We start from the raw sequence: 288,358 nt of genomic DNA on the forward strand, positions 1-288,358 counted from the left end.
CTTATCCGTAGAAACTCGACCATTTCTGATCGAATGGTGGATTAAGTTTTCGACGTACTGTAGATGCCTTTTAGCGCGCGATAATCCCATCCAAAATGGTAGTGCCGTGGCTAGCTTCGCGGCCTCTCACTTTTGCACCGCATGTACGAAACCTGATTATTTTGTTTCATTTTACTTGTTTTTTCATTTTTCTAATCATGTCCGTAGATGGTTACCCCCACTGCAATGTTTCTTATCAAGTTAGGAGATACGAGGAGGTTTTATGAATTATAAAATTACAACTGGGTTTCAAAACAAGTATGCCACATTTATTGGGTAATACATGTGTGTATTGTATTTTCAGGGGTTACAATCTTTTTAAATTCTCATATTCTTATATTTCATTCTTATACCAGCTCATATTTTATATTCTTTTGCTTATTCTTCAGCAAGAGTTGGTGTACTCCCGTGGTTGATTCCGCTGATAGAAACATTCGAAATATAGAAATTCCGAACACAGCGAGCATCGTGCGAAGGCAGGTTCGTCGCAGTGACGTTTCTGCGTATGAATCACTCGGGAAAGAAACGTCGTTACTATCGCTGAAGATTTCACGTGGCAGTTGGTCATAAATCAAGATACACTACAGAAATTTCACCGAAAACAATTTCAAATAATTTCTCAGTCATTTATTATTACCTTTTTTTAAATTAAATCATCAGACATATATTAATATACGAAAAAACACAACATTATTTCAATATGCACATTCATGCAGTAATCTGCGAACATGGGTTGATAAATGAGAAACAAAAATAAATAGAATAATCGAGTTTCGAAGCGGAGACGCAACAGTGTGACACCGCGACTCTAGCGACTGCATCACCTCTTCGGGTGAACGATTTTCTCACTAACAGGCTCATAAAGTAACTCAAAAACTCTGATAGTCCTTTTCTCAGATACCTACGTATAAGCTGAGGCAAGTGTTCGCGTATTTTGACCCCTTTTTTACGGAGTGAAGTTTCTGGGAAATCGGATTATGGCATTTGCTGAAGTTACAAGCTTTCCCTGTCCAACACTGCTTCTCTTACGTACTATTAAAATGGTTCAAATGGCTCTAAGCACTATGGGACTTGACATCGGTCATCAGTCCCCTAGAACGTAGAACTACTTAAACCTAACTAACCTAAGGACATCACACATATCCATGCCCGAGGCAGAATATGAACCTGCGACCGTAGCAGCAGCGCGGTTCCGGACTGAAGCGCCTAGAACCACTCGGCCACAGCGGCCGGCTATACTTAACAGTTGATAACTATTCCCTGTAACGTGTTTATTATTCGTAAACTCTCTAGCAATTTTTTGTGGTTTATTAATTGTATAGTTTCTTTTATTTACAAATTTTCTAATCAGCATCGATTAAATTAAAAATTTGTGGTAAGTTCCTATGGGACCAAACTGCTGAGGTCATCGGTCCCTAGGCTTACACACTACTCAATTAACTGAAACTAACTTACGCTAAGGACAACACACACACACATGTCTGAGGGAGGACTCGAACCTCCTATGGGAGGAGCCGCGCGATCCGTGCAAAGCGCCTGAGACCGCGCGGCTATCTGGCGCGGCAGCATCGTTTCAACCACGTATTGATCGTTCCATGACCAGTAAAATAAGTATACCGCTCTGGTATCCATAGTATTTTAGTTGACAGAGTGAAGGAGTGCTGGCATCAGTTTAAGATGTTTACGATATAGGATTCTGCAGCGCTGAAGAAACTCGCTTTTATTGCAAATGGATTCTTTCATTTTCATTATGAGGTGAACTTATGACGGAAATGAGCACATAGAATAACTACGCCATCTGCCTGCTGTGTATTGTATAGTTATTAAGTGTAGAGAAATGCCGGCCGCTGTGGCCGAGCGGTTCTAGGCGTTTCAGGTCGGAACCGCGCGATTACTACGGTCGCAGGTTCGAATCCTGCTTCGGGCATGGATGTGTGTGATGTCCTTAGGTTAGTTAGGTTTAAGTCGTTCTAGGTTCTAGGGGACTGATGACCTCAGATGTTAATTCCCATAGTGCTCAGAGCCATTTTTTGTAGAGAATTATGTATTGGTTTAAGAGAATGAAGGCTTTCTCGGTGAATTTCATTGACGAAATTTTCTCCGGTTATCAGCCGAGTCATCGTGTTGTGTTGTTCCAACTTTTCGACGCGTTTTCTACTCGTTATCGTCAGGTGATGATGGTCACTTCTCCTGAAGAAACTTATCGAAACATTGCGACAAAACCACGCTGTTAGCAGACGATTTTATTAATGTATATTGGTTTCTCTGTAAATAATATTTCGTTTGTTTGTGTCACTGTTTATAAACATATTTGTAAAATACAAGTTTCGATATCCGAAGTCCAATATATTTTCTGCCACCCAACAGCAGACAAAAACATTCATTTGTAGATAGCTCAGACAGATCGCTGCTTTCTATCTTTTACAAGGCTCAGCATTTGTTTTATAGGAGGAACGTTGAGTGTACTTGTGTTTAGAACGAAGTAATGGAAGCATGTTGTGCCTGTCGCTTTGGGAAAGCCCCAAAAATTCGGTTGTTGGGGCTACTTGGTGTATCAGGTCAACAGAGAGACTGTCAATCTCCCTATGATTCGCGTCACACGAAACAGAGGTCGCCGCCATCGATACAGCGTTCCCAGCTAAGGAAGTAGCACACACATGCGCAGCACGTACAGTTTAAAATAATACGCAAGCGGGGGGTCAGATTTGTTGCAGCCAACCAGTGATTGGTATTATTACTTATTAACGGTGCTCATGATGAAACAGCGTCTGTTATTTGTCGAGTGCTTTGCGAAGCACAATTCGTGGAAAACGTGTGTGGAATTGTTTGAGCAAGAGCTTAAGACTCTAACAAGGGAAGGCCGCCATTTGTGAAATTCAGATTCGATTCATACTCCGCATAATAAAAGTCATGGCGAGAGGTGTAATGTGGCAAAGCACCAAGATGCACTTCTCAGCCTTTGTCGAGAAAATCGACGATTAAAAGAAACCGCTGCGGTGAAATACAATGTACGATTAATTATTTTCTATAGGGTCGTGGCGCAGCGGCAAGCGCTCGGGTTCGTAATCCGAAGGTCGCCGGATCGAATCTCGCGCCATGCAACCATTTTTTTTTAGTATTTGTTTTTTGTAAATGTGTACACACACACACACACACACACACACACACACATATATATATATATATATATATATATATATATATATATATATATATAATTCCCGACAATCAGTTGCAACAATTATGTATATAATAATTTGTTGAAAATCGTTTGTCGTGGAAAAACTGGCGACTTCGAACATCATTATGTTTTCCGCAAAGAAAGTTGTATTTCATAAATATTATTAATTGTCTTCATAATGTTAACCAGGATGGAGAGCTGCATCAAACCAGTCTCAGGACTGAAGACAACAACAACAACAACAACAACAATGTTAACCACGTATAGTTAACGGAAGACGTAGAAACGACATTCCGAAACGAATACGTATAGCGTAAGTCAAACGTTCGAATTAGAATAGAGACCCCTCGAACACAAATTTGCTGTGGCAGGTAGGAAATATAAACTCCGTTACTCGCTCGTTACACTTGAAGGACAGATGTTGAATGGGCCGAAAAGAGCCGTAGTTGCCTGCTAACGTCCAAAGAAGGTAGATGCGGACCCTAGCGCAACTCATAACATCGTCGAAAATCAGTGCGGACGTGATAGCTCTGGTACACCCTGTTAAACAAACGGAGAAATGGAGGCGGTACATCATTTGGAGAGCGATCCGCCTCCACCAACATGCATAAGCAATTCATATATATATATATATATATATATATATATATATATATATATATATATATATATATATATATATATATGAATTACAAAAAGCTAATAATAAAAAAATTGCATGGCGTGAGATTCGATCCGACCTTCGGATTACGAACCCGAGCGCTTACCGCTGCGCCACGAAGCTACAGATAATTATTAATCGTAGAGAGTATATCACCGCAGCGGTTTCTTTTAACTGTCGATTTTCTCGACAACGGCTGAGAAGTGCATCTTGGTATTTTGCCACATTACACCTCTGGCCATGAGCTTTTATTAAGCGCGGTATGAATCGAATCTGAATTTCACAATTGGAGGCCTCCCTTTGTAAGTGTTTTGGTAAAACCTGCAGCAAAGTTTGCAATGTACAGCTAAGGTGAATGAAAATCTGTGTGGATATTTTCACCAAGACGGAGCAGCCTCCCTGACAACCTTTACACGAGTGCATGAGGTACCTGCTACATGTGTCTCGCATCTTGACAAAGGGCTCGTTCAGACAAACGAAGGGCTGCCATCCGTCCCGATATATCGGAACAGTGACCATATCGACATCCCGACAAAACCCAATTTTGATCCGATTTTGCAAAATACTATTAGGAGCTTGGCTCAAATACTGAAGTAACGCCATCTGTTAGCGCGACATGTAAATGCAGCCTCAGTTAGCTTTATTTATGTCAAGAAATTTATGTTGGCAAGGTCGTCTCACAATGTCGTTACGTGTTGCAAATCCTGTATCGACGATGCGACCACCTTCTAGGTCTAGCGCCATCATTCGAGAAAATACTAGACACCTCGAGCAGTTCACGGATGGAACAATTTAAGCAACGCCGCGCAGAAGAATCGGTCCACCATGATTGTCTCCATGTCAGTGTATATTTTAACCTCCATTATCTCCACTTATTCTGTATTTATGCCACTTTTTATCGCCTTATATATATATAATTTTCTCCACTCGGCTGGAAAGCGGTGGATTGTGCCGCTACCAACCCTCCCTCCATTTGTACCCTCATAATGGCGCTACTACTGCCACACTTACGCGACTGACGCTAAGTTTGAATAGGCATCGTCTTTCAGATGTAGAAACACGTATATTAACTTGCGTTTATGTCGCACAACTCTTCCTTCGCGTTGAGAATACTTTTCCGTCAGTGTTTTTGGTCGCTGACAGGCTTTCGGCTTCTCAGTCCACCTTCAAAAAATATCGCAAATACAGACTAACATGATGTGCGATTTACGCAGATATTGTATATAGAGAAGAAACTAAATGACAGAATGTTTTCCTAGGGAAACATATTTTATAACATACAAATAATTACATAAACTAAAAAAGGGGGTAAACAAAGTTTTTATGCGAAGATACATTTAATGACAGATGGGAAATAAGATGAATTTACAGTATGAATCTAGTATTTGTAATGAGAACTTAATAGAGGGGAAAATGGAAACTGAGTCTGATCAGAAAGGTTCAAATGGCTCTGAGCACTATGGGACTTAACTACCGAGGTCATCAGTAACCTAGAACTTAGAACTACTTAAACCTAACTAACCTAAGGACATCACACACATCCATGCCCGAGGCAGGATTCGAACCTGCGACCGTAGTGGTAGCGCGGTTCCAGACTGTAGCGCCTAGAACCGCTCGGTCACCCCGGCCAGCTGAGTGATCGTTTAATACTAGGCTGGAATTCTATGTCATGTGATTGTTGATATCCAGTATTTCCAGTAGGGTCATCCTTTAGTTTTCCTTAACAGAATGTAAAACTTCACCTTCCACACCATAAGAATGGTTTTCTGTTAAAATATGATAATCGAAGGTTAAAACATCCTTTCTTAATCTCCAGCTTCACGTAGTCTAATTTCCACAGCTCTACCTGACTGACCAGTATGCTGTTTGCAAATGATTTTATGTACACCGCTCTTTGTCAAGAGCTGTAATTTAACTTTATTATTAAATAAAGTTTTAATCTGTTATATTTTATTTAAAAATTCTTAAAGAGTTTTCGCACAAAACATTCGGAGGCCTACTTTTCAGCACACGCTCGTAAAATCCTGGCAATCTGTGAAAAGTCAGAATTGGGAATGGTGGCGAGCTCTAATTGGGTAGGAACGGGAATAACTAATAAACCATCCCACCTTCCATTCCCCTACCCCGACCGCCACCCCCTTCCCCAGAAACGAAATCTGGATTCGTGAGTGCTTTATCGCTGCCAGTATGAGGATACACCGAGATTAACTCTCATATCGACCATAACCTGTACACCCAGAGCTGACCTTTATCGGCAAACAGGAGGTGCTGAAGAGAGAAGGGGTAGAACAATACAGTGAGAGCAGACCGCGTGCTGGCGTGGGCGGTGACCGGACGCGCTTTGTTTCGGCGCTCGCACGTGGAGGGAAACCTCAGCAATGCCACTGGTGGCTGTAACCGGCGACCCCTCTCTCGCCTTCCCGGAAGCAGGGCGAGCAGCGGCTGCTTTATGACAAGTTGTGCGGCGAGGGACCACACACACACACACACACACACACACACACACACACACACACACACACACATGCTCGCTCGACTGTGCTGTGACTGCCGCCTGAGCTGAGAGGGTAGCCTCGCAGCGCGGATCGATTGATGTGACCGCCCGGCACCCGCTGCTGGATCTCCACTCCCACCCTCCGCCACTGACCCGCGTCCCCCAAGCGTCATCAGATCTCTCCTCACTCCAGCGCCTATAAGAGGTAGCCAGCCACATCTGCTACCCTTGCGAGATACCAAAGCAGACAGTCATACAGTGTCTGATCAAAAGTATCCGGACACCTATTAGTAGGCATTAATATGGGATGTTTCCATATTTGGCCTTTATGGCGAACTGAACTCTGATGACGGCACTTTCAATGAAGCGTCCGAATGTCAGTGGAATAATGCGAACCCAGTTTTCCTCTTGAGTCAAAACCAAAGACGATAGTGGTGTTAGACACGGTGTCTCGAGTGAAGTCGTCCGCAGCTAGTGGTCTAGTGGCTAGCGTTGGTGCCTCTGGATTACGGGGTCCCTGGTTCGATTCCCGGCCGGGTTGGCAATTTTCTCTCCCCAGGGACAGTGGCTAGATTGGATCGTGTAAACGCTGAATTATGAAAAAATTGGGATTTTGTACGGGCGCTGACGACCGCGCAGTTGAGCAACTCAAAAACCAAACATCTACATCATCGAGTGAAGTCGCAGTTAAAACTCATACGAAAGGTGTTCTATTTGGTTCCGCTCATGACTCTGAGCAGGCCAGTCCACTACATGAGTGTTACTGTTCACACACCATTACACCAAAAACGTTGGTTGATGACAAGGTGCATTGTCATGCTGATACAATCATCGACACCTAATTGTTTCCCTACAGCACGCAGTACAAAATGGTCTCCATATCCTTCTGAAGGTAGCAGGGGAAAAATACAGTGAGCGAAAGGCTATTTACAATTTGTACAGAAATCAGATGGCAATTATAAGAGTCGAGGGACATGAAAGGGAAGCAGTGGTTGGGAAGGGAGTGAGACAAGGTTGAATCCTATCCACGATGTTATTCATTGTGTATATTGAGCAAGCACTAAAGGAAGCAAAAGAAAAATTCCGAGTAGGTATTAAAATGAATGGAGAAGATATAAAAACTTTTAGGTTCGCCGATGACATTGTAATTATGTCAGGGACAGCAAAGGACTTGGAAGAGCAGTTGAACGGATTGTTCAGTGTCATGAAAGGAGGATATAAGATGAACATCTACAAAAGCAAAATGAGGATAATGGAAAGTAGTCGAATTAACTCGGGTGATGATGAGGGAATTAGATTAGGAAATGAGACACTTAAAGTAGTAAACGAGTTTTGCTACTTGATGAGCAAAGTAACTGATGATGGTCGAAGTAGAGAGGATATACAATGTAGACTGGCAGTGGCAAGGAAAGCGTTTCTGAAGAATATCGAGTATTGATTTAAGTGGCAGGAAGTCGTTTCTGAAAGTATTTGTATGCAATTTAGCCATGTATGGAAGTGAAACATGGACAATAAATAGTTTAGACAAGAAGAAAATAGAAGCTGCGGAAATGTGGTGCTACAGAAGAATGCTGAGATTATGTGGGTAGATCTCATAACTAATGAGGAGGTATTGAATAGAACTGGGGAGAAGAGAAATTTGTGGCACAACTTGACTAGAAGATGGGGTCGGTTGGTAGGACATATTCTGAGGTGTCAAGGGATCACCAATTTAGTACTGGAGGGCAGCGTGGAGGGTAAAAATTGTGGAGGGAGACCAAAACACTAAACAGATTCAGAACGATGTAGGTTGTAGTTGATACTTGGAGATGAAGAAGCTTGCACAGGATAGAGTAGCATGGAGAGTTGCATAAAACCAGTCTCTGGGCTGAAGACCACAACTACTACATCCTTCCATATCTAGTCTTTGGATAAGCAATATACGGGGACGACACCCTAACCATGAGAAACACACTTATACTGTAACATCATCTCCTTTGTTCATCACTGTTGGCATGTAACGTTGTACACCAATTCGCCAAACCCCAACCCTTCCAATGGATTGCCAAAGCGTGTAGCCTGATACATCACTCCAAAACACTAGTTTGCAGTCACCCACTGTCCAGTGGCGTCACTCTTTACACCACCTAAAGCGTTGCTTAGTCTTGACTACAGAAATCTGTCACTTTCGAGCAGCTGCTCGATCTTGTACTCCCTACGTACATTCACTGTGCTATCTAGACTACTGGTAGCCCTTCGGAGCTCAGGAGTGTTTCCGTACGCTCATTTCAGGACACTTGTTACAACCAGCGGCATGAATGATATCCCTGTCCGTCAGCACACGAGATCTACCTGGTTTTGGTTTAGTCGACTTTGGAATCCTTAGAAGGGTTGAAAGGTCCCTGATGGATTTGTTACTCATGTAACAACGAACGAGTAGTAGACGTTGGAAGTCAGTGAGCTCTCAGGAACGACAAATTATGCTGGTACTGGTTCTCTACCGACAACACAACACTACTTTCATACTGGGCCTCTGGTAACATCTAGAGGTCAGTACATAATTACATAGTGGCCTCGGGTTTTGTCAGGTCATGTATAACCCCTCCATCACGTTACGCATAGCACTTTCTGATGCCGGTTGGTTGAACACTGCAGTGCGTTATTAGAGATATTGTGCAGCTGTCTTTCTCGAACCTTTGAGCTTGCTTACTGCGCTGTTATTGGCACGGCAGCGTTGAATTAAACTTTTAATTTCCCAGCGGTACTGGGCGCGGGAAAGCGCTGAGCTGCACTGTTACGGGCATCATGTGACGAGCCTGTGGTGAGAGTTCCACTGGATAGCAACGAATAGGGCGGCGTGCCTACTACGGTGGGCACTGATTTAGCCTTGTGAACTCTGATGCGTTAGCGATGTTATTGCGATCCGCCCGAGGTATCTGCATTTATATATCCCGGGTCGGTCTGGAAGTCACTTTAAAATGGCTTTGGGAGTGGCGTGATAACATCCTGTTTATATAGGTACTGTTGGTTCCCCGTGATAATGTAAAGGTATCACACCACTGCCCACCTGGCATTGACTGGATAAATGGAGTGGGAAAGGAAACAAGGAAAAATTTAAGACTGATAAATTATTTGGAAATTACTGTCAAATATATTGCTAGCAATTAGCCTAGTTCTCCTACTCCACTTCATGTCGGGTAACTATTATGCAGTACTTTTCATTTTATTTTTATCCTCTTTTGTTCAGCAGACGTTTTTTACTATCTCAAGAATTTTACGTAATTAATTCAACACTTTAAAATTAGTACATTGCAAATATTTTGACATTCTAATGGCATCGTAGGGGAATAGTGGAAAGGTAACAGACATGAAGTAATTCGGAAAATAGGTAGGTATTTCAGTTTCTGTCACGAGAACTATTTCTTTCAGATTCCTTTTCATGATTCCCCTCCATTCAGGGTAATTGTAGCTGGTTGTGTACGACGGCTGAGTGTTGCTGGGGGGCCCACTCTGCATAGGGAGGTGTTCTGTTCGCCCGGCTGACGCAGCTTCCTTCCCAGGTCTGCACGCGCTATCTTTCTGCGTGTTTCTCTGTTCTATATTGGTATATTGTTTCAACCCTTTGAGATGTAAGTTAAAGAAATTAAACCATATTTGTAAAGTTTTCCACAGAATATACGTTTTTCCTAGAATAGGAATGTGTTGCACTCATACACATATTAAAAAGAACTCGGTCTGCCCCCAGCAGCTGAGTGGTCGCCACCACGGTAACTCAGCGTGTTCGGTCAGAGAGCTGGTTGGCCTCTGCTATAAAAAAAAAAACTGAGTGAAAGGATCAACAAACGAACTCGAACGGATGTTAAGTGACGTCCGCAACGACCAAACGCAACGATCAACAACGAAGAAAATGAAAAAAAAAAGTGGTCAGCGCGACTGACTGTCAATCCTAAGGGCCCGGTTTCGATTCCCAGCTGGGTCGGAGATCTTCTCCGCTAAGAGCCTGGGTGTTGTGTTGTCCGAATCATCATCATTTCATCCCCATTGACGCTGAAGTCGCCGAAGTTGCGTCAAATCTAAAGACTTGCACACGAGGAACGGCGAAGAAAGATGTCAATATGTGGTATTTATATTATTATAGTATTATTGACGCTAATGAATGGTTTGTTCAATTTAGTTGGAGATGTATGTGATCTGTCTAAGTTTTGTTAGTTAAAGTAATGAAATTGGGCATACAGTGCAAAACACATCGTTTTCTTCGCTTTCACGCACAAAAAAGAAAAAAAAACCGGATCTGTTACATTCTGATATGAAGTTTCAAAGTCTGCATTTTAAATCTATTTTTCTCGTAATTTTACATGTTTTTCTCAACTGTCTTACTGCATCATATGATTGTGTTACTATTTTGAATGATAACACTTCGTCATTTTCAGTTCTTAATCTGACTCGAGAATCACAAACACAAAATTATACACAGTCAGCGCACATTAGATGATCAATTCGGCTTTAGTAAAGGCAAAAGTGCTATCAGAGAGGCATTTCTGATGGGGAACGAATAGCGAACTAAGAACGCAAAATAACGTGCGGCGGGCGAAGCAAGTAGCACATTCATGGTGTTACAGAAGGTACTTTATAATTACAGCTCGACTTGTAATTGCCTAAGAGAAAACGGTGAAGTTTGTCTGACGCTGCAACTCAAAACGTTTTTATGCAAGATAATGAATAAATGTTTTTCATTTCCAGGTGATCGAAAAAGATAACAGAAAAGAAAATCTTTTTCTTTGTTGTTGCAGGGCAATAGGAGCAATATAAATGGCTCGACGAATGGAAGCTGCATAGGAGAAGGCACAGGAGTCACATATCCAAGTTCAGAGACATTTGAGAACGTGATAGAGGAAACCACCACCCTGTCCACAGTCCATAAGAAAATGACACAGGAACTTCATGGAAGCAGGGAGTACGGATTTGAAGCACCATGTAGGCAGGCCAAGGAGCAGTGGCGAAGATACAGAGAGAATTCGATAGGTTTTCCAGTGCACAGCACAGAAGTCTGTTCATAAGGTATCAAAAGAATTGCAAATCCCTCGTACGACCGTGCAGCTGACACTCCGCAATCTTCATCTGTTTGCGTAGAGACGATAGTTGTTACAGGAATCAGACCAAATAACAAGCCAAAAGGTGCTGCATTTACTCAGGACATTATTGCACGTGCAGATCCTGATAAACAGAACGGATTTGGACAGAGCTGGAATATCGATTATATTCTGCACGTGCCACAAGGGGAGCACGTCAACTTAATTAAAGAACCAGAAAAAAACTTTTTGACCTGCTGCCTCAGATAAACGTTACTTTTTTCTCCAATTTAATTACAACACGAGTTATGTGACATTTTATGACACCTTGTGTATGAAGCGAACTAGTACGGGCAAAAGAAAGCTTTACTCACTAATAGAAGGTTGCTTTCATCACGAAGGCCTTAACATGAGAAAGTTACAGAATGTATGTCAAGATCACAGAATTCTATTCCATGTGCACCTTTTCAGTGTTGTAAAGCACTAAGTAATTTAGACGTTTATTTTATAATATGTTTAAAACAGTAAAGGCGACTTCGCTTCTGTAGAAGACAGTGGTAGTGGTATATTTTATTTATTGGAAAAGGCAAGTGAAAATGTTGGGGAGAAATTGCTTCAGCAAAAATATGTTGTGTGAGTTAAGAGAATCGGTACTCAACGAAGGCTTCACAACCCTCCAATGCCTCCGCCGCTTATCTCGTTTAGAGGCCATGACAATATGGCAGGAGGAATTGGGGCATGCGCTGAGGCATACGGGCAGGCATTTCTCCCCCAGATAGGCGGTGCGAACGCGAACTCCACCGAGGGAATTTCGGAGTTTCTTCGGGGATATTTTCTGAGTATTTCTGAATGACGGGGCGGTGGTCTCCAATGATTCGTCACGGAGTAATTGCATTAATCTTTGTACCGGCACTACACTGAAAATCCGCTGCCTGACAAAAAAAGTGAAGAAACCAGTCATAGAGGAGGTAAAGAACTGAGACTTGGAGCTGAGAGGGTATGTCGTTTTGTTTCGGTGATTACAAAGCGGAATCAAATTTACAAAGACATTGGCAGTATGAGACCACTTATCAGTACGACGTTACACCCCCTGTGGCTTTTTTTAAAATCTCATTTTCTTCGTTTTCGTTCGTTATATCTGCTCGGGGCGGACGTCGCAAGACGCCCGTTTCAGTTCGTCATTGACTCATTAACTCAGTTTTTGTTTTATTACAGAGGGCAGTTAACCCTCTGACCGAACACGCTGAGTTACTGTGCCGGAAATATTTTCACTTCGTGAGACGCGAACCATCGTCAGCTCCATGTAGGTGATCACGAATCATCAACGCTACTCACTACCCTATAGTAATTTACGTTTGGTGTCACATATCTTCGGAAGCCTACCAAGGACCTGTCGAATCCATACCATGTAGAATCTCTGATGTACTGCGTTCCAGCGGTGGGCAGACACGCTTTCATATACACTCCTGGAAATTGAAATAAGAACACCGTGAATTCATTGTCCCAGGAAGGGGAAACTTTATTGACACATTCCTGGGGTCAGATACATCACATGATCACACTGACAGAACCACAGGCACATAGACACAGGCAACAGAGCATGCACAATGTCGGCACTAGTACAGTGTATATCCACCTTTCGCAGCAATGCATGCTGCTATTCTCCCATGGAGACGATCGTAGAGATGCTGGATGTAGTCCTGTGGAACGGCGTGCCGAGCAATTTCCACCTGGCGCCTCAGTTGGACCAGCGTTCGTGCTGGACGTGCAGACCGCGTGAGACGACGCTTCATCCAGTCCCAAACATGCTCAATGGGGGACAGATCTTGAGATCTTGCTGGCCAGGGTAGTTAACTTACACCTTCTAGAGCACGTTGGGTGGCACGGGATACATGCGGACATGCATTGTCCTGTTGGAACAGCAAGTTCCCTTGCCGGTCTAGGAATGGTAGAACGATGGGTTCGATGACGGTTTGGATGTACCGTGCACTATTCAGTGTCCCCTCGACGATCACCACAGGTGTACGGCCAGTGTAGGAGATGGCTCCCCACACCATGATGCCGGGTGTTGGCCCTGTGTGCCTCGGTCGTATGCAGTCCTGATTGTGGCGCTCACCTGCACGGTGCCAAACACGCATACGACCATCATTGGCACCAAGGCAGCAGCGACTCTCATCGCTGAAGACGACACATCTCCATTCGTCCCTCCATTCACGCCTGTCGCGACACCACTGGAGGCGGGTTGCACGATGTTGGGGCGTGAGCGGAAGACGGCCTAACGGTGTGCGGGACCGTAGCCCAGCTTCATGGAGACGGTTGCGAATGGTCCTCGCCGATACCCCAGGAGCAACAGTGTCCCTAATTTGCTGGGAAGTGGCGGTGCGGTCCCCTACGGCACTGCGTAGGATCCTACGGTCTTGGCGTGCATCCGTGCGTCGCTGCGGTCCGGTCCCAGGTCGACGGGCACGTGCACCTTCCGCCGACCACTGGCGACAACATCGATGTACTGTGAAGACCTCACGCCCCACGTGTTGAGCAATTCGGCGGTACGTCCACCCGGCCTCCCGCATACCCACTATACGCCCTCGCTCAAAGTCCGTCAACTTCACATACGGTTCACGTCCACGCTGTCGCGGCATGCTACCAGTGTTAAAGACTGCCATGGAGCTCCGTATGCCACGGCAAACTGGCTGACACTGACGGCGGCGGTGCACAAATGCTGCGCAGCTAGCGCCATTCGACGGCCAACACCGCGGTTCCTGGTGTGTCCGCAGTGCCTTGTGTGTGATCATTGCTTGTACAGCCCTCTCGCAGTGTCCGGAGCAAGTATGGTTGGTCTGACACACCCGTGTCAATGTGTTCTTTTTTCCATTTCCAGGAGTGTATGTGGTCAAAATATTTTCGCTTATCCGTGTACAGACAACTGTAGCACGTACCGCGCAGTTCAGGTAACACATCTCACATCGGACAATGATCTGCGGTTATATCGCGAGGTATTTAGAAACACTGCTGCCATTGTGTGTCCTCTGTGATCTAATAGTGAACGACTTCATACCCTCTTTCGATAAATTCGCCGAACAGTAACATCCGTTATAAGACACAAAGGAATTACAGATATTGGCTGGGAGTGGGCATTGATTTAAATCAATGGGGAAAGTTGAAAATTTGTGCCGGACTGGAATTGAAACCCGGGTCTTCTCCTTACTAGGCAGGGGCGCTGACCACTGCGCCTTTAGGCCGCGGTGGTCATCGGAACTGCATGGACTACACTAGCACTCCGATCAGGCCCAAATTCTCATCCACACGCTACTAATGTAGTGGAAATGGAAATGAGCGTTTGGCGTCATTGGACGGGAGGCGCCCTTGCGGGATAGGTCCGGCCGCCTTGGTGTGGGTCTTATTACATTCGACGCCAAAATGGGCGACCTGCGCGCCGAATGTGGATAAAATGATGATGAAGACAGCACAACACCCAGTCCCTGAGCGGAGAAAATCCCCGACACAGCCGGGAATCGAACCAGGGCCCGCAGGACAGCAATCCGTCACGCTGACCACTCAGCTATCGGGGCGGACGTGGCGTGGCTGAATGAACTCATCCGGTTGGGAAAGACGCCATAAAGCTGTTATATACTCTTCTGAGCCGAGCTGGCCCACAACTTTTGTAACTGGTGCTTGATATCCCGGATGCAGTATCCGGAACGGAACTGACGTCCGAGCTGGTCTCACACATGTTCTATCGGGGCAGATCTGGGGATGTTGCTGACCCCAGGAGTACGTTAACATCACGCGTACGGTTCGTAGAGACAAGCATCTGTGGACAATTATTGTTGTATTGAAAAGTGGCGCCACAATACTTTCGCATGTGAGGTAACACGCGAGCACCCAGGCTGCCCGTGACGTGGCGTTGTGCCGTCATGTTTCCCTCAGTCACTGCCACCCTTGGCCTCAAGTCATTCTCGATGGCTCCTCACACCAAGATGCCAGGAGTAACATGCCGTACCTTTCCAAAGCATTAGAAGTATGAGACCTCTCCACAGGTTGCCGCCATGATCGCCGACGATAGTCATCAAGGGTAGTGCAGACACGCGATTCACCGCTGAATACAATGCAATACCATTCATCTGCAGTCTATGTTTCCCAGTCACGGAATCACTCCGAAGGCAGCTGTTCGTGCTGCGGTGTTAACTGTTATAATGAGTTCACTACTTGTTGTCAGACGGCACGCGCAGATGGCTAGGGGTTGAGATTTGTTTGGTACACAATACAGCGGCAGCCAGACGAGGTCCACCAGTACCATGAGGACGAATATGCCTGCACTCACGTTCCCATGCAGTCCATATGTGGGAACCTGCCAAATTAGAATCGCCCAAAAATTCACATACTCCACGATTCGACGAGCCGGCCAAATGGAAACCAACAATGTGGCCCGTAGTGCTAACGATGGGGGACATATACGTGTCCTTCACAGTGATGACACAGCTTCTGTGTGTTCACGCCCCTTACATCCTGTACCAGGTTCAAATGGCTCTAAGCACTATAGGACTTAACATCTGAGGTCATCAGTCCCCTAGACTTAGAACTACTTAAACCTAACTAACCTAAGAACGTCACACACAGCCATGCCCGACGCAGGATTCGAACCTGCGACCGTAGCAGCAACGCGGTTCCGGACTCAAGCGCCTAGAACCGCTTGGTCACAGAGGTCAGCCTCTAGCAGGTCTGGTGAGAACACTAAGCACGAACAACATTAATGCACTCTGGTGGCTATTCCACCTGTTACAGAGAACTGCAACTCCGTAATCTTTTACACCCACGCGGGTGGTGTGTAAGTGTATGGAGTTAAACTAACATTCGATCATGTCTGCTGCGGGCTTCACTATTTATGTCAGGCAGTGTTCTGCTTAACAGTGCAAACGCCGCTCGTACGCGATGTGTGCCTCTTTTACAAACCAAACTTGTTTGATTCGTTGACGGTTTTTGTTGTTGACATCAGTAATGTGCATTTTGTTCTCCGCCTTCAAGCTTATATTCAGTATTCTTCGATTCTATCTCTGGTTGTTTTTTCCGGCAGTGTTAGCAGATGTGGTCCAGTATCTGCACTTCTCTGCGTACAGCCTCTCCCATCCCCCGCAACCAGTATCGCGCCTCTGTCTTCCACCTTAGCAGCACGCTCTGTTGAAGCCAAAATTGACGACATGGGAAATCCATTTCCGGAGAACGCTCTCTTTACCTCCGTACAGATTGCCTTAACGTTTCCACTTCGTTTAGCACTTATTCACTAAATGAATTCAGCATTACACTGACCTTTGCACTTACGCACGAATTGACACTATACGGTAGGAATGTTGCGACGGTATACGTTGTTCGTGGGGCTTCGGGCTTGAAACGCTGTAGAAAGACGCGATGGAAGGATCGATTATTAACTATCCTCAAAGGAATAGAACCGATAGTGGTGGAAGATGAAGCTAGAGTCCGGCAGCAATGGACTACCATCCGCAATAGATATCTCCTCTGTTGTGACAGACTGACTTTGTTTGTTATTGTACCTTTCAAATGTTCACTTACAACTTTTTTTATTTTGTGCCGATCTTTTTTTGCTTTTGTTGCTCTGGTTATTTCTTTTGTTTCATCTGCTGTAGGCATTAAGGGCCCATTAATATAACAAATGATAGTGGTGACGATGATGTGCAGCTTCGTAATCTGTGGAATTAAGTCGATTAGGATCTGCACTGTACTGCTCAAGCACAACAAGTGACTCTCCCCCTCCCCTCCCCCCCCCCCCCCCCCCCGCCGATCCCCTCACCTATTCCCTCACCTCCGTGCCGTGTCGTCGCACAGTAGATTCATCCAACACTGAGTACAGCATTTGTAACAATATTAGCAGGAACTATTAACTACGTAAAGGTCGCCACCGGGTGGCAAACCAGAATAAACAAAGCTAAGTCAGGATAAGGCTCTTTTTTACTACATTACCCCAATGACAATACATTACTGAACTACTTTTCAGAAGCACGATTACACTACGTTAATTATTTGCACTAAAACAGATAGGCCACGAATTGTTCTTGGATGCGAAAATCAAAGGCATCTGAGCGAGGTAACTGACTGACTACACCTCTACAATCGGCGCACCTCTCTATCCAAACCTATTAACCAGCTCATGAGTGTCGAAGAAGAGTTGTGCGTTTGCCGTTCGTAAGTGCGGTATCGTCTGCAGACTGGCTCACACAACGAATATTTTTGCGAGGGGATCAGGGACCGTTACCTCACTCCACACTACTTTAGATTTTAATGTCATTTCACAGTAACTGTGGCTCTGAAAAATAGTTAATCTTCCTAGGTTACTTGATGGTAGACCGACTCCATATCTCTATTTGCCATTAAATTATTTTTTATAGTAAATAGCAAATAAAGGATCCAAATACAGGCTGAGTCGTGTTGACTCCATTCTTTTTAGCGGACGCTATTTTTAGGCCTGCAAGGCCAGCTAAGCAGTAACTGCTACCCGGAGACGATCAACGCTTACGCCTGGAGACGTCCCGACGGTGAAATCCGACGGCTCGGACTTGCACCCGGCCATTCGCAAACGGCTAACGAATCTCTTAAAACCCTACTCAGTCTGGCACGCTGTTTTCCACTACACCATCCGCCCTCACGTCACTTTTGAACGCAACCAAAGCACTGTGGCGTTTCTACTATTGGGAGGTGCGTAACACTATTTTATATTGCCTATTTGATCACGCACGCCCTATTCTGAGCACCAGTGAAATTATTAAACTCTTGGGCACCAGGGGTCTAATATTCACATTTCCAGAATTTGTGCAACGGATTATTAAATCGAAATATGTATTGTTATGCCCTTTGTCTGCATCTGAGTAAGTTAAAATCATTTCTTCTATATCCACGCGAACCTAAAGTTCAACTTTCTTATTGATTCTAGCTTTTTCAAGGAATAAATGTTGTGCACTATTTCACGAAATATTTCTCAAAATAAAATCAACTGTTGGACTACTATTAATCCTACTATTAATCCTGTGCCGCACCATTTCCACAGTAGTGGAAGATTTCTAATGGTCGCTTCTTTGGCGTTTTCTCTCAGTACTGAGGTTGCAAATGCGTGCAGGGCACAGCACCAGTGGACTGCAGTAGACTACGTGAATTTGCAGCCCCAAGACTGAGTGAAAACGCGACTGAAGTTGACACGTCACATCACAGCGTTAAACACCGTTTAGAGACACAGTTCTTGACTAACACACAAATATCTTCAGACTACAAATCAGAATGAAAGCTTGAACCCGCTTCATATATATGCACTGGTGTGCAAATTTAAAGGACGAAAGTCACTTTCACACGATGTGTCACTGCCCAGTAACATAGCTCGGTGACACATTGGACCATACTTAGGAAGAATTGCTGAAGTATAGTACAGAAGCTAACTGAAATACTCAATAAGACGATCAGAAATGTCACTTGTATTCAAAGACAATAATTATACGCATTATTGTAGCCAACATAGACACGAAGCCTACACCCATCACAATAGCACAAGTTTATGTGCCATGCACCTCCGCAGGTGATGAAGAAATTTAAGAAATGTATAACGAGATGCAATAAATTGTTCACTTAGTAGGAATTCATAGTAGGAAACGAAAGAGAAGGAAAAATAGTAAGTTAATATGGACTAGGGGGAAAGGAATGGAAGAGGAAGCCATCTGGTAGAATATTGCACAGTCCATTATGTCATGATCGCTAACACTTGATTTAAGAATCACGAGGGAGACTGTACAAGCGGAAGAAAGCTAGAGACACAGGAACGTTTCACATTGATTGTATAATGGTGAGACAGTAATTTCGGAACCAGATTTTAAACTGAAGACATTTCCAGGGACGAATGTGGACTCTGACCACAATTTATTGGTTATGGACTGTAGAATAAAACTGAAGAAATTGCAAAAAAAAGTAGGGATTTAAGGAGATGGAACCTGGGTAAGCTGAAAGAACCACAGGCTTTACAGAGCTTCAGAAGCAGCCTTAGGAACAGCCTTGACAAGAACAGGGGAAAGGAATACAAAAGTAGAAGAAAAGGTAGCTTTAAGAAATGAAATTGTTAAGGTAGCAGGGATGAAATAGGCCAAAAGACAAGGCCCAGTATAAATTATTGGATAACACTATTATTGGATTTCATTTATTAAAGCAGAAAATACAAAAATGCAACAAATGAAGCAGGCGAAAGAGAATACAAACATTTAAAAAAATCAGACTGACAGGAAGTGCAAAATGGCTAAGCAGGAATGGCTAAAGGACAAATGTAAAGACTTAAAGTATATTTCACTAGGGGAAAGATAGATATCGCCTGCAGGGAAATTAAACTGACCTCTAGAGAAGAGGTCCTTTATGAACATCAAGAGCTCGGATAGAAAACCAGTTTTAAGCAAAGAAGCAAAAGCTAAAAGGTGAAAGGAGTATACAGAGGGTCTATACACAGGAGACGTAATTGAGGGCAATATTATAGAAGTGGGTGAGGACGTACATAAAGATGAGATGGGCGATACGAAATTGCATGAAGAATTTGACAGAGCACTGAAAGATCTACGTCGAAACAAGGTTCTGGGAGTAGACAGCACTCCATTCGAGCTACTGATAGCCCAGGGAGAGCCAGCCATGACAAAACTCTTCCATCTAGTGAGCAAGATGTACGAGACAAGCGAAATACCATCAGACTTCAAAAAGAATATAATAATTCCAATTCCAAAGAAAGAAGGTGCTGACTTTTGTGAATATTATAGAACCGTCAGTTTAATAAATCGTGATTGCAAAATAGTAACACAAATTCTTTACAGAAGAATGGAAAAACTGGTAGAAGCCGACCTAGGTGAAAAGGAGATTGGATTACGGAGAAATGTAGGAACACGTGAGGCAATACTGACCCTATGATTTCTCGCAGAAGGTAGGTTAAGGAAATGCAAACCTACGTTTCTAGCATTTGTAGACTATGAGAAAGTTTTTGACAGTGTTGACTGGAATATTGCTTTGAAATTCTGAGGGCAGCAGGGGTAAAATACAGGGACCGAAATATTATTTATAGCTTGTGCAGAAACCAGATGGCAGTTATAAGAGTCTAGGGGCACAAAAGGGAGGCAGATGTGCGAAGGTAGTGAGACAGGGCTGTAACCAATCCGCAATGTAATTTCGTCTGTCAACTGAACAAGCACTAAAGGAAACCAAAGAAAATTTTGCAGTAGGAATTAAAGTTCAGGGAGAAGAAATAAAAACTTTGAAGTTTGCCGATGACCTTATAATGCTATCAGAGACAGCAAAAGCCTTGGAAGAGCAGCCGAACGGAATCGACAGTGTCTTGAAAGGAGGATATAAGATGAACACGAACAAAAGAAAAACATGTATAATGGACTGTAGTCGATTTAAATCAGGTGACGCAAAGGGAATTAGATTAGGAAATGAGACACTGAAAATGGTAGATGAGTTTTGCTGTCTGGGCAGCAAAATAATGATGATGGCCGAAGTAGAGAAGATGGAAACTGTAGACTGGCAATGGCAAGGGAGGCATTTCTGAAGAAGAAAAAATTGTTAACCACGAGTATATATTTAAGCGTCAGGAAATATTTTATGAAAGTATTGGGAATGGAACAGCAAATCGTAAATTTGCTGTTTGACCAAACTGCTTAGGTCATCGGTCCCTAACCTTACACACTACGTAATCTAACTTAAACTAACTTACGCTAAGGACAAAACACACACCCACGCCCGAGGGAGGACTCGAACCTCCAACGGCGGGAGCCGAGCTGAATGTGACAAGACGCCCTAGGCCGCGCGGCTACCTCGCGCGGCGTTTGTACGGAATGTAGCCATGAATGAAAGTGAAATATGGACGATAAACAGTTTACGCAGGAACAGAATAGAAGCTTTTGAAATGTGATGTACAGAATAATGCTGAAGATTACATGGGTAGATCACGTAACTAATGAGGAGGTACTGAATAGAATTTGGGAGAACAGAATTTTGCGGCACAACCTGACTAGAAGAAGGGATCTTTTGGTAGGACTCACTCGGAGACATCAAAGGATCACCAATTTAGCGCTGGAGGAAAGTATAGTGTGTATAAAACATCGAAGGAGACCAAGAAATGTATACAGTAAGCAAATTCATAAGGATGTAGCTTGCAATAGTCACTCACAGATGAAGAGACTTGCAGAGCGTGTAAAGCTACATAAAAACAGTCTTTGGACTGAAGACCACAACAGCAACAATTACACTCCTGGAAATTGAAATAAGAACACCGTGAAGTCATTGTCCCAGGAAGGGGAAACTTTATTGACACATTCCTGGGGTCAGATACATCACATGATCACACTGACAGAACCACAGGCACATAGACACATGCAACAGAGCATGCACAATGTCGGCACTAGTACAGTGTATATCCACCTTTCGCAGCAATGCAGGCTGCTATTCTCCCATGGAGACAATCGTAGAGATGCTGGATGTAGTCCTGTGGAACGGCTTGCCATGCCATTTCCACCTGGCGCCTCAGTTGGACCAGCGTTCGTGCTGGACGTGCAGACCGCGTGAGACGACGCTTCATCCAGTCACAAACATGCTCAATGGGGGACAGATCCGGAGATCTTGCTGGCCAGGGTAGTTGACTTACACCTTCTACAGCACGTTGGGTGGCACGGGATACATGCGGACGTGCATTGTCCTGTTGGAACAGCAAGTTCCCTTGCCGGTATAGAAATGGTAGAACGATGGGTTCGATGACGGTTTGGATGTATCGTGCACTATTCAGGGTCCCCTCGACGATCACCAGAGGTGTACGGCCAGTGTAGGAGATCGCTCCCCACACCATGATGCCGGGTGTTGGCCCTGTGTGCCTCGGTCGTATGCAGTCCTGATTGTGGCGCTCACCTGCACGGCGCCAAACACGCATACGACCATCATTGGCACCAAGGCAGAAGCGACTCTCATCGCTGAAGACGACACGTCTCCATTCGTCCCTCCATTCACGCCTGTCGCGACACCACTGGGGGCGGGCTGCAAGATGTTGGGGCGTGAGCGGAAGACGGCCTAACGGTGTGCGGGCCCGTAGCCAAGCTTCATGGAGACGGTTGCGAATGGTCCTCGCCGTTACCCCAGGAGCAACAGTGTCCCTAATTTGCTGGGAAGTGGCGGTGCGGTCCCCTACGGCACTGCGTAGGATCCTACGGTCTTGGTGTGCATCCGTGCGTCGCTGCGGTCCGGTCCCAGGTCGACGGACACGTACACCTTCCGCCGATCACTGGCGACAACATCGATGTACTGTGGAGACCTCACGCCCCATGTGTTGAGCAATTCGGTGGTACGTCCACCTGGCCTCCCGCATGCCCACTATACGCCCTCGCTCAAAGTCCGTCAGCTGCACATACGGTTCACGTCCACGCTGTCGCGGCATGCTACCAGTGTTAAAGACTGCGATGGAGCTCCGTATGCCACGGCAAACTGGCTGACACTGACTGCGGCGGTGCACAAATGCTGCGCAGCTAGCGCCATTCGACGGCCAACACCGCGGTTCCTGGTGTGTCCGCTGTGCCGTGCGTGTGATCATTGCTTGTACAGCCCTCTCGCAGTGTCCGGAGCAAGTATGGTGGGTTGACACACCGGTGTCAATGTGTTCTTTTTTCCATTTCCAGGAGTGTATATTGAAGTCACCGCGACATTATAAAAGGCGTGACATGGCCCTTAATAGGGTGTTTGAATCGCCACGGACGGCAGCGTACATGGTCTGCAACGCGCTCCCATGTTCGCCGCGAGGTTCCCGAGGGCATCTTATTAGGAGGGCGTTCCATTCCTCAACCAGTGCAGTTGACAGCTGCTGGACTGTCGTCGGTGCATGTGGGCATGGTGCACTACATCTTCCAATGCATCGCACACGTGCAAGATGGAATTTTAGCAGGAGGATGTGCAGACTGGTCCATTCGCCGAATTTCCTCTCGTTCCAATAGTTCGTGCACCTGCGCTGTTCGATGCGGTCATCCACTATCACCAATAAAACAGAGTTGGAGCCGAATGGATCCCTGAAAACACCTGTACCACCGATAGGATCATGTTGGGTAATGTTTTTCGGTGCTTTATCAGTTCCCAGCTCTCGTGATATTAGCGTACGTCCAGCACTGTCAAACGTGGCCGTTTTAGTGGTCCATGTGTTACGCTGCATGGGCGTACTGACCTATAAATCTTCGAACCCATTAAAATGCTATTGTGACACTGTACTCCTCCATCAGGTACGAGATTTCAGGACTGCATTCGGCCCTGACTTAATTTTTATGGACGATAATGGACGACCACTTCGAAGAGCGCAGGTGGACGAACTCTGAAGTGAGAAGAAATTCGGCGAATGCGCTGGCCTCGTCATTTCTGCGACTTTGATATCGTCGATGACGTATGGTATGCGTTGTGGATACCTTCCAAAACGTCCAATTGCACCGACGACCATCCACAGTTCTCAACCGCGCTGGTGGAGGTGAGGCACGCACTGCCACAACAGCTCCTTCCCATCCTTTTGGCCAGCATGAGAGCACGTTGCAGAACAGCTTGTACTGCCGTCCGTGGTGATCCCACACACTATTAATAACCATGTGCCACCTTCTGTAATATCCAGCGGTCCAAGTTTCATTGAGCTGTCGTGCTTGCTAGTGCGACGTTATCCGAAAGTTATTTTCGCCTAAGTACTACATACTAGGGTATTTTCAGACAAATGGTACACGTTTATCGTACTTACACTTTCACGTAAGGAGAATTAGGTACACGCCAGCGGCTCACTTCCTCAATCTGATGAGTGTAGAATAAGGGACAGGTACACCAATTCTATAATACTTTTCACACTTCGTACTTTCCATATTCCACACTTACCAAATAATAACGTACCGACCTGTCGGTGTGTATATGAGTCTCCTAGCGCGAAAGTATAAATATATTAAATTGATTTGCGAAATTCAACCAGCAGTTGTGAAGTAGTCATCATTAGTATCATACCATACGACGAAGAATGACTGCGAGAGTGGAGGAAATTATGCTGCCTCTTACCGCATGATAGCAAGAATGTTACAGCAACTGATTCCGGCCAGAAAGTCTACGATATTTGTCGGATGAATCGTAATGTATTTCATAAATATATGGATTAAACAGTAAGGTCGAATATTACTATTTTCTATTCCTTAAGCCCGCTCCAATTAAAGACTATTTTTCCCCAGTGGCGATTCGATTTTGTATACACCGTATTTTCTGCAGTCACTGGTCTTTTTGAATCTTGTTTATATATCCTGCAAACCAATAAGTGAGAAACAACAACAACTACAAAGGATGCGTTATAAATAAAAGCGAAACGCATCTGGTGAAACATACTCTGAAAATGAAGTAAGCTCCAGATGATAAACTCAGTAACTAGCGATTACAACAGCTGCTGCGGCAAACAGCCATGCAAACAAACATATAATCAATAACAGTTAGTTAGTTAGTCTCATGTTCTATGGATCATTTGCACGATAAATCGTAATGATGTGGAAAAAGTCATTTTACATTCACATCGCAAATTAATTGTAAATATAGCTACTTGCTGAACATTTATAATGTTTTTAATTAAAAAAGAGATATGCAGTCAATAAATTCTAACCACCATCGATTGCACATTACAATAATAGGAATCTTCTACAGAACAGAAAGATCTGGCACGACGAATTTTTTCACTTTTTCATCAAATTTTACTTTGTTGTCTGTCAGACATTTTATATCACTGGTGAGTGATCTGAACTTTTAGTTGCAGCATTGTACACTCCTTTTTGTGCTAATGACAATTTTAATGTGGAGTAGTGAATGTAACTTTTCCTTCTGGTATTGTAATTATGCACATCATTGTTTCTCTTGAACTGGAGTCGCTTATTTACAAGGGAATAAATATACTATGAAGCATTAGCCACAATGGTTAACTCCTGATACAGATGCCAACAAGATGATCGTGGGTGAGTACTACAAATTATTCTTACAGATCCTTTTTGAGCAATAAAGACTTTCTTAAAGATGAGCTACCGTGTAGAATATTATTCCATATGACATTATTGAATGGAGGTATGCAAAACACGTAAAGTTACGATTTGTCTCTCCCCAAGACTTTTTAATGCTATTAACCATACGACCTATAATTGTCTTATTTAATTTGTTTGTCTCTTTTTTACTCATTGCGGCTTCTGTGTCACTAAGCTCTTCGATGCCATGTCTATATAAATGTTTTATTTATGTCTGTGTAATGAATCTATGGATGTAATTTTTAAAAAAAATATAGTGTAAGAGAACGAAAATGTTGAACGTTACTTGTAATACTGGTTCACGCAGAGGGAAGTTCCTCCGCAAAAGAACTGGCTGGGCAAGAGTAGAAAAGGTGGATCTGGCGGTCAAACTGCAAGGCTCCTGTGTGGCATGAGTCAGTCGGTAGCTAGCAGGCAAAGTGTACGAATCTTGTGAACTGAAAGTGAGGAGAAGAACTGCAAGATTATATAATATAGCCTCGGATGTTGACGTAGTTTGGCTTATTACTCATAGCTGGCTATGTACTACGAATATCTGACACTAAGAAGAGAATTTTCAGAGCTAGTTACACAGCAAAGGACATGGATACTTCTGCCGCCTTTTTTGAATTGCACAGGAAATCTACGCTGCCATCATCTTCATCTCAAATTACCAGCTGTGTACTGTATACCTGCAAGGACCAGTAATGCAGTTTCTTTTTCAGTAATAAGTTTGTGTTCTGTTAACTGTGTGTTGACCGAATGTACTTTTCTTTGGTCGTTTACCTAGTCAGGTGACTACCCCACGTGCTACGACATTTCCGAGTATCTTATTTTACTGAACTGAAAAGTAATTACCTTCCTTAACAAAAGTTAATAAACTTCGTGGAGCTGTATAACATGTAACTATTTAGTGAGTTAATGTTTAGAAATACCCCACGTAATTTTTCATAAAAGGATAGTTAAAAAGGTCATCAAAGTACAGTTGCTAAGAGAAGATGAAGATTTAAAGCAGTCAATTTAAAGATTTCTCTCATTGAAATAACAGTGTTTATAATTTCATGTATTATGTAGCGAACAGTGTGTCTAACATTGTGCTGTGACTAAAATGTTCAGCATAGATACGAGCTTATTGACAGACTAGTTTCTGGGTTGTCAAGCTAAAGTTGAGCCAGATTTAAATTTCATATTACAATAACAGCACTCAAGAAGTACAGCTTTTATTCTTATAAGTTGTGTGTACTAAAGTAAGCAAATAGTACAAATACTCAAACTATAATAGACTAAGATATCACATGTCCAATCTGAGTTAAACAGTATAAGGAAGTGATATCTCCTTGAGAAAACAAATAAAAATCAGTACAAGAGATACAATTATTTGAAAACTACTTCAGTGGCACTAATTTCAAATAACTAAACTAATAGCAGAATTCCTTGCCCAAGTCAGTAGCGCTCGACCATCTGTAATCATTTAGCTATAGCGGTCTTTAGCTTCCTACTGTGAGGTACAGATAGTAAGCGTTACTAAGAGCCAGTTGTTCCCTAAATATAGTCATACTCCTTCGTAAATTGCGCTACTGTCTTGTGTCTTAAAAGCATTACAGAATTTCAATATCAAACAAAGTCCATCTTAATAATTAACTAGCTTAGCTTTATGAACAGTGCTAGTACTTGGTACAACTTCGGCTAATTAAGCTGGCGGCCGCTTCCTTTTACGTAATTACAGTTTACTCTATTACCAGTAGAACCTAGGTTCGACTCCAGCTTCTTGTGCTACTGCTGCATTTCAGTAGAAATCTTTAGATAAGCGAAAATATTCCGATACCTTACCCAGTATACGCACGATCACGGTCAAATTAAAATGCTTTCACGTTAGTAACACTACCGGTGAATCACTAATTTAGTAGCATTCGGTAGTGTTATAATTTGCAATGATTTTCAGTATGGACACCTTAGAATTTTCAAGTTTCCACTCTATTTATTACTTACTCATCATGTGTTTCACTTATCGCTGGCCTAGTACTCCTAGATATGCAAAACTGAATATCTTGCTTATTTTTATAACTGATGGAGAAAGCATTCACAGAAAAGCAGTCAATGATATTTTTAAGAACATTGTTTACCATTTCTTCCGTTTCTGGATGTATGCTTAGATTGATTACAATACTAGTGTCATCTGCGGAAAAAACTAATTCTGCTTGTTGTGTATTACACGGAAGATCGTTTACATACATGATGAACAATAGTGGACCTAAGATTGAGCCTTGGAGAATCTCATACGTGAGTTCTCCTCAGTCAGAATAATGACCACATACTACATTGGTTGAATTAATAAACCTCACTTTCTGCATTCTTTTACTTATATATGACTTTACTCTTTGGTTGCCAACAACATCAATCCCATAAAAACCCAATTTATCTAAGATAACATAGAGATTCACACAGTAAAATACCTTAGATAGTTCGCGCAAAATGCTAACCGGCGCTTTTTATTATGTAATATTCGTAAAATTTGGTGAGTGAGCATGTAAATGACATTCTCAGTAGAGTAACTCTTCTGAAATTCAAACTGTGATTTGCCCAGCATGTTATTGTTGTTCAGGTGAGTGGGTATTCTAGAATACGTCACCTTCTAAAAAAATTTGGAAAATGACGTCAGCAATGTAACAGGTCTGTATGACCTTTCTTAAAGAGCGGTTTGACAACATCATATTTCATTGTCTTTGGAAAAATGCCCTGAGTTAATGATTTCAGATAAGACAGGACTTATTATATGGGAACGGATTTTTAGTTCTCTACTGAAAACGCCAACAAAACCAGATGACATTTTATTTTTGAGAGAATGTATAATTTTCTTAATGTCGGAAGAAGAAGTTGGTGATATTAAATTTTATGAGAGTTACTTTTTCAACATACTGCTGTGATTTTTCTCTTGAATTTTTTGTTCATATACTTTCCACTAAATTAAAGAAATGAGTATTACAAATATTTTCTACCTGTGAGCGATCATTTATAGCCTTTCCATGCAGTTCGATAGTAACGTTATCTATTCTGTGGCATGTTGCCCTATCTCTTGTTTTACTGGTTACTGACATTATGTGCACGTTCGTTGAGATTTGCGATGATCTTTCTTAGTAATTTAGAGTAGTTTTTGTAGTGTCCAACAGTTGCAGGTATTCTACTATTTCTTGCCAACACATATGTTTCTTTTTTCCTTTCACAAGATACTTTAGTCCCTCTAGCGATCCATGCTTTTTCACGTGGCTGTTTAACGTCCTTTCTGATTAGCTTATGCGGAATCTTTCAAATAATGATATGAATTCATCACGGAATAGATTAAATTCTGTGTTAGCGTATGGTTCATTATAAATTTCATCTCTTGTCCTGGAGTCATTAATTACCCAATTTGATTTCCACTGACTAGTAGCAGTACTGTAACGCATTGCATTATTTATACTAACTGTGCACCATGATCTGAGTAAACAGTAATTTTCTTGCTTTGAGATAACCAAAGGAACATTATCAATTATGAAATTAGAATTATATTAATACCTACAGCTGCTGATGGGCGTTGAATATATCAACGGGGACAGGTGAAATGTGTGTCCCGACCGGGCCTCGAACCCGGGATCTCCTGCTTACAAGGCAGACTTTGTATCCATCTGAGCCACCCGCGAGACCTGCATTCTCACCTCGTATGTCCACACACAACATTCGTAGTGTCCCACCCCAACACACTCATTACTCGTGGAAGACATTCTTACCAAGTCTCGTAAGAGGTCGGGGAATATAAGTATATAACTACTAATGTATTAATGTTCTATAAATGACTTGGTCCATAGTTAGGGAACGTAGTGTTGAATGTAAAAGATGTGGGGAGCCTCGAAGCTACGGAAGTAGCCTGGCGCAGTGGAAAAGGTGTGTTTGGCGCGCAAATGGCAGCTTGCCCTTTGTGACGGGTAATGAGTCAGGGCAGAGCAGTGCTGTGGTTAACATCTCGTTAGCAGTAGCGAATAACTGTGGCTCATATTCCTGGAGTTTTGAGGCTCATTTTCCTGGAGTCTTGATGCCAGAAGAGTTTAAGGGTAGTACTTATGGGCCTCGGATGCTGCGTTTGGTGATACCATTATCATGGCATGGTTTCCGGCCCTATATGTATACTTTCGACGCCAAGGAGATCAATAATAGGGCGAGATCAACAGTACTGCCCGATTGCTTGGCCTCCAAGTCAACAGCCACTGCGAATTGTGCCACCAGTACCACTAGCCTTCTACTAAATTGTTTATATTTGACGCTCTGTAAATGGACCAGGCATTTGTGAAATTTAGTTGATTTTAATAATAATCGTGGTGTTGCTAAAAACTCTGTCTTACACCCGTGATTATCCCAAATCACAAACCTGAACAGGAACCCTTTCCTTATGAATTTAATTCCGAGTGTCCTAATTTAATATGAGGAAGTTGTAATTTCTTAGACTTTCCCGGCGATTTGAAGACATCTCGTGGAAATCGGGTTTTCTGCCGGATATCAGCGTCTTCCAAACACGATATTTCGACGTCATTATTTGACGTCTTCATCTGAGGAAGACGTCAAGTAATGACGTCGAAATATCGTGTTTGGAAGACGCTGATATCCGGCGGAAAACCCGATTTCCACGAGATATGAGGAAGTTGTTGAACTGGAATTTAATGTTGTGTTGTCAGTTGCACAGCCAAAGACTGCTAATGAAAGCACATTTGTTATTGTAGTCTGTTGTGCTTTACGTAATTAATAATTAATGACAAGAATACTTACAATTTGTCATATGTACTAGTGTAGTTTTGTTAATGAGCAAGATTCTTCAAGCCATGAAAGTTTAAGAGTCCTCATGTAGTAGGTTAGTTAGCTAATGAAGCAATGCAAAGGCTCCTTCATAGCCAGTGTACTTAGATTTGCATTCTGTTTAGTTGCATCAAACCGAGAACTATTTACTGTGTTATCTATTCTAATGCAAATTGGTTAATGCACAGGCATAGAGACCCTCTACTAAGCAATGAAGTTACAGATTATGATCATTAGCAGACCCCTGATTTAAATTCAGGATCATTTCAAGCTTCTCGATGTTCATGTTGCTTCTAGTTTAATTTGTGTCGGTAATTACTTTTAGAAACAGTTACACCTAGTTCATTTAAAGTACGCGCTGTTGAGAGGCATATGTTACTGTTTACTATTTCATTGGCCATTTGTTTGTCAGTAGCACATTTATCTGCAAGGTACGTTATCGTGTTGTAATATAAACATATATAATGAAGGTAGATTAGCCTTACCACTTCCTTCCACTTTATCATTTTGCTTGACACAAGAATGCCTAATTAGGCTGGCGACCTGTTTCAATATGTAATCTTTTGCGCTGGGTGAACGTCTGTTCCTGACCTACCTGTTTACTGTTGTTTAATACTCTGCTGGAGTGTTTCGGAAACGAATCCCACTTTGATTGTTCTGTTTCCATTAGGCTATCTCATGGTTAACTTTTCAAAAATTCCTTGCAGAGGTATAACGCTAGCATCTATTGCCGTTTAAGGTGGTCGGTGGTAACGTTACATAGCCTTTTAAACAAAATTTATCTATCTCTATGGTTAAGTGGTACACGGGTAAGCACAAGATATCTGTCTTTTCAGAGCGCTTGGTCTAGGATGTATTAATTTCGAGAAAGCTTTCCGTTGCCAATAGCGTGCTGTGCGCTGAGAGAATGTGAGGAACAAGAAATAAAATCTGCGACGCAATACGTCAATTAGACAAATTTAAGGGTAGTGTTTCAGTTGTATCAATCGAATACCAGCTTACGTAGCCGAGTCTTTGTGGAGAAAAGCTCAACTTGTAGACTCCATCCCAGATAGGAAAAATTCAGAATTTGCAGCAATATCCTGGGTTAAATTCCACATCCTTTTGCATTGTTTCATAGAGTGAGCAGGTCCGGCTATGGTTCATTTTTTGCTTATTGTAATGATACCATCTCTGTTCTACACACAATGTCGTAATATTTGTTAATGGGTACAATAGCTTCTGAAGAAGACAGTTCTGAAACTGTCTAAATCATGGTCAAGGTTTAATAAACCTGTATTTTGTAAGCGTTTGGATGTTACTTCCCAGCCATCGAAATCCTTTCATTTCTGTTTCACTGATTGGTTTCCCAAATGAGTAAATGTGGTATGTGAAAATAAGAAGTCATGGATGAATGACACTGTGGAAAAGATCGACTCTGTCTGAAAAACCAAGAAGGGGGCGGGCTCGGGGTGGAAGAAGCGTGGGTGGGGCAGGGGATGGCGGCGATTAAAAATTCCTCTCGGGGCTGCAAAATCCCTGGAGGCAGTCCTGGGTGTGAGCGCATGTTGCATTACTGATAGGGATACGTCTTAAAGAAGGGGATTTATAAATCCCCTCACTTCTATCATGATCATCACACAAACATGACAGTGTACGAGACAGGCATTCATCACAGTTGCCAATACGAAGTTGGACACGCATCCAGAAGGCGTGTCCAGTGTCTTGCAAGTGCGCCACCTCGCTCTGTTCGTGTTAAAATGGCAGAGTGCAGACCTGCTCTAGTCTCAGAACTCGCGTCGTCGGTAGAGCATTGCTGTGTGCTTGCTTCGAGTCTATACCCTTTCGCATTTTCCACGCTATACCCGCGCGTTACTACACTGTGTGAAGCATTTTCCCTTGGCGCCCGCATAGTTCCAGAGAAGAGGGGATTACACGCAGTGTTTGCGCGATCTGACGCTGCGCTTGCTCTGAACGGGAGCTCAGACGTGCGCCTCTCGGAACACGGAGATCCCGCACAGGCGTCTGGGATCAGCTGCTGTGTTTGCAGGGCCCTGTTCACAGCGCCGGCGGTCTCTCTAAGTCTGTTGTTATAGTCCACAAACAGTTACCTTCCCTGAAAACACGTTTCCTGGAAGAATATTTCTAAGTTAACCATGGAAGTTTTGTGTTTACTGTTTTCTGTAATGTCATCCACCGAATGAGATTCGAAATATAGTTTCCAATAAAAGTCAACAGAACATCTTTTAGGCGCATTACGAATATAGTGCCGGCCGGGGTGGCCGAGCGGTTCTAGGCGCTACAGTCTGGAACCGCGCGACCGCTACGGTCGCGCCCGCATCTCGTGGTCGTGCGGTAGCGTTCTCGTTTCTCACGCCCGGGTTCCCGGGTTCGATTCCCGGCGGGGTCAGGGATTTTCTCTGCCTCGTGATGGCTCGGTGTTGTGTGATGTCCTTTGGTTAGTTAGGTTTAAGTAGTTCTAAGTTCTAGGGGACTGATGACGATAGATGTTAAGTCCCATAGTGCTCAGAGCCATTTGAACCATTTGAGCCAGCTACGGTCGCAGGTTCGAATCCTACCTCGGGCATGGATGTGTGTGGTGTCCTTAGGTTAGTTAGGTTTTAGTAGTTCGAAGTACTACGGGACTGATGACCTTAGAAGTTGAGTCCCATAGTGCTCAGCGCCATTTGAATGAATGTACTGTGTGGACATGTTGAAAATGTGTCTCTCACGAGGAGCGTGCAAGGGATAAATACCTGCAGGTACACTATCCTCTTATCCTCTGTGCCCTCGGTGGCTGAGATGGATAGAGCGTCTGCCATGTAAGCAGGAGATCCCGGGTTCGAGTACCGGTCGGATAAACATTTTCAGAATGTCGCTAATGATGTATATCAACGCCTGTTTGCAGCTACGGTGTCGATTTAATTATCATTAAAAATGGTTTACATCAGTAAAGCATGTAGGAAATTGTTATTATTATTTCTATGCTCGTTGTTAATGGCTCTGAAAATGGTTCAAATGGCTCTGAGCACTATGGGACTTAACATCTGTGGTCATCAGTCCCCTAGAACGTAGTACTACTTAAACCTAACTAACCTAAGGACATCATACACATCCATGCCCGAGGCAGCATTCGAAACAACGACCGAAGCAGTCGCGGGGTTCCGGACTGAAGCGCCTAGAACCGCTCGTCCACCACGGTCGGCAATGAAGAACTGTCGATTGCCTCAACCTGTACAACACCATGAGTCTACGTTTATCAGAACCGGAAAAAGAATGGTTGCCGCAAATATACAATAGAATATCGTTATACGAAGCATTTCCCGAACGCTGACTACAGCGAAAATTATATAATATCTGAAATTAGGAAAGGAGCTCCCGTCTACCAACTTTAAAGACACATGATACTCTCGTCCTGCAGTACAAATTTTTTTTAAAGCGACTTGGGAGGTGTTTTTTTTTAAACTAACAGCATACTGCCATAGTTTTAAAATGTTTTTCTTGAAACTAACAGCATACTGCCATACTTTTAAAACGTTTTTCGCATATATCCTTTCTGCGTTAGATATTTGATGCAACTTACTTTAAACATACCGTGAGCATTTGAGGAAAAGTAATATTTTAGACCTATTTTTGTGGATGTTATCACTCGTGTGAAGAGTTTGACAGAGCACTAAAAGACCTAAGTCGAAACAAGGCCCCCGGAGTAGACAACATTCCATTAGAACTACTGACAGCCTTGGGAGAGCCAGTCCTGACAAAACTCTACCATCTGGTGAGCAAGATGTATGAGACTTCAAGAAGAATATAATAATTCCAATCCCAAAGAAAGGTGTTGACAGATGTGAAAATTACCGAACTTTCAGTTTAATAAGCCACTGCTGCAAAATACTACTGCGAATTCTTTACAGACGAATGGAAAAACTGGTCGAAGCCGACCTCGGGGAAGATGAGTTTGGATTCCGTAGCAATATGGAAACACGTGAGTCAATACTGACCCTACGACTAATTTAGAAGCTAGATTCAGAAAAGGCAAACCTACATTTCTAGCATTTGTAAACTTAGAGAAAGATTTTGACAATGTTGACTGGAATACTCTCTTTCAAATTCTGAAGAAGGCAGGGGTAAAATACAGGGAGCGAAAGGCTATTTACAATTTGTACAGAAATCGGATGGCAGTTATAAGAGTCGAGGGGCACGAAAGGGAAGCAGTGGTTGAGAAGGGAGTGAGACAAGGTTGTAGCCTCTCCCCGATTTTGTTCAATCTGTATATTAAGCAAGCAGTAAAGGAAACAAAAGAAAAATTCGGAGTAGGTATTACAATCCATGGAGAAGAAACAAAAACTTTGAGGTTCGCCGATGACATTGTAATTCTCTCAGAGACAGCAAAGGACTTGGAAGAGCAGTTGAACGGAATGGACAATGTCTTAAAGGAGGATATAAGATGACCATCAACAAAAGCAAAACGAGGATAATGGAATGTAGTCGAATTACGTCAGGTGATGCTGAGGGAATTAGATTAGGAAATGAGACCCTTAAAGTATTAAAGGAGTTTTGCTATTTGGGGAGCAAAATAACTGATGACAGTCGAAGTAGAGAGGATATAAAATGTAGACTGGCAATGGCAAGGAAAGCGTTTCTGAAGAAGAGAAATTTGTTAACATCGAGTATAGATTTAAGTGTCAGGAAGTCGTTTCTGAAAATATATGTATGGAGTGTAGCCATGTACGGAAGTGAAACATGGACGATAAATAGTTTGGACAAGAAGAGAATAGAAGCTTTGGAAATGTGGTGCTACAGAAGAATGCTGAAGATTAGATGGGTAGATCATATAACGAATGAGGAGGTAATGTATAGGATTGGGGAGAAGAGGAGTTTGTGGCACAACTTGACTAGAAGAAGGGATTAGTTGGTAGGACATGTTCTGTGGCTTCAAGGAATCACCAATTTAGTATTGGAGGGCAGCGTGGAGGGCAAAAATCGTAGAGGGAGACCAAGAGATGAATACATTAAGCAGATTCAGAGGGATGTAGGCTGCAGTACGTATTGGGAGATGAAGAAGCTTGCGCAGGATAGAGTAGCATGGAGAGCTGCATCAAACCAGTCTCAAGACTGAAGACCACAACAACAACAACAGAAACTGTAAGGAGTGCCTAAATGAGAAACAAAGGGACAGAAAAATGTACTGTCCAAATACCATAATTATATACCAGCTTCTAAGTTTTAAAGGAAATTTTACCCAGTCTCCGAAGAAAGTGAACATACCATACCTCTGTTTGCGAAATGACATTTTGACCGCATACAAAATGCATGTTGATTCTTGCATAGAAGGAACAGCAACCAGCCCCTATTGAAACAGTTATTTGTTTACATAAATAGGTCCGTTACCGATTTCAAGCCGACGGGGCCATCTTCAGACGGCTGTTCAACCGTAGATACACATTTGTTCATGTTGACATTAATTCTCGGTTCTTTATTCCCTCTTGTGTTGTAAGTTTCTAAGCTCCTTGTGCTGGCAAAAAAGAGGCGTTAGAAACGACCTATTTAAACGTACCTATACCTGACAACGACTGAAGACAATTTAAACTAAATTTTAATGTTGAACTGTTTTATTAAACTTTAGTAAACTATAACTACAACTGCACAACCTTAATGATCTGTCTACATCGTTATTAGCGATAGCTACGTTTAAATAGGGCGTTTCCAACATAGTTTTTTGTTGTAGAGCACCACCATCCCAAGGAACTTTTACCACAAGAGGGAACAAGAAAATTAATGTAAAGATCATAAATGTGTACCTAGGCGTGTACAGCCATGTGAAGATGAACCAGTCGGTTCGAAACCCGTAATGGAGCTATTTGTGTAAATAAATAGAATTATCAATAGTGGCTGGTGCTGTAGTCTTCATTGCGAGAATCAACCTGTACTATGTCACTTTTCGATTACTAAATCAGTGAAATAGCTACAACAGCCGATGTTTTGTACTTTCCAACAAAATATTAGCCTGAGCACAGGTAACAGCAAAACACCTGCATTGCTGATAGCTCGTGGTACCTACTCCGAACCCACAGGTACTGATAGAGTGCGTCGGGCGTTTTTCTGTCCACCCACCGTTTATACAGTAGTACAACTGATATCGCTCTCCAGTTCCACCGAACCATGCTTCTTCCTGTGATGTAGGCTGACTGAGTAAGATGCCTTCCCCCACCTTTAAGCTGGTACTCAGGCAGTGTGCAAATGAATCCCTTCAAAACGCACTTACCTTGGCATTGTGTATCGCCCCGCCGATTTGAGGACCGGAGCTCTGCAACTCCTACTTGTATGTTGCTTGCAAAAACGAAGTACTTGGCGCGCTCTCCCCATTATATGGGTGAAGAGGGGGAAAACTAGTGCTTCTGATGAGGGATTTTTATCGGTGGACCAGTCAGAATCGATTAACCATTTAGATGCATGTTTTTTTTAGAACGTCACGTGAGTTGGTTTTCGGAAGAACGATGTGTGCTAAATCATGGTGGAGGTCTGCTCTTCGAGATACCATTAAATATGAGCTCAGAATGAATTGTAAGATACTACAACAACAAATCGATGTCAGTGATATTGGAGCGTAGTTGGAGGGTTACTTCCGCTTCCCTTCTTGAAAACTGGTGTAACATATGCTTCTTTTCCAACTACAGGGCACAGTTTTCTGTTAGACGGATCTACGTACGGCATACTATGATTAGAGTTAGGCTAACTCAGTTGCAAGTTTTGTACAGAACCTGAAAGTAGTTCCAGCAGGCTGTGGGACTTTGTTCCGTTTTGGCGATACCGCTTTTTCTCAAAGGCGCCACTGACAGCCTTTACACATCTGAAGAATACTGTTGGATGTTTTCACAGATGTCTCTATAATGTTCTGCTACAGTAGTTGTTGTGGGCATTACGCGTTGTGCTTTTGAGAGCCAAACAAGTCTCAGTTTGCATTTACCTATCTATTGTCCTGCATTTCGTTTTCAACTACTATGCAGCAGTCGTCGTTTCTTTAGGAATTTCTTTACATCCCACAATGAATTTTTCTACCAGCCATATATGTACCCAGTGCTTTATCAACAACAAGGCTACTAAAACTTATCGAGTTTGCATTTTCCACTCTAGTTCTAGGAATGCCCTCTGGTCACACGACACACGTAGAAGAGGTAGTCAAGTTTCTTCCATGTCTTATGCAACAACATCATGTCAGTGACCGTCACAGTTAAGAATTACTTATGCGTTCTCTGTGCCTTTCCAGTATTCGTGGCAGAGAGGGTATGTAAACACGGTCCTTAATGTACCGCAAAAGAAAAACGCCACAGGGCATTAGCTCAGGCGACCTAGGCACAGCCAGTGGAACGGAGCCACATTATCGTCACCACTACGCATAGTTCAGCGACACGAAAGCTCGTCATTTACGTAGCGACGAACATCGGCACTCCAGTGAGGGGGTACCCAGTTTTGTTGGAAGATGAAATCGTCAGAATCAGCAGCCAGTTGTAGAATCAACCACAACTGCAACATATCAAGGTAAGAGGTAGTTGTCAAAGTCTTCACACAGAAGAAAAATGGCTCATTCAGCTTCGTCTGTGACACTGCATGGAAGACATTAACCTTCGGCAATCTCATCGATACGCTACAGTGTCATGGGACTGTTCAATACCCCGTACCCTCAGATTGTGGCGACTAACCTGTCCAGATAAATGGAAGGCTGCTTCGTCGCCGAATATCAGCTTGGAGGCGAAATGTTCGTCCTGAATTATTTCCTGTGATGAAAACATTGAACGCCCCGACTATAATCTTCTGGTTTTAATTGTTACACGAACTGCAGACGGTACGGTTTGAAATGTAGGCGCCGTCGCAAAAAATCTTCCACCAAAATGTTGCGATATCCAAGTTAGTAGCTTGTGCAGATAGTTACATTTTTGGACTGCATAGAAAACTTCCCCTCCACCGTTGCAACTGGCACTTTTCTGTTTACAAAGACAACCAGTGTCCCTAAATTGCCGAAACCAACGCACAATGTTCCATTAACACGGCATTTCTTTTACATAATTCCTTCCAATACACGAAGCACTGTCCTAACAGATTAACATCTTCCATTTTCCAACACACAGAACTCTTTCCTCGCTTTTTTGCCCTTCTGTAAAGGGACTGCACTCGTAACGCCAACTGGTGGTTTTACGGTTCTATTCATGTATCAGTAATGTCTGTACATTCAATACATATACAGGGTGAGTCACGTAACGTTACCGCTGGATATATTTCGTAAACCACATCAAATACTGACGAACCGATCCCACAGACCGAACGTGGTGCTCGGTGCTCTCCGATACACACGATCGAACAGCGGAGAAGTGGTACTCAAGCGTCAATTTTAGGTTACAATATCTCCGGGTGTAATTAACATTTTACAATGCAATAAACGGCACTGATTACGTATTTGTTTATATGTTCAGATGTGCCTACAAAACGGACGGGGTTCCATTTAAAAAAAACGTAGGTTTGTGTTAAAAAACATACTGAAGTGCATTTTTTATGGTTTGTATTAACCAATTACACTAGCCCCTCTCCTCACGTTCAGTCTGTGGAATTAATTCGTCAGTATTTGACGTGGTTTACGAAATATATCCAGCGGTAATGTTAGGTGACTCACCCTGTATAGAACGTGGGAAACGAATGAATCACTTACGTTAGCCTTGTATTATTCTAAACTTGAGCCACAGTTTTTGTACTTTTTCCTGTCGAGAGCTAAGTGTTTTAATGTCCTACTTGATATTTGACGCCTTTGCCTCTGTATCTAGTTTACAACACATGTACACTTTTCTACTCGTTTTAGTTTCCATTTGTACTCTGGAATAATCACTGGTGCTACAACCACCCCACGGTCACTGATACCAGTTTCAATGTGCACATCCCAAAAGAGATAAAGTTTGCTGTAGTCATTAGACCTAATATATATCCGTTGTAGGTAGGCTTGCGAACTACATTTTCTAAGCAGTTTTCAGTTACATTATTTACTGTTGTTTTACAGGATATCTTGTCACCATTTATAAAAATGTAAGTAACCCAAACGATTATTGACTGATTAAATCCTCATACAGCAGTATGCTTAAGGAATCTCGTATTTGAGAGCTGAGATCTTCTCAAAAAGTTTTCGTTATATTTGGAAGTGAGACTTGTGCGACACATTTATAAGTTTATGCCCGCCCTTGATACTACGTCTTGCCTAAACGATATTATACGCAGATTCAGCTCCCACCTCGGTAGATTTGAGCTGCTTCTCTACTGCCTGAACACACCACCACCATTTCCCATTACCTCCTGCTTTCAATATATACTTAGATTGACTTTAAAAATGGCGCTGCTTCCAATTTCTGTTTTAAGCCAGCTTCGTATACCGTAACACTAAGTGGGCTGCACTGATTTTTAGGAGCGCTTCGAACTCTGGGACTTCGTTGCGAATTCTTCGGCAGTTGATCACTACGATTTTTATAGTCTTACTGGCGGCGCAGCAATATTTCTTTGTGTGTTACTCTAATGACATCTGGACTGCTTGATGAGTGGCCTAGTTAAAAAAATGAAAACAATGTGCACACGCCTTCACAAGAAACTACCTGGGAAGTAACCTCTTATACGTAGTGCGTCTCTTATTGTTAGCCGTTTAGGGGGGCCTTACAGTTCTCTCCATTTGCGTGCTATTCTTTTTTTTTCTGCTACTTTCCAATATGCTTAAACTAAGTTGTCAGATTCTTAAACTGGGAAATAACATAAAGGGTACTTTTGAATTAATCATATCTGAAGCGATCTCGATTTGCTGATGACATTGTATTACTTACGTCTAGCGTAGGTAAATTTCAACAGGGGACGAAATACGTTGACAGAGTAAGCTGCTGAAAACAGTTTTGATAATAATTTCTAACTTCAGTTTCAATTTTGAATTTCCCACTAACGTGACATAGTCGAAGGGAACTTGTATAATAGACGTAGTCTCATATATTCTCCTGTGTGCTAATATTGTTTAAATTATCTTCTAGTTCTTCTTAGTCTGTTATCCTATTTTTTCCTATGTTGAAACTGAGCCAAACGTTTTATCAAAATCGATGAATCGCAGAAAAAGCGGTAATATATACTCAGTGTTGCGTTTTGTAACTTGTTCAGTATTTAAAAATTGTCCAAAGAGCTGTCCACTGCTTAAGACACATCGTTCTATTTGCTTGATCAAAATATAATGCTTATGTAATGAACAGAAAGCTGACAGGTTACGTTTATTTCTGTGGAAAGAGATACTGTTCCTCAGCTCAGTATACGTTAACATTTGTCACATAACGTCTATATTTTTGTTGTATAATTATATCTGCAGATCTAAAAGGCGTTTGTGGTAAGTATTTATTACTCGTGACACATTTTTAATATTTAGGAATGAATGTTATTTCACTGTTAGATCCGTCAGGTTAGCCGAGTGCGCTAATGCACTGCTTACTGGACTCGGATAGACGCATTGGTCCCGGATCGAATGCGCCTGACGGATTAACGACGAGAGCCGGTGTGCCGGCCAGCCTGGATGTGGTTTTAGGCGGTTTTCCACATCCTGCTAGGTAAATACCATGCTGGTCCCCACGTCCTGCCTCAGTTACACGACTTGCAGACATTTTAAAAAGTTCACGCTATTTCAGGGCTTACACTAGATGCATACAGCTGGGGTACACTAATTCTGTCCAGGGGGGCAGGCCTACGAGGTGGCAACAGGAAGGGCATCCGGCCACACTCTGACACTAACATCGTAAATCCATAGTAACGAGGCCGACACCGCGTTGAAGTGGGACAAAGGCCCAAAGAAAGATGAATGTTATTTCTCTGTTAACATGGAAGAAGTATCTGAAAATCAAATTCTTCAACTTGTTCGGTAGCATCAAAAATATTTTGCTTGTATCTGTTTTGTCCTAGATTATGGTACTGTATGAATCTAACATCAATAATCCATATATAAACTGGCTGTTTCCCTTCATACTTCCGTAGGTATGAAATAAGTGTGATAATAGTACATAATTTTTCGATACAAGTTAATGAAGTATTGTTAATTGGTGATAGAATAAGAAATAATCTGGCTCGTGTGAATGTTGTGTCACGTTACAGTCGTCTTCATGTATTTATCGTGTGTAGTATGTTAACTTACAACTGACATAGCGTTGTAGCCATTTTACGAAACACAGTCATCCCTCCACTGCTTAAGTAACCATCCTTCGATGCCTTACGATGTATTCTGTCAATTAGTTATTTTCGACTAGTTATGTTGAAAACATCTTTATCCCTCTTTCCATACAGCATCTCTTCATTTTCTGATTTACTCATCAAATATCTTGCTTACTTCTATAACACCAAGTTTTTATTCCACTCTTGTCTATAATTGTTCTTCGTCCATGACTTACTACCATATAAGGCAACACTCGAGACAAATACTTTCAGAACAGACTTCCAAACACTTCTGCGTATATTAGATGTTAATAAAACTTCTCTTCATAAGAAACTCATACCTCTTTTAGCGTCTCATTTCCAAACCTTATTCTCTCTGAACCGTATGATACAATTCGACTCTACTCAATTATCTCTGTTTCACTTTTTCATGTTATAATCTCTTTTTGAAGAGACTATTCAAGTCTTTTGGCATCTCTGCTACAATTGCAACGTCATCGGTAACATCAAAGTTTTACATCGTTCCCCTGCACTTTGATTCAATTTCCAAATTATCCCTTAGTTTCCTTAACTGCTTGTTCAATATACATTTTGAATAACGTCAACGACAGATTACAATCCTGCCTCACTCTCTTCTTGATCATGACCTTGATTTCATGTTCTTCGATTATTATAACTTCAATCTGATTTCTGTATACGTTGTAGATAAAGTTTAGCTTTCTGTATTTTATCCCTACCACTTTCAAAGAATGTATCCTGTAGCATTGGCTAAAGCTTTCTCTAAACCTACAAACGTAATACAGGCAGATCTGCCTTCTTCAGTTTACCCTCTAAATTAACCTGTACGGTCAGTGTTATTCGTGTATTCAAGAGAAATCTTCCTTGAGGTGGCTTTCTACTTTCCTTACCAATCTTCTGCTCATAATTCACGTAGGATCTTGCTGCCGTGACTTACCAAAGGATTGGTTCGATAGTATTCACATCTGTCAGCGTCTACCTGCTTTGGTACTAGATTACTACAATCTTCTTGTAATCTGAGAGTAAGTCTCCCACCACTACGGGAGAAACTAAACAAGGAAATGGGTAGAACGTGGTCAAAGCTCTGCAGGTGGGGATAACCTGTACACCAATCCAACAAGATTGGACAATTCCGAGGCAGCTTTCTCGCGTGTTTTTACAGTAACAAATGAGAAGCAGGTGACAGTCTAAGGAGGGGAAAATGAAGCAGGAGAGGAGAGAGGGACTTAGACGAAAAGTGACTAGCTGCGAAACGTGGTCGCTTGGGTGAGGAACGTCGGTGGTGGAGAAATGAAACGCACAGGTTTCGACTGTAACAGGTCATCCTTCCACCTCAAAGGTAAAACATTATACCATTTATTGTTCGTTAAACGAGTGCCGTTAAGTGAGCAATATTGACTATTCTATTGTAAGAAGAGATCTGAATAGCAGAGTTTCTGATCACGGACTAGAGAGGGCTGCATTACAATTTACATACGTTTGTAAGCATTTCGACCACTGGTTTTGTTAAGTAGACACAATATTACTGTCAAATGAAACAAAAGTTATCTCGTAATTCGATTACAAATCCTGTGTTTCCTTCGCTGCAGTTAGTTTATCCTTTAGTTCCTTTCAGTGGTTTCGATTGTCTTTAACGTGCTCGAGCATGTTTGTTACTAATCTCCCTGTATTTCTCCGATCCAAGGAACAAGACGCAGATCTTATAGCACAGAGTAGTCAGACTGACTACGAAAGTTTAGCAGGTTGATTGGGTAAAATGAGGCTGGTTTCTGCAATGTCCGCTAACAATGCATTTATTGGCGTTGCAGTTCCTATGCAAGTACGGATACGATAATACAGAATTTTTTGTGGTTTTAAAAGAACTTTCCTATTACCTCATGCAACCAAAGTCGACTTTAGACCTTATTGGGTCCTGTATGTTAATAGCATAATAATATGATTCGTACGCTACCATTCTCTTGTAACGGACTGCATCACGTCGATACAATGCTAGATCTTTGCTGTGAAATATGCAATATGCCTCGTGCATGAGGATGCCTATGAATGGTATTTCAAAATAAGATGGCATTGTTTTGAAAGATTATGAGGGGCGAAACAACACACACATTACATTTCCTCTCATTTATTACCTTGAAACGTGAAAACAACTGACGAATACTATAACAGTCTTTTGGACCAAATAAATTGCGAAAAAATAATTTTTCTCCAGTTCATTTTTCTTTCTCTCTCTCTCTTACAATATCTTTTTACAGACAGTGTTTAATAACAGTTTGTTGCAGTGTTTTCATTCCAGTAAATTTCATGCGTAGAATTGCCTCCTACCACATCTCAGATGTTTTCCTTTCCTTTGTTGTTCTGTGAATTTTCTTTCCTTTTTTTTTTTGCTATTGGTCAGTTTTTAACTTTATTGAATAATGTATTTGTGAAACAATATCAGGCATTTTAAGAAAGAGCAAAAAAAATAAAAATATAGCAGTTCATACGTTCACAAAGTTGCTCACCCAATGGGAAACCCAAGCAACCTGAACTGTAAAGACTCTTTTTAAGTTTTTACAAAAAGAAAAAAATTAAAGAAAAGTATGTCTTTGTACAAACAGATTTATTGTTTCTCGAAATATTCACATTCAAAATATATAAAGTTTTGAATTTTTTTTCGATTCTACTGATAGTACCTGAAAAACATATTTTAGTGAGAATTCAACGGCTTCTTGGAGAGACGGAAATCGCTGTCTTCAGATGTTTCGATTGATATACAAGAACAAAAAGAAATCAGTAGGCGATAAATGAGATAAATACAGGCAATGAGACATTAATACGTTTTATCCCCCATCAAATATGTATTGATTAAAACGGTTCAAACCACACGGTCTGTGTTGCAGGTTGCCTATCTAACAGTTTGCAGGGTTAAAAACTTTGATTTTCCATATTTCTTATAATTACTAACCAAATTAAAAAATTAAAAGCTGTTTTAATCTACTCATTAAAAGGTATAATTTTATGTTAAGGGACTGAGACAGCATGACGGGTATTAAAGTTATAAGCTGTGTACATCTCTTGAGGAAGCAGAACTCACCGTACAGAAACACACGGACAATATTCATCCAGTACTTGAGAATGAGACTACTTAACACACAATTTCAAACCTTTAAGACACTTTTCCTGCCTTTCAGCCCCCATAAAATGATTAAAGGATAAAAGTTGCTACATTTTCGCTGTGTATGCTGTAAAATTGCGGGATTTAGTATTCCTTTACTATTAACTCTATTCATAGCACTTTTTTTTTTAGACAGTATCCACATATGTCAATGAACATTCCTGCAAAATTATATCGTTCCATACGCATATTTCAGTGTGACGTCACATTAGTTGTCTTACCCGACGTACACAGTGAATGGTTGGCTCCATCCGGGTCTCACAGGAAATCAGTATGTCAGTGAAACGCTACCCACTAAAGGCCTTAATTTTGTCATGTTTTATCGTCTGAATTCCTTCCGGCCCGGGACCGAGACTGATGCTGTGATGCTTACATCTCGCTGGTGTGTGTTCAGTGTACATCATGGAGGCCAGTGGCTAGCTTTTGGTTGAAATGGACCGCATATTACACACATTATTCTCATCCAGTATTTGATAATGAGAGCAGAAAACAACTTCCAACGAAGTTGAAATATAATTTCAATTTTTTTTAAACTTTGACTACCGAAATAGCATCTTCGAACATTTGCGTTCATCCCAAATGGTTGTCAACAGTTCCAACGAAGTTGAAATATAATTTCAATTTTTTTTAAACTTTGACTACCGAAATAGCATCTTCGAACATCTCCGTTCATTCCAAATGGTTGTCAACAGTGTGGGAGTTTTGAGAGAAGGAGCACCGTCTGAGTTGTAGCTAGGTCTCTCCACCCGCTCTTCCACCTTCCCACCTCTTCATCTGCTCCTCTAGGGCATTTGTCATATTGGTGCAAAAATGTCAGGAAATTCAAGGGCGATTGTCTGTGGCTCTGGGCATAGCCTGCATGGTAGCCACATTTCCCCCAAGATACGACAGTTCTGCACTTTGGGTACAGGAATAATAATTATTCTGCTATAACCAAATTGCCATCCCCTGGATGGCTGATAATTTAATTAACAGTAGCCAGTGATGACTTCAGAGTATTCAGATAACATCTACTGGATGCAGACCTGTCTGAATTAGTTGATAGATAATATCCTCTTACGACAAGGATTTTAGGCCTCTGTCCCAAATGTCAAGCACTCCCAAGACTATCCAAGATGGCGGCCTCTAGGAAATCGCAATCCAAGATGATTGACTCAAGATGACAGCCTTGGAGATAAATGTCAAATCCCAGTGTACACATCTGCCAATACAAGATGGTGGTGCAAGATGGTAAACTGGGAGATACGTGCACAACCTGGATGATTACCCACAGGTTCAAGGTCAAGTCAACACCATTGGCTTACAGCAGACTTAACTGAAACCCAGAGGAATTCTCACAATTATGGAAGCATGCGTAGGGGACGTTGTCATGCGGTCACAATGCATTTCCAGGACTAGTAGGAAAGAGGGATGCAGTTTGTAAGCAGTTGTGGTGTTTTTATTTTAATCAGAATTCCCACAAACCATTTGTGCTATCTATAAAACGCAGTAAATCCATAACATGATGAAAAGGGCTTGATTAGCACAGACATGCACTGAACCAATTACATTTCTGACGTGTAACAGCCGCAATGTGGATGTGTGGAAATCCTTTTTTAAACAAACTGTGCTTCTGCAGGCTCGGTCGCACAAGACAGCACCAGTCATGCGCGGCAGTGCATGCTGCAGAGGTTAGCCGTTCTCTGTCATACACTGGTCGCTAGGAGCAATGCTACTCATCTGCAGCGTGAGGGAAGGAATAGCAGATGTATCAGCATCAGGCCCACCTCAACGTCAGCCCCCACCACCGTCGCCACACCTGTTTGATGACAGGCTAAAATCCCCATTCTACCCCACATACCCATGTGAGGGGAGTGTTTCTGCCTGAGTATGTGAAGGGGACATATCACAGGTCTTGGACCACAAACTTCCCCTGTACAGCACACAGCGCTGAGAAGCACATGTAATACACTGATCAACCAGAACGTTATGACCACCGACCTATGGTCGATATAAACTTGTATAGGCGGCAGCGTCACGTAGCAAGGAATGACTGCTAGTGACACCATACAGTGCATGTAATATTAGTGAGGGTGATGTCCGTGTGTAGTAGGGGAAGGAATGCGGTATGTCTGAATTTGATAGAGAGCACAGTGTGATGGCTCCATTATGCTATGGGGAACTTTCAGGTGGGCATCCATGGGCTCAATGAAGTTCGTGGAATTGCACCTTGACGCAAAGAAGTATCGTACACTGGTTGCCAACCACTTACATCCCCTCATGATGATCATGTTTCCTGACAGCAGTTGTATTTTTCAACAAGATAATGTGCCATGTCACAAGACTACGTGTGCGATGTAGTGGTTCAAGGAACACAGTGGCGAGTTCCAACTCATGTGCTGACCTTCTCCCAACTCACCATATCTCAGGCCAATCCAACACATCTGGGATGTGATAGAACGTGGCGCCATAGGTCATCGCCTACCCCCGTCAGTATATAATGAATTAGGTGACGTGTGTGTGCACATGTGATGCCAGCTCCCTCCAGCTACCTACCAAGGGATGATTGCATTCGTACCATGATACGTCGCCACTGTTTACAGTACCAATAATGGACATACCGGGTATTAGGCAGGTGTTCATTATATTCTGGCTGAGCAGTGTCAATTACAAATGAAATACATTACCTATGTTTCTCACCCAAAAAATATGTTTCTAAAAATTCAGTTATCCGAAACTTCATCATGGTGGGGCCTCAGTTCACATTGCAAGTATTTTTACGTCGTACGGTGGTGGCTGCGAAATGGGACAAACATGACCTCTAGCTCAGCCACTGTATGGAGGGATCAACTGTCGACAGTCATTCTGCGCTGTTCCTGTTTCAATATGTTTTCACATAAAGAGGATTGGCTTTATATGTAATAGCATAGTTGTTTAATTTTCAGAACACCTGAATTTCAGAACGCATTAAACAACCCGACAAAAATTTCATGCGTTCCTTTAAGAGTTTAATCTGTCGTTAATTGTGCATGATGTAGCAACTGTCCACTTCGTCGTTTAAGTTAGTAACAATTATGCACTGCGTACAAGGGCCAACACAGGAATCAGATGTTTGTAATTTTTTATATTTATGGTACGTTGTGCAAATGGCTCTGAGCACTATGGGAATTTACTGCTGTGGTCATCAGTCCCCTAGAACGTAGAACTACTTAAACATAACTAACCTAAGGACATCACACGCATCCATGCCCGAGGCAGGACTCGAACCTGCGACCGTAGCGGTCGCGCGGTTCCATACTGTAGCGCCTAGAACCGCTCGGCCACTCCGGCCGACTATGGTACGTGGAGTTCAGCACTCATGTATGAACCTTCCAAATCAGTTCTACATCTACATCTACATCCATACTCCGCAAGCCACCTGACGGTGTGTGACGGAGGGTACCCTGAGTACCTCTATCGGTTCTCCCTTCTATTCCAGTCTCGTATTGTTCGTGGAAAGAAGAATTGTCGGTATGATTCTGTGTGGGCTCTAATCTCTCTGACTTTATCCTCATGGTCTCTTCGCGAGATATACTTAGGAGGGAGCAATATAATGCTTGACTCTTCATGTTCTCGAAACTTTAACAAAAGCCCGTACCGAGCTACTGAGCGTCTCTCCTGCATGGTCATCTCCGTAACGCTCTCGCGATTACTAAATAATCCTGTAACGAAGCGCGCTGCTCTCCGTTGGATCTTCTCTATCTCTTCTATCAACCCTATCTGGTACGGATCCCACACTGCTGAGCAGTATTCAAGCAGTGGGCGAACAAGCGTACTGTAAACTACTTCCTTTGTTTTCGGATTGCATTTCCTTAGGATTTTTCCAATGAATCTCAGTCTGGCATCTGCTTTACCGACGATCAACTTTATATGATCATTCCATTTTAAATCACTCCTAATGCCTACTCCCAGATAATTTATGGAATTAACTGATTCCAGTTGCTGACCTGCTATTTTGTAGCTAAATGATAAGGGATCTATCTTTCTATGTGTTCGCAGCACATTACACTTATCTACATTGAGATTCAATTGCCATTTCGTGCACCAAGCGTCAATTCGCTGCAGATCCTCCTGAATTTCAGTACAATTTTCCATTGTTACAACCACACACTACACCACAGCATCATCTGCAAAAAGCCTCAGTGAACAACGCTCAAAAATTCTGGAAAAAATCTACTTCCAAGTTCTTTGGGCGACTTTAATTCTCTAAAGATAGGACAATTTTCGACGGACCTTGTGGCTCTGTCGGTAGCGCTTGGGACTGGTGATCCCTGGTTCGAGTCTCATTAGGACAATATTTTGTCGTTTCTTTTTCGTTCACATCTAACATTCAGCTCACTTAAACATTAAATTAATCAAATACATGCTAATTAACACGTATATAAACACCATTTTTTATGAAAATTGCATGTGAGTTGAGGGGAAATGTGAGTCTTTATAAAAAGAGTGAACAGTTCTTGTTTCTTGTTACACGCATGTATTTACAGATTTCACAGAATTCGAGTTACTGTTAACTGACAGAACTAATGATAGTTGCAGAAACTAAGATCCCATGCCACTGACCCCGGGCTTACAATAGTAGAACTACCTGTGAAGCTGGCCACAATCCTAGGGGAAAAAGATTTCGGGCTAGTTCAACAACGGTTGGAAGGGGTGCGACATATTTTGCAAGAGAAGCAGTGGCTGAGTAGTATGTCAGTCATCATCATCGAAGTAGCACCAAATGTTTTGCAACGTTGTGAATGCAAATCTTGTAACACAACAGACAACAATTTTGTAATGTCGGACATGGACATCATCAGGTTGCCTGGTCCTTCGACAGCATAAAAAAATCTTCTTAAAGACACCTTATGTAGTGAAGTTTCAAGATTACACATGAGAGATCATTTGTATCTTCCGGACAAATCTTCCCAGAAAATAATCTCGTCGGTCCAACACTATCGGCAGTAATTCCTGAACAATGCTACTAGCAGAAGACTTCTTCCAATATACATTAAGAAATTCACACGAAAAAAGTTTATAACACATGAAGAGTAAAATGCGCTCAGGGAAATGATAACTGAATGGTGTTGACGGGTTTTATATGTAAATGGCATAGGTATATGAATGACACAAAAAATATGACCGAAGTGAGAATACATCCAGAGATTACCAGCCACGAGCGCTAATAGCAGAGCCAAACAGCCCATCAAAAATTGACCATCCTTAAGTTAATTGAAGTCGGTCAGAGAACTTCAAAGACTATTTCCTCTAGAATATTCGAGACGTGCACTGGACTGCTTTGGTGATTAAGAGTTCTGGACTTCACTCACCATAAATATAATAAAAATTTAAAAAGTCTGATTGCTGTTTGGTGACCTTGTTGGTGTGTTTCGTGTTTTAATTTAACGTCTTTGCATGAAATAAGCTGCAGAGCCTGTATTGATGAATCTTCTACAAACACTAATCGGGCGAAATATCGTGACTGGTCTACTTTGGGAGCAACAGTGTTTAGGTCACCTGGGAGGACATGTAACATGCTCTGTGAAAGACGAACCGAAGACTGTTTTTTACTGGTAGAACACTTAGCCGATGCCACAAATGAACAATAAGAGGCTGTCTACATCATACTTGTTGATCTTCTTCTGGAGTACTGCTGTGGGGTATGGGATCCTTAACAGATAGGACTTACAGAGGACAATGAAAAAATTGGAAGAAGAAAGCATCATTTTGTAGTATCGCGAAACAGAGGAGGGAGTGTGACATATATGATATACGTCATGCGATGACAGTTTGTTCGCACAATCTTCGTCGAATCCAGGCTCGCAAATTTTACCCACTTAATAAGATTTTAAGAGAACTACGTTGTCTTTCTTGGATAGAAGTCTCTTCAAGTTCCCATAGCAATTCTGGTACATTCTGGTATGGCGCTATATCGACCTGTTTAGATCCTAGGAGCACATCCATGAATTCGCTGTCGACATTAAATTTCCTCCATATGTACAGCAGACGTTTTCAGTTAGAGAGTAACAGTACGCACACAAAACACATCCAGGTATCTTACAAATCACTGATTGCGAATGACAAAATACGTTCTTGCATCCAAAATAAAACTGCCTGTACTGATGAAAAGACATAGTCTTAAGGGTACGGAAGAAATTTGTATTATGCGTTTGATCACATTCGGTACTTAGCTGCCTGGATCAGATTAGTGGTGTGGAGTATAACCAGCTTTATGGAGCTCCCAAAGTTACCTTGCTGTAACACTAAAAGGCCAACAACAATCTTTTGACTTGAAATTAAGGATACATTTGTCAATTACGTCTGCGTATCCATTCACAAATGCTACCCGAAGCTCGCGTTTTTCTCGTTAAACGACCCAGTGCGCTCAAGCAAACCGTCTGTTGACTGGTATGCGGGTTCATGCGGGAAAAGATTAACATCACAAATTGGGTATAATTACCGTTACACTTCCTCGACTATTTTGCAATACATAAAATGAGCTGCCCTTCTTTGCTTTCGATGTCTTCTATCAATCCCATCTGGTAAGGAATCCATGTCATGCAGAAATGCTCAAGAGGAGAAACAAGTGTGGTGTGGCTAGTTTCTTTTAGCACATTCGTTGCGTACTTGCATAGTCTAAGTCTTCTCCAACGGAAACGCAGTCTTTCGTTCGTTTCCTCCACAGCATTTTTCATGTCCTTCTCTGTGAGCTAGACACTGTTGCCCCCAAAAGAGTGCATAGTCACGATATTTCGCCCGATTTTGATGTTTAGAAAATTCTACAGTGCAGATTGTGTGCCCTGTTTCACTTATAAACGTTACTCGAAACACGAAATACACTAAGCAATGTATAACTGTTGTTAACTTAAATGATGAAATGGAAAGTTGCTACACAGTGCGTAACTAATAATGAAATATACTCTTAATGAGATGGATGATATCTGTGAGTAATTATTTAACACACTCTGGACATCAGATGCGTCGAAAATAAAAGATAACTGTGCCATTACACTATTAAACATCACGCCCATTCTGTCTATGTGCAAGCACGCTATAACAAACCACAGCACTTCGCAAAACAGTAACACAACTTCAGCACCCGTTCCTTCATTCAATAGCTGAGCCACGTGACACCAAACATGAGCATACTGTCAAAACACTCACGTATTTGTGACCCATTACGCATCCACCACTGTATGACTTGTTGTTTGTTGTTGTGGTCTTCAGTTCTGAAACTGGTTTGCTGCAGCTCTCCATGCTACTCTACCCTGTGCAAGCGTCTTCATCTCCCAGTACTTACTGCAACCTACATCCTTCCAAATCTGCTTAATGTATTCAACTCTTGGTCTATCTCTACGATTTTTACCCTCCACACTGCCCTCCAACGCTGAATTTGTGATCCCTTGATGCCTCAGAACATGCCCTACCAACCAGTCCCTTCATCTTGTCAAGTTGTGCCACAAACTCCTCTTCTCCCCAATTCTGTTCAATACCTCCTCATTAGTTATGTGATCTACCCATCTAATCTTCAGCATTTTTCTGTAGCACCACATTTCAAAAGCTTCTATTCTCTTCTTGTCCAAACTATTTATCGTCCACGTTTCACTTCCATACATGGCTACACTCTATACAAATACTTTCAGGAACGACTTTCTGACACTTAAATCTGTACTCGATGTTAACAAATTTCTCTTCTTCAGAAAAGCTTTCCTTGCCATTGCCAGTCTACATATCATATATTCTCTACTTCGACCATCATCAGTTATTTTGCTCCCCAAATAGCAAAACTCCTTTACAACTTTAAGTGTCTCATTTCCTAATCTAATTCCTTAAGCATCACCCGACTTAATTCGACATTCCATTTATCCTCGTTTTGCTTTTGTTATGTTCACTTTTCAAGACACTGTCCATTCCGTTCAACTGCTCTTCCAAGTCCTTTGCTGTCTCTGACAGAATTATAATGTCATCGGCGAACCTCAAAGATTTTATTTCTTCTCCATGGATTTTAATACCTACTCCGAATTTTTCTTTTGTTTCCTTTACTGCTTGCTCAATATACAGATTGAATAATATTGGGGAGAGGCTACAACGTTGTCTCACTTTCTTCCCAACCACTGCTTCCCTTTCATGCCCCTTGACTCTGCCATCTGCTTTCTGTACAAACTGTAAACAGCCTTTCGCTCCCAGTATTTTACCCCTGCCACCTTTAGAATTTGAAAGAAAGTATTCCAGTCAACATTGTATTTCTTTCCCCCATTCCTGTCAATTGGCCACTTACGCTCTCCTTGAAACTATGTACAACCTCTGGTTTAGTAAGTTTATCCAGGTCCCATCTCCTTAAATTCCCACCTTTTTGCAGGTTCTTCAGTTTTAATCTACAGTTCATAACCTATAGATTGTGGAAATGTTTTACAGTTTAATACGTGGTTCCTAAATCTCTGCCTTAACATTATATAATCTATCTGATACCTTCAAGTATCTCCAGGATACTTCCATGTGTACAGCCTTCTTTTATGATTCTTGAACCAAGTGTTAGCTATGATTAAGTTATGCTCTGTGCAAAATTCTACCAGATGGCTTCCTCTTTCATTTCTACCCCCAATCCATATTCACCTACTATGCTTCCTTCTCTCGAATTCCAATCATACATGACTACTAAATTTTGGTCTCCTTCACTACCTGAATAATTTGTTTTATCTCATCATACATTTCATCACTTTCTTCATCATCTGCAGAGCTAGTTGGCATATAAACGTGTAGTACTATAGTAGGTGTGGGCTTCGTATCTATCTGTATGACTTAAGAAACACCAAATGTGTACTGTGCCCCCACTTTAATGATGAATCGGAAAACTGAATTGTTGGAAGCAGTTCTTTTTTTGCGAGAAACGTATATAATACTCGGTGTCCAACTGCTGCACAGGGAAAGCCTGTGGTCCAGAACCTGTTGTGGTGTCCCTGCACATATGGTGGCAAAAACTCTTATCTGGCAGGGGTATGGGGGTTGAGATGAGGTTGCAGCCTGTCACCAAAGCAGTGTGGGTGCTGAGCTGGGCCTGGCACTGGTGCAGGCGGTAGTCCACAACTCGCACTACAGATGTGTAGTAGCGCCCATTGCGACTGGTGCACGGCGAAGCATACATTGCCTCACCTGGCTAGCAATGTCTTGTTCGACTGAGCCCACCACCTGCAAACTGTGTAAATCGGCTGACCATTCTTCACTGAAAATTAAATGCAGCTCAAACATATTGTTATACATGTCTGGAGGGGGAGGTGGTATTGGTAATTGTTAAAAATATTAGGCCATTGTTTTCAAACATAGAACCAGGAGCTATCAGTGCACTTTGTTTAGAATATGAATCTGACACCTCCACACTGTAATTGTTATGTAGCAAGAGTGGACTTTGTTTAAAAAATAATCCCACACCTCTGCAGTGTAACTCTTACGCAACAAGAGTGTAATTGCATTGGTGTACGTGTGTACTAATCAAATTTATTGCCCATGCCCTCAATTTACTGGTATTTTATACTTAGTACATTTGGATTTTGGGACTTCGTTTCTAATCCTTTTCGGCAGTTTGGTGTGGCGGCATCATAATGTCCTGTAACTGTAAGACCTCTTGTGGGTTACAATTAATTCTGCTTTCAGCCACTGGTGTCCCCTCGATCTTCATTGTGTGGGTAACCACGCAGTCTGTGATCATCTCTCTAGGACTATCATCTCGGACTGGTGGACCTGAACGACACATTGGATTGGACACGAATCTCCACGTCTGTCATATTGAGTCCGCCATCTTGGAATATGACATCAAAGACGCCACCATCTTGGATTTTTTTGTGGGCTTTCATCATTGTGGAAAGGGGAGAGAACTATAAAATCCTAGTGTTAGAGAGGATCTTGGCTATCAATTAATTCCGCCAGATCTGAAGCCAGTGTGTGTGGCGTAGCAAAACCAGGTCTTGGGCTAAAACTGATTGCCCATGCCCTCAAAATTACAGACCAATATCCTTAACAACGGTTTGTTGCAGGATTCTCGAACATATTCTCAGTTCGAATATAATGAATTTCCTTGAGACAGAGAAGTTGGTGTCCATGCATCAGCACGGCTTTAGAAAGCAACGCTCCTGCGAAAAGCAACTCGCCCTTTTTTCACATGATATCTTGCGAACCATGGATTAAGGGTATCAAACGGATGCCATATTCCTTGACTTCCGCAAAGTGTTTGACTCGCTGCCCCAGTGCAGATTCCTAAGGTACGAGCATATGGGATTGGTTCCCAAGTATGTGAGTGGCTCAAAGATTTCTTAAGTAATAGAACCCAGTACTTTGTCCTCGATGATGAGTGTGCATCGGAGGTGAGGGTATCATCTGTAGTGCCCCAAGGAAGTGTGGTAGGTCCGCTGTTGTTTTCTACCTACATAAATGATCTTTTGGATAGGGCGGATAGCAATGTGCGGCTGTTTGCTGATGACGCTGTGATGTACGGGAAGGTGTCGTCGTTGAGTGACTGTAGGAAGGATACAAGATGACTTGGACAGGATTTGTCATTGGTGTAAAGAATGGCAGCTAACTCTAAATATAGATAAATGTAAATTAATGAATAGGAAAAATAATCCTGTAATATTTGAATACACCATTAGTAGTGTAGCACTTGACACAGTCACGTCGATTAAATATTTGGGCGTAACATAGCAAAGCGATATGAAGTGGGACAAGCATGTAATGGCAGTTGTGGGAAAGGCGGATAATCGTCTTCGGTGCATTGGTAGAATTTTGGGAAGATGTGGTTCATCTGTAAAGGAGACATCTTGTAAAACAATAATACGACCAATTCTTGAGTATTGCTCGAGCGTTTGGGATCCCAATAAGGTCGGATTGAGGGAGGACATAGAAGCAATTCAGAGGCGGACTGTTAGATTTGTTACTGGTAGATTTGATCATCACGCGACTGTTACGGAAATGCTTCAGGAACTCTGGTGGGAGTCCCTAGAGGAAAGGAGGCGTTCTTTTCGTGAATCGCTACTGAGGAAATTTAGAGAACCTGCATTTGAGGCTGACTGCAGTACAATTTTACTGCCGCCAACTTACATTTCGCGGAAAGAACACAAAGATAAGATAAGAGAGATTAGGGCTCGTACAGAGTCATAAAAGCAATCATTTTCCCTCGTTCTGTTTGGGAGTGAATCAGGAAGAAAAGATGGTAGTTGTGATACGGGGTACCCTCCGCCATTCACCGTATGGTGAATTGCGGAGTATGTATGTAGATGCAGATATAGATATCATTGTCGACCATCAAGTGGAATGGAAATTTAGGACTCCTGATGCATCCCTATTTTATCTTGATGGAAATCTCGCAACTGTGCATATAGTGCCCTTATCATCAATCAACGGGACAATTGCCCTTGAATTTCCCACCATTTTCCACCAATACAAGTGGTCTAAAGAAGTATGAGAGATCTGGAAACAACACAGATTATGCACTTTCCCTCAAACCCGCTACTGTCAACTTTTTTGTGAAATCATTTTAGAAGCACTCCGCAGAAAACACATAGAAGAACAGGTACTACAGGGATCCACACATAGTTTCGTTGGTGGTGATCGGTTTGTTGCTAACTGACTTATCCTCGCTGGCACAGTCCATAATGAAATGGAAATCAGTCGATCATAATGAATTTTTAGCAAGAATTTGGGCTTGAGTGCAAAGTAAAGACATTAATGACATTGTAGTTTTTGTACAAACAAGTGTCGCAACCTCATTAGGTTCTATACAACTTCTGTCAACGGATTCAGCCTGGATTAAAGGGAAGGAAGATGAAAGCAACGACTGAACAGTCAGTAAAGGGATTAACAAAAGATTAAAAATACCTCGGAGATCTTTGGTAACCCACAAATAAGTTTTGGATGTATCTGAAACGGAAAGACTCCAATCCGTTTCATTTTACCAGTTTTGATGTAGTGGAGTAAGACATTGACTTTTAAAGCGAAAGCCAGCCGGTGTGGCCGAGCGGTTCTAGGCGCTTCAGTCTGGAACCGCGCAACCGCTACGTCGCAGGTTCGAATCCTGCCTCGGGCATGGATGTGTGTGATGTCCTTAGGTTAGTTAGGTTTAAGTAGTTCTAAGTTCTAGATCACTGATTACCTCAGATATTAAGTCCCATAGTGCTCAGAGCCATTTTTTTGAAAGTGAAAACCACTGAAGAGCTCTGAATTGAAAAATACTTGGTGTTATCTTCGGAATCAGTAACAGTGACAGGAAGACAGGCTGCAGCAATAGATTTAATCATGACTGTAGTGGAAATGATATGGAATTGAACAGGGCATGTCACACGATTCAATGGTAGATGGACAAGGAAATTATTTGGTGTATCTCAAGATATAAGGCAAAACAACTGACCCGGTGTCAGAGGACGATAATGAAGACAGAATCTCTTTGTCTAGCAGTGGATGTTCATGATCTACAGCTTTTAATGAGGACGAAAGGCAAGGTCGGAGTTAGTGCAGACAGTTGACAGGTAATTATATTTTTCATTTACCTTCGTGTTCCAGCAAGAGTTCTGAATGACTCATACGGCAATAAAACAGCTTGAGTGCCTAGGGCCTAGGTGACCAAAGGAGCAAAGTGCTGAGATGGCAGGGCCCAATGGCAGCACGGCGCCAGGGGAACACATTCCTCTGCCCTTCTTCTCTAAAGTGATGACTGCACCTCGCGATTCCTCGCTCCCCTCTCAAAATTTTCAAAAGGAATGGGAACAGCCTCCGGTGATTATCAATAAATAAATAAATAAATAAATAGAATGGACAAACACAGTTTCTTAATGAAGAAAGATGTACTCCTCGGGTAAAAATTAGTAAAAGAATATGATTTAACTGCAATAGAAGAGGCCTGGAGTTTGGTAGTGGATTTGGCAGCCGCCAATTGGCTCATTTCGACACTAAACAGTTGGAGGCAGTACAAACGCCAGTCTGAAAAACACTTCGAGCCAGGAGCTCAGTCTTGGAGGAATCTTGGGAGACATCAGACGTGCCCAGGAGCAACACAACTCATACTATGTCCCACTGACTTACGTAGGCACCCATGGATGTATTCATAAGAATTTTAAAAAATTATAGAATAATTTTGTATGTGCAGTTGTTCAGTTACCAGTAAATCCTCGAGTATGATAAATCAAACTCCAATCAACACTACTGGCCATTAAAATTGCTACACCACGAAGATAACGTGCTAAAGAAGCGAAATTTAACCGACAAGAAGAAGATGCTGTGATATGCAAATGATTAGCTTTTCAGAGCATTCACACAAGGTTGGCGCCGGTGGCGACACCTACAACGTGCTGACATGAGAAAAGTTTCCAACCGATTTCTCATACACAAACAGCATTTGACCGGCATTGTCTGGTTAAACGTTGTTATGATGCCTCGTGTAAGGAGGAGAAATGCGTAGCATCACGTTTCCGACTTTGAAAAAAAGGTCGGATTGTAGCCTATCGTGATTGCGGTTTATCGTATCGCGACATTGCTGCTCGCGTTGGTCGAGATCCAATGACTGTTAGCAGAATATGGAATCGGTGGGTTCAGGAAGGTAATATGGAACGCCGTGCTGGATCCCAACGGCCTCGTATCACTAGCAGTCGAGATGACAGGCATTTTATCCGCATGGCTGTAACGGATCGTGCAGCAACGTCTCGATCCATGAGTCAACTGATGGGGACGTTTGCAAGACAACAACCATCTGCACGAACAGTTCGACGACGTTTGCAGCAGCATGGACTATCAGCTCGGAGACTATGGCTGCGGTTACCCTTGACGCTGCATCACAGACAGGAGTGCCTGCGATGGTGTACTCAACGACGAACCTGGGTGCACGAATGGCAAAACGTCAGTTTCTCGGATGAATCCGGGTTCTGTTTACAGCATCATAATGGTCGCATCCGTGTTTGGCAACATCGAGGTGAATACACATTGGAAGCGTGTATTCGTCATCGCCATACTGGCGTATCACCCGGCGTGATGGTATGGGGTGCCATTGGTTACACGTCTCGGTCACTTCTTGTTCGCATTGACGACACTTTGCACAGTGGACGTTACATTTCAGATGTGTTACGACCCGTGGCTCTACCCTTCATTCGATCTCTGCGAAATCCTACATTTCAGAAGGATAATGCACGACCGTATGTTTCCGGTCCTGTACGGGCCTTTCTGGATTCAGAAAATGTTCGCCCTGCTGCCCTGGCCAGCATATTCTCCAGATCTCTCACCAACTGAAAACGTCTGGTCAATGGTGGCCGAGCAACTGGCTTGTAACAATACGCCAGTCACTACTCTTGATGAACTGTGGTATCGTGTTGAAGCTGCATGGGCAGCTGTACCTGACACACGCCATCCAAGCTCTGTTTGACTCAATGCCCAGGTGTATCAAGGCCGTTATTACGGCCAGAGGTGGTTGTTCTGGGTACCGATTTCTCAGGATCTATGCACCCAAATTGCGTGAAAATGAAATCACATGTCAGTTCTAGTATAATATATTTGTCTAATGAATACCCTTTTATCATCTGCATTTCTTCTTGGTGTAGCAATTGTAATGGCCAGTAGTGTATAAACTGGCGCCAAACTTCTGATCAGGTAATGTATTAAATTCTTGACGTTAAGCACGTAACCGAGAAAAAGTTAAGAAAAGGTTTGATATTAGCTGTAAATTTTGTTGGATGTAGCTAAGTGTCCTCGTTCTCAAATACTGGCTAAATAAAGTACGGGTATCTGCTCGCTATTAGATTGGTTGCTCGAGGGAAACACGCAGTTCTAAATGTAATACTTGTCTTGCTAGCTTCACTTTAGGTCTTGCAAATAAAAGCTATTACAATTTTTTTTCTTTCGTTCTTATCCATGTGACACAGCGTAATGGCGAACTTTTTGTGCAGCAATAATTTGCTTGAAATATTTTGCAGCATCTCATGTTGCCTTGCAAGAAGGGTAAATTAACTCACATAACGACAAGTAGTCTAACTGACAAGTTGTCTAACCATGTGTGGGGGAAGAAAGGCATTCAGAGAGCATTTATTAATAAACAACACAAGGAAATCTGTAACCCTAGAAGTTACTGTACATGAATTGTAATGACGCACTTTCACAGGGTCCTGTTGCCGAACAAGGACTTTCACTGGTCTTAAGAAAGACTGAATGTATCAAAACAGCAACCAATGGGCTCATAGAGCCCAAAAATCATACCTTCAGTTGCGCCCAGCAAGATAACGTCGAAATCCGTAGGAACTTCCATGTGTCCACGTCGTCGGTGCACAGTGGAAACATTTCTCCCTGGCCTTGCTCGTTTGTCCTACATACTGGCAGTTGAGTTCAAAATGGTTCACATGGCTCTGAGCACTATGGGACTTAGCTTCTGAGGTCATTAGTCCCCTAGAACTTAGAACTGCTTAGACCTAAATAACCTAAGGACATCACACGCATCCATGCCCGAGGCAGGATTCGAACCTGCGACCGTAGCGGTCGCGCGGTTTCAGACTGCAGGCAATTGAGTATGTTCGGCAAAAGCGACTTCGCAACACGGCTCTCACTACATCCCAGTAATTATTACGAACGGCTTGTAAGTTTATACTGAAGCAGCCTGGCTCCTGATGACACAGTATACGTGAAAGCCTAAATAATTTGATGCCTTATGTTCTATAACTTATTAACTGATGAGAACTTAAGCAAATAATGATCGCGTAGCAGTGCTTTTTTATAGTAAGCTGAAACTTGTTATCGTTTACCGTCACAGCCCTTGAAGAGATATTCAGATTAAAGCTTCGTTCAAATCCCAAAGCGGCAATTCTGATTTAGGTTCTACAAGTATACCCTGCATCAACTGTCGCATGGTATTTTAAACAAGGCCACGGATGGTTTATGGTTTTCTTTAACACCCTAACTAAGGCTAGGCTGAAACCATTAATGGAAACGCAGCCTCTAACTAATTTCCCTCATCAAGTTTCACATTCTTTCGATGATATTGTTGTTCTTTTGTCTTGTATTGTGTAGAATTACCTGCAAAGACAGTTCCCACAAACAGAATATTTATGACAATCCAGGCTCAGTGAGATGAATATACTCTCTCTTTCTACGCAACAAGCCCATGAATTGAAGAATAACTGGTTGTTGGTGCTACTGATGTTTCTTTTTCTGGTTCTTCGTCTGCTTATACATATTTAAAAAAACTGGCAAAGAAGTAAAAATTTGGAATGTTTTGTTAAAAGCACAGCGTATGCTAAAAGTTCAGGCAGCGTAAAAGATAATATCTGATGCAAATGAATGTCGTAAATTGTCTGGCAGTGATTTAAGGCGCAATTACTTCAGAGAAACTTTTCTCGATACATTAAGTACCCCTCTAACCCATATTTGAATTCGTTATTCCCAGAGGCGACTGTAATTACACTCAAAGCGTTTGATTTCGAAGAATGTTTTCTGTACTTTAAATGTTGAAATATCAGGATTCAACATGGTGAATGAAATGAACAAGACGATATGGGAAATGTGAACAATTGTCTATATGAAAAGACATTTCCGTTTCATGGTGTATGTAAAATTCATTCTACAAATAGTAAATAGAATGTTTTATTTTACGGTAGAGACCTTTCAGCTGGTTAGACTTGAAGCAAGGCAAGTATCAAATCACTAGACCGAAAGACGCATACTCCATTCAGTGCCTGATCCAAAAACGCATTCTTCAACGTGAACCAATCCCTCTGATGTGTAGCCTACCTGAAAAATCTGTTTAAAATGATGAATGATTGAATTATCTTGCAAAATTCTGTTCCATTTACGTGCGTGATTTTCTTGAAGTCCATAAAGTAAGTTAAATTTCTTGCATTGTCCTTCTCGACATAACTTTTATAAGAGACGAGCCACTGGCTAAAATGGAAAGCAAGGAAAAATAGGAAACTGACTGCCACCCTGTAGAATCTACCACAGGGCCACTGACCTCATGCGCTCGATAGCAACTTGCGTGAGATCTGAAGATCACTCTGGCCAATGTCTTAACTACTCCTCATTTCTCTCATTAAAGGAAGGATGAAAGACATGCACAGATTTGAGCACACAGAGAGAGAGAAAGTGGGAGAGGAAGAAATATTGCAGGAACAAGACGATGAGTGGACGAGGAGGAGGATGAGAGTAATTTATAAAAATATGTAGCCTGACGGTAAACTGACGGGCCGCTTAACCCAGAATAATGAAGGGTCACTGGGGAAACACTGTAAGCCACCCATATATGTTTATGTGATACATACACATTGGGCCATTCCAACGAACGGCATATCAGACGTAGGTTGTGTGTGGATCAAAGTGGTGCAGTATTTACAACAAAGGACGAATTTGGGATGTACCAGGTTCAAATTCTTGCCCGCGAAATTGCTTTCCCTAAATTAGCATCGAGCTAAATTCTGTAAGGAGCAATCAAATGAAAACGAGACAATGAAAGTAATTATGTACACTGTTTATTATTTCCAAGATAATCAATGTAACTGCTAATCATTTTTTCCCGCTGTGAGACAAGACGGTGAATGTCAGAGTGGAAAGATGTTTGGGTTGCCTATGGAACCATAATTGTATTCAAGTGTGCACCTCCTCGCCCAAAGCAATTCGAAAAACATGGGAATCGATGGCGGGCCCATATATTGCCAACTTTATTTTGGCTGCGCTGAATGAGTTTCGCTGGGAAACTCTTACACATCCTTCATAGTGTCTCGATCTCTGCCCATGCGATTTCCAAATTAATGGAGCCCTGAAGAAAAACATTCGAGGCAGTAGATTTGCTTCTGACGAAAAGGTGTACTCCAGCGTATAATCATGGTTCCGGAGGAAGCCACAGACTGTCTTGTTCCATAGTGGGATGAAAGTATTAGCAGGCGATTGCTTTTGAAATAACAAACAGTTTACTTACTCTTTTTCTCTATCTGTCTTGCTTTCATTTGATTGCACCTATACAACACCAACGACCACTCTTTCCCGACGTGTTTTTTCAGTCTCTAATGACATCGACGTCGAAAAGATTCAAATTCCAACTTACCTCATTTTGAAATAGTACCTCAGTAGCTTACTGCTTTATCACATTCCCTCCCTCCTCCTCCCCCAACCCCCCCTGTATTGTCCTTTACCTCAAGCGCTCGAGTAGGCAATAATACCAAGGAGACTAAATACCTCTGCACCGTCTCTTTTAATCATGCCATTATCTTCATTGTTAAAAATACAGTGAACAAGTTCAAGACAAAAACCTTCCGAAGCTAGAAGAGTATCTGGAAGGAAAGTTTCAGGCTTAAAAATGCATGAATGGCGACCAGCGCAGTGTGAGGAGGAAACTGTACTTACGAGCCTCGCAGGACCAAACGCTTTCCACCAAGTGTGTTCCCGCCAAAGCACGGCGTCTGCAGAGGCGCGCGTTTCGCGCTGCGTGGAGTTTGTCACTGACAGATGACAGTCGCACGCTGCCTCTAAGTACCGCCAGCGCTCCTGGCGGCCGCCTCGCGAATTGTACCGCTCAGACGCTGCACCCTACTGTACCGCTTTAACGTCAGTCCGTTTCCCGGAAATGTTTGTCCGAGAATAGGTGACTGCTGTGGCAGTCGGCGTTCAATAACTGCTCCCACCTAGTACATTACTTTGTGTTTACGTAGTTTCTTTTGCTAAATTTCTTTTCAGTGAATTTGTTTCGATAAAGCTAACGTTCCATCCGCAACGAGAATAATTTTGTTTTGTAATATCTGCGAGAATCCGTACACGAAACAAAGAATTTTATCGACGTTAATTTATCGTGAGAACAGGCCTGTACCTTGCTTTAATCGTAACGTAATGGAAAAGTGTTTGTGATAAGATTTTCAATGTAGCGAAAACCGTATCTTTCGCACTATATTAATTACAAGATTGATATTCCAGAACTGGCGTTTGTGAATCATGTTTCGCTTATTTTATATTCAAATAACTTTAATAAGTATACAAAAACAGCAAAAAGTACAACTGAAAAACTCATAACTATATTGAGGGTGAGGGATGCACGTCACATTGATTTTTGCAAGATATTCAGTAACACTTGCAATATGCAGGCGTTCATTATCGTGGTACAACATCAGGCCTGTTTCACGTTAATGTGGCCTTTTGGGCCTGATATGCTGTTTTCAAATCTTTTCTGTTGTATTGTCGAGCTACTGATACGAGCACAGGTATAACATGCTGATAAACAATTCCACAGACATAAAAAAAATGAGAAGGCTAAGTTTCCCAGCGGAAACAAACGCATTTTTTTAAGGAGGGGGGGGGGGGGGGGTCGGGAAGATTTCCACACTGAGATTTGCTGTTTGTTCTCAGGTTCAAAATGATGTACCCAAGGATCATCACCTTTGAAAGAAACTCCAGTTCATCCTCTAACATCAACTGTATGGAAACCTGCACATGAATGTCTTTTTGTTCGGGAACCTGCAGTCTTTGAACCCTCCGCCACCAACACGTCACAAGTGTATACTTTCTGCCACCAACTTGTGGGTGGCATCCAATGAAATTTTCTGTTTTTCAGGAAGTGTTCACAAGGCTACACCTCGATTTTCTCTCACAAAGACAGAAGTGGTGTTGATGTTTCGTTCTGTAACAGGGACCTGGGGAGCCAGGTCCACCTGCTTTTGAGACTCTCCCTCTTAAAACAATTTACACTGTCTTCAAGCTATGCAGTACGACAGAAACGGAAGAAAAACCTCTACGTAGGCCTCCTATAACATTGCATAGGTCACAGCTGAAAATTTGTTGAGACGAAAGCAGAATTTCAAAACTGTACCTTGTTCATCGCCTATCACATCCATTCCAGCCATAGGCTGTACGGAACACGTTTCGGTTTCACAGCCTCTCAAAGGCAAGAACCAGGAGTGTCAATAATGAAGTTCATATGCCATGTGTGCTACACTTCAAGCTAAAATAATATGTTAAAATTCAATTCTACCCCGAAGGAAGAATTAAAGCCGTACAAACATTATGATCACTTTTTTCTTGAACAGCCCTCGCACGTTGCACAGGCTTCATAAACCTTTGTGTGACAGTGTGAACGGCTAGTTTAATTTCAACACACTAATAACAAATATAAATCCACAGTTAAGAAAATTGTGCTATTTAAAAAGAAAAATAAACGATCATTTAACGATTCGTATTTTCTGCATTACGAATAGAAAAATGATTTTATTTTAGTGGAAAGCATTGATGTCACTTTGGTTTCAAGGTATAACAAGGATTTTTGGTGTGCTTTTAGTAATGTCCACTCTTTATAGTAAGTATATTACTTCAAAATTTTTCTTTTCGTTCTCTTTCCAGGTTTGTCGTGAACACTTGATTCAGAGTGACCTGATTAGCCAAAGCACTCTAGCTAATTCGAAAGCAGAGTGAACACTGATATTTTCTTTGGAGAAACCCAGATTAAAAGAACGTATAGTGTACTAGTCATTACCAAATTGTGTCCGTTAATTGAGCTCAAGACACGATAAAGTTCAATGGGAACCTCCAAGGCAAAGACGACAAAGGCTAGAAGCAGTTGCTTTGGAAAGAGCCGTATGTGATACATTCAAACGCTTCTGCACAAAGGTCAAAATTTTGTTCTCATGATTGTGATGTATTTGTAAAAAAAAAAATGAAATTGTTATGATGAACAATAAGTTCTGACAAGCATAACGTACTGTTCCTCTGTTTTGATTTCGAAAAAACACATGACAATGGTATGTATCCGGTTGTACCAACATCAGTGTTAAACTGAAGTTCAGTGTGTGACTGCAGTTGAGAAGTTGCTGATAATACTTACTGGTTGAGCGAGAGATTTTTATGTGTCAGTTATTCAGTTCCTTCTCCAAACATTACACGGTAAAGAAAGTAAGAGGAAGATTGTTTCATACCTGGAGGCGCAAACTGTGCTCTCACTTTCATCTATTGCTCATTGTAAGTTTGATCTGGAGTTGTTGACTCTCTGTTCAACGTTGTTTAGTATTTCTCCACGTGCTTACAAGATGCTACGATCATCTTGTCATTCTACCTCAGGCAAATTATTTACATAGGCATATCTGGGAGACATTCTTCAGTCAGTTGAAGGATGAAGTTCCGTGTTTTGGATCACATGAACAGTTTGTGACTTCATGTTAGATGAGACTCAAAAAAATGACTCTAAGTACTATGGGACTTAACATCTGAGGTCATCAGTCCCCTAGACTTAGAACTAATTAAACCTAACTAACCCAAGTGTATCCCACACATCCATGCCCGAGGCAGGATTCGAAATTGCGACCGTAGCAGCTGCGAGGTTCCGGACTGAAGCACGTAGAACCACTCGGCCAGAGATGAGACTCACATCAAGTCATATGTATGTTATAAAAGAAGAAAAACTGTTGAAATGTATTTGGATACCGGTCAGTCGTCATATAGCAACCAGTGTACATGTGTTTATGGCAGCCTGTGCACATGTGTTTCTGAATAACCGAACATCACCCATTGAGATTTTTGGTGGTCTCTCAAAGGCTTTTGATTGTGTGAATCATAAAATTCTTCTAGATAAGCTTAACTATTGTGGTATCAGTGGGACAGTGCACAAATTGTTTAATTCATACTTAACTGGAAGAATGCAGGAAATCGAAATTAACAGTACAGATAGTCTACAAAAACCAGCAGAGTCCTCTGACTGGGGAGGTATCAAGAATGGTGTCCCACAGGGTCCAGTCTTTGTTCCCTTATTGTTCTTAATATATATTAACGACTTGCCACTCTATACTCATGAAGATGCAAAGTCAGTTCTTTTTGCTGACGATCGAAGTGCAGTAATCACACCCAAGAAGCTAGAATCAGCTGAGTAAATTGCATATCATGTCTTTCAGAAAATTATTAAGTGGTTCTCTGCAAGTAGACTGTCACTACTTTTTGGAAAAACACAGTTTATACAATTCTGTTCAGTAAATGTCTTAACACCATTGATAAATATAGACTACGAACGGAAGTGTGTTGCTAAGGCAGAAAACTCAAAATTTCTGGTTGTATCCACTGATGAGAAATTGGACTGGAAGAAACACATCGATGATCTGCTGAAACAATTAGATTCAGCTACTTATGCTATTAGGGTTGGTACAAATTTTGGTGATAACATATCAGTAAATTAGTCTACTATGCCTATTTTCAGACACAGCTTTCATGTGCCATCATATTTTGGGGCAGTTCGTCATTAAGAGAGAAAGTATTCATTGCACTAAAGCGTATAATCAGAATAATCGCTATAACCCACCCAACATGACCTTGCAGACATTTATTTATGGAACTCAGCATATTCACAGTACCTTCACAATACATATATTCACTTTTGAAATTTGTCGTTAATAACCCATCCCAATTCAAAAATAACAGCGAAGTGCATAGCTACAACACTAGAAGAAAGGATGATATTCACTATTCTGTATAAAATCTCACTTCGGAGCAGAATTATGCTGCCACAAAAATCTTTGGTCCTTCGCCAAATAGTATTAAAAGTCTGACAGGTAGCCAACCAGTATTTCAACGCAAATTAAAAGATTTTCTGAATGACAACTCCTTCTACTCAATAGATGAATTCGTAAATACGAATTAGTAACTGTAAAAAAATTAATTATTTTGTGTAAAGAAAACTTATGTTGAAGAGACACGTTCCACATCATTACGAAATGTCGTATTCATGATCTATGGAACAAGGATTATTGTATGCATCTGTGAGTTGGAGGTATTCTTCCTCCTTTCAAAATATTGCCTGTGAATAAAGAAAATATAGTTACTTTGTTTAACGTATTAACGACGTTAATGGAAGTTGTAGAAGCAGTTAACTTTCACATTTTTTTAGTTGCTGCAGATAATAATTCCATCAACAGAAAACCCGTTACACATTTTGCAAATCCACTAAAAGGCAGTTTTGTGTGCCCATCTCCTGCAAATCGTAAAAGACCACTGTATACGAAACACTGGATAAATCTGAAGAAGTATAGGCATAAATTTTGTTATCCATTTTTAGATAACAATGGCAATGTCAGACATGTATCCTATGCTGCCGTTAGGGAAGTAAGTAGGTCGGAACTTAAATAGTGGCAACTATATTTTCACACCTGATACAAACAGAGTTACATATTTTCAACTGTTACTGTCGTTCAAAGTAGTCGCCAGCGTTGTGTAGAACCCATTGCCAGTGATGTTTAAGGCGTAGTATACCGCTAGCAGAGCCTGTTCTGTTCATGGTGCGAATGGAGCGCTCTACTGCCTGTCGAATCTCCGGAACAGTTCTGACGCGAATGCCACTAAATGGTTCCTTCATCTTCGGAATCAAATCCAAGTCAAAAGGACTTAAGTCCGGGGAGTGTGGTGGATGGTACGGTACTTCCCAGTCGCATCGACCGAAAAGAGCAGCCACAGGCTGCGTTGTATGTGGCCGCTCTTTGTCGTGCAATTAGATGGGTGGTTTGGACAGAAGTGCCGCCACTTCTTTCGCAACGCTGGTCGCAGGTGATGCTCCAGACACGACCCTGAAGCTCGTGATACAAGGGCAACGACAAGGGAAAGTCAGAGTTGAAGAGTCCGTCAAAAGGTATGAATATTCCTTGATCGAATGAATTTCTTCGACAATCCTGACGAAGCGGATTCAAGCTTGAATTATTTTATCGTTTTATCACAGGAGAAATACTAGACAACTATTTACAGCAAATACAGGATGTAAATAAATTCCCTTTGCAGACTTCAAGAACAGGTTCCTTACACCAAAACAACAAAGAATGTCCCATAAACATGGACTCTAAAATGCATACTTTAAGGGCTACGATCACTTGCTCATCTTCGCTGAGGTGAAATACATCTCTTCAATTGAAGGAGTGCTCATACCTCTTAACGTACACGTTTAAGAGCCCATGTCTTCTACGCTCTTTCGCTTGTTTTGCTGTAAGGAAATTGTACTTAAAATTCTGTAAAGTGAATTTAGTTATACTCTTTATATGCAGAATGATTATTGAACTGAACTGTTGTTGTGTGGTCTTCAGTCCTGAAACTGGTTTGATGCAGCTCTCCATGTTACTCTATCCTGTGCAAGCTTCTTCATCTCACAGTATCTACTGCAACATACATCCTTCTGAATCTGCTTAGTGTATTCATCTCTTGGTCTCCCGCTACGATATTTAGCCTCCACACTACCCTCCAATGCTAAACTGATGATCCATTGATGCCTCAGAACATAATACATCCTCATTACCTATGTGATCTAGGCATCTAATCTTCAGCATTCTTCTGTAGCACCACATTTCGAAAGCTTCTATTCTCTTCTTGTCCAAACTATTTATCGTCCATGTTTCACTTCCATACATGGCTACACTCTATACAAATACTTTCAGAAATGTCTTCCTGACACTTAAATCTATACTCGATGTTAACAAATTTCTCTTCTTCAGAAACGCTTTCCTTGCCATTGCCAGTCTACATTTTATATCCTCTCTACTTCGACCATCATCAGTTATTTTGCTCCCTAAATAGCAAAACGCCTTTACTACTTTAAGTGTCTCATTTCCTAATCTAATACCCTCAACATCACCCGGTTTAATTCCACTACATTCCATTATCCTCGTTTTGCTTTTGTTGATGTTCATCTCATATCCTCCTTTCAAGACAGTGTCCATTTAATGAACTGACACTGTCCATTCCATTCAACTGCTCTTCCAAGTCCGTTGCTGTCTCTGACAGAATTACAAAGTCCTCGGCGAACCTCAACGTTTTTATTTCTTCTCCATGGATTTTAACACCTATTCCGAATTTTTCTTTTGTGTCCTCATAGTTCGGTAATCTTTACATCTGTCAACACCTGCTTTCTTTGGGATTGGAATTATTATATTCTTCATCAACTCTGAGTGTATTTCGCCTCTTTCATACGTCTTGCTCACCAGTTGGTAGAGCTTTTTGTTTCGACTTGGGTCTTTCAGTGCTCTGTCAAAGTTTTCATGCAGTATCATGTCTCCCATTTCATCTTCATCTACATCCTCTTAAATTTCCATAATGTTCTCCTCAAGTACATTCCCCTAGTATAGACCCTCTATATACTCCTTCCACCTTTCTGCTTTCCCTTCTTTGTTTAGTACTGTGTTTCCATGTGAGCTCTTGATATTCATACAAGTGGTTCTCTTTTCTCCAACGCCTTACCCCTAGTGAAATAAGCCTCTATATCCTTACATTTATCTTCTAGCCATCCCTGATTAGCCATTTTGCACGATCTCATTTTTGAGACGTTTGTATTGCTTTTTGCCTGCTTCATTTACTGCATTTTTTATATTTTCTCCTTTCATCAATTAAATTCAATATTTCTACTAGCCCTCGTATTTTTCCCTACTTGACCCTCTGCTGCCTTCCATCCCTGAAAGCTAAACATTCTTCTACTGGATTTATATCCCCCATTCCTGTCAATTGTTCCCTTATTCTCTCCCTGAAACTCTGTACAACCTCTGGTTTAGCCAGATCATCCAGGTCCTATCTCCTTAAATTCCCACCTTTTTGCAGCTTCTTCAGTTTTAATCTACAGTTCATAACCAATAGATTGCGGTCAGAGTCCACAACTGCCCCTGGAAATGTCTTACAATTTAAAACCTGGTTCCTAAATCTCTGTCTTACCGTTATATAATCTATCTGAAACCTGTCAGTTTCTCCAGCCTTCTCCCATGTATACAGCCTTCTTTCATGATTCTTAAACCAAGTGTTAGCTTTGATTAAGTAATGCTCTGTGCAAAATTCTACCAGGTGGCTTCCTCTTTCATTTCTTACCCCCAATCCATATTCACAAACTACGTTTCCTTCTCTCCCTTTTCCTACTACCAAATTCCAGTCACCCATGACTATTAAATTTTCATCTCCCTTCCCTATCTGAATAATTTCTTTCATCATACATTTCATCATATTCTTGGTCATCTGCTGAGCTAGTTGGCATATAAATTTGTATTATTGTAGTAGTCGTGGGCTTATTGTCTTTTGGGCACAATAATACGTTCACTATGCTGTTTGTAGTAGCTTACCCGCATTCATTTTTTTTTATTCATTATTAAACCTACTCCTGCATTACCACTATTTGATTTTGTGTTTATAACCCTGTATTCACCTGACCAAAAGTCTTGTTCCTCCTGCCAACGAACTTCACTAATTCCCACTATATCTTATTTAAAACTATCCGTTTCCCTGCCCGATTAAGGAATCTGATATTCCACACTCTGATCCGTAGAACGACAGTTTTCTTTCCCTGATAACGACGTTCTGTTGAGTAGGGCCCGCCCAGAGATCCGAATGGGGGACTATTTTAGCTCCGGAATATTTTACCCAAGAGGATGCCATCATCATTTAACCTACAGTGAAGTTACATGCCCCCGGTAAAATTAGGGATGTTGTTTCCCCTTGCTTTCAGCGGTTCGCAGTACCAGCACAGCAAGGCCGTTTTGGTTAGTGTTACAAGGCCAGATCAGTCAATCATCCAGACTGTTGCCCCTGCAACTACTGAAAAGGCTGCTGCCCCTCTTCACGAACCACACGTTTGTCTAGCCTCTCAACAGATACCCCTCCATTGTGGTTGCACCTACAGTATAGCTATCTGTATCGCGGAGGCACAGCAGCATTCCCACCAACGGCAAGGTCCATTGGAGGGGGGGGGGGGTTTGAACTATATCAAATAAAATCGTTATAACTTCATAACAGTTTGCGTTAGGTGGTGCAAACTGCACGGTGGCCGCGAGGCATGATGGGAATTAGTATGACCGTGCGCACGTGCCTTGTTGTTGGAGACTGAACTTGTTCACCTAAATCGCCCACTTTCATTTGGATAGATTCTTCAAAAAACAAAGTTAACGTATTTGGTGGAATGAGAATCCGCATTTCACAATCGAGAACTCTCTTTACCCTTAACGGGTGACTGTGTGGTGTGCAACGTCCAGTCACGGACTAATCGGTGCGATATTCCTGATAGCACAGTGACTACCGAATGGTACGTGAAGGTTTTGGAAGGAGCAGCTCGACCCTACCAAAGCAGAAATGTTTGATGCCCTGGAGGAGTACTTTGATGTACCCAGAGGCCACTGGCATGGGCCTCGTTTGGCCGCCATATCTCCGGATCCGAACATATGCGACTCCTTTTTGTGGGCTATATTAAAGCCAATGTATACAGCAATAACCCGAAAACCACCGCTGAGCTAAAAACAGCCATTCAGGAGGTCACCGACAGCATCGATGTTCCGACACTTCAGCGGGTCATGAGGAATTTCGCTATTCGCTGCGCCATATCATCGCCAACGATGGCACGCATATCGAACACGTCAAAAGCTAAATCCGAATATCTGACGTTTACACGTTGAATAAAGTGTGTGTACATCGTGCTAACTAATTTTTTTTACATATAATTCTTGTCACCTATACATTTCTATGTAGATATACCCAATCTCAACTTCATAATTAGTTCACAGCTCAAGGACCAAGTTTTAAATCCAGTCAGAAGCTTCTGCAAACAAATTTTGAAAGTCTTCCATTATCCCTTTGAATGCTCTGAGAAACATTCCAATGTTAAGTGATGCACTTTTTGCTGCTTTTCAGTGCAGTCAGATTCAGGGGAGAACTTCCATCCCTGTTGGAGCAGCTATTCTCCATATCTGCCCCGGTCAGTTCTGGTCCGATTCGGTATGCACCAGTGTTGCTGGGTAGATAAATACCTGGTCATTACTCCCAGGGAATTTTGATTAGTTGGTGACGCTCTTGGTATTATCTGTTCCAGGCTTCTTGCACGTTGGAAGTTACTGGATGTTGCGCGCCACAATGATTTTATGGACAGCAGTCGTTGGGGCTCTGGTTAAGATATTTCAGAGTTTATTGGCAATTCTGGGCTGGTTTTTACTCTTATCCAAACATTCATCAATGACTGTGATCTTCTTGTTGATGGTAGTCTAACATCACCAAGAACCAGTAGCCAGTGCGTGTTTGTGGGCCGAATACACTTTCTGATGAAGCCCGCAACTTGACTGTGGAAGCATCAATTATTTTCATGTAAGCACTATTAGCCACATGGAACAGCATCATTCTGCGACTTAGTATGAAAGAACTGGAGCTGATGGTCTGAGAAGTGTTTCAGTGGCACTTGAGGGGGGTGTAGCTTCAGTAAAGGCTCGATACTAGTTCTGTTTCGCTAGCGACTGTAGGAAAATTTCGTTCCCCTTGTTGTCGCTCAGAAGCGTTTCGTCGTGATCAGTGCTCGAGCAGAATTGCTGTAATCGGTTGAAGTCGTCCGTTATTGTTATCGCCCCACAATGAAGCACTTGTACATACAATATTCAGCACCGGAATTCAGATATCATTCGGTTTCATTTCCAACTACTACATATTATAATTCTTGGATTGTATCGTAATAGCCATCGCATCTGCATATCCTATCGTAGTATGCACTCGGGGGTGCGGGAACCAGAACGTTATCAAATCGAGTCTCATAATTTCAATCTGATAGTCCATCAGATTAGATTCCAGTTGTGGATCACGTCTGATTATAGGCAGTAATCAGCAATGCCTAATAGTGCGAAGTAAACAGTAAGGTACACCAGTCGAAGGGAAGTCAAAATGTAGTAGAAGAGATACCAGATGAGTCCCACATACCGTGGCGGTCGTTAACCCCTACGGGAAATGGTAACAAAGGACGAGCGAGCGGAAGATATCTCTTCTGGTTAGTTCAGTCGCTCATTTGGCGGCAGAAGAGGGGAAACAGCTACCGTCTGAAAGCTTCCAACAAGGAGTTTTCGATTCCTATGTGGGATAGTTCCTAATTGCATAGACTGACGGTACTTAATTACTTGCAGATCAGTTTGTGGTGATGTCGGTGTAGGACAGCTTGATGACAATTTCCATTCGTATGTGCTGTTTATATAGTATAAGAACATTCAGTATATCAGCAATATTAAGTATTACTATCAACTGTCGTGGTTATTCAGCATAGATCTGTAATATCTCTTTATATTCGATGAATTATTCTGATATAATTCTACCCTTGAATGACGTTCACAAAATTTCTATCTTCATACTCGCAGAATCCATTCGCAAAATAGTTTCATACAATAGCTATGTCATGAGCGTATAATTATTCTTTGTATTAGTCTCTCTGGTGGTTGTTAGAAGAAAAAAGCTTCCGAGATTGTCTTTGTGCCGATTAGCCTGAGTTTTTTGTTTGAAGAATTGTAATCTGATTATTGACATTTATGACCGAAGATAACTGGTACGAAATTGTACAATTAAAAGGGATATATATATATATATATATATATATTACTATACTATATATATATATTACTATATATATATATATTACTATTTCCCTTTTAATTGTACAATTTCGTACCAGTTATCTTCGGTCATAAATCTCAATAATCATATTACAATTCTTCAAACAAAAAACTCAGGCTAATCGGCACAAAGACAATCTCGGAAGCTTTTTTTTTAACAACCACCAGAGAGAGTACTACAAAGAATAATTATGCGCTCATGACATAGCTATTGTATGAAACTATTTTGGGCATGGATTCTGCGAGTATGAAGATAGAAATTTTGTAAACGTCATTCAAGGGTAGAATAATTCATCGAATATAAAGAGATATTCCAGATCCAGTGTCTGAAGCATACAAGTTCTGTTCGTAGTCACGATCCTTCCCTGGAAGCCCATTTTGTACCCACAGTGTTTACTTACCTGTAGTTACCACTTTACAGATAATATCTCATTTTACTTAAATTAATATAATTTGCTAGGCTTGCTTCTTAGTTGATGTCACACAGTTTATTCTGTGTTGGAGAAGCCTTTTGTGTAAGAAAATCACTAAATGCAGATATGAAGGTTGAAATTTTTATACATTAAGGCCATTGTTTTCAAGTCCGTGGCCCCAAAACAGAGTACGTTGTTTCTGTCTGAGGCTCCCGTGTAGGATACCTAGCAAGAATGGTGTGTCTGTGGCCAAAATATCGCAAACAAAGTTTCGCAGTCCCATGGATGTTACATGTTATATGGTAGCCCTCTATCCCCCATTACTGAAGGAAAGTTAAGTTTCGCACGGTAGGGATTGGATTCGTCGATATGACTGTCACATGAGGGCATCACACCAGTGGATCTTTCGTGAGAGAAAGGCGGAGCTGCTTGGAATCGAGTGCTCAAGTGACCGAGACAGAGTAATGTTCGTTCAAGAATGTTCAAAAATGTTATAGAACCTTCCAGAAGATTCGATAATATTTGGATCTTCGAGATATCCAGAATTAAAGAGTGGTGCATTCCTTACACATTCTGAACGTTTTCGGCAAACGCTTCCACTTATTTCAAAATCAGATCTAAATCAATACATATTTCAAGACAGAATTTCTTTGGTCTGGATGCGGAAAGTGCCGTTAAGAACAAACGTTTCCAACAATGAAGAAGCGAAACATTTTGTAGACAAACTCGGTTAAGGCACTCACCAAACTGACTTGTAACGTTGTCAAAAGCCCATATGAATTAGAGACGATAATTTTTTTCGGAACGTTGTTCAGAATTACGCCAGATGGTTATTTAAAACAGCCATTTCATAAGTATTAAATTAAGTTATTGACGATATTAATTTAAAAATTCAAAAGAACAGTTATCAAACACTATAATTGAAGCAAACATACAGAAAAAGGTAAAGGAAAAAACAGCATTTACTCCGAGAATTTCGCTCTTATCTACCGAACTGCCATTTCAATACGAACGACTGGCACTTACAGCAAGATAAGCGTTTAGTGTCATTCTAAGTAAGACAGAAAGACTAATGTCAAAGTGTATTAATTTGAAAGCAACATGGTTTTGTCACGGACAGTTATAACTAACTTGCTCCAAGGACAGCAGTGTGTGTGTGTGTTTTGTGTGTGTCTACTCACCAAATAGTATGATGACATATGTATTTCTTAATCAAGTATTTAGATAAAAATTAAGTGTGAAATACAGTGATGATCAAGCAAGTTTTCTTTCACTAAATTAAATACAGCTGTATTGATAATGTGGTAATTTAGTATACTAACTTCTCTATTTAATGTTAGACGAAAACCACCCAACGGCTAATCACTGTTTTTTATTAGGTGCTATCTTTTGTTCCTCTGTTGTGTAGTACAGTGATTAGTGTGTGAAATGATTGTATGTGAAGTGGTGGTTACCAGGACATCTTCCCCTCTATGCATATTTTTAAGGGGAAAATTTCGAATTTTGTGTGTTGTAGAGTATTTATGAAAATTTATTAATTCTGTTTTAAAATACCCAAATGGTCTAGAAAGTTCCAGAACTTTTTTTAACGTTCAAGAATATTTTGGAATGTTCTCTATGTTCTACGAAAAAGTGGTTGCCACAGTACTTTATTTCAAATTAGGGTACTGTTCAATAATTCATGGTATTTAAGATTACTGGGGAGCATTTCTGAGCGTTAGAGAGTACTTTTTAACGTGGCATACAAACACTTTCACGGTTTCTTGGACGTTCATTTTTACTGTGTTCTCAGATGATCTGTAATGTTTTCAGAAAACAAATGAAAGGAGAAACAATGAGAAATGGGCTTTTTCTGCTAGTAATTAATTAAAGAAAGTGTCAGTACGACACTTGAGTTTGCTGTTTGTTACACACCTTGTCAAACGTTGTCACAAAATGAGATACAGCAAACCTCATTTTCATCTCCGCATTAAGTCTTGATCTGTACTTGGTTTTTAAGACGGTCGCTGGCGAAAAACCACTATCGCTAAGGTAAGAGGCTGTAAAAGGAGAATTAGTTCCTTCAGCGTTTTCTTGCGCCAGCTTGGAAACATTTTTATTACTGAAGACTTCACTTTTAGTTTATAATCTCATTAAAGTTCCATTAACACTTCCTCTTCTGCAGTACGAAACTCTGAACGTGAATAATCATTGAATGGAGTTTCAACTCACTGACACCTATCACAGCTGTCAAGAATGTATTTTTGATAAAAAAAAAAGTACAGATAAACGTCCTTCAATTGTTGAAAAAAATATTTGCAATAGGACCTATCTCACTGTCGTTTATAAAATGCTGCAAACAAGGAAAACAGTCCATTCTCCTGTCGTTCATTTTTCTCTTCCAAAAAACCAGCTTCCTTTTGACGGCCGAAACTTCGTCAAATAAGCTGAGTGAAATGAGTTTTACTTCCTGACAGAGATTTAGTCCGTGACTTTTAACTTCTCAAATATCTCATTTATGTATGCGAGCGTTAGTAGAAAGCACTTAACGCTGATATGATTTTCTTTTTCCAGATTAAGAACAGACTTCTCGCCTGAGTAAAAAATTAACAATAATACATTTCCCCAGGAAAGGCACATGTGCTCTATCAAGTAAGCGATGTGTACGTTCAGCCCCAATATCGTGACATTTCTGCAAAAAAATCTAGCTTTCTGAGGACGAGTTTTAATGAAGTTCACATTTGTAGCAGTTTGTACTACTTCATCCATATCAACACTCCAATGTCGCGAAGCAAGTGGTTCTCTACGGAGAACGCAATGAATCCACATATTAAGAGCTTAGCCGCGAGTAACTGCTTGTAGACCACCGTAACGCCCTACACGAATCGCCCACCATCAATACACACATCAACACAATGTGTCCAGTTAATCTGATTTTCATGAAGTTGTCCACTATGTCGAAAAAATCTTTGCGTGTAGCACCCGCATTTATTTCCTTGCAAAAAGACCCTCCGTCATTTTTACTTTTTTCATTAACAAATCGCACACATCAAATTAAATGAGCCTCTCTATTGCTATAAATGACCTTATCAAGTTGCAAACCCAAACCTCTCCCTGTAATTTTTTCTATAATTTGTTGATGAATATATTCGGAAAAATCTCAAATTAGACAACTGTGGCGTCGAGAAAAAAAGAAATGGGCAAGAGCTGTTTAACCATGGACTCTCCAAGCATAATGGACACCATGTCAGTACCAAAACTGAGATATTTGGTAAACTACACTGTAGGACGCTAAAAGAGCTTTAGTGGAGATTCTCGCCTGCTTAGAAAATAATGACATGAGTTTTTTATTTGAGTCAATTTTCTAGGAAAATATTCTCTTGATCTACTTACGTCATCCTTATGTACACTTTTTACGTGACACTTTAACCTGATAGGTAGCATGCTTTCAAATGCAAGACACACTATGGCGCGTTAGATCGTCAGATGCTGAGATGGCTGGAGAGCCCTACCCATAATGCTCCAAACGTTGTCATTTGGCAAGAGATCTGGCCATCCTGCTAGCTCAGGTAATATTTGGCAAGCACAAAGACAACCTGTACAAACTCTTGCTATGTGCTGGCTGGCATTATCTTGCTTAGAATACGAGCCCAGTATGGCTTGTCATGAGGGTCAACAAAGTGAAGCGTAGAATATCGGCAGGTTGGTATCTTAATAATTGGCAACCAATGCTGTACAATCGCAATAAAGTCATGCAGCGTTCAATTGACTCATTTATTAGAACATGTTACGCGTTTCGGGATTACACTCATCTTCAGACGTCACAAACTTCAACTCCTTCCTAATCAACCAGGCGCACAGCCTTGACAACTCAAAGAAAGTGTCGAATAACATAGGACTGATTGCTGTGCTGCTGTGCGTCTGGTTGATTGGGAAGGAGTTGAAGTTTGTGAGGTCTGAAGATGACTGTAATCCCGAAACGCGTAATATGTTCTAATAAATGAGTCAATTGAACGCTGCATGACTTTATTGCGATTGTACAGCATTGGTTGCCAATTATTAACAAAAATTATCGCCTCAGGCGGGATTTTATGTCTTGTATATCAGGCTGGTATCCCACTGCTGTCCAGGGCGGCTCAAGACACTTCTTCAGCCTGGAACTTCACTGACTGCACCAGCGAAGACCTGTCAGGAAACGCCCCAGACGGCGCCCACACGCCAGCCTGACTGTCGTTTGCCATACGGCCCGACAACCGTGACTGTCAGTGCCACTTCTTTTCATAAAGTGAGGGGGAGGGGTCGCCTTTGGTTGTCGTTCGGGAAACCCTTACAGCAAATTCTACCAAGATAATGCCAGCCATCCAGAGTTTGTACTGCTTGTCTTCGTGATTGCCATACACTACCTTGACCAGCAAGATCACCAGATCTCTTGCCAACTGATAAAGTTGGGAGCATTATGGGCACAGCCCTCCAACCATCTCGGGATTCTGACGATCTAACCCGTCAGTTGGACAGAATTTGGCACCATACCCCTCAGGAGGACATTGAAAACTCAATCAATCAATGCCAGACAGTCCACAACTCCATCAATCAATGCCAAGTCGAATAACTACTTGAATAAAGGCCAGAGGAGAACTGACTTGCTCAATTTGTGAAGCTCTTTCTCTTGAATATATCATCCAATTTTTCCTGAATTGTTATCATTTGTTTGTCTGTACATGTGCATCACATATATCGATTTCCATCCCATTCGGATAATTCCTTCGAGTGCGTCTTTTTTGTTTTAGTGTGTATGTTTAACTTGATTTTATGTTAAAATTTCGTGGGTTTGATTGAAATGATGTAGTCAGATTAATTTACTTTGCTGACTATCTCGTTCGTCTATCTTTTATATTTCATAATGAAGTCGGACCAAAATGCTGTTTGCATCATTGTGTTAATAGTCGTTTTAGGTGAAATGGATTCTGCCTGAAACCAAATGAAATAAACTAGGCTTATGCCTTACCTGATTCCTCACTTGGTGTGAATGGACGAATGAACACTGCACAACACACTGTCGACATCAGCAGATTCTTCCAGCTGAAATATTCACTCCACACTACTCAGTTTAACTCTAAGGCATGACGAACAGCTTAGGATAACACTTATGTACAACATTAACAGGTAGCAGTTCGCCTACATGGGCCTACTAGGCAGCTGTTACTTCACTTCAGCGGCGTTATAATCAGGTACTGACATCCGGAGGATGTAATGAAAAATAATTATTCAAATTACAACAAACCATGGAACCAAACGGATACAGGGTCTTTGAATGTGGGTCACACCATCTTCGCAGAGGTGAAATATTTTGGCTGTGGAGATGTCGGAACCATCTCAGATCAGGTAACATCAATAAAATGACAATGTAACCACTTTATTTTTTTAATTAATGCTACAGACAACATCTTCAATTCAAAAGACAACACTAAATTAAGTCACAACAATTCACTTATTCATTGCACTAAAGAGCAAACTCACTCACTATTCTTCATATTAATACAAAAAAATTTATAAAATCTTAACACAGACATAAAATGCAATGGAGTTTATGGAATGTTGGCAAGTAAGTTCCTGGCACAATGAATATGTCCACTTTCTTATCCACGCTATTTACGGAATGACATAATATGATTGAGTAGGTTCTTTTTTCATCCCATCAGTAAAACCATTTATACAATAATACTGAAAATACACAAATCAGCATCTGACTTTTATGAAGTACACGCCAATATTACAATCTCCATACAGAATACTGGTAACACAAAACAAACCTTTGTGCAACATTCGAGGGGAAACCAAATATTACGTACTTGCTGATGCTTTCATTACACTTACGCCGATGCCATCCGCTTTACAAAGTCATATTAAAAATACAGTTGAAACAGTGGTAATTTCTGTGTCTGATGAAACTTCCTGTTAGGTTAAAACTTGGTGTCGTCCCGTGTCTGACTCTATACGCTGTTACACATCTCAGGCCCAGTAATATCGTCAATTTTGTCTGTTAAAAAATACTGAAAATTAATTGGCCAGGTATGACTAGAAAGACTTTAAAGGGCTGATTTTTACCTCTCGATGAATGGTGTAGCAAACGACACACTGCTTTGCAATCAGCGTTCAGCAAAGAGTGAGTTTCTCATATCAAGAGAGACAGGGGAAAAAATCTGTTCTGCATAATCACACGTTAAAATTCCACCAAAATGTTTCAGCCGAATACGTCGCCTCGTTCAAAAATCTTTACACTTTAATATTTTGTTGATGCTATCGCAGAAATGTTTCATGTCGTTAACAGGTGTTGGTCACAGTGGCAATCTTCAGAACGACTGAAAACAGCATCAGATAGTCAATAACGATATGTCATCTGATGCTGCTTTTAATCGTTCCGGTAATTAACAGTGGCAACCGACATCGGTTATCGGCGTAAAATATTTCCTGTAACTGTTCAGATTAATGTAAAACTGCGAAGTTAACACCTTCGCCCACGACAAAATGTTATTTTTTGTAATACGTACAGTTGATGCAACACATCTTTCACAAAACACTACAATGAAACGAAGTTGCTGAGTAAGCGCCATTGAAACACACTGGTTTGTCAGATTCATCCTTTCCCAAGTGACTTCTTCCACTCACTAGGAAATGCTGCATGCCTCACCAAATGAGGCCGGAGCGTCTCTGGTAGTCTGGACACCATTATCTGCCTGCCGAGCTCCGTGAGGCTGCCTCCTGGTTCGGCGGTAATTATCTCCATCGCTGTACCCGGGCCTTAAAGGGCGCCGACGGGTGACATATGGCGAGTATCTTATATCAGACCCGCTGTTCGTCGTAATATAGCGGTATATCTGGAGATTCCTCTGGTCGTACTGCTCCGCAGGTGGGGGAACAGGCGACGCATCACTCTCTTCAGAGCTGTCGAGATGTCTTGCTTCTTGAGGTACCTTTCCTGCAGCGTTATCTTCATTGCCTCGCATGTTGGAAGAAGCTGTGTTCCTACTCTCGTGTGGTATATCATTTATAATTTTCTTCGTGCACTCTATCAGACCACTGTGATCGCGAGATGGGCGACTTAAAGGTACATCTCTTGTAACGTCTGTACCTGGCAAGTGAGAAATATTGGTAGACACCTGCTGATGAATCTTCGTGGCTGTTTTAGACGTAATTCCTTCCACTGCCACTTCTGTGGAACTATCGGGTGCTGCTTGCATACGGTCTTTATTGACCTCTATTTCTACGTCCATTCTTACATTTCTCTCAAAACTTTTTTCTGAGTCACGTCTACCTGCTGATGTGAAAAATGAGCTTGGAATAACCACATCTCTCGCTGCCCTCCGGCAAGGGATGTTTTGAAGGTCTAGTGCAACCCGCCTCGACCCGTAACTCGTTTCACCAGCTGGAGTTTCCGCATAATTCTCTTGTGTCGCGTTATTAACTTTCTCTTCGGCGTGTTCTTGATTGCCATCGCAAGTAACTTGCGCAAACGTATCGGTGGTAGTTTCAACGTAATTATTGGCAGAACATTCATTCTTGTCCAAGGTCAATGCTGAACTTCGAGACGCACGACTTTCTGCACCAGTTGGTTGAATTTCTTTTATGATCTCTCTGCTTACAACAGAGTCACTAGCACATGGTACGTGAGATGTTGGAATCTCTGGAACTGTGGGCTTCGCACATGCATCGACGGGTTCGTCTCCTCCAATAGCTGTAGGAGGTAATGGATCCGTTTCCGTATGATTCTTAGCTGCCTGGTAGGCTGATGAATCCGAACTTGTAGACGGCTGATCGAGCACCTCTTTGTCGACAGGATTTTGTTCGTTATCGGGTGCTGACTCTGATCTATCAGTATCGAGCTTTTCATCCACTGATTTCTCATTCTCCACCATAGCTTCCTCCTCTGCAGTTGTAAATGTAGGCGAAACTTGGCTAACAGGGACATCATCAGGGTTTGCAAGAAGCAGCCGCTCGTTTTCCGATGATGAATCCTCCGCAACAGTGCTTGAAGTTGTTTCCCTAGGAAGGTCCGATGAGACATTTGTAATATCTCCGGACTGGTTATTCACAAAGCTAGTAGTGCCTTCTGCCTTGCTTAAGCACGTCATCGTATCGGAAGACTCTAAGCGAAGCAACTTTTCAGGATTCTCCTCCGAGGAAGATTGGCTCTGGTCATCCACAGAAAACCTCCTCTTCGGGGGTTTTCCGACAGATTTAAGTCTTTTCGTGTCGCTGACATCACGATGTTTCTTCGGAGGAACACTCTCAACTTGGGTAACCCTGCCTGATCTGAGCGTCATTTTCCTCGTTAATGTACCTGCGGACCCTGCACTGGACATGGCAGCATCTTGCTCAGTGAGAGAATCAGACATCGGCTGGCAGGTGACTGATTCAACAGCAACTGCATCTGCCTGATGTCCAACTGAACTGGATGCAGTTCCCGGTGGAGGACCTGGTGGGGAGTTATCCGTGTCAGTGCTCTCGCATTTTCTTCCACTCCTGTCAATAACTCCAGAGGGTGTGCTACTTAGTGAAGTTGATGACACGCTGTCCCTTGGATTAAATTCCGACACTGATTCGTCTGCACTTTCTGCCTGACGTCCATTCAAATTTGGAACAACTACTGGCGGAGGATGGGAATGATCCACATCACTGCTCTCACGGTGTCTTCCGCACTTGTCAATAACTCCAGAATGAATGCTACATTCTGAGCAGCAGGACGAGAGGCTTTGGTTACATTCCGATACAGAGGCATCACAAGAGCTACTGTCTCTTTGGTTACAATCCGATACGGAGTCGTTAATTGAGCTACTGCTGCGTTCCAAATCGCAGTCTGGCCGCCCAATTCTCTTCTCCATTTCAGAACTAGGACTGCTCGTACTCACGCTTCCCATACTGCTTCCTGATGTATTTGCGGCTGTATTCCGTTCAGGGCTGGTACTGTCTGCGGCACCGTCGATTCCAGTTGGTTCTGTTGCATGGTCTTCTCCACCACTTGGGTGTGCAGAGCCGGAAACAACCTTCGGAGCATCGTTTGGGTCTCCACTGCTTTTACTTATACTTTCGTTTGGTGCTGTACCAGACGTTACTCCATCCTCTCCTCCTTTAGAGTTACCAGATTCTTCTTCTTGTTTCATCTCGACACTGAAACAATATGAAGGAATAATCAACAAAACAACTTACGAGAGGTTTTTCGAGCAATTTCAGTGGTGTCTAAGCTCTACGGTTACATTTTTTTAAAGGAATTTCAAAACGAATAAGGCTAAATGTACTGCCTCTCCTTTCAAAAACGTGCAAGTTGCTTCTGTAGGAAATAGACATACGCTTACATGAGTTGTTACAAATCATTCTGAAGGTATACCACCGGACAAACAGATCCTCAAATCTCGACAGTTTTCGAACTAGCAAGTAGCGACATTCTTCCTGCTGTATCCCCTTGCATGGGCAAACCAATATCTCGTTGACCATTACATTATTGCACATTCCGTCAGTTAAAATATGAAGTGTACAAAGTGGAATTATTTGCTTGCTTTTATAAAAAATACTACAGAACAACACAGGTTTGAAGAACAAGGTAGATAATCTTCATGTACGCCTAGAAGATAATAGAAAATTCTTAAGTGACACATGCTCTGTACCTCTGGACACCATGTAACCACAGGGATGGAGATGTTAAACATCAGGGATTATAGATTTGCATCATGTGCAGAAAAGTTCTCATTGCATCATGTGCAAAAGTTGGACACACAGTTAAAAATATCGAAACCATTTTTGATCAGAACATAGATGCAAGTGCTTGTAATCTGTTACTGCAGAAAACTTCTCTGATATTGTCAGGGTGCACAGTTCCCCTGTAGCGCTCTTCCAGATATTTGTGAGAAAATCTTGATCCATTGTTAGCTACCTATCAAACATGAAGAAACAGTAGTTTGCGGAAACTTTAATGTACAGTTCTTGAAAGTTAAGGCCAGAAAAAATGAACCGAGAATCATTATTTGTGTGTTCCCATCTAATTTCAGTATTCAATTTTCTAAGTAGAGTGCAGAAAAACAGTAGGACACTGATTGTTATAATTTTTATTGCCAGTGGTCTTCCTGAAACATTTAATGTACATGCAATTGCTATAAGGATATTTACATAATTATGATGCACAATTAATGGAAATAAACAATATGGTGCTACAGAAGAATGCTGAAGATAAGGTGGATAGATCACGTAACTAATGAGGAGGTCTTGAATAGGATTGGGGAGAAGTTTGTGGCACAACTTCACTAGAAGAAGGGATCGGTTAGTAGGACATGTTTTGAGGCATCAAGGGATCACAAATTTAGCACTGGAGGGCAGCGTGGAGGGTGAAAATCGTAGAGGGAGACCAAGAGATGAATACACTAAACAGATTCAGAAGGATGTAGGTTGCAGTAGGTACTGGGAGATGAAGAAGCTTGCACAGGATAGAGTAGAATGGAGAGCTGCATCAAACCAGTCTCAGGACTGAAGACAACAACAACAACAACAACAACAACAACAACAACAAACAATATGGCACCTTACGACTCTAAGGCAGGTTCATACAAAATAGTGAGGGTAAGAGAAAGAAGATTTATATAACGGAGAGTGTAAGTTAAGATCCGACGTACTTGAAACAACAAAAAATACAGTAACATTTTAAGGAATTTTATGAAAATGTCAGAAGTATGTCACAAATGTCATTCCGTCATTCCACAAGACTTTAAGCAACCTGCAACAGCCCAATCACATTTCACTGAAATTAACAGAATTACAAAAATAGTAAAAAACGGAAGGTAATGGGATGTTGTGGGAGCCGCGCGGGATTAGCCGAGCGGTCTCAGGCGCTGCAGTCATGGACTGTGCGGCTGGTCCCGGCGGAGGTTCGAGTCCTCCCTCAGGCATGGGTGTGTGTGTGTTTGTCCTTAGGATAATTTAGGTTAAGTAGTGTGTAAGCTTAGGGACTGATGACCTTAGCACTAAGTCCCATAAGATTTCACACACATCTGAACCTTTTTTTTTTGTTGTGGGAATTTCAAACGAATTCTGTTCTGAAAAGCTGTTCCAACTAATAAGTACTGTCCTTAGACAGGCTAAAGTATGCAATTATTAAAAAGTTCAATTGTTAAAAGGTGAGAAGATATAATGTTTATGGCTTAATAGGTAACATTTGCGATGCATTTCCGGTCTCTAGTATTCCTCTTGGGGTGCCAAGAAATACAGAACACTGTAATATCATTTAGGTTACTAACTGTACCACTAACTGAATTATCGCTAGTTTGTCGTCCACTTTCAGGCGTCTTAATTAGCTCCGGACCATATGCCTGCCTACATACAAAATTTCATATAATTATGCGTTATTTCCTCTGTTATTTCCTCTGCTATCCACCTTACAGTGGTTTACAGAGTATAAAGGTAGATGTAGTAAACGCAGATGTGGACAGTGCTGGAATCGATATATATATATATATATACACACGGGAATGAAAAATGTGAATAAGTTTTAGCAGAGAGGGCCAAAATGAGAAAGTAGGTGTGTTCTAGAAAAACTGAACACTGAAAACTTTTCAAAAAATAATATTCTCGATTTTTTAAAACATTTACGGGTAGACTGAAAGGCTACCAAGCCCAAAGTGGCTTAAAGTAACACGGAGAACAGCGAAACGCTTGAAAAATATTTTGACCTGGTTCTTAATTGTCCATGCCTAATCCGTATGCTGGAATTCGCAAACACTCATTAAAATCTAGAAGAAGAAGCATTTCCAACTGCCAAAGAAATTCAAGAAGTGATTAAAACTTCAAAAAACAGTAAAGCTGTTAGAGAAGACTCTATTCAAGAAGAATTTTTGAAACTGTCTGTCCCAAAAATTGAAAATAAACTAAGACTGATCTCTGAAGAAATCTGGAAAAAAGACAACTCCAGAAGATAGAACCTTTATATATCCATTACCTAAGAGAGACAATAAATAGCGTCAACAAGTGCAGGGAATTTCTTTGGTATCAAATGCATAATTACACAATGTTTTCTGAGAATTTACTAAACAGAGCACAAAAAATAATATAGGTTACTTATCAAAATATCAAGGTAGTTTTAAGAAGGGTGCATAAGGGCAGATAAAGTTCAGAACAAACATTCGTTGTGAAATAAACAACACACGGATTAATGGACTCAGAAGATAGTGTATTAAACATGTCCATCCCTCGAACATCAAGACAGCAAAACCAGTGGATATTTCATTTTGCAAGAAGACGGTGCCCAACCATGCTTTATTTCAAACACTCGTGTTTATCTCAAGACCAAACTGTTCCTGCGTTCGGTTGGACGTGATTTCCAAATATTTAATGATTTCAAAAAGGTCACCGATTCAGTCGAAAAACTGTAGATAAAATAATTCTCGATCTGGTGTCAGGTCTAAATTAGCAAACCTAATTTGTGAAATATTTACAGAAACAATATAAACAGTGAAATTCACGAGAGAAATAAATCTGCCCTTCAAAATAGACACAGGTATACGAAAATCTGATTGCCTGTCACCAATCTTTGTGTGTTTCCTAATCAGGAGAAAGAAAACTGGCGTTCTACGGATCGGAGATGGAATGTCAGATGCCTTAATCGGGCAAGTAGGTTAGAAAATTTAAAAAGGGAGATGGCTAGGTTGAAGTTAGATATAGTGGGAATTAGAGAAGGTGGGTGGCAGGACGAACAAGACTTTTAGTCAGGTGAATACAGGGTTATAAATACAAAATCAAATAGGGGTAATGCAGGAGTAGGTTCAATAATGAATAAAAAATGGGAGTGCGGTTAAGTTACTATAAACAGCACAGTGAACACATTATTGTGGCCAAGATAGACACGAAGCCCACGCCTACCACAGCAGTAAAAGGTTATATGCCAACTAGCTCCGCAAATGACGAAGAGATTGATTAAATGTCTGAGGAGATAAAATGAATTATTCAGTCATGGGTGACTGAAATTCGGTAGTAGCCAAAGGTAGATTAGGAAACGTAGTAGGTGAATATGGGATAGAAATAAGGAATGATAGTAGAAGCCGGCTGGTAGAATTTTGCGCAGAGTATAAATTGAACCATAGCTAACACTTGGTTCAAGAATCATGTAAAAAAGCTGTCTACACGGAAGAGACCTGGCGATACTGGAACGTTTCAGATATATTATATAATGGTAAGGCAGAGATTTTGGAACCTGGTTTTAAATTGTAAGGCATTTCCAGGGGCTGATGTGTACTCTGACCACAATCCATTGACAGGAATGGGGGAAAGAAATACAGTAGCAGAAGAATGGGTAGCTTTGAGGGATGGAGTAGTGAAGGCAGCAGAGGATCAAGTAGGTAAAAAGACGAGGGCTAGTAGAAATCCTGGGGTAACGGAATATATACTGAATTTATTGATGAAAGGAGAAAATAAAAAATGCAGTAAATGAAGCAGGCAAGGAGGAACATAAACGTTTCAAAAATAAGATCGACAGGAAATGGAAGATTGCTAAAATGGATGGCTAGAGGACAAATGTAAGAATATAGAGGCATATCTCACTAGGGGTAAAACAGGTACTGCCTACAGGAAAATTAAAGAGATTTGGATAAAAGAAACCATTTGCATGAATATCAAGAGCTCAGATGGAAACCCAGTTCTAAGCAAAGAAGGGGAAGCAGAAAGGTGGAAGGAGTATACAGAGGGTCTGTACAAGGGTGCACAGGACAGGGTAAAAATGGAGAGCTGCATCAAACCAGTCTCTGGACTGAAGACCACAACAACCACAATGAGAATCTGGAATGAAAAACTGAATGAATATGAGGTTTCACCAATAAGGTTGGGAAACGGAAACAAAAATCATGGTATAAGCTATCTTGCACTTGCAGATGATTTTCGAACACTTTCTGAAAATGTGACATTTGTTGTTACACAAGTTAATCGTTGAGAACAAATATCCAGTAAGACTGGCTTATGAACTTCTGCAAAACAAACGTGTTTTTTACAAACGAAAAAATGCAACTAAATTTCTGTCTGGCCAAATTGGAAAGGTTAATAAATTTAAATATCTTGGGGAGATTTCCAACAAAATTGATTGAAGAAGGCATTATAGAGCGAAGTACATAGAAAATAGGAAATGCGCATGGTTTAACAAGATATTTTTGCAACAAAAAATGCCGATCTAAAAATGAAAAGTAAGGCATTACAGTACAGTAGCGAAACCGGATTGTGTACATGCAAGCGAATGTCTAGCATTAGAGTAAAATTCGGGTAATCTAGAAAGAAGAATTAGAAAAATTTAACCCCTCGGAAAGAATATGGAAGTTTGCAAATTACGTGGTAATGATAAAATTTACCGGAACATGGAAAAGCGTGTAACAATTAATGAGAAAAAGAAGATTCGTATTATTTTATATTTCTATGGAATGCGAGACAGTAGATTAATCTAACAGACCTTCAAATATTTGTAAGATGAAAAGTAAACTACAAGTTGGTTCTCTGAAGTAAAAAAGGATTTAGGAAAAATAACATAATAGCTGAAGATGCAGCTGAAGTAATGAACGCGGGGAATATTCCTGGTAAAAAAAAGACTGGTCTGACGTGGGCGGCAGACAGAAAGAAAAAAAAACACAGTCAACAGATTAAACAGTACTGTAGGGAAAGAAGATAACTACGAATAAGGATATTGGCTGGTAGTCCTTAGTGGGTCATCCGAGAGGGGGAAAAAAAAGTCCAAACTTCCGTTTCCGAAGTAAATCCTCGAAAATTTTACATTTTGCATCAAAATATAAACACTATCTTTGGGTTAGTGTGTGCTCCTTGCCACACAGTCTCTAACAACTTAGCAAACAATATTCCGGTTAAAATTGTCCAATGTTAATTACAGTACAAATTTTCAGTTTCACGCACGTGTCTTTGTGGGTGGGGGGAATATAATTTTTTTCCGTTGCAACAGAGATTAAATAGTTGCCCAACTCCCGCACTACAAAGCAAATGGAAAGAAACGAGAACTTTCACGACTGCAGCCGACAAATGTTCTCATTCTGGTCTGTAGTGGTACTGACACGAGAACACCCGCTGCTTGACACTGGGGTTCTCGTACATCGTATGGCGTAAATAGCTGGGAAACGCCGAAAGACAGGTTCTGCAGCCTAACTGGAAAAGTTTACCCTATCCTTTGCACCGACAGGCACCTTTCCTTTGCGTAGTATCAGAGCTGTGTGTTAAGCGTATCTGTGGTGTGTACGCGACTGTAATGAGTATGTATGTGTGAGTAGTGTAGTGTCAAGTTCATGTTGGTCCGATGAGGGAAGGGACAGGGTGAAATTCGCTGCTGGCATATAGCTTACTCCTCTACAAGAGCACCAACGGGGTAGCCTTTCTGAACATCCCTATACAACGGACCGATCAACAGTTTCAAATGCCCTCACTTCATGAGACATTACGGAATTTGAAATTTAGGGCATTGGCGCAAAGCCTGCTGATCAGGGACTTTTACGCCACCACCTCCCCTGTCCCCTCTACCATAAAGGCAATGGGAAAACTATCTGCAGCGCGCGGCGCATCTTGACGGTCACCCGTCCAACAACTAGCCACGCCCGACGGTGCTTAGCTTCGATGATCTGACGGGAATCGGTGTACCTATCTCGGCATCGTCACTGACTCCGATGTGGCACTGGAATACCCTTCACCCGTTTTTCGGTTCTTGTATTGCACAACACTACATCTGGTGGTGCAGGAAACACCAAGAGAGGGACACAGAGGTCGATGAAATCCACAGCATTACACACAAGCAGTGGTAACTGCCTTCTAGAGAATAATAAATACAGAGTACGTTAATATCGTTGAAGATGTTGGGATCGCTGTGACTTAGAAATTGACGAACAGAGTGTTCCTAAGGTTGGGATCGCTGTGACTTAGAAATTGACGAACAGAGTGTTCCTAAGAAGGCAAGTAACCCTGGCCGAGCGGCGAAAACCGAATGAAAATTATTTTGTAACATGGAGATGTTCTGTTCTCCCATCCAACAAGATATTTTATCTATGAACTCTGCATTTGTGTACAATCGATGCTTGAAGGTTAGCGATTGAAACTGAAGACTTCACAAGCTGAAGCTGCCTATGAAACAATTCCGTGTAACAGACAACTACAACCAGCAGATACGCAACTCATACGCAGGGTGTTTAGAAATCCCCGTTACAAATACGTAGGACCTGCGGAGGGGAGTAAGTACGTAATATTTTGAATGGGAACCCATATCTACGATGGTTCTAATTCAGATTTGTAGCGCGTCCACGTTTGCTGAGGGAAAGACAAAAGTTGCTTGTCCCAGTATGCTATAGGGCAGACAGGATGACGTGTACTACTCCTATGGATTGCTTCTTGTGGGGTCGTACGCAAAGTTTGATTACGATACACTTGTAGAGACAGAAGCAGCTCTGTTTGCACGAGTTCTGGCCGCTGCACTACAAGTTGAAGAGACACAAGGTGGGATGAAGAGTGTGTACCGGAACACTCTTCGTAGTATGTACGACGTCTGTAGCGACAATTGTGTTCGCCACATGGGGCCGCTGTTGTAATGAATCACTACTGTACGTATAGTACGCTGGGTTCTCTCTTGTTTCGGAATAATGTAGACACTAATGTTTAAGTGTTAATACAAACAAATATGCTTATGATGTGATTCTTGAGTTTCTCCCGGCGTATTTGATTATCAAAATATCCACGGGTGTACTGCCGGTCTATAGTGTCCAACGGGCGCAATATAGATTGGGTTAATCAAGAGTAAATCGAGCAAACGCATAGTTGTGACGACCACGGCGGGCAGAGCCATCACACCGACGTCATCTCAGACGCCGTCGCAATCTGTTCCACCGCGCGACCGTGGCGCGGGGCGCGGACGGCGGAGGGAGCGCTCCGCGGGCGGAGGGTATTTAAATCGGCCGCCGCCGCGACCGAACCCAGTTTCCCCTGAGAAGCCATAGCGTACGGATCTCCGTGCCGGCGCGTTCACAGGAGCTCAGTCCGTCAGTTCACCTGATGATGGCGACATGTTTGATCGCCGAAATATTGTGCCCGTTGGACACTACAGACCGGCAGTACACCCGTGGATATTTTGATAAATATGCTAAAGTGATAAATGGATGTGTCGTTTTATGTTTCCTTTCGAACTGTTACCTAATAATTGTACTACGTTACGTCTAATTCGGTTCCTCAAGCAGAAGTGGATGATTTAAAACATCTGAATTGAAACCGCCGTAGAACCGAAACGGTTCATTTTCCACATGGGCATTGTAACGCACGCATTGTAACGGGAATGTCCGTACACACTGGATATGGAATTATTTGACAAATACGTACACATTTGTTTGAAAAAATGTATGTCAATACACGTGGAACTACCAGAGCTATATATCCCAAAACAAAAGTTGCTGTGTAATCGTACTTTATGTCGTTGTCCGCCACCGTCAGTCAGGTGCCTGAAACAGCAGAATGGAACAGCTCGTGGCGAAATCTGAACAACATGACGACTGCGACTTGTAACATTTGACTAGTGTATTGTAGATGAACAGAAAATTGTGTGCATTGCCACACGACACTCTTGTCAAGTGTGCATACTTGGTCACACAGCTTGAGCCCCTGTGTAATAGGTACGCCAAATATAAAGTGCAGAAATGCAGTTTCTACTAATAACTCAAGGTCACCGTGGAATGAATCGCATTGGAAATGAAACAAAACTAAAAGATTTTTTTTAATTATCAAAAACCGTCTTTATCACTATTTATTCCGGTGACCGGTTTCGACCACTACTGTAGTCACCTTGAGACCAGTGAGTAAGAAACTCCTTCTGGTAGTGATTTACCTCCAGGAGGTGGTTCTTACTCATTGGTCTGAAGATGACCACAGTAGTGGTCGAAACCGGTCACCGGAATAAATAAATTGTGATCAAGACTGTTTTTGATAGTAAATATTTGTAACAACATTGTTCACTCCCACAATGTACTCAAAAGTAAAACTACAAGAAATTGGAGGTGAGGAAGCAGAAAGTACAATAATTAAAATATTGTGTTTAATGGTACCGATACATACAAAGAACGCCGCTCCTTTCGGAATAAAAATAAATAAATAAACTGATTTGACAAAATTATCAGTGTTTACGCGACTGTACTCTATGACAAATTTTTATTAGTATCGCAGTCGTAACCAGCATGCAAAGGTAATTAAGGGATCTGAGTTACACTGTTGTTTTGTGAAACACGTAATTGTCGCTTGCAAGGAAAAATCTTCACTCTTCTCGTAACTACGTTCTACTTTATGGCCGTCGCATTTCACACTGTTTCAAAGAACACTCATTTTGCAGGTGTATGGGGAGCAGTGCGTAAACGCCATCTTATGTAGAATTGTTCAACGCCACAAAACGTTATGCACAGAAGGCAGCACATCTTTGTAACACCAACAGGAAGCTCGTTTGCCGTTTCACAGTGAACACTGCGTAGAATGTGTGATTTTCATTTTCCCATCTGGAAATATTACCATCCAGACTGCAGCACGGAACGAAACTCCAGGCGGAAATTTGACAATAAAATACGATGAACAGGTAACTGTCCAGAGCTGTTGTGCTGAAGTATGCACATGACAGAGCCTTCGTTGAAATCCCAGACAACTAAATACAATTAAAAATTACGTTAATTAGGTAACAAAATGTTAATAAAACACATGAAACAGTAGCAACAATAATACAAAACCGGAAAAAATAATCGGTAGAAGAAAAACCGAGACAACTTTGAAGCACGAGCAAATAGATGCCAATCTTCGTCATATACGTAGTCGTTATCGGAAGAAAGTAGAATTCAACACTTGAGAAAAGTGCTGTAAATTATCATTAAAGCAGCACTGTTGTTTATTGATGGAAAACATCCATGAAAAGTTAAGATGTTGGATGGTGATACATATTTCTATTGTGGATGCTTGGCGTCGACTTACCCAAGGCTCTATCTGATCAAAAGTATCCGAACACACTTTTATAATGCGGAATTGACTGCTAGCGGGCATGAGAGGCGGACCCTCCCGTGTAAAAGGAGGCAGGCATATTGTGTTGCCGGCTGAGAACGAGTGATACCAGAATAGATCCGTGACCTGGAATGCGGACTAGTCACTGGATGTCTCCTGAGTAGAAAAGACACCAGGGGCATCCCAGCCCTTCTAGGCCACGCCAGATCGACATTTCGTGACGTGATTGTCACGCGTAGGTGCATCCACAGCTAAACCAATACCATGGGGACGTCATGTACTGTCGTCAAGGCTTTTGGTGGGTAATTGTGAAACTTCGCTCGAAATCGGTGGACGAAATGACTGACGAGCTCCAAACTACTACCAGTAGTCCAGCTAGTACACCGATTGCGCGTGTGAAATTAAACAGAATGGAGTGCGGTGGTGGAGCAGATACTCTTGAGCCACACACTTTTGTAGTCAACGCTAAGCCACGCTGGTGGCGGTGTACAGAGCGCGCCACGAGACATCTGATGACAGCATACGAGTGATTAGGAGCGATCAATCATGTTCTACCCTGCGGTAATCCGAAGGAACGCTTTGTGTTTGTGGAATAACTGCAGAACGTTACTCGCGCGAAAACTTGTGACATGGTCACTCGCGCGAATGACAGGTGTTAGCCACAAAGCAAGCAGTCTATTTGTATACTCTGAACGGTCTTTATGACAGATTTTATGATTTTTTTATTAAATCTAAATATAATACATTTAATATTCTTACACAGTATAATCCATTCTAACGTTTGAAACAGTTCGACCATTCGAAGAACAATATCTTTAGCTGAATTACTGGCATTACATGGTCCCTCAGGTTGCTTACAGACTTACTGTTCTAAATCCAATGTGTAAGCTGTTTTTACATCAACCAAAGCAAACACTTTTAACCCATACTTTGCCGGTGTGCTGGGGATATATTGGCTGAATGGAATGGGCAGTTTCCTCTAAATGCCAAAAGCTGTTAGTCAACAGTAAAATATTCAATAAGTGAAAAATATTTTTGGCAACTGTTCGTGAATAGTTGAATTACCTCTCTGATAGAAGCCCACTTTTCAGTCTCTCTGCGAACACCTCTGTCACGGATATTATCAAATCTAAGACATCTCAACAGAAACCTGAATCGGTTTTCACTTACGCATAAATAACATGATTCAAGTGCGTTTCCCTTTGAGTTATGCCACAATTTCGATATACTCTTCCTAGAACATCTCAAAGATCCACACAGATATAACAAACCAATAAAATCTCTCATCCCTATAGCATCTGTTTCTTTAGCATCCCCTTCCCTAGAGAAGTTACCACGAACGTAATTGATGTATATATTAGTGCATCTTGCGATAATGCTTAATATGTTTTCGTCCAAGAACAAATTCAGAATTTCTATTTCAGTCTTTTCTATACGTGCTTGATTTTTTGGTCCAAGCAAATGAGTAATAATATTACAAGATCTGCTTCTAACAATGGTAGGATTTTTATTTTTCCTCCGTTTAGTTATTCCATCTTTCCCTAAAAGAAAGGCTCCTCTTGAGTTACTTCTTCGTGTGGCTCATATTCATCATTCTCTGCCACTCCTTGTTCTGTTCCTCAATGATGACCGCTTTCATTAACACAGTCCTCAGTCTCTGAATCAGCGCTATCACTGTGAGCATCTTCATCACTCAGCTCACTGAACCACTGCAATTAGGATCTCTACTAAACTCTGTCCGAGGTTTTTTCTTCTTCTTTTGACATTTATTCCACGATCTAAAAATAAAGAGAATAGTAGGTAACACGGAAGGTAACTGTAGTCAGTTTCAGTAAGTCCAAATTTACGCATATGAAAGATCGATTGAATCTAGGAAAGCAATAAAGTAATACAGACTCTGTTTCAGATAGTGGCAACAGAGCTCCCGCGAATGACTGGTTCCTCCAGACTGTAATAATGTTTGATAAACAATATATCTTTCATAAATTAAAGCCAACAAGTATTGAAGCTAACTTCTGGAGAGTTAACAAAAAGGTTCTGAAAAGGGCGCTATCTCAATCCTGCCCTGTCAGACAAAATTGAGCTGGAAAGTTATGTGGATGGCGAGTGTAATACGCGCGAGCGACGGAGGGTTAAGGAAACGCTAAATGCAAAAGGATATGAATATATTTCGCATCACTGTGTATTGCGTACAGCAGAGGAACAGTTCGGAGACGGTGATTCTTTGCATCAGCATGACAACGCATTCTGATATGAAACACCCTAAGTGGGGCAATTAATTATGGACGCTAACAGTCCTGAAAAGGACTGCCCGGAGTTCTGGCCTGAACCCAACGTAGCACCATTTGTATGAGTTAAAATGTAGACTTCGACCCATATTCGATTGTCCAACATCACTAGCTATTCTGGTTTCGGCTCCTGAGGAAGAATGGGCTGCGAGTCCCAACAGATCTTCAGATAACTCACTGAAGGTGTCCACAGAGGAGTTCAAGCCTTCATAAAACCGAAGGGTGTGGTTACACCATACTGATGTCTCCCAATAGATACTTTCTGTGGAATTGTTTATTGTGTTACTAGATTAATCTTTGATTAGTGCCAAACATTCACAGTGTACGGCTTTGGGCCAAGATCACATGTTTCGTTAGAAAAAGAGGAATGAATATCATTAACAGATGAAAGTGATAGCTTTAGGGAAGTATTTCGAAATAACCCGTCCTACCAATCTCGCGAAGTCATCAATCGCTGTTATGGATAATGCCCTTTTCTCATTGGTCATAATACAATAACTTTGGCAACAAGGAAGAGCGAAATTATTCAATGGCCGGAAACACGAGATATCGATTTCAAGAGAAAATTTTAGAAGGTTGAATTGCTTGGAATTGTGGCACAACAAAAGCCACAAACCCAGCAAAAATCGTCGTGAGACTGCAAGGAGAAGAAGAAGGCACGAAACTCAGCGCCCACCTCCGTACCAATATCTATACTATAATATTGAGGAACAGAGGAAGCAGTATATCAAGTCGCTTTTGAGGGTGTCGAGGAAAATAACGAATAACACTGTATGTCTGCAAATAACTGTGCAGTGGACGGAGACAGATTTGGCTGCCTGGGACTTGAGCCTTTCTCGAGCATATGGTCTTACGGATTGAGCTATCTAGGCATGACTCACGGCCCTCCCAAAAAGATGTAGGCGTGCCAGTAGATTTCTCCTCTTTTACAGCGAAATGCAGGTCCTAGGTTCTTAAAGTTGTGAAAACATTAGGAAACAATTATACGCGAGGGGGGCAGGAAGGGGAGGGGGAAGAGAAAGAGGGGAGGGAGAGAGAGGGGGAAGAGAAAGAGGGAGGAGAGAGAGAGAGAGAGAGAGAGAGAGAGAGAGAGAGAGAGAGAGAGAGAGAGAGAGAGAGAGATATTATCTTCAATAATGAGAAGTAGTTTGATTTAGATGGGCCAGATGGATTTCACTATTGTTGAATGGTCTGAGAACAAAACAGCTGGTTAAAATGAGTGGAGATTTTGGTGGTGGAAGTGTCAGGATTTGGGTAGCATTCTGCAATACAGGCAAGTTACGCACTGCTTGGCCGAGCACAAGAATGAACTCCAAAACGTACACTGAGACGCTAGAGATGGAACTGATTGGAAAGTATGGGGACCTACGACATGTAAGTCTAAATCTGAAGAATATAATGTATCGGGTAGAATTTCAGTACACGAAAAAAAATCGCTAACGAAGTCAATTGCGAAGAGAATTTCAGATATATTTAGGAAGAACTCTGGAAGGAGGTAGGAAGAAGTACTAGCGATGTAATAATACAAGACAGAGGGTACCTTCGCACCAATTTCCATCCAGGAAATGCTAACAACGCTTTACTCTGTAACTCCTGTTATGAAGGAAACTATGTAATTTCATCATGATTGTTTATGTCTTATATGTATATGTTAAGAAATTGACAAAAGTTCTGCCAAAAATAGCGTTTAACGGCTTTTAACCGGCGTAGCTCCGTATATTTGACTGCAGCACGAACAGTTATGGGTACATCACACTTTAAAATCAAAATGTGTAATATTTTGCAAACCACAACACAATATTAAATGTCTGTATTTAGAGCTTTCCGTAGCTCTGCCAGCAGTATTAGCACCATCTAACATACGTACTTAATTTTGTAACGAAATCACTTCTATGGAAGAAAAATTAAACGTTGAAAATAAACACTACTGATAACATCATCAAGCTCCGCTTATTGGCGTCTTAGAAGTAGTCGTACTGTGCTGCGAAAACGTATTCCCTCGTTTTCCGTCAGCATACCGTCGTCTTATTGACACAACTGCACGGAACAGCGCAAATAATGACTATATATTATAGGGGCGTTTTTGTTTTGTATGTTGGCATTCTGGTTGTTACGGTACCATTTATTGATTGTCATTCTTTATTTGTAGTTCACTGTTGCTATTTGAGTTAACATATTGTCATTCTGTTATTTGTAGATAGTGAGTGAAGCTGTGGACTGTAGCAAATCGAGTGCCAAGTGGAGGAATCTGAACATTTACGACTTATTCTCCTGTTTGAGTTCAATAGACGGTTAAGAGCAGTGGAGGTAGCCAGGAACACTTGCGCAATCTATGAGGATAATGCCATCGTACAGAGCACTGCAAGAAAATGGTTTACTCGTTTTAACGAGAATTGTTTTGACATCACTGACTCTCCACATTCTGGAATACCTTCGGATTTTGAAGAAGATCGTTTAACACGCATTAAGCCAAAGTAATCCATGTCGTGTACTCAAGAACTGGCAAATGTTATGCACTGTGCATTCCATCATCCTGCAACATTTGCATGCAGTGGCGAAAGTTCAAAAATCAAGTGTATGGGTGGCGCATGGTCTAAGCCAAAATCACAGAATTCAGCGGGTGGTCATATGTACCATCTCGGCTTGCTCGTCCTGAATTGGCTCACGAACAACACCGACAATTCCTAGGCTGTATCGTTACCGGTGGCGACAGATGATGCTTTTATGCTAACGTACGGAAAAGAAAGAAATGGCCTAGTCCAAACAAAGGAGCAAATCCCCGTACAAGAACTGCGCTCACCCACAAAAAATGTTATGCGCCTGGTGGAACAGCAACGGTGTGGTGTATTATGACTTGTTCCCCGGGGTGTAACCATCACTGCTGACATTTATTGCCAACAACTGATATGTCATGCAGAAGCAATCCAAGAACAAAGACCAAGAAAGCCGCGTGAGCGTCTGCCCGCTTTCCGCTAGACTGACAAAAAGCACAGGGGTTGGGTTGAGAAGTCTTTCCGGACCCCACCTTATTCATATGATCTTGCGCACTGTTTTCACCTTTTTCGCTCTCTATCTAACAACGCCTCAGATGGAAACCCAGTTCTAATCAAAGAAGGGAAAGCAGAAAGGTGGAAAGAGTACATAGAGGGTCTATACAAGGGCGATGTTCTTGAGGACAATATTCTAGAAATGGAAGGGGATGTAGATGAAGATGAAATGTGAGATATGATAATGAGTGAAGAGTTTGACAGAGCACTGAAAGACCTGAGTCGAAACAAGGCCCCCGGAGTAGAAAAAATTCCATTGGAACTACTGACGGCCTTGGGAGAGCCAGTCCTGACAAAACTCTACCATCTGGTGAGCAAGATGTATGAAACAGGCGAAATACCCTCAGACTTCAAGAAGAATATAATAATTCCAATCCCAAAGAAAGCAGGTGTTGACAGATGTGAAAATTACCGAACTATCAGTTTAATAAGCCACAGCTGCAAAATACTAACACGAATTCTTTACAGACGAATGGAACAACTAGTAGAAGCCGACCTCGGGGAAAATCAGTTTGGATTTCGTAGAAATGTTGGAACACGTGAGGCAATACTGACCTTAAGACTTATCTTAGAACAAATATTAAGGAAAGGCAAACCTACGTTTCTAGCATTTGTAGACTTAGAGAAAGCTTTTGACAATGTTGATTGGAATACTCTTTCAAATTCTGAAGGTGGCAGGGCTAAAATACAGGAAGCGAAAGGCTATTTACCATTTGTACAGAAACCAGATGGCAGTTATAAGAGTCGAGGGACATGAAAGGGAAGCAGTGGTTGGGAAGGGAGTGAGACAGTGTTGTAGCCTCTCACCGATGTTACTCAATCTGTATATTAAGCAAGCAGTAAAGGAAATTAAAGAAAAATTCGGAGTAGGTATTAAAGTCCATGGAGATGAAATCAAAACTTTGAGGTTCGCCGATGACATTGTAATTCTGTCAGAGACAGCAATGGACTTTGAAGAGCAGCTGAATGGAATGGACAGTGTCTTGAGAGGAGTATATGAGATGATCATCAACAAAAGCAAAACGAGGATAATGGAATGTAGTCGAATTAAGTCGGGTGATGCTGAGGGAATTAGATTAGGAAATGAGACGCTTAAAGCAGTACAGGAGTTTGCTATTTGGGGAGCAAAGTAACTGATGATGGTCGGAGTAGAGAGGATATAAAATGTAGACTCGCAAAGGCAAGGAAAGTGTTTCTGAAGAAGAGAAATTTGTTAACATCGAGGATAGATTTAAGTGTCGGGAAGTCTTTTCTGAAAGTATTTGTATGGAGTGTAGCCATTTATGGAAGTGAAACATGGACGATAAATAGTTTGGACAAGAAGAGAATAGAAGCTTTCGAAATGTGGTGCTACAGAAGAATGCTGAAGATTAGATGGGTAGATCGCATAACTAATGAGGAAGTATTGAATAGGATTGGGGAAAAGAGAAGTTTGTGGCACAACTTGACCAGAAGAAGGGATCGGTTGGTAGGACATGTTCTGAGGCATCAAGGAATCACGAATTTAGTATTGGAGGGCAGCGTGGAGGGTAAAAATCGTAGAGGGAGACCAAGAGATGAATACACCAAGCACATTCAGAAGGATGTAGGCTGCAGTAGGTACTGGGAGATGATGAAGCTTGCACAGGATAGAGTAGCATGGAGAGCTGCATCAAACCAGTCTCAGTACTGAAGACCACAACAACATCGAACAACCTAGCAGGAATGAGATTTTCACTCTGCAGCGGAGTGTGCGCTGATATGAAACTTCCTGGCAAATTAAAACTGTGTGCCCGACCGAGACTCGAACTCGGGACCTTTGCCTTTCGCGGGCAAGTGCTGTACCATCTGAGCTACCGAAGCACAAATCACGGCCGGTCCTCACAGCTTTACTTCTGCCACTACCTCGTCGCCTACCTTCCAAATTTTACTCCGCTGCAGAGTGAAAATCTCATTCTGGAAACATCCCCCAGGCTGTGGCTAAGCCATGTCTCCGCAGTATCCTTTCTTTCAGGAGTGCTAGTTCTGATAGGTTCGCAGGAGAGCTTCTGTAAAGTTTGGAAGGTAGGAGACAAGATACTGGCAGAAGTAAAGCTGTGAGGACCGGGCGTGAGTCGTGCTTCGGTAGCTTAGATGGTAGAGCACTTGCCCGCGAAAGGCAAAGGTCTCGAGTTCGAGTCTCGCTCGGGCACACGTAGGAATTTCCTTTCGGAATGAAAAGTTGTGCTCCGAACATGGCTAGATGATTACTTCGCCTCGAAACCACGTGATTACTACAGAATTGAAATGATACCCCAGCGTTGGCAGACAGTTGTAAGCGGTGAAGGAGAGCATATTATTGATGACTGAAGTCTCTTATGTGAATCTGTTCGGTTTATTAGACTTGTGAAAAACCGCTACGCACTTATGTACCAACCTAATACTTTGCAATTTCGCCGTTAAACTAACATACTGTGGTCAAAATACAATTAGCCCGGCAAATGTGAATTTGGTAACAACGCAATCTTAACTTGTGGAACAACTTACTGAAAATGAACGACAGTATGGAGTATTTCGACAAGATGCGGCAACAGCGCACATTGCACATTCAAACTTGGTACCAATTCGTGGTTTGCGGTAGCGTTCTCGGGTTAAACTCCCGCAGGCGTCAGGGATTTTTCCTGACTCGAGATGGCTGGGTGTTGTTGTGTCGTCTGCAACATCATCATTCATCCCCATTACGGTCGGGGGAAGGGAATTGGAAATCACCTCCAGTAGGACCTTGCCTAGTACGGCGGTGCGGGTCTCCCGCATCGTCGCCTACGCTCCTCGGAGTATGGGACATCATCATCATCAATTCGTGACATGTTCAGATGGTAGACGATAGAAAAATGAATCATCTCCTGCCCTCCAAGACTGCCTAATCTCTCCCCCTCTCACTTTTACCTATGAGGGGAATTTACGTGGGCTATACACAAATAATCCCCATGCACAGGAAGAGCTACAGCAGAGCCATTAATACGCTATTAATGGAGTTCCACAGGCAGATCTGCTACGCACGTCTCACAATTTGATAAAACGCGAACAGCGTTACATTCATGTCAACTTTGCCGATTCCAACATATTCCGTGAACACAAGTTGTTCTCTTAAATGACTAGAATCATTCCCTTCTTATCGAACTTAAACTTTCAGTGCTAGTTCTATTTTAGCCAAGTAAATGAAATGTAACAAGTGAATTAAAGATACTTCACAAAGGTTTTCATGATTACTTGTTAGAATTGAATTCATGTACACGACCTACATATTGATTTTCAAACTAAACGGTACGAATGATCCCTTCTGTATTTGACAGTAACTGCCTGGCTTATGAATTCGGCTATTGTAATTGCTGTTTAGTATCCAAGTGATCAATATACGCCTCACACTCAGTACTACATCGATCCCCCTAAATGTACAGGGTGTTTGGATCCTAGTGCAGAATTGTAGCTATTAGTAGCAATATGTTTTTAGGATGATTAATACCTCCAAGTATGTGTGGAAAGGGCGAGCCATTATTGTTTAATTTCCTCTGAGCAGAAGGTCAGCTGTTGAAGTGTGGAAGCGAAAGGTTAGTCTTTACTGACAGGTGTAGCCCACATAAAGGTGCACTTACGAGCAAGCAGAAAACAGTAGTAAATTATGTGACGTGTTGGTGGGGAGTTTATTAGACGCGAAAAAACAAAATCGAAGAGTCTTAAAATAGTTACTATTACGGTACCAAAGACCAAAATATCTGTACATACACCCCTAACACACTATATGTGCTTCTTTTTAAAACGCTGAGGGAAACACAATTTTTTTGTTCTTCATCAGTATTTTAACAAATATGATACCCATTTTGCGCAAAGTGTCTCGTACTTAAATCGCTCATATAAAATGTAACATATCGTTTCTTCTAACATATCTTTGTACATTATCTGTAGGTTTTGGACTTTCGAGAGGATCAAGAAGAATAAAGGTTCCGTCGCGACGCAAGTCAGCTACCCACTTTCTAATTGTTCAAAGTGAAGTAACAGACTCCTTACAAGCCTCTAGTACGTTCGCACCGCGAAATGACAGCTGAGAAATGGGGCGAGGCATTATAAGAACGAAGTGTCCCGTTGGCATGCACAACGCTAATAGTGAAGCCAAAGTGCAAACATCAGCCGTAAAACATTGTTAGCGTGCTAAAGTGGGCTAATGTCGGTAGTTCACGCTGTTGCGACGGCGCCACCAGCTACGCTAGTAAATGAGAAATGCTTTACGGTCGCTCCCGCAAAGAGTGTCAGTTGGGCTGCGCCGATAGATGCTGCTGCTACCTCTCCTAGAGTAGGGACACCAAAACAGACACAGTTGATATGATACGCCTTTAAATAGCTTTCTCCAGTAAACACAGTAGAGTTTTGACTTGCAGTGTTTACCAACATGCGTCAGTATAAAAACAAATGCAGTGGCATAACACAATGCTATCCATTGTGACGTTCGATAAGGCTACGCATATCACGTCAACTTATACCGCAGATAAATATATTTAGAAAATTTTTAATGCTACCATTTCCTTACTAATTTTGAAATATAACGTTAGTACTGCAGACTGTTTTGTTCGTGTATTGTAATTGCAGCTATGGCTTTAGAAAATGTATAGTTTTTGCTTCGAGCAAGTACAACACTCCAGTTAAGCAAAAAACATGGTGTCAAATTGCAAGCAAAAAAATCCTTACAGTTACCAGAAGTAAGTGCTAGACGCGGTTTTATTGCAGGTGCGAAATTCTCATAGATCTAAGTGTATAATGAACTTACATGGGAGCAGCATGTAGGTAAGTTAACCGAGATCAGTAGGTACAGCCTGCTGCATTTAGAAATCTCTATGTAGACATGCAGACGAAACTGTTGCGCACTTTGAGTACTTTAATTCAACACTGTCATATGGTTTTATCTTCTCGGGAGAGTGGGAGAGAGGGGAGAGTGGGAGAGAGGGGAGAGTGGGAGAGAGGGGAGAGTGGGAGAGAGGGGAGAGTGGGAGAGAGGGGAGAGTGGGAGAGAGGGGAGAGTGGGAGAGAGGGGAGAGTGGGAGAGAGGGGAGAGTGGGAGAGAGGGGAGAGTGGGAGAGAGGGGAGAGTGGGAGAGAGGGGAGAGTGGGAGAGAGGGGAGAGTGGGAGAGAGGGGAGAGTGGGAGAGAGGGGAGAGTGGGAGAGAGGGGAGAGTGGGAGAGAGGGGAGAGTGGGAGAGAGGGGAGAGTGGGAGAGAGGGGAGAGTGGGAGAGAGGGGAGAGTGGGAGAGAGGGGAGAGTGGGAGAGAGGGGAGAGTGGGAGAGAGGGGAGAGTGGGAGAGAGGGGAGAGTGGGAGAGAGGGGAGAGTGGGAGAGAGGGGAGAGTGGGAGAGAGGGGAGAGTGGGAGAGAGGGGAGAGTGGGAGAGAGGGGAGAGTGGGAGAGAGGGGAGAGTGGGAGAGAGGGGAGAGTGGGAGAGAGGGGAGAGTGGGAGAGAGGGGAGAGTGGGAGAGGGGGGAGAGTGGGAGAGGGGGGAGAGTGGGAGAGGGGGGAGAGTGGGAGAGGGGGGAGAGTGGGAGAGGGGGGAGAGTGGGAGAGGGGGGAGAGTGGGAGAGGGGGGAGAGTGGGAGAGGGGGGAGAGTGGGAGAGGGGGGAGAGTGGGAGAGGGGGGAGAGTGGGAGAGAGGGGAGAGTGGGAGAGAGGGGAGAGTGGGAGAGAGGGGAGAGTGGGAGAGAGGGGAGAGTGGGAGAGAGGGGAGAGTGGGAGAGAGGGGAGAGTGGGAGAGAGGGGAGAGTGGGAGAGAGGGGAGAGTGGGAGAGAGGGGAGAGTGGGAGAGAGGGGAGAGTGGGAGAGAGGGGAGAGTGGGAGAGAGGGGAGAGTGGGAGAGAGGGGAGAGTGGGAGAGTGGGAGAGAGGGGAGAGTGGGAGAGAGGGGAGAGTGGGAGAGAGGGGAGAGTGGGAGAGAGGGGAGAGTGGGAGAGAGGGGAGAGTGGGAGAGAGGGGAGAGTGGGAGAGAGGGGAGAGTGGGAGAGAGGGGAGAGTGGGAGAGAGGGGAGAGTGGGAGAGAGGGGAGAGTGGGAGAGAGGGGAGAGTGGGAGAGTGGGAGAGTGGGAGAGTGGGAGAGTGGGAGAGAGGGGAGAGTGGGAGAGAGGGGAGAGTGGGAGAGAGGGGAGAGTGGGAGAGAGGGGAGAGTGGGAGAGAGGGGAGAGTGGGAGAGAGGGGAGAGTGGGAGAGAGGGGAGAGTGGGAGAGAGGGGAGAGTGGGAGAGAGGGGAGAGTGGGAGAGAGGGGAGAGTGGGAGAGAGGGGAGAGTGGGAGAGAGGGGAGAGTGGGAGAGAGGGGAGAGTGGGAGAGAGGGGAGAGTGGGAGAGAGGGGAGAGTGGGAGAGAGGGGAGAGTGGGAGAGAGGGGAGAGTGGGAGAGGGAGGGAGGGAGAGAGAATAAACGTAAAAATACAGTTGTTCACGCATACTCTTAAAGCTTGTATTGTTAATGGAGAAGTGAAATGAAATAACCAAATCGACAATTATGAACAAAAGTTAGAATAATTGAAGTTCCCTGCTGGTCTGTAGACCATGATAAAAATCCCAATAGACTCACTTCTGTAGTAATTTTATTTATTTGCGCGACGTTCAAATGGACTAGATAACAATGGATGTTTCAATAAGTATCGTCACGCTTTTTTATTTTAGTTTATTGGCTTTTGGGTTGTTCTCTTTCACCATATCAGTAACTGAAAGATGAGAAGACAGCGCATTGGAGACGATTTTCTTGTCAGTTACGATGATACTAAAGTAAGGACATCACAACTCCCAGTCCTCGAGTGAAGAAAATCTCCGACCCAGTCGGGAATCGAAATCGGCTCCTTTCGGTTAGCAATCTGCCATGCTGACAGCGCCACTACCGAGGCGGACATCGTGACGCTCCAGTGCAAGCATCACGTCGTCGCGCTTGTTCTGAAGCGTAGGGATCAACACGGAGCTTTGTAACAGTATCACAGGCAACGAAAGATCTGATCAGGCGATCCTCTTTGGTTTCAACAAGCGCCATATACACTAGGCTTTTTACATGTCACCAGAAGAAAGTATCGCCACAAATGAGTAGTATCTCTCCCTATCGACCTTTGAGGAAACGTCTTGCGTTAGCTGTTCACGATAAATGTGCACTATGAGCTGCAGCTCGTGTTGGAAGACAAAGGCATGCAGAAACAATATCTGATAAGAAACATCCCGACGTAATGTGTAAGTGCCTCCTAGACGGCACAAGAAGTGGACCTGCCAGTATAAACGGAGGCGAGGAGTATTGTGTTGTAGGCAGAGAAGCATTGACAGCAGAATGCGTCGGTCAGGAGTACTCAGCTAATTCGAGTGTGGACTAGCCATCTGATGTCATCAGAGTAACAAATTCATCAATGACATTTCGACCCTTCTAAATCGGCCATAAGCGACTGCTGGATTAGTTACTGTGAAGTGGAAACGCGGTGGAATAACAACAGGTAAATCATGACCAGGTAGATCACATGTACTTGCTGACAGGTATCGTAAAGCATTGCGGAGGTGGTTGCAAAACATTAAATCCGCGGAAGGGATCACACCTCAGTTCGGAAGTGCTACCAGCAGTCCTAGCACTACGATTGCATCTACGAAGTAAAAAAGAATGGAGTACGAAGATCGAGCAGCTCCTCCCCATGAGCCACTAACTTCTGGAATCATTCTTAAGCGGCCTTCAGGTTGTGTAAAGAGCAACGCGAAGAAGAGTGGAAACTAGTTATTTGGAGTGATTAACCACGCTGAAGATAAGGTGGATAGATCACGTAACTAATGAGGAGGTATTGAATAGGATTGGGGAGAAGAGAAGTTTGTGGCACAACTTGACTAGAAGAAGGGATCGGTTAGTAGGACATGTTTTGAGGCATCAAGGGATCACAAATTTAGCACTGGAGGGCAGTGTGGAGGGTAAAAATCGTAGAGGGAGACCAAGAGATGAATACACTAAGCAGATTCAAAAGGATTTAGGTCGCAGTAGGTACTGGGAGATGAAGAAGCTTGCACAGGATAGAATAGCATGGAGAGCTGCATCAAACCAGTCTCAGGACTGAAGACAACAACATATAAATAGCCCTCATCTGAAAGAGGTGTTCGCAAGAGCTCAGTACAAAGGACACGGTATGGAATTTAGTGTGTTTCCCTACTACGAGTAGGGGAAGAAAAGAGAAATGACGTCTATAATATCGATAAACAACAATCACGCTATACCCTGCGGAAATCCTATAGATTGGTTTGGGTTTGGCCAATGCGTGAAGATCGTTACCTGCCATCATTGAAGATCGTTACCTGCCATCATGTGAGGCGCCAATAGTCAAGAGGTTGGTCGGTTTGTTAGAGGGGGAAAGAGTCCAAACTACGAGGTCATGAGTTTCTTGCTCCGAATAAAACAATGCCGCAAGTCTGAGAATAAAACAAACAAGACTGACAACTCAAAACGGAATGAAAAGAAAATCACAAGAACAGTGAAGTGCAATAAATATGTAAGTGGATAAAAGGGGACAAGAAATCCACAGAAACGCAAGAAACTGGATGAAGAGATTAAATCAACAAAGCATATTACCATGGCTGGCTGAGCGTGCGAATGAAAAAAAAAAAGAGATGCCAGCCACTCTGCAACACATTAAAAAAAGTCAACCTGCAAGCACAGGGGTGGAGGACACGGAGGGACAAAGGACATGAGCTACAACTTAGATCAAATGATAAAACCCACCCTCACGAATAAAACGTAAAACTAAGTCAGACGATGAGGCGTTGTCTGGTAAAATTAGCGGCAACGAGTCCGGTAACCCAAGATTTCGTCGCTAGGCAGTCAAAGGGCACGAGAATATGGGTCACTGTCAACTGGTGCCACATCGACACTCAGGGGCGTCTTCACGGCGCCAGAGATAACCGTGAGTCGCCCTGGTGTGGCCAATGTGGAGCCGGCAGAGGACAACTGATTCCCTGCGAGAGGGCCCGCATGGAAGTCTTCCACACATTACTCTCCTTAACGACACGCTGTTTGTTTTGTGCACTGTTATGCCATTCCATCTCCCAAAACCGAAAAACCCTACGGCGTAAGTCAGAAAGCAGGTCATGTTAAAAGATGCCCATCTCTAGAAGCGGTTCCCGCGTAACCTGTTTGGCCAGCCTGTCGGCAAGTTCGTTTCCTTGGATGCGGGCGTGTCCTGGGAACCATACTCGCACCACTGAACGATGGGACCGGTCCAGGGTATAGATGAACTCCTGGATGGACGCTATCAAAGGATGGCAAGGTTAGCACTGTTCGATGGCTTGTAGGCTGCTCAAAGAGTCACAGAAGAAACGATTCCCCAAGTCATGAACGAATGTACTGAAGTGCACAGGAGATGGCCACAAGCTCTGCAGTGAATACACTACAGCCATCGGGTAAGGCATGCTGTTCAAAATGGCCTCTGTGGACGTAGGCGAAGCCAACATGACCATCAACCACCGAGCTGTCGGTGTAAACCAATTCACACCCCAGAACACGTCAAGAATCAAGAGGAAGTGAGTGACAGCAGAGAGCGGCAGGAGTATCTTCGTTCCAGAAGAATCTGCAGCCTGGGTGTACACCATGGAGGTGTATGCGGATGGACATGGATGAGAGCTGGTAAAGGGAAGTACTCCAGTTCTGACAAAAGGGATCACACGCGAACCGCAGTCATTAACCCTGACCTGGACCGTCAATGGGGGAGATGAAATGCCGCAGGTGGAAAAAGGAGACGGTAATTCGGATGCTCAGGAGAACTACGAATGTGTGCAACGTAACTGGAGAGCTGTTGCTCACGTCGGATCCGCAACGGAGGGACTCCAGCCTCCACCAAGACACTCGTCACCGGACTCGTTCTAAAAGACCCCGTCGCTAGGCGAACGCCACAGTGGTGCACTGGGTCGATTACACACAACGCTGAGAGCGCCGCCGAACCATACACCAGACGCTCATAGTCAAGGCGGGATTGAATAAGGGCTTTGTAGAGCTGCAGTAGGGTAGAGTGATCTCCCAAAAGTAGGAAAGTTTTGGTAGAGTGATCTCCCAAAAGTAGGAAAGTTTTAGGGAGTTGATCAATCAGTGCAGCTAATACATTCAGGGGTACTGCACCATCTAGAGGAAGATGTACATTGCAGACAGTTATTTCCTGCGTCGTCCGTATTCTGTCAGACACAGCTTCAAGGGGGTTTGAAGGGGCACAGCTTCACTACAGACTGCGTTTACGACATTAAACGCAAACTCCACTTGACACTCCACTATAGTCGCTACTGTTCCTGTAATATCCCTTACAGCCGCGGAGGGCAGGGGTCCACATTGCCGGGAACCAGGTTTCCTGGAGGGTAATGCAGAAAGCAGGTGTAATGCTAAACATTTGCCGTAGCTCACTCCGGCGGTGGATTCAAATGGCTCTGAGCACTATGGGACTCAACATCTTAGGTCATAAGTCCCCCAGAACTACTTAAACCTAACTAACCCTAGGACATCACAAACATCCATGCCCGAGGCAGGATTCGAACCTGCGACCGCAGCAGTCCCGCGGTTCCGGACTGCAGTGCCAGAACCACACGGCCACCGCGGCTGGCCCGGCGGTGGAAAAAAACGACGCAATTCCACTGGAAGATGACATCATCATGAGACTGCGAAGCCATGGAACATTCAATGAGGTGGTTTACGCCTCAGGGTAATCTGTTGCTACCGACTTTTTGCCTAAGCTGTCTATATTCATTGTGTCTGAGGGACCAGCGAGATCCACATCAGCTCCACATCATCCTCAAACACAAAGCTTGTAGGTAACGTTGGTATGGGTGCCACTACAATTTCCTTGACCTTGGGGGTATTCTTTTTCGTTTTCTCGCTAAGAAAGACTTTGACCCCTTACATACTGCTGTCGGCAGACTACCAGCAAGAGATGACGTACTACACTTCATGGTGTGTCATCCACCCTGATGCCACCCACTCCGACCAGGGGCCCTTCCCATGGGCGCCACCCAGGTGCACCCAAGGCCACCTGGCAGGGTGGCCATTGCCAATTGGCCTACACTGAAAGTAACAGGAAATTTGAACGCCTACATCCTGCGGCTATGACCACCTCATACGCCACCACTACGAGAACCGTTGTCGCCCCACGAGTTCCTCGAATTCCTGTCGCCTCTTATAACTGGGAGACTACACCTGCCCCCTTGATGGTGAGAGGCACTTCCCTCCCTGTTGCTCCCACACCACCTACTTTGGGAGCAACACCCCCCCCCCCCCACCACCTACAATTGGAGATTTCAGTTCCCACTTCTGAGCCAGAGAAGCATAAGGCTTCTTTAGCTCCTCTCAATAGGAAGAGGTCCCTTGGGTTATTCCCTCTCCAGGTTTCTGCTAGGGGGAAAAATGAAAGCCACAAGTGGCTGAAGAGCTTAAAAGCAGCTGGTTGTAGGGCTTCGCGCTCATCCTCAGTCCCAGAGACTCATTCAGTGAAGTCGTCCCAGCCTGGGAAACCCAAGGAACAGCGCAAGAAATATAAAAAATCTCAATGCACGATGGACACGATGCACTATGTAAGGCGCCCTTCCCCAATTGGATAGCTCTTCAGGAAAAATTTGAAAAATGGAGGTCAAACCCTACAAGGGGCCATCACAGATGATCAGAAGCCAGATTGAAAGTATCCTGAGCAGCATTCAAACTGTGATAAAGGTGAAGGGTGAACACGCCGCATACTGATGTCCAGTAAGACGTGTCCGAACACTTTTGATCAGTGTACAGGACTGTTTGAACTAATGACCATTCTCTGTAGAAGCATGATTCATCGCAGAAACCTGTGTAAGAACGCAACTTTTGATCGACCATAGAACACTGTAATCCCAATTGGTTCAAAACGAATCGAAGTCTGAAGTCAACAGGACGCAAAATTAACCGTTTCTGTGGTTGGACGTGGCGGTTGGTGTTCTCGGGTTGCTCTCCAAGAAGTACTGTGGGCGACGACAGTATGGCAAGCAGCTCAGCTCATGGTAACTGAACGCTTTCCACACACGAGCAAGCATTTCGTGTTCTGTCACAGGCCCACATAGTTCTTCTAAGCTCTGTTTGCTTACTCCAAACGCGGTTATCGGTGTTATCGGTCGATTCTCTCCCGCAGTACCGTCCATAATACGGTGGCGTGCTGATAAGGAATGTCTCCGAACTTTGTATATCAAACTCGTTACGCTTTTTAAATACAACGATATTAACATTCTACATCTTTATTTTTGGTCTACATACACTACTGGCCATTAAAATTGCTGCACCAAGAAGAAAGGCGTATGATAAACGGTTATTCATTGGACAAATATATTATACTAGGACTGACATGTAACTACATTTCCACGCAATTTGGGTGCATAGATCCTGAGAAATCAGTACCCATAACAACCATCTCTGGCCGTAATAACGGCCTTGATACGCCAGGGCATTGAGTCAAACAGTGCTCGGATGGCGTGCACAGGTACAGCTGCCCATGTAGCTTCAACACGATACCACAGTTCCTCAAGTGTGGTGACTGGCGTACTGTGACAAACAAGTTGCTCGGCCACCATTGACCAGACATTTGCAATTGGTGAGAGATCTGGAGAATCTGCTGGTCAGGGCAGCAGTTTAACATTTTCTCTATCCAGAAAGGCTCGTACAGGACCCGCAACATGCGGTCGTGCATTATCCTGCTGAAATGTGGAGTTTCGCAGGGATCGAATGAATGGTAGAGCCACGGCTCGTAACACACCTGAAATGTAACGTCCACTGTTCGAAGTGCCGTCAATGCGAACAAGAGGTGACCGAGACGTGTAATCAATGGCACCCCATACCATCACGCCGGGTGATACGCCAGTATGACGATGACGAATACACGCTTCCAACGTGCGTTCGCCTCGATGTCGCCAAACACGGATGCGACCATCATGATGCTGTAAACAGAGCCTGGATTCATCCGAAAAAATGACGTTTTGCCATTCGTGCACCCAGGTTCGTCGTTGAGTACAGCATCTCAGGCGCTCCTGTCTGTGATGCAGCGTCAAGGGTAACCGCAGCCATGGTAACCGAGCTGATAGTCCATGCTGCTGCAAACGTCGTCGAACTGTTCGTGCAGATGGTTGTCGTCTTGCAAACGTTCCCATTTGTTGACTCAGGGATCGAGGTGTAGCTGCACGATCCGTTACAGCCATGCGGATAAGATGTCGCGATACGATAAACCGCAATCGTGATAGGCTACAATCCGACCTTTATCAAAGTCGGAAACGTGATGGTACGCATTTCTCCTCCTCCTCACACGAGGCATCACAACAACGTTTCACCAGGCAAGGCGGGTCAACTACTGTTCGTGTATGAGAAATCGGTTAGAAATTTTCCTCATGTCAACACGTTTTAGGTGTCGCCACCGGCGCCAACCGTGTGTGAATCCTTTGAAAAGCTTATCATTTGCGTATCACAGTATTTTCTTCCTGTCGGTTAAATTTCGCGTCTGTAGCACGTCATCTTCGTGGTGTAGCAATTTTAATGGCCAGTCGTGTATTTATATCTCAGCTTAGTCACCCTGTCCATGAACACATTTTCTCCCAACGAAAGACCAGTCTGTTGATACTGTCACTCAAGACTGAATCTGTTGATGGGGCCACAACCTCACTTCTGCTCTCAAAGCTTCACTAGTATCGCAGTGATGTCTTCGGAGGTGTTCCCTAAGTTTTGGAAACAGGCGAAAGTCGGATGGAGTCACGTTGGAACTACGAGTATATGGACGATGATCGATGACAGTCAGTCCAACGCGCCAGATTATTGCGGATGTCGCAGCGCGCTTGTGTGGCCTGGCATTCATGCTGAAGGAGGGGGTAGTTAACGTATCGACGAGCTCTTCGAATTTGAAACACTTTTGTAGCACGCTGCTTCTTCACATCAACGCAATTACGTTACACACTGCCATGTTACACGCTACGATTCAGAGCCCTCTGATGGCAGAGGGCTGCAAATGTGTAGACACGAGGAATAAAACTATAGTGTGTTAAGACTGTAGGTTTATTTAAGAAATTAAGAGCCATTACTTTTCAGCATGTTCTCATATTTGCATCTGTCCATTGGCCCCCTAATGTTCCTCAAACCACAGCGACCACAGATTGGCTTCGATTCAAGGAAGAGCACAGAAAGACAGAATAAAGCTTTATGAAACTGCTGATAACTTTAACGTGAAATAAAAAATGATTGTAGTAAGTTCGGAACGATAGGTCCCTGCTATCTGTGAAATCAGTATCTGCTTTTGTATGAAATTCACTATATCCAGCTGCACACACAAGCATGATCACATAGGTTCTATCCTACGTGGAAGATCTCAAGTTCGTTGGTAGGAAACTGGGAAGACAGAGGCAGCGTATAAAAGAGATTAGTGCGATCCGTCCAAGAACGTTGCTCCAGTGGCCGTATGTGGTGCTAACAGATGTTGTTGTTGTTGTGGTTTTCAGTCCTGAGACTGGTTTGATGCAGCTCTCCATGCTACTCAATCCTGTGCAAGCTTCATCTCCCAGTACCTACTGCAACCTACGTCCTTCTGAATCTGCTTACTGTATTCATCTCTGGGTCTCCCTCTAGGGTTTTTACCCTCCACGGTGCCCTCCAATACTAAACTGGTGATCCCTTGATGCCTCAGAACATGTCCTACCAACCGATCCCTTCTTCTGGTCAAGTTGTGCCACAAACTTCTCTTCTCCCCAATCCTATTCAATACTTCCTCATTAGTTATGTGATCTACCCATCTAATCTTCAGCATTCTTCTGTAGCACCACATTTCGAAAGCTTCTATTCTCTTCTTGTCCAAACTATTTATCGTCCATGTTTCACTTCCATAAATGGCTACACTCCATACAAATACTTTCAGAAATGACTTCCTGACACCTAAATCTATACCCGATGTTAACAAATTTCTCTTTTTCAGAAACGCTTTCCTTGCCATTGCCAGTCTACATTTTATATCCTCTCTACTTCGGCCATCATCAGTTATTTTGCTTCCCAAATAGCAAAACTCCTTTACTACTTTAAGTGTCTCATTTCATAATCTAATTCCCTCAGCAGCACCCGACTTAATTCGACTACATTCCAATATCCTCGTTCTGCCTTTGTTGATGTTCATTTTATATCCTCCTTTCAAGACACTATCCATTCCGTAAAACTGCTCTTCCAAGTCCATTGCTGTCTCTGACAGAATTACGATGTCATCGGCGAACCTCAAAGTTTTTATTTCTTCTCCATGGATCTTAATACCTACTCCAATTTTTTCTTTTGTTTCCTTTACTGCTTGCTCAATATACAGATTGAATAACATCGGGGACAGGCTACAACCCTGTCTTACTCCCTTCCCAACCACTGCTTCCCTTTCATGTCCCTCGACTGTACAAATTGTAAATAGCCTTTCGCTCCCTGTATTTTACCCCTGTCACCTTCAGAATTTGAAGGAGAGTATCCTAGTCAACATTGTCAAAAGCTTTCTCTGAGTCTACAAGTGCTAGAAACGTAGGTTTGCCTTTCCTTCATCTTTCTTCTAAGATAAGTCGTAAGGTCAGTATTGCCTCACGTGTTCCAACATTTCTACGGAATCCTAACTGATCTCCCCCGAGGTCAGCTTCTACTGTTTTTCCATTCGTCTGTAAAGAATTCGTGTTAGTATTTTGCAGCTGTGACTTATTAGACTGATAGTTCGGTAATTTTCACATCTGTCACCACCTGCTTTCTTTGGGATTGGAATTATTATATTCTTCTTGAAGTCTGAGGGTATTTCGCCTGTCTCATACATCTTGCTCACCAGATGGTAGAGTTTTGTGAGGACTGACTCTCCCGAGGCCGTGAGTAGTTCCAATGGAATGTTGCCTACTCCGGGGGCCTTGTTTCGACTCAGGTCTTTCAGTGCTCTGTCAAACTCTTCACGCAGTATCGTATCTCCCATTTCGTCTTCATCCACATCCTCTTCCATTTCCATAATATTGTCCTCAAGTACATCGCCCTTGTATAGATCCCCTATATACTCCTTCCACCTTTCTGCTTTCCCTTCTTTGCTTAGAACTGGGTTTCCGTCCGAGCTCTTGATGTTCATACAAGTGGTTCTCTTATCTCCAAAGGTCTCTTTAATTTTCCTGTAGGCAGTATCTATCTTACCCCTAGTGAGATAAGCTTCTACATCCTTACATTTGTCCTCTAGCCATCCCTGTTTAGCCATTTTGCACTTCCTGTCGATCTCATTTTTGAGACGTCTGTATTCCTTTTTGCCTGCTTCATTTACTGCATTTTTATATTTTCTCCTTTCATCAATGAAATTCAATATTTCTTCTGTCACCCTAAGGATTTCTACTAGCTCTCGTCTTTTTACCTACTTGATCCTCCGCTGCCTTCACTACTTCATCCCTCAAAACTACTCATTCTTCTTCTACTGTATTTCTTTCCCCCATTCCTGTCAATTGTTCCCTTATGCTCTCCCTGAAACTCTGTACAACCTCTGGTTCTTTTAGTTTATCCAGGTCCCATCTCCTTAAATTCCCACCTTTTTGCAGTTTCTTCAGTTTTAATCTACAGGTCATAACCAATAGATTGTGGTCAGAGTCCACATCTGCCCCTGGAAATGTCTTACAATTTAAAACCTGGTTCCTAAATCTGTCTTACCATTATATAATCTATCTGATACCTTTCAGTATCTCCAGGGTTCTTCCATGTATACAGCCTTCTTTTATGATTCTTGTACCAAGTGTTACCTATGATTAAGTTATGCTCTGTGCAAAATTCTACCAGGCGGCTTCCTCTTTCATTTCTTTGCCCCATTCCATATTCACCTACTACGTTTCCTTCTCTCCCTTTCCCTACTACCGAATTCTAATCACCCATGACTATTAAATTTTCATCTCCCTTCACTATCTGAATAATTTCTTTTATTTGATCATACATTTCTTCAATTTCTTCGTCATCTGCAGAGCTAGTTGGCATATAAACTTATACTACTGTAGTAGGTGTGGGCTTCGTATCTATCTTTGCCACAATAATGCGTTCAATATGCTGTTTGTAGTAGCTTACCCGCATTCCTATTTTCCTATTCATTATTAAAGCTACTCCTGCATTACCCCTATTTGATTTTGTGTTTATAACCCTGTAGTCACCTGACCAGAAGTCTTGTTCCTCCTGCCACCGAACGTCACTAATTCCCACTATACGTAACTTTAACCTATCAATTTCCCTTTTTAAAATTTCTAACCTACCTGCCCGATTAAGGGATCTGACATTCCACGCTCCGATCCGTATAACGCCAGTTTTCTTTCTCCTGATAACGACATCCTCTTGAGTAGTCCCCGTCCGTAGATCCGAATGGGGGACTATTTTACCTCCGAAATATCTTACCCAAGAGGACGCCATCATCATTTAATCATACAGTAAAGCTGTATGCCCTCGGGAAAGATTACGGCCGTAGTTTCCCCTTGCTTTCAGCCGTTCGCAGTACCAGCACAGCAAGGCAGTTTTGGTTAGTGTTACAAGGCCAGATGAGTCAATCATCCAGACTGTTGCCACTGCAACTACTGAAAAGGCTACTGCCCCTCTTCAGGAACCACACGCTTGTCTGGCCTCTCGACAGATACCCCTCCGTTGTGGTTGCACCTATGGTACGGCTATCTGTATCGCTGAGGCACGCAAGCCTCCCCACCAACGTCAAGGTCCATGGTTCATGGGGGGAGGAACAGGAGATACGAAACGTATACAAAGAAGGGCGGCACTAAAAGTCACATTCTTTTATTACTGTTGTAAACTTACTGGTCACAGCTATCTCCTACAGCAGATGCTAATTTTTCCTCAGGGATTCTTGCTCCACTGGTCTTTAGATTCGTTCATCTACAAAAATCTATCAATAGAAAAGGAGCCTGAGAGATAAACAATATTGCTGGGAGGTTCAAAAAATCATCTTGGTATTTCTAACGTTTTTATTCGGTTCTGTCCATTCAGTATAAGGGGTTTCTCTTGTGAGCGCAATATAAACAACAACCTGATCACACATGTTTTAGATCACGAGGTAATGACCCTCCTCCTAGCCTCTGATATGCTATGTTCTAGCAGAGCAATGTCCAATCACATGAGGCGAAGCTTCTCTGGCCTGAACATTGTCCTCATGCCTAACACTTTATGACAAATCCTCATCACAGCAGATCTTTTACTAAAAGAGATCATTCTTTTTCCCGAATTATATTTTCAGCGAGAGATTAGCTCGCTGGGTATGAACAGGGCTGTCTGAAGCATTGTAAGGGCATTCAAACAACAGAGAGCCTGTGCGTGCTGTCTGTATCTGGAGTGTTTACTATAGTGTCGGGAATTGTGGTGTATTTTCTTCTTATTCTTCATTCTGCATACACCCGACACTTGTCCATTATGTCGTACTGGTTCACATTATTGATCTTTTCCTCGTTCCTCCTACATATCTTCTGCAACGTAAGTAATAATTCATGATTCATCATTCATATTTAATTTTGATATTCTGCCGTCTTCCCTACTTGTGACATGGTCCTTTCAATTTTTCCTGTATTCGTTTATTTGCTCATGTGAGCTTTTTCACTTCCGATTCGTCTCTAATGTCAGCATTCCTCCTCCTGTCGGATAATGCCTTCTATCGGATAGTGTACACACAGCCCACTCTTCTAAGGAATCCCACCTCCAATGCTTGAAATCTTTTTGTTACAGCGCACGGTTCACTTCCACATATCTGCTACTGATATCGTTTTGTGGAACTTATGTAATTTTTCCTTTCTTAACTTAGTTCTGCAGGTTTTTATAGATCGTTCAGTTAATGTAATTATTAAACACTTCTATTTTCTTTTTATGACCATTTCCGTCATTTATTATCATCTTGCTCTGAATTGGCTCATGACTCTTGAAAGCCATAACTTTTGTTTTCTTTGAAGATGTTAACAGGTTATACAACTAAGCTGCCGCCGATAAAATGTGAGCAACTGTTTGGAGAGTGTTCTCGCTATCAGCCTTCACAATTTTATCTTCAGGCAAGAGTAATGTTGCAGAATAATTTCCTTAGGTTGAAGTCATAAGTATAAAAACTTAATTTACTTATCCTAAGCACGGCGTCAATATAAATATTAAAAAGAATCGGAGGCAAACACCACCCTTGTCGTACTCATAAGTTTGTTCAGTTCTCAGAGCTTCCATTTCCTGCACTGGAAATGTCTGATCCTTGGTAATACGCTTTCTGATCTCTATATTACGTGCAGGGATATTCCTCCTTTGTTGATTACCCCCCGTTGCTTTTGTGTATTTACTTTGCTGAAAGCTTCCATAGAATCTTTGAAGTGTATGAAGCCCCGTTTGATCTTCAAGCAGAACGTTTTCTGCTACTCTCTGTTATTATTGTAGAGAGTTAGTCACATCCCGTGCTTAGCAGGCGTCCGTATAATTTTCACAATTACTCTGTCTCCGTTCATCTAAATAGATAGCACTTTAGTTAATTTCCAGTAGTCTGGGGGATATCTGCATTCGCAAAAGCATACAGGACGTGAGACGAGATAGCAATGGCGAACACAGTAACTCGAAGTGTAATACTGTTGTTCGTTAATTATGATTACAGTTCTGGAACTTTGAAAAAAACTGACAACACTATCGACAACCGAACGTAGATGAATGACTTTGATGCTTATTGCACCCCGCCTTGTTATGCTGCACCAATGATTTCAGCGAAAAGGCGCTGAACGACGCTGTCTTCTGTTGGAGGCAAGGAAAACGGACATCTAAGTGACTTCAATCCGCCTTGAGAGAATTTCTCTCTGTCACGCTTTCAGCTAGAAAATGTTAGGGCCTGAGAGTGCGATCTTAAAGTGACACATGTAGTGACGGTCTGAATGATGACCCAAAAATGACATCTCCATCTGTGCATGACTGTCAGGCAGATTATTTTTCAGGGCTCTCCATCAACCACCGTAGACACTAGTCTTAAGGAAACTGATCCCCAAGGAGAACTTATCTCGCTCCACTGCCCAGAGACCTACACGAGTGACGGTCTGGGACCAATCACCCGAGGGACCTTCCTTTGCACTGTGGATATGACTGATTCGTCCTCCATTGGGTTATATTTAGCAATCTCAGCATCCAGACTGTTAAAAATGTATTTATAGCCAATGTTACTTATAAACCGTCTTGATTGCAAAAATGTTTATTCACATGACCGATTTCGGTTCCTCCAGAACCATCTTCAGATCTGCAATTTCGGTGACAGGAGCAACCCGTCCACACACAGGTTGCTGTCATGAAAGTTGTACTGTACAGAGGCGTGAGATTTCTGATGCGACATACATGTTACTTCATCTTCCTAGACTGTATAATTTTGTATCAAGTATTTTAACATATTGGTACTTTATAGTTATTGTGGTTGTATGGGTGACGTGTGTCAGTGATGCTGTGGCGACCAATAATATTTTATTGAATTTTACTGTTGTACCTGTGGTTTATTACGAAGTTCCGTCAAGCGGGCGTGTTGCGTGATCGCGTTGTCTGCGTTTGATGATGTTCGCACTAGTAGGCCGTAATTCTTTGTGTAATTAATTAATTTGTGTGTTAACCTTTGAATCGTGTAAATAGACCATGTTACCTTCGAACATAAATGTCTGTTTTAATAAAGCATCCTTCCCCATTAAATGCAGCAGTGACGTGTCAGCACAAGCATTTCCGTTTTATCGTCTGCATTTACTTTCATAAGAGATAAAACTTACGTTTTTATATATTTAGGTATAAGGTACGTACATCTTTGAAATCACGTAAAAGGCGTGCTGCGGCGACATCTAGCGAACTTGGATGGAGGTTCGTTTCTTGCCGCAGCACCGCAGTGTAGCTGAGCCCCTCTCTTCGTGTGAAATATGTACGCTTCAGTGATGTTCTTTATAAACAATTTTTTTTATTTGTCTGACGAAGCCGAAATGGCTAACGATTTTGAATGCACTATCACATATAATGACGTGCTGTATGCCACGCAACACGTTTTTGCTCAGGCGTAGGTATGTTTTACAGCGGCTTCATAATTATTTTCTGCTTTACATTTGTATAGTAAGGAGTGTTTTGTAAATTAGATTAACTCTGTGCGCTTACATTTTCTAGGTCTGAAGATGGTCATTACCGACGGAAATCTGAGGTGTACAAACGAAAGGTGAAAACATGACTGAGTCGTGGCACTTGTTACTGGCGCGCCAATCTCTTGGATGTAAGTTATCGATCCTTCAATGTTTCTTTTCTTTGCTTGCCTTGTTTTCCTCATTCGTGGGGCGAGTGGCAGTTGACGTTTGCTCGGGCTACCTACTGAGACGCCGCGTGGTACAAGGTGGAAGCAACCACGTATATGTGGAGTTGGTTGTACGCGGTCTGCCGGTTCAGCATGGAGGATGTGTGTTGGCTGCCTGTCTGCTCTCTTGATTTTGCTCGCCGTGCCTTGCGACCGCCTAGCTTGGGTTGCTGCCTGAGCCATACCGAACGTACAGCAGAAGTTAAGCAGCCTTATGTTTCTTTAAAGAAAAGGAGCAAATGTATAAGACCTCTTGTAACCAATTTTGGTGTCCTCTAAGTGTGGCCTTCGCGTTTACACTGTCTTTGGGCAGAGCTAATTCTTTTAAATTAAAATAGTTGGGGTTCCCTGTCCTTTATAATCTTTTGGAGTTTTATTTGAATTTTCTCTTTGGGGTTCCTCCCTTGTGCTTGGTTAAATGTTTACTTGTCCAGCGGGAAGTGACTCCTGGTTAAAACTCGGAGAAGGTGTTTGATGTTACTGCCGCTTCCGGCATTTGTCTTTTCATTTGAGTGTGGTCATCCCTTCGAGCGACCTGGTGTCACTCCTCGTTAATTAATGCTTGTTGATGTGTACTTAATTTCGAATTGGTTCTCAGTGACACAAGTCAGCACCATTACCGGTTTTACTTACGTGCTCCCTTCAAAATCTTGCCTTGCCTAAGTTTGCCCCATGTGTGTCTGGGAACACAGAGATGAGCTTTAGTGTGACGTCAGTGCTAGTCTGTTAATGGAAACTTCATTTGGCTTGGCTTCCACTGGAGAGTTTGAGTGGAGCGTAGTGTGTGTGATTTGTTATTCATTTAATTACTGTAAGTTTGTTTATTTAATGGAGAGCAAGACATTTAAAGACTGTTGGTATTAACTCCCTTTGTTGCGGGGTGTTGCTAATTCGTTCGAAACGGCCTACTACTTATTCAATGGCAAGGCTGTTGATTAGTTGGTTACTGTAAGTACAAATTCTCGCTATTTATTTGTTACCGAAATTGTTGAAGTGTATGTGTTGTGATTCAATCACTAGCTACGTGTTTGAGCTAAATTGATGTAAACCTTACATTGCCTCCTTAAAATTTGTTGCCAGCAGAAACCCTTAAGACAACTAAGTTTTGTCACTGCTTATGTCAACCTTTACTGGGGGCAATATTTCATGTAGTCAAATTTTGTCTTAAAATGTGTACTTCTCTGATGTAATAAACGAGTGATAAAAGAAAAAAGGAAAGGGACCTGGTCCTTCCCATTCTGTGCGGTTTGTAACACGTATCGATGACAGGAATTGCCTGCGGGTGCCACGGTCGCTGCTGCCCTCATTATGGAACGTGCAGAGGAACTCAGATAAGCAAACAACACATTCTCTTAAGAGAGTACAAATGCCCTGAAGCTGACGATGGGATACTCTTAACACTGTGAACAGCACAACAATCATACTGTGACTTGTACCATAGTGTCAGAATACGTATTTTTCAACTGATAATTTGTGTAGCGCATACTGTAGCATGCGCTCGGTCCTGTCATATCCGGCGATGTTGATCATTCCTCCTGGGGCACCGTGTACATTATTTCCCTTACTTTTACCATTCCTGGTGATGAAATGTTCACAAACTGAACACTATGAACGTCACTGTCGCAGCTCGAGCTCGCCCTCTGTTGGCACTTATGAGTTGCGACTGGTGACACACAATGGCTCTAAGGGCTGTTACGACATCCACGAGGCGCCCTTTGTGGGTATTCCTGGGAGCTTGTTAGCCGGAGTGCTCTTCTGTGGAAGTCCGCCACGAGGTACCATTAGGGGGCGGGGTTGGTACGATACTTTAACAACGCAAGCTCCTAGTGAAAGCACAGAGCTTCATAAACCAAACGTCAAACTCCTCTGACAAAAAAGTAATGTTTATGGTTCTGCAATTTCTTCTCAGGCTTCCCCCTCTGAAAGTGCTATGTATCTGATTTACTGTTGGTAAGTTCATGTGAAAGAAGCACGGAACCTCACTTGAGTTTCTTTGCAATTTGAACTTCAGATCCAGATTTTCATAGGAATTTAATGCCTTCTCTGAAGAAAATTTGAAACGGACCTACGTACTGCATTACTGATAAACTCCCTATTGTCGAGTACTCCGAGAATTAATCGGAACTAAGTTTGAAGAGAGAGAATCTTATAATGATTCGTTTCAACTTGTTCACGGTAAGGGGATGTTACTGGAACTGCCTTTAAAAGCACGTGTACACGTGTGAAGTCTGAGCACCTGATACAAATAGTTCAAACATCAAAGTAATGTGGCAATTGACATTCCGCAAAGGGGCAACTATATGGCTATAAGGGAGATCTATTAAAAATTCAACATAAAAAACCAGTCGCTAAACTTTATTTCTTCAATTACGACGCGTTTCGAAGGCAGTAAAACAAAAACATGTGAAAGCTCAAATGCTTAACCCTCAGGGAAAGTACGCAACGCAGACATAAAGGAAGGCAGAAATTTCGACATCGTTGCTGAACATTGCTGGGGACACTTTCTGTGAGGTATCTGAATGCCTGTGGAGCAGTGGCATTCCAAATGCTGAAAGAAGGTGATGGATCTGGAGTCTGGGGCTAAGCCAACTTCTACCTCATCTGAAAGGTGTCAGGACGGAATTTTGGGCAGACCAGTCCATTTCAGTAATGTTATTATCACATTGATAAAATCATTTGTCTTCTCCGAAAAGTTTCTTACGGTTCACAGCGCACAATGCTGTAAAACCTGTTCACACCCTCCGGCATTTAGCATTTTCCTAAATCCAGTACGGGGATCACACCCTAACCACGGACACCCACAGTTCGTAATACCATCTCTCCTGTACATCACTCTAGGCACTACATATGATCGCAGGTAATGTCTTTCAGACATTTGCCCAACTTAAACCCTGCCACCTGTTCGCCAAATGGTAGTGTGATTCAACACACCAAATCACTCCTTTCCCATCATCCACGCCGGCCGTTGTGGCCGGGTGGTTGTAGCAGCTTCAGTCCGGAACCGCGCTGCTGCTACGGTCGCAGGTTCGAATCCTGCCTCGGGCATGGATGTGTGCGATGTTCTTAGGTTAGTTAGGTTTAATTAGTTCCAAGTCTAGGGGACTGATGACCTACGATGTGAAGTCTCATAGTGGTCAGAGCCATTTGGACCAACCCAACATCCACTGCCCACAACCTTAATCGTCGCTTAGCAGTGAGTACAGAAGTGTGTGGCTTACGAGGAGCTGCGCGACCACTGTACATTCTTTTACCTTGCGTACTGTCAATGTGTCAGCCGTACTGCTAGTAGCACTCACAGGTGATTCCTTCCGCTGATTTCAAGCTATTTTTTACAACCACTCTCTGCAATGCTCGATGGTCCCTCTCCATCAGTTCTGAGATCTACCTAATCTATGTGTAGCAGTGGTTGTTCCTTCACGTTTTCGCTTCACAGTCACATCACCAACAGTCGACTTGGGCAGCATCAGAATGGTTGAAACGTCCCTGATGGATTTATTATCCAGGTGACACTCAATGACTGGTCCACGTTATAAGTCACTGAGCTCTTCTCACTAAGCCATTCTGCTGTTACTGCATCTCCACTGACAACACAATACTGCCTGCCTCCTTTCACATTGGAAAATCTGCCTCTTGTGACATCTAATGGTCGATTTCGCATTACAAAGGGGTGTCCGGATACCATAGATGAATTCTTGAATATGAGTAAATAAATCTAGAGATATAATTTATACATTTTGTGCCATTTAAGGGAATGGGATATGTAATAGAAATATTTAGGTATAACACTATAACGCAGAAAAAACTTGTTTCCTGTGCGCATTTCTTGTGCATTTGACACGTTCCACATCACAACGTGTTCCATTGATCAATGGAACACGTAAGTAACTAACTGTACCCCACAGTTTGTTTCGGAAAACTCGTGAAAAACAGTGCCTCATCTACTTGCTGAATTACTTGATACTAAAATCCGTTCAGAATGTCTTACAAACGATATAATATAGCAATATTAATGCGTAATCTTCAACAAATTAGAAATGCAATACTACAGAGACTAATGCTATTTAGGAAACCAACAGAAATATAAATGCTGAAGTGAGAGAGAGTGCAACTCCGGAATCTTATAACTGAAAGTATTCCTACATCCTAATTAACTATGTTTTTATCGCCTTTTATAATACATTAATCTTCGTTATAAAAGATTCAGGTACCGTGTTTTACAATGACAATTATTCAATTGACACACTACATATATGTTCTTTGTAGCACATGAGGAAAGATTAGCGTTTAGCGTTCCGTCGATGTCGGAGTCATTAGCAACGGAGTTCAGCGTGGACTGAGGGGAAGGAAAGCGCCCGGTTCTTTTCAAAGACACCATCCTGACATCTGTCTTGACGATCTAGCAATGGAAAATTGGATTTGAAATGCAATGCACGCACATGTGGGATACGTGCCTTCACCACTGTCGAAACAAACTTGGTTCTTCCCTTGGAGGGCAAAGTGAGAGGTTGTCGAAATGACAGTGAAGCGTTTTTAGCAGAAGAAAGTTTGTGTCGCATGCAGTCTCCTTTTAGGTCAATGTACCGTGAATAAATTCCTTCGCTTTGTAACGACCTCTTAACTAAGTGTACAAAATTTTCAAACAAACAAATCTACATACATATTCGAAAAGATGAAAAATAGAGGATGTCAAACCTTGGGAAGATCGTCGAATGTTTTAGCAATTCGTTCTTTACCAAAGATTTTGTAATGACTAGAGTTCGGATTTTGCATATTTTGTATTTCATGTTTTTACGGCACCTGGTGTTGTATCCTTACGAATTATGATATTTTGAAGGTACTTTGCTACTTTAAAATTTAAAACGCATATATTTGCATATTTTTGGCGTTTTATTGTCATACTTAGAGGAAATGGCTGTAAAGATGCATTTTGTTGAATTTAAAGGTCATATTGAGGTTCATTTTGTTTCCTGACAATCCAAGAACCATTCTTGCGTGTCTCCGTGCTGCTCATATCGACTCTTTGCTACCTTCTTCAAATTACAAATACCCCCAGGCCAAAAACCAATAATTTACGGAGCGACTTTACTTTCACAACGGACGGAAAAATATTGTGCCAACTATGCGAAATGAGTTACGTTTAATTTTTTTCCGTTTTTCAATAATTTTTCCAAAAAATTAAAACAATTATTAAGTTCATTTGTAAATTTGCTTGCATGTTTTCGATGTACGAATAGGAAGGGACAAAAAAAAAAAAAAACGTTTAGGAATCACCTTCGGCGTTCTTGCAAATTAAAAAGAAAAAGTTGAACAAAAGCAAGACAACTAATGGTAACCCTATGCAGGAAGAGAAAATATTCGCAAGTATCCCATACCTGGACGCCGTATCACAAAAAATTGCTAATCTTTTCATAAAAACAAACGTTAACCGTTTCATTCTCAACTAATAATAAGTTAGGAAACTTAATCATCCATAACATAAAATCAAATACGCAAACATAAAATCGTGGAGTTTGCAAAGTATCATGCCCAAGCTGCCCTTCCTACTATGTGCGGAAAACAGGCAGAAACTTCAAAATCCGTTTTCAAGAAAATGTAAATGCTTCCAGACTCAACCACGTTGAAAAATCAGTCATTGCACAGCATTTGTTGGAAACGAAACATGTCATCAACAATCTAGAAAACAATTTAGTAGTATTACATAATGAAGCCAATGGTAAGACCCTAAATCCGTTAGAACAACAGACACACACATACCTCCACAAAATAAAAAAATAAAAAATAAGAAAACAGAATCGATGTTAAATGAACAAACACATTTCTCAAGGCACGGCTATTTCAGAAATTTTAAAGGCCTATTCTCAAGTTATTTCCTGCATATGTCAATTGTTCAATAATTATATCTTTAGCATCTTTAGCATCTGTGAAGTGATTACAAACGTGTGTTTCCGAGCGACCCTCTTGAATGAAGTGATATGGTTGAAAACGATGGAGAAAAAGACGTATGCTGTTGCTAAAACGTTAAAAACGCTTTTCTGCGATTATTTGGTAAGTTTACGCTGTTCATCTTTTCCACTATTTGGCACATATTTTCCGCGCTTGACTTACGAAATTCGTAACCTAACATCAAACCTTTTCGTGACAGGAATATACATTTCATCTCATTCAAGAGAACAAATAAAGCATCTATTAAGATGAATTACACCTGAAGATGGACCCACAGGGTCCGAAATGCATCATCTACTGAACAAAACACGAAAAGTTGCGGCGAAAGGCGTTTTGTTAATTCATACCTCTAGTGTATTGGGTACAGTCACGCTTGAAGCTGCAAAGTAGGGTAAAACTAACATGATAAATGTTGTGAGGGGATCGAAGTTCCAATTTTTAGAAACCTATTTCTGAATGACCACCTTGCGTGTACACAATGTTCTCTTACATTTTTATACAATTGTGCGTACTTATTGATGTTTAATCAGTTCTCCAACGCTTTACGTCAGGATGGAGGAAAAAATTTCAAATGGATCAGCATAAGAAGACACCTCAGCAGCAGTACAACGCAACCAAGATACGGTTAAAAACTTCACGGCAACCATTTGATCTCATTTTCGAACCACATGGACGACAAAAGTGATTTCAATGAAGATCTTTGCGAGGCTTTAATAAAAGTAGACATCCCCTTGAGTAAGCTCGAGAATGAAAGATTAAGGATCTTCTTGGAACAATATAAGGAAAAGATATTCCTCACGAGTCAACGCTCAGAAAGAACTATGTGGACCCACTAGGTTTTTCGTTAATTTTTATGAACGTAGTTATGTCAAAGCCAATGGATATAATTTGATATATACATGGGCCAAAATAATAGTCGTTTAAAAATAAATGTAAATTATGTTTGAATTTTTATTTTTGTAAAATGAACATTGTTACTTGAAAGTAAAAATCCTAAACTTAAAGTGAGTGAAGTTTTTCAAGAACGGAAAAGACAAATGAAGAAGGGACTTGGGAAGGAGGCAGTGTCTTGAAACGTTCACTGCAGAAAAGGAAGTAAACTTATTTTTCAAGAATATAATTTTTTGTTCGAATTAAACGACTATTATTTTGGTCAATGTGTATCCACAACAGTCAAAATATAGGTAGGTGCAAAAACGGTTATAGTTTGTTCTCGTGTGTATGTCTCCTACGTAATGTCCACATGTTTGTGTCTATTTTTTTAAATTTAGTTTCTCTATTATAGACATTGGAGAATATTAGGAAAAACATTGGTGATTCTCCAGTCTGGCTATCCGTTGACGAAACCACTGATTCTTGCGGTCGGTATATGGTCCACGTCGTAGTTGGACAACACTCTGCTGACGAGACTGAACGAGGACACATCATACTGTGCAAAGAAGTTGAAAGAACGACACACGCCAAGATAGCACGCACAGTGCATGAAGCATTGTGTAAGTTTCGCCAATATGGAATGGTTCAGTTGGCTCTGAGCACTATGGGACTTGACATCTATGGTCATCAGTCCCCTAGAACTTAGAACTACCTAACCTAACTAACCTAAAGACAGCACACGACACCCAGTCATCACGAGGCAGAGAAAATCCCTGACCCCGCCGGGAATCGAACCCGGGAACCCGGGCGTGGGAAGCGAGAACGCTACCGCACGACCACCAGTTGCGGACGCCAATATGAAATAGTTTAAAACAAATTATAGGTAATGTAAGAATGCCGGTTTTCACATCATATCCCGAGCCAAAAATTAGTTTTTCACACAAATTCCCCAGCCAATAATAAACAACTTTGTAAAATTTGTAAAATCCTTTTATTTTCTTTCAGGCGTGCTATCGAGAAGTGAAGATCAAAAACGCGGGAAGAACAAGGTTTTGCCCATTGTGACGGATAGTGCCGGATTATGCTGAAGGTCGCCGAGTGTCTCCGGGTGTTTTACCCTAAAATTATTCACCTCCTGTGTCTGGCTCATAGCATCCAACGAGTCGCTGAAGAGGTCAGAGCCATATTGCCAGAGGTGAACAGCCTCATACCTTCGAGAAGGTTTTCATCAAGGCACCAAGTCGAGTGAGAGCTTTCAAGACTGCTCCCCCTGACTGTCCTCTGCTACCTGAACCAGTCTTCAGGAGGTGGGGAACGTGGATTCCAGCTGCAAACTATTATGCAGACAACTACAGAAAAGTTGAAGAGGTATGTTGCGTATGTAGTTCTGGATAAATTGAATAATCAAAGAAAACGAACACAACACAGAATTCCAATATTAAGCGTATTTCTCTGAACAGCAGTTTTCAGCTTGAAACCGCCATTCACTAGAGTGATGACCCTGCTCTTTTTAATTTTTACCTGTAGTGTCATGTGATCTTTAACGATCATTTTCAAGATTGAAAACGTTACTATCTGACAAATGGAAAAATTTTCATGTAGAGAATATGGAAAGAATGTTGGTAGCTCCAACCAACTCCAATGTTTAGAATTTACCAAACTTGTCGTGTTAAGTACGTATGTCATACTTCATTTTATTCATTGAATCATAGCCATTATTGAAAATATTTGATGGTTATTCGTTAATTTTCCCAAATAAGGTGCATATTTTTAATAATTTATCTAAGAGAAACACATAAGTAAAGAATTTTAGCTGCATATATAAAGGCATACACTGGCAGTAAGAACATATTTTACATCTACATCTACATCCGTACTCCGCAAGCCACCTGACGGTGTGTGGCGGAGGGTACCCTGAGTACCTCTATCGGTTCTCCCTTCTATTCCAGTCTCGTATTGTACGTGGAAAGAAGGACTGTCGGTATGCTTCTGTGTGGGCTCTAATCTCTCTGATTTTATCCTCATGGTCTCTTCGCGAGATATACGTAGGAGGGAGCAATATACTGCTTGACTCTTCGGTGAAGGTATGTTCTCGAAACTTCAACAAAAGCCCGTACCGAGCTACTGAGCGTCTCTCCTGCAGAGTCTTCCACTGGAGTTTATCTATCATCTCCGTAACGCTTTCGCAATTACTAAATGATCCTGTAACGAAGCGCGCTGCTCTCCGTTGGATCTTCTCTATCTCTTCTATCAACCCTACCTGGTGCGGATCCCACACTGCTGAGCAGTATTCAAGCATTGGGCGAACAAGCGTACTGTAACCTACTTCCTTTGTTGTCGGATTGCATTTCCTTAGGATTCTTCCAATGAATCTCAGTCTGGCATCTGCTTTACCGACGATCAACTTTATATGATCATTCCATTTTAAATCACTCCTAATGCGTACTCCCAGATAATTTATGGAATTAACTGCTTCCAGTTGCTGACCTGCTATTTTGTAGCTAAATGATAAGGGACCTATCTTTCTATGTATTCGCATCACATTACACTTCGCTACATTGAGATTCAATTGCCATTCCGTGCACCATGCGTCAATTCGCTGCAGATCCTCCTGCATTTCAGTACAATTTTCCATTGTTGCAACCTCTCGATACACCACAGCATCATCTGCAAAAAGCCTCAGTGAACTTCCGATGTCATCCACCAGGTCATTTATGTATATTGTGAATAGCAACGGTCCTATGACACTCCCCTGCGGCACACCTGAAATCACTCTTACTTCGGAAGACTTCTCTCCATTGAGAATGACGTGCTGCGTTCTGTTATCTAGGAACTCCTCAATCCAATCACACAATTGATCTGATAGTCCGTATGCTCTTACTTTGTTCATTAAACGACTATGGGGAACTGTGTCAAACGCCTTGCGGAAGTCAAGAAACACGGCATCTACCTGTGAACCCGTGTCTAAGGCCCTCTGAGTCTCGTGGACGAATAGCGCGAGCTGGGTTTCACACGATCGTCTTTTTCGAAACCCATGCTGATTCCTACAGAGTAGATTTCTAGTCTCCAGAAAAGACATTATACTCGAACATAATACGTGTTCCAAAATTCTACAACTGATCGACGTTAGAGATATAGGTCTATAGTTCTGCACATCTGTTCGACGTCCCTTTTAACTGCATATTTCGAGGAGTTTTGGCGCATATTTCGTGGGTTTTAAGTGCATATAGATCCGAACACTAGTAATGACAAACACCATTCGCTGCCCTGTCAGATGCTGATTAAATTTTTCTGTTGCAATTTAAATCTCGCAATTTTATCCCAGTAAGCTTAAATAAATTCAAAGAAGACTGTGGGAGCTTCAAGAGAAATGTGTTGTGGGAGCAACCAGGGAGGTTAATACTAAACCACAGAGACCACTACAAAAAGCCAAACCATGAGGCATGACGCCAGACCCCCCCCCCCCCCCCCCCTTTGAGAAGTCGGGACAAACTGAGCAAGTGCATTCTGCTTCACAGGAGAAATGCAATTACTATTTACTTGTATTACATGACGCTATCTGGGCTTAGTTTACAGTTAACTTATTTATATATAATTGCCTATCATTCACTTCAAGATCAATTTCGCAACTGTTTTCTTTACGTACATATTCGTAGATTTCATATCTTAGCTCAGGATTTATCTTAATCTTGCCCAAAATCTTACTTCTATGAATGGAAGTTTAAGCTTTCACGCTGAATACCTAACCAATCGAATGACGCGACAACACACTGAGTTAAAATGACCGAAGAAGTGGCATGAGAATTTGTCGCTGGGTAACAAAACTTCTAAAGCATTGCTTACTTTGTTCCTCACTGTAAATCCTAAACCAAACAAGCTAAAAATCTTCTAACGTAGCTATGAACAATTTAACAGCTGAATTTACGTCAACAGCGCGCAGACAACTTTCGAGAAAGTTCGACAAATCAAATCAATTACCACAAGCCGTGGTAAATTTTCTTTGTGTGTGTATCGTTTTGTTACATTGCCACATGTAATTACGAAATGTGATACACGTACGCAGCACTAATTAGACTGCGTATTTAATTTTCTGCTGTAAACGGTCTGAAAACATTACAAAACTCTGTTTATCAATTTATGATCGTAACATATAGCAGTCTTTTGCAAAATGATGACTAAAAATGACGCTGTACGTCGATGGTGTCCAGTACAGGGTGTATAGATTTCTTGAATACTGAATACGAGTGCAAAAAAAATCTCTGAGGATTCTACCTTTCTTAGCAGCGTTGTGTTTACAGAACTTCTTTTTAATTCCATTACAACTTATTTATGTAACTGCAGGTAATTTCTATCGTCTATAGATTACTGCATCCATTTTGATTCAGAACCATCCTCTGTAAACAACGCTGAACGTCCCTCGTCAACGTCGCGGCTCCGTAAACGTTTTATAAGCTAAAATGCCTTTGACGGAAGCAAAATCACCAAGATTGGCGATCTTTTAAAGAAGCTAGAAGTTTAGCACGGACTTCAATGCGAGACGCTTAATAATAGTTTCCACAACGAAATTTTGCCTCGAAACCTGGCAGAAAATCCAAAGAGATTCTGGTCGCATGTGAAGTACCCTAGCGGCAAGACACAATCTGCGTATTATAGACGACAGTGATGCCATATTTACTCACACGAAATGTTGGGTGCTACTGACAAGAAATTTAAAAATGATTCCGTATTTCCGTAAGGCTTTTGGCACTGTACTACACATGCGGCCTATCGTGAAATTGCGTACTTATGGAATCTCGTCTCAGTTATGAGACTGATTCGTCATTTCCTGTCAGGCGTCACAGTTCGTAATAATTGTCGGAAAGACTTCGAGTAAAACGTGATTTCTGGCATAGCCCAAGGTAGTGTTGTAGGCCCTTTACTGTTCCTTATATGTAACGATCTAGGAGACAACCTGAGCAGCCGTCTTTGTTGTTTCAGATGACGCCGTCGTTTCTTGACTAGTAAAGTCATCAGAAGTTCGAAACAAATTTCAGAACGATTTATAAAAGATATCTGTATGGTGTAATAATTGACAACTGACCCTAAATAACGAAAGTGTGAGGTCATCCATATGAATGCTAAAAGGAATCTATTAAACTTCGGTTACACAATGATCATAATAATAAAATACGGGTAATCAGAGCTCGCACGGGAAGATATAGGTGTTGGTTTTCTTCCGTGCGGTGTACAAGAGTGGAGTAATAGAGAATTGTTGTCAAGGTGGTTCGATGAACCTTCTCCCAGATACTTAAATGCGATTTGCAGAGTATCGATGTAGATGTACTGACCGAACTTAGAAATTTTGAATGCTGTCATATTCTGCTCATCAAGAGGTCTAATGTTATCTTAAGGGCTTAACAAAATAAGAGAAGTATCACAGTTCGAAAGCGTAGGTGTCTCGAGGCAGTATAGCCCTGCGCGCAACACTCGAAAATTTCTCTCTTTGACACCCCCACGAAACGATGGAAGAAAAAAATTTGCTTACTACATTTTCATGCAGTAAATGCCACGTCAAGCTTGATGTTTTCAGTTATTACTTCTTTACTCCTAACATTCACTCAACAAACTAATGTCATTCAAAATTTTTATCAAGAGCAATCACAATTAGTTTATAAGGAAACTATATTCTGACCAGTGTTACTACATGGTATTGCCGGCCGCGGTGGTCTCGCGGTTCTAGGCGCGCAGTCCAGAAACGTGCGACTGCTACGGTCGCAGGTTCGAATCCCGCCTCGGGCATGGATGGGTGTGATGTCCTTAGGTTAGTTAGGTTTAAGTAGTTCTAAGTTCTAGGGGACTGATGACCACAGCAGTTGAGTCCCATAGTGCTCAGAGCCATTACATGGTATTAATATGGAGAATAGTTAAATACAGAGAGAAATACCGGGTGATTAGAAAGTCAGTAAAAATTTGAAAAGTTAATAAACCACGGAATAATGTAGATAGAGAGGTAAAAATTGACACACATGCTTGGAATGACATGGGGTTTTATTAGAACAAAAAAAAAAGTATTGCTAGACGCGTGAAAGATCTCTTGCGCGCGTCGTTTGGTGGTGATCGTGTGCTCAGCCGCCACTTTCGTTATGCTTGGCCTCCCAAGTCCCCAGACCACAGTCCGTGCGATTATTGGCTTTGGGGTTACCTGAAGTCGCAAGTGTATCGTGATCGACCGACATCTCTAGGGATGCTGAAAGACAACATCCGACGCCAATGCCACACCACAACTCCGCACATGCTTTACAGTGCTGTTCACAACATTATTCCTCGACTACAGCTATTGTTGAGGAATGATGGTGGACATTGAGCTTTTCCTGTAAAGAACATCACCTTTGCTTTGTCTTACTTTGTTATGCTAATGATTGCTATTCTGGTCAGATGAAGCGCCATCTGTCGGATATTTTTTTTAACGTTTGTATTTTTTATGTTCTAATAAAACCCCTTGTCATTCCAAGCACGTGTGTCAATTTGTACCTCTCTATCTACATAATTCGGTGATTTATTCAGTTTTCAAATTTATACTGACTTTTTGATCACCCGGTATAAAGATATTCGAAAGTAAAATCTTTCGGGAAGTATCTGGACCAGTTTGTGAGGGAGGAGAACAGCCAAAAAGAAAAAAAAACTGAGCTCTGTGATGTAAGAGGGGGTGCCAAAAGGAAGAAACGGAATTAGTTTTTCAAAGCTAATTTTTTGTAATTATTTACAAAACAACCTTATCCCCTTCTAAATACTCTCCATTACAAATAATACATTTGTCACACCGGTGCTTACACAGTTCGAAACATTTTTTTTGTAGCCATCTTTAGAAATGGCTGGCAGTTTTTTTTTGTCGTTTTTCCCTTGACTTCTATGTCGTCAAATCGGTGTCCTTTCATGCCCCTTTTCAAGCTTGGAGATCAGAAAAAAGTCGCGCGGACTTAAGACAGAAACTCTGGATAAGTTTCATAACGTTGTTTCAAAGCACGATGTATTTCAACTCGACGTTCCTTTTGATGAACAGTCAGAGCATGATGAACAAACTTGGCAGCAACTCTTTCCATTCGCTGAACCGAGCTCCAAGACAACCCACTTATCTCTGACATTGGTCAGTTGTCTGCTGACAAACTTGGAGCACAAGCTCTGGAATTTTTTCAATATTTTCGTCGATTCGGGCTGTCGAGGGGCGTCCAGAAGGACATGTCGCCATTTTTAAATCGACCAAACCACTCGTACACTTTCGACTTTTTCTCATAGCGTCATCTTGGTAAGCTATTTTCAACATTAAAACAGTTATAGCAGGATTTTTACCGAGTAGAGAACCAAATTTCATGGCTACACGTTATTCACTTAAACTTGCCATCATAAAAAACGAGACAAGACAAAACGGCGCTCGCAAAAACAATCACAGCGTATGAACACAACAAGCCAAGGTCGACAACGCAGGCGGCACTGAACTGGCAATGAGTTGCGCTGTTTATGCCTTGCGGCAGGAAAGCGTACTACACAGGCTCCGCCCACGGCAATTTCGAGTACCTCCTAGTATATAATGAACCAGATACTGTTGCGGAAGCCAAGTCAAGGAGCCTGAGGTGGGCCGGGAACGTCTACAAATGAGAGGGGTGGTCAAGGCGGAGAGGAATGTCGGAGAAGAAACCAGAGGGGCGAAGACCGAAAATAAGATGGAGAGACCAGACGACCATGGATCAGGTACTTGGTGCAAGGGAAGATGACGCCAAGGATCTGCGGAGAAAACTACTTGAAGAGACCAAAAATTGATCTCAGGCGTGTGAGGCCAGGAAAGTTAAGAGTTAGCAGTAACTCTACTTGCAACTCATTTTGCAGGCAGTATCCACACATCATTGAACGCACCTGCAAAATTAAATCACTGGACAACACGCAGTTTAGGAGATAAGACGATACAAACATTGAAATGTGTGAAAAGTAGCTTTTCTTAATCTGGTACCGCAAATAACTCAGACTGTACTAATCCAGCCTTTGATAATGAGAGCACTTAAGACTACCAGCGAACTTTAAACGTAATTTCCTTTCCTCACTTTTCTCGCTGACATGCTTAACGTTAGATATTTAACAAACAACATTCATAAAGTAATCAGAAGTTTGAAGCTGTTTTATAAATAAAAGTTCTGTCCTTTAAAGAATATGGGTTTTACAGGTTCTTCAGCAACACATAAGCTGCTTAAGCTTTTATAGAAATCGAGGTTCGAAGTCTTAGGAGCCTGTTGCATACTCTACATCAGCAGCCGCTGGGCAGCAGCCTTAGCAAAACCGGCTAAGGAGAAAGACTAATGTGTTCGTCAATTTTTTTTCAGTTCTTTCGACAAACACTTGTATCGCTACAATTAAGGAATCCTGTTTCGCCGCAGTCTTTAAGATGTAAACGAGAGATTATACAGTACGCTGAGGATCACCCTTGCACTGACTTTAGCACTGTTTATAATGAAGAAAGGCAATGTAAGCCAGGGAATGGCTGAAATTGTGAGATAAACATACCCATATACATTTGTTACAGAAAATATTGCAAACAGAATCTCACGATTACATCAATTTCCTCCGTATGGACGAAAGTTTATTAATTTTATAGAATAGCTTCGAACCTCGCAAAGAAAAAAGATGCTATTATGCAAAAATCTATTCGTTTCTCAACGATTATCTGAAACTTTGGATATATCTGGCAACTGGTGCGAATTTAAAATCTGTATCCTTCTTTGCCGGCCGGTATGGCCGAGCGGTTCTAGGCGCTTCAGTCTGGAACCGTGCGACCGCTTGTATGTTGTGGGTAGGATACTGACTTTTTCATTACATCTCCCTGTATAATACTTCGGTGAGAAAGACGAAACACCTCTATCGCTTTGGTAATTGCCAGTGATGATCTGTTTTTGACCCTATCCGTTACACTTTTGATCTTACTTTCCGGAATTTTATGTACCCACGATTTATAGAGATGCAATTGCAATACAGCTAAGCAGTCTAGAGAGAGAGGGGAGCAAAATCGGTAACTGTTGGCTGTACGTTAACCACACAAGTCTCTAAACTTTAGCAGCCTGACCTTGCTGGTCGCATCACGGCAGCCATTATGAATGGCAGCGTTCGTCTTGTTTTAACAAGCAGCGCTTGATGGGTGGGAAACCGGTTTCCAGCGCACCAGTAGAGTCGTAAGCCCCGCCCATGCTCTCTCCCACCTACTGCATACAACACAAGCACGTCTGGCCCAAGAGGTGTATAGCACTTTTTCGCGACCTACAGGGCTTCAGAGAGGGCACTGACTGTTCGGAGATTAGATACCAAATGCATACCGCCTATGTGCATGGTGATATTGTGTCTACCTCCTCAGGGCCTATTGCAGCAACATCCGCTGCTCAAAACAAATATCAGCAGCCTCTCTTGTCATACAAAATGAGATGTTCTAGACCAGTAGTGAAAGACTGCCATCTGGATTTCTACTCTTCGCTATTCGACGAAGTCCACTTTTAAGCCCACGTACATCATCCACAGTTTTTGCGAACAGTAGATAACCTCTCCTAAAGGACCAATCTCGAAGGTCTGAGAACATACATCTGCGCCTTCCATAACCTCTTCATTTGACTTTAAAGTTTTTCCATCCGCAAATTTCTTCGGAGCTGGAAGTATCTGGTAGTGAGCGGCGCCAAATCTGGTGAATAATGTAGGGGGAACGACAATGATGTTCCTTTTTCCTTTGGGCGCACATCCCGGCCTTTATCTCTACAGGGTGGACGAGAAGTCTCCGTACCTGTCTGGTATTTAATGCTAATTGATGTGATTTGTTTTAGCAAAGGTACATACATACACATTAAGTGACCAGTATATCGGTATGTTCCCCATCATGCTGTAAGCACATTTCCATGCACCTCCATGTTCTTCTTGACATATTTCTGAACGTGTCCGGCGCTAATAGTGCGAAATGTATCCTCAACAGCATTGTGCAGTTCTTCGTTTGTAGCATAACGAAGGGCAGATACATGCGCCTTGATGACTTTTTTTTCTTCCAAAGAACAATATTTGTAGCACGTGAACTGCGATAAATGGCACATTCATCTGAAAACATAATCTTGGCACGGTTCACTGCACTTGGAAACTGAGTTAACAAAATTCGCTCATTCCGGTCTATAGCCGTTAATTTGTTTACGAACGTCGGTCATAAAGGTCTGACCATAAAGGCCTTTTTAATGTGACCTTGCATTGTTGGGTACCGAGTTCCAAAGCACGATTAGGTGTCGACTTAAAGAGATTGTCCAGACGAAGCAGAGACTCCGGCACACGTTTCTCCTCCTGTCTTCCTCCTTCCACTTCGCGCCCTGGCTTTCGCGATGGAGCCTTATCAAGTCTTCCCTGAAATGCCCCAGTAATCAGTATAATTGTCTTGCCCTGTGCGTTATCTTTCGTGCACCCACAAACTTGTCACTAAGCGCTCCTCAGCAGTGTAATTATGACCGCTTACATTTGCCACAGCTACAAATTAAAACTCGACTGCGGCTGTGAAAACATGTAGACATGATTTCCAACAACTGATAAAAAGTAACATAGCTTCAAACCTTATTTTTGCTACTAAACAGCAATTACAAGTGAACGGGGTCTTTTCTTCCACCCTCTGGATCCACGTCTAGGTACTCCGCAAGCTGCCGTACGGCTTATGGTATCTTGTATATGCCACTATCATATATGAAATTACAATGAAATCCAGACATTTAGCTGCTTATAGGCGTTGAGAAATATCAGCGGTGACAGCTGAAAATGTGACCCGACCGGGATTCGAAACGGGGATCTCTTGTTTACATGGCAGACGCTCGATCCATTTTTTTTTAAAAAAATCTCATTTTGTTCGCTTTTGTTCGTTGCATCTTCTCGGGGCGTCGGTTAACTCAGTTTATTATTATTATTATTATTATTATTATTATTATTACAGAGGGCAGCTAACCCTCTGACTGAACACGCTGAGCTACCGTGCCGGTAATCCATCTGAGCCACCGAGGATACAGGGACTGCAGGGACTTATCTCTGGCACGTTCACCATTAGACCCACATTCCCTACTTAACTGTCCACACACTACATTTGTAGTGCCCCAGCCCACTACACTCATTACTTGCGACAGTCAATCTACCGTTTCCCGTAAGAGTTGGGGCAGCCCACCTCTGAAATGCTTTCATGTCTCCCTTTAATCCGAGAGGGCATTCCAAACACACTACCAGTACTGAAGAATAGGTCCCACCGGTATTCTATACTTAGTCTCCTTAGCTACACTTTCCTAAACTCCCAATCAATCGAAGTCCACCATTCGCCTTTCCTAATACCAACATCGAGTTAGTTTCAATCAATGTGCGTTCGAGTTCCAGACCTGCAAAAATTTTCGTTATGTCTCTTTAGGTGTTCATCTACATCTACGACAGTTAAGTTCAATTTCGGGGATAAATTTTAATATTTGAAGCAGCAGTTCGCCATCAAACACAAATAACGCGAAGGCGGGCCTGTGACGAAAAATGAAAATTTGTGCCGGACTGACTCTCAAATATAACTCGCTTCGGGTTCGAGTCCCGGTCCGGCACATAGTTTCATATGTCATTATTGGGTAGTGGATATATACATAATACATTTGAGTCAGCGAATTGATTTCGAAAGCTATAATGATTTCAGGCGCCCTAGTACGGCGCGGTAGATGTCTACGGAAGTCACCACACTTTGTTCCTTCTCTCATTGCTGCCTATCCTTGTCATCTATGCGGTAAGGGAAGGCTGTAGCCAGGTATTTCCCTCCGTAGCGCTTCTGCTTCTCTCTCTCTCTCTCTCTCTCTCTCTCTCTCTCTCTCTCTCTCTCTCTCTCTCTCCAATCGCCTCTGAGGTGAGCTCAATATGAGATTTACTGACTGTAAACCAATTCATATTTTAAAATCGAAAAATTTAAGTAATTGTAAGCATAACGTTGCAACGTATAACGCTAGTTAAATCAAGTAAAATACGGTCTAACAACACGTCACTAAACCACCACTTCGTTCCCGGTGTTGTAATACAAAGAAGGTCGACAACGACACATACTTCATTCTCGGGCCGAAAAAAGGCTGCTGTAACTGTTGTGACAAGAAGACAAGTAGTTGTGTTGTCATCTTACTATTACCAGTCAGCAGCATATTCCGAAGAATATTTTTCCTTACGTTTATATCACACGTCAGGCCACTCCGTTTACACCTAACAAAGAGTAGAACATTTCCGTGTGAACATAGTAATGTTGATATAGGTGTGATCAACCTTTATGATTACCTGGGCCCTGAGCTACACTACACTGTAAGGAAACCGCACCGGGGAAGGGGGAGTGTGAACCAATGAGAGAATAATCATCGTGTCGTCAGAGTTGCAGACTGAAAACATTCAGTTTCTCATAGTTTTACATAAACAGGATTTCGTGGATTTTTTATTTTTTTACCGGTCGTTTGATAGATGCCTGCCTTTTGCACCGTACTGATACTTGCTTAGGGCCGCATGCGGCCCCCGGGTTGGACACCCCTAATTTAAGATATATTTCGTTTGCAGATCAGCATATAAATTCTGCATATCATAATTCAACAGATAATGTTTGGTTCATGGGGCGCTCAACTGCGCGGTCATCAGCGCCCGTGCAAAATCCCAATTTTCACACAGTCCTTTTTCGTTTCACAATCCAATCTAATCACTCTCAGGCTAGGCGCAAATTGAGAAGCGTATAGCACGTGCGACGTGACACGACATTACAGCGCGACACGCACGTGCCGCACGGGTCCAGCGCATATTGCGACTCATACACCATACTTCACACGCGCCGACTGGCGAGTTCTGCGCTGACTGAACCGAAGCGCGCGCAACCTCTTATCTTTCTCAAACGATTTTACAGAAACTATTCTCTGAAAATATGTGATTTTTGCCTTACTTGTAGCGTTATATGTCACCTTCGTGCCCATCACCTCGCTAATGACCATTCTTCTTGTGATGTACACATTTTAGTAAGACACTACGCAAAACTCAAAAAGTTTGCAACGAAAATTAGGAGTCGCTATGATTTTGCGTTTGGTGCGTAATACACCGTATGTTGCTGCGTATGAAATTTAGCTAGCATGCTGAATTTTTGTTTAGACTTGGGAGATCTCTATCTGCCTCCGATCTCGAGAAAATGGATCCCATGTAGCGCACTCACTTTGATCTCACGCCCGCGACAATGAAATACTCGCAACATCTCTCGTATCTCCTAAACCGCTCGAAACATCGAAACGAAAGTTTGGCGAATGATAGCACACAAGGAGGAGAGTGTTTTGCCAATTATTAAACACACGGAACTTTCGTATCTATGGCTATATATCACTACTTTTTTTATTTATTTCACTCCAGTGACTGTAATTTTTTAAGAGTTATCGACAGCTAGCGAAACAATAGCCCCCTAGTATGAAAATAAACATGAAATTCCTTCTTTTATGTTACTGCAAACCGATACTATAAGGTTTTTCGTAAGCTATTGAACTCTGTGATTGCCAATTACTTGTTGAATGAGGCCCTCCGTTTCGGAATTCTGTCTCAATAGCTGCTGTGAGATGAGTTGGGCAAATTACATAGTGACAAAGGAAGTACAACTAAACCAGTCACCAAGAGAAATGTGGCCTTTACTCATAAATGGTGATGCTACTTCGAATGAGAAAAGGTTAACAACTCACACAAAAACAGATTGTCAATTGTTGGAATTTTGGTGGAATCCCCGTAACCCATAGTATTTTTAATACTGAGCGACTGGAATGAAACTTTACCAAATGATTTTATTCCCTCTCTTGAGCTGAGCAGCATTAAAATAATGACGATCGTTCCTTCAGGCGGAATGATAGGCACATGGCAGATACTGTTTACTCACCTAGGGCTTGCCAAACTGACAATGCGTGATCGCGAATAAAATAGTTGTTATTGAGAAAAATAGACATTTGGTCTGTCGCACGACACAATGGTCAGTCTATTGTCAGCAGCGAAGGATAATGCACGCGTCAGGAATGCACAAGCTAGCCATGTGTGCCTTGTGAGATGGAGTTCGAAAAACATTGTCATGAAAGTAGATCTGCCTTTGTCAGCAGCACATTTCAACAAATTAAATATATCTAATCGTAACACACTTTTAGGATATTCCTACTTTCGTAATAATACCGACCATTTTCTTCATTTGTGTAACCTGTTGTTGTATAATTAGTTTATTAATGTTGATAATGTCCATGCAACAATTGAAATGCTTTTTCTCATCAAGACGAACCAATATCGTTATTTGTGACTGCTTTTCGACTGTTTCTAGCTCGCAGTGGAAATATGTTGTTCACATGCATGTAGTACAGTGTGTCGTATTACATTGTTACATCCATATCAGATTAATCACAGTGAAACTTCTATACCACAAGCACAAAGGGATCACACCTGTGGAGACTATCCCTTTCTAAGATTTTGTAACATCGTACAGATACGCTAGCTTACTAGGCAGCGGGAACATAACCTTGCCTTACTTCCCTGCCTTGATTCTTAATCACATGATTTTATAACATTCCTTGCTTTCTTATTCACTACCCTCTGTCCGTTCTTGCGATCTGAAAACATCGCGGAGGCATATGGTGCAATTCCAGCGGCCAATGGCTCACCTGTTACTGAAGTATACATTTTTCTTGAAAGAAGAAAAACAAAGTAAAACTGTGCAGATATAAATAACAGAAAAGTATAACGTGCTAACGAAGAAAGCTGGAGCGTTTAAATGGCGAAAAACGAAAAACTACCCAAAGGCAATAAAATTCAGTACACAGTATGGCAAAATTTATCGTATTGCCAATACTAGCACTCCTGATATGGCCGTTCCAATGTGAGCATATGGCCGGGCTACTTTTCCGCTCCCCGCCTCAAATTTCCCACGGTGCTAGCGAGGCAAGCGCGACGTGCGGTGGAGAAACTGTGCCTCAACCACAACGCCGCGCGACCTGGCGCAAGAGCGTGTAGCGTCCCAGTCGCGTCGCGTCGCAACTTGCGCGGTCCCATTTGAACCTGTGATGTTACAAAAACACGTGCTGCGCTGCGTCACGCCACACGCGCTAAACGCGTCTCATTTGCGCCTAGCCTCACAAATGATGAAATGATGAGGACAACACAAACACCCAGTCCCCGAGCAGAGAAAATCCCCAACCCGGCCGGGAACCGATCCCGGGACCCCGTGATCCAGAGACAGCAACGCCATCCCCTAGACCACGAGCTGCGACTTCACAATATGAGAGATACAAAAGCGCAAAGTGTATCCTTTATCAGTAAATTAGCAACTGATTGAACGCAAGATTAATTTTTTGTGAATTAATGAGTTCTTTGGCAAGAGTGACCATACTGTTTGAGAAACTGGCTAATGTCGAATTCATAACCATTTTTGGAAATTTACACAAAGCATGATATCCCGAATCCAGCCACCATAAGCAACATTTACCTTTAGCTATATAGGCACAAGTGGAAAAGTACTGAAATATCAGTTTCCACGGCAACCATTTAAAAATACGTGAAGAAACCAGAGATCCAAGTGCCAACAGAAAGCACTGTGGTTCAAATCGTTATAGGTACTGAAGCTGGAGGTAAGTTCAGTTGAAATTTTTGCGAAGCACATGACAGTGTTCAGGAAGGGCATATTACACAGTTGGTGTTGGCGTCTTTATTGCTGTTTAAATTTATGTGGATGTTGTTGTTGTGGTCCTCAGTCCTGAGACTGGTTTGATGCAGCTCTCCATGCTTCTCTATCTTGTGCAAGCTTCTTCATCTCCCAATACCTACTGCAACCTACGTCCTTCTGAATCTGCTTGGTGTATTCATCTCTTGGTCCCCCTCTACGATTTCTACCCTCCACGCTGCCCTCCAATACTACATTGGTGATCCCTTGATGCCTCAGAACATGTCCTACCAACCGATTCCTTCTTCTAATCGAGTTGGGTCACAAACTTCTCCTCTCCCCAATCCTATTCAAAGGTTTAAATTTATATGGATAAAGGTTATACTTGCCAACCGGAATAAGTTAATAACTGATTCCTTCTACCAACCACCTGATTCAGGTGATACAGCTGTTGAAAGATTCGAAAAGAATTTACCCGATTCATATCAGACAGTTCGTGGTGATTTCGATCTACCCTCTTTATGTTGGCGGAAACAAACTTTCAAACCTGGTGTTAGGTACAGAACATAGTCCAAAATGCATTCTCCGAAAATTATTATGTATAATTAACTCGAGCCCGTCGAATTGTAGTTGGCTGCGGAAACATACTTGATCTCTTAGTAACAAGCAACTTTGAGCAAAAAGGGAGCAACATGTCGGATACAGGGATTACTGACCACAAGTTCGTTGTAGCGGGATTGAATACCGTAACATCCAAACCCACCACAAATAAACATAGAATGTATGTATTTATAGAAGCATATATTGATGTTAAAGAAAGGCTCAGTGAGTTTTCAGATGAAGATTTTTGACTACAGCTGCAATTACTCTGGTTTCGCGATATTTCTGGCAAGATCTGCGCTAAATGCATGCAGGTTAAAAGGTGAATAAAGTGAGAGTTCGGGTCTCATAAGAATACGTAATTATCTTCTTATTTTTTTGTAAAATTCAAATTTCACGAAATTTCCTTGTTCATAGAATTAATTAACGATGAACAGGAAGCTAAGAGTTCATTCCATTGGCTCCTATGGGACATTCCTTTTGAACTATGTAGACGTAGATCAGATGCAGCTTAAATTCAAAGAAATAGTACCTACAGAAATTGAAAACGTAAACCAAATGAGTTCAGAAGAGGCGGAACTGACCACCTATGGTACACAGAACACTAAAGCATAAGCAACAGAAAAAGCGTGCAAATCCACAAGATCTGCTAAGTTTTACAAAAGCGCGAAATTTTGCGCAGATTTTAATGCGGGTTGCTTTTAATAGTTCCCACAACGAAAACGCTTTTCCGATATCTGGAATCAAATCCCAAGGCATTTTGGTCGTACGGTAAATGTACCAAAAGTGCGCTGGCCCAAAGAGAGGGCAGTTAGTGTTCCAGACACTTGACAAAACCGATCAGCTCGCTGCTGACGTAGTTATGTTCTGGGTGATATCAGAAACACCTCGTAGAAGTCGTGCGAAGAAATCCTGTGTTTCCGAAGTGAAATAGGTAAGGATCACTTTTCAGCATACTTGATGTAGTTCTGGTATTACGTTGCGTAAGTTATGCACAGAAGACAAGAACAATAACTTTTAATTCTTGACTGCATTTTGAATGGATGGCTTCCAATCTACCATATTGCATCCACGCGTTTTGCAAATTTGACGTGTGCTACCATATGTTGACTTCGCTATGAATCAATGTTTTTGTGCGAAAGAACACGCATATAAGGCCCCCAAAAACTGTGTACGTTCTCTTCAGGATTGATTCTGATTCGGGGGAGGGTACCGAACGGTGTGGTCATAGGTCCCATCGAATTAGGGAAGGGATGGGGAAGTAACTCGGCTGTGCCCTTTCAAATGAAACATGCCGGCATTTGTCCGAAGCGATTTAGGGAATGGCTGGAGTCGGGTTTGAACCGTCGTCCTCCCGAACCGAATGTGAGTCTAGTGTGCTAACCACTGCGCCACCTCGGTCGGTGTCTATTTAGGGCACAACTGCAAAATTGTACCTCTTGAGAGCGTTGTGGAGTCCGAAGGCGAACCTCGGACAGGTAGCTCGTCTAAAAGGTGAAGAGCCGTTCAATGAGGCCGGAACGAATTGAAAATGAACAAAGCAGACAAAGGTTGCCTATGCTCTTGGTACCAAGGAGTCTGCTTCTCTACTGTGAGTAAAGAACATAGATTTTGCCGTTTCCAGAGGACTGGACTCAGTGCACTAACTGTGGGCGTTGGTGGCAAGAACAGTGCTCTTCATTTGAGGATGATACTGCGTTCATTTGTGACATTTGCTAAATGGCTACTCTTTGGGCATGTTTTGTATACTCTTAAGCGCAGTTGAACGAAAGAGTGGGCATTTCCCGTTTTCTGTGTTTTTGAATCGTTCAATTAAACTATTACCTCGGTGCTGCTGTAGTGTTCAGAACATGTAGATTTCGTGTTAACAAATATGAACCTAGAATTATTTTGTTTTCCTATCGATAGTAACCGAGATATTTACGGTTATTCCTTAACTGCGCACTCTTTGGTATGGTTCTCCTATATAAAATACAGCAGCGGCAAATGTAGTCAATATCTCTACAGCGCGATAGCGATGGTAATGTTACCAATACATCCACACACCTACACCTACATTCACACTCCGCAAGCCACCCAACGGTGTGTGGAGGAGGGCACTTTACGTGCTACTGTCATTACCTCCCTTTTCTGTTCCAGTCGCGTATGGTTCGCGGGAAGAACGACTGCCGACTGAATTGGAGTTACTAAGAACTGTTTTTCCAAATTCCTTTGTCAAAGAAAACGAAATAAATATTGCTGAATTCGAAGTAAGATGTTACTGCCAACATGAGTAGCTCAGATAACCCAAGTACAGCGAAGCCGCTTAAAACACGTAAGAAAAGCGAGGCTTCAGTCTGGTTCCTTTCAGAGTATGCTGACACAAAAGCTCCCAACTTAGCAATCATATACAACCGCTAGCTCGTAGAAAGATCCGTACGCGAAGACTGGAAAGTTGCGCAAGTCACATCAATACCCAAAAAGGAAATAGGAATAATGCCCTGAATTAGAAACCTGTATCACTGACGATTTCACGCAGGATTTTGGATCGTACACTGTGTTTTAACATTATGACTTATCTGGAAGAACACGAAAGATTGACACACTGTCAGCGCGGAATCCGAAAATATCGTTCTTGTAAAATATAACTAGCTCAATATTCACACGAAGTAATGTGTACTGGCGACACGGGATCTGAAACTGATTCCATATTTATAAATCTCCACAAGGCTTTTGAAACCGTTCCCCCCACAAGCGGCTTATAAAATCGTCTCAGTTTGCGACTGAATTCGTGATTTCCTGTCAGAAAGGTTGCAGTTCGTGGTAAATGACAAAAGTCTTTGAGCCCAACAGGAATGGAATGTGACGTTCCCCAAGGTATTTTTACAGGTCCTGTGCTGTTCCTAAACTGTATAAACAATTTAAGGAACAATTTGAGTAGCCATCTTGGATTTTTGCAGATGATGCTGTGATGTCATTAACTGACTAGTAATCAAAACTAACTGCAAAGTGATTTAGACAAAATATCCATATGATACGCAAGTGGCACTTGACCCTGAACAATAGCAAGTGTTCACTCCATACGAGTACAAATTTTGGTTACACGAAGGATTACACAAAAAAGGCTGCCAGTTCAAACAAGTACCTACGGACTACAATTGCGAAAAGCTTAAATGTGAACGATCACATAGATAATGTTGTGGCGAAGGCGAACCAACGACCGCGTTTTATCGGCAGAACACTTAGGTAACGCAACAAATCCTCGAAAAAGACTGCCTCACTACGCTTGCCTGTCCACCGATTAAGAGTATTTCTGTGCGGTATGGGATCTATATCGGATAGGATCGACAAAGGACATCGAATATGTTCAAATGGCTACTCGTTAGGTAGTATAGTGAAGTAGGAAGGGAGTGTTAGCCACATAATACGCGAGCAAGGGTGGCACTCAACCTTTAACGTCGCCAGGTGCGGTCTCTCAAACCGCTTGAGTTTATTGTTACTCTGTTGTTAATGGATAGGGGTAGTGTAGGTGATAACAGCATTGTCTAGTTGTTCTTTCCTGAAGCTGCTGAGGTTTCCTTTGTTAGTAGGGCATGGATCGATATATTACTGCTTCTTTCGCGCTAGCGTTCTCCGAGAACGCACCTGGGACTTTGCTTCGTTGTTACAGACCCTTACAGGCCCTGACTTCGAGGGTACTGCGTTAAAATGGTTTGATGACAGTTTAGAAAGTGATTTACATCAGATAGTGTCAACGAAACTGAAAGAGAACGTAATTCAGAATCGGAACAATGTGAAAGCGAAGACGAATCTGTTTTGCCACCTGCGAATTCCGTCAATGAAACAAGTGATCAGAGTGATGAGGGCAAGTGTAGAGACTGAATTTTTTGCTAAACATTCTGCTAGAAATATATTTGGTCGAAACAAATATCGCTGGTCGTCAGAGCCTCTTCTCGAGCTATTTAGTGCTCAGCAGCGCATCATTCTTTTGCCAACAGCACGACCACCTGCTCAAGTACATAATAATACAAATCCTATTCCTATTTGGAATTTATTTTATGATTGACTATATTTTGAGTATCATATTGAAATGCACTAATGTAAAAATCAACAAAGGAAAGCCTGAAAAACGATCCAAATGTTTGGTATGAAACTGATTTATGCGAACTAAAGGAATTTTTCGGTTTATTATATATTCAGCTATTTTCAAATCCAGCGGAGAAGGTTAATAAGCGTTTTAGTACGGATGGTACTGAACGTGATATATTTAGCGGCGTTAAATCCAAAAACCTGTTTGGTGTACCCATAACGTGCTTGAGATTCGATGACCCTGCAATCCCTTTTTAATGCAAGCAAAACGATCCACTGGCACCAGTGTCTGCAATTTTTACAAAACTTGTCAAACTGCCAAATGTTGTACAATATTGGAGGATGCGCCCATGTCGATGAAACCCTGGTATAATTTCTTGGCAAATACAGATTCAAAATATACATTCCGAGCAAACCAGACACGTAAGGCTTGAAAGTCATGTGGCATACTGATGCTCGCATTGGTTATCTGTTTAATGCATGTTTACACGTGATGTAATTGAGATGGACGAAATGTAAGCGCAGTGGAACAAAAGTTCTATAACCAACTCGGACTGATTAGACCAGCTAGACCAACTGCACAGACTAACCGCAATATTACTGCAGACGGTTCAGCTCAACAGAGTTAGCAACATGTCTCAATCGGAAGCACTAACGTACTTAAGACCATTGAAAAAAGGAAGAAGAAAAATGCCAGAGGAATCCTTACCTATGAGAAGCAAATAAGTCCTTTCTGCAATGTATGCATTCACGCAGAAGCTAACTCTAATTTTATTTGTGCCGAAAAAAGGGTTCGACAGTTATTCTAATAATGTCTATGCATCGTTATGAACGTAAAGACGGTGATACGGGTAAACTAGAAATAATTTCATGCTTCAATCACACTAAAGGTGGTGTTGATTCCCTAGATGAGAAGTGCGCTAAGTATTCAACTGCACGACGTACCCAACGATGGCCACTGACGACGTTTTTCTGCATGCTGGAGCCTTTGCCCTTCACAATCCCTACAAAGCCACTACTCAAAATCAGCTGCCTTAATGTTTTGAAGCAGCTTGCACCCAGGCTGGTGACAGAAAACACATGGGAAAGCGAGACAACAACTCTCACATACCTCGTGAACTTCTTGCACACAGTCGCAGTGTTATGGATGTAGCATAAAGACAGCAGACACTGTCGTAGAGCGATTGGAAAAACGCAAAACACGCTCCACATGTGATCCAAAATGGAAGAGGGAGATTTCTTACGTTGGCCATTGTTGCAAGACGCCCCATTTGAAGAAAAAAGGGTCGTCTGCAAACTCTCTTAAATCGTTTTCATTAGAAAGACCACGCTCTAAACTACTAAAATACAATACTTGGTTTCACAGTGCGAGCATATAAGGCGCTAAAAAACGACAAGATCAGGAAACTCACGTGGTTGCTGCTGCCACAGCTATCGAGCGTGGCTCTATGTCAATGGGGAAGTTGGCTTCCTCATTTTAAAAGGAACCAGCAGTGTTTAAGCCACCATGGACTATACAAACACATTTATACAATTCATCATATGTAGACTAATATTCCACCTTAACAGCGAACTGTTCTAACACACAGTACTATACCTTAAACCAGAATTAAACTATCACATCACTAGCACTAAACAATAAAAAACATGCTAATCACTCTGTATAACATGAATCCATTTCAAAATATGCCAGGTAGACTGCTGTAAACTTCAGCAAGATGTACACAGTGTGACAGTGGTGGAAAACCTGCAGGCTATTTATATGGTGTCAGTTGCAGCTGTTATTCAGCAATTTTACTGCCATGATCTCCACTACCTTAGTAATGTACGTTACACACTGTTAAGTTTATAACCAATTTCATTCTGTAGTTACTGTAGAAAAATTGCTCTGAGCACTATGGGACTTAGTATCGGAGGTCATCAGTCCCCTAGAACAGAGGACGACTTAAACCTAACTAATCTAAGGATATCACACACATCCATGCCCGAGCACTGTAGAAAAACAGACTGAAATATGTCATGATGCGTCGTGACAAAAGACAGCCCTTTAAGTTTCGACACTACCTTCCCCTTAGAGTACTAAACATTAGTAGAACATAAAAGACGTCTGAGTACCAGCGGAATATGGACTTATTCTCAATACACTTTCACCTAGACGTTCGTTTTTAGGGTCTTACATGCCCGCATTGCAAAACAAAATATAGTTTTTAGGTGGTTCAGATCTTGGTATTCCTAATGGAAATGAGTTAAAAGTGTTTGGAAAAGCCACGTTTTTGTAGAAGTCGGTCAAAAATAGCCATTTTTGTTTTTCTATTTAGCCATTTTTGTTCTTTCTTTTTTAACTAGGGTAATTTTTTGTTATGAATATCGTCATTTTTGGCCTCGGTTTATGAACTATTGGAAAGCAGCGGGAGCGTGGTTTTTTAAATTTAAGACCATGTGTTGGTAGGATACAACGTGCAACGTTTCACGTTTATCCCGCGGTTCTTTTTGGGGACATAAAAAAGCCAAACTTCACATTTTTTGAAGCGTCTACTTTTTTCGGCCCACTTTGCTTCAAATTATCCAGATGCAAATGTGTCCGGAAATCTTGTTATTTTTCTTAGTGAGCATAAAAATTTGTAGGTGACACTGAAGTTTTCTTTCATTCAAGAAAATACTGCAAGAGGAATTACATCTCGAAACTGCTAAAACTCGCGGGTGCACTTTTGATAGCTGCGTTATTGGCTCAAACAGATGACTGATCTTCAAAATATCGAATTAATGATAGTGAAACTTTACCAATGTTAACTGCAAACCTATAAAATTTCATCAAAATCAGCGAGGGTCATGGGGGAACCTTTAGACTACAAGGCATGAAATGACAAGTCTATCTCTTCTAACCGCCTTCTGATTTCAGTACACTTTGTAGATAATATCGTGTCCCAGTACTTTATGCTTGAGGCCTTCAGTGTTTCAAATAGTATATTCCAGTAAAGATCGTCAAAAGTTTTCTCTAAATCTACAAACACACTGGCAGAAGTAAAGCTGTGAGTACCGGGAGTGAGTCGTGCTTCGGTAGCTCAGTTGGTAGAGCACTTGCCCGCGAAAGGCAAAGGTCCCGAGTTCGAGTCTCGGTCGGGCACACAGTTTTAATCTGCCAGGAAGTTTCATATCAGCGCACACTCCGCTGCAGAGTGAAAATCTCATTCTGGAAACATCCCCCAGGCTGTGGCTAAGCCATGTCTCCACAGTATCCTTTCTTTCAGGAGTGCTAGTTCTGCATGTTTCGCAGAAGAGCTTCTGTAAAGTTTGGAAGGTAGGAGACGGATACTGGCAGAAGTAAAGCTGTGAGTACCGGGCGTGAGTCGTGCTTCGGTAGCTCAGTTGGTAGAGCACTTGCCCGCGATTGGCAAAGGTCCCGAGTTCGAGTCTCGGTCGGGCACACAGTTTTAATCTGCCAGGAAGTTTCATATCAGCGCACACTCCGCTGCAGAGTGAAAATCTCATTCTGGAAACTATTAATGTTGCTTTGGCTTGCTTCTGTCCATCTTTTCTCAGATACGTCATAGGATCTTCATTGCCTCAAGTGTTCAGACATTTCACAGCAATCTAGCATTGTTATCAAGTTCTTTATGACCCCGCCCCTTCTTTATATACACTGTCCACCTTTCCACCTTTCCCTTCCCTTCTGGCTTGCTATCTGAGCTCTTGATGGTCATACAGCTCCTCCTCCTTGCTCCAAAAGTTTTCTTTTTTAAATTAGTTTTCTTACATGTGACACCTGTCTTTACATTTATGCTTTTGCAGCCTTGCATTTTTCCTCTGGCCATCTGCACTTGGCCATTTTTCACTCTGGAAGTGTCATTTTATAGGCATATATTTTTTTTACTTCATTTGGTGTATATATATATATATATTTCTTACGCTTTCGTCAACTAAATTCAATATCTCGTGCGTTATCCAAGGACTTCGACTGTATCCTTTTCCTACTTGGATCATACGCTGCTTTCACTATTTCAGGGAAGTACTGCGGTACAAACTTACTGTCTCAAGAACACTTGCAGAGCGCCGGGAGGCCCCATGCGGGGAAGTTCGGCCGCTGTATTGCAAGTCTTTTTAGTTGACGCCACTTCGGCGACTTGCGAGTCAATGAAGATGAAATGATGATGAACATACAACACCCAGTCATCACGAGGCAGTGCCCGTGGGGAATCGAACCCGGGACCCCGTCCGCAGGAAGCGAGAATGCTACCTCAAGACCACGAGCTGCGGACGTTGGCAATGTTACTAACACTGAAGAACAACTGTCAGGTACATTCAATAATAAATAAATGCTTACCGTACAAAAAGTAATGTACAATAATAACAGCGAACTGCATTTACGTACTGCAAATTGCAATATGAAAAGCTGTCCTGACAGCCATAGCAAGTTATTCTCGGGTGAAAGATTTTCTGAGAATTGTCGACTACATAATGTGATACGGAACAATTACGGACGACAATTTATGGAACTGCTGACAGTGAAACACAAAACAATTATGAAAGAATAACAAAAAATAAAAAATTGCTATATCTTCACTCGACTTCGTCTCTCTTTCGTACTGTTTGATGATACAGTTTATCACACGCACTGATGTGCTTGCGACAGTCACGTCATACAATCTCTGGACAATATGGACAATATGGACAATTCCGAACCGCCGTTACTGCATGTCCCAGCTTGCTGTTTCCGAGCCAAACTGGTGTTTACCTCTGTCTCAGCTGCCAGTTGCTAGGCACATTTCACTCGTTCGCCACCCATAGCTCCAATCGATCTGTTATTGGTTACCGCTAGCGGCTGTCGCGTCAAACGCCAATTCCGCGTACCGCCTTGACGCTTGCCGCTGCTCCTGCGCTCTAGTGGCAATCGGCCTTAGCCCCCGAGTTCTATGAATGTTCGCTCCAAGAATTACTATAGAGGGGTCCTTTACATCGTTTCATTTAATGTACATAGAACCTGTATTTTGGTGAACATGTATTTTCATGAGATCCTGCCGTTCACCACACTTCTAGGAAGTAGACTTAACGGACATTCAGATGATGTCAAACACCGTAGGATTTAAAACATTTGGTAACTACGCCACAGCAAAATTCGCTGTATACTTATATTTTATTTTTACTAAAATAACATCTCAACTCACTAACAAATTAACATCTGCAAAATGGCTCTGAGCACTAAGGGAGGTAACTGCTGAGGTCATCAGTCCGCTACAACTTAGAGCTACTTAAACCTAACTAACCTAAGGACATCACACACAGCCATGTCCGATGCAGGATTCGAACATGCGACGTAGCGGTCGCGCGGTTCCAGACTGTAGCGCCTAGAACCGCTCGGCCACTCCGGCCGACAACATCTGCGAGAAAGTTTTACAGATTGGAAACATCCGAATGGAAAAACAAATTTCAGTTATGAAAAACTGCGTGGAATAAACTCTTTGCTTACTACTCATCGTTAAGGTATTTCTATCAACATAGAAACTACGTACCTTAACATTTTAAATTTACAAGAAATAGCGAATAATTACGTATTTCTATGAGACCTGAATTAATATTTTAATTTTTTTAACCTACAAGCATTTGTCGCAGACCTCCCAAGACATATCTTGAAACCAGATGCATTACCGCTGTAGTCGAAATCTTCATCGCAAAATTTACGGAGCCTTTCTTTAACATCCACGTCTGTCTCACATTAAACACGTTCCGTAGAAGAATGAGCTTTCGCCATCATGGACAAACAAAAATAATAATCGCTAAAACTATGGTACGTCTGTGAGACCTCCTAAGTCCCGAGAATACGAAACAAAGCTCAGCAATAATACAAGAGTAGCAAGCTTTCCCTCCAGTAGTAAGTTACACAGAAGAGGTTTGTGAAGCATCACGAGACAAAAAATCGTTGAGGTCTACTACTGTATTAGCAGCGGCTGCATTCTTGAAACTCCACCTTGCTTCTCTCGTAGTCTGTTTCTTTCTTCTAGTAACATGTGACTGGGTTAATCTTTTCTTCTGGACGTATTCTGCATATAGTATTTTTTTATAAGAAAAATATTCTTATTGGGTTTTACGAATTGACTGAAGCAATTGCGTACCCTATACATTACATGCTCCGTCAGAATGAATGAATAATGTAGCTCCGACATAATAAGCGACTTTTCTTGGTGTTTAGTACATGCATCGCAGAAGTGAAACTGTCACAAAATGATGTATCTGGCTCATAAGTAGTATGATAAAACGTGAATGAAGTTCGCGATAGTTCTTAACTCACCAAACGAAATGCTGGTATGAGATATGATGTGAATGCAATGCTAAACTGTTTGTAACCATTGTATATTGAAATATTTTTTGGTTAAGCAATATACTGCAGGTATTTAACTCTTAACCCGAACAGCCCTTAAATATGCTAACTAGACACTCCCGGTCTTGCAGACCTCATGTCTTAACACGTAACTCCCCATAAGCTGACATAAATTAAGTGAATGGTGAAGTATTTCGTATTGTAAATAGATTCAATACTATCCAGCGATTATAAAGGCTTTGTTGATTACATTTATCAAAACGAACGCGAAACATCGTGAGTATGTGTTGTCATTTAGTAAGAGTCTTGAAATGATTGCTAATATTGCTACACCGGTTACGATATTCATGAGTATGAATGAAAGATTGCAGAAAATGTGAACGAAAATAATAATCAGTTGAACTGGAAGATTAATTTGCATAATTTTTACACAGTTGAAGCACATTTTCCCACTACATTCTTGATAAATTGGCTGACCACTTCTGGTGCACTTACGCGCCGTTTTGCTTTTCTTTGATGCAGGATACTTGATACTTGTCTTCCTCTTTTCCATTCCGTCACTTGATATACCTCAAGCATGTCGTCATCAAATGAACTATCCCGTATTTGAGACTTAGCTGGCATTTGCGTCAAACATCGATTTTTGCGTATAGTCCAGGCATTCCTCAATTCAAAATGTTGTGCTTTGGTGTTTTTCTTGCTCTAACAGACTCCGAACGTTCCCACTTGAAATTACCATTGCCACAGGGGTACAGTGTTTGCTGTGAGTAATTATACTAGTTAACAAATTTAAACTTTTTTCTGCATCTGGTTTGTAAATGGATGGATTTACCTAATATTGGGATGTTGAATACATTGGTAAAATCAGTTTTTCTCTACAATGTCATATCTTCTAGATAAGAGCAGAAAAAAAAAACAGTAATAGCGAAAACTGACAATTAAGTCAAACAAACGTTCACATTAAGAACGTTTGAAATCAATACTATTTTGTATGTATATATGGGCATGATGCCAATAAAAGGTCCAAATTAGTTCGAAGGTATTTTCACCTTTAATCGTCTTTGGTTTTTGAAAATTGTGACGACGGAACTCTTCTTCCGTTTGCCGTTTCGTCACTCTCCCTAATAAGACCCCAGCAGTAGTCACCCATCATCGAAAGGTTCCAATGGCCTTGGTAACTGTGTTTCATGGTAACTGTGTTTCACGGTAAGTATGTCTTGATGAAAGCGTTCACTATGTCCATCACTTAGGGCTCCCAAATTTTCTGGGAAGAAATCAAGGTGAGAATGTAAAATATGAATATTAAGTGGCATTCTACACCCCATGTTCTTATAGTTGTCCAACAGATAATTCACAATGGTAACATAGTGTGTCTTTTCTGTTACCCAAAATACGCTTCACAGTTGCTTTAAAGGAAGACCAAGCAGCTAATTGGATATCTGTGAGTATGGTATCAAAGATTGGCTCTTGCAGCAGTTTTCTTATTTGTGGTCTAACAAATATACCCTCTTTCAGCTATGCCTCAATTTGGGAAACTTTTCTTTTAAGTGATTGAACGCCTCACCTTCTTTATCCAGAGCTTTTAAAAAGTTCTTGACAAGGGCCAACTTGATATGAACGGGAGGTAAAATGATTTAATCGGGCTCAACCAATGGGGTATTGATCACTTTTACGTTTCCAGGAACATATGACTTCCGTATAGGCCATTCCGTGACTGTATAGTGGTTCTTGGTGTTACGGCTGTCCCAAAGGCACAAAAAGCAGCCGTAATTCGTGAATCCTGCCTGTAAACCTCTAAGGAGTGCAACAACATTTAAATCAACGCAAAGCTGCTATTCATGATCCTTGTATTTGATTGCCTCTAGCAGCAAAGCCATGGTTTCGTAAGTTTCTTTCACGTCTACTGCGTAAGCCAAAGGTACAGATGGAAATGCATTGACATTATGCAGTAGTACTGATTTCAAGCTGATTTTACCGGAATCAATAAATAGTTGCCACTCCTGTGGAGTATGCTGTACACCTAGCTGAATCATCAGGCCACTGACATCGCTACATATACATATTGAATTTTGCATATCTAATATTGAGCGAAGGCATCACCTCTTGATCTGAAACAGTAAATTTTTGTCCCTGGAGCTAAAAGGTTCCGTTGTTTTAGATCGCTAACCAAATCGTTCAGTTCCTTTTGATTAAAGAGCTGAGACGAAATGTCATGATATTGAGGGCAGTACTCTTCTATATGTTCAATACTTTCTGATTCACTTGACATGGTGTTTGGTTCCGTGGCTTCCAAGTTACAAACTGTAACAGGCAACCCCTCATCAAGGGTCACAGGCAACTACACTGATGATACATTTGGATACTTTATTTTATGTCTAGTTTTGCTTGCAAGTCCTGAAATATTTGTAAGACAGAGGAAACAGTCTGAATAGTGGTCATGAGGCTCACACCACATAAACGGAACAGCGGATGGCATGGCTCGGCGTTTTCCTTTCAACCACTCGGTTAAGGTTGTTTTACAGGTTATGCAGGCAATTTGAGATGCAAAATTTTTATCTTGATTACCAACAGGGCAATCAAAATACAATTTACATGCTTTCTTAACCAAATCAGTGATTTAATTTTCTTTGGACTTTTGGAGTGAATTTCCCATACACATAACAAAAGTTGTCGGGGTGGTTTAGATAGCAACGAGATTTATTAGTTGCCACTTTTCTTAGTTTAAGTCTTAAACACAAAAAGTTTGCACTATCTTTGCACCCACTCAGAATCTCTTTCACACCACCGGATTACCACACCAACCATTTACTGACGTTTGTACATTTTCTAGCTCTCCTCTACAAATCAAAAAACAAACATCAAAACAAAAGAACAACAAAAAGCGAAATACTGAATACGAAAAATAACAAACCTTCAAAAACTAAAAAATCGTACTGGAACATTTTAAAAGGTATATTCGGCTTCTACACACCAAAGTACATACTAGTTGGTGTATCACGTCCCTGATGCAAAATTGCTTGACTAGTGTTATCTACTGTACAGGTCACAATAGACTCATCTTCCAATAGAGTATCTTTCCTTACTAGCATAGCTCTGTTTTATTCTGAGCATCAGCTACCACCAAATCAGAATCATCAAAAATGTCGTCTTCGTCCACTTTTCCTCTTCACGTGTATCAGGTAGTTGCTCTTACACACAGGAGCCAAATTTGCATCAACTTCAGGCATCTTATCCCTCTTAGATAGTAGCTCCATGCTACAGTTAATAACAAATTCACACGTGTAACAAAATACAATAAAATAAGAATATCCGAAAAAGCAATTGAAAGCAAAATATGTATTAATTAAAAACATGTGGTCTGTAGGACTTCCCTAATTATTACACGTGATGCGAAACATGTGGTGAGAAGGCACCCAACTTAGCGCTCGTTTCTAAATAACACACACTATAGCTAGATGAACAAGTCAAACTGAATATTGCTTTACGCCTGGGAAGTATTAAAACTAACACCATGAGAAAGAGAGACGTGGCTTTTTGGAATCCTAACATACTAGATGTTTAAAATGAACGATGGGTCTGAGAGACCGACGTTTTAGGTAAACGTTTTATTTAACCCTCAAAAGGGGTTGGGGTGTCCTTTTCGATACAAATGAAACTGTACATGCCAGCTATTTCCTTCGTTAATCATACTGTTCTTGGCGGTTCCACAAACTTTGTCAGTAGTTGCTAACCAACCCATAGACACACTGGAGCCATTATCGAGCAGTCGGCTTTCTCAGAATACAGCTGTACGGCACGACACCACGTGTTTTCTACGAGGTCCTAAATGTAACTTTATTTTTTCTCTTAGTGTTTTCATTTTTCCTGTGGCTTCGAGTTTCATTCATGTGCATTCCAGCAATCTAGGATGGGTGTAAAAGGTTATCACTGCACGACTTCACAAATGACAGAACATTCATTTCTTACGTCTCTACAAAAGGAAAATATATAAAAGAAACTATTCAGATAGTGAAGGGTGACGAAAATTTAATAGTCATGGGTGACTGGAATTCGGTAGTAGGAAAAGGGAGAGAAGGAAACGTAGTAGGTGAATATGGATTGGGGGAGATAAATGAAAGAGGAAGCCGTCTGGTAGAATTTTGCACAGAGCACAACGTCTTGGTTCAAGAATCATAAAAGAAGGCTGTATACATGGAAAAAGCCTGGAGATACTAAAAGGTATCAGATAGATTATATAATGAAGACAAAGATTTAGAAACCGCGTTTTAAATTGTAAGGAATTTCCAGGGGCAGATGTGGACTCTGACCACAATCTATTGGTCATGACTGTAGATTAAAACTGAAAAAACTGCAAAAAGGTGGGAATTTTAGGAGATGGGACCTGGATAAACTGAAAGAACAAGAGGTTGTACAGAGTTTCAGGGAGAGCATAAGGGAACAATTGACAGTAATGGGGGAAAGAAATACAGTAGCAGAAGAATGGGTAGCTTTGAGGGATGAAGTAGTGAAGGCAGCGGAGGATCAAGTACGTAAAAAGACGAGGGCTAGTAGAAATCCTTGGGTAACAGAACAAATATTAAATTTAATTGATGAAAGGAGAAAATATAAAAATGCAGTAAATGAAGCAGGCAAAAAGGATACAAACATTTCAAAAATGAGATCGACAGGAAGTGCAAAAATGGCTAATCAGGAATGGCTAGAGGACAAATGTAAGGAGGCTTATCTCACTAGGGGTAAGATAGATACTGCCTACAGGAAAATTAGAGAGACCTTTGGAGAACCACTTGTATGAACATCAAGAGCTCAGATGGAAACCCAGTTCTAAGCAAAGAAGGGAAAGCAGAAAGGCGGAAGGAATATATAGAGGATCTATACAAGGTCGATGTACTTGAGGACAATATTATGGAAATGGAGGAGGATGTGGATGAGGATGAGGATGAGATGGGAGATGCTATACTGCGTGAAGAGTTTGACAGAGCATTGAAAGACTTGAGTCGAAACAAGGCCACGGGAGTAGACAACATTCCATTGGAACTACTGACGGCCTTGGGAGAGCCAGTCCTGACAAAACTCTACCATCTGGTGATGTATGAAACAGGCGAAATACCATCAGACTAGAAGAACATAATAATTCCAATCCCAAAGAAAGCAGGTGTCGACATAAGTGAAAATTACCGAACTATCAGTCTAATAAGCCACCGCTGCAAAATATTAACACGAATTCTTTACAGACGAATGGAAAAACTAGTAGAAGCCGACCTCGGAGAAGATCAGTTTGGATTCCGTAGAAATGTTGGAACATATGAGGCAATAGTGGCCTTACGACTTATCTTAGAAGAAAGATGAAGGAAAGGCAAACCTACGTTTCTAGCATTTGTAGACTTAGAGAAAGCTTTTGACAATGTAGATTGGAATACTCTCTTTCAAATTCTAAAGGTGGCAGGGGTAAAATACAGGGAGCGAAAGGCTATTTACAATTTGTAAAGAAACCAGATGGCAGTTATAAGAATCGAGGGACATGAAAGGGAAGGTGTGGTTGGGAAGGGAGTGAGACAGGGTTGTAGCGTCTCCCCGTTGTTATTCAATCTGTATACTGAGCAAGCAGTAAAGGAAACAAAAGAGATATTCGGAGTAGGTATTAAAATCCATGGATGAGAAATAAAAACTTTGAGGTTCGCCGATGACATTGTAATTCCTCAGAGACAGCAAAGGACTTGAAAGAGCGGTTGAACGGAATGGACAGTGTCTTGAAAGGAGGGTATAATATGAACATCAACAAAAGCAAAACGAGAATAATGGAATGTAGTCAAATTATATCGGGTGATGCCGAGGGAATTAGATTAGGAAATGAGACACTTAAGTAGTAAAGGAGTCTTGCTATTTGGGGAGCAAAATAACTGATGATGGTCGAAGTGGAGAGGAAATAAAATGTAGACTGGCAATAGCAAGGAAAGCGTTTCTGAACAAGAGAAATTTGTTAACATCTAGAATAGAAGTGTCAGTAAGTCTTTTCTTAAAGTATTTGTATGGACTGTAGTCATGTATGGAAGTGAAACATGGACGATAAATAATTTGCAGACGAGAAGAGTAGCTGCGGAAATGTGGTGCTGTAGAAGAATGTTGAAGATTAGATGGGTAGATGACGTAACTAATGACGAGATACTGCATATAACTGGGGTGAAGAGGAATCTGTGACTATCTGAGGAATCAAGGGATCACGATTTTAGTACTAGAGGGCTGCGTGGTGGGTAAAAATCGTTGAGGGAGACCAGGAGATGAATACACTAAGCAGATTCAGAATGATGTAGGTTGCAGAAGTTACTTGGAGATGATGATGCTTGCACAGGATGTTGTTGTGTTTTGCAATAAATGCGACGATGAAATTTATGAATAAATAGTTGCGGTGAAAGTAAAATAAGTTACTTTTATGGCTAGAATGAAGTGGTATCCTTTTCGATCTAACAACAGCATTTATGGCACAAAAGTCACAGTCCCACTTGAGTGTTTATGGTCATAAGTTTTAAAATGTGCTGGTAATACTTAAAATGAAATTTTCTCGTATGGAACTAGTAAAAGTTATCTTTAGCCGAGAACACCTCGTATGGGAGTTAGCGGGTGACAATAGGCTCGCGTGTTTGCGCGGTAGCCCTAGCAGTGGTAACGACTTTTCCGTAGCGTATACTACCAAAAGGAGGTGGGGGTGGGGCACATTATGTTCAACAGAAAAAAGAAACGAAACACAAATTACTTCAATCGTTTCTTGCTTTTATTAACAATATATTTGTAAAGCTGTACTGACGAACAGTATGTTGGATCCAGAGCCTGGGTGTATCTTATAGTGGTGTATTACTATAGTCCGATACACGAACGATTGCGGTTCGCGCTTATCGAGGCACGGACAGGGAGTGCCATGTTTACGATTCCAAGCGACAGTATGCACACGTTTTTCGCTCGAAGCTTATGCAAAATTTATCACTTACCACAACAATCATCGATGGCATCTCGCAAGAAATGGAACTGTGTTCCAAAGCTTCATTTAGTATGCGGCTCTCCTTGTGAAAACTATTTTTATGAATGTCTTCTTGTATACCCACCACCATTGATGTTTCTATTGCATGTACTTACCATACGTAGGTGTTAATCTTCTTACATCGACGTAACCAAAATCTCAAAACGAGAGTTTCTTTACTCAATCCATTTTTAAAATAATCTTCAGGAACTTGATTAGGCTTACGAGATGGCAGGCCCTCAGGCCTCTTCACACATTTATTAAGGGCCATGAGATGCCTATCTTGCCTTTCTAAAATCTGAATTTGCGTACATGTAAATTAATGTCACTTCTTACCATGTTACACTCTCATGCAAAAAAATAATCGGATGCTGTATTGTACCGACATGTACATTGTCGATGTAGAATGCCTGTATATCGTAATTCTGTTCATTTCACGTAGGGAAACATGGGCGGGAACTTACGGGCTACGAGACGGCCAACTGCTCGCAACAGCTACGAACGCTCTGAAGCGGGGGAGGTGAGGGGTCACTGGGATTTGCGGACGGAATCCCGACCGATGGCGGGCAGCTTTCTCTTTTGATGCCGTGTCTTAGGGGTCAGGGTGACAGAAGCTCGCTACTTTTACAATAGCTGGGGACCTTTTTCTCGCTAAAGCCTTACGTTTTTTTGACAGGAAAGCTCCAGCTTTGCGCTACGGCTGTGCTATTGTTTGGGATATTTCGCAGAAGTGTCGCCGAACTCTACGTGATGGCCGGCATAATGGCGCACCCGTCATCAGCACGCCGCCTTGCGCCGTACTGTCGGTAATACACGAAGCTCCGTCCTGTTGGGTTTCAGTCGATTTTTCAGCCACCCAAAATTTGAATTGAGGTTTCTCAGTAACTCTCCTAAGGTGAAATCATGATATTGCACCCGATTACCCACTTGTTGATCGATATTAATTCATTTCTCTTTTCTTCCCCTACTCGTAGTAGGGAAACACATTAAATTCCATACCGTGTCCTTTGTACTGAGCTCTTGCGAACACCTCTTTCAGATGAGGGTTATTTATATGTTGTTGTTGTTGTTGTTGTTGTTGTCTTCAGTCCTGAGACTGGTTTGATGCTGCTCTCCATGCTACTCTATCCTGTGCAAGCTTCTTCATCTCCCAGTACCTCCTGCAACCTACATCCTTCTGAATCTGCTTAGTGTATTCATCTCTTGGTCTCCCTCTACGATTTTTACCCTCCACGGTGCCCTCCAATAGTAAATTTATATATTTAGTTCTAGTTCATATACATGCTTATTTATTGCACGATTTCATTATCAATTTTGTGTTCCATTTCAAGAAAATATCATTTTAATTTTTGGAACATTAATCAGTTAAAGTCACACTCACCAGAATCATTTCTGATCATCACATTCCGAAGGGAACTTCGATCAATTAACCTAATAAACTAATTACATGAGAAGCTAGTCACCTGACGTAGGATTTATATCATGGCCATTATAAGATCGCGTTACACACCTTGTGCAGATTCACTATAAACCAACTTAGGTGTGGTTTGCATGATGTCATTCTGCCTCTTAGCTTGCGTATCGGTTACAGAGTCCCACGGTAGCAAACACGCGGCTAGCGGCTAGCTCCCACGCTACGTGAGCTTCATTCTTAAATTCGTGTCTTGTGTGCGCTGGCGGCGGCGGCCGAATGCAGAGAAAGGAAGAGACGAACAGTGAGGTACACGAATGCAGCAGCGCCAGCTGACAACAGTGCACCAGATGTTTACTATTTTCCGAATCAACAATATATCAGTGATATGAATCGGAATCCTAAAAATACCGAACCGGACACGAAACTCAAATAACGAAGTTTGGTAGAAAACCGAACATCTGGCAACCCAATGTGTAAGTAGGGTTAAGACATTTAACATATTGATTATGATATTCGTTGAAAAAACGTCGAGTCTTCTATTACACATCAGTTAGGCTCTAATGCTTCGATTACGTTAAATCGAAAAATTACAACAGTACGTTTGTTCGCGTGGCTATCTTCCGCAACAGCTGTTAAAATCGGTTGTTGTAGGTTTTTCGTTTTGAGCTTATTGCCATTACTAAAGAGGATTACACCAGACGCGTTTCGCTTTTCCTTAAAAAGCATCTTCCTTATTTGAAGTTTCCTTACATATTCCTCGAACCACTGCTTCTTCCCTTTTTGTGAACAGCAGTTCACCTCGAAAAACTTCGTTTTACACATGCACTTGAAGGTTTTGCCATTATGCACAATTTCTTGCGCTGCACTTCGATTACTTATACTTTTGTACACTGAAGCAATGTGTGTTTCTCACTCTGCACAGAATTCTGCGCTGAGTGAGAAACAAACAAAGCTCCAGCTCAATTTACAAAGGTGAAGTAAAAAAACCCAAATGCAGCGCAAGAAATATTGCAGAATGGCAAAAACTGCCACGTGCATAAGTAAAACTAAGTCTTTTTACGCCAATCGCCACTAACAAGGAGGAAAGGGGCAATGGCTTGGAGAAAATGTAGAGAAACACCAATAACCATGGAAAAAGCTCTATAGTCTAAAGAAAAGCGAAACACGTCTGGTGTAATTCATTGTAATTAAATTGCAGCAAGCTCAAGACGGAAAACCAACATTATCTCTTTCATTGAATTACAGCAAGCTTAAGACGGAAAATCAATAATAACCGATTAAAACGAAGAATCTGGTAGCTGGGTTCATTGAAAACAGCAAACATTTTCTTCACAATTTTAAAATATACAGTACATGGCTGAAGCACAATAATTATGACAGGTGGGCGAAAAGTGTGTTCCTTTTGTCGTATGCAAATACAAAACTGAATGAAGATTTTCTGAGCTCGGAGACTGGGTGTCTTCTTGTCGTCATTATTTCGCCAGCATCGACACACAGGTCGCTCAATGTGTTGTCAGCTGGGAAGACCAGCAGGTCGGCATCCGAAATTCCACAGGTGGGAACCCACGGCCATTGATGCCATACGATCACTTCACATCGCGACTTCCATTTTTTCCAATGCCTCGCATACTGGCTAAACTAACGTTAGAAAAGAAAAAAAGCGGAATTTTGTTATAGATGTTTGAGCTTCAACGTAACTAGAATTAATTTTGATGATGCACTCCACTGCAGAGTGAAAATCTCATTCTGCAAACATCCCCCAGGCTGTGGCAAAGCCATGTGCTCCTCAATATCCTTTCTTTCAGGAGTGCTAGTTCTGCAAGGTTCGCAGGAGAGCTTCTGTAAAGTTTGGAAGGTAGGAGACGAGGTACTGGCAGAAGTAAAGCTGTGAAGACGTGGCGTGAGTCGTGCTTGGGTAGCTTAGTTGGTAGAGGACTTGCCCGCGAAAGGCAAAGGTCCCGAGTTCGAGTCTCGGTCCGGCACACAGTTTTAATCTGCCAGGAAGTTTCATATCAGCGCACACTCCGCTGCAGAGTGAAAATATCATTCTGATTATTTTTGATGTTTCGAATACCTATCGTGGGAAGCTAGAGCTCATAATGCATATAACCAATGGACCTAACCAAGAAATCAGTTCTCTAACAAGACAGGAAGCACGTCTACGAACGCTGCCTTCCACTGAACTGTGAAAACCTCCGCCGGACAGCCACACGCACGACGTGCAGTAACAGTCAGCTTTGCTTCTACGCTAGTTTCTCGCTTTCAGCGGCCGTAACGGAAACGCCAGAGATAAGCTACAGGCGTAGTCAGCAGAAGGCGGAGCCACAGTGCGGTCGGGGTGGGGACGCAGAGCCGCGGAGGGGGCGGTGCCTCGCTACTCCCACGCGGCGCTGCGCGTGTGTCTCGGCCCCCGCTGAGTCCGCTGCAGCGCAGGAAATGCGTTTTCAAGAAACATACTCTCGTCGGCCCGCGCTTAGCTCCACGCGGCAGTTGTCAGTTACGCAGTGGCCCCGTTACGGAACTATGTCAACACAGTTCAAGAAACTACATAGCCATTACGAGTAGAATGTCTGAAATTTTATCCATCCTCTAGACCAGAGGCAGGCAGGAATCCTGCACGTGTGCGGTGCACTTACACGTGTGCAGTAAACAGGTGTTCTGCGTGCACACAGGGGCAAGCTGGTCACTCGCTTCTCCCCCCTCCCCACCATACCGTCTCTCCGCTACTTCCTATGTAATGCGTTATTTTTCCTGGCCTGCTTTATTGAATGAAGGAGTAAGGTTAGTACGAGTGCTTGAAAGAAATCATGGTTTGAAAGAGTACCTAATACCTACGATACGTTGTATTTAATTATCACAGGGGGAGTTTACAATATGTTTAATGTCTGGAACAAAATTCCTACATAACAGTTACGTAACTTTTCACTGCTGATGTTTGCTCTTAACCGAGACTTATTAATTTTCGTAACAGAAAAAAAATCTGTCATAAACGTATGTCGAACCAAACATATTATCTTCGCGGCTTCACGATGGAAACGAGGAAACTCTTGCTGTGAAAAGTCGTGATAAAAATCTATTACACGTTTTGCCAAAAGGAACTTGTCTCTCATACGAGAACTACGCTGTAGAATCTACAGTGTAAATCTATTAATTCCATTTCCAAACTCGGATGAATATCATCTACAGAAATAGGAAATTGTCTCGAGAACTATTCAAAACCATGGGATAAGTATGATATATCCCCAAATCGCTTGAGAAACTCCTCTTTTATTGCACTAAATAAGGGAAAATATTGAAATTTATCATAATGGCGTTCAATATTAAACTTCCACTGACCAGCGAGCATACTGTCACATATTATATTTTTCACAAAGAAAAAATGATTCTCCCATTCCTTTTTAAAAGATATCAAATCTGCACTTCTGCGCTTCCTTGATTCACTCTGCATTTTCCGATTCTTGAAATACAACGTTCACTACGTAGTGGTCGCTTCGCTTCAACGTCCACAGCTTAGCCTGGTACTAACCTGACGGCTGTCGCCACCGCCCCATTCGTGACCTGGAGGTTACAGCTCACTCTTATGTCGGTGTTTCCTATAAAATATATGTGTCTCTGGATAGGTTCCACGTTGAGCAAACAGTTTCATCATCATCATCTTCATCTTCATCTTCTTCTTCTTCTTGTCTCTCTCTTACCTACACATGTCTCCCGTAAGTTACAGCATAATCGTATTTTCTATTTTCCTTTTAATTTCTCTATGCTATCTGCACATTTACGCAGAAATTCAGTTTTTAAAAAAAGTATGCACAAATTAGATTATAGATAAATCTGTAAATTTTTTTTTTAGTATACACCTTGTTAACACTTGCTAAGTTTTCCTGTATTTTGTGTCATAGCTGTTTTTCTGTCTCAATTTGTCATCTGCAACCATCGAGAACTTGATTTAAGACATTTAGTTAGCTACAGCTGGCAAAAAGCAACAAAAAAGAGCGAGAAAAAAACAGACGACTTGTCAGTTTACCGACAAAGTAAACCCATGGGCCCGAAAAACTTCATAAACTATTTTCTGATCAGTCTTACATCGAAGGGAAAATTATTAATGTTGATTCGATGTACATCAGAAAGCAAAATATGTGAGTGATAGAGGTAATCGCTGTTCGCTGTCGACATGAGGAGTTAATATTGAGGTTTCTGGCGACCGACAGGTCAATCGAATCCCTGAAGTTTAGTGCCGCATTATCAGCAAACACAGTTAACAAAACTGTTAGGGAAATTCGCGAAGCAATTTTACATGCCCTCCGAGGATATATCAATTTTCTTTTACGTTTTATGATAATTTGGACATGCATTTCGCAGGCCTCTTTTTAGTCACTGCATTTAAGTGTATGACATGTTATCCAAAGCAAAAGCATTTTTCAATTCTGCTGTGTAATTCAACACGCTAACACTACGTTTTCAAATTAATGAAGTACCAATGCCACAGTGACTTTTACTGACCATCCTCAAGGGGTACATACTATGCGCAATGACTACAGCCTCTCATAATAGGGCTACTTGAAAAATTGAACCTGAGGCGTGATATGTACAAAGACGAACTCAAAACATGAACCGTGGGAACTAACATTGCATGGCTAGTTCATGAAACTGTCAGTATCTCAATGGTGAATATTGTCGATAAATACTCGACTTCACGCTGTGAGTAAGTGTTGGCAATACTGAGAATATCTTGAGGCTATCAACGTAGGTCGTCACTGTATCTACCACTGCCAGTACGTCAACAAGAGCCCGCAGATGTTTGGTATATTGGTGGTTTGACAACATCACTGAGCTTGTGAGGGCTCTTGAACACAAATGTATGGGTGGGTATGTTATATGGTAACTTCATTTTATTATTGAGAGAGAGAGAGAGAGAGAGAGAGAGAGAGAGAGAGAGAGAGAGAGAGAGAGACTTCCACGAAGAGTAAAATAATGTTAACTGTAACATTCCCTGTCGTAAATTTTTGGTATGAATAACTTTCTACATCGAGATCTCTATGGTTGAAATTGACACTGTGAAAAATAGCTATAACTTAAAGTATAGAAAACCACAAAACCCACAGTTTGAGATGCAAAGGCGCATATAAAAAGATTTGATTGTTTTCAAATTTCTTGATATTTTTCTTAAAAACTGCATTTCTGCATTATGTACGGGCAATGAAGAGTAATTTTCCTATTTCTTAACAGAACGAAAATAAAAATAAAGAGACTGATGATGGAACTTCAGCGAAATATGTATGGGTAACAAGAAGAAAAAATGAGTTTGCTCAAGCGCAACTTACCCAAAACCAATTTTATTTATACTTCGTTTCAGGTGTCAATGGATTTAAACAGTAATCATTCAGATTACGCAGTCCCAGGTATTATAAACAGAATGAGTATAGTTAAATGTTTATAACGAATAATCTGGAACATTCGGAAAGAAGTATATAAATTAAGGAATCTAAAGCCCATGTATGAAACAGCTTCAGACTTCTAATTACTTTACAAATGTGTTAATATAGAATGGGGCAAATAATAGTAGTCAGGAGAAAAGAATTCCAGGGTACAAGGAAACACAGCAGAGGAAAGGAACTGCAGCACAAATCTAACTATAGCAGATGTTGGAAGTGACCACCATTCATCTCTTGTCATTTCTGGATCCTGGTCAGCTAGCTGCTGAAGGCTTAGCGAAGCTAGGCTGCTGGAATTGCTAATATCTAGTGTCAAATGTTCTGTTGCAGTTCTTGAAAACTATGACGGTTGCTGCTATTCACCTTAGACCTCACTCATCAGGTGATCTAAGTGGCCAGCTAGGGCAGCGAAAGGAATGACCTCAAGAAACAACTGTCAGACGTGAAGTTTGTGTAACTGGACTCCAGGGTTCGGTCAGCTGTACGGACAGTTGCTCCATCCTGTTGGAAATAATGCAAGTCTTTTCCTCCTCCGTTAAAGCTGACACTAATTCACGTCCTGTCGTACAGACTCATTCACGCCACTTATTTGCCTCACCTTGTATATTAAACGCTGAACGGTGAGCAAGTAAGCGGCAAATATTCAGAAGAGGTTTGAAATCATATTTCCAGTTTGTTGCAAGCCCCTGAGTGCTTTCATTAGCTAACACTGGATGATGGTAATGTTTGGTTTGTTGGGTGCTCAACTGCGCAGTTATCAGCGCTCGTAAAAATTCCCAATCTGTACTCACAAGGGGACTCTCCATACTGTAAACCACGGATTTTGATGCGCTTCAAATGTGTTGTAGAGGCACTTACACTAAGTACCTGGCTGTCCGGTTTTTAGCGACAGGTCTTCGTTTTTGAGATAATCGATTATGAAGATTCATTGCGCGCGTTGTATACCCGTAATATTACATATATACCGACCATGCTAGCGTAGCGCAACGGTAAAAGGTTAACGGCTACCGTGCTCGAGGTACCATGTTCGAATCCTGCTCGTGTACTTTTTTTTTCAAAATCGACCGAAGTTCTCAATTTTATTTCAAAGAATATCAACAGACAATGTAAGGTGTGCGAAATTATAAAAATATATTCAGTTATTAATTTTTCTGTCATCATTGAAAAATCTTATTTTTCATCGTCCACATTGCTTGATGTGCCAGAACAATATTGTGGGTGATACTTATCATGGAAACAACCGAAGCACAAATTTTTGCAGCACCATGCGCATTTTATGAAAGCAACCGTCTTGCAGGCGCACGGTTTCTTCATGAGCGATAACGGAAAACACTATTCTTTTGCATTCAAAAATATTTCTCTATCATCCGCTAATTTCGATGCGAATCATGCGTATATGATCATGCTATCATAATTAGGTGCGCTGAATTGATGTAGGATTAGCGAATGTAATTTTTTCGAATCTTCCCTAGAAGCGATCTCTCTGTTGTCTTTCATCAAGTCGGGATCATTCTGAATACCTGTCGGTAAAAACAAACATCGCAGGTCTGGCAATAAGGAGTGCACTTTGGTGGGACCACTTTTAAGGTCGCAGGTGCTCGCCTTCCTTTCATCAGTGAATATCATATAAAGTTGAATCGGTTTTCCCTCCCACGAATGGATAATGTACAAAAAAAATTTCTGTCCGACGTACGGAAGAATTATACAGGGTGATTCAAAAAGAATACCACAACTTAAGGAATTTAAAACTCTGCAACGACAAAGGCAGAGCTAAGCACTATCTGTCGGCGAATTAAGGGAGCTATAAAGTTTCGTTTAGTTGTAGTACATTTGTTCGCTTGAGGCGCTGTTGACTAGGCGAATAAAGTTTTTAGTCCCTTTTTCTTCGAAGGTGCTACTGTAACTGGACTACAGTATCTGGAGATTTCTGAGAATTGGCTGTTCCCTGAGCTCGAACAAGAAGCACAACAATTAATATTTCAGCAGGATGGAGCGCCACCACATGGCACTTATCTGTCCGTAACTACCTGAACGTCAACTACCCGAGGCGATGGATCGGCCGCCAGGCAGCCCATGACAGAGCACTTCATCACTGGCCTCCAAGAAGCCCTGATCTTACCCCCTGCGAATTTTTCTTATGGGGGTATGTTAAGGATATGGTGTTTCGACCACCTCTCCCAGCCACCATTGATGATTTGAAACGAGAAATAACAGCAGCTATCCAAATTGTTACGCCTGATATGCTACAGAGAGTGTGGAACGAGTTGGAGTATCGGTTTGATATTGCTCGAGTGTCTGGAGGGGGCAATATTGAACATCTCTGAACTTGTTTTTGAGTGAAAAAAAACTTTTTAAATACTCTTTGTAATGATGAGTAACAGAAGGTTATATTATGTTTCTTTCATTAAATACACATTTTTAAAATTGTGGTATTCTTTTTGAATCACCCTGTAGAACGCAAAATTCTTGGTACACCAGTTTCGTGAACTTTCCAGATTTCGTGCAGGACACGACTACATTTCTGTATTTCGCAGTTAAATCGTCTACTCGTTTCTGAACGTTAGGACCAAATTTTCCGGATAGTTCTTGCATACATAAAAAATATGGGAGCAGGATTCTAACACGGTACCTCCAGCGCGGTAGCCGTGAACCTTTACCGCTGTGCTACGCTGTAGTGTAGATGTAGTGTTAACTGGTATACAAAGCGCGCAATGAAATTCAAAATATATTTCCTCAAAAACCAAGGCCCGTCGCTAAAAAAACAGATAGGCAGGTACTCAGGTAAGTGCCTCTACAACATATTTGAAGCGCATCAAAATCCGTGATTTACAGTATGGAGGGTCCCCTTGTCAGTCCAATCTCGCCACTTCCGTGAATGATGAAGAGGTGAAATGATGACGACAACACAAACACCCAGTCCCCGGACGAAGAAAACCCGCAACCCGGCCGAAAATCGAACCTGGACCTCATGATCCAGAGGCAGCAACGCTAGCCACTAGTCTAGGTAATTTGCGCACCGTGAGTTATACTGCCTCTAGATATGACAGTTTTTATCTGTAATACTCGTGTTACTGTGTCAAGTCTTTAGCCTAACATGAGATTATACCACTTAATGAGTATAGTATGAAAGCATTTTAAATTTTTACATTAGGTCAATAATTATATGAAATGCTACGAAATCTAAATTTTGCTTGCTCTTGGAGGCCCTAGCGTCGTTGCACACTTGTCTGGCTGCCAATTCAACAGCTTCGGGCGCACGGCTGGCCGGTTGACACTTCTCAAATCAACACACCAGCCCTGTAAACGCTACCAGCACCTAAGACGCTGCAGTGACTGCAAGACCTCAGACGTTGCTACGGTTTGACACAGAACTAAACAAACCTATCACAACAAGTTAGTTGCATGGGTGTTCTTTTATGGTCACCGGAATAAAAGAAGAAATAGAATAGAACTGCTTTATCCATACAACATGAGACGATGCGATTTTGGAACAAGCTCTCTAATTTTTTGAGGACTTGCGAAATAGTAGTAAATTTTCCAGCTGTTTAGGACGAGTATACAGACGTTTTAGGAGGAGGAGATTGGTGTTAAACGTCCCGTCGACAACGAGGTCATTAGAGATGGAGCGCAAGCTCGGGTGAGGGAAGGATGGGGAAGGAAATCGGCCGCGCCCTTTCAAAGGAACCATCCCGGCATTTGCCTGAAGCGATTTAGGGAAATCACGGAAAACCTAAATCAGGATGGCCGGAGACGGGATTGAACCATCGTCCTCCCGAATGCGAGTCCTGTGTGCTAACCACTACGCCAACTCGCTCGGTCAGACGTTTTACAATCTGCATGTAAGAATAAATAATTCAATTCAAAATTGCAGCACACCCTTCAGAGGGCGTATCCAGCCTATACACATGGCTGTCAAACGGAGAAACTGAAACATCTTAAATTTTATTGTTGTTTCAAGGACTTTACTATGTTATAATAGTATTAGGAATTTGAAAGATCTTTAATAACCAAGACGTATGCATTATAATATCGCAATAGATGAAAATCTTTAATGAAAAGCGATTAAGAGAAAATTTAAATATTTAGTTTAGAAACAACGAATTTAGTAATGAGGTTTCGGAATGGACTCAGTGGTAGTGGCTATCCAGTACTGAATGGTGTCCGCGGGATATGCTGCTAGGATAAGCAGCCCTACATACATTGTTTGCGCTGTGTTTTACTTCATAAACGATTTGTAACATCCTCATCTGGAATTTCACTTTTCATCGTCGTCAAAACGTCGTCCTAAGCCGATCTGGCTTTTGTTTTATGGCACCAATAATTAACTGAATCTGGTTTGTTTCACTTAGTTTTAAGTAATGTTGGATTTTAAAATATTAATATCCAACATCAAACAGGTAACAATAAGATGCACACGAAAGAACACAGAGGCATCGAAGACTATAGAGCAACGAACATAAAACTTGGCCAACAAAATCCCGGAGCATCTGTTCATTTGGTCGTCTCGGTTTGCCGGCTGACTTTCCACAACAGTTTAACCGGCGCCGGCAGCATACCTCTGAACAACCGTGTGCCGGTGCCGTTTACACGGCAGCCGGACAACTGTGAAACGGCCACCGGAATACGCAAGCCGCAATTTGAGTAAGCCGTTGAAGTAATACTGATTATAGGGGGCGGTAGATATTCGTAAATGATTTGGCGGACGAGGTGTGTAGTAGTCTGCCGTTGTTTGCTGATAATGCCGTGGTGTACGGTAAGATGTCGAAGCTGAGTAACTGTAGGAAGACACAAGACGGCTTAGTCAAAATTTCCAATTGATGTAATGGCAGCTAGCCCTCAATGTAGAAAAATGTAAGTTAATGCGAATGAGTAGGAGCAAACCTATAATGTTCGGATGCAATATTACTGGTGTCCAGCTTGATACAGTCAAGTCGTTTAAATACCTGGGCGTAGCGTTGCAAAGCGATATGAGGTGGAACGAGCATGTGAAAACTGAGGTAGGGAAGGCAAATGGTCGACTTCGGTTTATTGAGAGGGGGGGGGGGGGAGGGGGAACGCTGAGACAACCTATTCTTGAGTACCGCTCGAAGTGTTCGGGATCTGTACCAGGTCGGATTGAAAGAAGACGTCAAAGCAATTCAAAGCAGAGCTGCTAGATTCGTTACAGGTGGGTTGAAACGAAACGTTAAGTGTTATGGAGAAGTTTCGGTAACTCATGTGGGAATCACCAGAGGGAAGTCGGCATTCTTTTCGGGAAACACTACCAGTAAAATTTAGAGAACCGACATTTGAAGCTGACTGCTAAACGATTCTGCTCCCGCCAACATACAACGCGCGTAAGGACCACGAAGATACGAGAAAATAGGACTCATACAGAGGAGTACAGACAGTCGTCTTTTCCCTTTCCCTATTTGCGAGTGGACAGGAGGAGAAATGACAAGTAGTGATACAAGGTACTCTCCGCCACGCACCTTACGATGGCTTGTGGAGCATCTATGTAGATATAGATGTAGTACAGACTAAGTCGAATAGAACATTCCATATAAGGTGTGCCTCGTTTTGATTGGTTATAGAGATACAAAGTTCGCGTTGGTACTCCGGTTGCTTTGGGTTTATTCATGGAGCGTCGTATTTAATTTGTAGTTCAAGTTGTGAAGCTGTCCTTCAGCTTATATCACTGAATTTTTCAATGGTGACTGTAGTTTGTTGCCCAATTCTCTCGTATGGTTTAAACATGCTGCACATATTTACAAATGCCTAGTCAGGGAGTACACGCGAACAAGGAAAAACAAATTCCCGGATTTCCCAGTTAAAAATTCCTTTTTTCCCGGGTGAAAACACTTTTTCCGTGTTAAGTGACAGTATTCTTTCCCTCGGAACTGCAAAAGTTATCAATCCTTTGAATGGCTATGGTTTTTTACGCCGGCGCACAATTTCTCGGCATTTTAGAAAACGAAATACGGGGGGAAAAACACGCTTTGGAAATATATTTGATGTGCAGCATTATGTACGCTGCATATTTTCATATTACGAAAGTATAAATGCGAATTCCATCAAACACCGCATGCTACTTTCTGAAGCATTGTAATCGAGATGGCGGTGCACTTTTGTAAGCTAGTCACAGTTCGTGTCACGTGATCTCGCCAGCCGATGACAGCCGATAGTCAGAGCAAAGGACACGTGATGTAGTCAGCCTATAGCAACATCATTTATGTAGCGTGAACACACAAACAGGAAAAGTTAATGGGTTGGGTTGTATGGGGGAAGAGACCAAACTGCGAGGTCATCGGTCTCATCGGATTTAGAGAAGGACGAGGAAGGAAATCGGCCGTGCCCTTTCAAAGGAACCATCTCGGCATTTGCCTGGAGCTATTTAGGGAAATCACGGTAAATCTAAATCTGGATGGGCGGAAGTGGGATTGAATCGTCGTCCTTCCGAATGCTAGTCGAGTGTGCTAACCACTACGCCGCCTCGCTACGTTCACGTTGTCACAGCAATGCCTCTGCGACGTGCATGGCGTCGTCGCTGGCGGCGCAGTGTACCTGTCTATCGCAGTTTGAAAGCTATTGATATTGACCTTGCTGGTCAATTTAATAAGCAGCAGTTGATTGGAGGTCCGAATGTTTTTCGTGGCCTCCATCTCAACTTCACCTGTGATGTACAAGCTGTGTTTGGAGGTAGTACTTGGCTCACACTTGCTGTTGTGTGGGGCAATCAAGCAGCTTGAAGCTTTTCCTGATGCCAACATTCTGACTTGGAAGACATGGAGCATTTCTGAGACTACAGGACTGCTGACTAAACAGCCTTATCGTACTCTTGTTTCAAGCATGCCATTTGTTTTGAGTACGAGAAAAAAGAAGAAATTGAATGCTGATGAGTACCTTTTTATATGGGCCAAAGTTGGTAATGGCAATTGTAAAATAAAGATCAATGGAGATTGTATGATAAATTATAGACAATAAAGATCCTTATCTCCTTTCCTTATTTCCTTTCTAAAAAGAAATAAAATTGATTGTGGTGGTTATGGGTCGTACCACACCGCTCGTGATTTTTTTTTTTTTTTTTTTTAAGATGGCCCTCTTGTTTGCTCGCTAGGCGGATGACTTTGAACGGGACTTCGCCGCTGGCGAGGCTGCCGCGGCAACACGGGCTCGAAATTTTTCTAAATGTCTCGTCCTCAAAGAGTTGATTTTTAAATAATGGTCAAATGCTCTGATTTAAGAAATTCATCCTACATTCTCGCACACAGTTCATCTTGTGTAAAAGGAAATTTACTTTGTAAAGCCTAGTTTACACGACACTAGGTTGCAGGCAACTGCGCTAGTGGCCACTGCGCATGTGCGCCACCCGTTTGCCCAGCTCGTTGGTGGAACGAACATTTTCGGCGTATTCTAACTTCGGCGACGCTAGTTGCATGACTTCTGAGATTACGTGACAAACTGAAATATGATACGGTGAACGAACAATAATGTTGGCTTTTTGGATATCTATGCTCTGCATAGATGTTTGTGGGATTTCAGTGACGCTGATCACGAAAATAAGCAACAAGCAGCAAGCTCCTGACCCGTCATGTGCGATCAGAACAGAGATGGTTTGACAGTATCTGAGCTGCAGGGCAAAATTTATTAAAATTAGGAGCAAATATACAACTGAATTAAGAAAAATATAGGAAGTAGAGGCGTATTCACAAGAGGTAAGACAGATACTGCCTACTAGAAAATTAAAGAGACCTCTGGAGAAAAGAGAATCACTTCCATCAATATCAAGAGCTCAGATGGAAACCCAGTTCTAAGCAAAGAAAGGAAAGCAGAAAGGTGGAAGGAGTATACAGAGGTTCTATACAAGGGCGATGTTCTTTAGGACAATATTATGCAAATAGAAGACGAAGTAAATGAAGATGAAATGGGAGATATGATACTGCGTGAAGAGTTTGACAGAGCACTGAAAGACCTAAGCCGAAAAAAGGCCCCGAGGGTAGACAACATTCCATTGGAACTACTGATGGCCTTAGGAGAGCCAGTCCTGACAAAACTCCACCATCTGGTGAGCAAGATGTATGAGACAGGCGATATACCCTCAGACTTCGAGAAGAACATAATAATTCAAATTGTAAAGAAAGCAGGTGTCGACATATGTGAAAATTACCGAACTATCAGTTTAATAAGTCACAGCTGCAAAATACTAACACGAATTCTTTACAGACAAATGGAAAAACGTAGAAGCCGACCTCCGGGAAAATCAGTATGGATTCCGTAGCAATGATGGAACACGTGAGGCAATACTGACCCTACGACTTGTCTTAGGCAATACATTAAGGAAGGGTAAACCTGCGTTTCTAGCATTTGTAGAGTTAGAGACAGCTTCTGACGATGTTGACTGGAATAATCTCTTTCAAATTCTGAAGGTGGCACGAATCAATTACCGGGAGCGAAAGGGTATTTACAGTTCGTACAGAAACCAGATGGCTGTTATAAGAGCCGAGGGGCATGAAAAGGAAATAGTGGTTGGAAATGGAGTGAACCAGAGTTATAGTCCATCCCCGATGTTATTCTATCTGTATACTGAGCAAGCAGTAAAGGAAACAAAAGAAAAATTCGGAGTAGGTATTAAAATCCATGGAGAAGAAATCAAAACTTTGAGGTTCGCTGATGACATTGTAATTCTGTCAGAGACAGCAAAGGACTTGGAAGATCAGTTGAATGGAATGGACAGTGTCTTGAAAGGAGGATGTAAGATGAACATCAACAAAAGCAAAACGATGATAATGGAATGTAGTCGAATTAAGTCGGGTGCTGCTGAGGGTATTAGATTAGAAAATGAGTCACTTAAAGTAGTAAAGGAGTTCTGAAGTTTAGCGGCCAAAATAACTGATGACGGTCGAAGTAGAGAGGGCATAAAATGTCGCCAGGAAATGGCAAGGAAAGAGTTTCTGAAGAACAGAAATTTGTTAATATCGAGTACACATTAAGTGTCAGGAAGTCGTTTCTGAAAGTATTTGTATGAAGTGTAGCCATATATGGAAGTGAAACGTGGATGATAAATAACTTATCAAGAACAGAATAGAAGCTTTCAAAATGTGGAGCTACAGAAGAATGCTGAAGGTTATATGTTTAGCGCCGGCCGCGGTGACCGAACGGTTCTAGGCGCTTCCGTCCGGAACCACGCAACCGCTACGGTCCCAAGTTCGAATCCTTCCTCGGGCATGGATGTGTAAGATGTGCTTTGGTTAGTTAGGTTTAAGTAGTTCTTAGTTCTAGTGGACTGATGACCTCCCATGTCCCACAGTGCCTTGAGCCAACTGAACCATGAGCCCGCTCGCAACTGTTCGAACGCATCTAACGTCAACAGTTGTGACGTCATCGAAGGCTATTTGTTGTTATGAAGCATTGCACAGTCTTCCTAAAGGCTTTGACATATTTTGCTGCTGGTAGATGCTCTTACGAGCACTGTGTTTTATTATTGTATGTGCCGCGTTTCCTTTGCAATTGAAGTTTTGTTTACGTTATTTTTTTCGCTTTCATGTTTAATTGCTGCAGTATTGTTCTGCAGTAGCGGGACACAGTAATATCCTCTGTTAGAGCATCGGTTCTTAGCAGCCAAAATTACAAAAATTTAACTGAAAACTAAAACAATGAAAAATTCCTGGAATTCTAAAAAATTCCGGGACTTTTCCCGCTTTTCTCCCGAATGAAAAAATACCCGTGCTTTTCCCGGATCTCCCTGTTGTCCCGGGTCATATACACCCTGTTAGTATTCCGACTTGGTTTTTGTGGGCGGGTTTTGTAATAGTAACGCGGCTGCTGCTTGTAGAGAATACGGCTGAGATTTCCTAAACGAAGAACACTAGTTTCAAGAGTATTTATTCACCTTTGCACTGAACTGCTGGAGGCTATTATCCACTTCGTAATGATTGACCTCTCAGTCTGAGCTCATATTCATCGAATGACGAACACCGATGCGTTGTACCTTGGCGAACTCGTGTAAATGTCGACTATCTGTTTGAAGTAGGAGTATTACATACATTTCAGTTGAAATGAAGCGACGTGTGCGGCGATATTTAAGAGAAAGCGTGCGTTTTCGGGTATTTTTTGGCGCATGTCAGTTCTCTGGGGTCAAAACTGCAAGCACCATAATTAAGAGAAAAATTTCCTTTACACAGTTTGAAGATAAAACCTTTATTTACGAGCGGATTTTCGTTACTTTCTTCTTAGTTGTTTCACCGCTATAATTTCGAACGCAAGACGCGAATGAGCTTACCGTTTAGCTCTTGCGGCAAAGGAAGCAGGAGTAGCTTGTACTTTTGTTGGTTACGTCTTACGTCATCACTGATGATTACTCCTCGGGTTGATCAGTTAAGAGTTTGTAACCAATTGCGTTGGTAGCTGCTATGTTTGCGTGGCTGTTGTGGAGCGTAGCTGTCATGCTACCACTGCTGCAGTGCTAGGTAAGAGCTTATTCTCCAGGAATAATGGCAACTTCGGAGTCGTATTCCGCTATAGAACTGCCGCGTTCTGTTGTTGCTAGTAGAGGCCAATAATAGGGAGAAACATAGGTGAACGCTAGTTATACAAGGAGCTCCCAATAAACGAACAATGAAAATAATTTTATACCTTAAGAGTAAATGAAATCGATTAGCTCAAATATTCCAGGAAAGAATGATGAATGAAATAAAGCCTACCTTAATCGCTTCAGTGGCGTTGAATTCGCAGTGCGCCACAGGCAAACACATACGTTTAATTTCCTTGTCCTCCTAGCGCCACAAACTTTCCAAGAGGCATTCTTGTTATCTGAATGCAGTAGCTGATGTTCAAGTAGGCCAGCATTATAATCCTCACATGATGTGGCAGTAAACAGAAACTCTTCATCCATTCAATAACAGAACCCTTTCTTCATTTGATAGATTGATTTCGTGACACTGGGTTTATCTCTGAGTCACAAGGAACCTGATCTAAAACAATCTTAGATTTGTTTGGTAATTTTTGAAAATGGTCCTGTTCCACTTTTCGAGTGTGGCGTTCATCTCGTAATGATAATCTTCACCTCCTTTTTGCCCAATAAAACATAAGCGAGTATTTTGCACAAACCCATCTTCTTTCCCAATTTGGCATATTAGAATCTTTTTTTCCAGACCCGGATGGTGTTTGAATTCCTTCTTTCCAGCCATTCCACACATGAACACTTCATATATCATAATCGTAACGTCTTCTGATGCATAAGACATTTTATGTTCCTACCATTCAAACTACCTGGAATGATTTGCACCACACTAACTCTCATCGTGTAATAAATACTCCACTCCGCGTTTCGCAAGTGTGTTATTTACGGCAAGAACTCGTCTCTCTTTCCTGCTACTCCGTTATTTTCCATCAGCATGATTTTTTGTGGAACTTTTTGTATCCGAAGCCCAGTTACGCGATAGCACGCTTAAAGGGTTGCTTGTTTCATTCATACCTCCAAAGTTTTCCACTTCAGTCTTTAACTTTTCCAATATGGCTTCTACTGTAGGAAAATGTTTCTCCAAACAGAAGCCGTTATTTTATTCTTATGACTCCCTGTGTAAACTCGTCCAATGCAAACTTCTGCCGCCTGACAGAAACTCTTGTTTTGGGGAGCACAAGTGTTTCTTTTCTGATGGAAAACCCCGATGTAAACACTCCAATAATGCACAATGAAGACGAGGAAATATTGTTCCGAGGTCCATCAATCTAGCATGAAGACGAAAAAGCAAATAAATATTTTATATTAGCGCTTTATGCAGATTTATGTGCATAAAAACGTAACGGTTGATAAAGGTAACAATAAAACTTGCATTTACGCATTTCGTATTGTTAATACGCATCACCACAATGCGAACTGCAGAGATTTACATCCACCATTAGGATAATGTGGCTAATAGTGAAGCAACAACAATTCTCCTGCAAACAGAAGAAGGTTGTGTCATTAAACCTCATAAAGGCAATTTTTCATCTAATTACGGTCTGACTTCCATGACTCCTCAAACCCGACACGCTCCAAAATGTGCTGGAAAATCCTGCACTAGTAAGCAGTATTCATACACGAAACGCAAGTAGACATTTCTACGATTCCGGCAAAGTAAAAAGTATCGATGTTCCGTCATATTCTGGGCATATTCTGATATGACCTCGAAGTCAAGACTCAATCATTATGAAATTGTTGACAGTTCAGTGTCCAGTCGAAATACAAGTGCAGCGTTGCTTGATATGGTGCCGAAGCATGGGTACTGCGCCCGTGAAGAGAGGGACTTGTACTTTGTTGCCTTCGAGTAATAGATTTGGGGAAGAATGGAATACGTGAAAAAGACATATAAAACACGGGGGGGAGGGGGGGAAGGTTGTTTGGGAAGGAGACCAGACAGCGAGGTCATCGGATTAGGGAAGGACGGGGAAGGAAGTCGGCCGTGCCCTTTCAAAGGAACCATCCCGACATTTGCCTGGAGCGATTTAGGGCAATCACGGTAAACCTAAATCAGAATGGCCAGACGCGGCATTGAACCGTCGTCCTCCCGAATGCGAGTCCAGTGTGCTAGCCACTTCGCCACCTCACTCGGTATATAAAATACGGGATAGTGAATGAGAAAGGGCAAGGAAAACAAAGAGAAGAAAATGAAATAATAAAGGACGCATCAGAAGAAATGATGACTGGGAAGAGAATCACGTTATTTAATTTTGTTCTCAATTCAAAACTTTCAGCAGAATAATTTACACAGTGCTATCGAATTATATCTAATACATTACATTCAGGGATAGGCTTCAGGATACTCCAGGCAATGTAAGGAATGACACTTGAGTACTTCCTTAAATGCGTATTTTAAAAGGAAGGCCTAATAAAATCTTCATTCATCCTTTTTTTTATTTTTCTACGGTGTGACGTCTTTCACTTAAAGTCAGTCTCATGGATAAGACCCAATAGCATTTCGCTATTTGTTTCCGACGTGTCTTTGGCGGCCAGTGATACAACATAGGAACTGAAACATGCAGCAGATAGGTGAAAACACTCCTTTTGAAACCTTTTTTGCTTCTTGGTTGTGCCATTAATCTCTGGTTAAACTATGTAAACTAGTTTTTGGCGAATACGTTTCTTTCAAATCTTAGTAACTCTTCGATTATTTGTCACATCTCTCTCGTGCTGGTCTTGTATCTGAGTTGGTTCAACGCGTATGGCTGTGTTCAGCAGCACTTGAACATCACGCACACTACTTCCGTAAATAGTTTTTCACATTTCGCAAATATATTATTCCCAATCTTCTCTACATACCACTCTGATAATATGCAACAAACAGATTTTGAGGTTTAGCAATAGTATTTAAATGACTTATTTACTAGCAAAGCCAAAGATCAGGAATATTACAAATGGTTTCAGCAACCAAGGAATCAAGATATTATTTGGAACTCCTAGCAAATCACAGTCGTCACGAATGCAGAAAAATTTACAACGTGAACAAACAAACTACTTACTACAGATGTTTGAATTGTCACCCATGATAAGATATCCTCACATCCGTCGGGGCTTTCTCAGGCAGTGTAGTATCTGTATTAATGTTTGGCGGCGCGCATTCTAACAGATTTTGTAACCATTTGGAGCGCAGTGTCTTCACACCACTGTCCACAACACGCTTTCCACGCTACACCCTTAACTCACGAAGTGTGTTCTCTCAGAGTGCGAGAAAATTTTCTAACATTCTCTCTCCAAAGTCAATTCTGGCGGCATTCTTCTATACCCCTCCTACCCTCCTTAAGCAGCGATCCCAACGTTTTACAGTCGATTGTTGTATCACCTTCTTTGTTTCTTGTTAACATGTGCTGGGATCTTACGCGTATCATGAACTACGTACTTGTTTTCTTCAGTATAGTATAAAAAATGTTTGCAGGTATCTATCAATTTTAACGATACCAAGTTTAATGAAATAATTACTCAAATGATGACCGCGATCAAGAATTAGACGGAAAAGACAACGATTTTGCAACAACCACTGATCATAACTCTGATGGCGAGCAAGAGGATCGTTCTGAGGAAGACCTTTTGGGTCATGGCGATACGCACCCTCCTGTATCTCTAAAAAAACACTAAAAGTGCTAGTTAAAATCAAATAATACAGGGCGTCCCATTCGAAAGAGGCCCCACAAATAAATATTACAGTTAAAGGCTTTGAATAAAAATCAGGAAATGAAATTCACGTGTCGTATCTTATCCATGGGGAGATAAAGGTTAATCACGGAACGTACTGGAAGTGGCCATTCTCGACTTGCAAACACAGTTTCACACAACGTGCATATTCTCGAATGTTACTGCCAGAAACCCTGGTGTCACTGGCTGGATTTCACGGAGGATGGTATCTCGTAAATCTCCCACGTTGTGTGTTTTGTTCCTGTAGACCTTGCCTTTTAGGGCATCCCAAACGAAAATGTCAGTTGGTGTAAAGTCAGGAAACTTGAGGGCTACAGTCATTTCGAAATCGCTCTTTCACGACGTTGTGATATTGCACAGAACACGCGAATTTTCTGTGAATGCAGGGGTTGCTCGACCAGTGCATGTGGATTTTCGTTACACCACAAACCTGTATTCTGAGAGTTTACGTAGCCAATGAAGTGGAACCACGCCTCTTCACTGAACCACACGTACTGCTATATTCCTGGGCCCTGAGCAATAAACTGCGGAAACCGGCGGCAAAATGTAATGCGTTTGTCTTAGTCATTGACATTCAATTCTTGATTAACTGTAAACCTACATGCAGAGATGCTGGCTTTCTTCGGAGCTCTGCGACATGTGTTGCGTGACGTTCCTCATGCCTGATATAAACGTAGAATAGACTTCGCAGGCGAGGCCAACAATCGTTACGTTGGACAGCCGTCCCTCGCCGTGAAAATCCAACACCGTTCCACTGTTATATATATATATACACCGTATATGCCGGTCACCACAACGGAGAACATTACGTTTGCTCACGTGTCTTAATGGGACCAGTAATACAATACCTTTTCACAAGAAAACACGCAATCTTCACCATTAACAGCGATACATCGTCGCTAAACACTTATCCAGCCACAGTGTCAAACGTCAAAAATTACAAAGTGCAATTTCTGCGGAATGCTTGTGGGGCCTCTTCCGAGTGGGACACCCTGTATGTTGTGAGCGTTAGTAAGGCCAAATGTAAATTCTACAAAACAGTGTCAATCTTGCAGATTTTTTATTGTAGTACCTACTGAGTGCAATTTTTATGTGCAAGTTTATATTCTAGAATTTAGTTTTGTGTGAAAATTTTCTTGCTACAGAGATGATATAATTTTTCAGAATGTAAAATTCAGTTCTCTTAAAAATTCGTTTATGCTACTGTAAAAAACCGCACAAAAGTTCGTGATTTTGTGTGATAAAAAATAAAATACAGTACTCTCTTTATTTAATGCAATAAAATCAACAGGGAGTAGTTCAACAATACTTACGTAACTGTAAAAATAACTGTTATATAATGTTATATAACTTGTGTAAAAATTTTGAAATGATTTATGCTTCAGATCACAGCTAGTAGTAAGGGATCCCAGAGACCACACCTCGCACATTTTACAGAGAACCCACCTCATGAGTTGAAGGCTAAGACTACCTAAGATTTATCTGCTTAGTATCACAGGCAAAAAATAAGAGGGAAAAAATCAAAATTTTAAAGTACATAAATAATCAGGTAAACGTTGAATTTTCACTTATACCTCTGTCAATTGTTCGGCATCAAATTATTTTACTTCTTTATTAATTTTGTTCTATATGAACTTACAGTGCTTTGGTACAGCGATTTCAAAAAGCATTTCTCCGACCACAGCGTGCAGAATGTAACTAGCACAATCATAAAAATATTGCTAAGGAACGAGCAAGAACTTTTGTATGACACTATCGGTGTTCTTACGTTATTTCAGATCATGCCCCTGTTGATGTTAAACAAGTATTCGTGTAGCAAACAAGATCCCAGGGTGTGAAGACTCTTATATGCAAGTTTAATCAGAGCAAAACAGTACACAACCATTCCCGAGGTCATCTCACATTTCTATCAGAGATGGAAAACGGCATCTACTTACAGAAGTTGAGAAAAATACAATACTACACGCTCCAAAACTTGCTATTTCAGATCAAATACGTTTAAGGCTGAAAAGCCCGTAGAAAACCTTACATCACTAAAATCAACAGAACGAAGCGAGTTGTATTTGCAAGAAAACATAAATCCAATCGGTTTGAAAAAGGTTGTATTTCCTGACGAGAATCGATTTGAGCTGTTTCAAGCTAAATGGGCGACTAACAGTGTCGAGAAAAAATAATTGTTAACTTCAAAATAAAAATATAACAACCTCAGTTAAACATGGAGGTGGTTCAGTACTTGTCTGGGTATGTATGCGTGCAGATGATGTGGGGGCTTTGTATTTTATTGATGGAATAATGGGTCACAAAGTTTACGCAAACGCCTGAAATAATATTGGCCTTCCTGATGATTATCCAAAACCCGCTGGATGTCGACACCATCGCAATCGCCAAAAAATCTAATAGAGAACCTGCTGAATACAGTCGACGAAACTACGACATGTCTTCAGATAGGCAACAGATACTATCTAAAAAATACTCTGCGAGAAGAATATTACAAAGCAAACAACAGAATCTCTGGTGAAATCCATGTCACGGAGAACGCAAGCGCTTATAAAGACGAATGGCGGGTATAGTTGGTGCAAATCGCACATTCTGTGTTCAGAGTGTAATTTTCAGTATTGCAGACTAATACTTTTTTGCATCCTAAACTGCTTTTTTTAATTTAGAATGTTTAACTATGTTTATGTAAATAGAAAGTATGACATTTCTCACACGTACACACCCTTAAACTTAAACGAAGGAGTAACTGTAAGTAAGCACAAAGATTAAGCACGGAGTGTTGAATTTTAAAACGTAAATTACATGTGCTTCCATTTTGCTTAATTGGTGGTCTTTCGATGGGAAACATATTTTAAATACATTAGGCGATGCTGCGCTATCGGCTGTAGATTATTCCGTAAATCTGTTATTCGCAGAACTAATTAATATCTTTTTCTTCGACGGCTGGTGATAATTCAGATTCAGAAACACGTTATCACAGCCCAGAGTGAGAATAATCAAGTAAAAAATCATAGCTTAAAGAAAACGCTACTTCTTGTGAATTGTTCGAAAGAAATTAGTTTCAGCATTGGTTGTTTTCTTTACATCCATTTTACGTTTCTGTATTGGTTGTTTTCTTTATATCCATTTCACTTTTATTTTATATACCTCAACGTTTTCGACTGCGCAGTAATTTTCAAACTACTGTACACATTTTTAAAAACTTAATTAGAAAGCGAGGTACAAAGAATAATTGGTTATACTCACCAGACTAAAACCAGGATAAAATACCACTTAACAAATGTTTAACCACTTAAAACACGAATGTATTGAGTTCTGACTTAAGACTTCCTATTTGCAAAAAAAAAAAAAACCGTTACACGTGAAACCGCAAATACCGCAGCGGATATTCTAACGTGATAGCCTCACTCTCGAACGACTCAAGCTACCGGAGCGAAGTGCCAACAATACAGTAAAACAACAACAATCATAAACAGCAGCTTCCTCCACACTTCAAGAAATGTTTACTATTAAAAAAAACACTTAACGCTAAATCAGTTTGGTGGGGGGACTACGTTGAGAAAATGTTGAATAACGAGCATTGCAGTATCATTTCTTTATACTGCGAATACTTACAACGTAGTACCCATCACCCAGGTAGAATACAACCAGCACAACAATCCGCGGTTCATGGATTCCATGGCTGTTGTAGCCAGGAGGAAAATTTTAACCTATATCGAATCATTAATGCTTAATGATGCCCGTAGTGCCTTGCCTCGCAGATATTGCGAAAACTCAGGTTTCCTGCTTGGGGCCTTGGGCGACCAGAGCAAATATGTACCTTTAAAAGAGTTTTTCTCACAATTCCTACGTTTATCGCTTTACGCTCATTCACTCAAAAACTCACTCACTCGTCAAAATATTATTCAGGTATATTTTAATTTTTGCCATTAATTATGAACAGAGGTAAACAGTAGACTTTTCCCATGGTTCACTACTCCTATTCTGCTGATGAGTTCTAGAAAGAAAACGAAGCAAATCGCTGTTATATCGTTGACTAAGCGAGTACCTATTAGGTTGTCACCTGCATTGGTTCGTGTAAATTTTCTTTTATCTATTATTAATTTTTCTGTTAATTTCATGTACTGACTCTTTTCGAGACCATGGAGAGTTCCACAATTTGATCCTACGGAACTAATATAACAATGAAAAACAAATCGCACTAAGCCTTCGATACACTTTTGAGTCATCACGCTCTCTCAATCTGCTTCTCATGGGAAAGTCTGGCAGCTCGTCTCCATGTTTATTCAGCTACGTTTCGCAATCTGCTGAGGCGTGTATGTAAACACGTTTACGCCACCAAGCGTACAGCACCTCATTTCCTTTGGTGCAAGGGCAAACGAGAGACAAAGGGCAGTGGATCTGTCTCAGAAACATAACGGACCTTGTACTAACTACTCACATGACATTCATTCACGCATGCTAGAAACACCAGTTCCGTCAGATAGCCTATTATCTGGTGATTGAGAGTTTCAACGTTCAAGATTCAACCTTATAATAGGTCCCCGAAGTCTATAAATTATTTAATAGCCTCCACGCAGAACCTGAAGTGCGCTGAATCTACCGAAATAGTTAGCGTCGGTATAATAAGCCTTATCCGGTAAAAATGTAATTGTGAAATTTAAATTAAACCTACCGAACTAAACTGAGTCAACACTACAGAAGCCGACGGGACATTTTCCCAATAGCAAAATATTAACCCCTCCCCCTTCTGTAAATGTTTTAGGAGGCGGATGAGTGTTTATGACAAACATTTTTTAACGTCGTTCATTTTCAATTAAAAGTCAACGCCGTCACTTACAAAGTTTTCGAGAAAAAATAAGAAATATCTAGAACCGCCGACGTTTGACTCTCCCACTACTACGAACTACACGCAGCCGACTGCTACACATTATTGGTAGCGTTTATTGACTGCAGATTTAAAACTGCAAGTGCGGCTTCTTTGGCGGAATAAATCTTCACTTAAACAGAACGAACAAGCGCTGTGAATTGCAGCATGTCTTGTCGCTGCTATCTCACAGATGAGCAGATGGTAGCTTTGATAAATACTGTTTTAAGGAAGAGGTATGTAGAAGGTATTTCGACTGATTGTGATTATGATGCAAAATGAAGAACGGGAGGGGGGGGGGGGAGGGGATCGGATCAACCAGAGGGCAGCGATGAAGATGCTGATGATTTTTTATGTATACATAGTAGTGGAAATGGTATGCACAAAAACGATTCTGAGACCGTATTTTTCGTTTCTTTCAATTTCACTGCTGCTGTATTAATTCCATCATTTGCGCTCAATTCACTTGTATATAGGTGCCGCCTCATTGAAAGGGTAACCACATAGTCACAGTAATTAAAAAAAATAGTAGGGGCATTTCTGTCACAACGGTTCTATGTCGAAATGCGAGAGCGACTACGGTTGGCATTTCTCAAGAAAACAATGACGGACAGAGAATAGTTACGGCTAAATGATGCAAAATTGAGAGATGAGTCTCATTTCAAACACGTATGCGACTCATACAATTGTAGTTGGTGGTGACTTGAATTCACTCTCGATATGTTGGTGAAAATACATTTTTAAATCCGGAAGCGTGCATAAAACATCATCCGAAATTATGTTAAACGCATTCTCTGATAATTATTTCCAGCTAGAAGTTCACTAGAATAGTAAACGGTTGTGAAAATGTACTCGATCTCGTAGCAACAAACAATCCTGAGCTAATAATAAGCACCAAAATGGATAGAGGGATTAGTGAACACAGGGTTGTCGTTGCGAGACTGAATACCTATCTCCGAAATCCATCAAAAATTAAAATGTATCTATTAAAAAAAAAGAAAGAAAAAACTCGGTTGCCCTGAGAGACAATCTCCACTGCCTTCAAATTAACAATGTTGTTAAGTGTAGATCAGATGCGGCTTGAATTCAGAGAAATAATACCAACTGCAATTGAGAGATTTATACCAAGAAAATTAAAATAGACGGAACTGATCGCACATCGTACACAAAACATAACACTGTTGCAGATAAAACGAAAACAGCATGCCATATTTAAACGAAAGCAAAATCCACATGACTGTAGATCTTTTGCAGAAGCTCGAAATTTAGCGCAGACTTCAAAACGAGATGCTTATAATAGTTTTCACAACGAAACCTTGTCTCTAAACTAGGCAGATAATCCACAGAGATTCTGGACTCGTATGCTAGCGCAACGATACAATCAATGCTTTCTCTGAGCGACAGTAATGGAAATTTTATGGATGACAGTGCTGAAGGTGATTCGATGTACCCTCTGCCAAGCTCTTAAGTGTGACTTGCAAAGTAGTCATGTAGGTGTAGATAAAGAATGCCGAATACTTTCCAACATCTCAGTAAAAATGAATCTCGTCTTAGTGGTGAATTTGTGTGTTTAGCATGAATGTTTTACTTCTAAAAATTAAGTACAAAGTAATTCGTCAATAGAGTGACTATCTGTTACAGAAAAGCTCGTTCCCTAAAATAAAAAAGACAAAGAACAATTGGTAAACAAATCCACTAGAGATGAAGTATTTTTGTCTGGGCGGTGGTTTCTGAGCGTTCGAAAACTGCGCCGGATCTAATGTTAAATATTTTATTTTCATTCTTTTTTTTTCCACATGACTCGTGGTTTATTATTCCCAACTTTGTTGTGGTGTGCCACCTTTGCACACTGCGTGTGTACAAGAGTGCTTTTCATGGTGCTGAATCGGTTTTAAATTACTGAAATTAAAACAAGATGAAAATCGGTGTCGTAATAACTGAATAGTTTTCTGATAACGAACCGCACACGGAGATGAGTATCCAATACCTTCTTTCCAAAGTGAAATCTACCGTATTAATATAGAGGTGATTTTCTTCAGGAAAGCTCACTATTTGCGTTAGTGTTTGTCTGAAAAATAAACATATTTTGATGATTCTACCTTGACAAACACACAATTCCTTGTTTTTCTCTATTTTCTCATACTTGTTTCGGTGATTTTACACCATCATCCACAGGTTATCCTTTATTCTAATTCTCATGCTGCTGTCTCTCTTCTGTATCACAGATGGAAATTATCTATTCTTTTATTATTGGTAGTATTGGTTTCCATAACGTCAAAATTTTATTAACCATGTTTGCAACAAGCAATGATTCACGTTTACAATGCAGTCATCTGTACCTTTTTTTGGGTATTACGTCTTCAATGTTCTGGGTTATGCAATGTATTTTTTTTATTCACATTCAGTATACAATAACTTGGCGTTTGGTTACGTGTTTAAATTTCAATGTCCATTGCTTCCAAATTCTGCTGACTGTCTGTAAGTAGCTGACCTAATTAGACTTCACGTCCGTATTATATAAGAATAGACTGCTACTCACCTCGTAGAGGAGACGTAGGGTCACAGACAGGCACAGTATAAAAAGACTGTACAAATCATAGCAGTCTTTTTTGCTGTGCCTGTCTACGACTCTACGTCTCCAGTATGAGCAGCAGTCTATCCTTTTCACAATATTCTAGTAATTCCTTCCTGGGTTTTTCCATTGTCCAGTTAGACTTTATTTCTTCCACAACGTTTATTTCAGCTAAAATTAATTTCACTCCTGTACGAAATCGTGTATACCGAAAATAACATTGTTTACTGCAGTTCCAAAAGCCAAAGGGCACGGAAGAAAGGCAGTAATTATTGAGAGGAGAGTGAGATCGTTGTGGATTATCCCCCATATTATCTGATTAGTACACAGATCAAGCAGGAAAGGAAACTAAAGAGAAGTTTGGAAAAGGCATTAATTTTCAGGGGAAACGAAACGAAATTAAAACTTCAAAGTCTGTCGATGTCATAATTCTGTCAGAGACAGCAAAGGGCTTCACAGACCTGTTAAGCTGGATGATTAGTGTCTTGAGAAGGCATTATAAGATGAATAAAAAAAAGTGTATTGGAATTTAATATGTCAAGCGATGCTGCGGGAATTAGAATAAGTAATAAGACAACAAACGTAGCAGATAGGAACTATTACTTGGACACCAAAATAAACCGTCGTGACACAAAAACAAATGCCGACTGGCGATGGTAAGAAATGCGTTTCTGATAACAAATTTTATTAACATCGAATATAAAAGTAGGCTTACGTGTTATTAAGTGTTTACTAAAGGTATTTATCTGGAGTGTATCCTTTTGTGGGAGTTAAATGTAGATCAACGAGTCAAACATAAAGAGATTATAAGCTTTTGAAAAGTAGTGAAGAAGAAGGCTTACGTAGATCGGATAACTAGTGAGGTGGTACTCAATCGAATTGTGGAGATAAGATACATCATATGGCTTAACTAAACTGAAAGAGTGCCAACAGATATGAGGCGTTAAGGAACTGTCAATTTGCTAACGGAGGAAAGTATGGGGTGTAAAATCTGTGGAGGATACCAAAGGTTGATCACAGGAACCAGTATCAATTGGATGTAGGTTCCAGTAGTTATGCAGAATGAACAGACTGCACCAAAGCTGTGTTTGGACTGAGAACTAGTATCTGCTGCAACGCAACGGCATCGATCAAATTATGGAATATTTAACTTTACTGAAAGTCATAGTGGTAATACTGCACGTAAACGAATGTATTTATAAATCCAGGATTACGAAGGTCGATAAAAATCGATTCCGGTGGCCATTCGATACTCCATGTGATATAAATTCACGTACAGGGTGGTTATAATCTATGTTTCGCTACTTCTGCCTGTGTAGATGGAAAACTACTTATCATAGGAATGTGCGCCGCAAGATTTGTGGTGTTACTACTGCTAGTGTCGCGACTTGCCGCTAGGCGAGGGTACTCGTGTATTTTTATTTGAAAAACTTGACCCCAAGAGCGAAGGACATGCAGCGTTCGTGTGATCCGCATTGATAACATGTAATCTCTTCTCTACGGGAGACAGGTACTTTGGGCTCAATTGTTTTGATGAAAGTTGGAGCTCCACCTCACACTGCTAGTGAAACCACAATGTCGCTTCATTAACACGTATGGAGAAAATCGAACCATTAGGCGAACTGTGAGGCCACCAAGACACAAGATTTGAAGCCAGGTCATTTCTGGCAGTGGGTTTATCGACACACACACACACACACACACACACACACACACACACACACACACACACAAAGGTTCCAGGCTGAAGACGAGCACAGCGAGGGACAGACAAAATCCCACCTGAGATGTTTCTGGCAACATCAGAGCAATCTGTAGTGGGGTTCAAAGCTGTCGTGGATGCAGCAACGTTTGTAACTTGCAACATAAACTGGGCCGCAGTTAACCGATGTCACCCCGAGATGTGCATATTAAAATGGTTCTTTTTTTTCAATGGTTTTTCCGTTATTTCTCTTCCGCATGTCCCAACATGTGTTTCCAGGCAGTATCGATCACTCGTTTTTCATGAGGGCCGTCTCAAGTAGCGAAAGTTTAATTATAAGCACCGTGTGAATCATAAGTATGAAATGTATCTGCAACCTATTCTGATAAGACTTCTTTACCAACAAAGATACAAATATTGACAACTACTAAGGGAATCTAGTTGCTTTACTTAGTTTATATATTAACGTACATCATTTGCAGATGAGTATAAAAATGCCCAAAAATGGTTCAGGCAATAAAATTAATCTTGAAACCAAAACAGTGTGTAGTTCGATCAAATCCTCCTCTCATTCCGTAATATACGTTTCTGTTACAGTGTTTCTAAATCCATTATGGAGGAAATCTTATCAAGTGAACTGCGACAGCATGTCACAAAACTCGAGACACATTGCTGGAACATCTAACAGTAATACACGCAATGCTATCACTGCAGATACGTTTTAATGAAAACAGAATAACTACAAAACTCTGGGTAGGATCTGGGGAGGAAAGCTGTTAAGCCGTTTATAAGCCGCTTTTGAGTCACCCTTCAGCATTACAGAGGGATTCATATCGGGTCCGGTTGTCTGAAGAAATTGGAAAAGTTCAGACTAGAACTGCGCAATACGTGGCTGGATTACATGGAAGGGGCGTGGGCTTTACGACAGACACCAGAAAATCAACTAGATACTCTTCAACAAACTCGTCGCGCCTCATGCGACAAGTTAATTAGAAATTTGAAGAACACGTCTTCCTCCAAAATATTATTGGATAAGGGTCCGCTTTTTATGCAAAAACTATTTCTTCTTGTTACCCAAACATTTTTCGGCACTATTGTGCCATCCCCCAGTGGGTTTTGTTTATTGAAAACTGTAAAAAGTGAACAAATTTTAGATTGTTAACTGATCTAACCAAGTGATGCCCCGAGAAAAGTTTTTGTTTGTTTTTGTAGCTTGTCATCTGAAACCAAACAATGTTCTGCAGCAGTTAATTCTCTTGTTAAGTTTGCTTTAATCTTTGGTGTTCTCTTATAATATGTTCAGATTCTGTTACGAGATCTTCTATTGCTTTAGGTGATACCTGTGTATTAACGTTGTGTTTTGTTCCTTTTTCCAGTACGCTTTTTTCTGATGTTGCTTTATGTTCAACAAAGTAGTTCATTCCCACCTTGGGGGGTAGCCAATGAGACCACCAATTAGTGGTGGCCTCCTATACAACATATTCATGAACGACTTACAGAAAAGGGTCTTTTGAGCCACACACATATAGAACGGCTACACACTGAAATAAACGTACAACCAATAATTAATTTCACGTTTGAAACAGACAACACACTAAATTTTCTAGGTCTCACCATACAAAAAACGACCACCATCCATAACTTCACAATATTCAGCAATCTGACAGCCACGAGCATCACCATTCAAAATCTACTGAACCAGCCGGTGACACGCAAATCAACAAGTTTCAGATCATGCTCCACAAATGGTTCAAATGGTCTGAGCACTACGGGACTTAACATCTGAGGTCATCAGTCCCCTAGAGAACACGTGACGTCGGTGCGCAGAACAAGCCTGAACACCGCCGTCGTTCATGATCGACTATAATACCCCATAACCACCACCCAACCACATAGCAACAGATCTGAAAGTACTTAAATCCAGCCACAGCTTATACCACAGACAGACAATTGCAGAGAACTTCCACATACAGAAAGCAACAGCAGAAGGCAAACAATTTTTAAATGAAAACACTACACACACTAAAGGCACAATAATACATTAAAGGAACATTGCAGAAAAGGTAACAAACAGCTAAAGGATCTCTCTCTCTCTCTCTCTCTCTCTCTCTACACACACACACACACACACACACACACACACACACACACACAAAGAGAGGGAGGGAGTCTAAATTCAAAGGCGGCGCCACACACACTCGGGAACAAGTGAACGTCGACGGGGTTAGAAAACACAGTAACATGAATCTCACTGCGTTTTGCGAAGTGAAAAGGCGTTTTTACGAACAAAATTAAACACAAAGTACATTACTGTATTACTGTATGTATGTGTGTGTGTGTGTGTGGGAGGGAGGGGGGGGGGGGGGGGGAGGAGGCCGTGTCCAGAATGCAAAAGACAAAGGATCATAAATACATTATATGCAAAACATTTTGCCACACCAAAATCAAATTTCTTAAATATCAAGGGATGCGTTAATTTGCCAAAGAAATTCACATTTATATAGTTTCGTTCGCAGATGACATGGTGTCACTGCAGGACACTGTACGGATGGCCCTGCAAAACCATGTAGTGTAAGATCACGGTAAGAAGAAAACGAGCTAAAACTGTGTTTAGGTCTCACTTTGTTAGAAAAGTTACAACCTATTATATTCACCTTTTACAGTTTTCAATAAACAATACTCACTGAGGCTAGCATAGAGGTGCAGAAACATGATTGGGTAACAAGAAGAAATGGTGTTTCTGCATAAAAGGCGGACCCATATCCAGTAATCAACTGCAAACAAGAAAAAAAAAAGACGCGAGGTGCAGATTCAAAAGATGACAATTCTTCAAAATAATGCGGATAAATTCTGTTCCACTCTTACAGTTACCAAGAGGAAAAGGTCGTAATGATAAAATTAAAAGTATTATAGTCTTTTTTTTTCTTTCTTGGCGCAGCACGCGATATGGCAAGCTCTGTAGACAAGTAATATTTTTGCGCTACAAACGAACGACTCTACATCCACACAATGAAAACCACCGCGAAGTGCAAGACAGAGGGTACGTCCTATTGTACCAGTTATTAAGGTTTCCTCTCGTACCATTCACGTATGGAGCGCACGAAGATTGAATGCCTCCGTGTGTGATGTAATTAATCTTGTCCTCACGATCCCTGTGTGAGCGATACGTTAGGGATTGTATATTCCTACAGTCACCATTTAAAGGCTCTTCTTAAAACTTTGTTACTAGACTTTCTCGGGATGTTTGTGTGTGTCTTCAAGAGTCTGCCTCTTCAGTATTTTCAATATCACTGTAACACTCTCCCACAGGTGAAACCAGTGAACCTTCGTGATGGTCTTCTCTGTATACGTTCAGTATTCTTTTTACTTTTATTTGGTATGGGTCCTATACACTTCAGCAATATTTTAGAACAGGTTACACGAGTGATGTGTAAAATATCTTTGTGCATATATTGAGAAGTATAGCTTTAGATACATATTACCATATCAACCAGGCTCGAACGACATTTCTTTGTCTTTTTGGGGTGATATTTAAGTACTCACGGAAACTTCGTAACTGATTAAAAACAAGACAACGCCTATGCACTTTGTGTATGAGGCACATGACTCGCTTCCGCAAGGTCTAACATGCTGCACAATAACAAACGTATTACCAATCTGATCTGAGGAGTAGTTTACTTATAATGGCTATTCAGAACAGTTATTTTTCCTCAAATTCATATAACAGAATAATGTTTACTCGTAAAATTCCTTGGATTAGGCAGTTTGTCATCAACGACAATATTCAACAGTTCAGAATCTGTCAGTTCAACTCGAAAATGCTCTGGCTCACTTGCTTACGACGTACTGTTCAGTGAATAATGTCTACATGACATTGGCAAACGAAGGATGACAAAGGCGTAATCCATTAATACCGTAAAAACTGTCGGTGGGTGGATCACGTAGTTACAAAGCCATGTTTCAAAATTATTCAGCATCGGTGAGACAGCAGGTCAACCCAGTATTGGGAAGAGTACAAGCGGCCCGCAAAAGCCACTAAGGCATCGATGCAGGCAATAGCTTTGCAACTGCATGATACACCTACCTGCAATTGTTAAGCCGTTATTGGACAACGTCTGGTCACCCTTCTTTCGCCAATGTAATACAGACAATATTCATTGAATACTTTACTGTACCAGCTGTTCGCAGAATTTTAAAAGTCATTCCTTTCAACAACAACGGGTGCCCGAAGTCTGAAATACTCTATGATTTTACGTGAAGCTGATACCGTAAAAAGCATTTGTTAGATAAGTGCCCCACTTTTTCAATATTCTCGTCAAAAACAAATGCAAAAACGTATTTCACAATAATATTTTAACAAATTTAAATAGAAAAGATTTTTGTGTCGACTAGTTCTCTGGGTGAGTTTACTGTTTAAAGTTAAAAAAGAATCATCAGGAATAAAAAGACACAATGAAAGTTGGTGACCCTGCGCTTAAAGAGGCAAAGTTGGTTTTGTCTGCCGAAATTTGCAGCCGCTGCATGACGCGTCTGTAGTTCGACCCTTCGTGCACGTTCGCTACCACATATTCACAACACGCCCCCTTTTACTTCATGAGGTAGATATTAAAATGAGAGTTGCATGTCTCATACTGAACTTATTCTTTGCCTTTAAACTGCCAAGTTTGCGAAGTTGAAACTATTTATCCGGAAATTACAATGGAGAATTTCTGACAACCAAGTAGCAAGAACATGTTATGTTAAGTATGTCTATATGGTCGCGTCCCTAAGCTTAACCGTTGTCTTTCGTGGACACCACCATTACTCACTAAGATGGTATTCATGACATAAGATTGCTACGAACTACTAACACAGCCTGCTTTCCCATGGAAGGTAACGTGGTCACTATTCACAATTCTGAGCCACAATTATTCACTGAGGCTGCACATGTGTCGCTTTCTGCATTAGGATTTCTTTTTTTTTTCTTCATGTCCAACGTCTAGTCATTGCACATAGCAAGAACTCGTATTGGAGAAGGATGAAGCATCACATTTGGCGTGTCCTTTTTCAGTTAATTTCACACGAATTATTCAGGAATGAGCGGTAGGTGCACGAAATGATGCCCTCCCCTTAAAAATCGAGTCCAAAGTCTAAACCACTACGTTGCTCGCCGTAGGTGTCAAATAGGGGCGTGACGCTTTGAGGATTGTGTAATACGACAAACTACTGAAGGAGTATTCTTTGTGACAAATTATTTAGCGATGAAAGTAATCTTCCATGACGAAAATACCACATTTTAATGAATCCAGTGACCTAGCCATCAACTAAACTTCCTTCCGAATATGAAATAATATATTTCAACTTGGTTGTGCTATGTCGCAGTTCATAAGTTGTCATTTTCACAACATGTCCCGGTTGCAGAATACGGTACGGACTAAATAATCATCAAGAAGTCTTGTCTGGCCGACCACGATGAAAGGTTCAGTAGCCTAAATGTAAAACGATTTCTGTTCGCTACTTCTCGCCTATTGACACCTCCGCTCTGTGAAATGACGCTACTTCGAATGTAGCTTTAGTGTGCACGATTAACATGTTCGCATGTTGAATGCAGAGCTCTGTGTTGATCACAACGAGAGGAATGAAACCTAGTATCGACATGCACTGCGTGTATTCGTTTCGATTTGCATGTTGTAAGTGGGCCTTATGTGACAGGCAAATCGTTACCAACAGCAACACATACCGTCATTCCAAGGAACGCTGAGATTAAAATGACAGCATTTTGGCGCAGACTTTTTATCAAAGACTGTGCCCTCTCGTACCATTGCAATGATAATTCTGACTAAGGGGGTTTCAAACCAACTACACACATCGACAGACGATCGCGTCAACATGTACTACAGACAGCTGCATAGTGCATAAGACTGCCGTCAGTATTAGGCGATTAAAAAGCTGCCATCACTACCAGGCGAATCGAAAAGAAAGATTTTAGTTGCTTAGTAGAATGCACAAAATATTGAAACACACTACGCATATCACTGGATAGAGGGAGGTGCAAACTTTTTACACAGCTGCGCTGATGTTTGCAGCAACGTGGCTACTACACGGCAAAAGAAATGATTTTTTGCGCTGAAGTTCGTGCGAAAGTGATCAATTTTCCAAGTGCAACGTGTATTCCGCCGTAGAGTCAGCAAGAAGCCGCCCCGCACAAGCAGGTTTGCGACTAAATGTTCGTTGTACGTACGTGCAAAGGGAAGAGCACTGGTCGGCCACGCACCTTCGATGAAAATGTCGGGCGTATCCAAGAAGCTTTCACACATAGTCCCAGGAACTCCACAAGATCGGCAGGCTAGTGAATTCAGCTTCCTCAAACAACGGTGTGACGTGTTGCAAAACGTTGCCTACAGTTGAAGCCTTACAAGTTGTACTGCAAAATTGCGTCCCGGCGACCATAATAGAAGGTACAACTGTTGCTTTTCAGTTGTCCATGATATGGCAGAGAGCACTTTTTTCCAAACGACTCTGCTTCTCTCGAGAAAAGTGAAACACCATAATGCAAGAATTTAGGGATCGCAAAATTCTGGCAACGTCTTCAAACACGAAAGAGACTCACTGGAACGATGTGGTTTGCGCCGTTTCTGCTATGACAGCAATATCATACTTGGACATGTAGCAAAACTGATTGTTCCCCTAACTCCACAAAGATTAGAACGATTTAATTTTTATGCACGACGGCGCCACCCTTACTTTCACCTTGAGGTGTGACAATATCTTAACACCGCCATCCCACAAAGTTGGAATGGAAGAGGTGGACAGCAACACACTGTTCATTGCTTTCTGCCTCCCAGGTCAGAAAGACTGTCTTGTCCCACCTAAGGCAGATACTTCTCAAGAGCTGAGGCGTCGAATTGCTACAGCTGTCGATTTACTGAACACTGACCTGTCGATTGGCGTGTGGAATGAAATGGACTATCGTTTAGATGTTTTCGAGCAACGCACGGGGCTCACGTTGAGTGTTCGGTGCGAACACAAAACTCTGAACCTTCCTCTATCCCGTGACGTGTGCACGAATTTCTATCTTTCATGGTTTGTACATAATAAACAACTGAAATCTGGTCTTTCTTTTGATCACCTCGTACTTACGAAACCATAGTTGCGGCAAGACAGAAATGTAAACAAGATCGCGTTACGTTATTGGCCACTCGCGAAGCCCAGTGTCAAGGATCGTCTCTGGCCGAAGGGATTAACCGTCTGAACAGACTGCCGCTACACTTGCGTCAGCTCTCTTCCATTATAACAATATACAGACTCGCATTGTTGTTGCGATTGCTTTTACCGCTCTTCAGAACGTTAGACAAACAGTAGGTAGGTTTGCAACTGGCATTTTGGGCTTCCTCCTCCCATTAATTCCATAGTGGTGACAAACAAATCCAGGAAGAAATTTTGAGATCTTTTCGTACTCTCGCCAACGAATCTGCGTTGTACAACAGACCAGCAATGACCTAAAGCTGTACTGCTTCGTTCGATTATTTCAGTTATTTTTCTACAGAAGGCATAGCTGCTCTGACACAGTTCATTTGGCTGGCTAAGTTGATCCAAATACTCTTTGGTTTGCTACACAGCAATAAATACTAAAGCTAATCTAAAGGGCAACCATATTTCATTGCAGCAGCTAAACAAGGCTCATTTGTGTGTGATTTAAATTACTGCTAAGAAAATTTCCCAATTTGTAGTCCTGAACAAATGTTGCTAGGCTGCGACCAAAAAATAGGATCTTCGAATGACAAAGTCAGGGGGTCAGAAAAGTAATTCTGATCAAGGAGCTTCGAAACGACCATACAGGTAGGATTTGTTACCTTCAACTTAAAATTATAAATAATACAGCAAATGAAACAGCAACTCAAACACTTTTTTTTAGAACTATTCTATGTGAGAACCTTTCGTCACACATCGAGTCGATATGCGAGTTCTTCCCAAACCCTGGTCAGTGAGTAATTGTTGCAACAATGCTCTTGTTACAGCTGTCGTTTACATCAGCTGGTAGCGGAGGCACATACACATGAATCTTTATGAATCCCCAAAGGCAAATATCGCATGGCGTCAGATCGTGTGCGAACGTGGGCGTCGTACAAAAGCAGCCAATACAGCGGTCGGGTACAACAACGTTCTACCAATCACGTACCGAGTTAAGGGAGTGAGGCCCTGCACCATCTTGTCAGAGTTCTGTGGTTCAGCTTCTTCCAATAGGGGAAAAAAGCCACAGCTATAGTGCACCCAGTTAACAAACAAGAGATACAGTTGCAGCGAAAAAGAAGGCCCATCAACTTTACGCCGGTATATGAACCAAAAACCATTCCATTCAGGAGAGTATCGTTGCAGCTGTACCGTCTGGTTGGGATTTGGTGACACCCTAACCCGCACATTGTGTGTTTTCGGATCTCTACTTACTTGAAATGTCGGCTCATCACTGAAGATGACACGTTCCAGGAAATGTTCAGCGTGATGCAGCAACACTTAGTTTGCAAAGTTGGCAGGTAACCCGTAGTCTGTAGGGTTTAGAGCTTGTAAGGGCTGCTACAGACATGGACGTAAGCGTCTCCTTCGTAACGACTAGCCTTCCGAAATTATTTCTTGAGGCTATGCGTCAAAATTCGATCGTTAAACGCAGTATACAGATTATTTTCCTTCGTGTTAACTTCGATTCATCAGCTGAAATCCGAACATAACGCCAAATGCATTAAGCAACTGAAATGGACGTTAATGATCACGCTGTCCTGCGGCCTAGAACAAACAGCAACCGTCATCTGAGGTACGTAATACGTATTTTACGCAACCTATAGAAAAATATAACACGCTGGTCTCAATAAGACCGCTATAGTGAGCGAGCACAGAAAAGTACCAGACACACACCGCAGCTAAAACAATTCCCCATGTCGAAATATTATTAACGATAAGTTGAATAGCGTAAATCATTGCCGACAAATCCGATATTTTTCCGGTAAAAATGCGTTTTACTTCAACGAAGTCTTTGGGGTTGTTTGAATGAAACGAAATACCACGACAGACGAATTATAACTCTGTAACACGAGTGCATTTACCTTAACTCTTATAGAAAAAGAAGTTATTGCAACTTTAACAACGCACTTTTTACATCTTTTTATCACTACACGTTTTACAGATTGTGCTCCATCTTCAGGTGATATATATATTTGACAATATTTCGCTAACACTTCGTTTGGTACACACATTCTGTTTACAAATACTCAAAAATGACAAGCAACTGGTTTTCGTTGACCATTGTTAGGACAGACACTAGAATGTTTTGGTGGAAACAGTTACCCAAGTGCAGAATAAAAACTCTAAAACCGGTAACTGCATCATTTGAAAAGAAGTAAACAATAAATAGTTACTATCGAACCACTTCCATTATAATAGACAGCATTTTCACACCTCAAACTCCAGTCTACTAAAAGCATAAAAGGCAGCCTGGCTAGAATATTTCCTATGAGGAATGATTGACTGCAACTCAATTACGATCCATAACAACTCATATATGATCCATAGTGCCTTGATGATGCCGGCGTCTACCGAATAGCACACTCACCAGGTACTACTAAGGTACTTCCGTACCGTTCATGAACACGTAACAATTTCGACAAGAAAATTACTTTGTTGTCCCTTCTTATTCATTTAAATTATGTAGCAAATTATGAAGCGTTACTATCGACAAAAGCGCATGCTTACCACAAACACTATTTTACAAACTTTTGTGTATCTTAAGTTCCGTTTGAAGTCAGAGCCTACCACTAAGAGATTTTGGGCCCCACTTTGATCACTTCAGTGACAATGTTAAGGAAAACACATGTTTCACAGGTTAAAACCCAGCTCAAGGTCAATGTCGATACATTCACAACGTTTCTGTTTACTACACGCTAGTACAGCCAAAGGCGTTAATAAAGGTATACAAAGAAATTTAATATCTTAATGAAGCAGTGTGTTTACCTGTGATACCGACTACCCGATCGGCTAGTAACTGTTACGCACTGACAAATCCAAAGATTGCACGCGGAAGATATCTCACTACTCAAACCCTAGACTGACCATGAACTGACCTACTTTTCAACCTGTCATCAGACGCAACAAACTAATGAAACAGACACTTATTTTTAATCGCGCTGAGAAGTTCTCTGGGCGCACGGCGGAGCTTGTTACGCATGTGCAGACACGCAGCGTGTCGATCGGTACTGACCTGCGGGCGTCCTTGACACAGCGCGCAGCCCGGCCGGCAGATATGCTGCACGTGGAAGCTGGAGGTTCGCGTTTCCCCTGATTGCAGCCCTGTGATGCTCGCTGTTAACAGCACGATGTGCGAGCCACAACTGACGGCTCGAAAATCTGCCGCGCGGCCGTGCTGCCCCCTGGCAGCCGACACGCCAGTAGGGAGTACGCCGGTAATGTACGGCCTACGCGATTACCGTGTCGCCTGGAACAAGACTGCAAGGAATTCGATTTAGAGCAGTCTGCTCACGCAGGACCTGCATGCGGTCGCTGAATGTCTGAGGATCATTGTTAATCCATTTTTTACCTGGTGCACGTTTTTTTTTAATTCCTGGTGCATTTCCTTCACTGTGGTGTTTCCTTAATTCTGCACGTCGCCTCCGAATTTCTTTAACGCTACTACGCACGGACTAATTTATCGGCCGACCGATCAATTTCGTGGCAACCTAGATACTACGCGACTAAGACCCCTACGACTTGAATTGAACTGTTCGCCATGACTTCCCCAAAATATAAGATGTCCAAATTTGTTTACATTTGAGTCATGGTACGAGTGTGGGATTTTTAATTGAATGTATTGAAGAATTCGTTGTAAATATGGGCGGCTGCTCAGCTGTGAACTGCAATAACCTCTGCAAACATAATTTCCGCATGTTCAGATTTTCAAGGGACCCTGAACGAAGAAAAAGATGGGCCATAAATTGCCACAGACAACAGCACCTAGTGCTCAACTGTGTATTGTAGGTATGTGTTAATAAAACTACGAACATGAAACCAATTGTATACAACTGCGTTTCTTCCCCAGACGAAAACTATACTGAAGCAGTTCGTGTCAAAATTTTTCGATTTCTGAGATATCTTCGCAATTGAAAAAGCGGAGAGGAATATTTATTGTGATAATGGTTATAAGTCGTTAACATAAACACATATACACAAACCGCATAATAACCATTTCTTATGAAGGTACTGTTGGACAGTCATATTTAAGGTGTTTTTAAAAGCGTAATGGTCATTGTGAGGGCACCTGCACAACTAACTTAACCTTCAAAGAATAAAGTTTTGGCGACAGCAAGCAACAATTTGTCTCATTTTTTATCGTTACGTGAAATATGAGACTACTAATAAAATTCGTTTCACTTTAACATGATACTACATCCCCCCTCCCCCATTCTGTGCAAAAAAAAAAAAATGCCACATTTCTTACACTAGCTACTTACACAAAAACGTAACATCACTTTTGCAAGTGGCTATAGACGGGCAAAAACTAACATGCACAGGTTGTTACTGCATAACACCCCTATTTGAGGACATCGGTACCGAGTTCTTAAATATTTCATTTAATATTTACAGACTACCATACAAATTCCAAGCTGTGTAATATTACATTTCTGTTTTATGAAAAGAACATTCTAAGCATCTCTACAAACATTATTATTGTTCAGTACACTTCATACCTGCAATACAAAATTTTTATAAGAAATATTGTAAAAAAAGTTGAGTGAATGGGTTACCCACGCACAAGGTTGCCATTGCCGAATCCTAAGAGTTGAGGAAAACGTGGCGGACGATTAGGTGCTCAAGTCCCGACCGAATGCGCTCAGCAATTATAGCGCCGACCTGTTGGTGTCATTTGTTTATCTTAACTTTTAGCTTACCAGACCACTTTCTTGTCACACTCTGTCGCAGGTGCGATCTGACAGACCGCTGTGTTTAAATTGCCAAAAAATTGCTTTCAGCAATTTTAGTGGAAGAGTCCCGATTTTATGTAAAATATTGCATTAACACCACACAAAAATATATTCAAATAAATTTTAAAGTTAATTTTTACGAAAAAACACATTTAAACCGAAAACTGTACAAAATGAACATATTACATGATAATGTCACCAAAGAGTTTACAAGCTTCTTCAACAATTAAAGCGGTTCACCAGAGTACTGTCTTTGTAGGAACTGCGAAGGACAAACGCATTCACCCACTTACTTCCGACTTGCGGAAAAATAATGCCATTGGTCATCGCTGGAGGAGGCTTCGACAACCAACGGTATTTGCTTCGACCTAATGTATTTCTAGCAGAACTTTTAGCTGGCCGTGCGGTTCTAGGCGCTACAGTCTGAAACCGCGCGACCGCTACGGTCGCAGGTTCGAACCCTGCCTCGGGCATGGATGTGGGTGATGTCCTTAGGTTAAGTAGGTTTAAGTAGTTCTAAGTTCTCCACACTTCCGCCTTCATCACTTTGTTCACTTGTTTCATTCGTGGAATTCACTGGTGAGAAAATAAATTTGTTTTCACTTTCGCACTGTTCCTATAATGTATCGTGTTCACTTTAAATTTCGTTGACACTATCTCATCCAGAATCACTTCCTAAACTGTCTTCAGACCATTTTAAAACAGTACCCTCAAAGTCAGTGTCCGTACCACGAACAGTAGACGTAGATCTTGCTACCGAATCCATACCGCAATGTCCCAGATGATGTCTCAGAGACCGCGTACCACGAAACAAGCAGTAATAATATAGGTCCACGTCATATTCAAGCGGATACTGACAAAGGAAGTCACGGCAGCTTCGGGAAAGAACAACTACACAACGCTGTAATCTCTTACCCCGCCACTACGCATTAACAACAAAGTAACAATAAATGCTAGCGGTCTGTGAGACCGCGATTGGGACATTAAGGGTAAAGTTCACTGTGTTTATGTTCTACGAGTTCCCACCTGGTTTTGCACAAAATCAAAAACCCGTGTTTGCCTTGGTTGTTTTACAGGTAATAAGGCCAAAAAAGGCAGAAAACTGTGGGCAAAGGAGCGGCTAATGCAAGGAAACAAATTCTCCTGCGTTCGTTATGTTACTAAAGTGACTGGGATGCACTGATTTTCGTAATTATCTAAGAATGGATGAATCATGCATTTCGGAGCTGCTGAAAATCATCAGACCATTCTGAACAAAAAAGAACACAGGCATGAGAGAGGTTGTAAGCTGTAAGGAGAGGCTGTTACCTACATTATGATTTCTAGCCACTAGCAGAAGATAAGAGGAATATTCATTTTGTAGCCAAAAATTGGAAGCAGAAGTTGTCCACCAATGCCGGAAGTGAAATATGTCGGAGGGTGCTGTTATAGATATTCTTGGTCTATAGATTTTCTTGATGCTTAGCTCTGGTCCACCACTAAACATGAAAAACTAACGATGTAAAACATGGATTTCTTTTAGATAAGCTAAATCATTATGGTTTGAGGGGGACAGTGCACAAATGGTTTAATTCATACTTAACTGGAAGAATGCAGAAAGTTGACATAAGTGGTTCATGTAATGTTAAAACAACAGCTGATCCCTCAAACTTGGGAGGGGGGGCCCTATCAAGTATGGGGTCCCACAGGGTTCGGTCTTAGGTCCTTTACTGTTCTTGATATACGTTAATGACTTACCATTCCACATTGATGAAGATGCATACTTAGTTCTTTTTGCTGATGATACAAGTATAGTAATAACATCCAAAAACCAAGTAGTAAGTGATGTAATTGCAAATGATGTTTTTCACAAAATTATTAAGTAGTTCTCAGCAAACGGACTCTCTTTAAATTTTGATAAAACACAGTATATACAGTTCCGTACAGTAAATGGCACAACTCCAGTAATAAACATAGACTTTTAACAGAAGTCTGCAGCTAAGGTAGAATTTTCAAAATTTTTACGTGTGGTCATTGATGAGAGGTTAAACTGGAAGCAACACATTTATGGTCTGCTGAAACGTCTGAATTCAGCTATGTATGCTATTAGGGTTATTGCAAATTTTGGTGATAAGAATCTCAATAAATTATCTTACTATGCCTACTTTCATTCACTGTTTTCGTACGGCATCATGTTCTGGGGTAATTCATCGTTGGGTAGAAAAGTATTCATTGCTCAAAAACGTGTAATCAGAATAATTCCTGGAGCCCACCCACTGTCATCCTGCAGACATACTTAAGGATCTAGGGATCCTCACAGTATATATATTCACTTATGAAATTTGTTGTTAATAATCCAACCAATTTCAAAAGTAATAGCAGTGTACATAGCTATAACACCAGGAGAAAGGACGATCTTCACTATGCAGGGTTAAATCTGACTTTGGCACAGAAAGGGGTAAATTATGCTGCGACAAAAGTCTTTAGTCACCTACCAAACAGCATCAAAAGCCAGACAGATAGCCAAGTAACATTTAAAAATAAATTAAAAGAATTTCTAGATGACAACTCTTTCTACTCATTGGCTGAATTTTTAGATATAAATTTAGGGGAAAAAACAACTTAAATATTAGTGTCATGCAATATTCTGTGTAATGTAATATCTTGTACAGAAATCTTTTATTAACCTGACACGTTCCACATCATTACGAAGTGTCGTATTCATGATCTATGAAACAAGTATTAACCTAATCTAATCTAAATTGTTTGGTCTGAAGACAGAAGAAAGGCTTTCCTGGAAGTATCAGGTTCAGAATCTTGTAAAAAAACTCTCCTGATGCCTTCATTACAAGAGTAATCTCTACGATCACAAACCTGAACATTATGAAAGAAGGAACTTAAAATAGCGACAGGAACACGGCCTACGTACAAGCCGTCACTCAAATGTCTCTGAATACTAAAGCACTCACGGCTTCGCATAGACTCCCTCCTATGTGATCGCTGTTTAAAAGGAAACGACACTGTAGCACAAACTTTTTACATTACTAAAAAGCTAGCTGTCCTTGTATTCGGGAGGATACGTTCTCCATTCGGTCGTTCCGATTTAGGGCAGGCGCATACTACAGATCAAACTGTCGTCCGATAATTTGGTCGGATTGGACTGCATCTCTGCACACCGTTAAAACGTCCAGTTGATAGTGGGTGCGCAAATTGACCGATGACCCGTCTTCAATTGCTACTTATAATGGAGCACTTCGATTGAGCGCCTATTTTTAACACAATGTTCTCGAGAAGAAATTCTGTCATTACCTTTATTATAACAGGGAGGAGGAAAACAATAAGAAATTATTAAGCGTAGAATAATGTGTACATCCAGTATACAGTGACAGATTATTACAAGGAAAGTTTTACGCAGTGCATACACTATTCGAGAAAGTTTTTCGCTTTTAATGCAAAGAGCAATTTCAATGAGAATTTTTAATTAAATTAATTCAACCATTCATAAGGAAACAGGATACAGTTTTACTACTCGCTGTAGCCGGTCTCGGCGACCGAGCGGTTCTAGGCGCTTCAGTCCGGAACCACGCGGCTGCTACGGTCGCAGGTTCGAATCCTGCCTCGGGCGTGGATGTATGTGATGTCCTTAGGTTAGTTAGGTTTAAGTTGTTCTAAATTTAGGAGACTGATGACCTCAGCTGTTAAGTCCATAGTGCTTAGAGCCATTATGTTAAGTCCATAGTGCTTAGAGCCATTAGAACCATAATATATTCTTTTTTACTCTCTATAACTGTATAGAAATTGAGTGTGACATTAAGGCAAGTGTTGTATATTTTTATAGGTATATTTATTTTTAATGAGAGTACATGTTTCTTACAAATCAATCAATTCAGAATCATCAGATACACTCTACGACAGCCTTACGGATAATTTCATAGTAAATGAAAACACCCGAGGAAGCAATAATGTAACTGACACACGACGGTACTTGTCACGCTTCACTTCACCGCAAAGCTCAGTTTTTTGGTCAATGTGATAGTCTTATGGCGTAAATATATGTAGAACGTATAAAAATATCAAATAAAATAAATCTGTACACACCTCGTTACATTTTTTCTTGATTATCATATACACTCCACCCCGGAACACCACTTCACAGACTTCCAACCATAGATTTAGCTTTACATTTATGTCGAGTTTTCCTTTACTCTATTTACTTTTCTCTATCTCTTCTATTAAAGTTTCTGTCGATTTATCAGCTATTAGAGCGATTTCATCACCTCACACTATGTACAGAAAAGAGTGACAGGCTAAAAATGAACTAAATAATCGGCGAATCTGCGCTCTCATGTAGTGCGGCTTGCTGTTTACGCAGTGCCGACTGTCGGCAAACCATGAAGTTCGAAGAGAATTGTGCCCATTTCAACCAAATTGTCAGCCGAATTCAACTCGTTTGAGTGTGTCAGCGCTCGCATTGTGTACGTCAGTGGTCGCCCAACCTTTTTTCTCAAGAGACAATACTCACATGGTGGGGCGACAACTCGGGCCAGAAATGAAATATTATGACTGGTTGGTAACTCATATAAGTTAGTATTTTATGGGGCCCTATAAACTAGATATAGTAAGGACGCTATAAACTGGCAGCCCGCCTCCATGTAACTACTGATATCTTGGCAAATTGCCTATTGGCTTCTGTCTTTGGTTCTTCCGGCGACGTTCATCTAATGATTTTACTGACGTTTCGCCAGCACGAGTGGCTGGCATTATCAAAGCTTCACCCTCCATTGACGGTGGTGAACGGGAGCCGACCTCGCGGCCGCAGACAGTATGTACCTGGCGCGCCAACGTCCGAGGGCTTCTCCGCCGTCATTTCCGGTGCGGTTCTCCCCTTGCTACCTGTGACGGTCGTTCGCTGCAGTACGGGAAGCCAGGATCCGTTTACCTTAAGGCTTTCCTCTTTCTTGTTGAACCTGTTCGCGTGTCTTTGTATTTCTACAGGTTCACCAAACACTCGGCGAAGTAAGGAACCAGAAAAAGAAATGTCGGGTACGGCCTTTCTGCCATACATTCCCAGAGTGACGGACAGAATCAGCCGTATATTGCGCAAACATGGCGTGAAGACGGTTTTCAAACTGACAAGGAAGATCAAAGAGTGTCTTAGATCAGCAAAGGAGAAAAGGGACCCACTTGCAGTGTCGGGAATATACCGTATACCATGCACATACGGAAATGTTTATGTCGGAATGACTGGACGATCAATCACCACCAGGATCAAAGAGCAGAAGCGACATTGCAGGTTGGGGCACGTGAAGAAATCGGCCGTGGCAGAGCACGCACTGAGTGAGACCGAACACCTAATAAAATTCGCCGATACGGAAGTTCTAGCTTAGAGAAGCACCATCACACTCGCGTGTTGGGAGAAGCTGTACAAACACAAAAACACGCGAACAGTTTCAACAAGAAAAACGGAAGCCTTAAGGTAAACGGATCCTGGCTTCCCGTACTGCAGCGAACGACCGTCACAGGTAGCAGAGGAGAACCACACCGGAAATGACCGCGGAGAACCTCGGGCAGCGCGGGATTAGCCGAGCGGTCTCAGGCGCTGCAGTCACGGACTGTGCGGCTGGTCCCGGCCGAGATTCGAGTCCTCCCTCGGGCATGAGTGTGTGTGTTTGTTCTTAGGATAATATAGGTTAAGTAGTGTGTAAGTTTAGGGACTGATGACGTTTACAGTTAAGTCCCATAAGATTTAACACTCATTTTTGAAGCCCTCGGACGTTGGCGCGCCAGGTACATATAGTCTGCGGCCGCGAGATCAGCTTCAGTTCACCACCGGCAATCGAGGGCGAAGCTTTGACAATGCCAGCCACTCTTGCTGGCGAAACGTCAGTAAAATCATTTGATTAACGTCGGCCGAAGAACCCGACACACAAGCCAATAGGCATTTTGTCAACAAGCGGCCACGAAAGCCTTAACAATTTTGTTCTGATATCTTGTTTAGATGGCAGTCATAAAAGTCGAGGGGCATGAAAGGGAAGCAGTGGTTGGGAAAGGAGTGAGACAGGGTTGTAGCCTCTCCCCGATGTTATTCAATCTGTATATTGAGCAAGCAGTAAAGGAAACAAAAGAAAAATTTGGAGTAGGTATTAAAATTCATGGAGACGAAGTAAAAACTTTGAGGTTCGCCGATGACATTGTAATTCTGTCAGAGACGGCAAAGGACTTGGAAGAGCAGTAGAACGGAATGGACAGTGTCTTGAAAGGAGGATATAAGATGAACATCAACAAAAGCAAAACGAGGATAATGGAATGTAGTCAAATTAAATCGGGTGATGCTGAGGGAATTAGATTAGGAAATGAGACACTTCAAGTAGTAAAGGAGTTTTGCTATTTAGGAAGTAAAATAACTGATGATGGTCGAAGTAGAGAGGATATAAAATGTAGACTGGCAATGGCAAGGAAAGCGTTTCTGAAGAAGAGAAATTTGTTAACATCGAATATAGATTTATGTATCAGGAAGTCGTTTCTGAAAGTATTTGTTTGGAGTGTAGCCATGTATGGAAGTGAAACATGGACGATAACTAGTTTGGACAAGAAGAGAATAGAAGCCTTCGAAATGTGGTGCTACAGAAGAATACTGAAGATAAGGTGGATAGATCACGTAACTAATGAGGAGGTATTGAATAGGATTGGGGAGAAGAGAAGTTTGTGGCACAACTTGACTAGAAGAAGGGATCTGTTGGTAGGACATGTTTTGAGGCATCAAGGGATCACAAATTTAGCGTTGGAGGGCAGCGTGGAGGGTAAAAATCGTAGAGGTAGACTAAGACATGAATACACTAAGCAGATTCAGAAGGATGTAGGTTGCAGTAGGTACTGGGAGATGAAGCAGCTTGCACAGGATAGAGTAGCATGGAGAGCTGCATCAAACCAGTCTTAGGACTGAAGACAACAACAACAACATCTTGTTTACGTGCTGGTCATCAGCATGAACGAATTTTACAAAAAGCATAACACAGTGCTGTCTGTGATAATGTTATTTATTCAGATACTGGCTTCGGTCTTAAACCCTACCAACGGCAGAAAAATTATCGCAGACATGTGATGCATGGTTTGCCCAAGCATGCATCGCATGTCAAATCATGTGTGACATGTGATAAATCTGCGATAACTTTCCTGTCGTTGATGATGGTTTAAGACCGAAGTCGGTATCTGAATAAATAGCATTATCACAGACAGCACAGTGTTAGCCATTTTGTAAAATAACTGCTGATTTTTAAAAGCTGGTAGCATTTGGAGCACTTCGTGTCGATTTTTCTCTGTTCTGAAACAGACCATCAATGACCCCAAAGTTGTGACAATAAAAGTGCCTGACGAAGTTAGTTTTGTCTGTGTCAGCGCATGATTAATTGGTAAATAAGAGTAATTTTACTTACATTTAACCCTTGCTTGCTAAACCGTCGTAAAATTTACGATTGCAATTGGTGCCAATTCGCGATTACCGCCAATCCGGTAATGTGAGTATAGGGCCTAAGACAGGGCAATGTAGTTATTTTGTATGTGACTTGCCGTTGGAGACCTTATAATTGTAATCAACTAGTGTATGAGCAATCAAGTCCACAGGCGCAAGCAGGGTCGTCGGCGAAGTACAGCACTTAGCACTGAAAGCACGTCGTTGTAAACACCAACGTACAGACAGAACATGAAGGACCTCCCAGAAATGACCAATTTTAATAGATAACGGGGGAGGTTGGATTTTAATTTGGCAACTTACAGTATAGCGGTCAAGACGCTGACTACCAGCCGCGCACACTTCTTTTCGCTCTGATTCGTCGTCGTATATCGTCAGCGCTTCTCTGTGGATGTCGAATGACACCCCTCGAACATCACCGATGAAAATTCCATTCACTCGTTTTAAACAGAGGGCGGACGTTCCCCTGACAGAATACGCTTAGCTATCGGTATCCAGTTGATGGTTGCTAACTGTTAGGAAATATGGCTGAGAATCGTGGTCCGAGCGAACACGATTCGCGCCACGTGCGGCCCTTGGGCCGCAGTTTGGCAGCTCTTGGTCTACATGGTAAGCAAGTGACCCATTAAACTATCGGCCGATCAAAAGGCTGTTGTGTACACTGGTGTTTAGGTTTTCGGTGGTTTCCCAAAATTACTTCAACGAAGTGCCGAGATGAATACTGCTATAAGGCCACGGCCGATTACCTGTCCCATCCAACTACACCAATCTACAATGATTGCACATATGAATTACGTGTTTTTGTACTTCATCTATAATAAAGTGACCCACGGAGGAAAAATATTACTACTACTGCTACTACTACTACTACTACGATTACCAAATTAGTTACGCACAACACAGAAACAATTCGTTGCGTTGTTTACTTCGGTGAACACTAGACAGAAAAACGTTTTCCAACAAGATATGCTTTCTTAGCACTATTGCACAGGCAAGGAGCACTAATCTGCAGGTTTCATTTAAAACAATGTTCCACTGAAACTGATAGAATACGCTTAGCTATCGGTATCCAGTTGTTTTTGCCATAGTTTAGAACCTTCCCCTTTACTGTTAGGAGGATTCAAAAGCTTTCGAAAGTACTGCGAAAAAGTGAAAAGTTTTTTTAATAGAATTGTACCCTTGGAAAGTCATTTAACTGGTCCTTTTTGCCCCAGCTACGTTATTGAAAACACATCTTAGTTACATAAAATCATTCAGGCTTTCACCGCAGTCTTTGGAGATAATCCCATAGGTTCATTTCTTGAAAATTTAGCTATCGACGATTTACTGACTTTAGCTGGAGTCAAAGGTTTGTAGGGAAACGTTATTGAAAATGTGGCCTTATCAAATGTGTGAAGGGAAATACAGGGTGATTCAAAAAGAATACCACAACTTTAGGAATTTAAAACTCTGCAACAACAAAAGGCAGAGCTAAGCACTATATGTCGGCGAGTTAAGGGAACTATAAAGTTTCATTTAGTTGTACATTTGTTCGCTTGAGGCGCTGCTGACTAGGCGGAAGCGTCAGTTGATGCTAAGATGGCGACCGCTCAACAGAAAGCTTTTTGTGTTATTGAGTACGGCAGAAGTGAATCGACGACAGTTGTTCAGCGTGCATTTCGGACAAAGTATGGTGTGAAACCTCCTGATAGGTGGTGTATTAAACGTTGGTATAAACAGTTTACAGAGAATGGGTGTTTGTGCAAAGGGAAAAGTTCTGGACGGCCGAGAACGAGTGATGAAAATGTAGCACGCATCCAGCAAGCATTTGTTCGTAGCCCAGGAAAATCGACTCACAGAGCTGGCAGAGAGCTGCAAATTGCACAATCAACTGTATGGAGAGTCCTATTGAAAAGGTTAGTTATGAAACCTGAACGTCAACTACCCGAGGCGATGGATCGGCCGCCAGGCAACCCGTGACAGAGCGCTTCATCACTGGCCTCCAAGAAGCCCTGATCTTACCCCCTGCGATTTTTTCATATGGGGGTATGTTAAGGATATGGTGTTTCGGCCACCTCTCCCAGCCACCATTGATGATTTGAAACGAGAAATAACAGCAGCTATCCAAATTGTTACGCCTGATATGCTACAGAGAGTGTGAAACGAGTTGGAGTATCGGGTTGATATTGCTCGAGTGTCTGGAGGGGGCCATATTGAACATTTATAAACTTGGTTTTGAGTGAAAAAAACCTTTTTAATACTCTTTGTAATGATGTATAACAGAAGGTTATATTATGTTTCTTTCATTAAATACACATTTTTAAAGTTGTGGTATTCTTTTTGAATCACCCTGTACTTTAGACAATGCCACACATGTCAAATGAACACACTACTGTCGACAACACCCAATAAGCCCTGGAATCGAACCTGCGGTGCATTCTACACGTATTTAGCGAACAAAATTAAAGAAAATTCATTTTTATGACGTCTAAATACGGACTATAACTTTTATGGACTGCTGTGTACCTTCTAAAACTGACAGCAGAAAAACTAGAATAGAAGCACTGTGCACATTTTAGGATAAATCCCACTTTTGTTGTCCTGCGTCCTCAGTTTCATGTAACATTACTCTGCCAATTATGACTGTGTCCTTTTAATTACAAATTAATGAAACATTCAAGACTGGGCAGCTAGTGCTGTGCAAACGAAATTTCGGAAGGTAGTAATCACAACAGCTCTAAAACCGGAACAAGAACACATGTAGAACAAAATCTCCAGTTTTATAATTGTCACCATAACAAATGTTAAAGCGAAATGATGCACATGCTATCGAAATAAATCTGCATTTCTCATAACGCAACATAGATTTGCACAGGATCGGTACCTACGGGCTATGCACGATACTGAGAAAGCTGCTTCTTGGGAAGACTGTGTAGTCTGAAGGCCCGGGTAGTCGCGAACCATATTTTCGAGATCCTACTCCATTCGACATTCGGCTCCCTGCCGCCGTTGGATAAGCAGCTGCAGCAGCAAGTCGTATAACCCTAGCTTCTTATTTGTTACATAGTTTAATTTCTTTGCGTGTTTTTGGGTACTTGCATTGTTTAATTCGTATATTTCGGGCGTATTATAGTATTTGAGGGTTGTAGCATCGCGCCTTAGTACCTGAATAGTGCAAATTCGCGTAGTCGTCTGTCTTCTGTTTTTGTTGTGAACGGCCAGAGTCGGTTGGCCAGTCAGTGTGCTCCCTGCCGCCGTTGGATAAGCAGCTGCAGCAGCAAGTCGTATAACCCTAGCTTCTTATTTGTTACATAGTTTAATTTCTTTGCGTGTTTTTGGGTACTTGCATTGTTTAATTCGTATATTTCGGGCGTATTATAGTATTTGAGGGTTGTAGCATCGCGCCTTAGTACCTGAATAGTGCAAATTCGCGTAGTCGTCTGTCGTCTGTCTTCTGTTTTTGTTTTGAACGGCCAGTGTCGGTTGGTCACAGTCATTGTGCTCCCTGCCGCCGTTGGATAAGCAGCTGCAGCAGCAAGTCGTATAACCCTAGCTTACTTATTTGTTACATAGTTTAATTAATTTCTTTGCGTGTTTTTGGGTACTTGCATTGTTTAATTCATATATTTCGGGCGTATTATAGTATTTGACAGTTGTAGCATCGCGCTTTAGTGTTTACTTCGTAGATTCTTATTTAAATTGCGTGTGAGTTTCGTATAGGAGGTGCAGTTTCGAGTTTTAGTGACTGTAATCGTAAATTCAGCAGATTGTAGCGCAGTCGTTAGGCATTTGTACAGGTTAGTTGATACATTCTTTGCGTGTTCCGCTTGCGTTATCTAGGCACCGACTCGTGTTTCAGTAACTGTTGTTAAACATCGATTAGAATGGACAGGGACTGCGATTGCTGTGTTCGGATGAGGGCTGACTTGGCATCCCTTCGCTCACAGCTGCAATCGGCGCTGACTTCGGTCGCGCAGCTTGAGGCTGTTGCCAATGGGCACCACTGTGGGGAGCCGGACTCGGGTATCACGGGGATGTCAACCTCATCCCGTCTGTCCCCAGATCGGTCTGCCGCTGTGGTTGCCCCGGTTGCTGCCCGCAGTGGAGCTGAGCCCTCGCCTGTGGTTGATTGGGAGGTCGTTCCAAGGCGTGGCAGGCAGCGAAAGGCGTCCCCGGAAGCTGACCAGAAAGCCTCCCCGGTGCGTCTGACAAACCGGTTTCAGGCACTGTCTCTGGCTGAGCCAGATGCAGCTGCCTGCCCTGTTTCAGAGGATCATTCTCAGCCTTCAAGGTCCGGGCAATCGCAGAGGTTGGGCTTACTGGTAGTTGGGAGCTCCAATGTTAGGCGCGTAATGGGGCCCCTTAGGGATATGGCGGCTAAGGAGGGGAAGAAATCCAGTGTGCACTCCGTGTGCATTCCGGGAGGAGTCATTCCTGATGTGGAAAGGGTCCTTCCGGATGCCATGAAGAGCACAGGGTGCAGCCAGCTGCAGGTGGTGGCACATGTCGGCACTAATGACGTGTGTCGCTTTGGATCTAAGGAAATTCTCTCTGGATTCCAGCGGCTATCTGATTTGGTGAAGGCTGCCGGTCTTGCTTATGAGATGAAGGCAGAGCTCACCATCTGCAGCATCGTTGACAGAACCGACTGCGGACCTTTGGTGCAGAGCCGGGTGGAGGGTCTGAATCAGAGGCTCAGACGGTTTTGCGACCGTATTGGCTGCAGATTCCTTGACTTGCGCCATAGGGTGGTGGGGTTTCGGGTTCCGCTGAATAGGTCAGGAGTTCACTACACTCAGCTGGCGGCTACACGGGTAGCGGAGGCTGTGTGGCGTGGACTGGGCGGTTTTTTTTTTAGGTTAGAAGGCCTCGGGAAAGTGCGGGATGGGCTGCAATGTCAAAGGGTGCTTGGCAATTACAGGACGTGCTTGGATCAAGGAACAGTCGGAATTATAGTTGTAAACTGTTGTAGTTGCGCTGGAAAAGTCCCTGAGCTTCAAGCGCTAATAGAAAGCACAGAAGCGGATATCGTTATAGGTACAGAAAGCCTAAAATAAGTTCTGCAGAAATTTTTACGAAGTCTCAGACGGTGTTCAGGAAAGATAGATTAGGCAGAATTGGTGGTGGAGTGTTGGTGTCTGTCAGTAGTGGTTTATCTTGTAGTGAAGTCGAAGTAGATACTCTGTGCGAATTGGTGTGGGTGGAGGTTATACTTAACAGCCGAATTAAGTTAATAATTGGCTCCTTCTACCGACCCCCAGACTCCGATGATACAGTTGCGGAACAGTTCAGAGAAAGTTTGAGTCTCGTAACAAATAAATACCCCACTCATACGGTTATAGTTGGTGGGGACTTCAACCTACCCTCGGTATGTTGGCAAAAATACTTGTTCAAAACCGGTGGTAGGCACAAAACGTCTTCCGAGATTGTCCTAAATGCATTCTCCGAAAATTATTTAGAGCAGTTAGTCCACGAACCCACGCGAATTGTAAATGGTTGCGAAAACACACTTGACCTCTTGGCCACAAACAATCCAGAGCTGATAGAGAGCATCATGACTGATACAGGGATTAGTGATCACAAGGTCATTGTAGCTAGGCTCAATACCATTTCTTCCAAATCCATCAGAAACAAACGCAAAATAATTTTATTTAAAAAAGCGGATAAAGTACCACTAGAAGCCTTCCTAAAAGACAATTTCCATTCCTTCCGAACTGACTATGCGAATGTAGACGAGATGTGGCTCAAATTCAAAGATATAGTAGCAACAGCAATTGAGATATTCATACCCCATAAATTGGTAAGAGATGGAACGGATCCCCCGTGGTACACAAAAAAGGTCCGAACGCTGTTGCAGAGGCAACGGAAAAAGCATGCGAAGTTCAGAAGAACGCGAAATCCTGAAGATGGGCTAAAATTTACAGACGCGCGAAATTTGGCACGTACTTCGATGCGAGATGCCTTTAATAGGTTCCACAACGAAACATTGTCTCGAAATTTGGTAGAAAATCCGAAGAAATTCTGGTCGTATGTAAAGTACACAAGCGGCAAGACGCAGTCAATACCTTCGCTGCGCAGTGCCGATGGTACTGTTATCGACGACTGCGCCGCTAAAGCGGAGTTATTGAACGCAGTTTTCCGAAATTCCTTCACCAGGGAAGACGAATGGAATATTCCAGAATTTGAAACACGAACATCTGCTAGCATGAGTTTCTTAGAAGTAGATACCTTAGGGGTTGCGAAGCAACTCAAATCGCTTGATACGGGCAAGTCTTCAGGTCCAGATTGTATACCGATTAGGTTCCTTTCAGATTACGCTGATACTATAGCTCCCTACTTAGCACTCATATACAACCGCTCGCTCACCGATAGATCTGTACCTACAGATTGGAAAATTGCGTAGGTCGCACCAGTGTTCAAGAAGGGTAGTAGGAGTAATCCATTTAACTACAGACCTATATCATTGACGTCGGTTTGCAGTAGGGTTTTGGAGCATATACTGTATTCAAACATTATGAATCACCTCGAAGGGAACGATCTATTGACACGTAATCAGCATGGCTTCAGAAAACATCGCTCTTGTGCAACGCAGCTAGCTCTTTATTCGCACGAAGTAATGGCCGCTATCGACAGGGGATCTCAAGTTGATTCCGTATTTCTAGATTTCCGGAAAGCTTTTGACACCGTTCCTCACAAGCGACTTCTAATCAAGCTGCGGAGCTATGGGGTATCGTCTCAGTTGTGCGACTGGATTCGTGATTTCCTGTCAGGAAGGTCGCAGTTCGTAGTAATAGACGGCAAATCATCGAGTAAAACTGAAGTGATATCAGGTGTTCCCCAGGGAAGCGTCCTGGGACCTCTACTGTTCCTGATCTATATAAATGACCTGGGTGACAATCTGAGCAGTTCTCTTAGGTTGTTCGCAGATGATGCTGTAATTTACCGTCTAGTAAGGTCATCCGAAGACCAGTATCAGCTGCAAAGCGATTTAGAAAAGATTGCTGTATGGTGTGTCAGGTGGCAGTTGACGCTAAATAACGAAAAGTGTGAGATGATCCACATGAGTTCCAAAAGAAATCCGTTGGAATTCGATTACTCGATAAATAGTACAATTCTCAAGGCTGTCAATTCAACTAAGTACCTGGGTGTTAAAATTACAAACAACTTCAGTTGGAAGGACCACATAGATAATATTGTCGGGAAGGCGAGCCAAAGGTTGCGTTTCATTGGCAGGACACTTAGAAGATGCAACAAGTCCACTAAAGAGACAGCTTACACTACACTCGTTCGTCCTCTGTTAGAATATTGCTGCGCGGTGTGGGATCCTTACCAGGTGGGATTGACGGAGGACATCGAGAGGGTGCAAAGAAGGGCAGCTCGTTTTGTATTATCGCGTTATAGGGGAGAGAGTGTGGCAGATATGATACACGAGTTGGGATGGAAGTCATTACAGCATAGACGTTTTTCGTCGCGGCGAGACCTTTTTACGAAATTTCAGTCACCAACTTTCTCTTCCGAATGCGAAAATATTTTGTTGAGCCCAACCTACATAGGTAGGAATGATCATGAAAATAAAATAAGAGAAATCAGAGCTCGAACAGAAAGGTTTAGGTGTTCGTTTTTCCCGCTCGCTGTTCGGGAGTGGAATAGTAAAGAGATAGTATGATTGTGGTTCGATGAACCCTCTGCCAAGCACTTAAATGTGAATTGCAGAGTAGTCATGTAGATGTATTACATATCGTATTACTTTTATCTTTGATTACGAGCATATCGGCTGATTGTAACAAAGAATTACACTTGTAAAATTTAATTTTTCAAACAAAATTCTTTATTTTTAGAAACAAGAAATTAATTTAGGCAACAATCAAATAAGCGCTTACCTGCCCAAACAATGGTTCAACTTTTGAAAAAGGTACGAGTTTTTTTTTCATTTTCCTTCCTTTCTTGTGCTTTTCTTTTTCGATAATTTCTACAAGATAGCGTACTTTTTTTTTCAACATATCGACATTATTATGACGGCAATAAAAGCATAGAGTAACTTGAGAAAACAGCTCCACAAGCGGACGCAGCGCACTGCATCAACGCGCAGCAATAACATTCTACCACACCAAACTGTACACTGCGGACAGGAAGCAAGCGTTGCTAAGAAATTGTTTGGGTGACATTGTCAGCTATGCAGTGGCGAAGGAGGGGAGGGAAGCGCCACAATTGACCATAGGGAGCGTGATTTGACATCCGCCTGTAATCCTCATCACTCAGGAATGGCGAGGCTCCCGATATTTTGCTATGAAGAGCAGTTCCGATTTATTAGTTAAAAATCCCTTAGATTTATTCCAGTATTATCGAATCAAAAGCATTTTACTCATGTCACGAATATAATTAACCCCCTCCGTAGCTGAAAGGTAGTATTCACTCTTATCACACTGTGGTTTGGGGTCGGTTACTGGTGACAGAACCAATTAAAGCTGACAAGCCAGTCACTGATGAAAATATTTGCGCTAAACTGTGAGCCACTCGATTTTCTTTTCTTTTTTTTTTTTGAGATATCAGCCCTATGACTGGTTTTATGCTTCCCAACAGGAAGTCCTCTCATTGCCAGCATTTTCATCTCAGAGTACCACTTGCAGCCTTCGTCAACCGCTTGCTGAATGTATTCCAATCACTGTCTTCCTCTACAGTTGTTACCCTCTAGAGCTCCCTCTAGTACCATGGAAGTAACTGCACTCTGTCCTATCTTCTTGTCAGTGTTTCCATATATTCCTTTCCTCTCCGATTCGGCGGAGAACCTCCTCATTCCTTACCTTACCAGTCCACCTAATTTTCAAATTTCTTCTGTAGCTCCACAAAAAAAAGTGGCTCTGAGCACTGTGGGACTTAACATCTGGCGTCATCAGTCCCCTAGACTTAGAACTACTTAAACCTAAGTAACCTAAGGACATCACACACATCCATGCCCGAGGCAGGATTCGAAACTGCGATCGTAGCGGCTACGCGGTTCGAGACTGAAGCACCTAGAACCGCACGGCCACACCGGCCGCCTGCAGCTCAACATTTCAGATACTCCTATTCTCTTCTGCTCTGGTTTTTCCCACAGACCATGTTTCACTACCATACAATGCTGTGCTGCAAACGTACAACCTCAGAAATCTTTTTCTCAAATTAAGTGCTGTGTTTGATGCTAGTAGGATTTTCTTGACCACGAATGCCCTTTTTGCCAAAACTAGTCTGTCTTTGATGCCTCCCTTGCTCCGTCGCCATGGGCTATTTGCTGCCTACGTAGGGAAATTCCTGAATTTCCTCTGCTTCGAAATCCCCAATTCTGATATTAAATTTCTCGCTCATTTCTGCTGCTTTTCATTACTTTCGTCTTCTATTTACTCTCAATCAATAATGTGTATTTATTTGACTGGACATTCCATTCAACAGATCCGGTAATTCCTCACTTTCACTGAAGATAGCAGTATCATCAGCGAATCCTATCAATGATATACTTTCACTCTGAATTTTAATCCCACTGTTTAACCTTTCTTTTATTTCCGTCACCTCTTCTTCAACAGTACGGGCGAAAAACTACATCCCTGTCTTATATCCTTTTCAATTCGAGCACTTCGTTCTTGGCCTTCAAGTGTTATTGTTCCCTGTTGGTTTTTCTACTTATTGTATATTAACCGTCTTTCCCTATAGCTGAGCCCTGTCTCTCGCAGAATTTCGAACATCTTCCAACACATTACACTGTCGAACGCTTTTTCCAGTTCGACAAATCCTATGAGTGTATCCTGACTTCTCTCCAGCTTTGCCTCCATAACCAACCGCAACGACAGAATTGCTCCTCTGATGCCCTTACTTCCCTAAAGCCAAACTGATCGTCATCTAACATATCATCAATTTTTTTTTATCTATTCTTCAGTATATTGTTCTTGTCAGAACTTGGATGCAAGAACTGTTACCCTGATTGTGTGATAATTTTCGCACTTGCTTGCTTTTGCAACTGTCGCAATTGTGTGGACGATGTTTTTCTGAAATTCTGATGGTATATCACCAGTCTCATACATTCTACATACCAACGATAATAATCTTTTATTTTCTTTTTTTCCGCTTTCCCCAATGATTTTAGAGAATCCGATGGAATGTTGTTTAACCTGTCTATCTGATTTGATCTCACGTCATCCAAAGCTCTATTAAATTCTAGCACTGATACCGGATCTCGTATCTCTTCCCTATCAGCATCAGGTAAGTCCTTCCGCTCATAGAGGCCTGCACTGTTTCCACGTATGCGCTCTCTCCTCTGCAGTTAATAGTGGAATTTTCATTGCGCACTTAATGTTACCACCACTCTTTTTAATTTCACCGAAGGTTGTTTTCACTTTTCTGTTCGCTGAATCAGTCTTCCAACAGTCATTTCTTTTTAGATTTCTTCACATTTTTCACGTGGCCATTTCGCCTTAGCTTTCCTGAGTTTCCTATTTATTTTGTTCGTAAGTGACATTATTTCCATATTTCTGAATTTTCTTGCAACTTTTAGAACTTTCCTCTTTCGTCGATCAACTGAAGTATTTCTTCCGTTATTAATGGTTTCTTCACAGTTATCTTCCTTGTATCTCAGTTTTACTTTCCAGTTTGTGTGATTGCCCTTTTTAGAGATATCCATTCGTGTTCGACTGAAGTGCTTACTGAGCTATTCATTATCGCAGTATCTATAACCTCAGAGAACTTCAAGTCTTTCTCTTCAATCGTTAGTACTTCCGTATCCCATTTCTTTGCACATTGACTCTTCCTGACTAGTCTTTTGAACTACGGCCTATTTTTCATCATTACTGAATCCTGATTTGAGTCTATATCTGCTCCTAGGTAAACGTTAATATAAAATATCTCATTTCAGAATCTCTGCCTGGACATGACGTAATCTAACTGGAATCTTCTAGTATCTCCCGCTCTTTTCCAAGTATACCTCTTCCTCTTTTGATTCTTGAACAGAGCATTAGCCATTACTGACTGATATTTATCGTAGAACTCAATTATTTTTGCTCTTCTCTCATTCTTACTACCATTCGAATATTCTTCTGTATCCCCTTCTTCCACACTCTCTCCTACAACCACATTCCCTTACGTACTGAATTACTCTTTCAATATCCTGATATACTTTTTCTGTCTCTTCATCGTCTGTTGGCGTAATCTGAACTATTGTCGTCGGTGTTGGTTTGCTGTCGATTCTGATGAGAATAATTCTATCACTGAACTGTTCGCAGTAACTCACTCTCTGCCCTACCTGATCCTATTTCCGTTTAACCATTTTATTCCGCTGTTGACATTAGCTTATACTAGTCTTGTCTTCTTTCCATTTCACTGCAGTGACCCCCACCATATCTAGACAGAGTCTCTGCATTTCCATTTTCAGATTTTCTAGCTTCTCTATCACTTTCAAACTTGTGATATTGTACGCCCCGACTCATATAGCGTTGCGCTTTCGTTGGTTATTCACATTTTTTCTTGTGGTCACCTTCTCCTTCACAATCCTTTCCCAGAGATACTAATGGGGGAGTAGTCCGGGGTCTTTTGCAATGGAGAGATCATGAAGACATTTTTTCAATTACAGGCCACATCTTCTGTGGATACACATTATGCTTGTTGATTACCGTGGTTTCTATTACCTTTCACATCCTCATGCTGTTGACCATTGCTGATTCTTCCGCCTTTTAGGGGCTGTTCCCACCCCAAGGGTAAGAAAGTAGCGTGAACTTCCTGTTTTCTCCTCCTCCCTCTTTGAAAAGACAGTTGGAAGACTGAGGGTGACCTCTTACTCCGGAAGTCTTCGGCCACCAATGGTGATGATTTTTGTTTAATTTTTAAACCGCGGCGAGGTTCGAACCCGAGACCGAGGACTTTTGATTACTAGTCAAAGACGCTACCCTCCATGCTTTTTTTTCTTTTTTTGATATTGTATCTGGACGAACAGTACATGTCGCCGCTTCAAGTTTATCGTTGAATTCTTCACTCAATTTTTTTCTTACAGAGGACAGCCAGCCCTTTGATCGAAGACGTTGAGATACCGTGGCAGCACTCATAGACCACAGGATTATCTGTGAACAATATAATAAAAATTTCGTTTTTATATACAGTGTGATTTTGCTAAATAGGGATAAACTGCAAGAAACGATCCCTGAGAGGATAAGGAGCGAAATGGGTCCAAAGGAAGTACACACACTTGAAGGTGGAGTTACGTGAGATTTTGACAGGGCACGTTTCACTGTTCCATAGAACACACGAGAACACATCAGACAATTAGGAATGTTCTGTTGTACTAGTGTTTTAGGTGAACACTTTGTGTGTGTGTTGTGCACATCACTAATGCCCTTTTGTTTGTGTAGGTAATATGGCCTCTGCAACAAATTTGCCCCCCCTTAATATCTTAATAACATTTAGCTGAACTCTAGTGGTGATAGCTGGAACTAGTATACTAGTATCCTCACTGGCCTGTAGGAGCGCTGGAAGCAGGTCAGTACAGTGGTTGAATGGCAGGTATTATAATGCCCCTGTTCAAAACTTTGAGAGGTATGTGAATTTCACTTTATTAATGCACCATTATTGGTTAATACTTAGATGTAAACACCGTGCATACAACCTAGAAAATATTGGTAACAGTCCAAATAGATTAAAAGGTGTGGTATTATTTCGTTTTTAAGTTGTTTACACGAGTTTACAAGGTGTAGGTGACTGTAATATGGCTCCCATTGGTCAAAGCAGCGAAGCAAAGAATTGTGTCAGATAATCGAGTAGTTCGGCAACGTACGAGCCGAAATTCTGCTCTAAATAATACTTTTAATACTGTCGCAAAGAATATATTTCAATATGAACAGTAAAACAGCGACTGCGGAAGAGAAGATATACAAACAAAACAGATAACATGAATATTGTATGTGTGCATTTTCATTGTTTTTAATTGCTGTGAAAAGAAATATTGGAGGACAAAATTAGAAAAACCGAAAACATATTATGATTGTAATGAAGAGATGCAGAAATAGAAATTACAAAAAATTACATCCTAAGAATAAAATTCGTGAAGTAAGACACTTCGATATTGTTTTTAATTAAACAAAATGTTAAGCCAAGAACTGATCTCAGCACCTTCGACTTAGCAGCCAAACACCTTAACCATCACGCTAACGCAGTTCATAATGCAAATAAACTCCTGGAGAACTCTAAACCATCACGGAAAATACCGACAGACACTGTTGGTATGACTATGAATTATTCACGTTTCGTCGAAGTACAATAGGAAAGAAACAATTACCGCTGTTCCTTATTGCGAAGAAGCGGTTCGTGAGAATGATACAAACACCTTTCCTTGCTATCGCCTGAATTAGGAGGCTTATTGCTTGTTTGGTTTAATTAATTAATAGAATATGAAGCAATTGGTATAAAGAATGCTTATTCCAAACTTTCTTTTATAGAAAGTCTGCTATCAAGACATTGCTTTTGTTCAATTACGTTTTTTATTACTGAACGTTTCTAAAACTGAAGCAACTCGTCTGTAGTCTGCACTGCAGTCAAGCTCTGGCAACGTCGTTCTCTGTTCATTGGCTGACTGTGTTTTGTGATGTCAGATGCTCAAAACGAACCTAAACTCGGCCGCCGTCGTAAATGACGCGCGCTTTAGTGGATTACTTACAGTGTATGGAGATCAAAAACTGTGGATTTACTTGTATGGATGTTCGAAAAATGGCCTGCCAGCCTGCAGTTAGGAATGGAATTGGAACAAACTTCGGAAATGAAATTGTTGGAAGGGCTTGGCTAGACCATTTTCTTCGATGTCATCAAGATAAGCTTTCAATTAGAAAGCCAACCGGAACGTCGTATGCTGGAGCAAAAGGCTTTACCTGTGAGAGAGTTAACTCATTCTACGACTTGCTACAAACTGAATACCAGAAACATAAATATCCAGAAGATTGTGTATGGAATGTCGACAAAACAGGCCTCAGTGTAGTTCAGACTAAGATACCGCAAGCAATTGCAAGCAGAGATATTTTTTCTCTGACTGCTTCAGACCGTGGGTCTCTAGTAACCATCATCTTTTCGATGAGTGCGAAAGGTTCTTATGTTCCCCCGAGGTACATATTCCCTAGAACGAATATGGCAGACGTTTTTATGAAAGGTGCTCCTCCTGGGTAAATTGGAATAGCCCACCCATCTGGTTGAGTTCAAGAAAACCTATTCACGGACTGGTTGAAACATTTTGTTGAAAAAACAAAGCAAACAGAGACTTCACCTATTCTACTCGATGGTCATTTCTCCCTTGTAAGGAATAGTGATGTGATTGATGTGGCAAGAAAAGACTTCATCACCATTTTGTCACTGCCTTCACACAAAACACACAGACTGCAACCCCTGCATCGTACTTTTTTGGGTACACTTAAGACTCACTACAGCGAGAATATTCGTCAGTGAATGCTCCATGAAAGCAATCCTGTTAGACCCTTGATATAACGTCTCTCTTTGGTAAGGCCTCTCTCTGCCACGTGATGAGTGGGTGTTGTGTGATGTCCTTGGGTTAGTTAGGTTTAAGTAGTTCTAAGTTCTAGGGGACTGGTGACCATAGATGTTAAGTCCCATAGTGCTCAGAGCCATTTGAGCCATTTGGCAAGGCCTACCTCCAATGTACAAGCGACATTAATGCAGTAAATGGGTTTAGGGTAATAGGAATTTACCCCTTAGAAAGAAATATATTTCAAGATGATGAATTCATCGCTGGGGGAGGAGTCCCATTCCTGCACCTGCTGACCAATCTAAACTACAGGAACCCGAAAAGAGAGTTCAGCCTGAAGAGGACGTTGATGCTATTGAAAGTGATGTCCATGAGATTGTAAAATTGCATTTAGTGTGTTTCCAAGGAATATCCATCCCCTAGCTGAGAAGATGAAAACCGTGTGTTGCTAGCCTTGTGACAGGATCTCCATATAAAAACGAATTAGAAGTTTACATAGAAGAGAAAAAAGATGCAACTGATCTTCGTGGCCGTGGACGCGGACGAGGGAAGTTAACAGCTATCAAAAAGAACTTGACTTATGATATATCACAGCCATCTTGTTTTGGAACCCAAACCCAAACTTGTTGTAGGAGGCTTGGTGCATCTGGTCGTCGAAGAGGCGTTAGTAAGAATAGTTGACAGTTAAACAAAACTTTGATTAAGCAAGAAGAAATGGACAGTGATGACTCAGATTGTATTGACGATGACGTCATGGGACTTTCAATTGATTCTGGCGATTCTCCACGTGACATTCCAGTTGGTGAACTCCAGCCAGATAAAGACGATGCTCTTTGCTTACTCTGTGACGGGAAGTTTTCAAACGATGTTAGTGGCGAACTATGGGTGCAAAGCCTTATGTGATCCTCATGGGCTCACAACGAATGTGCGGCTACGGAGAAAGAGGGCTATGTTTGTGACTTCTGCCGCTAGTACTGTGCTACTTTGTGCTTTTATGGTTTTATATTTCATAATAAACACGTATTTTAATTAAAAAGCAATTCTTAGTTTTCCTTGCAGCAAAAAATCCTTAAAATATACTGAGGATCCATATCACAAACACCATGGGGGCTATATTAACTGCACATCTTGTTCCCAGTCAAATTTATTATCTTTGGGAATAAAATAATAATAATTATATTCTGACATTTTAAGGAATATAATCAATGTGTCTTAAGTTAACTATGAATTAAAGTACTATTATTATATTAGTCTACAACATTTTATTGAAAAACAAACTGGGGTCCATATTACCACCACTTTCTCTACAGACAGAACATACCCACCTGACTGGTGTGCTATCATGTGTGCTTTCAGTCATTGAAATTTACGTGGACGAAGATCTCTTAGCTCTATCTTCAAACGGGTGTACTTTCCTTGTAGCGCAGTTGACCCTATATGTCCATATGTCCATATGACCTATTTGCCTTTTGTTCTCTCTGGAAACTTCTCCTGCAGTTTGTCCGCATTTAAGAAAATCACCTTGTATGCAGGATGGATCACAATTATTGCTAAACTAACACGTATTAAAGCTCCTAAGACAACATAAGCAAAAAAGTTCCATTAAAAACAGATCCGTAAACGAGCTATTTGCGATTGTGTGTTTACAAGCCACCATCAACTTCAGCGTGAAATATTGTCCCGGTTTACAAAAATTGTACCTGTTAAGTCCCTATGCAACTGAGCTCAAACTCACAATCTGTGCGCATATTTTGCACTTGTGAACGCCACGGTGCCCTTCGCAGATTGGCACTCCGAGAGGTCGCTTGTGTCGCTTGGGATGCGGGACTCATGCCCCTGCAGTTACAAAGATAGGAACCTTGCCTCCCGGATTCTGGGGCACAGGATCCACACGTCCCATGGTCAGAGATGAGATCTAGTCCTACATTTCAAAGCTAGTTTCCTATAAAATAATACCTGGAAGTACAAAATAACTTTCAGAAGTAGATTATCACATTTATCAGCAACTTTTGAAAAGAGATGCTAATAAAATGAAGTTTTCTTATCGTTCAACAAAGAAAAAAAGCATTAAAATGCCCATGCATGGTATATAGCTGAAAAAAACTTAGTACGGTATTTGAATGTTATACATTATACTAAGCATTTTGATGTTTTGAGCTTTGCGGAATAAGGCAGTGTTTTTGTCAGCGTCATTACGTAACAATAAATGTAGCTTTCACATTCAATGTGTTCAGAACATGAACCTCGTGAGTACTAGGTCGGTAGGCAACTTCACCAAAATTTTCCGCATAGCTTTGTAAATGGATGCACGTAAGCTGTCGATATCTTTAATCTCCTTGAATTGATTATACATTGGCTCTGATGGTCTCTCACATTTATCTACTGTAGCTTTGCTCTTAAGATCGAAAACAGTTTTCCACCTCTGAATTCGGCACCAGCTATTTCTATGTGGTTGTGATTGTCTTGATTCTTTAAGTCTCAACAGCGGCTTTTTAATAATTTTTGGAATACGAAAGTTTAACCTTTCTGAAGCAGCATTTCCCTTCGCATTCTACTCACCGAAACGGCATTCGCGTCGGAGAACATGTGTCTCTGGGAAATGAACTGCCGTATACTGAAACATGAGCCCACAAACTATCACTACAAGGAGGCTACTCTGGGTTGCCAAGTGTTCGGCTTTTTGCCGAACTCTTCGGTATTTCACCTCCGTGTTCGGTACCAAAGTATGAGTGGTTCGGTATTTTTAGAATGCCATTCATATAACCAATGGTTGTTCAGCAAGTGAAGGCCAGTGTGGAAATAGTCTCAGTCACTTGAATCAGTCTGACGCTAGAAACAAACTGTGTGTCGAAATGGTAAAAGGAGAAAGATGAAGGCCGCCTATGAGAAAATTAAAGAGGCCTTAGGAGAAAAGAGCTTCGGTGGAAAACCAGTCCTAAGCAAAAAAGGGAAATCTGAAAGGTGAAAGCAGTACTGGATGGTCTACACAAGAGAGATATACTTGACAGCAGTATGAGAGAAATGGATGAGGATGTAGACGAAGATAAGGTGGGAGATATCATACTGTAAGAAGAATTTAACAGAGCTCTGGAAGACATTAATAGTCGAAACAAGGCACCAGGAGCAGACCACATTTCGTCAGAACTACTGATAGCTTTCGGAGAACCAGCCATGACGAAACTCTTCCATTGTAATATATTTTAACATGAAAATAATAAATATTACTATACTGGATATGAAAAATGTAATAGCTTGCGTAGCTGTCTGTCTTGTGCTTAACTTTATTTCGTTTCGGACTTCGCTGACCTAGATGAAGATGCAGGCAGCAGAGGACTCCAGGGATACCGGTGCGTGTCATAATCACAAAAAAACCATTTTCTTCGTTTTTCTCTTCCCTTTATGTCAATAAATAAAAATGCTTGATACGCTCCTTAACCCTGTATTATTCACTCACACCGTAGAATACATCGCTATCGCAGTAAATCGTCCTGCTACATACTCGAAAACCGGCTGGTGTGGCCGAGCGGTTCTTGACGCTTCTGTCTGGAACGGCGCGACCGCTACGATCGCAGGTTCGAATCCTGCCTCGGGAATGGATGTGTGTGATGTCCTTAGATTAGTTAGGTTTAAGTAGTTTTAAGTTCTAGGGGACTGATGACCATAGGTGTTAAGTCCCATAGTGCTCAGAGCCATTTGAACCATACATTCTCTCCGTTAAAAACAAAAAACACCTGTACAAAAAATTGAAAGATAAAATGTTTTCTTTTTTCTGCGCCTTACCGCGCATTCCTTATTAATGTCTTTGCTAATGCGTCTGTTCGATCGGTATTTCATTTTTGTTTTGTGCTTAAATAAATATTAAGCTAGCGGCGTCCTGGGGGATCTTTCATTATGTTCCCATACAATTGCCCCCACACAGTGCGTTGATATGTTATGGAGACTGTGACGGTACGTCTCATAAATATATTTGGAGAAAGGGAAAGGAAGTTTTTGTTATGAGACGTGTGAATTATAAATTATTTCAAGACTGTGTACGTGTGCGCGATGTATAACAAATAGTAAAGAACGTAAGTTATTATTATCAAAACACAAATATCGATGTAATTAACAAAACACAGTTTCTTTATATAATCTCTGTGTAACATGGGCCATGAAGATCAGAGAGAATGCTCTGATTGAACTAGCTCTCCTGTTTTGTTTCGTCTAGCGGTAGGCCGCCATTGTAGTGCTGTCTGATAATTAACGTAAGTTTTATCTGTATTTTGAAAAATATAATAGAAATTGTCATTAGAAAGTGTGTATTATTGACTTAGTTGTCACCTCTCATGGTTGCAACCATTAATTTTAATTAACAAAATTTTTACAGAACTTCGCAGTACAGGGAGTTCATCTCCACTTTCAGGATTTAGTCGTCCATAACGCTGACTGGCTTATTTAATTAAAATATCATGTCATAATATTAAATGTAAATGCGAGAGACTTCTCAATTTTGATCTTTCATTAATTTCAAGGTTAAAAAGAGTCAAAATAGATTTGGTTTATTAATATTTAGAATACTGAATGAGTTAAGTATGTTTTATTTTGGCTGCCTAACGGCAGACGAGATTCTCTCCAGTTTTTCCTTGCAAATAATGAAATAGATTAAAAAATCATTATATTATACAATATCTCAGTGTTTTTTTCTTTTGCTTACATTTGCCAATAGGGGTGGATGCCCTTTATTGTCGTAGTTTGTTTTTTATTTAATGGAATGGACATGTCAGCTTATTCTATATACAAGAAATTAAAATATTACATACATAAATGTTAACAATATGCCCAGATTGTTTTATTCTCGCTGCCGGGTTCGTGCTGGCGCACTGGCTGAAGGGGCGGCAAGAACAAGTGGCCAATAGTCAACATGCTGTATGTTGCACGTGCATGCACTCGTTTTCTTGGTGTTGATGTCACATTGAGAATCACACTTTCACCTGATTGCCACGCATCGAAGAATTGCTGTGGCGTTTGTCTTTATGCTGGGTGCTGTGACTGTGTGCTTATTGTTTAAAATACAATGCTGTGACATAAGATCTCTATTTTTACGGCCCGGTATTCGCATTTTCAGCCGAGAGAACCCTGACCAACAGCATCCGTTGATGAGATAAATACCTGCTCGAACAACTATAGTTCACTTGTCTATGTATCAAGCGTTATGAGCAGCGATACTTATTTCGTTGCACACGCATGTTCATGAGAGTAAACTTGACCGTGCACTTGTTGAAAGACACAAATAGCTGTCAAAAATATTGTATAAATTGCTTGTCTTTGAAGTTCATAAATAGAGTTTACTTACCAATAAAATTTATATAAAGTTACGACAATATACATAATATGATAACTTATATCTATGGCTGACATTCCATCCATTTTTTATACTGAGAGCATAACATTTTTAAATTTTAGTATGTCTTAAAGTTGTTCATTAACTGGGTTCTATCACTACAGTTTGTTTGTTAGTTTCAGTTCATCTTCGTTCACATCACGTACACAAATAAATTACATGTCACATTTTTATGACACAATACAAGCAAATGATACATTTTTGCTTCATTTTATAGATAGGCTTTTATCACTTATGGGAGCTCATTTTTTTCTTAGTTGGAGGAGGGAGACATATATTAGAAATAGGAGTAAAAACATCGAGCATTGATGACCTAACTACGCTTGGCGTCGCCTCCTTTGTTTGGAGGAAAGGAAATACTCATCTATTGGTTCAAGGACTATAAGAAAATGTTACTCTTACAATCATGGACTAGTTGTCAAGAAAATTGTTTCATTGAAATAATGTGTACCACCTAATTATTTACAAAGTGTCATGTTGTTTCTTTCTGTTTTAGTGCTGTGTACTTTAATTCACGTGTAGCTTATTGTGAAATCTAGTGTTCTACCATCATACACTAATCTTTCTTAAATATCTAGAAGTGTCATTATTCAGGTTTTCATGTGACACGATAAAAATTTATTGGTTTTTGTGATACCTCCTGCTTAAATGATTACGTGTACTCTGCAGTGAATAGGTTGTCACGGAAACGTACTGCGACGTTGCATATTACATTTTTTTCATTTGCCTGTTTTAATTATGATTGTAATATTTTAATTTCTTGTACATATGATAACCTGATATGTCCATTTTTCATTTGCCATGACCATTATATTATAAATATCATGATAACTAAATTGTTTACTCTAGGTACGGCCTGTTTCCTTATTTCGTACCTGCTACATTCGACGAAATTCTCTTCTTGTGCGCCGTGACGATGCACTACTTGCTGAAAGAAAATAACTTAAAACTAATTCCATTTCGTAGCTCGATGGCCACTGATACGTTTGGTCATTACATACGTCCGCAGATATTTCCATACTTTGCTTCATTTCATAGATTTTCGTTTATTCTGTTACCCATTATGATTATTCACTCTGCAAAGAAAATTATTTGACATTTCTCACAGTGTTTTGTTGTTAGTCCTTACCTTACACATCTCGTATAGGTTGTTCATGATGTCTCCTTTTGGTTGTAAATATTGTCGTACGTAGCTTAGTATTTAATGAGACCTCTGTATACATAGAGTAATAGGTTCTTTAGTTCTGGGACAGTAGATGTATTTGCGTAATATTTCCGCTTACTTTATATTTAGGTTAAGTGCACATTGCATCTCTGTTTTGGTTGCGCCGTCAGCCAGTCTGTCACGCATGCGTACAGGTCAGTATCTCCTCTGCTACTACTGACGTCAGCGCGTATTGTTGTTGAGCGCGGATCGCTTAGCCATAAGCTAACTTTGTTTATACTTTGTTTCGCATTAAACGGTGTGTTACTTCTTGTTGCTGATAATTTTTATACCTACGTGTACAAAACGAAAGAATTACTGATACTTGATACACATTACTTTATCCTAAAATACACCCCAGAAGAAAAATTAGACTTAGAATTTTGTACTCTATGTACAATTGTCTTCTAATAGAAAAAATGTCACCTAAATTCATGACGTTATAAAGGCTTTAATATCTTTGTGAGAGTAGAGACCCTTGTTCAAAATGGTTCAAATGGCTCTGGGCACTATGGGACTTACCATCTGAGGTCATCAGTCACCTAGACTTGGAACTACTTAAACTTAACTAACATAAGAACGTCACACACATCCATGCCCGAAGCAGGATTCGATCCTGCCACCGTAGCAGCAGCGCGGTTCCGGACTCAAGTGCCTAGAACCGCTCGGCCACGGCGGCCGGCAGATACTCTTGTCTCTTCCTGTTTTCTCATAGGCTAATTTGTACGTTCCTGGGTATAGTATTCTCGAAATTACATATGGATCTGATTAGAGTAACTGCCACTTCTTATTTAGTTTACCAATTCTTGTCGATTTAGGGTGCGTCCGTAAGAGGACTCGTTGCCCTTCAAAGAATTGTGTAACACGTTTCAGTTTCTTGTTACAAATTTTCCTTCTGTACTCACCACTGTTTTCTAGAGTAACTATGGCTTGTTTGATTTTATCTTGTAGTGTCATTTATGTGGTGGGTACCTTTGGTGTGGTCGACTCCCACTCATTCGTTTGCTTTGCCTGAAACATCAATTCAATAGGTGTGAAACCTGTAGAAGAATGTAAAAGGGTATTGCCAACTTGCATGAAAGGAGTTGCGTATTCTACCCATCTGGTGTGTTTGTGTTTTTGCGTTTTTAATGGCATACATTTTTACATGTTTCGAGAAAATGTCGTATAATGCTACTACATATTTTACTCTTTACTTCTTGTATATGGACCAGCTATGTCCAGGGATACTATATCTGGAGAGGTTTTGTGAGTATTTGGTATAGCTCAGTATATTTTGACGCAGTGGACTGTTTTGACCTCTGACATATTGCACACTTTCTTATTACCTGTAGGACTCGCCTTCTCAAATTTGGAAAATAACAAAGTGTCGCAATTTTTTCAGTACATTTCCTCACTCTGTAGTGTCCCCATGTTTCATGTGTGTGTCTTATAAATTCGTTGGTATAATCTTCAGGAATACACACACGCACCATTGATCAGTTTTTCATGTATCCTATGAAACAAAACGTTCTTGTACTCCTGATACCATTTACTTACCTTTCCACGTTCATCTTGCTTAAGGTTCAAATGGCTCTGAGCACTATGGGACTTAACATCTGAGGTCATCAGCCCCCTAGAACTTAGAACTACTTAAAGCTAACTAACCTAAGGACATCACACACATCCATGCCCGAGGCAGGATTCGAACCTATGACCGTAGCGGTCGCGCGGTTCCAGACTAAAGCGCCTAGAACCGCTCGGCCACTCGGGCCGGCTCTTGCTTGAGGTTTTGCATGACTTTACTCCATCTGCGATCTTGCTGTTGTATAATTTTCATCTGCTAACAAAACTTATTGTAATCAGACTGTTGTGCTGTACCTTGCATTATAACGTTTTGATTTCCGCATCTTACTCTGTTAATTCACTAAATTCCTCTAAACCTAGTGGTAGCCTAGACAAGGCAAGTGCAATCACATTCTGACTTGTTTGATATAAATGACCTCAGAATTGAACTCTTGTAAATATAGACACCACCCAGCTTATCTACAGTGCAATAACTTTTTTATGTTAAAAGAAATGACAGTGACTGGTGCTCACAGTAGACTTTGGTATTCTTGCCCCGCAAAAAATATTCAAACTTTTAAATGCCCATATTACCGCTAAACTTTCCAATTCTGACACAGAGTAAGATCTTTCTGCTTCTGGTAATGTGGGACTGGCAAAACTAATGACTTTGGGTACTTCCTTACCTTCTTCCTCTCGTATCTGAAATAAACATGCTCCCAGCCCTTGAGATGAGGCAATTGTGCATAGACAAAAATCCTGGGACATGTCAGGGTGACTCAGAATGTTTGCATTTACCAGTGCCTGATTAATGTTATTAAAGTTCTCTTGACGCTTATCATCCCACAACCAACGCCTATTTTTTCTTAATAAGTTGAGCAATGCATCACTGTTCACCAGTTGTTGTGGTAAAAATTTACGAAAAAACGAAGCTAGTCCTAAAAAGGCTTTTAGTTGTTTTTTTTATTCTTTGGAGCTGGACAATTGCGTATGGTATCAAGCTTTTTCGGATCATGTAATATACCTTGTTCTGACACAACATGATCTAAAAATTTGACTTGCTCTTTACCAAAACTAGACTTTTTTTTAAGTTGGCTGTCACTCCGTAATCAGCGCATCGTCGAAGCACCTGTTCAATGAGCCTGATATGTTCTGATCAAGTTTGTGTGGCTATCAGCAGCTCTTCTACATATACAGTGACTTCACTAAGCACTTCTGGTCCTACGACCTTGTCCAATGGAGATATAAACACTCCTGCGCTAATGTTCAACCTAAAAGGTAGACCGCAAAATTCGTAACTTCTGCCCCCATAAACAAATGCAATGTATTATCGACTTTCTTCGTGGAGCTTTATTTGCCTGTAGAACATTTTGAGATCGAGTATACTGAAATATTTTGTATTGTAAAACTTTGGAAGCTGTTCGTCCAAAGTGTCTGGTCTTATGCGTACTGGTACTATATTATTATTGATACATCTAGCATCGAGGAGTAGTCTTATAGAACCATCTGGTTCGCTTCCTGGTAATATTGGCCTACAATAGGATGAAAATGAAGGCTGTATAATTTCCCATTTAATCAGACGATTGATCTCTTCCTTTACTGCCTCTCGTTTTGCCCATGGAATAGGATATGACAGTACACAAAATGTTTCATGTGGATAGACTTCAAATTTGCATTCATAGCCTTTATTACTCCTGGCTTCTTACTGAAAACATTGGCATACTTAAATAACAAGTTAGAAAATTCTTATCGTTGCATCTCATTGAGTACCTTTGATTCACTTAGTTTCTGCTTTACCATTTCTTAACTAACCTCAGTTTTCGCTTCTTGTTCAGTATCAAATTTGTTTACCAAATACACAGCTGGAAAGGATATATTCTGCTACGACATTTGACCCTGGCTTGTTTTTGTTACTTTCATCAGGTGGTTTCACTTAATCAATAGAAAAGATCTGATCTTTTACATGAAAGTGGCATTTACCATTACCTATGTCAATCTATGTTTTGTGCGTTCTAAACGTGTCGATGCCAATAAGAAAATTAACAGTAAATTGGTCAATTGTAAGAAAATTGCATTTCACTGTAAAACGTTCAATTTGTACTGGAATAAGTGCTTGATGCTTAACCAATTTAGTCTTACTGCCTGTAGCAGTTTTAACCTTGCAATTTTGTACAGGAAATGTTGGGAACTTGCCTCTTTTCTTCAATACACAAAAGAATGCATTTGACATTAGATTGGTAATTAAACCTGTATCTAAAATTAATTGTTGTCATTGTTAAATATTTTCACCTTAATGATTGCTTGTACTTGTTCTTCCTTGACTTTACCCTCTACATTTAGCTAATGCAGATACAAATCATCCTTGACGTCAAATCTTATGAAACATGTTTGTAGTTCTACTTGCTCCCACTCCCTCAGAGGTCAATAGCCTGGGGTTTTACTACCACCGGTTGGTGTTTTCCGACGGCGTAGTGTGATTTAGTTCATTACCAGGAGAAATTTCAGGGAGTTGCACTGCGTGTGTACTTTGTCGATTTGTGTCGTTAGCTGCTGTGCAGTTATTTTGCTACCGAAAAGTTGACTGCGGTACAACGTAATGCATGGCATTGTTGCCGCGTGTCGGCCACTGCTGTGGCCAGGGGGGGGGGGGGGGAGGGGTGCAGAAACGATGCGCAAAAAGCAACGTATTTTCTTAGTTGTGCGCATGACGTCATGGTAGAAGCAACTGTGCCAAACAGTACACAGTTCGAATTGTGTGTGATTGTTTTTGTTGTGTTGTTTTGTGCTTGAAGGGAGTTCTTTCTTCTGAAGTACTCAGTCAACAGCGAAAACATTAGGGAGTGTTACGGCTTTTGCTGTAATTGATATTTGATTCGGAACTGAAATAGTTAGCGATAGTGGACACCGGGATCAACATTGTGTTCGCCAGCTCTATAGTTTATGGTGCGTCATTTGAAATTCTTATTGGAGAATCTACAAGTGAGTGAGAAAATTAATTTTTACAATGCTAGGCTGTGCTGTTACGGGCTGTTTTTCCTACAACCGGAACACAAAGGGAACTGACGTAATGTATCACAGTTTCCCGCGTAATTAAACATTACAAAAACTATGGTTGTCGAAATGTTGTAGGAAAAAAAAATACTGTAGGAACGACAGTGTGAATGTTGCGCATGCACGAATATGCTCTTGGCATGTCTCAGAAACAGATTACTTAAGGAATTTACAGTCTGAATTGCTTAATTTGCCCCGTAAAAGAATGCTCAAGCCACATGCAGTTCCTTCGTGCAACTTGCCGTGCAGTAGTGCGACTGTCAATGTCTCACCCGCAACCGAAGACAGAACCAAACGGTATAAGAAACGAGAACTACATAAGAGATCTCTGGAAACTCTGGAAAAGCTGTCACCAAATAAGAAACATCATAATAAGAGCACATGTACTGATGACAATTTTTTTTTTCAGACACAGATAAAGGTACTTTGATGAATACTATAGCGGCATTAGAAAGAAGGAAAGCTGTTCTTACAAACAAGTGAGTGCAACTTCGAGCGAGGAGTAAAGATCTTCGGAATCAGCTGTCTAGAACGCGACGACTTATGCGCGAGGAAGAAATTAAGGAAATTACTCGTGTGCTGGGAAAAATATTTTCACCCAATCAAATAAAAAGTTTATTAAGTGACTCTAAAAAGGGTTGGATGGAGTAATGAAGACATTTGTAAATACATTACTCTCCGTGCTATATCTCGGAAATGTTATAATTTTCTGAGGAAAAAGTCGGGTATCCTCTACCAGCTGTGTCGACGTTGAGGGCCTGGATAAAGCGCTCTTTTAATTGCAGTCCTGGCATTTTGGAAGATGTTTTGATTATGATGAAAATGCAGGCAAAAACATTCACTGACAGGCAACGTGTTTGCGTTTTGTCCCTCGACGAGATGAACATCGACAGTAGAATTTGCTATGATCAGCAAGAGGACAGGGTGTTAGGACCCCACAGTAATGTTTTAGTTGTTATGGTGCGTGGACTGTTTGCAAGTTGGAAACAACCTGTTTATTTTGATTTTGATGTTCGCATGACAGCTGCCGTCTTGAATGAAATTATTGTCGCCTTAGACAGTAATTCGTATAAGGTTGTAGCTTGTGTAGCAGACATGGGAACAAAAAACGCTTGCGTTTGGAATGAGCTTGGCGTGACGCACATAAACAGTTATTTCCCTCATCCTAGCCACACACGGAAACGTGTGTGGCTGTTTGCTGATGTCCCACATTTGCTTAAGCTGTTACGGAATCATTTGCTGGATGAAGGTATTATTGTAGAAAATAAGGCAGTAACGAAATCTCTGTTTGAGAGACTTTTGGCTTTCGACAGTGGGGAAATGAAAAGTGCCCAAATTTAACCCAGCAACACATCACTGTTAAGGGATAAGACCGACAGAGAGTGCGTTTAGCAGCCGAATTGCTGTCTCACACAACTTCACAGGCCGTTCGGTATTTAAAGCCAGAAGGACACGCTAGTGACTTCATACAGCTGGTCGACGATACTTTAGATGTCCTCAATTCAAGGACCTCTGAGAGTAAGAAACCTCTGGCATGTGGATTCGGAATTAATTTTGAAGCACAAGAACAAAGTCTGTGCAAGTTCTACAACTGCTGTGAAAGGATGCAAGTTGGATTATCAAGGCATTTGTTACCTTTTCAGAAAGTATTAATGAAGTGTATTCAGTCAATTTTAGGACTACTCAGTGACTTAAGAGAATACAATGTCAAATACACACCTACTGCCAGGCTGAATCAGGACTGGCTGGAAAACTTCTTTTCTCTTGTAAGGGGCCTGGGACATTTTTATGACCATCCAACTCCGATACACGTAAAAAACCGAATCAGGCTATTATTGTTAAATGCAAGTGCTTCCGATAGTCATCTGTCTAATGCTTCTTTGTTGAACCTTATGAAGAAGGAACAGTTGTTACTGCAGCAGTGTTCAGCAGCGTTCTTCCTGATATATCTGAAGCACTGTGGATGATTGAAGGGCAGAAAGAAACTGAGGGGATGGAACTGACAGCAGAAAATTCTGAGAGTTCCTCAGCATCCATGGGTTCGTACTAGCGTGGAGGGATTTCAGTACCTGGCCAATATATAGCTCATCGGTGCAGGCGGTACAACAGAAGATTAGCCACACCCACCGAAGAGCTAATGTCGGTCCCAGGGGAAAAACTAGTCAGGTGTACGATTTCTAAGGGAAGCTTACTTGTGCCATCAGAAACTTGGCTTGAGACAATAAGCCAATTCGAGCTGACTTTCACTCAGCTCCATGGCAGTGAAAGTTCGTCTACAGGAAGAGGCATAATTAGTAAGCGGTTCCACAATATACACAAAGAAATAATTAAAATATTTGCTAAAAGTCGCACATTTATTCGTCTGCGCTGGCTTTCATCAAAAGACAGAGCAAGAATATCTGAGGCAGCTCAGAGAAGAAAAAGGAGAAAATGGCATATGTCATCAAAGTAATCAATTCACTACATAGTGTAACTGTTTTGCAAATAAAAGTTGTGTATATAGGTACATACATTTTTGACAAAACAATTGGATATAGAGTGTCGTTGCGTGTGATATTCTGTTTGTAAACTTTCCCTAAATTGTGTTGGTGTTACAAGACATGTTACGAATGCTTTTGTATATTTGCAACACTGCTTCGCAGCTTCACTGCAGAGGAGAAATGGTGAGTAAACTTGTTTTTATTTCTTATATAATGCTAATTTAAAGTAATTATGCTCTTAAGTAAATTCATTTCAATGCGTTTAAATGAATAATTTCTGATTTATTTGAGCTGAGGTTTTGAATTTTAAGAGTGTGTCAGTGTGATTGTGATTTGACATTTTACCGATGTGTAAGGCATAAGCTGTGAAAGAATATAACTCATCAGTTTTAACTGTAATATTTTAGCAACAGAAAAGCAGTTTAGACATCTCGATTCTGGTATAAACAAAATCTTCCACCAAAAACTTGACTAAACGCGCATATCGTGTCGTCTGCTTGTGAGTGCTTGCTTCCACGCTGACGTCACTAGGCCAGCCAGTGGTAGAGCAGAGCGCTTACTGCCCAACCTTATTATTTAGTAACCTTGGCTATGGCTGATTGTTTCTGTTTATGTTCGGTATAGGGCCTTGTGATGGTGGATTCGCTCGTGCATCGAAATTACCGCTGTTAGTTTGGAAATTTCTTTTAAATCGTTTGTTCTTTCCCTTCCCGTTACTGTACTCATTACCTCTAGGTATGTAATTTTGCTGTTGTGTATACCAACCTTGCTGTGTGTTTAAACCACGTTTTACTAACTGATTTACGTAATCAGGTTGTTGTTGTGGTTGATTATCTGTTGCCCTATGGGGTGCAGGTCTTTCGTCACCGATTAAGTCGATAGAAGCGAGCACTGACAGAAAATATTAAGTGTCGTGCTCAGGCGTTCTGACTAATTTTTCTCTAATGTGCGATGGTAAACGACTTTTCAAAATTTTTAACACGTCTACCTGTGATATTGGGTTTGTCCAGTAGCGTGTCTTGTTTAGGTATTTTTTAAAGTAACCACGTAGACTACCGTGGTTGCCATTCAATGGTGCATGGTTGAAAACTTCGCGTCTGAGTCTTTCTTGCACTGCCTCAGACCAGTATTTGTCGAGGAAAGATCTTTCAAACTGAATATAAATGCTGCAACTTTCGGCCACTTCGCTTGCCCATAAGAGCGCATCACCTTGCGTATATCCCACGACAAATCTGATTTCCTGTGCTCCGTCCAGTTGCGTGGAAACACATGACTAAAAGCACTGATAAATACTACGGGATTAATTCTTTTACCTTCGGTAGTGAATGTAGGAAACTGTCGATGTCTCAGCAAACCTTCGTCTGCAAAAATAGTTGATAAACTCGTGGCATTTTCGATCGTGTTTATGTTGTTATTATAGTTTGTGCCAATCCGGCTGGTAATTGTTCAGGTATGGTGTTGTGGGTATGTTTACACTTGGCAATCTACAACTGTCACTGGTACCTGCTGTGGGACTCATGACCATTTCTGAATATATACCAACAGGTTGTGGTTTGTTTACTGTAGCCTATGTATTGTTTACATCCATGTTTCGAGATCCGGCAATATTTTCTTCCAAAAGATTGTGGATCCTTTTTCTTCTGGTTGTAGGTTGATGCTTACCTTGTCCTCGATTTGATTTTATTTTTTCTGAACAGCCGTTTCTACTACATCAGTGTATAACTTACAATTGGAAACTAACTTCTCTGCAATGGTGTTACCCTTATCTAGAGTACCTGCTTCAGCTTAGCTAATGATATCATTTAGATTTTCATTAATCTTCTCTCTCTCCTTCTTAGCACATGCTGATTCACCTTGTAATGTTGCTACCCTTAAAGTAAGCTGTTCTGCAGCTAGAGGTACACCTTCATAGTCTTTATTTAATTTGATGACAGTGGTTACTTTTTTTGCTGCCGAAACCAACTGGTTTTGTGTGGCATCAATGCTTGTGTTTGAGTCTGAAATTTTCTTTATCTGTTATTCTACGAGATCGTGAAGGTCGTTAAAAGAATCTACCTTCTATTTTAACTCCGTGATGTTACCGTTAACTTCAGAAAGTTTTGGCTACGTTATTGAATTTTTGCGAGACCGTGTCTTGTAAGTTCCTGAATACTTGTTTTTGTTCTTCTTCATTTCATTTAGATCTTGTGTAACAGTGTTTTGTTGTTGTTTTACCAAGTTCATGTATTGCATCAAATTAGTGAAATTGGTGTTTTGCTGCTTTCTTACAAAGTTCATATCTTGTGTAACAGTGTTTTGCTGCTGTTTTATATATAATCTAATTTCGCATTTATGCTAGACAGTAGCTGCCATAGCAGTGCGTCAGTTGCACTACTATCAGCTGTACTTCTCAAGTTAATGTCGATGCTGTGACCAAGTGGTGTTTGTAACGTGTTGTCAAGATTCATATTTTGATCACTCTCTGATGTTTCATTCACCAGCGGCATGTTGCTGTGGGAGAGGCGTGACATTGTCTCGTCAATCATAAACATTGTGTCATCAAGGTCATTCTGTGGTGGAGCGTCGCTATCAATTGCCGCCGCTGCTACATTCATCTCTGATCTACTTAAACTTTCTGCAGTAGTTATGCATGGCGCCTGAACTTAAATTGTTCAATCTCGCAATTCTACGCCATCTTGACGGACTGCGTTTTCACTATTGTTATCAACAACAGTCATATTTTTCGGCCATGGTACATTAATTTGTAAGAAATAAAAATTTCACAGAATGTTAAAAATTTCCTACTATTAATTATTACACTTGATAAATGCAAACTGCGAAATGTCAAAGCCTGTTTTTTCGTCTATTATGATGCTCAAACTATTGTGTCACAAGTCTTTGTTTTACTGACAATGCGTATCACACTGAAAAATTCCTGTAAATTCTTCACCAATAAAATTCAAGGAAGGAAATAACGAGGAAAATGTTTGTATCTACATCAAAAGAGGCGCTACCAAACGTAACCATGCAAGCTACTTGTGTAGCTGTCCTACCCTTGCAGCGCGGAATAAAACAGCTTTCTATGGAAAATTTTACGTGACTTGCGCCCATTGTTTATTCCTTTCAATATTTTTCTCCTCAATTTTTGCCTTTTTGTTATACTTGCTCCCCATCGTGATTCATGCAAACAGAAAATACAGACAGTGTCATAGAAACTTCTGACTACAACAATAGTTAACAACACTATTAACGACAAGTGCTCAGAAGTTCTGGCACACAGGTCGCCAATTGTAATATATTTTAAAATGTAAATAATAAATATAACTTGTGCTTAATTTCGTTTCGGACTTCGCAGACCTAGTTGAAGATGCAGGCAGCAGAGGACTCCCGAGATACCTGTGCTTGTCGTAATCACAATTCCACTTTCTTCGTTTTTCTCTTCCCTTTACCTCAATAAATAAAAATGCTTGATACGTTCCTTAACCCTGTATTATTCACTCATGCAATAGAATACATCGCTATCACAGTAAATCGTCCTGCTACATACTCGAAAGTCTCATTTTCTCCCTTCAAAACAAAAAACATCTGTACAAAAAAACTGAATGATAAAATGTTTTCTTTAGTCTACGTCTTACCGCGCATTCCTTATTAATGTCTTTGCTAATGCGTCTGTTCGATCGGTATTTCATTTTTGCTTTCTTCTTAAATAAATATTAAGTTAGCGGGGGATCTTTCGTCATATTCCTATACACCATGTGTTGTGCAAGATGTATGAGACGGGTGGAATACTCTTAGACATCAAGAAGAAATAATGCCGATTCCAAAGAAAGCATGTGCCGACAAGTGTGAATATTACCGAGCTATCAGCTTTATTAAGTCACGGGTTGCAAAATTCTAATTGGAATTCTTTATAGAAAAATGTAAAACAGGGTTGAAGCGACCTCGGGGAAGGTCCGTTTGGATTCCGGAGAAATTTAGTACACGCGAGGCAATACTGATCCTAAGACTTCTTGTAGGGATTGCATACGTAAGTTTATAGCACTTGTAGACTTAGGGAAAACTTTTGACAATATTGACTAGAATACTCTGTTTAAAATTCTGACGGTAACAGGGATAAATTACAGGGAATGAAAGGCTATTTACAACTTGTACAGAAACCAGGCGGCAGTTATAAAGAGTCGATGGGCTTCAAAGGAAAGCAATGGTTGAGAAGGGAGTGAGACAGGGTTGTAGCCACTCTCCTTTGTGATTCAATCTCTAGATCGAGCAAGCGGTACAGGAATCCAAACAACAATCTGGAGTAGGATATAAAGTTCAGGGAGAAGAAATAAAAAAAATTGGCATTTACTGATGAAATCGTAATAACGTCAGAGACAGAAAAAGACTTACGACAGCAGCTGAACGAAATGAACAGTGTCTTGAAAGACAGATACAAGATGAACATCAAGAAAAACAGAAAAGAATAATGGAATGTAGTCGAATTAAATGAGATGATGCTGACGAAATTAGATTAGGAAGCGAGACATTTAAGGTACCAGGTAAGTTTTTCGCTATCTTGGCTGGAAAATAGCTGATGACGACCGAATTAGAGAGGATATAAAATGTAGACGGGCAATGATAAGAAAAGTGTTTCTGAAGAAGGGAAATTTGTTAACATCGAATATAGATTTAAGTGTCATAGAGTCTTTCCCGAAAATATTCGTGTGTGGTGTAGTTCAAATGGTTCAAATGGCTCTGAGCACTATGGGACTTAACGTCTGAGGTCATCAGTCCCCTAGAACGTAGAACTACTTAAACCTATACTCCATTCACCGAAACAAGAGACGTACTGTAAACACGGCAAGGCGCGTGACCACAGCCTTGCCGTCGAGGGGTGTACAAGGCAGGGGCGTCAGAAATTAAAAAAATGAAAGTAATATTTTTTATTATTTGGCACCTGAACATGATAAAGTGATCTGAGAACTACCTTCTGACACCTTTTTTTTACATTACATTAAAATTTATTGTCACTGAAAAAGAGAAAAATTTAAGCTTTCGGAAAAGTTGTTTTTTCGCATGACTCTATCACGCCATATCTCCTAAACTGTGTGTCGCACACCAAAATAATTTTATAATTGCCTTCGGTACTATATGTTGATGACGTCTGCAAATTTTCTGCCCAATAGAGTCAGTAATAGCGAAGTAATAAATTAAAATCTCACGTCTGATGTAGAACTTGTACCAAATTATCATCCGAAATATAGTATGCGACAAACTATTCCCTTTTAAATTTTTTGTGGGGGTGTAAGCGAGAAAAGTTTCAGAAAGCTTTGATTTTAATTTTGTAGTTTGTTCGAATGCGATGGGTGCAACCGTTTGTCCTTTATGAGCGATGCATTGTGCGGTTCGCAGGCGCGGCGCTCAGTCAATGTGGCCGTCTCAGTTGCAGGTGTGACCTCGTTAGTGGGTGTTGTACAGCGGCGATTTCAGGATATTTTAAGTTCATCTATAAAGATGCTTGAGAAGCTAGTTGTTGATTATTAGAGTAAGTATATGTGTTTGTAGTCACGCTGAGCATTCATTGTTTATCCAATAGCATCGCATGGTTTCTTATTTTATATATTCACTTATTTCATTAGCAACACATACGGCTGTCCTCATTATGTCATCCACGGATTCAGCGAGCGAGGTCGACGTGTCAATTCTGAGTCCACCAAAGAAGCGAGCTAAGAAGAAATCATTAAGTTCTACTGAGAAGCACATGGTGCTTCATGTGTATAAAACGAAACTGTTACATCCAGAGCAGTCGATGAGTGACGTTGTTTCGAAAACAGCTGCAGCTACAGGTGTTGGACGTTCTTCAGTGTATCGTGTGATAAGTGAGTACAAGGCCACACAATCTTTGAGGTCTCCCAAGAAAGGAAAATTACGACAGAAACTTTCTGAAAGTGTTGATGACTTCGATAGAAATGCGATACGAAGTACACGATTTTTTTTTCGTAACGAATTGCCAACAATTGACAAAGTGCTTACAGTCGTGAACGAAGATGCAGATCTGAGCAATTTTCGGAGAACTACATTTTATAAGTTATTGAGAGAAATGAATTTCAAATATGTCCGGCGTGGGAGCGATAGCATGCTAATAGACAGGGATGACATCATTTTATGGAGGCGGCATTATCTTCGAACCATTGAACGGTTGAGAGATGAAGGCAGACCCATTTACTATTTGGACGAGACGTGGGTGAACGCAGGACATACCCGAAGTTACGTCTGGGTAGATGACACAAAACAAGCGTTTCTGTCCGGATTATCCACCGGAAGCAAGTGCCCATCAGGTAAAGAACGTGATTATCGCAAACACTGGCAGCAAAGCAGGGCTCGTTGAAGGATGTTTGTGGACTTTCGAATCCAAGAAAAGAGGAGATGTGCGCCGAATCCTTCGAGAAGTGGTTTCAAGATGTTCTTCCTCGGCTTCAGGAAAATGCAGTTATTGTTCTTGATAACGCGCCGTACCATTCTCGGAGAAAAGAAAAAGTTCCCAATGCGAATTCCAATAAGCACGAAATATCAGAGCGACTAAAATCTAAAAACATCGATTTCGAAGACGGTATGTTGAAGAAAGAACTTTTAGATATAGTTACAAATCACAGAACAGCGCACAACGAAGAAATGGCGAAGAATGCCGGGAAAACTGTTCTCAGAATTTCTCTGTACCACTGTAAATTAAAGCCACCGAGTTAGTGTGGGCCAGAATCAAAGGCTATATTGCAGCGAAAAACAAAACATACCAAGTGCCGGAAGTGAAAGTACTGGCAGAGGATTGGAACAAGTGCGTCCACTATATCGTAGGAAAAATTGGAAACTCAAATGTGGAAATTAGACTGCATTATAGAGCAGGCAGAGGAGCGGTTTGTTATAAACCTCAATGAAAACAGTTCAAGTTCGACAGAGTGAACCTTGTTTCGTCCTTTATCATTATTAGTACTGGTATTTTATTAAAATTAACAATTAATTGTGTTTGAATGGAGCGTTTTGTTAGCAACCTGAATGAAAATAAATCTGCTTCGACAGAATGAACTCAGTTTAACGTTATTGTTAAATTTATTTCGTATATTGTTGCCCATGTTTCTCACGGTCCGCCGGCCGCGGTGGTCTCGCGGTTCTAGGCGCGCAGTCCGGAACCGTGCGACTGCTACGGCCGCAGGTTCGAATCCTGCCTCGGGCATGGATGTTTGTGATGTCCTTAGGTTAGTTAGGTTTAAGTAGTTCTAAGTTCTAGGGGACTAATGACCACAGCAGTTGAGTACCATAGTGCTCAGAGCCATTTGAACCATTTTTTTTCTCACGGTCCGCTGTGACAGCTCGGCAGCCAGCCGAACCCCGCCAGCTGCAAAGCGTGCGCCAAGGATTTTCCACACCCCTACATATCACGTGAACACCGAATGCTTTTTCTGGAAACGAGCGTTGACGCTCACGTGTCACTGTTTATGTTTCGTCCCAGCTCTCGGTGAATAGACTATAACTAACCGAAGGACATCAGACACGTCCATACCCGAGGCAGGATTCGAACCTGCGAGCGTAGCGGTCGCGTGGTTCCAGGCTGAAGCGTCTGCAACCACTCGGCCACAGCGGCCGGTTATGTGGTGTAGTCATGTAAGGGAGTGAAACATGGACAATAAACAAGAATAGAATAGAAGCTTTTGAAATGTGATGCTACAGAAGAATTCTGAAGATAAGATGGGTGTATCACATAATTAATGAGGAGGTACTGAATAGGATTTGAGAAGGAAAGAAATTTATGGCACAACGTGTCTAAAAGAAGGGATAGGTTGCCAGGACACGTTCTGAGACATCAAGGGATCACCAATTTAGTATTGGAGGGAAGCGTGAGGGTATGAATCGTAGGAGCAGCCCAAGAGATGATTACAGAAGGAGATTCAGAAGGATGTTGTTGCAGTAAATGAAGATGATATCTAGCCGAAACGCGCCTCAATATGGATGATAGTCTTGTTCCAGACTAATATATAATTAAGTTATAGAGGAAACGGAAGGGGTACAGCAATGCAAGTTACTTGAAAATGAAATCAACAGAAGATTCAAGGAAGATAAAGAGAAATGTTGAAGCAGAAATGTGAAGAAATCGAAAAATAAGTAGTCTTTGGAACGACAAACTCAGCATATTCTCGTACATTAGTCAAAATAACCGCAGGATCAATTAAAAGCAAAAGCGAAATTAAAAGCAGAGGCGTGAAGTTCAAAAGTGCTACACAAAGGCGAGAGCAGATAGTTAGGAAGAGTAGATAGAGGGCTGGCTGGGCTTCTACGAGATGGTAGTACTGTCTCTTCAAGACGTGATGTAAGAAGAAATAAGTGGTCAGTTTGAAAGACAGCAGGTCCAGTGTTGGTCAGCATTTTACAGAGTTTCGAAAGACTTGTGATCAAACAAGGCAGAAGAGACAGGTAACAAACTTTCAGAATTTCTAAAATAATTGAGGGTAAGTGGCTACTAAACGGTAACTTAAATTTGTGTGTAGAATCTATGAAAACGAAGACATAACATCAAACTTTCGGAAGAATATCGTTCGTACAATCACGAAGATAGTACAGGTCGATAAATGTGAGCACTACAGCAAAATCAGCTGTGCAGCCCATGTATCAAAGTTCCTACGAAGAATAATAGACATAAGACTGATAACTAAAAATTATGATCTGTTAGCCGACAATCTGTTCAAATGAGGCAGCGAGGCAGTTCCGACGCTGCACTTGATAACAGAAGCAAGAGTTCATAAAAATCATGACACTTTCATAGGATTTGTCGACATAGAAAGGTGTAAGCAAATATACTCTTTGATCAAAAATATCCGGACACCCCTACGTCATGTGGAACTGACCACTCGGTGTCACGAGGGGGGCATGCGCCAGTATAAAAGGAGGCAGGGAGTATTGTGCTGTCTGTAGAGAATCAGTAACAGCAGGATGATTCGCTCAGGTGAGTTCCGTGACTTCTAAGATGGACTAGCATTGGATTTCGCCTGACTTACAGATCTGTCAGGGACATTTCAGCCCTTCTAAAGATGCCCAAGTCCACGGTTGGTGATGCGATTGTGAAGTGGAATCGCGACTGAACAACCACAGCAAAAAAGAAGACCAGGCATACCTCATGCACTGACGAACAGAGACCAACGGACATTGCGGAGGGTGGCTGAAAAAAGAGCATGGAGTCAGAGGAAAGAATGACTCGCGACTTCCAGAGTGGCACCAGCAGTCCGGCTCGCACAATGAATGTGTGTAAGGAGCTAAAAATAACAGATACAGTGGTCGAGCTGCTCGTCATAAGCCTCACATTTGTGTAATCAACGGTAAACGATGCTATAGATGGTATAAAGAGCGACGCCAGTGGATAGTGGATGGCTGGAAGCGTGAGATCTGGAGTGATGACTCACGCTATATCCTGTGGCTGTCCTAAGGATCCTTTGCGTTAAGTTAGAACGTTGCGCCAGATCACAGCGTCCAACATTAATATCTTATCTGGTTTCGGCTCTTGAGGAAGAATGAACTACCATTAGACTACATTCAGACACCTCATCGAAAGAGCCCCCAGGTGAATCCAAGCCATCGAAGGGTGAACACATCCTATATTAATGTTCACTAATAGGTGTTTGGATTATTTGTGCTGAGAATGTAGCCACTTATGAAAGTGAAACAGGGATGATAAACCATTTAGACAAAAAGGAATAGAAACTTTTGAGATGTGGTGCTACAGAAGAATGCTGAATATCGGATGGGTAGATCATGTAACTAATGTGGAGGTGCTCAACAGAATTGGGGAGAAGAGATATTTGTGGTATAACCTGACTAGGGATCGGTTGGTAGGATACATTCTAAGGCATCAAGGGATGACCAATTTAGTTCTAGAGGATAGTGGGGGGCGGGGGGGGGGGGGGGGGGGGGATCGTAGAGGGAGACCAAGAGATGAATACCTTAAGCAGATTCAGAAGAATGTAGGTTGTAGAAATTACTCAGACATGAAGAGGCTTCCATAGTATAGAGTAGTAGCATGTAGAGCTGCATGAAACCAGTCTCTGGACTGAAGACCACAACAGCAACGATAGTGAATGCAGACAGTGCACCCTTGGCAGCCTTGATGGATAGATGGCCTGAGTGGTGCGTGGGTTTAATTTTGGGTGCTAAACAGCAATGTCATCAGCATACGTTCTCATCATAATGATAACAGAAAAAAAACTTTTAAAATTTAAAATAAAAACACTAAAATGACAGATCTGATCATAACTATGGCTGGCTGATCGTGCAGTTAAAAGAACGAGCCAGTTATTCTGAAACTACATTAAAATCAACCAAACTGAGGTGGAGCTCTTATTCCACACAAAATTCTAACAATTATATTAACACAAGTTTTTAAAACTTGACGCACTGTGTTACTCCATAAACACAACACTCGTTTGGATTTTCTGGCAGAAAGAGATAATGGTGAGTCGTTGGGTAGTGTCTGATAAGGAGGCGAGTGAGAACCAGTTAGTCCTTTTTTGCAGACTGGGCGCCATGGTCAGATTATCGGTTTGATTGACCACATTTTGTTTGTCACTTCCAGCGCTGTCTGTCTCTCTCATTCAGCCATCACCTTCTTTCCTACATATGGCATAATATCCTGTGTTTTTGTGGGTGGGGGAAGGGAGGGGGTTATAGTGATCCATGGTGAAATGGCAGGTTTCTTTCACTGGGCAGTCTTCTTGACGAATCTGGGATATAGTGTGTTACCGAATTAACTGGAGAAACTAACGGGTTTCAGGTTAATAGTGTTATTTATTTATTTACATTTCTGTGACATTTACGTGGTGAGTAGTTTCGAGCATGTCTCCAGTATAAATTACACGCAACTGTAACAGAAACTGAAATAAAGAATTATGAAATCTAAGTGGTTGGTCCTTCCACAACAAAATGTGGAACAACATAAAAATATTATTATGACATATGGTTAACATGAGCGTGGTAGTTAGTAAGGAATGAACATTGCTCCAGCTAGATTACGGTAGGTAAATTTAATATATTTTGCTATCACACAGTAAACTGAAGAGTTTCAAGAGTGTTCCAGATACCTAAGGTATAATGATAACTCAGTGTGACCACTATTGTAACCAGTATCTCCCTGAAAGAAATATGAGTTGTGGTTGAGCGAATATAATGCCAAACAATATTGACGGAATGTGTCCACACTCACAGATGACACAGACACAGGAGGCACCTCCATAGCGGTGAAATGAAAATTTTTTGCAAACATGATCAATTTCTTTTAGTAGGGAAAAATACGAAATCCTCTTTATGCTCTTTGAGGACTTCTCTCCTGGACTTCCATTCTTCTTATTCCGTATTTTTTCCTAAATATTGTCCGCCCCCGTTAACTGAGTGGTCAGCGTGGCGGAATGCCCTCCAAGTGGTCCGAGTTCGATTCCCGGCTCAGGGACTGCGTGTTGTGTTGTACTCATCATCATATCATCCCCATCTCCGACGCTCAAGTCGCAGTGTGGCGTCGAATGCAATAAGCACTTGCCCTCAGCGGCCGAACTTCCCAAAATGGTTCAAATGGCTCTGAGCCCTTTGGGACTTAACATCTTAGGTCATCAGTCCCGCCGGCCGAGGTGGTCTCGCGGTTCTAGACGTGCAGTCCGGAACCGTGCGACTGCTACGGTCGCAGGTTCGAATCCTGCCTCGGGCATGGACGTGTGTGTTGTCCTTAGGTTAGTTAGGTTTAAGTAGTTCTAAGTTCTAGGGGACTGATGACCACAGCAGTTGAGTCCCATAGTGCTCAGAGCCATTTGAACCATTATCAGTCCCCTAGAACTTAGAACTACTTAAACCTAACAAACCTAAGGACATCACACACATCCATGCCCGAGGCAGGATTCGAACCTGCGACCGCAGCAGTCGCGTGGTTCCGGACTGAAGCGCCTAGAACCGCTCGGCCACCGCGGCCGGCGCCGAACTTCCCCAGTGGGGGACTCCCGGCCCACAATGCCGTACGTTCATTACCATTTCCATAAATATCATATACTAACTAAAAAGAGCTACTTCACTACTTTATTTCCATTTGTATTCTGAGAACTTACCAGATCATTTAAAACATTCGTGAACATTGGACAGAATTCTGGAATGTTCTCGAAAAGTCTAGAACATTCTGGAGCAATCTGGAAATCCGCGAACCTTATTTCTGTTTGTGTCACATTCACTTTTCCTTGATCTGCTCCAATCGATTTCCTAAAGTATATTTACATATGTCTCTCACGATCGCCCACATATACTCTTCTGAGTTAGAAAGTATCCGCACATCAGGATAATGAAATATTCTCCAACATCCCGCAACGGAACCACACTTACATATGCTTGTTCTGCATGAACAAGCATTCAGAGGTTGTTTAGGGACACCTCTGAGTATTTTGTACACGGGCGCCACAGCTTCCGGCACTTCGTTACAAGGTAGTAATGTATTTATGATTTATTTAGTTTGTTATTCCACTCACCCTTGTTTCTATGAATATTAAATGGAGAAGGAACCTGCAATATGTGTTAGAACAGAGCGAGACGCTGGGAGTAGCTGGGCTAAATTAAAAAAATTAAAGAAGTACCTAAAGAAATAATTCCTTTTATTTGAGGCCAGTGCTGCAGCAAAAACAATACAATCCACACAAGACAAATTATGTGAGCCTTCAATTACAAATATGTAGAAATATAATGTGAATTAGTCCCGTGCTCCAACAGTATCAACATTTTACCAAACATGCAGAACATGTTCTACCAACTGGTCCCTTCTTCTAGTCGAGTTGTGCCACAGATCTCTCTTCTCCCCAATTCTGTTCAATACCTCGTCATTAGTTGTGTGATCTACCCACCTAATCTTCAGCATTCTTCGGTAGCACCAAATTTCGAAAGCTTCTATTCTCTTCTTGTCCAAACTATTTAACGTCCATGATTCACTTCCACACGTGGCTACACTCCACACAAATACTTTGAGTAAAGACGTCCTGAGAGTTAAATCTATACTCGATGTTAACAAATTTCTCTTCTTCAGAAACGCTCTCCTTGCCATTGTCAGTCTACATTTTATATCCCCTCTACTTCGACAATCGTCAGTTAATTTGCTCCCCAAATAGCAAAACTCCTTTACTGCTTTAAGCGTCTCATTTCCTAATCTAATTTCCTCGCCATCACCTGATTTAATTCGACTTCATTCCATCATCCTTGTTTTGCTTTTATTGATATTCATCTTATATCCTCCTTTCAAGACACTGTCCATTCCGTTCAACTGCTCTTCCAAGTCCTTTGCTGTCTCTGACAGAATTACAATGTCATCGGCGAACCTCAAAGTTTTTATTTCTTCTCCATGGATTTTAATTCCTCTCCGAATTTTTCTTTTGTTTCCTTTACTTCTTGCTCAATATACCGATTGACTAACATCGGGGATAGGCTACAACCCGGTCTCACTCCCTTCCCAACCACTGCTTCCCTTTGATGCCCCTCGACTCTTATAACGGCCATTTGGTTTCTGTACAAATCGTAAACAGCCTTTCGCTCCCAGTATTTTACCCCTGCCACCTTCAGAATTTGAAAGATAGTATTGCAGTCAACATTGTTAAAAGCTTTCTCTAAGTCTACAAATGCTAGAAACTTAGGTTTGCCTTTCCTTATCTATCTTCTAAGATAAGTCGTAGGATCAGTATTGCCTCACGTGTTCCAATATTTCTACAGAATCCAAACTGATCTTCCCTGAGGTCGGCTTCTACCAGTTTTTCCATTCGTCTGTAAAGAATTCGCGTTAGTATTTTGCAACCGTGACTTATTAAAAGTGATAGTTCGGTAATTTTCACATCTGTCAACACCTGCTTACTTTGGGATTGGAATTATTATATTCTGAAAAGTAATGCCTCCGAATTTTGTATGTGGAAACTCTTAAAGCTATTTAAGTAAAACAAACTTTATTAAAATTCTACGTCTTTATTCTTCATGTTTACCCATTTATTTCTCAACATGGTCACCCTGACGGCGAACACATTTCTCCCAGCGAGAGACCACATTGTTGATACCGTCATCGTAGAATGACTTCGTTGACGGAGCCACACCTCACCTCTGCTTTCACGCGTTCATCACTATTAAAGTGAAGTCCTCGAAATCGGGAGGTGCCAAGTCGGTATTGTCTGGAAGATGATCGGTGACAGTGAGCCTAAGGCGTCGGATGATTGCAGATGGTGCAGCGCTCCTTGTATGGTGTGGCATTGTCATGCTGAAGAAGTGGGCGCTCCATGTGTGGACGAACTCTTCGAATTCGAAACTTGATTGACGCACGCTGCGTCTCACACACAGACGTAACTCGGTTACACATCGCTATGTCACACACTACATTTAGGAGACCTCTAGCGGCAGATGGCTGCAAACTTGTAGATGTCGAATGTCAGTAACGTTTGTTCAGTTTAAAAATCTCTAAGAGTATTCACATAAAAGATTCGGAAGCATTACTTTTCAACACGTCCTCGTAATTCAGGTCTAGTTGGTTTCTGGTCATAAAGCCTGATTTACGCCGATATGACCGGCTATTTAGAGCCAAAAGCATCATCAAGTCAAGAAATTCACCGCAATTACGATACAAGCTTGAAACGTGTAGTTGCGGGTTATGCTAAACCCACAACCAACAGAGAGGTCGGAAGAAAGAGTAGATTGGACTACCTTGGTGTGTGACGTTGGATTGCTTCAGAACAAAAATGGACGAAGGCAATTTAACGAGAAAATCATTCAGGGGACCGAGAGGTAGCAAACATCCGTAGCTTAAAGGTAATGCTCTCTCCTATGCGCAAGATAAGAGAAAAGATTGGATGCCTATCTCACAAGAAATAATCTATTTCATGGATTTGGACAGCGCAGGAGTCTTAAATATACCACAAGAAGTATTCCGTGCGAGTATTAGTCAATGTCGTCTGTTTATGTGGAGTAATGGCATTAACTCTCCGACGAAATACTATACTAGTACGGTGAATGCCAGCAGTTTTTGAGGAAAAACTGGTTGATTTCTGGCGGTATCTCACGAAGTTGCGAAAGTGGCACGCATACCCTTTTTATCAGATTGGCAGTGCTGAAGAATCGCCAGTATTTTTTGACACTACAAGTAATACGACAGGAGATATGAAGGGGCCAAAAAGTATCCCAGTAAGAGGAATTGTGAATGAAAAAATCGGAATAAATTTCGGTGTTAGCTGTTACAACTGAAGAGAGAAAGTTACTCAGTTATGTCGTTCGCCGAGCGGGATTAGCCGAGCGGTCTCGGGTGCTGCAGTCATGGACTGGGCGGCCTGGCCCGGCGGAGGTTCGAGTCCTCCCTCAGGCATGGGTCCTAGGGATAATTTAGATTAAGTAGTGTGTAAGCTTAGGGACTGATGACCTTAGCAGTTAAGCCCCATCAGATTTCACACACATTTGAACATACACTCCTGGAAATTGAAATAACAACACCGTGAATTCATTGTCCCAGGAAGGGGAAACTTTATTGACACATTCCTGGGGTCAGATACATCACATGATCACACTGACAGAACCACAGGCACATAGACACAGGCAACAGAGCATGCACAATGTCGGCACTAGTACAGTGTAATCCACCTTTCGCAGCAATGCAGGCTGCTATTCTCCCATGGAGACGATCGTAGAGATGCTGGATCTACATCTACATCTACATCTACATGACTACTCTGCAATTCACATTTAAGTGCTTGGCAGAGGGTTCATCGAACCACAATCATACTATCTCTCTACTATTCCACTCCCGAACAGCGAGCGGGATGTACTCCTGTGGAACGGCTTGCCATGCAATTTCCACCTGGCGCCTCAGTTGGACCAGCGTTCGTGCTGGACATGCAGACCGCGTGAGACGACGCTTCATCCAGTCCCAAACATGCTCAATGGGGACAGATCCGGAGATCTTGCTGGCCAGGGTAGTTGACTTACACCTTCTAGAGCACGTTGGGTGGCACGGGATACATGCGGACGTGCATTGTCCTCTTGGAACAGCAAGTTCCCTTGCCGGTCTAGGAATGGTAGAACGATGGGTTCGATGACGGTTTGGATGTACCGTGCACTATTCAGTGTCCCCTCGACGATCACCAGAGGTGTACGGCCAGTGTAGGACATCGCTCCCCACACCATGATGCCGGGTGTTGGCCCTGTGTGCCTCGGTCGTATGCAGTCCTGATTGTGGCGCTCACCTGCACGGCGCCAAACACGCATACGACCATCATTGGCACCAAGGCATTGAGTCAAACAGAGCTTGGATGGCGTGTACAGGTACAGCTGCCCGTGCAGCTTCAACACGATACCACAGTTCATTAAAAGTAGTGAATGGTGTATTGTGACGGGCCAGTTGCTCGGCTACCATTGACCAGACGTTTTCAGTTGGTGAGAGAACTGGAGAATGTGTTGGCCAGGGCAGCAGTCGAACAATTTCTGTATCCAGAAATGTGGTCGTGCATTATCCTGCTGAAATGTAGGGTTTCGCAAGCATCGAATGAAGGGTAGAGCCACGAGTCGTAACACATCTGAAATGTAACGTCCACTGCTCAGAGTGCCGTCAGTGCGAACAAGAGGTGACCGAGACGTGTAACCAATGGCACTCTATACAATCACGCCGGTGATACGCCAGTATGGCGATGACGAATACACGCTTCCAATGTGCGTTCACCGCGATGTCGCCAAACACGGATGCGCCCATCATGATGCTATAAACAGAACCTGGATTCGTCCGAAAAAATGACTTTTTGCCATTCGTGCACCCAGGTTCGTCGTACACCATCACAGGCGCTCCTGTCTGTGATGCAGCGTCAAGGGTAACCGTACCCATGATCTCCGAGCTGATAGTCCATGCTGCTGCAAACGTCGTCGAACTGTTCGTGCAGAGGGTTGTTGTCTTGCAAACGTCCCCATCTGTTGACTCAGAGATCGAGAAGTGGCTGCACGATCCGTTACAGCCATGCGGATAAGATGCCTGTCACCTCGACTGCTAGTGATACGAGGCCGTTGGGATGCAGCACGGCGTTCCGTATTACCCTCCTGAACCCACCGATTCCATTTTCTGCTAACAGTCAATGTATCTCAACCAACGCGAGCAGCAATGTCGCGATACGATAAAACGCAATCGCGATAGGCTACAATCCGAACTTTATTAAAATCAGAAACGTGATGGTACGCATTTCTCCTCCTTACACGAGGCATCACAACAACGTTTCATCAGACAACGCCGGTCAAAGATAATGCCGGTCAACTGCTGTTTGTGTATGAGAAATCTGTTGGAAACTTTCCTCATGTCAGCACATTGTAGGAGTCGCCACCGGCGCCAACCTTGTGTGAATGTTCTGAAAAGCTAATCATTTGCATATCACAGCATCTTCTTCCTGTCGGTTAAATTTCGCGTCTGTAGCAGGTCATCTTCGTGGTGTGGCAATTTTACTGGCCAGTAGTGTAGCTGTTCAGCTCTACCTTGGATCACCATCGTCGGCGAGTTTGGCGCCTACCTGGCGAAAGATCCGATTCTTCCGATGTTTTGGAGAGGCACAGCAGTGTTACTTCTGGCGTCATGGTGTGGGAGCCATTGGGTGTGACTTCGGGTCACTGCTCGTAGTGATGGAGGGAAATCGGATGGAATACATCCTGCATGTTGATGTATTACCTCTCATGTGACAGTATCGTCACGCCATTTTTCAACAGCACAAGATCATCAGAAGTGATCCATGACGCATGACCCTACGAATTAACTGCGCGATGCTGAGGAACTGTTGTGGCCAGCAAGATCCTCAGATTTGTCACCGATAGAACATGTCTCAGTGCCATTATCCAGCATAGCTACGGGCAGCTCGCCTCAGGAGAGCACACAACGGCTTCCCAGCCGAATCCTCTGCACGAATCCAAGCTAGAAGGGTGGAGGATGGGTGGTAGGGCAATGTCATATTGATAGGTGGGCTCACACTGCCAGGTTCTTTGTAAATGTGATTTGATTTTATAATCACTGAAATAATAACAGATACCCTCTCAACCTGTGGAGTATCATTTCGCTTCTTCCTCTTCGTCTGGGTGCTTCACTTTTCTTTCAGACAGTGTATTTTACCTGTGTAACAAAACATTCTTTGATAATGGTTTTATGTTATGTTAGGCTCAGCATAAACTGACAGTGATAAAGTAATGAAAATGGTGAAATTTACATTGTGAACAAGTGACAGACCGTAATTGCACCGATGCACTCAGGATTTGGAATTTCGTGCGCTACCAAACGCACGGGCTCGCGTAGCATCAGCCACAGAACCTTTTCCCAAATGATCGTCATAAAAGGAGAGAGGATAGTTCGTGACTCAGTGAAATTAAGTGTGACCTTGCTGATATTACGATGCAATAAACAGGCTGTTGTTTTGGAACAAAGAGTAAATAATCTGTACACAAGAACCGAATCGCATCAGCTGACCAGCAAGTGCCAGAATTGAAGAACATCGCGTGACGTGCAGCGATTGAGGTGGAGGGAACCGATATGCTCGACCATGAACCGCTTACTATCACTGCTGCAACTTTTTTCCCCGACAGATGTCCCACTGACTTTGCAGTTCTCCAGGTAGTAATTTTTCGTTGACTTCATAGCCTTCCTCCCCGTTTTTTAGTATTTATTCATTTCGTACTTCGTCTATCCACTTAATTCTTCGTCTTCCATTTCACGCATTTTAATGTCTTTATTCTCTTTTCTAAGGTCTACTCTATTAACGAATAATATCTTCCAAAACTCTGTAGATAATTCTGATACCAGCATGATTATCCTTTTGAAAAAAACTTTCTTTCCCTCCATCAATCAGCTTCTAACGGCACTCTTGCTTCAGTCATCTCATCGCTATGTGCTCCATGACTTCGATGTCTGGGACATAATTATCGTCTTTTTTACAAAATTTCTTCACTTTTTCTCTTTGCATTATTACTTCTATTCATTCGTTTCTCAAATTCTTTCGCTTCTTTGATACACAAATTAATAAATAATGTTAATCAAACTCAACAGTGTCTTACTCTATTCGTAACATGCATTTGCCTTTCCTGATGTTCCATTTCTACTTCTTCCGCTCGGTTTCCTAAATTATTTATCTGATTCTGCACTTTATCCTCATTCTTGTCAAAATGTGGAAACTTTCGTTCGCCCTTACAGTATTTAAGGCTTCCTTTATGAGCACGCATTCATTCTTATTTAGAGAAAGAAATTGATGTGAGTTAATTCTGATGTCCCCATGACGACACACATTTTACGTATGGGAGGTGTGGTGCTGAAACTCACATATACCTTATATACCATATTTTTCTTCGCTGCAGTCGAATATGTGGGTCTAGATCTACACTTCGCAAGCCACATAAAGTGTACGGTGGAGGGTGCTTGTGTACCACTGTCACTCTCCCCCCCCCCCCCCCCCCCCCCTCCCGAACCGAGCGAGGTGGCGCAGTGGTTAGCACACTGACTCGCATTCGGGAGGACGACGGTTCACTCCCGTCTCCGGCCATCCTGATTTAGGTTTTCCGTGATTTCTCTAAACCGTTTCAGGCAAATGCCGGGATGGTTCCTTTGAAAGGGCACTGCCGATTTCCTTCCCTACACCGAGCTTGCGCTCCGTCTCTAATGACCTCGTTGCCGACGTGACGTTAAACACTAACCACCACCACTACCCTCCCCTCCTCTCTTGTTCTAATAGCGAGAGGTACGCAGAAAGGTGCCAATTGTGAAAAAATATGTAACTGATGAAGTTTTCCATTATTGAAATAATGAATGACACAGTTGTAGGCTTTCTAAAAACATTGATTACGATGAATGAAATTTGTAAGTAGGCTGTTTAGGTTTTTATGTTGGTAACGTCACGTAGCGCTCTGTATGAAAATCACTGGCTGTGCTGTGTGCAGTTTGTGGCTGGTTGGCATTGTTGAAATATTCTCTATTGTAGTGTTGGGCAGTTGGATGTGAACAGCGCGTAGCGTTGCGTAGTTGGAGGTGAGCCGCCAGTAGTGGTGGATGTTGGGAGCGAGATGGCAGAATTTTGAGAGCGGACCATCTGGACTGTGTCCATCAGAAAGAGTAAATTTGTAATACTGGATATCACGAACTGACATATATATGATGACTTTTGAACATTATTAAGGTAAATACATTGTTTGTTCTCTATCAAAATCTTTCATTTGCTAACTATGCCTATCAGTAGTTAGTGCCTTCAGTAGTTAGAAATTTTTATTTAGCTGGTAGTATTGGAGCTCTCTGTATTGCAGTAGTTCGAGTAACGAAGATTTTTGTGAGGTGAGTGATTCATGAAAGGTGTAGGTTATTGTTAGTCAGGGCCATTTTTTTGTAGGGATTATTGAAATTCAGATTGCGTTGTGCTAAAAATATTGTGTGTCAGATTAGTGTTGATCAGAATAAGTAAAGAGAGAAATGTCTGACAACACTCAGGTTTGCTCAGCTGTTTGAACAACAAATAACGTAAGGGGTTTACCAGAACAGTTATTCATAAATTTTTCGAAGGGGGAGGTTTCAAATTGAATCAAACATTTCTGCCTCCCACTTGTCATCGGCACTTCTTGGAGCGGCAGTGATGCAAAACTTTTACTGAAGAACCGAATTATTCCTGACATTTATCACTTATTAACATATTAACTTAATGCTTTTAACATATTTTGATGATATGCATACGATGACAAAGTTGATAAGTTTATCTCATCGATTTTGTAACACTAATTTTGTTGCTAATTGACAATACATAGCATATCATTGATGTTAATAAGGTACAATGTAGTAGTATATGCCCAAATATTACAAATGCTGGAAGTTACGAGATTTCGAGGAAAATTACAGTTTGTTTAGATGGTAGGGAGTGGCTGCAATGTGTCCAATGGTTATGAATCCTTTATGCAGCTTCATTTCACCAATATACGTGTAACAGCATAGCATGCATATTTCTGCCTATGACACCTCCACTCTAAACTGAATGAAGTTAATGTTTGTATATCATTTATAGCAACGAGTATAGTATTCCACCCACATCTATCAGATCTTGTGATCCGATTCTTGTGTGGACTAGGGAAAATTTATTTGTTTTGAAAGTGAAGTTAACGAAGAATAGTGAGATACTTTAGCTTTTGACACCTTAGGATTCATATAAACAACACACTTCTGCAGAAAAATTCCTCAAGGGACAAAATCACGCTAGGACGTATAAAACGTTCACTCGGTTGAGATGAAAAAGCACTCCGTCTTCAGGCGACAAGTGGCCCATCGGGACCATCCGACCGCCGTGTCATCCTCAGATGAGGATGCGGATAGGAGGGGCGTTTGATCAGCACACCGCTCTCCCGGTCGTTATAACCGTCCCTTTAAAAAGCTAGCAGGTTCCTATTAGCCTACTTTTTTTTTCTTCAAAGAGAAGTCTACGAGACTGAATGCGAAAAGTTTTGGGCGTGAGCGGGCTGATCTCTTTGGAGCAAGGTTATTAAACGCTTTGGAGTCATCTGAAGAAATTCATCTGAGCAGTCGAAACTAGATGCAACCATCCATTAGCCGTACTCGAATAGCAATCGGCCAGTCACAAATCAATGGAACTGGGGACTCATTCGCGTGATCACAACGGTTGTAATCGTTATTCGAACAAACATTATGCTATTACTTCCTAATCTTCTCTTTTTAACCCAAACATCCGCTCTGTGGATACCTCTAAAGGACGGTCGACTGGGAAACGTACGCCGCATCTCCGCTGCACATCTCTAGCAGGTAATGCAGTCAGGCTATTTATAGAGCTGGCCACCTGGAGTGTGCTATTGATTAGTGCGCTGCTAGCGTGCAGCCCTTGCATTAACACTCTATTGCTAGCATCCAATACAGTGAGTTCTAGTACTTACTGTCCGATGCAGATAGACGCTACTTCGAGAGTGTATAAAGTTGCCAATTGAGTGCTTACTGTAAATTCAATTTCTGTGTCAAAATTAATTAGTTCTTAACTATATGTGAGTTTCCATCTCGTTGTAATTAATGGCAGAACAGCCTCCTGTATAAACTTTATACTGCAACGTCACTTTAACTAGACGATACAATGCACTGTTCCCCACTATGAAAAGTTCGAGATACGATAATACAGCCGCGCGGGATTAGCCGAGCGCTGCAGTCATGGACTGTGCGGTTGGTCCCGGCGGAAGTTCGAGTCCTCCCTCGGGCATGGGTGTGAGTGTTTGTCCTTAGGATAATTTAGGTTAAGTAGTGTGTCAGCTCAGGGACTGATGACCTTAGCAGTTAAGTCCCATAAGATTTCACACACATTTGAACACGATAATACAAGGTGTTTCGGACAAGGTGTTTCTGTCTGTTACTTGTAAAATATTAAGTGAAAGGAACATACTTTAATTAGATAGGCAAACGTTACACTTTCTGCGGAGTTATGGACACCGTGAATTGAGTTATTTTTCCGGAGAGTTACAGCACCGAGTTATAATTTATTTAAACAGAACATTTTTTCCTTTAATGTAGCTGATGTATTTCAATCAACACTGTGTAAATATGTTTAAATCAAATTTCTATTAATTTTAGTTGGAGAAATAGAAATATTCAGTTTCAGGGCTGAATGCACCGTACTGTACGTTCAGATGGATGTTCTAGTGGCGGAATGTTCATTTAAGTGAAGTGTTCAACGAACGTCCATTTCCGTGAATACACACCTAACGTGCCTTTTAAACGACCTGTGGTGAATGCGGTGTAAAGTTGCTGGTTTCACGGAATTGAAAGCCATAGCAGCTTCATCGGCATCATGCAGGGATCCACTGAGCGTCAGCAACATAAATCGTACTCGTTACACGTGTATTCCCTGTTTATTCCACGTCAGTATCCGTTGAAGACCGAACCTTGTTTGTTTGTGCTTTCTGAACTGCTTTGTGGGTGTGTTCTTGGTGGCAAAATCGTGAAAATTACTATTTTTGAAGTATCCTCCTCTGACTGGAAACAGGATTAAATAACAATGACTATTTATCGCATGACTATCTACAATAGTGTGGATGTCTCAATATAGCTCATACTAAACGAACTGGTACAATAATGAGATTCCCTTAAGTATACAGTGTGAGTCAGGAGGAAAGATACATGATTTGAAGGGTGAGAGTATTAGTGATTCTGTACAACAATGAACATATGTCCTATTCTTCACAGTTTCCGAGGAAAGTAATGAAAACAACGGGAAACCAACAAATGCAAGTGATAGCAAACAAAACATTGTGATGTAAAGTTTTGTTTAATTGTGAACATTTCCTCACAAAAGATGTACAAAAACTCCATCGTCATCAGCAACGCGTTTTGCAGCTCTTCTAGACTGCTGCTGTGTAGCTGACCTGAGCGCATTCGTACGGTCCTTTACTAGAGCACACGAATGTAAAACACGAGCGAGACGTTCCATCACGTAAGGGATGTTTTGTCTATCGTTTCCGACGTAATGTTGGTAATTGGAATAACATCAGCCCACCTGGTGCACAAGTCAGTTGCCGTGAAGACATATCGCAACCCTACTTCTGGAAGTATATGTGGGAAATACCGTGTGGTTTCAGAAAAATAGTCTGCCTAATGTCGCAATGTCGCTTTGGCTGTATTCGCATCTCACAAGTGAGTGCTGGTGAAGAAGGACATGCATCTGACGCCTGTGATTTTCAAACAGTTGTATGTCGGAAATGGTTAAGAAAAGGGTATGCGTTCATTTGGAGCTTTTTGTTCAGAATCACCAGCACTATCACCCCTCAAAGCTCGTACATTTCGTACTGACTCACTCCGTACTTTCTTCCTTGTTTCAGGCTCAGAGTGTAGGCAGTTCGCCCGAAGAGTGTGCGTTGTTATTCGCAGCGTTCGGCAGTAGATAGTCAAACACGAGCTGGGCGGAGCTCAGCGTTCCAGTTTTTTAAACAATTCTTGTTTGAGTGTATTGCTGTCGATTGTATATACATAAGCAGTTGTTCAGATGAGGATCCGTTCTTAGTTCTAATTGCGCTTGCTTCGAGGAAACAAAGAAAGTGGCTACATGAAACTCACATGAAGCGAGAGGCTTATAGTGGATTTCATTTTCTTGGAGGAGAACTTTCGTCGTGTGACGACCGTTGTTTCATTTATTTTCGAATGCTTCGAGAGCAGTTCTAAAGGACGCACAACCTCACGGAACCAAATATTACAAAAATTAGAAGTATCTGGAGTAAGCCGACTGGATCTCGGGAAATACTGTCAGTTTGTTTGAGGTTAGCGTATTATTTACTTGATATTTCAGTCATTTTATTGTTTCCTGTAACTGCATGTTTTACAAGTCCATGAGGCATTTTACTTACAACTACGAATCACAATTGAAATTAATGCTGTTGACTGCAAATAAATTCAAAACCCGTTATCTATACCCAAACTCAAATTAAACGTTTTTCCTTTTGGCTGCCGAACGTGAATTGTTATGGAGATAAAATTTCTACTGCGAGTGAAAAATGATGAGTAACGCTTTTAGCTCTCGACGCTGTAGAACGAGTCCATGAATCTATACATACAGGGTGATTACAATTAAAGTAAACATTTCAAACAACTGTAGAAAAAACACCACTGGTCAGAATGACGTCAAATTGCAACGGAATATTATGGGAGAAGGGGGAAAACGTATGGCAGAAGAAAAATAAATAGTTACCAAATGAAGCAATAGATGGAGCTGTAAGCATCATAATTTAACAGTCGTCGACTACAAATGACAACTCAATCATACAAAAATGCCCAAGGTATAGTCTGACGTTAAACAAACTGTACTACTCAGTGAGCATGGGTGTACAGGTGTGATACTGTTAGTTACGTAAGCCCATTCACCACGGCAAGGTCATATCACATCGGATGGGAAAAATCGGTTTTTAACTGTCCTGAGGCCAAAAACCGCATAAAAAGTATCAATCAAAATCAAATGGGATTATTAATTTCCGTGTGACTGGCGCAAAACATGTTCCATGTGCTATCCACCGTTTCCTGCAACAAGTTGAAATCGAGAAACAACATGTTCCACAAGTCATCGAAGTGTTTCTGGGGTCACGTTCAGAATGTGTTGCGCAGTGGGTGCCTTCAATGCAGCTAAGTTTGGAATCGGAACACTGAACACATCTTTCAGATAGCACAACAGCCATAAGTCACTCAGATTATGATCAGGTGATTGGGACGGCCAGGCTGTAGGGAAAGGGCTGCTGATAATTCTAGCATTTCCGAAGTGGCGCTTCAGCAGCTGCTTAACTGGATTTGCAATGTGCGGATGTGCACCATCTTGCATAAAAATGATCCCTTCCACACATCCACGTTGCTGGAGAGTTGGAATGATGTGGTTACGCGAAAGACACGGCACAGGTAACAGAACCGGAAGCACTTGAAAAAATATGGCCCTATGATAAATGATGCTGTAAACCCGTACCACACAGTGACCTTTTCAGAATGAAGTGGTACTGGCTGATTTACGTTTGGATTTTCCGTTGCCCATATTCGGCAACTCTGTGTATTGACATATCAGATGGAAGAGCGGTTCGTCTCTCCACAAAATCTTCCACGGCCAGTCATTGCACACTTCCATGCTAGAAAGAAATCCTAAAGGGAGGTCTCTCTTGCTGGCAGGTGAACAGGAAGTAACTCGTGCTCATGGTTAATTGTGAATGGATAGCAAAAAATTTCGTAGGATTTTCCGTACCGTGTGCATCCAATGTTCAGGCAATTCTCCGTGCACTACACGTTTGACACCAGCTCTTCCTACATTACTGTGGCTCCTGCTTCGACTGACGTCGAATCAATTCATTTCCTCCCTCTACCAGGCTGCACACCAAAAGAACCCGTCTTTTCGAATTTACGAATCATTTTCTCCAGACCCATGGCAGTCATTGGACCAACGCATTTTTTCCAACCTTTCAGTGTCCGGAACTTCTGCAGAGCGACGTGAGTACAGTCATCATTCTTGTAATTCAGCTTTACAAGCACAGCGCGATCCTGCATTGACAGTCATGGCGAATGTCGCAGACGTGAAACGAGGAAAAGCCGTGTACCCGGCTTGTTTATACCAATTTCAATGGGTCATGTGCAAGACAGCTGTTTTTATTTACACATCTTGACATGTACAGCACTATCTATTGATAAATTTTCACACTATTTTTTTTCTCCTGTTATAATTTTTCTCCCTTCTCCGATATTATTCCCCTGCAATTTGACGTCATTCTGACCAATGGTGTTGTTTCTACAGCGCTTTGAAAGTTTAACTTTAATTATAATCACCCTGTATATGTAAAAATTAATTGCTGCATGTATGGAAGATTATCACTTGATATCGTCTCTACTGATTTGGCTGATTTTTGTGTGGGTTTGTAACTGTTAGGCCAAAGTTTGTATGAATGAAAATTTTTGGAAAATCCACTGAAAAGTCGGAAATTTAAATCGTATTTTCGTATGAAAATCTCCGAGAAAGAAATGCAACGATCGGTTTGACAGTCCTGCTTTCACATGTTTTCATAAAAAAAGATGTGACATTCAGATTGACGTTTCTGCAGTCGCATGTTCTTATAATAACAACAAATTCCGCATTGAATGTCGATATTTTGCGAAAAAGAATGCAATAGAAAGCGCTGTTTCAGTGTGTTATCGGTGCTGTTGGTATTTTTTGGTTTGTGCAAAGACTGAATTGATAACACTTCATAGTAATCTGGGGTGTTGCGAAAATTGAAGTGATTTATTTGTTTGGAACAAATACCGCCAGTGAGGCATCGTAATATCCATCGGTGTACATGCAAACCTAGTCAACTACATGACCGTCGTGTCAATGAAACTGACAAAGAGCGTGGCCAGCGTTTGGAGACAAATCGAATAACAATATTATACATAAGAAAAAATCCAGGATGGAATAATAATATTATGAAAAGAGCAGTTGCTACTCACTATATAGCGGAGATGCCTAGTCGCAGATAGGCGTATCAAAAAGACTGCCAAATAAAGTTTTCGGCCAAACAGCCCTTCATCAGAATAGACAACGAACACACACTCACACACACACACACAAACACACACACACACACACACATAGACACACACATTTTCGGGCATTACATAAGGTGCATAACGACGATACCGAATAAAATCCCTAGCAAATAACGATATTATTGACAACAGGAAATAATGAGAGACATCTCATGTACGGAATAACAAACGATTTACCCTTTTAACGACAGGGGCATGAGTAACGTAACAAAGTGAACGCAGCTTGGAGACTGACAGGGCACGTGGCTAATGACATTGGAACGACTCATTTAGCTTTAACAAAAGAAAGCCCAGGTGCACTGCAGAAAGAAATAGGGAAAAATCAATATAATACCTATCAGAATAAACACGACCGAGACACATGTAAGTGCCCACAGTACACTACCGAGTGGAGACACAGGGAAAAAAATAAAAATTTACCTTTAACGTGGGAGCGGTCGGCTGAAGCCAGACGTGTGACGTAGTAGAATCAAGGTGGGGATGATAACGTCATATAAAATCACTTTGAGAATTCAGTTAAGACACGGAGTCAGAGAGAGCAGGTGCTCACGTCTATCAGCTGGTCACACACCTGCGAGTGGTTAAGGCACGACTCTGAATCTACTTTACGTTTGCGAAGTGAGGGCGATACGCTTCACGTATCGTGGCGACAAACGTAAAGCGATAGCTAAATATTTCTGTGGGAATTTTTTCTGGCTGAATTTTATGCACTTCGCTTCAACCCAGAGCGAGTGTACATTTACCGTTAATTTCGACTAGGGAAATTTGAACGTTCCACGGAACGCATAGCATTTGAGACTGATTACTTTCAGTCAAGTCCAGAGTAGGGAATCAGCGATTTGAGATCCAGCACGGAGACAACGCCGCCGCAGTTGCCGTTTGGTAATGTACGAAGCGCTTTTGGCGAAATTAAATGTTGAGTCCAATGTTTGACCTACCCTCCAATGAGTACATGACAATAGATTATATAAAGTCATCTTCCCCCAAACCTAGTTCATTGTACAGCTAGGACGTAGGTGTAATTTTCACTGCTAAAGATTTACTTGTTTCACTTGATAACATTTTCGCATATGTAGATATAGTTTGATTAATTACATATTCAATGTTTAAATATTAATTGGTGCATTGAGAGAAGGAGTAATTAAACTTGCTTATTGAGTATAACTTGTTTCTTGAGAGCTTTGGTAAATTTAATGTAATATGGAAAGGGAGAGATTGTGTTACCATTTTAGGTTAAATCCCAAATGTTTCATTAATATCAATTTATGTATTCTTAGAATGTCACAGTAGCATTTTTGATTACTTTGAGATAGGGCCAGAATTAATAGGTATGTGGAATGTCTGTTTACTACCCTGGGATTGAGAAGACAGTCAGAACGTTATCTTTTGCCGCAATCAAAATTACAAATCCAACGACACATTTCAACGCAACTCACACAGACGTGAACACAGTCTCCACCTGCCGGTGACATGTCGTGTGCGTGTGAGATGCGTTTGAAAAAGGCTAAGCGCAAACTGAGAAGTGTGTAGCGTGACACGACACTACAGCGCAAAGCGAACGTTCAGCACTTGTGCTGGTCCAATGCATTTTACGACGCGCACACATACTTCGCACGCGCCGATTGGCGCCGACAGAACCAAAGTGCGCGCTCCCTATCTTTCTCAAACGGTTTTACAGAAACTATTCACTGAAAATATTTTATTTTTGCCTTGGTAGCAGCGTTATATGTCAGCTTCGTGCCGAACTGCCCACCATCTCGCTAACTGTCATGCACACATTTTAACAAGACACTACGCAAAACTAAAGAAGTTTGCAATGAGAAGTAGGGCTCGCTATGATTTTGCGTTTGGTGCGTATTACACCACGTGTTGCTGCGTATGAAATTTAGCTAATATACTGATTTTTTGTTTAGACTTTTTAAGAGGTCTCTATCCGCCTCCGATCGAGAGTGTGGATCCTATGTAGCGCATTCACTCCCGAACTCAAGCCCGCGAGGGTGAAATATTCTTCCATCCCTCGTATCTCCTAAACCACTCGAGACACCGAAACGAGATTTGCCGAATGATGGCACAGAAGAAGGAGAGTACTTTGCTAGTTCGTAAACCCACTGAACTTTCTTATCTATGACGATATATCAGAAGTTGTACTTTCTGTCTTATTTTTTTCATTCCAGCGACTGTAATTCTTTAAGTGTTATCGACAGCCAGTCAGACAAGAGTTTCCTAGTATGAAATTAAACATGAGATTTCTTCTCTTATGTTACCACAAACCGACACAATGAGGTTTTTTGTAAGCTACTGAACTCTCTGGTCGCTATTTATGTGTTTAATGAGACACTCTGTTTCAGAATTCTGTCACAATAGCTGCTGAACCAAAGCGCGCGCACCCTGTTATCTTTCTCGAACGATTTTATACAAACTATTCACTGAAAGTATTTGATTTTTGCCTTAGTAGCAGCGTTATATGTCAGCTTCGTGCCGAACTGCCCATCATCTCGCTAATGGTCATGCACACATTTTAACAAGACACTACGCAAAACTAAAGAAGTTTGCAATGAGAAATAGGGCTCGCTATAATTTTGCGTTTGGTGCGTATTACACCATGTGTTGCTGCGTATGAAATTTACTTAACATGCTGAATTTTTGTTTAGACTTGAGAAGAGGTCTCTATTTGCCTCCGATTGAGAGTATGTAGCGCACTCACTCCCGAACTCACGCGCACGAGGATGAAATATTCTTACATCCCTCGTATCTCCTAAACCGCTCGAGACATCGAAACAAGATTTTGACGAATGATGGCACACAAAGAGGAGAGTACTTTGCCAGTTCGTAAACACACTGAACGTTGCTATTTATGACGATATATCAAAAGTTAAGGTTTCTATCTTTTTTTTTTTCATTCCAGTGACTGTAATTCTGTAAGAGTTATCGACAGCCAGTGAGACAAGAGTTTCCTACTGTGAAAATAAATATGAAATTTTTTCTCATATGTTACCACAAAATGACACAATGAGGTTTTTCGTAAGCTATTGAGCTCTCTGGTCGCCATTTACGTGTTTAATTAGGCGCTTTGTTTCAGAATTCTGTCACAATAGTTTGCTGCAAAAGTGAGGTTGTGCAAATTATGTTGTGTTTTGGCAAAAGAAGTACTCTCAAACCTGTCAACAAGAGAAATGTGGTCGTTACTCGTAAATGGTGATGCTTCCTCGAATGATTCACACAAAAATAAATCGCCAATTTCGGTTGAATCGCATAAATCATCCTATTTTGAACTCTGATAGACTGGAATGTAGACTTACCAAACGATTTTATTCCTTTTCTTCATATGAACAGTATCAAAGTAATGACGAACGTATCCTTCAGGCGGAATGACACGCACATGCCTGATGCTGGTTACTCACTTGCGCCTTGCCAAATTGACAATGCGTGATTCGCCAATAAAATAGTTGTTATCGATAAACGTAAACAATTGATACGAGGCACAACACAGTGGTCAGTGTATCGTCAGCAGCTGAGACTAATGCGCACCACAGGAATGCGGAAGCTAGCCAAGTGTGCTTTGTGAGAGGAAGAGTTTACGTCCTTCGAAAAACATTGTCATGAAAGTATCTGCCTTTGTCAGCAGTACATTTCACCAAAATAAATATATCAAATTACTACACTCTTTCAGGACACTCGTACTTTTGGAATAGTACCGTCCACTGCTTCATTTCTGTAGCCTGTTGTGTAATTAGTGTATTAATGCTGATAGCGTGTATGCAACCACTGAAATCCTTTTTCTCGTGACGACGAGCCGATTAAAACATCGTTATTCATGAGGGCTTCTCGACTGTTTCTAGCTTGCAATGGAAATGTGCTGTCCACGTGTACGTAACATAATGTCTCTTATTAGACTCATCTCCACTTAATGGCAGTGAAACTTACGTACTTCGTATCTCGGACGCTTTTTACCAGGAGCAAAAAGGGGCCATACCTGTGGAAATTACGCCTTTTCGACTTTTTGTAACAGATCGTAGAGACGTCAGCATAACAGGCAGCATGTAGATAACTTTGTTTTACTTTCCTGCCTTGCTTCTAGATCACATAGTTTTATAATATTCCTTACTTCCTTTTTACTCTCGCGATGAATCGTCTATCCCTTCTTACGATCAGAAAACATTGTGGAGGCAGAAGATATACTTCAAGCAGCTAATGGCTCACCAATTATTGAACTGTTCATTGTTCTAGACAAAAGGATAAACAAAACAAAAATGCGTGCAAATATATGTACTGAAAACTATTATGAACTAACGAAAAGATATGGAGCTCTTAAACGGCGACAATAAAACACAGTATACCGTAAGGGAGATTTTTCGGATAGAGTGTGTGTGTGTGTGTGTGTGTATGTTATCTGTTCTGATCAAGGCCTGTTTGGCCGAAAGCTTCGCCCCCGCTATTTGGTGAGTAGCAACCACTGTTTTCATGTGTGTGTGTGTATGTTATCTGTTCTGATCAAGGCCTGTTTGGCCGAAAGCTTCGCCCCCGCTATTTGGTGAGTAGCAACCACTGTTTTCATAATGTTAATATTATGCAATAAATACACATATGGTTGCCAGAGACCATGGTCATGTGTGTGTGAGTTGCGTTTGTATGTGTGTGTGTGTGTGTGTGTGTTTTGTCTATTCTGATGAAACCCTTTTTGACCGAAAGCTTTGTTTGACAGTCTGTGACTCAGCATCTCCGCTATATGGCGAATAGTATCTTCTCTTTTCATTATATTAATATTGTACAATAAACACTTTCTGTTCAACCTGCTGTGAGAAAGAACATGCTAAGCAGTGATGGGGAAAGGTGCGATTTTTGTTTCTTTTTCGCCGTCATTTTTAACAGAAAACAGAAAAGTCGTGTTTACGGATAACTTTATAATCCTACCGGTTCGTAGACAAAAACCATATGAAATACTATCATTAAAGTCATTATCCTCACAGATCCAGCACTGGAAAGCTCTCTCTAATAACCCGTGTACTAATGGTTTCAGCCGATTTACCCATTCCTTTTCAACTACTGTTCACAAAGTTTCGTTTGCAATAACAATAAATAAAGTCGGGAAGAAGGGGAGGGAGGAAGTGGACAGAGAATAGGTGAAGATATGGATTTAAAGGAGGGGTATGAGGATATAGGCAGAGAGATGAGGAAGGAGGAGATGTATAAAGAGAGAGTGGGATCAGAGATGTACAGTACAAGGAGCGAGGCGAAGGTGATAGACAGTGATATCAGGAGAGAAGATGGACAAGGGGAGGCGGAAGAGGAGAGGGATAGAGAGAGGGGGAGAAGGAGATTAGAATTTATATCCAATTCCCATACATATTTGGCAATTGCAAAGCATTGCCGGTTTCGCTAGTGAAGAATAAAATACATTACTAATGAAAGACCTAATGTCGTTATTCCATAAAACCAGCCAACAAACGTAGCAGTTATCGACAGAGATTTGTTTTAAGTATAAAATATTTGTTAATATACAGCTATTTCTTTTTCTCTTGCAAGCTCAGTCGTTTAAAATGACCTTGTGCCAACTGATACATTTGTCTCACTGCTGAAAATTCTAGATCTACCCATGCAAAGACCATGTCACCAGGTAATTCAGCTTTACTGTTGCTGTGCGACCGGCCGGAATGACCGAGCGGTTCTAGGTGCCTCAGTCTGGAACCGCACCACCGCTACGGTCGCAGATTCGAATCCTGCCTCGGACATGGATGTATGTGATGTCTTTAGGTTAGTTAAGTTTAATTAGTTCTAAGTTCTAGGGGACTGATGACCTCAGAAGTGAAGTCCCATAGTGCTCGGAGCCATTTGAACCTTTTTTTTTTTTTTTGTTGCTGTGCTCTCAGCTCTCTGATCCAGTGGTCACACGAGATTGTAACCTTGACGTCTGGTCTGATGAACTGAGTCCCGCTTTTTCAAATAACAGAGATAATTTCATTTTAAAAATCGTTTGTGTACCAGGTGAAAACTTTTTGAAACTGCTTGCACAGCTGAGAAACAAACTGCCAACATCGTGGAACTGGATTGTCTTCTTACAGTCCTTATCCTATAGATAACATAAAACTTCAGCTAAGTCTTGGTTTATGTCCTTTTGTTTCGGCTTTACTGTCAGATGAGTTGACACTCCAAAGGGACTGGACGTTTCATCCTCACGCTGAGGCAATGTCCCTGCCATCTCTTCGTCGTTGGATGATGTTAGTGTATGGAACAATATGTCGCAAAGGAATTCCAAGTGTACCTCCTCTCATAGGCTTCAAGTAGTTGCTACAGAAATATCTTTCAAGTTTTTCACTTTCCCTTTGCAGCCTCACCTATCAATCAGTATACAAATCAATTTCTGTAGTTGTTTAATGTGATGCATTTAATACTAATTTATAGTAAGTTTATTTCATTTCAGATCTTTGACCACTAACGATCCGCACCAAAAACTTGCTTTCTCCTTTCATGTGGGAAGAACAACTGTCTCCAGCATAGCGAAAAACGTGTGTCAACAACTCTACAACATTTTACAACTACTGTATGTACCCTGTCCAAATGAAGAAATCTGGAAGAAAACTGAGATTGATCTCAAGGAACGGTGTCAGCTTCCCAACGGCTTTGACAGCATAGATGAGAAAAATATACGGATGAAATGTCATAAATACAGTGACTAAAGTTGTCATTGTTATTAAAACTTTTGTCAATTGTCATGGTTACAATAGTTGATCACGGTTATAACATTGTGGTTGATGATTTGGTCAGCTAGGGCAGATACAGTAACAGGGGTATTTTTTAAATCCCTGCACTTTCCCGTGAATTTATCAAGTGAAAAATAGCCTCACATGTTGATAGGTGATGAAGGGTTCAAATTATAGACTTACTTAATGCGTCCTTTTTCCCCTTGAAGATCCCGCAGAGACCTGTTACAGTAAATGTCTGTGATAGGCATGGCGTAAGGTTGAAAATGTTTTCAGAAACAGGCGAGTCTTTTTAAGACCAACAGACTTACAAACTGCTGCTGCAGAAGGTCTTGTCAAAACATCATGCTGTCTAAATAAGTTCCTTTTAAGCTACCCACGCTATATACCGACTGAAGAAGAGGAACAGATTGAAAACCAACCAGCTAAAGCATTTTCGAACTGACAAAGACTAAATAGAAAGGTCATGTGATATTTCTTTTGTTGTGTGGGACCAATTTCTTACATATTGTCAATAACTACAGTGGTAACTAGGTATTAGTTTCATGTTAAATGTAGAGTTTGTGGCCAGAAGTACCAATAATACTACGTTCTGGATCAGCTTAGGGTCAATTTTTGTCCAAGCAAACTTTTCCTCTAACATTTAAACCGTATTTCACACAACATAATGCACGAGTGTACTATCATTTTCTGTAATTTGCTTAGCATTCTTTTTTCATGTAACAGTCCAGAATATGTAAGTGTACGTTTGTTTGCCGGCCGCGGTGGTCTCGCGGTTCTAGGTGCTCAGTCCGGAACCGCGTGACTGCTACGGTCGCAGGTTCGAATCCTGCCTTGGGCATGGATGTGTGTGATGTCCTTAGGTTAGTTAGGTTTAGGTAGTTCTAAGTTCTAGGGGACTGATGACCATAGATGTTAAGTCCCATATTACTCAGAGCCATTACGTTTGTTCCTAATTACGGGAATAAATTACTACCTGTTTACCTCAGACTTACGCTTATCTCCTTCCAAGTTCCCACCTTCGTCGAAAAGTTTTTGTTATCCGGATGGCGTGTATTGTACAGAAATAACTTTGATTAGTTTCTGAGTTTCTTCTGAGATAATTATACGTGTTTGTCTGCAGCGGACTCTGTAGAAGCTGTACAGTTGTAACAAAACAGGTGGATTCCTTCCACCTGTTACGTTATTTTCCCAAAATTATTTTTTTAAAGATATCTTTAGTAGCGTTATTTTTATGACATGATCACAGTATCTAAAACTCTCAAATATTGGCGCAGGGTTTTTCTAAGTTTAGTATTTATTACTATTCTTGTCTATTAGGACCTAATGAGCTAACTAGTAAGTCTGAAAACAGTGATAATTCCCAACACCACTAATTTTACGTTTCATTATCATTATGCCTATGTAAACATACAGTGAAGCGCCAGCCGGCCGCTGTGGTCGAGCGGTTCTAGGCGCTTCAGTCCGGAACCGCACTGCTCCTGCGGTCGCAGGTTCGAATCCTGCCTCGGGCATGGATGTGTGTAATGTCCTTAGGTTAGTTAGGTTTAAATAGTTCAAATTCTAGGGGACTGATAACCTCACATGGTAAGTCCCATAGTGCTTAGATACATTTGCACATCCGAAGTGAAGTGCCAAAGAAACCGGTATAGGCATACGTGTACAGAGATATGTAAACAGGCATCTCACACCATCCATTTCGTTTCTGGAAACATGTTCATAGGACCTTCTTTCCTCCATTTCCAGTCAGGAATCCGTCCCTGTATTTTATCGGTTTTATTAATGTTCCTCCTGTCTATACCTCTGATCTAGCTAATCAGGAAGTCAGTAATGGGAATTACACTGAAGAGCGAAAGGAAATGGTGCACCTGTCTAAAATTGTGTAGGGCCCACACGTGCACCAGAAGTGCCGCAACACGACGTGGCGAACTGTAATGCGGAAATGAGGTGGTGCTTTGTCATTCAGAAACCACATATCCAGTCCTGTCGTACTGCAAAGGCACATTCTCAAGCAGCTATGGGGTATCGTCTCAGTTGTGCGACTGGATTCGTGATTTCCTGTCAGAAAGGTCGCAGTTCGTAGTAATAGACGGCAAATCATCGAGTAAAACTGAAGTGATATCAGGTGTTCCCCAGGGAACCGTCCTGGGACCTCTACTGTTCCTGATCTATATAAATGTCCTGGGTGACAATCTGAGCAGTTCTCTTAGACTGTTCGCAGATGATGCTGTAATTTACCGTCTAGTAAGGTCATCCGAAGACCAGTATCAGTTGCAAAGCGATTTAGAAAAGATTGACGGAGGCTTCTAAGTGTCCTGCCAATGAAACGCAACCTTTGGCTCGCCTTCCCGACAATATTATCTATATTATCTATGGGGTCCTTCCAACTGAAGTTTTTTTTTGTTTTAATGATGTCCATCCCAAATCCTGTATCATTTTAGTGACAGTCTCTCCCCTATTTCCCGGTAATACTTATCTCCCCTATTTCCCGATAATACAAAACGTGGTTACCTCCTTTGAAGTTGTTCGTAATTTTAACACCCAGGTACTTAGTTGAATTGACAGCCTTGAGAATTGTACTATTTATCGAGTAATCGAATTCCAACGGATTTCTTTTGGAACATTAGAAGCTGTCAGTAAGAAAAGTCACTCCAAAAGGGTAATGGCAGCTCAGATGGAAAGGCGATATTCCTACCCGGGGAAGATGTTGAGGTGTCGGCAACAAGTCCACTAAAGAGACAGCTTACACTACACTCGTTCGTCCTCTGTTAGAATATTGCTGCGCGGTGTGGGATCCTTACCAGGTGGGATTGACGGAGGACATCGAAAGGGTGCAAAAAAGGGCAGCTCGTTTTGTATTATCACGTTATAGGGTAGAGAGTGTGGCAGATATGATACACGAGTTGGGATGGAAGTCGTTACAGCATAGACGTTTTTCGTCGCGGCGAGACCTTTTTACGAAATTTCAGTCACCAACTTTCTCTTCGGAATGCGAAAATATTTTGTTGAGCCCAACCTACATAGGTAGGAATGATCATCAAAATAGAATAAGAGAAATCAGAGCTCGAAGAGAAAGGTTTAGGTGTTCGTTTTTCCCGCTCGCTGTTCGGGAGTGGAAGAGTAGAGAGATAGTATGATTGTGGTTCGATGAACCCTCTGCCAAGCACTTAAATGTGAATTGCAGAGTAGTCATGTAGATGTAGATGTAGCTCAGACCTAATATTCCGCAGGAAGTCCTCCGTCGTGCCGTTGTGCAATAACAACTGCTCCAAGTATGTGGCCGCAAGGAATCCCTGCCCACGCATTGATGTTGAACCGAAGATAATGAGGCGCCTCAACCATTCCCTGAGGACTGTCTGTAGCTCACAAATCAAGATTATGCAGATTGATGATGCTAGTTCTGATAAAAAAGGTTGCTTCATGGGTAAAAGGACTGATGACAGAAATCCCATAACTGTGATGGTATGGTGCAAAAATCATCGAAAGAATCCTTCCAGTAGAGGAAAATCCGCTGCTGAGAATCTTTGCACTAGTTGCAGGTGATAGGGCTAGTAGCTGTTGTCACGCTGGATACACATAATCATACTACAGTTCGTCTCAATATCCTGTAGAACCTGGTTCTTCAAATCAGGTTTAAGCACAGTCCGCCACATCCCTGCCCGTACCTCTGAGAGGACCCATGATCACACAAACGTCTGGAAACGGGTGGAAATGTTGTGTGATATGGTTGGTGTCTGTGAGGTTACTTGTTTCGGTTTAGCCATGCTGCCTCTCGGCCGTTTCCATCTGCGTGGCCGTACACAAACACCAAAATGCAAATGGTCCAAATGGCTCTAAGCACTTTGGGACTGAACATCTGAGGTCATCAGTCCCCTAGAACTTAGAATACTTAAACCTAACTAACCTAAGGACATCACACACATCCATGCCCGAGGCAGGATTAGAACCTGTGACCGTAGCAGCAGCGCGGTTCCGTACTGAAGCGCCTAGAACCGCTCTGCCACAGCTGCCGACCTCGGCTTGTTCCCGACATAAATACCGGACCATTCTGCTTCTTACAGTAACCTGCGTCAGTCAAACAAGCTGCAAACGCATAAGGAACACATGGCACATTGTGAGAGAAACTTTCATGCGTCTGCGCCTTCTGTCGTGGCAACATGCATTTCCGGGCGCATTTTTATAGGACCTGTTTTCCTCCATTTCCGGTCATTAATCCGTCCCTGCAGTTCGTCGGTTTTATTAATGTTTACCCGGTATAAATATGTCAGTTACCTATACAGCTAAAAACGAAAATACCTTAGCAACTTATGCACTCATTTAGTTTCGTAAATATTAGCGTTCTTAAGTAAAACATTGTTACTGAAACAGAATATCATATTTTGGCAAACTAGACGGCGTAGTTCAATGAACATTACTGTTGTGTCGAGCGCCCATAAGCCCCTACTGTTGTGTCTAAAAGTCCACATTCAGAAGGGTCTGTCTTATCATCCTTTTTCTCAGAAATGTAAATCTCTAATTGTAATTTGTGAAAAGCCAGCGAAAACAAGAGCTAACGTCAGTTTTAATTATTGCAAACTTTTAAAGGAGAATCTGCTGGAAGCTGTTTCAGTCAGTGTGTGAAAGGTCATGGAATGTGCTAGACCTTTGTCCGCCAATAAGGGGAGATGTACCGCAGATGAATTAGTACAAATTACAACACATGAAATACGCTGAATTTTATATGAATTGTGCATTCGGGAGATCATTGTGTAATTTAATGTTTGTTTCAAATGGTTAATTGGACAGTGTATGTGTAATTAGTATCGTGGACTTTGTCAGACTTCAATAATGCTTACTGCAACAGTACTATCGGACTGTGACCTCTCTTATTTCCAAATTACACTTACTGCGCATATCGTTTTGTTACCGATTTCACTGTTAGATCTGAAAGACAGTGTTCTGAGAGAATAATTCTGTGACCGTGCTCAGTACTGATTTCCCACACGTGAACTTAAGTGTCACTACAGTGTTAGATTATTGCACTCGAACAAACGCATTACAGGACAGAGGGAACTCGGGCGAAATTTTCATACTTTTAAATAATGACATAATATGGAATTTAGTATAGTCATTGGGATAAGAGTATTTGTGGGAATATCGCCTTTCCATCTGAGCTGCCATTACCCTTTTGGAGTGACTTTTCTTACTGACAGCTTCTAATATTCTTTCCCTTGGCATCGTAAACTAGACAATTCTTTTTTATGTGAGTAATTTTGCACCACACTGTTGTTGACAAAAATTAACAATTAATGAACAAATATAAGCACAAAATAAAAAAGTAAAGAAACGTAATTTAATATTCCCGACAATATTTCAGTGTCATCAGTTGCTTGTAATTTCTGAATTTCGACAGTAATATTTACATTTAGGTATTGCTGAAGAGACATTTAATGAGAAATACGAATATAAAATACCAGTAAGTAAATAAATGGCTAGGTTACAACGTAGTGTTCGCTTCTTACATAGTATATCGCTAAGATCACAATAACCTCTAACTGTGTTTTGAGATTTTAATCGCACTTCATAGTTTATTTAAACGCATTAGGCCGTAGTAGCAACAGGCAAACGACAATTCAAGGTGAAAAATGAAGAATATGTTCGTCGTTTCGGAAAGTATATTCGTTGGTAAAACTTGGACGACGGGCAGTGGTCACGGCTATTGGATTGGATTGGATTGTTTTGGAGGAGGAGACCAGACAGCGAGGTCATCGGTCTCATCGGATTAGGAAAGGAAGTCGGCCGTGCCCTTTCGAAGAAACCATCCCGGCATTTGCCTGGAGCGATTTAGGTGGTGGTGGTGGTTAGTGTTTAACGTCTCGTCGACAACGGGGTCATTAGAGACGGAGCACAAGCTCGGGTTAGGGAAGGATTGGAAAGGAAATCGGCCTTGCCCTTTCAAAGGAACCATCCCGGCATTTTCCTGAAACGATTTAGGGAAATCACGGAAAACCTAAATCAGGATGGCCGGAGACGGGATTGAACCGTCGTCCTCCCGAATGCGAGTCCAGTGTGCTAACCACTGCGCCACCTCGCTCGGTCGATTTAGGGAAATCACGGAAAAACCTAAATCAGGATGGCCGGACACGGGACTGAACCGTCGTCCTCCCGAATGCGAGTCCAGTGTGCTAGCCACTGCGCCACCTCGCTCGGTCGGTTATTATCTATGACAATGCTGTATACAAATTATCCATTTAATAAGTACTTTTAAACCAAATAAAATGTTATTTTTAATAAGACAATATGAGAACGTAGTCTCTTATTCGTGATTAATAACTTAGCTTCGTAAAATAGAAGTATATAGCTGGCCTTCCATGATGCCCTTTTGCCGATGATGGTTAAAAGTCTCCTTTATTTTAAAATTTTCCACAAATCGGTACGCAGTGTCAAAGCCGGTTAAAAATCCTTTTTAACGGTACCTCATTCATTCCTGTACGATTAATATGTGTTGAGAAACAGGGATGTTGACCTGAGAAATAAAATATACAGGAAGAATCACCTAAAACCTGCACCACAAATATTGCGGTTATGAAAAGTCCTACAGATGTGTGTTTTTCACAGTATGGATTGGTACTGCGGGGCTCGTGTTAGGCAATCAACAGATTGCAGTAACACTAAGAAAGTGTGTTTTAGTGCACACATATACTTCTTTTAAACGAACATAGTGCCTATTAACATTAACAGACTAAAAGTAGGGTAAACTAGAATGTCATTGGTGTTTGTCGGAGGATTCTAGTGTGAGTTGTTTACGAGATTTAGTATTTTGAGTACTTTCCACAACGACACCGACATTTAAAATGCGTAGTAGCCAGGTACGATGTTTTTACGTTTGCTTGCAGTATGCTTGTGTACTGCTTGAGTGCACTGCGACTTGCTAGTCAGTTAGTGTGTGACATCCGAGCAGTGGAGAGTGAATATCGATGGGGTTTTCAGTGCATGAAAAGCCAACATGCTCATAGTGTATGAAGAGTATAGGGAGAAAGCAGGTGGCAAGGTACCCCAGTAGACGTCAACCATCACGGTAACTATTTACTAACCTCTTCAAGCAGTTACATGAAATTGGTAGTGCAACACTCAATCAACGTAACAGAAGGAAACAGGTGACGACGGAAGAGGAGAGAATTAGTGTTCTTGTCGCTGTTCCAGTTGATCCGCACGTTAACTCCAACGCAATCGCACTAAGAAGTGACATGTGTCAGGCAAGCGTCCTAGGTCCCATCAAAAATGGTTCAAATGGCTCTGAGCACTATGGGACTCAACTGCTGTGGTCATTAGTCGCCTAGAACTACTTAAACCTAACTAACCTAAGGACAACACACACATCCATGCCCGAGGCAGGATTTGAACCTGCGACCGTAGCAGTCGCACTGGTCCCATCCCTATTACATCTCTACATCAATAGCTGCATGGAAATGATTGAGAGAATCTTGTTAACTTCTGTACGTGGGCACTAAGAGAGGATACTCCAGATGTATCATGTGTCCTGTTGAGTGATGAAGCCACATTTGCCAATCATGCCCAGGTAAACCATCGAAACATGCGCTGTTATTTTGTTGACAATCCCCGCTGGCTTCGTCAGGTGGAATATCACGTTCATGTGATATGGGATGGTGAACCATCGGCTCATAGTCCCGTTTTTCAAAGACGGAACACCGAACGCGCGCAAGTGACGCAAACGCCTAACAGACCATCTTCAATGGATGCTAGAAGACGTTCCTCTGCAAACTAGGAGGAACCTGTAGTTCCAACATGATGGCTGTCTAGCCCATAGTGCACGAAGTATTACAGCATGTCCTCACGAACTGTTTCCAAATCGTTGGATTGGACGCAAAGGACCTGTATCTTGGCCGGCCCTTTCCCCGAATTTGATCCCAACAGACAATTTTTCTGTGGGGGAAGCGGCCGTTCCATTACAGACTGGAATCATGTACTGCCGCTGCCGATGGTAATTTTGAACATAACTTCTGATGGTAAGTTGTCTTGTTACTGGTCAAAATCCACATAATCAGAGATTGCCCTTTTGCTGTTATTTAGAGTGCCCTACCGCTGGTGTTGCACAAGTGTCAGTGTGGAAAATTTTCAAAATACGATATCTAGTAAACGACTCGCACTAGAATCCTGCAACAAACACCGCTGACCCTCTAATTTACCCTACTTCCAGCTTGTTAATGATAGCAAGTATTGTTCCAGTTAAAAAGTGTATATTTGCACAAAAACTACGCTTTTTAAGTATTATTACACTCTATTGATTGGATAACAGTATCAGCCCCTGACTACCAATCCATTTTGTAAAAACTGCACATAAATAGCACTTTCCATTTCCGTAATATCTGTGGTGCAGGTTTTAAGGGCCGTATGCGGCTAGCTGGTTATCTGTGTATAAATCGCAATACACTACTGCCCATTAAAATTTCTACACCAAGAAGAAATGAAGATGGTAAACGGGTATTCATTGGACAAATATATTATACTAGAACTGACATGTGATTACACTTTCACGCAATTTGGGTGCCTAGATCCTGAGAAATCAGTACTCAGAACAAACACCTCTGGCCCTAATAACAGCCGTGATACGCCTGGGCATTGAGTCAAACAGAGCTTGGATGGCGTGTACAGGTACAGCTGCCCATGCAGCTTCAACACGATAACACAGTTCATCAAGAGTACTGACTGGCGTATTGTGACGAGCCAGTTGCTCGGCCATCATTGACCAGACGTTTTCAATTGGTGAGAGATCTGGAGAATGTGCTGGCCAGGGCAGCAGTCGAACATTTCCCGTATCCAGAAAGGCACGTAAAGGACCGGCGACATGAGGTCGTCCATTATCCTGCTGAAATGTAGGGTTTCGCAGGAATCGAATAAAGGGTAGAGCTACGGGTCGTAAAAATCTGAAATGTAACGTCCACCGTCCAAAGTGCCGTCAATGCGAACAAGAGGTGACCGATACGTGTAACCAATGGCACCCCATACCATCACGCCGGGGGATATGTCAGTATGGCTATGACGAATACACGCTTCCAATGTGCGTTCACCGCGATGTCGCCAAGCACGGATGCGAACATCATGATGCTGTAAATATAACCTGGATTCATCCGAAAAATGACGTTTTGCCATTCGTGCGCCCAGGTTCGTCGTTGAGTACACCATCGCAGGCGCTCCTGTCTGCGATGCAGCGTGAAGGGTAACCGCAGCCATGGTCACCGAGCTGATAGTACATCCTGCTGCAACCGTCGTCGAACTGTTCGTGCAGATGGTTGTTGTCTCGCAAACGTCCCCATGTGTTGACTCAGGGATCGAGACGTGGCTGCACGATCCGTTAGAGCCATGCGGATAAGATGCCTGTCATCTCGAGTGCTAGTGATACGTAGCTGTTGCGTTCCAGCACGGCGTTCCGTATTACCCTCCTCAACCCACCGATTCCATATTCTGCTAACAGTCATTGGATCTCGACCAACGCGAGCAGCTATGTCGCAATACGATAAACCGCAATCGCGATAGGCTACAATCCGACCTTAATCAAAGTAGGAAACGAGATGGTACTCATTTCTCCTCCTTACACGAGGCTTCACAACAACGTTTCACCAGGCAACGCCGGTCAACTGCTGTTTATGTATGAGAAGTCGGTTGGAAACTTTCCTCATGTCAGCAAGTTGTACGTGTCGCCACCGGCGCCAACCTTGTGTGAATGTTCTGAAAAGCTAATCATTTGCATATTACAGCATCTTCTTCCTGTCGTTCAAATTTCGCGTGTATAGCACGTCATTTTCGTGGCGTAGCTATTTTAATGGCCAGTAGCGTAATTACTCTCGATCTGGCGATAAGCATTCGTCCAACCAACAATCAAGGTATAAGTGTTTGAACTGCAAATTCGGTGTGGACTACATTATTAACAGTAAGTCCCGCCCCTCACCCCTCGCACCATCCCCCCTCCCCCCCAACTTTTCAGCCCGATTCGACGGTGGCGCAGTTGCCGATTGCACATTGCCACATTTGCATAGGTATGTGTACGCTGAACGCGTTGCCCACAGCCCCTGACTAGGGTACCCACTCTCGACTCCCACCCCCTCTCGTTTCGCCACGTCGATACGGTCCAATTCAATATAGTGTCTGCGAGCACCGTTCGCGCGAACTGCTCGCTCTCTGCTTGAGCCTTATTATTCTCGTTATTATACACTCCCAGGAAGGCCGCTCCAGCGTCAGTGCGGTGCTAGGAGCTCTGTAATGTACATGTTGGTACATAAAGGCGTCTGCTGGCGAAAAGCCGTACGCCGCCCGAGGAGCACCTGAAACAGAATAATAGTACAAAACAAGGAAATATACTTGTGTTACCACGTAATATATGCAGAATGCAGACCTGTGCGCTATTAAAACATGAATTAATGTAACATTACTGAAGGACACGATTACTCACAGCCACAACTATGGTACGGAACACTGACTTTAAAGGGAAAGATCCGAAATCTGAGTACGATAAAATTCCATACTTTCACACTTATACACACTGGTGTTAGATAAATTCTACAATCTCACCGAATACGACTTCAGGCAGCGCATAGAGGAAGTCTGTCGCCCAGTGACACCAACAGCTTTATATCTCGTCCACAGGTTGTTTAGAACGCACAATGAGGTGTTCATTCAGGAAAATGGGCACTCGTTTGAACGTCTCACCTGAATGAAATTCTGCGAGTAGAATATCCATCTGAACACTGCTATACACATACAATACGTTGCAGACACCCATGAAATTTTGAACTTTCCTAGACTTAGTAGATAAACTGACGGAAATTTTATTTGAACTGATTTGTACACACCTGGTTTAACCCCCTTATCATTCCATAAGCACACTGGAAATATATGTCTCCCATGTTTCCAAAGTTATTATTTTGAAAATATACTGATGGAAAAAATCGCAATTAATATAGAGTAACAAAATTTCGGGAGTACATTTATCTAGGTGACGTATTTAAGTGGTTAATATATCATGATCACAGCCTTTTGCATGTGGTTGATCAATACAGGGACAGTTATTGCTGGTTGTGGGTGACGCCAGAGTTGTCCGATGATGGCCCATTACTGCTCCATGGAGACATGTGTTAATCGAGCAGGTCAAGGCAACACGTCGACACACCGTAGAACATGCTGTGTTAAAACAGAGGCATGTGAGTGACCGTTATCCTGTTGAAAATCACTCCCTGGAATGCCGTTCATGAATGACAGTAAAAGAAGTAAGGTGCGTTGGATAGCTGCAAAAGTGCTGCTGCTGTTGTGGTGTCACCGCCAGACTTGCTAGGTGGTAGCCTTTAAATCGGCCGCGGTCCGGTAGTATACGTCGGACCCGCGTGTTGCCACTATCAGTGATTGCAGACCGAGCGGTGCCACACGGCAGGTCTAGAGAGACTCCCTAGCACTCGCCCCAGTTGTACAACCGACTTTGCTAGTGATGGTTCACTGACAAATTACGCTCTCATTTGCCGAGACGATAGTTCAGCATAGCCTTCAGCTACGTCATTTGCTACGACCTAACAAGGCGCCATTATCAGTTAATATTGATATTGTAAATCATGTACCGTCAAGACCGACGTTCATCGTTAATGGATTAAAGTTAAGTATTCCACGAGCTACGTCCGTTGTTTCTAAATTCTAATTTCCTTGTCCTGTTCCAGACATTACCATCGTCACACAAAGTGAACAAGAATGACAGGACCTTTCGAATGAATGAACAGTCTAATGAGTACAGAACACGGATTGAGAGTAAATCGAAGAAAGACGAAAGTAAGGAGAAGTAGCAGAAATGAGAACATCGAGGAAGTTAATATCAAAATTGGTGACAACGAAGTAAAGCAAGTTAAGACAGCAAAACAAACCATGACGCACGGAGCAAGTACGATGTAAAAAGCAGCCTATTATAGAGAAAAGGGTATTCCCGACCAAGAGAAGACTGCAAGTATCAAATATAGGCCTTAATTTGAGGAAGATATTTCTGAGAATGTACGTTTGGAGCACAGTATTATATGCTAGTGAAACATGAGCTGTGGAAAAATCGGAACGGAAGAGAATCGAAGCATTTAAGATGTGTTGCCACAGAAGAATGTTGAAAATTAAGTGAGCTGATTAGGTAAGGAAACAGGAGGCTCTCCGCAGAAACGGCGAGGATTGAAATATATGGAAAACACTGACAAGAAGAAGGGAGGATTCTAGAACATGTGTTAAGACATCAAGGAATAACCTCCGTGGTATTAGAGTGACCTGTCGAGGGTAAAAACTGTAGAGGAAGACAGAGATTGGAATGTATCCAGCAAATAATTTAGGAAAGGATGCAAGTCAGAAGATTAATGTCTTAAAAAATTATTTTTGTTTCTTGAATGTAACATTTATGAAAATAAGAGGATGACTGTTACGTCGAACGGTTGTGGTATGTTTTTATGTTACTCCTTTAAAATACTGCCAATATATAGTGTGTAAATTACTTGCGGTCTTTATGCACCAGTGGTACTCAATGAAACAAAAAAAATCCTGGTAGTTGGAGGGTTAAATACACCACCTGTATGAGAGGAAAAAAGATTTTGTGTAAATAGTACAACTCAGTACGGTTGCTCTCTAGAAAATAACTAAGTAAGTTTTGTTCATAACTTCGCAGAAAAATAATATTTCTTATGTTTTCTCTAAATAAATATTTCTCTCACTTATTATTTTGAAAGTTAGAGAGTAAAACATTTCTGAATCACTATGTATGTCTCGGCCACGTCTGTTGCCTCTCTTCTGAAGTCTGCTTTTCAAATGTATGTCACACCATTCACTTGGCACCAAGTTAAAATTGATGTCTCCTTCGCGAAGATGTATTCGAATATGGCTTTGTTGTGTTGTGTATTTGATTTTATTCTCCAGCTTTAAAAATTTAGCAATCTTAGAACGTTTTCTATGATTAATTTCAATTTTTACCTGTAGCTATTACACACTGAAACTTTCTGGAAGATTGAAGCTGTCTGTCGCACAAGATCTTGAGCCGAGAACCTTGGACCTCACATTCTCAAAAAAAATGTGTATCCGCCTTAAGAAATGTATTTAAAACATGCGCTGTAGATAAAATATGAATTACCAATCATATTAGCTACATTCACTGCCTCTGAGTCTATCGTACTGTAACTCATAGGTTAGGGAAATGAAATATTATAAACCCTTTCCATTCACTATGTGTATATTGATTTCGCTCTGTCTGAAGTATTTCAGAGCTAAACTTCACATTTTGTGATCACAATTTTGGCATTCAATCTACATATGCATCTGTTTATCAACCACTATTGAAAACAAATTGATACGTCTAAATATTTCGAGAACGCCGTCTCAGGTGAAATAAAACAAGAAAGTATTGCAAGATGTAACTTAAGCTGTCATTACACATTGACGGGATACCTAGAAAAAATGTCTTCAGTTTCACTCAGACTTTACTACATCTAATATTTCTTTTAGCTATTGCCGAACTCGATTCTCTGCCTGTAACTTCAAATTTCTGACGGGAGACCCGTTAGATTTGTAGTTGTTAAGAAATAATGGTGCTCTAATTTCAGTCTATGCATGTGTATGAGATTAAGTAAAATATAGTAGAGGTGTTGTCTATTTTCATGATCTTGAGACTTTTCTCGTTTTGTTGAGGAGTAAGTGAAAAAATAAAGGAAATGTTAACCTGAAATTCTGATTTTCAGTTTTTGAATGTCCCTTCAGCGAGTACTTGTACCAACACACGAAGAATAATAACATCAGAAAATCCATCCTAAAATGCTACTCCTGTAAACGTTAATAAAACCGTCATACTGCAGGATTTCTGACTCTAAACGGGGAAAAAATGTCGTATGAACGTGCGTCCAGAAATGCATCGTTGCCACGATAGAAGGCCGTTGACGCAAGGGAGTTCCTCTGATCACGTGCCGTGTGTTCGTTGTGTGCTGCAAGCTGTATGATTGACTTAGCTTACTGTAAACATCGGAATGGTCCAGTATTCATCTCGGGAAGAAGCCGAGATGGTGTTTGTGTACGGGCAAGCAGATGGAAACGGTCCAGAGGCAGCACGGCTGCACCAAAACAAGTACCCAAACAGGCACCTATGATATCACACATCATTTCCAGCCCTCTTTGGGCGTTTGTGTGATCATGGATCCTTTCAGACGGACGAACGTGCAGGGAGGCGGCGGAATGTGCGCACACCAGATCTGGAGGACCGGTATCTACAGGATGTTGAGACGAACCCTAGTGCAAGATCCAGGGAAGTTGCCAGCTAAAGTACGATTATGCATATTCTGCATGACAGCCGCTACCATGGAGGTCACGCTGAACATCTGTTGTGGATGCGATGCAGCTGTGTACTGTGTTCCGAGACGTTGCACGCACACCTTCCATTTCCGCACATATTTTCATAGGGCCATTTTTCTTCCATTTCCAGTCAGAACCCGTCCCTGCAGTTTGTCTATTTTATGAATGTTTACCCAATATGACCGTGATTGTGTGATTAATGGAAAGACGGTCGGACTTAATTTCATATCCTGCATAAGCTGGGTGGATGACCTGGGTGACAATCTGAGCAGTACTCTTAGGTTGTTCGCAGATGATGCTGTAATTTACCGTCTAGTAAGGTCATCCGAAGACCAGTATCAGTTGCAAAGCGATTTAGAAAAGATTGCTGTATGCTGTGGCAGGTGGCAGTTGACGCTAAATAACGAAAAGTGTGAGGTGAGCCACATGAGTTCCAAAAGAAATCCGTTGGAATTCGATTACTCGATAAATAGTACAATTCTCAAGGCTGGCAATTCAACTAAGTACCTAGTTGTTAAAATTACGAACAACTTCAGTTGGAAAGACCACATAGATAATATTGTGGGGAAGTCGAGCCAAAGGTTGCGTTTCATTGGCAGGACACTTAGAAGACGCGACAAGTCCACTAAAGAGACAGCTTACACTACACTCGTTCGTCCTCTGTTAGGATATTGCTGCGCGGTGTGGGATCCTTACCAGGTGGGATTGACGGAGGACATCGAAAGGGTGCAAAAAAAGACAGCTCGTTTTGTATTATCACGTACTGGGGAGAGAGTGTGGCAGATATGATACGCGAATTGGGATGGAAGTCATTAAAGCAAAGACGGTTTTCGTCGCGGCGAGATCTATTTAAGAAATTTCAGTCACCAACTTTCTCTTCCCAATGCGAAAATATTTTGTTGAGCCCATCCTACATAGGTAGGAATCATCTTCCAAATAAAATAAGAGAAATCAGAGATCGGACAGAATGGTTTAGGTGTTCGTCTTTCCTCTTGCGCTGTTCGGGAGTGGAATGGTATAGAGATAGTATGATTGTGGTTCGATGAACCCTCTGCCAAGCACTTAAATGTGAATTGCAGATTAATCATGTAGATGTAGATTGATGCAGATAGAAGCCGTGTATTGAAAGGATGAGAGGTTATTGTAGCGCCGGCCGCGGTGGTCTCGCGGTTCTAGGCGCGCAGTCCAGAACCGTGCGACTGCTACGGTCGCAGGTTCGAATCCTGCCTCGGGCATGGATGTGTGTGATGTCCTTAGGTTAGTTAGGTTTAAGTAGTAGTAAGTTCTAGGGGACTAATGACCACAGCAGTTGAGTCCCATAGTACTCAGAGCCATATGAACCATTTGAAGGTTATTGTAGCGAGAATCAACAGCCAGCAGTAAAAAAAAGTCTTAGTAAGTGGTTATGAAACCTAAATATGGTCGCCATCCCAGAATGGACAAAAGTAATTTCAACAAAATTTATGGTAATGGCTTCCTGGTGTAAAACGCCTGCTAAATTATGCCACGCGGAAAACATGTAAAGGAAATTAGCATACTCTTGCATTAAAGAAATTCATAAACATAATCGAAGCATCTGAGTTGTGGTGCAACAGGCGAATGTTGAAAATTAGGTGGACTGATAGGGTAAGGAATGAGGAAGTTCTGCGCAGAATCAGAGAGGGAAGTAATATGTGGAAAACACTGATAAGGAGAAGGGACAGGATGATAGGACATCTGTTAAGACATGAGGGTATGACTTCCATGGTAGTAGAAGGAGCTGAAGAGGACAAAACTGTAGAGGAAAACAGATATTGGAATACATCCAGCAAATAACTGAGGACGTAGGTTGAAAGTGTTACTTTGAGATGAAGAGGTTGGCACTGTAGAGGAATTCGTGGCGGGCCGCATCAAACCAGTCAGAAGACTGTTGACCCAAAACATAATTACGTATTGGCTGGCACTATTTAACGCAAAAAACTCTGTCGCATTGACAGTAAGGAATAGTTGTTTTCTTTTGTAGTAAGCCACTTAACCAGGGCAAACGCTGTTCTGTAGAAAATGTGGAGCCGCGAGCCTTTTCTTATGATAAGTAGTAGTTTTGACCAAACCACAGAGCAATTACTTAATCTAAAATGAACACCAGGTA

The 288,358-nt window shown here is 41.6% G+C and overlaps 1 protein-coding gene across 3 annotated transcripts; it reads right to left on the bottom strand.

The window, feature by feature from the left end:
* Positions 1–79,767: 79,767 nt before the first annotated feature.
* Positions 79,768–201,368, bottom strand: LOC126333223 (serine-rich adhesin for platelets-like). Of its 3 annotated transcripts, XM_049996722.1 has the most exons (3): positions 201,192–201,368; positions 200,856–201,100; positions 79,768–83,535 (listed from the first exon to the last, which is right to left on the bottom strand). In XM_049996722.1, the coding sequence occupies exon 3, from the start codon at positions 83,526–83,528 to the stop codon at positions 81,036–81,038; it is 2,493 nt and encodes an 830-aa protein (XP_049852679.1). In that variant the 5' UTR covers positions 83,529–83,535; positions 200,856–201,100; positions 201,192–201,368; the 3' UTR covers positions 79,768–81,035. The 3 variants fall into 3 exon arrangements, with proteins under 3 accessions (XP_049852679.1, XP_049852680.1, XP_049852681.1); XM_049996723.1 differs by lacking the exon at positions 201,192–201,368 and having other exon boundaries at positions 200,856–201,129; XM_049996724.1 differs by lacking the exon at positions 201,192–201,368 and having other exon boundaries at positions 200,609–200,873.
* Between the last annotated feature and the right edge of the window lie 86,990 nt (positions 201,369–288,358).

This window comes from Schistocerca gregaria, chromosome 2 (assembly GCF_023897955.1).
Source record: "Schistocerca gregaria isolate iqSchGreg1 chromosome 2, iqSchGreg1.2, whole genome shotgun sequence".
Classification (NCBI taxonomy): domain Eukaryota; kingdom Metazoa; phylum Arthropoda; class Insecta; order Orthoptera; family Acrididae; genus Schistocerca; species Schistocerca gregaria.

Coding starts and splice junctions, on each gene's coding strand:
- LOC126333223 (XM_049996722.1), bottom strand. CDS start 83,528: ATGAAACAAGAAGAAGAATCTGGTAACTCTAAAGGAGGAGAGGATGGA.